Below are 288,358 nucleotides of genomic sequence, written 5' to 3'. Positions count from 1 at the left end.
TAAGATTATGGAATCTAGTCCCATCACTTTGTGGCAAATACATGGGGAAACAATGGAAACAGTGAGAGACTATTTTCTTGGGCTTGAGAATCACTATGGATGGTGACTGCAGCCATGAAATTAAAAGACACTTGCTGTTTGAAGAAAAGCTTTGACAAACCTAGACAGTGTATTAAAAAGCAGTGACATTAGTTTGCTGACAAAGGTCCATCTAGTCAAAGATATGGTTTTTCCAGTAGTCATGCATGGATATGAGAGTTGGACCATAAAGAAGACTGAGTGCCAAAGAAATGATGCTTTCAAACTGTGGTGTTGGAGAAGACTCTTGAGAGTCCCTTGGACAGCAGGGAGATCAAACCAGTCAATCCTAAAGGAAATCAACCCTGAATATTCATTGGAAGGACTGATGCTGAAGCTCCAATACTTGGGCCACCTGATGCAAAGAGCCGACTCATTGGAAAAGACCCTGATGCTGGGCAAGATAGAAGGCAGGAGACAAGGATGACAGAGGATGAGATGGTTGCATGGCATCACCAACTCAATGGACATGAGTGTGAGCAAGCTCTGGGAGATAGTGAAGGACAGGAAAGCCTCGCGTGCTGCAGTCCAGGGGTCACAAAGAGTCGAACACAACTGAGTGAACAACAATAGCAACAACAACCACAGTTTGATTATCCATTCACTAACAGGTATCTTGTTTATTCCTTGCTTCTTCATTTTGGCTATTATAAAGCTTCTATGAATATTCATGAACAAGTGTATGTGTGTGTTTCATGTTTCTTGGATATTTACCTGAAAGTAGAATTGCTGGGTTATATGATTAATTTATGTTTAACGTTTTTAAAAACTGTTTTCTAGAGTAGCTGTACCATTTAAAAACCAGCAATGTATGCTAGTTTTTCCACATCTTCCCCAAAATTTGATATTATCACATTTTTAATTTTAGCAATTTTGATAGGAGTGTGTGATATCTCATTATGGCTTTATATTTCCTCATTGGCTAATGATGCTGAACATCTTTTCATGTGATTATCTGCCATCTGTATATCTTCTTTGATAAATATCTATTTGTATCTTTTGTTCATTTTCTAATTGGGACTTTTTACATGTGGAGTTTTTAGCATCCCTTACATATTATTCATAGGAATACTTTGTCCCATAGGGGGTTTACAAATACTTTCTTCCAGTCTGCATACTTATCTCTTCATCTTTTTAAAAGAGTTGTTCACAAAGCAAATGATTTTAATTTTCTTGGTGATGAAAATATTTGAATTGTTCCTTTATAGATGATGCATTTACTCTCAAGTCTAAGAATTGTTCACCTGGTCCTAGGTTCCAAAGATTTTCTATGTTTCTCTCTGAAAGTTCTATAGTTTTGCACTTTCCATTTGAGTCCATGATTCATTTTGCATTAATATGGTTTTATAAGGTGTGGGGTCTAGGCTCTTTTTTTGTCTATAGATGTCTGTTAATCAGCTCAGCTTGCCATAGCAAACTATCATAGGCTGGGAGGTTTCAGCAACAGAAATTTGTTTTCTCATAATTCTGAACTCTAGAAGCATGAGATCAGGGTTGGGTTCTTGGTGAAGGTGCCTCTCTCCCTGGCTTGCGGAGAGCTCCCTTCTTGCTGTGTGCTCACATAGAGAAGGGAGGGGCGAGAGAAAGGGAGAGAACGTAGATCTCTCTCTTCCTTTTTCTAATATGCATTAGGACTCTATCCTTAGAATCTCATTTAACCTTAAATACCTCCTCAAAGCCCTATCTTCCAAATATAGCCACCTTAGGGATTAGAGTTTCAACATATGAATTTGTGGGAGTATGGGGCAGACACCATTCATAACATCCTATCACTCCAGGACCATTTGTTAAAAAGGTTATTCTTAAATTGTTTGTGCCCCTTTGTCAAAAATCACTTGGGCATATGTTGCAGGTCACTTTCTGGGCTCTCTGTTCTGCCCCCTTGATTTGTGTGCCTCTCTCTCTACCAATACCACACTGCCTTGATTACTGTAACTATTAAGCCTTAACATTGAAAAGTCTTTATTCACACTTCACTCTTCTTCTTGAAAATTATTTTGGCCTTTCTAGCACATTTCCTTTTTCACTTAAATTTTAGAATAAGCTTGTCTGTGTCTACCAAACCGTGCTAGGATTTTAATAGAAACTGCATTAGGTCTATAGATCACTTGACTGTTATATGGTGACTCATATAGTCACTTGGCTAATATATACACAGGCCTAGAGAGGACATGCAATGCTGTGCAGAAGCAGTGCCAAAGGGGCAGGTAGCCTAGGACAAGTTAGTGTGCCTGTATCAGCAGCAATTCTGCTTTGGGCTGAAGGCGGTTGGAACTAACTGTATCATATCCTTGTTTTTTACTGTGAGTTCTTGCCAGAGTCCCAGACACAAAATTCACAGAGCATGAATCAGTCTTCCTTGTGACCCTGGGGCCTGGCAATTCTAAACTTTGGGACCAATCTAGCCTCAAGGACAATCTCCAAATACCATTGACCTTAAGCTGCCAAGTTTGATGAAAGCAACATACAGAACAAGCCTGGGCAAATGGATCCTCTTTCTTATTAGCTATGATTTAGACCCAGTGCCTCTGTGGAGCCCTATGGTCCCAATGAACTGAACTGGAAAAATACTCAGAACTCTTTGCCCCTTTAGCTTTAAGTCTAGGCTAGGGACTGCCTCAGAGACAGAGGAAGCCTCCCTTCCCCTGAACCCCTCTACTGGTGCCCTTGCAGTATCTCCTTGACTTTCCCAGGACACAGATACCCCTTCCTTAGCCAAAAGAGAGAGTTCCAAAGCCAAATCCAGAAGGCAAAAAGGGAAAAACCACAGCAACACCATGGCATTTGAATTCCAGCATTGTTTTTTGGTTTATTTTTTAATCATTTTCCTTACTAGCCTGCAAGCTCAGCCCCAGCCCTGTAGCTGTGTTCCAGAGCCTTGATCCCAACCAGCACGGCATGGAGCTGGAGCTGGAGCCATAGGGGGAGGGTAGCCTCAGTCTCTCCCTAGAGGCTGCCTTTCCCCAAGCTCTTCCTAACTGCACAGCTGAATCTGTTTGCCTGTATTGGTGAAGAAATTGAGTTTCATAAATCATCATGCAGTTCACGTGGACGCTAACATCAGATAAACTGCCTGACAACCTAGCTGTAACAAATCATTGCTTGTTGCTATGCTGCTCCTCAGAGCTCGGAGAGAAAGATTCCATGGCGCAATAACAACCGGTTATGTGTCCCAGGGGCAGCCGAAGCCGTGGCTTCAGCCTTTCAGTGCCTTTGCTCATGTTGCCGCCTTCTTTTTAGAAAAGACCCCTCTATCCATCACCAAATCCAGCTCAGCCGCCTTCTGTGGAGTCTCCGTGCTCCCCACCCCCAAGCCCCCACCCCTCAGCCGCTGCTCCTGCAGCAAAAGCATCATGAATCATCCACACCTCCCGTTGCCCTAACAGGCCTCTTCTCTTATTGTTCTTCTAGCATGATTGGTTTTGTTCCTTATTAGATGGTAAGCTGTGGGCAGTGGGGAGCCAGGGAATGTTTCTGAGCCAGGCAGAAACCTAACCAGATTTGTTTCCATCAGATGACTGATGGTAATGGAGCATGAGATAGTTGGGAGAAAAATCTGAGGCTGAGTCACTGGGGAGGTGGTTCTGACAATGTAAGGGATGATGGGGGTGGATTTGGTGTGGGGGTAGTCAGAATAGAGACTATTGACTTTAATTCCAACGTGTTGGTACGTTTTACTTGAAACATGCGATTTAGATCTCTCAGTCAGCAAAAACAAGGAAGGGATTGCTGCTGATGGATTAAATGGGACCTGGCTCGTACTGCACCTCACCTGTAGCAGTTACCTCTCTTCCTCCCACCACAGCAGTCAGTGTTCTGGGCTCTCATCGTGGGGTAGGGGGTGGGGGCGGCGGGTGAACAGGGATGTAGAAGCAAACCAGGGCAGAGGATTCATCCGTTACAGGTGAAAAGGAATGACCTAAATGGAGGTGGATGGATGGATGGCCTTCCCGCTCCTGTACCTCAGTGGTGTAATATATCTACTCACCCAAGATTTGAATTTCAAACGTGGACAACAAGAGGCCGAATTTCTACACTAAAGAAGGTTGTTAAAATTCACAGAGCAGAGAAGCTCTTTAATAGACAAGATTCATGATGGTCTTTTCACAGGGAAGCAGAAGATTTATTACAAGCATGGGTTCTAATGTATGTTGTGCCTGATGCCCCCCTCCCTAGGACAGAGAGGAGGAGAGACACCAAGGGCATTCAGCCGGGTGCTCCCTATACGCACTTCCCGTGTCCTTTGTTCATGGCTGCTTGAAGCCAGGGAAGGTCAGAATCAAGTCATGCTGACCATCAGCAATTTGTTTATGCTCTCGGAATCTTTGCTTTTTTAATTTTACACCTGCAGTTTGGAAGTAATCATGTGTTTCTTGTCTACCCTACAAGGTTTTGCTCAGATTGAGGCAAGGGAAAGGGAGTTATGACCTGGTGTTAATAAAATCTACCCTAAGCCAAGAACTACAGAGAGTTCTTTTAGAAACACTAACCTGAGTCTGTGGCTTAAGCTTTAAAACAGCCTTCTACTGCCCTTACAAAAGTCCACAATCTTCAGCATGGCTGCAGGTCCCAGGATGCTCTGGCCCTACTTGTCTGCCAGCCTCAACCTGTTCCATGTCCTTGGCACTCCAGCTGCACTCCTTTTCAGTTCCCTTAAAATACCATACTCTTCCTGAAGTTCCAGGTCTTTAAACATACTGTTCCCCTGCCCAGAAGATTCTTGCTCCTCATCTTCACTTGGTTAACTCTCATCCTCCTTCTAGGATTCAGATGAAAAGAACTTCAGTCATTTGGATCACAAATATTTATTTAGTACCTACTGTGTGTCAGGCACTGATTTTTAATATTTATTTATTTGGCTGGGTCAGGTTTTAGTTGCAACACATGGGCTTGTCTGCGGCATGTGGGATCCTAGTTCCCTGACCAGGAATTGAACCTGTGTCATCTGCATTGCAAGGTGGATTCTTAACCACTGGACCATAAGGGAAGTCCCAGGCACTGTTTTAGATGATGGGGACAGTAGTGAATAAAAGGCAGAGCCCTAGATCCTGTTTATCTTATATTCCAGCACTGGGGAGAAAGAGGAAACAAGTAAGCAATGAATGGACAAGATAATTTTGGTGATTGTTGGAAAAACAAAGATGGGGTAGGGAACTCGGGGCTCTCTGGAGAGTAGTGGTTGGGTGGGAGATCTCTACAGGTTGATTAGATCACCTCTTAGTTACTGGAGCTGTGACACTGATAAAAAGGATACACCAGAGAGAGGCAGCAGTACGTGCAAAGGTCCTGAGGCAGGACAAGCTTTGTAAAGCCGAGAGGAAAAAGACTTATTCCTAGGGCACAGTGATGGAGACAGGCAGGTATACCATTGGTCAGAGAGGTAAGTGGGGCAGATCACCTAGGGCATTATAAACCATGGGTAAGGGCCCCAGATTTTCAGTTTAAATGTAAGTCACTGGGACATTTTAATTTATGTTCACATTTTTAAAAGATTACTCTTGATGCTATGGAGAATGGGTAGCAGATATGACAGAGAGAAAGCATGGAAGGAAAACCTTTGGAGACTCCTGCAGAAGGCAAGGTGGATGTGGTGGTTCAAGAAAGGGTAATACTGGTGGAATTGAATAAAACTGGGGTTTATTTTACAATAAGAGCCTGTATATCTTGTTCATGGATTGGATATTGGGGGTGAAGAAAACAGGTGAGAATACAGAAAGTAAGGAGAAATACACCTGGGGAGAAATTTCAGTGTCTGCTATGCCAAGCTACCTTCTTATGGAAGACTTTGCTGATCTCCAGTTAGGGATCAGGTTAGAGCTTTTTACTGGTCGCTCTGACAGCAACCCATAGTTCTTCTTTGTAACACTCCTAACGTTTATCATTTGTCAGTATTAGTTCAAAAAAATTTCCTCCACTAGACCTGAGGGGAGGGACCCACCTGTCTTGTTTAACCTTCTTTTTCCAGTGTTTTGCACAGTGCCTCGTAAATAGTTGTAGCTTATAATGTGATGTAATGATATTAACAACATTTAAAGAGTAGTGTCACTGTGCTAGATACTGAGTACTTCACATGTATTAATTCATTTGACTTTCACAACAATCCCCTGAAATGGATACTATCACATCCATTTGACAGATAGGTAAACTGAGGCACAGAGAGTCAACTTGCCCAGCTAGCAAATGCCAATAAATGAAGAGAGTTATTCATTACAAACAACATCTTATTCATGCTGCAAGCCAACACCATGAGATATGCTTGTGTTTCCACCATCAGTCTGAGGCCAGGCATGCATGCTGCGTCTCTCTAGTTGTGTTCGACTCTGAGACCCCATGGACTGTAGCCTATCAGGCTCTTCTGTCCATGGGATTCTCCAGGCAAGAATACTGGAGCGGGTTGACATGCCCTCCTCCGGGAGAAAGTCCTAACCCAGGGGTTGAATTTGTGTCTCTTGTGTCTCCTGCATTGTAGACAGGTTCTTTACCACTAGCACTACCTGGGAAGCCCTGGTTTGAGGCTGGCGAGACATATGCATCTGTTGACAGAGCCAATCATGGGAAGCAGAGTCAGCGGGCTTTGGACCACTCAGAGGCTAATTGAGAAAAAGCTGTAATTGTGGAGACAGCATAGTACAGTGGTTGAGAGCCCTCACTTTGGGCCCAGACTGGCCTGGTTTGAAACACATGTCTACAACTCACCAGCTCTGTGACACCTTCACGGAATTGGGTTGGCCAAAAAGTTCCTTTGGGTTTTTCCTGTAACATTTCACCAAAAACCCAAACGAACTTTTTGGTCAATCCAATACTTAATGCCTATGTGACTCAGTTCCCCCACCTGTAAACCCCGGCACTATTAATAGTGCCTGTCATCATTTGGAATGAATGTGATAATATTTGCAGAGCGCTTAGCATAGTGTAGCTATAATGGGAAGGAACTATAGTTTGCCTATGGGAAACGTCAAAACACCAGGATTCCCTGCTCCCTTCAATCTTCCCCATAGGGCATTTGTCCTGGATTAAGATGTTAGGATTAAAGATTCACTGGGGTTAGAATGGACAGTAACCTAATTCACCCCCTCTTCTTCATCACACAGATAAACTGGGACATGCTAGGAGGATGAGTAGGATGAAATGGACAAAACCCTGGGAGTCCCTTGGACTTCTGTATGTTAGAGGTTTAAAAAAGACTAGTCATGTACTATCCAAAGCTAGAAAAATCAGACATCATTATGATTGGAAAAAAAAAATTCTTCCCAATCATTTCTAAGACAACCTCTCAACTTTCTGTGATTTGAGTGTCAAAGAGCAAGGACTATTAGAGTGTTCACTTACATTCTGAGTTTATTCATCCATCAATCAAAAAAGAAAACCAAAAAAGCTTGGGCATCTCTGATTTTCTTTTTCTTTTGTTCCTTCTTTCAGTCTTCTGGCACAGGGGTTAATGAAAAATGAATTGGTAAAATCCCATCTCATCAGAAAGAGACAGACAGGGCTAAAAATGTGTGGTAATCAGGCCCCAAATCATCAGGATTGCCTATGCTGAAGTAGACTTAAAAATAAGGTGTCTGAAAAGCCAGTCCTTCCCTTTCTTTATAAAGAGCTTTCTTCAAGTTGTATTCCTTTCTGTCCAGCAATGGTCGATGACGTCAATTTCATTTCTGCACCAACGACAGAAACAGCTCCTTATCAAGCACTTGGGCTACTGCACAAACCTGGCTTCAAGAAAGAACTGTCCTGATCTGACACATGATCCAAGTCAAAAAATTTGAAATCCAATTTGAAACTGTGGTCTGGCAGAACCAACACAATTCAGGGCTAGATATTTAAAAGCTGATGCAGAATGTACAATCCACTGGCAGAACATTTGCCCAGGGCTGGTGGATATGCAAATTGTTGCAGTCTTTCCAAAAAGCAATTTAGAAATACAGATCAAGAACCTTAAGAATGCTCAGCCCCCTTAACCCGGTAATTTCAGTCATAGGAATTAAACCTGAGGAAATACTCAGAGATAAGGGGTAAGATCAACATACAAGGTTGTTACCTACAGCACTATTTGCAACTACAAAAGCCAAGTAGGAACCAAAGAACATATCCAACAATAGCAAATTACTTAAATTATGCCATATTTCAATCAACCAAATACATGGTTGTTTAAAGAAAGGTTTAATAGAAGGGGAAAAACATTCCCGATGTGACCATGGTGGGGAGGAGAGGGGAATGCAGGATTCTAAGCAACATAATTCCAATTTGTTCAATCAATTCTATTTATCCACCGCACGTCATCTCTCAACCCACCTAGAGAACAATGCCTAGAAAAAAGCCTGGCAGTAAATAAATATATTAATGGTAGTTACCTTGGAGTATTGGGTGTCATGGATGTTTTTCATCTTTACACTTTTCTGCATGTTCTAAGTTTTCTATAGTGAGCATGTACACGTCTGCTGCATGTGCAGTTGAGTGCTGCTCTTTGCGATCCCAGGGACTGCAACCCGCCAGGCTTTTCTATCCATGGAATTTTCTAGGCAAGAATACTGGAGTGGTTGCCATGTCCTACTCCAGGGATCTTCCTGAGGCAGGAATCAAACCCAAGTCTCTTGCATTTCCTGCACTGGCAGGCATAATCTTTACCACTGTGCCACCTGGGAAACCCATAGTGAGTTTAAATGTGAAAGAGAGTTATAAAGAATATCAATTGCAGAAACAAGCTAACCCTAACTCTTCTTTCAAGGAAGATCAAAGAATCATTGGGGTCCTACCTTTATTCCCCTGCCCTCATTCTCCCTCTCCTTCAACTCTTCTGCTGTGTCATTTTTTTCTAAACTATTCTTTTTATTACATAACCTCATGTGCTTTAAAATATTCTCTAGCTCTTTACTGAATATATATATATTCAGTAAATATATATATATATTTATATATATTTATACCAGGTTGGTATACCAGGTTGGAGAAGGCAATGGCACCCCACTCCAGTGTTCTTGCCTAGAGAATCCCAAGGACGGGGGAGTCTGGTGGGCTGCCATCTATGGGGTCGCACAGAGTCGGACACAACTGAAACGACTTAGCAATGCCAGATTGGCGCCATGCTTTCCCCCTCACCTCCCATTGCACTCCACGTATTGCCTGTGCCCCAGAGCAGTCTCATATGCTCCTACCTTGCAAGTTTCTTCTCCTTGGCCTGCTCCACTACAGAAGACTGGGTGCACGCCCAACATCCTCTTCTTACTTAAACAGGTTGCTTTCTGACGTATACAGCAAACCAAATGCTGAGATGCCAAACTTTGCACCAAAGGGCTCATCCACAAGGTGACCAAACAGAAAGATGGAGAACTCTCAAACCAGCCTCCCCTGAAATAAGGGGCTGGGGGTATTTATGGGATAAAGCCGAGGCGTGGGAAGCATGGGAAAAGGTGATTGGAAATTAGAAAGTGATATAATTGTTCTCGCAGGCAAAACTATGCTATAGGCTTCTTCATAGGCTGAAGATTCAAGAAATGGAGACATTAGCATGTTCTGAGGGTGGAGTTTTGGGCCCTCTGATGTCAAAAGGTCATGGGCAAACACTTGTTCAAGCCCAATTAGAGGGCTGGTGGTCCTAAGCCAGTTAACTGGTTTGAACTTAAACTGGACACAGCTGGCTCCAAGTTCTTGACAAACAACTTGTTTAAGCTACCTGATGCTTGGAGAACATGCAAGGTTTTTGTAGCAACAGTTAAAGCAAGCTTGCTTGGTGAAGACATGTTACAGGTTTAGTTGATCTGACCGATGATTACCTTGATCTCACTCTCAGAGATTTTCACTTGTCTCCCCGTTGGTAGCACGTGTTCTAGAGATTTAGGCAAGTGCCTTATTTCCCCCTTGCTTTAGCTTTCCCATGTGAATAATGAGAAATGTATTGATAATAATAACATGCAACCTATACTACTGGTTGTCAAGATCAAAAGACCTAACACATGTCTAAGGCTTAGAACAGTGTCTAGCATAATATAAGAGTTCAAGAAATGTTCCTTATTCACATTAGAGGCTGTAAATTCCTAATTTCATCCCACTTTATAACTCCCACAGGACTTAGCATCTTGCTTTGTCTCTGGCTGGGTACTCAATGAATATTTGTTGGGTAAATGTGTGACTGAATGACAGTTATATGAGCCTTTTCTGACCATACCCCTCACCCTTCTGGGCACCCTGTGACTAAATTGTCCCGCATCAATCATGTGGTCAGTATCAGTGCTCATTATGCACAGAGCCTGTGCAGTAGCTGTTTAACTCGGCACCAGATTTCTTCTGCTCCTAAAGCATTTGGGGGCAGAGGGGTTGATACTTGATACCCTGCTCCCAGGTTTTTACTCTGTTCAGATTTTTCCATTGCAAGTTGCAGAATAGCTACCTAATATTTTTCAGTCTTACTAATTTTCCTGGCCACAGCCTAAAGAAAATTGCATTAAGCCTCTTGCATTAGCCCACACGTTATACTATCACAAATGAACCTCAGGAACTGTGGAGTGGACTGCAGGGGGACCACCTACACAATCCATTTGCAAGTTAGAGAAAAATAAATAAATGAAGGCAAAATATAACCAATTTATTTACATAACCACTGTGTACTGGGCACTGCGATAACAGTTTTGTGCATTATCCTGCTGAAAAATGTTCTAGGCACTTAGAAGCTGCGTGATCGTAGTCAAATCAGTTTGTCCCTCTAAGCCTTGGCTGATTTCCCCAGGCCACTTCTGCCCTGCCTGGATACCTCTCCTATTCTCTGACCTACCTGTCAACTGCCTACTAGAAAATTCTGCTTACAAGTGCAAAGTGGAGTTAATTATTTCCTACCCTGGACCATTCACCACCCACTCAGCTGCCCAATACAGAAATCTGGGTACACCCTCCCTCCCTTCTTTTCCCCTCACATATAATTGATTGCAAAATTATTTCAACTCTACCATGCTACACTTGCCCTCCAGATTTACAGCCATGACTTCAGTTCAGGCCTCTTTCATGTCTTATCTGCTTTATGGTAATAACCTCCCAGCTGGGCCCCCACCCCAAACCCCTCTCAGCCTTTCTAGTCTAGTTTCCTCACTATAACCCATGATCTCTCCAAAATAAAAGAATGACCTTGTCACTCTCCAGCTTTTAAGCCCTCAGCGGCTCTCCATGAACTCCATCAGATGCCATCTGGCCCCTGCTTCTCTCTCATGCTTTATCTCCAATCCATCAGTTCCTCCCCTGCTTACTTTGGACTTTTTATGCTACATGAGAGGTTCTCAAAACATGATTCAAGGACCCATGGGGTCTGTAAGGCCCTTTCAAGGGGCCTGAGGTCAAAGCTATTTTCATAATAATGCTAAGACATTATTTGCTTTATTCACTTTCACTCTCTCATGAGAATTCAGTGATGTTTTCCCAAAGCTTCGTAAAGGGCCATATTCTAACAGATTGAATGAAAAAGCAGGTATAAGGAGCCAGCTGTCTTCTGTTAAGCTTGACAAGGGGTTTACAAAAATGTAACTATGTCAGCTTCTCATTAAAGTTTTCTTTGTTTTGGAAAATCCATTTATTATTCATAAAAGATAAACTATTTATGTTTATTTAAACTAAAACTATTATTTTCAATTAATAAGCACATTAAAAATTTTTTCATTTTAACTCAGTATTTTGCAATAAATATCCAGAGATATGACCCACATAAACAGAATCTTTTGAGCATCCTGAATAGTTTTTAACACCATAAAGGGCTTCCAGCACCTGAAAGTTTGAGAACCACAGCACTAGCCCAATGGAACCACCCAGAGTATTCCAAAGTGTCAGCTAACGAGTGGCACCATTGATTTGAATCCATTCTCTCTCCATCTGTCAGTGGTTCTTGAACTTGAGGGTGCCCAGTGGTGTGCTGGTAAATCTTCAACAACTGATTCTTCAGACAGACCAAGACCTAATTTGTAGCATTTAGCAATTTCCAGGATGTAAATACTCCCATGGGCTTCCCCAATAGCTCAGAGGGTAAAGAACCTGCCTGCAATGCAGGAGACCTGGGTTCGATCCCTAGGTTGGGAAGATCTGCTGAAGAAGGAAATGGCAACCCACTCCAACATTCTTGTCTGGAGAATTCCATGGACAGAGGAGTCTGGCAGGCTACCATCCATGGAAAATACTTCTGTGGTGACCAATTTCAAGCTATCAACGTGACATCACTAAATAGTGTTGGGAAGGGCCACACAGTAGCTTATGCTGTAGAGTATTTCTGCTGTACAAATACAGTCAACATAACCCGAGCACAGATAATAGTAATCTGTAGTAAAATACCTAGGAATTATAGTGATGAATTTGGGGTATTTCAAGTTTGAGTATATTTGTTTTAAATATAATTAAACATAATTGTGGCTTTATATAATCTAATTTTTCACAATGGCTGCATTTAGCAACCAGCTCACAAAATTCCTGAATATTTAACAGTTGGCTCTGGTGCCTTAGAATTAACTTTCAGCATTTGACAATTTCAGATGCTCAGGCTTTACTCCAAAATTACTAACTCCCCAGGGTGGGGCCCAGGCTTTTGCATTTTTACATTTGAGTCCCCCAGCTATCATCAAGCCCAGTGCGAGTCATTTATACATTCTTCCCTTCATTAAAGACCTGTATTGTGTCAGACACTGTTTCAAGCTGCCAGGAAGATAAAACTGAATAATAAAAAAAAAAATCTCTGCTCTTCAAGAGTTGATATTCAAGTGGAGGAGACAGTGCATAAACACAGGAGCAGAAATTATACACCGCACATGAAGATGGAAATAACTATTTGAAGAAAATTGGGTAGGGAATGGAAAGCAATGCAGACGCAGTGGGTAGTGAAAAGTCTGAGGCAAGGGCAAGTAGGGTGGACTTGAGGAACAATGAGCGGGGCAGGCTGGGTGGAGCACTGGGGCAAGAGGTGAGTGAAAGGAGGTGAGATCCAAGGAAGGCAGGGCTGAGCACAGAGGTGGGCGGGGGCGGTCAGGCTGAGGGGATCCAGCCTTCTCTAGAGCTCCTATCCCAGCACCGACCCTTACAGAAGACCCAGGGTTTGCTCTGCTGTATTCTAAATTGTCCACATTCCTACCAGACTATGTGCTCTTTTAGAGCAGGGACAGTCTATTTCCCAGAGTTTGGTGCAGTGTGTCATACATCATACGAACTTCATAAATATTTGTGCTAGAGAAAAAAATTACAGCAACACACCAGCATTTATCTGGCTCGGCTTTGACCAGTTCAGATCCCTGGGACTGAAAAACAGAAGTGCCAAGGGCGTAGACTGTGGCATTACGTGGGCTTGAATTTGAATCTAACTCTTGGAAACAAGTTAATTTATTACCATCCAGTGTCCTCTAATATACACTGCAGAGGAAAATTACATTCAATTATGTTTTGTCCTATGCTTAGCAAAATGTCCTGGCCATACTATCTAAAAATTCCCCTGACAGTCTTAGTCTCCTCATCCTGGTTTTTTTTCTTCATAACACTTATCACTGAGGTTATATTATATAATATTTATGTATTTGCTCATTGTCTCCTCCCTCTACTCTCCATCCCACTAGAATGTATGTTTCATGAGGGCAAGGGTTCAATCTGCTGCATTCATCTCTATATTCTCAGCACCAAGAAAGTCCTTAGTACCTAACAGGCCCGCAGTAAATATTTGATGGGTGTGGATTGATGGATGGATGACTAGGTGGATGTATAGGGATGGATGGATAGATAGATAAAATTTGATGCTTGGATAAATGAAAGGATGGTTAGATAGGCATGTGGAGAGCTCAATAAATGTTGGTTATTATTCATTTCATATTTTTTCAATTATTTCCCTTTGGATTAGGAGCCCCATTGGGTGGCTAACTTGTACCTGCTTGTGTCGTGAGCCTGCTTCCAATTTTCATCTGTGGCACATGCCATGGCCTCCTCAAGCTCCTAGCCTAACATCATGCATCAGTTCCAAGGCCTTTTGGTGATACCATCCTCCCCGCTGTGTTCTGGGGAGGCAAGAAGTCTACTTGAGAATTTTATTTCTTATTCTGCCAGGAAATTTTTCAGTTTGTTACTAGAACCTGACATCCCAGAAGTTTCTCAGCTTCAAACCTGATGAAGCCAACCTCAAACTGACAAGTTTCCCAGCAACAATGGGGTAATTGCACTTCAAAGCATATATTTAGCTCTTGTTTTCAATCTGTACAGAAAAGATGGTTGATGACTTTGACTTAAGAACAAAACCTTACCTTCAGATTTGTTTGACTGGTGCTCTCCCTTGAGAGAGTGAACTTAGGAATAGAACATGGAGCTATGCTCTTGGTTATAGTAATTAGGAGATTTTGGAATCTGGCAAATCTAGGCTTGAATCCTGGTTCTGCCCCTTACTATCTCTGTGCCCTGGGAAGATAACTTAACCTTTATGAGCCTCAGTTTCCTTTATAAAATATTGCTTTCTCCCTTAATATGCATTTATTCAGCACCTATTAAGTTCCAAGCATTGTGCTAGACTTTAGAAGTACCGCCAGTGAGCAAAAGTCACACATGGCCTCATGCTCACAATCTTGTACTTTCTCTGGTTGCAAAACCACTTAACAAATAACGATGCAAAGGGGAAGGACATGGTGTGATGGGAAGCTACAGTGCGGATATAATCTAGCCAGGACAGTCAGAGAAGGTTAACTGAGGCAGTAAGGGTTAAACTGAGTCAGGCAAAGAAAAGATGTGGTGAGTGGGTTGCAAGCAAAGAGGAAAAAGTTTGAGGTTTTATTGAGCTATGGTTTAGAACTAGAGATGAAGATTCTGCTTTCATAAGAGGTTTGGTTAGATTCTTGGAATGTCAGGCCACTTTGGGGACAAACTACACAGAATCAGAGGCAAGACAATTACCCCAACTTCTGCATGAAATCCTGATGTTTTCTAGCATTGGGAACAGCATCATGTGAACTTGGTTTTGGACCTTCATATATTTTGGAGGTTAATCCCTTATTGGACTTTTCATTTGTAAGTACTTTCCTCCATTCAGTAGGTTATCTTTTTCTTATTGATGGTTTCCTTTGCTGTGCAGAACCTTTAAGTTTAATTAGGTCCCATTAGTTTATTTTTGCTTTTGTTTTCTTTGCCTGAGGACACAGAACCAAAAAAAAAAAAAATATATTGCTGAGATTTATGTCAAACAGTGTTCTGCTTATCTTTTCTTCTAGGAGGTTATGGTTTCTGGTCTTACATTTAGGTCTTTAATCAATTTTGAGTTTATTTTTATTTATGGTATGAGAAAAATGTTCTAATTTCATTCTCCTACATGTAGATGTCCAGTTTTCCCAGTACTACTTATTAAAGAAACTGTCTTTTCTCCCTTGTATATTTTTGCCTCCTTTGTCATAGATTAATTGACCATAAGTGCGTGAGTTTATTTTTGGGCTCTCTATACCATTTCATTGATCTATGTGTGTGTTTTGTGCCAACAATTTTTAATTAATTGTCAATATTTAAAAATTTTGAGATTCACCACAAAAATCAGAAAAAAAATTTATAACACTGGGGTCCATATCTCCCAGTAGAACTGGACAGAGGCAGTTCCCTATGGAACTTCCCACATATTATCATCTAGACTGCCTACTTGCCCTCTGTGGACCTTGAGTTTGAGGTCCTCTCGTTTCAAAGATGAACTGCAGTCCACAGAAGTTTCCAGAGGTGGCTAGCTGGTTAAGAACAGCAGAGCTGATATCATAGTTAGTATCTTAAGGAGTGCTTCTACCAGCAGGATAGGAGGCATTTTTCACTCAGGTGGACATTTTCAAGCAATAATTCCAAACATGTGATGAACTGCCTTGTCCTCAAACAGCCTGGCCTCATAGCACTGCTTAATTCACATTTAAATTACACTGGGAACAAATACATTGCACAATGTTCAGCTCCAGGTTGCAGAGAAAAACACACTAATAGAGCTCTGCAATTACGAGTAATTTTTCTCTGAATCCTTCTCTTTCTCTCCCACTCTGGATTAATGATTGCCTTCACAAAGAGTCCACATGAGCTTTCAGAGCCAAAGGAGTAAACAGGAGGACATGCATTAACGTGGAGAGCTGGTTACCTCCCACGCCTGAATATAGAGCTTTTAGAAATGGAATTTTTTAGATGTGCTTCTCTTACAAATATCAGGTGAACATAATCTCCGAGGCCGTGGGTGTTGGGTGGAATGACATTCACATCAGTCATGGAGTAAATATCCAGGAGCATTAAAGAGGGAAGAAAACATCAGTCCGATTCCTTTGAGTGGCAGAGGACTTACTATGTGCCTAGTTGTTTGTGCACGATGCTTTCACAGGTTTTTGTTTATTTCCTTTGCACAACTCACAAGGTTGTGAACAGAAAAAAAAAGAAAAAAAGCAAGAAAGGAAAGACACAGTATTAAACCTACATTTTTTGATTCTGGGTTCATTTTGGTGATATCAGGTAGATCTGGGGGAGAATCCCAGCCCCAGTGATCCCAGTTGTGTGACCTCAAGTTAATTATTTAATGGTTCTGAGCTTCATCTGGTCCTCATCTGTTAAATGCCCTGTGTTAGGTACACAGTAATAGTTTTTTATTTTTTTTCTTTCAGTTAGACTATGTGGTTTCCTCACTGGGGTTACTAATATTGAATACAATTTTAAAAGCACTGGGGCTGGTATTCGAAAATTTGGATTCTAGTTCCTACTCTGTCCTTTCCTGCTAAGACTCATAAGGAAATTATCTGGCTTTTTTCAATAATTAGACAAACATCGCACATGGCAATATAATTCAAAATGTATTAAAGGTTATAAAATGAAAAGTGGGTCTTCTTCCCCATTAAACAGTCATTGCCTTTCTTGGAGGCAATGCCTATTAACATTTACTTGAATATCCTTCTAGAAGAGTTTTCTACTATGCATATACAATCACACACACACACACTCTCTAACCCTCAAATGGAAGCGAACTTAAAATAAGCCTTGGAGATATTGTGTGTTAGCCCGTATCACCTCATTATTATTTTAATGTAGCTAAGCCCATATTGATAGTCATTTAGGTAATTTCCAGTCTTCTGTTAATAATAGTAATAGCTAATATTTATGGATTGTTTGGAATGTGCCAGGCACTATTCTAAGTACTTTGTATGTATTAACTCATTTAATATAACCATCCTGAATAGAAGCTATTATCATCATCCCCATTTCACATGTGAGGACAATGATGCCCAGAGGACTTGCCCCTCAGCCACACAATAAATAGCAGAGGTAGAATGAACAATGCTGTAACACATCTTTGTCTGCGTAGTTTTGTGCGCATTTGTCAGAATAGCTAGCAAATGATGGCTCTTAACAGCAGTAGTGTAATCAAACTGCATTTTTGAAAGATCAATATGATAGCAGGGTGGAGAATGGACTCATCTTATGGCACCTGTCACACTCTGCTGTGCATTTTCCTGCCCCCCACCGTCTCTCTTGTTAGATTATGAGCTTCTTAAAGGTAGGGATGCTGTACCCCAGGGATTGGCACTGAGGAAGGATATTCCTGACGCTTAATAACATGTGTGAATAATTATTTAAAAAAATAAGGAGGCCTTCAAAGGTAATGATAGTTGGGTTTTGGGTAGGGTTTTAAAGGGTGAATAAAATTTTGATGGTCAGAAAATGGAAGAAAATTTTTCTTCTTTGTATGAAGAAATAACAAAGGAATAACCACGTAGGATGTTCGAGGAAACATAAAACTGCCCAGGCTGTCTGGGGAAAAGGGTACATGGTGTGATATGCTCACAGAGAAGACTGGAAAGGAAACTTGGAGGCAGACACAGGGGATTACCTGAGGGACATTACCCCGAAGGACAGGACAGAGCATCTACGAATGCACCCATGTAGACCCATGATACTGGTGTCAGTTAAATTTTTTGAATCCCAGTTTATAAAATTGTATTCATCTCCATACTAGGTTTCTCTCCTCCACTTTTCACTTTCCAGCATCATAATGGATGGCAGGTTCGTCAATATCAGTAGCCTGAAAAAACATCATATCAGTGCAGTGGGCATATTTTCAGTTTTCATTTATTTTAATCCTCACCAACTCCCTGAATTCACTGGCTGACATATTTATTTTTCTGAGTTCTGGGCCTGTGGGTCCAGGTTTATAGATGTAGCTTATAGATGTTCAATTCCCATTCATTTATATGCAAACATACCTCTCAGTGGATTTTGTTACATTTCTGTTAATCTTGAATTTCATGAAGTTATGTAGATATCTGACAACACATATTACTTTAAATACATGCTAACGTTTTTGGACACTTGATTGTTGATCCTAGCTAATATATGCAGTAAGATTCAAATTAGAAATTAGTTCTGCTAGCCACTCTTACTATATATCAACACTACCCAAGAGGAATATAATGTGAGCCAAATATAAGCCACAAATATGATTGAAAATTTTCCACTAGTCACACTTTAAAAAGCCAAAAGAAATACAAAATTAGTAGGTTTCATTTCATCCACTGTATCTAAAATATTATCTCCACATGTAATAAACATTAAAATTATGAGATATTCTACTTCCATTCTTTTCATAATAATGTATGGTATATTTACAATACATCTCACTTTGGACTAGCCATATTTCAAATGCAGAAGTTACATAAAGCTAGAGGCCACTATATTGGATGGTGCAAAAACTAGAAGCTATAGGTTCCAGCTTCTTTGAATAACACTATTAGCTGGAAGAACTGTTAGACTGGTTTACATCTTCCCTGCTCCAAGGTAACCCTGTAAAGCTTCTTTGAAGCTTATAATTATTTGGGGGAGAGATCTACTAAGTCTCTAGGCATAAAAGGTTCCAACCATGTAAACTCTTCAGGGAAAAGTTATCCAACACCTCATGCTTTCTTCTCTATTTCTAAACCATCATGTGTGTTTTGTAATCGTCAATTTGCTTCTTTGCAGTATTCTCCCTTCAGTATTCTAGGGAGGCTCTGAGAAAGCTTCCTTTTCCACATCTGTATAGCACAACTAGAGAACAGAGGTGTCAACTCACTTGTCCCTGGACTAGTCGTCTTAGAATGGATGTACACTGTGGTGGTTAAGAGCACCAACTATGCAGCAGAATGCCTGGCTTCAAACGTTGGCTCTGTTGCTTACTGGTTTTGTAACATTTATCAGCCTGCAAAATGGGCACAACAGTATCTCCTTCACTGGATTGTCGTGAGGATTAAATAGTATAATGTAGAACATTGACATGTACAAAAATTATATAAATATTTGCTTTAATGTGATGTAGAAACAATGGCATATAGATAGACCATATAAATATTTACTATAATTTAAAAATGTTTTTACTAAGCATTTCTTGCAACATTAAATCTCCTCCTTTCCTTTTCTAAAGTGTAGTATTTGTCACTTAGTAATCCCTTTGCTCCTCTACAAAGAAAAACAATGAGTGCAACACATTTTTTCAAGGAGGATTCACCTGGAAAATAGCCAAGATATTTTCTTTTAGGAATGGAATTACTCCATTAGGGATGTTACCTAAGAAATATTATTTTAAAAATAGAATACATAAAAAGCAATATGGCAGAACCACTTAGGTATTTTCTAGTGGTTGAGAATTGATTTGAAAGTGAATAGGAAAATTTTTAAATAATTGTCTAAAAGGAGCCAGTGAATGAATTTTCTAAGCTCAAAATTTTGACTCTACTATGTGATAGATGTTTATCATTCCTTCTCAATGATGTGCTTCTCCCCTAAAAATCAAGTTATAAAAAGGCGTTTTGTAAACATTTAAGTTGTTCAATAAATATTTATCCAATAAGAGATATTTTATGGAGAAAAATCACCAGACTTAGAGCCTCCCTGCTTCTCTTTAACTAAAAAAGAAAAACACTTGAAAACAAGGATGTGTATAGATACATATTCCCTCACTCAAAAAAAAAAAATTATGTCCAAATATAAAATGAATCTTTTAAAAAAAGCTTCCTTAGAAATGTCTGATTTCAAATCCCACCTGTTTCTGCCCTTACCTTCCATCCCACTCCCCACTCTTATTTCCAGTACTTTTTCCCTTAAATTGGGGGTATATCTGCTTTACAATGGTGTGCTAGTTCTGCTATACAAAGAAGTGAATCAGCCATATGTATACATATGTCCCTTCCCTCTTAGACCTCCCTCCTCCCCAATTCCCCTACTCTAGGTCACCATAGATCACCGAGCTGAGCTGCTTGCACTATATACCAGGTTCCCACCAGCTATCTATTTTACACATGGTAGTGTATGTATGTCAAACCCAATCTTCAATTCATCCCACCATCCCCTTCCCCAACCCCCATGTCCACCTGACCGGTCTCTCTGTCTGCATCTCTATTCCTGCCCTGCAAATAGGTTCATCAGTACCGTTTTTCTAGATTTCACATATATGCCTTAATATACAATATTTGTTTTTCTCTTTCTGACTTACTTCACTGTGTATAACAGACTCTAGGTTCATCCACTATCCAGTGGTTCTTGAGGCAGAGTTTGCTTTTTACCACCCACCTCCAAGACAGCAGCAAAATGAGCAAGTAACCTCTTCAAAGATGCCTGGAGTTCTTCCTGAATCAGCCCAGGAAAGGTGATGGATATAAACTAGCTCTGCATTGCAGGGACCCATGAACCACCCCCACCCACAAGTGGCTAATTTCAAGAGGGCATGGGCTTCTGTATGTAAAACTCCTATTAGAAATCTTCACCAGCTGTGACTGGCAATGGGTAATTTTTGTTGTTGTTTAGTGAAAAAGAAATTATTACAGCTGACTGCATGCAGGAAAAGCTTTATTAAGTCATAGAACTATTATAATTTTTTTTTAAACAGGGATGTAGAATACTCAAACATTTTAAATGACCTATGAAACAACTGGCATATATTTAGTAAGCAAGATCCACTTTAACAATTCTCTCTGCTCCCACCCTCAATGCTCAACTATAGGACATTTATTTATTTATCATGTTTAGTATTTCTGTCTCACAGCCATCTGTCAGACCTTTTGCTGCAAAAACGTGTTTTTTAACAATTAAATACACAATGGGGAGATATGGTTAGACATTTACAGGACTTGAAATGTTGAAGAATAATACACAATAATAGGATCACAAGAAGGGCAGTGGTATCTTTCAATTCATTTTGCTATTTCCAGTCTCTTTTTCAAACATTAATCTCTAAAGTCAGTCCAAGTCCCATCCTTGAAATGCATCCTGTTCCTTTTTTCCTCTCCTCCTCCAATGTCCATTATTTTAACAATTCGAGTTCTCTCGCCTGGGAAAAAGGAAAGTTATTAACTCACAAGGGACATTTATTGACATCTAATTGTTACAACCCAAACCACAGCACAAAAGTCAGTCATGTACAGGTGACACAGCACAATGGGGTCGGTCCACGTTTTCGGCACACTAAAGGAGAAGAGGGTAGCGATATTTAAGGCTCAGGATTCACATGACGATGCACTTGCCCAGCAGCTTCTCGGCGGTCTTGGGGATCTGGGATTTCTTCTGCGGAGGCTGGGCGCCGGCGGGGGCTGCGGCGGCGGCGGGCTTCTTCTCGAAATTTATCAGCAACTGGAACAGCTCCTGGACGTTGATATTCATCTTGGCCGAGGTCTCCAAGAAGGCGCAATTCCACTCGCACGCATAGGCAGCACCTTCCTTCTCACTCACCTCCCGACGGCTCTCATCGCACTTGTTGCCCACCAGGATGACGGGGCACTTTTGCGGGTTGTTACCTTTGAGTTGACGGATCAGCTCATAGAGCGGCTTCAGCTCCTCCAGGGTTTGCTTCCTGGTGATAGAATAAACCAGGATGAAGGCGTGACCCCTGGCAATGGCAAGGCGCTGCAGGCCCCGGTAGCGGCGGCCACCGGTGGTGTCGGTGATGTGCAGCGCACCCGCCTTGTGGCTGCAGCCTAGCGCCTGGCGGTAGGTATCTTCGATGGTCGGCAGGTACGCCTCACGGAAGTTGCCGCGCACCCACCTTTGCACCAGAGCGCTCTTGCCCACGCCGGCCGAGCCGAGCACCACCACGCGGAAATCTCTGCTCCTTCTCTGGGGCAGGCAGGTGCGGATGACGATCACGGTCGGCAGAGGCCGCAGCCGCTTCATCAGCCGTTCCTTGAGGCCGAAGCAGGAGTTGCCCATGGTCAGGTATTAGCTGAGAGGTGCGTGCACCGCTTCTCTGGCACTTGGCCAGCAGTGAGGGATGCCTACGGAGGAGAGAAGAGAGGATGTGTGAGGGGTGGGAGTCTAACTCGGAATGATGTCTTGTCGCAGCGCCTGCCTGGCCCGCTGCTCCCTGGGGACATGGGGGGGGGGGGGGCGGGGGGTGGTGTCTGTCTCGTCCCGCTCGCTAACCCCACCCTCCTCCCTCCTCCCACTTCCCTCCTCCCTCCTCCATTCTCTGCGGTGAGCTGTCTCTCTGCCCACCCCAGGAACCCACCAAAGGCAATGCGGGTGGGGAGGAGGGCAGGAGCGCCCCGAGCCTCTTCTTCCAATGATACCTGTTTGTTACTTTCGCGGTGGCTACGCACCTGTTTTTATTTTATCATGCCACACTACAGAATGCTGCAATAATGGACAGCTTGCCAACCCTTAAAACATGCACATCCGAACGATGTTAGCAAACATTTTCACCCTAAATAAGCCCTTGCTGTCTTCTCTCCTGCAATATTAAAAATTATGCGTATCTCTGACAAGGATCGATCACTGCGGGCAAGGGTAGGTTGCCGCAGACATCGCGATCCAGGGTGTGGTCACGGGGGGCAGTGGGGGGGGGGCGCCCAGGAAGCCCACAGGGACCAGGATTCGTAACGCTCACAGAGACCCCTAACCTGCAGCAACTGTCCTCAAGTACCCGCTTCCCTGATAACGTGCCCATTGCTTCCCCCCCCCCCCCCCCCACCCCGCGATAATCCAGGCTGGTTCACTCGCTACACCTTGCATTTGAGTGCCCGAAAAAAGGCGAACGATAGCTTTTACCTCTTTCCGAGGCGGGAACCTCGCGGCAAATTCTCTCCTTGCCCAGGTGGCTTTGGCCGCGGCCGCAGTGGCGGCAAGGAATTGCGCAACCAAGCTCCCAGCCGCAGCCGGCAACCAGTTCGCTCGGAGGCTCCGGGCGAAATGCTCCAACCAACAGTGGGACTGAGATTGGTTAGCTAGAGCCAGGGGGCGCAGACTGGGAGACTCCACTTGCACTGCTCACAGAGGGGGGATTGGGTTGTGAGGGGCTGACCGAGTCAGACGCGCCCCCGGCAGTCTCCCCGGCGTCCCCCACACAGGTACCCACAGCCCGGGCAGGGGCGGGGGTGGGAGGTGGCCCTGTGTTCACAAGTGCCCGCCCATTGAGTGGGGTCCGCTTACGGGGCTGCAGATGCAGGCATTTCTCACCTACTGCGATCTAAACCACTTCTTCGCTTTTTGCCCCCTGTGGGGTAGCCTTTCCCAACCCTCGCCACCTTCTCTTCCCTGCAGGAAGGCCAGTTAGCACCCTTCTCATTACTGGTGACAGACACCTCACCGCATCTCATCCACTTCACTCCAATAAACATTTGTCCAGCACAAAACCCAGTTTCTGTCTTTGCTGAGGAAGACCAACGGACACTTCTGTTATAAGAGACTTTGGGACCTGCCTCTTGGTAGGATTTCCTGTGGTGTAGACATGTTCTGTGTTTAGAGGTTGAGGGGTATCCTCTACACCCAACAACATTAAGCAGTGATCATATCCATCACCACTCTGTGTACAATACTTCTCATTTAGTCGTCGTCACAAAAACCTCGTAGGAAAATCCAGACTGGAAATGTGGGCAGCCTCCTAGGAGTAGAGAGCGACCCCTGGCTGACAGCCAGTAAGAAAGCATGAGCCGCAGAGCTAACAACTGGATTTTTCCAACAACCTGAATGATCTTGAAAGCAGATTCTTCTCTAGAAACTGCACGTAAGATCAGACCATCAACACTTTGATTTTAGCCTTATTAAGCAGAGAATCCAGTTGAGCTCATCCAGACTTCTGATTTGAGAGAGTTCTAGATTTTGCAGTTGGGTATCCTATTAAGCTACAACATCTGTGGCAGTTTTTTACACAGCAAAATAAAACTAATTCAGCAGGTAAAATTACTTGTTCAAGTTTAAAGGGCTCATAAATGATGGACCTAGGCCCAAACCTGGAGAAAGCAATGGCACCCCACTCCAGTACTCTTGCCTGGAAAATCCCATGGACGGAGGAGCCTGGTAGGCTGCAGACCATGGGGTCGCTAAGAGTCGGACACGACTGAAGCGACTTAGCAGCAGCAGCAGCAGCAGCAGCAGCTGGCCCAAACCCAGTACTCCTAACTCCAACTCTTGTTCTTGTTCTGATTTTATCCTCCTGTGTCATTAAGCTGATACAGTATATTTTACTCATTAGTGAAAACATTTTTATAATTTTTCTTTCTTACCCAAAGACTCATGCATGTTAGGCAGAGATCAAGAACACATGCTTTAGAGGCAGAAAACTAGCTTTAGAATGTTAATGGGTTTTTTCCCTTTTCCTTCTTTGGAATACATGTTAATACTGGAAGAAAAGTTATGACCAACCTATACAGCATATTCAAAAGCAGAGACATTACTTTGCCAACAAAGGTCCATCTAGTCAAAGCTATTGTTTTTCCAGTAGTCATGTATGGATATGAGAATTGGACTAGAAAGAGGGCTGAGAGCTGAAGAATTGATGCTTTTGAACTGTAATGTTGGAGAAGACTCTTGAGAGTCCCTTGGACTGCAAGGAGATCCAACTAGTCCATCCTAAAGGAGATCAGTCCTGGGTGTTCACTGGAAGGACTGATGTTGAAGCTGAAACTCCAATACTTTGGCCACCTGATGCAAAGAGCTGACTCATTTGAAAAGACTGATGCTGGGAAAGATTGAACATGGGAGGAGAAGGGACGACAGAGGATGAGATGGTTGGATGGCATCATCGATTCAATGGACGTGAGTTTGGGTAAACTCTGGGAGTTGGTGATAGACAGGGAGGCCTGGCATGCTGCAGTCCACAGGGTCGCAAAGAGTCAGACATGACTGAGCAACTGAAATGATAATATGCCTTTGAGCTGTGCGATCCTGGAGAAATTACTTTTCTGTAGAGGGGAACTGATACCTATGAGAAAGAATTGTGGGGAGGATTCAAGGAGCTACTCCCTGATGCACTAGTTAGAAGGCATTTAGAATACAATAGGTAATTCATAAAAGACAGCTATTGGCCTTCACATAATAATATAGAAATCTGTATACACATAATCGTGTAGTCTTTGAGCATTTTTGGAAGTGCCAATGACCTTTTTATTTAAACCAAATAAGAGCAGATTTCCACCAGGAAAACACAGCAGGCTTGGGGAAAATAAATTGAGGACAGAAGAACTTGGGGCAGGGAAGAAGAGCAGTGAGAATTCTGAGCAAGAACGAAATCTTTGCACATTCCTCCTAAACCACAAATAACACTGCCTATTGAAACTAGGGCACCTAAAATGTCACTTCATGGCAAATAGAAGGAGAAACAGTGGAAGCAGTAACAGATTTTATTTTCTTGAGCTGCAGATGGTAATGCAGCTACGAAATTAAAAGACGCTTGCTCCTTGGAAGAAAAGCTATGACAAACCTAGATAGTGTATTAAAAAGCAGAGGCATCACTTTGCTGACAAAGGTCCACATAGTCAAACTATGGTTTTTCCCAGTAGTCATGTACGGATATGAGAGTTGGACCATAAAGAAGGCTGAGCACCTAAGAATAGATGCTTTCAGATTGTGGTGCTGAAGAAGACTCTTTAGAGTCCCATGCATGGCAAGGAGATCAAACCAGTCAATCCTAAAGGAAATCAACCCTGAATATTCATTGAAAGGACTGATGCTGAAGCTGAAGCTCCAATGTTTTGGCCACCTGATACAAAGAGACAATTCACTGGAAAAGACCCTGATGCAGGGAAAGATTGAGGGCAGGAGGAGAAGGGAGTGACAGAGGATGAGATGGTTGGATGGCATCACTGACACAATGGACATGAGTTGGAGCAAACTCAGGGAGATAGCGAAGGACAGGGAAGCCTGGCGTGCTGCAGTCTCTGGGGTTGCAAAGTCGGACATGACCTAGTGACTGAACAACAACAAAAAGTCTTTAGGAATGAGAAAGACTAGAAAAGAGGGTCCTGAAACTGAAACTGATGGGCATCGGTTTACCCCAGAGCAGACACCTTGGCACTTGACAGGTTGTCCTCTCTGTTTGGGGGTAGTTCTGATTATTAGTGAAGTTTTCATAGTTACCTGTCACTCCAGCCACTGATTCCGGTTTCATCGTCTGGAGTCTGGAAATGCATTGATCAGTCTGCTCCCTTGGATGCCCTTACAGCCTTTCAGCTATTTGAAGACAATTATGTCTAATCACTAAGTCATTTATAATGCTGGAAGTGGCCTGAGGACCATCAAGTCAAACCCTTCATTTTGGTGATGAGGAAACTGAACCTCAGGGGCCATGCTCTGACCTAAGACCAAGCTTACTCTTCTCTCCTGTAGCCTCGCCTTTTGTTTGAAAACAACGGTTCCTTGGGGTGTATGGATGTCTTTTGTTCCACTGCTTTTTATTTTTTTCCCATTGTTATAACGCATATTTATTTCTTTACAGTAAACAAACTAAGAATACACGTTTCAAATACACAAAAAAATGGGGTCCTGATATATGGAAGATGAATGAAGATGCCTTTGGAGGAAAAACATTTAAAACAAAGAAACAACAAAAAAGAAGGGGAAGTGAAAAATAGGAGGAGGAAGAAGACAAAGGAGGAGGAGGAAGAGGAGGAGGAAGAAGAGAAAGGAGGAGGAAAGCAAGAGGGTGTGGAAATATATATCCCAAAGTAAAGCCTTTAAATGCCAGAGACATCAAATTATGAGGTTATACATAGAAATCAGAAGAAATGATAAAAATACAAAACCATAGCCCCTCCATCCAAACCAGGTCTTGCACTTCAAAAGTCAATATAAAATATTTCACTTTAAAAGGAGCCCTAGCCCAGGGATCCAGCATTGCAGTAGGCCAGAGAGTCAAAGGAATGGGTTCCCTGAAAAATAAAACTATATACTACTATACAGTAGTTATAAATGAACTGGAGTTTTCTTTAGTTATCCATACAGATGGCCGAGGCACATGAAAAGATGCTTAACATTGCTAATTAATAGAGAAATGCAAATCAAAACTATAATGAGATGACACCTCACACTAGTCAGGATCAGTTCAGTTCAGTTCAGTCGCTCAGTCGTGTCCAACTCTTTGCGACCCCATGAATCACAGCACACCAGGCCTCCCTGTCCATCACCAACTCCTGGAGTTCACTGAGACTCACGTCCATCGAGTCAGTGATGCCATCCAGCCATCTCATCCTCTGTCATCCCCTTCTCCTCCTGCCCCCAATCCCTCCCAGCATCAGGGTCTTTTCCAATGAGTCAACTCTTTGCATGAGGTGGCCAAAGTACTGGAGTTTCAGCTTTAGCATCATTCCTTCCAAAGAAATCCCAGGGCTGATCTCCTTCAGAATGGACTGGTTGGATCTCCTTATAGTCCAAGGGACTCGCAAGAGTCTTCTCCAACACCACAGTTCAAAAGCATCAATTCTTCGGCACTCAGCTTTCTTCACAGTCCAACTCTCACATCCGTACATGACCACAGGAAAAACCATAGCCTTGACTAGACGGACCTTTGTTGGCAAAGTAATGTCTCTGCTTTTGACTATGCTATCTAGGTTGGTCATAACTTTCCTTCCAAGGAGTAAGTGTCTTTTAATTTCATGGCTGCAATCACCATCTGCAGTGATTTTGGAGCCCCAAAAAATAAAGTCTGACACTGTTTCCCCATCTATTTCCCATGAGGTGATGGGACTGGATGCCATGATCTTAGTTTTCTGAATGTTGAGCTTTAAGCCAACTTTTTCACTCTCCACTTTCACTTTCATCAAGAGGCTTTTTAGTTCCTCTTCACTTTCTGCCATAAGGGTGGTGTCATCTGCATATTTGAGGTTATCAAAAAGTCTACAAACAACAAATGCTGGAGAGGGTATGGAGAAAAGGGAACCCTTTTGCACTGTCAGTGGGAATGTAAATTGGTTCGGCAGCTATGGAAAACAGTATGGAGCCTCCTTAAGAAGCTAAAAATAGAGCTACCATATAATACAGCAATCCAACTCTTGGGATTATAGAATATAGAAAGTCAATCAGTTACGTCTGACTCTTTGAGACCCTATGGACTATACAGTACATGGAACTCTCCATACTGGAGTGGGTAACCTTTCCCTTCTCCAGGGCATCCTTCCAACCCAGGGATCAAACCCATGTCTCCCGCATTGCAGGCAGATTCTTTACCAGCTGAGCTACAAGGGAAACCCAAGAATACTAGAGTGGGTAGCCTATCCCTTCTCCAGTGGATCTTCCTGATCCAGGAATCAAACTGGGGTCTTCTACATTGCAGGTGGATTCTTCACCAACTGAGCTATCAAGGAAGCACACTTGGGATTATATCTGGAGAAAAACAAAATTTGAAAGGATACATGCACCCCAGTGTTCATTGCAATGCTATTTATAATAGCCAAGACATGGAAGCAACCTAAATGTCCACTGACAGATGAACAGATAAAGAAGATGTGGTATATGTATACAACTGACTACCAAACCATAAAAAAGAATGAAATACTGCCATTTGTAGCAACATGGATTATCATACTAAGTTAAGTACTCAGGCAGAGAAAGACAAATATCAATATAATATTGCTTATATTCAGAATCTTTTTTTTAATGATACAAATGAACTTATTTACAAAAGAGAAACAGACACAAAGACTTAGAGAATGAACTTATGGTTAGCAGGGGAGAAAGCGGGAAGGATACATTGGGAGTTTGGAATTGACAATGTACACACTGATATATTTAAAACAGACAACCAACAAGGACCTGCTGTATAGCACAGGGAACTCTGTTCAACACTCTGTAATAACCTAAATAGGAAAAGAATTTGAAAAAGAACAGATACATGAACTTCCTGATTTTCAAGCTGGTTTTAGAAAAGGCAGAGGAACCAGAGATCAAATTGCCAACATCTGCTGGATCATGGAAAAAGCAAGAGAGTTCCAGAAAAACATCTATTTCTGCTTTATTGACTACGCCAAAGCCTTTGACTGTGTGGATCACAATAAACTGTGGAAAATTCTGAAAGAGATGGGAATACCAGACCACCTGACCTGCCTCTTGAGAAATCTGTATGCAGGTCAGGAAGCAACAGTTAGAACTGGACATGGAACAACAGACTGGTTCCAAATAGGAAAAGGAGTACATCAAGGCTGTATATTGTCACCCTGCTTATTTAACTTTATGCAGAGGACATCATGAGAAACGCTGGGCTGGAAGAAGCACAAGCTGGAATCAAGATTGCCGGGAGAAATATCAGTAACCTCAGATATGCAGATGATACCACCCTTATGGCAGAAAGTGAAGAGGAACTAAAAAGCCTCTTGATGAAAGTGCAAGTGGAGAGTGAAAAAGTTGGCTTAAAGCTCAACATTCAGAAAACGAACATCATGGCATCTGGTCCCATCACTTCAGGGGAAATAGATGGGAAATCAGTGGAAACAGTGTCAGACCTTATTTTGGGGGGTTCCAAAATAACTTCAGATAATGATTGCAGCCATGAAATTAAAAGACACTTACTCCTTGGAAGGAAAGTTATGACCAACCTAGATAGCATACTGAAAAGCAGAGATATTACTTTGCCAACAAAGGTCCGTCTAGTCAAGGCTATGGTTTTTCCTGTGGTCATGTATGGATGTGAGAGTTGGACGGTGAAGAAAGCTGAGTACCGAAGAATTGATGCTTTTGAACTGTGGTGTTGGAGAAGACTCTTGTGATTCCCTTGGACTGCAAAGAGATCCAACCCGTCTATCGTAAAGCAGATCAGTCTTGGCTGTTCATTGGAAGGACTGATGCTGAGGCTGAAACTCTAATACTTTGGCCACCTCATGCGAAGAGTTGACTCATTGGAAAAGAACCTGATGCTGGGAGGGATTGGGGGCAGAAGGGGACAACAGAGAATGAGATGGCTTGATGGCATCACCAACTCGATGCACATGAGTTTGGGTGAGCTCCGGGAGTTGGTGATGGACAGGGAGGCCTGGCATGCAGTGATTCATGAGGTCGCAAAGATTCAGACACGACTGAGCAACTGAACTGAACTGAACTGAGTCACTTTGCTATACACCTAAAACTACCACAACATTGGTTGTTAATCAACTGAATTCTGATATAAAATAATTTTTTAAAAAAGTTCAGCAAATAAAACATATAAAAAGGATTTAAATGGAAATTATGGAACTGAAAAATACAATAATAGAAAATTTTTAAACTTTCTTAATGGGCTTAATATTATAATGAAGATGACATTGGATAGAATCAGTGAACTTGAGGATAAAGAAATAAAATTTACTCAATATAAACAATAGAGATAAAATAGACTGGGAAAAAAAATGAGGAGAGTCTCTAGGGTCTGTGGTGCAATAACCAAAATCCCAACATTTGTATCAGAGCCCCAGAAGGAGAGAAGAAACAGTCTAAATGAGTATGGCAAGAAATTATGCCTGAGAATCTCCCAAATTTGTTGAAAGACACAAACTTACAGTTCCAAGAAGCTGAACAAACCCCACCAGGAGAATTCCAAGGGAATCAATGCCAAGACACATAACTGAATTCTGAAAACAATGATAAATTCTTGAAAGTAGATAGAAAGAAGGAATATATTACCTGTCAGAGGAACATTAATTCAGATGATGGCAGATATCTCATTTGAAACCACAGATACCAAAGGAAATGGCATGGCATTTTTCAAGTGCTGAAAGTCTTTTCAAAGAACTGTCAACTGCAAATTCTATATCCAGCAAAATATACCTTCAAGAACAAACACCATGTCCAGATGAAGAAAAGCAAAGAGGATTTTTTGCTACAAACCTATCCTCAAAGAGTGACTGAAGGAAGTTTCTTGATGAAAGTGAAAGAGCAGAGTGAAAAAGAGCCTCTTGATGAAGGTGAAAGAAGAGAATAAAAAAGCTGGCTTAAAACTCAACATTCAGAAAACTACAATCATGGCATCTGGTCCCATCACCTCATGGCATATAGATGGAGAAACAATGGAAACAGTGAAAGACATTATTTTCTTGGGCTCCAAAATCACTGTGTATGGTGACTGCAGCCATGAAATTAAAAGACATTTGCTCCTTGGAAGAAAAGCTATGACAAACATAGCCAGAGTATTAAAAAGCAGAGACATTATTTTTCCAACAAAGGTCCACATAGTCAAAGCTATAGTTTTACCAGTAGTTATGTATGGATGTGAGACTTGGACTGTAAAGAAGGCTGAGCACCGAAGAATTGATGCTTTCTAACTGTGGTGTTGGAGAAGACTCTTGAGAGTCCTTTGGACTGCAAGGAGATCCAACCAGTCAATCCTAAAGGAAATCAACTCTGAATATTCATTGAAAGGACTGATGCTGAAGCTGAAGCTCCAATGCTTTGGCCACCTGATGCGAAGAGCCAACTCACTGGAAAAGACCCTGATGCTGGGAGAGATCGAAGGCAGGAGGAGAAGTGGGTGACAGAGGATGAGATGGTTGGATGGCATCACCAACATGGACATGAGTTTGAGCAAGCTCCAGGAGATGGTAAAGAACAGGGAAGCTTGGCATGCTGCAGTCCATGGGATCACAGTCGTACATGACTGAGCAACTGAACAACAAATAACAAAGAAAGTTTCATAAACAGAAAGGAAAAGATAATTAGGAACTTCATAGGGAAAGCATAATATCAAGATAGATTTTAAAAATAGGGGTAATTATGATAGACTATTCTTCTCATGGGTTTCCCTGGTGGCTCAGATGGTAAGGAATCTGCCTGCAATGCAGGAGACCCAGATTTGATACCTGGGTTGGGAAGATTCCCCTGGAGAAGGGGACAGCTACCCACTCCAGTCTTCTTGCCTAGAGAACTCCATGGACAGAGGAGCCTAACAGGCTGCAGTCCATGAGCAACTAACACTTACTTACACTTACCTGCTTATCATTCTCATAAACTTTTACAATCATCATGATGATTGAAAGAAAAATTATAATATCTGATACTCAAGGCAATGGTGCTAAAAGTTGGGAAAGGCAAAGGGACCTGAATAGAAGCAAGGTTTCCATACTTCACTCATGCAATAATAGATTATAATGTCATATATGCATATTATAATATCCAAAGGAATAACTTTTTATACAAAGTGATATACTCAAACACACTAAAAATAAATCAAGAGAGAATCCTATTAAAAAACATTCCAATAACCCACATAAAGGTGATAAAGCAAAGCAGAGGAAAACCAGGAAACAATAAAATTGTGTACTTAAGTTCATATATATCAAGAATCATCTTAAATGTAAATGGTGTAAATACACCACATAAAAAGGCAGATTGGCAGGGTGGATAAAATAAACAAACCAAAAAAGAAACACAAGCCAACTATATGATGTTTGAAGTAAGAAGAAATTCACTTCATATTAAATGACATAGGTAGGTTGAAAATAAAAGAATATTTTTTATAATAAAAAAGAATACATAGAAACCAAAATTAAAAACAGTATTATTTACAGTCACTACAAAAAAGAAAGTACTTTGTACATATACAAAACACATAAATAGTCTGAATGCTGAAAATTACAAAATGCTCATAAAAGAAATCAAAGAAGACTTAAGTTGATGGAAAGACATAATGTGTTCATGAATTAGGACATTCAACTTAGTAAAGATCTCTCCAAGTTGATCTATGGTTTTAATGCAATTCTTGTCAAAATCTCAGCCAAGATTTTATAAGCATAAATAAGTTTATCCTAAAATTTATATGGGAAGGCATAGTATCTAGTATAGCTAAAAGACTCTTGAAAAGGAGTACAGTGAAAAGAATCCTTCTTACAGGAGACAGGGATCAAGACCATTCCCATAGAAAAGAAATGTAAAGAAGCAAAATGGCTGTCTGGGGAGGCCCTACAAATAGCTGTGAAAAGAAGAGAAGCAAAAAGCAAAGGAGAAAAGGAAAGATATAAACATCTGAATGCAGAGTTCCAAAGAATAGCAAAAAGAGATAAGAAAGCCTTCCTCAGCGATCAATGCAAAGAAATAGAGGAAAACAACAGAATGGGGAAGACTAGGGATCTCTTCAAGAAAATCAGAGATACCAAAGGAACATTTCATGCAAAGATGAGCTTGATAAAGGACAGAAATGGTATGGACCTAACAGAAGCAGAAGATATTAAGAAGAGATGGCAAGAATACACAGAAGAACTGTACAAAAAAGATCTTCACGACCCAGATAATCACAATGGTGTGATCACTGACCTAGAGCCAGACATCCTGGAATGTGAAGTCAAGTGGGCCTTAGAAAGTATCACTATGAACAAAGCTAGTGGAGGTGATGTAATTCCAGTTGAGCTATTCCAAATCCTGAAAGATGATGCTGTGAAAGTGCTGCATTCAATATGCCAGCAAATTTGGAAAACTCAGCAGTGGCCACAGGACTGGAAAAGGTCAGTTTTCATTCCAATCCCAAAGAAAGGAAATTCCAAAGAATGCTCAAACTACCGCACAATTGCACTCATCTCACACGCTAGTAAAGTAATGCTCAAAATTCTCCAAGCCAGGCTTCAGCAATATGTGAACCGTGAACTTCCTGATGTTCAAGTTGGTTTTAGAAAAGGCAGAGGAACCAGAGATCAAATTGCCAACATCCTCTGGATCATGGAAAAAGCAAGAGAGTTCCAGAAAAACATCTATTTCTGCTTTATTGACTACGCCAAAGCCTTTGACTGTGTGGATCACAACAAACTGTGGAAAATTCTGAAAGAGATGGGAATACCAGACCACCTGACCTGCCTCTTGAGAAATCTGTATGCAGGTCAGGAAGCAACAGTTAGAACTGGACATGGAACAACAGACTGGTTCCAAATAGGAAAAGGAGTACATCAAGGCTGTATATTGTCACCCTGCTTATTTAACTTTATGCAGAGGACATCATGAGAAATGCTGGGCTGGAAGAAACACAAGCTGGAATCAAGATTGCCAGGAGAAATATCAGTAACCTCAGATATGCAGATGACACCACCCTTATGGCAGAAAGTGAAGAGGAACTAGAAAGCCTCTTGAAGAAAGTGAAAGTGGAGAGTGAAAAAGTTGGCTTAAAGCTCAACATTCAGAAAACTAAGATCATGGCATCTGGTCCCATCATTTCATGGGAAATAGATGGGGAAACAGTGGAAACAGTGTCAGACTTTATTTTTTGGGGCTCCCAAATCACTGCAGATGGTGACTGCAGCCATGAAATTAAAAGACGCTTACTCCTTGGAAGGAAAGTTATGACCAATCTAGATAGCATATTCAAAAGCAGAGACATTACTTTGCCAACAAAGGTTCGTCTAGTCAAGGCTGTGGTTTTTCCTGTGGTCATGTACGGATGTGAGAGTTGGACTGTGAAGAAAGCTGAGCACCGAAGAATTGATGCTTTTGAACTGTCATGTCGGAGAAGACTCTTGAGAGTCCCTTGGACTGCAAGGAGATCCAACCAGTCCAATCTGAAGGAGATCAGACCTGGGATTTCTTTGGAAGGAATGATGCTAAAGCTGAAACTCCAGTACTTTGGCCACCTCATGCAAAGAGTTGACTCATTGGAAAAGACTGATTCTGTGAGGGATTTGGGGACAGGAGGAGAAGGGGACATAGGATGAGATGGCTGGATGGCATCACTGACTCGATGGACATGAGTCTCAGTGAACTCCAGGAGTTGGTGATGGACAGGGAGGCCTGGCGTGCTGCGATTCATGGGGTCGCAAAGAGTCGGACATGATTGAGCGACTGAACTGAACTGACTCAGGTGATTCTAATACAGAGGAAAGCTTGAAACCACTTTAGAATCTTGCTTAATCAATCATCCTATCTCTAAACTAACAGAATGAATAAAGTGGGGGTTAAAAGATAAAGGAGAAGTCAATGGCACCCACTCCAGTACTGTTGCCTGGAAAATCCCTACGGAGGAGCCTGGTAGGCTCCAGTCCATGCGGTCGCACAGAGTCGGACACGACTGAGCGACTTCACTTTCACTTTCCATTTTCATGCATTGGAGAAGGAAATGGCAACCCACTCCAGTGTTCTTGCCTGGAGAATCCCTTGGACGGAGAAGCCTGGTAGGCTGCAGTCCACGGGGTCACACAGAGTCGGACACGACTGAAGCGACTTAGCATAGCATAGCATAAAAGATAAAAAGGAAGAAGAGACCATAAGAAAAAAAGAAACACAAGAGGAAAAGCAAGACTGGAGAAGAAAATTGTGAATATGATTTTGAGTATAGTGAGTTGGAGGTGCCTGTGGGACAGGCAGGAGACCAATTCTAGTACTCAGTTGGATTATAGGAATAAAGCTCCAGGGAAAGCTTGGGGCTGGTTAGATAGATTTGATGACTGTATTTCCTGAAACAAGAACTGGAAACCATGGTTTGCATGGATTTTTATGCTTCTTCCAGGGAAGAGAAAATTTTAATACCAAAATGTTGACAATGTTTCAAAGTTTTAAGCAATTTGCTTCTTCTCTACCCTCAGTCTCCTCCTCTGTAACACTGGGATAATAGTGGTACCTACTCTAGAAAGTTCCTGTGACTAAATAACAAGTATTTCACGAGTAAACAAATAACAAATGCTTGGGGCATTGCTTGGAGATAGTAATCACTCAGTAAATGTTAGCTATTCCTACTTATGTAAACAATAGGGCTAAATACTTTTTTTAAATAAAAGATATACAGATTAGAAAGGAAGAAATAAAACTGTCTTTGTTTGAAAGTTGCATGATTGTCTATGTACAAAATCCCAAAGGACTGACAAAATAAAAAAACCCACCTGAAATGAGTAAATGACTACAGCAAGGTTACAAGATGCAAGGTAAATGTACAAAATCAATTACTTTCCTTCATACCAACAATGGACATTGGAATTTGAAATTATTAACACAGAACCATAGCACCAAAAGAACTTGAAACATTTAAGTTATAAACTTTCCAAATATATACAAGGTCTATGCATAAAAATAAAGTTTAATGAAAAAAGTCAAGAAACATCTAAAAAGAGACAGTCTATGTTCATGGATTAGAAAACTCAATATTGTTGTCAATTCTTCCGAACTTGATTTGTAGATGCAATATGATCTGAATCAAAATCTAAGCAGCTGTTTTGTAGATATTAGTAAGTTTATATGGAAAGCAAAAAAAAAAAAAAAAATAGCCAACACAATACAAAGAAAAACAAAGTTGAAGGACTGCAATTACCCAACTTCAAGACTTACTCTAAAGCTACAGTGATCAACATAGCATGGTTCCTGTGTATTCTGCTATTGTTGGGTGAAGTATTTTATAAATGTCAATTAGGTCTAGTTGATTAATTGTGCTGTGTCAGTTGAACTATGTTATTACTCATTTTCTGCCTGCTGGATCTATTAATTACTGAAGGGGTATTCAAGTCTCCAAATCCATATCAATGGATTTGTCTATTTCTCCTTTTCAGTTCTATTAGTTTTGCTTCATGTGTTTTGATGTTCTGTCATTAAGTACGTACACATTAAGGACTTCTATGTCTTCTTGGAGAATTGACTCTGTTATCACTATGTAATGACCCTCTTTATCCCTGATAATTTCCCTTGTTCTTCAGTCTAATTTGTCTGAAATTAATATAGCTACTTCAGCTTTCTTTGATTAGTGTTACTATAGAATATCTTTCTCTATCCCTTTACTTTTAATCTATTTGTGTCTTTATATTTAAAATAGATTCATTGTGGAAAAAATATATGTATATAGTTGGAATGACTTCTTTTTCTACTCTAACAGCCTCTGTCTTTTAACTGATATATTTAGACAATCATATTTGGTGTGATTATCAGTGTATTCGGTTTACTATCTACCATATTTGCAGGTGTTTCACATTTTGTACTTGTTCTTTATTTTTTCTCCCTTTTTTTGCCTTCTCTGTTTTTAACCAAGCAATTCATATAATTCCATTTTCTCTCCAGTCTTAGTCTATCAATTTACAAAATACATTTATAACAAATTTAAGTCCACTTTCAAATAACACTTCAGATGCAACACGTGTGCCTTATAACATAGTATTCCCAATTAATCCCTCTCATTCCTTACAAATTTATGTCATTCATTTCACTCATCCATATGCTATAATCACCTAATGTATTGTTACTATTAATATTATCACTTTGAACAGTTATCTATTAGATCAATTAATAAGAAAAATAAAAGATTTAATTTTACCTTTATTTATTTAATCTCTAGTGCTCTTTTATTCTTTACTTAAATCTGAAATCTGAGGAAAAGCTTTAAAGAACATGCCATCTGGAGAGAACCTTGAAGGGAAAAGAGGTTGTTTGGGAAAAGACAGACAGAAGAATGATGCCAAAAGGGCACGGAGCCAAGAAATCACCTATGGATGAAATAATAGTTGAATTGAAATCCCCCCTAGAAATCATCCGTGGTTTAATTACCTCCTTTCCTAGGTGAATAATTTGCCCAAGGTTCCATAGCTCAGAAGTTGCAGAACTGGGATTCAAACCCAGGAAGAGTGACTTCAGCACCTATTCAAACTACAGAAGGATGTTAGGACCTGCTTAAAGTGGCTCAGCCAATCAGACACAGCCAGGACAAGATCTTAGCCCCTGTCTCCAGGCCCTCACCTTTTACTCTCCCACAGGAGCACATCCGGGAAAACAAATCCCTATGGGGGTTTCAGAGATGGAGTTAACACAGTCTTCTGGGTCAAGGGTAAAAAAAGGAATCAGAAATTATGTTTTCTCAGGAGGGAGAGAGTATCTGTACAATTTCACTAATTACAACTTTGAATAAGCTGCCGGCATAGTCTTCTTAATGAAATGAGCCATAATCCTTCTTTGGAAACTTTCCCAGACAATCAGGTCTGTATAAGCGAATACTTATACCCTAGACCAAAGGGAAGGCACCAACCAAATGAAGGCTCCTTGAGGAGGGGGTTGGTGGGAGAAGAGGGTCTTCCAGAGACCAGCAAACGAGGACTTTTCTTCTTTCTTATAATATTATGTAGCAATTACAGGTTAAAGATTATGTATTCACTAACAACAAAGATAGTGGTTAGAAACATAGTGCCTACTATAAAAAGTAATAAAATGGGATAAGATAATGTGGCACCTCACTACTTACAATAATTAAAGATATATGCTCACCAAACAATAATATACATTTTTGCAGGAACACATACATGCATATAAGATACATATTAAACACATTACAACAGCTGCCTATGGGAGGCAAGGAAAGACAGTGAGCTATACAGGAGATATATATATATATATATACATACATACATGCACATAATTTATATCTATTATACAGATGTGATTTATATAAGGATATATAATTTTATATCCTTATATAAATCATGTATATGTTACAACCCTGAACAATGATAAGGTGATAAGGTGCTGAGGCCAGCATCTGTAAATGATTCATTTTAGAAGCCCTCACACTCTGGTGTATAGTAGGCAAACAAGACATATTTCTGAACGAATGGCTTCATTTCAACTTCCCCAGTGTTCTGAGCATTACCTGCCAGACAGAGCAAAGACCTTTCTGTCCAATATCTCCCTTGCCCTGTTCCCAGTTCTCTCTGTGCCACTGTGTTCTATTAAAGTGGCAGCAAGAGCTGCCTAGAAAGAGGAATGATTATTAAAGACTGAAAATAATTATCCCCATTAAAAACAAGAAACACATTTTAGGCCCCTTTTAAGTAAAGGAGTTTAGTTTTGCAATGCATTCCCTTTTGATTTTTTTCCACATACACTGTTTAACTGTAAAACACTCATTGGCTGAACAAAAGCATTTCTTTGTACAAGTTAATAAAGAGAAATAAGTTTTTACCCCATTGTGTCAATTCGGCAGGACTCAGAATGCTATTGCGGAACACAATGATATATGCTCCTTGTTTCACTGTTTTAAAAGAAAATCATACTTCTGCCAGTTAAGTTGAATTCTGCAAGTCTGATTTTTTTTTAAAGATTTTAAAATATTATAACAGTTTTAGGCTCACAGAATTATCACAAGGATAGTAAAGAGAGTTCTCATACAGCTCACAGCCAGTTTCCCGTTATTAACATATTTATATGGTACATTTGTCACAATTAATGAACCAATGTTAATACATGACTATGAACTCAAGACCATACTTCATCCCGATTTCAACTAAGAGGACTTCAGTCTTTTAATAACTTCAACTGATTGGAAAGGCCTTCCCACGTGATGAAGAGTAATATGCTTTACTCAAAGTCTACTGATTTAATGTTAATTACATCTAAAAAAATATCTTTATAGAAGCATCTAGAGTTGTGTTTGACCAAATAACTGGGTGCCATGGTCTAGCCAGGTTGACACATAAAATTAATCATCATAGACAGTGTGAACAGTTCCCATATATCCCACAGCCAGTTGCCTCTATTATCACCATCTTACATTATCATGGTACATGGGTCACAATAAAGAACTGATATTGATATGCGATTATTAACTCAAGTTCATTTTTTAATTAAGATGGTCTCATTTTCTTTCCTAATGCCCTTTCTGTATCTCAGGATCCTATTCCATTTACCACATTATATTTAGTTACCATGTCTCCTTAGTTTACTCTTGGTTGTGACCAAGTTTCTCAGAATTTCCCTATTTCTGATGACCTTGACAGTATTGAAGATTACTGGTGAGATATTTTGTAGAATGTCTCTCAAGTGGGGCTTGTCTGATGTTTTTCTCCTAATTAGACTGGGTAATGTTTTGGGAGGAGGACCACAGAGGCACAGAATCATTCTCATCATACCACATCAAGGGACACACCATCAGCATGACTCACCACTGTGGATATTATCCTTGATCACCTGGTGCAGGTGTTTGTCAGCTTTCTTCACTACCAAGTTATTCTTCTCTTTCTCCCTTTCCATCCTATACTTACAAGCCTGCTTTTACATTTTAAGATTAATGAAATTACAGAGACTGGCCTCAAAACATGTCATTGTTGTTCAGTCACTAAGTCATGTATTAAAACATGAAGTCTTTACAATTAATCAAATCTTCTTAGAAAAGAGTGAGAAGAGGTTTCCCTTCACTTGTACCAACAGTGAGAGTGATGCTTCCTTCTGACTCATAAAGACCACAAGAAGAAACTGATTTGATAAAGTTTTAAATTTACAAGACTCAAAGAATGCTACTTTTATTTTGCTGTATAACATGGAGACATGTGAATATTTGTAAATTTCCAATTGGTTCTGCTCTTTGCTGATACACATATGTCCTTGACCACAAAATGTGAGAATACTCTTACATAACATAACGATAACATAAGAATCAAATGCAGAGATTAACAAAGGGCTGTAAGAACTCTGGGCTTCCCAGGTGGCTCAGTGGGTAAAGAATCCACCTGCAATGCAGGAGACACAGGAGATGCAGGTTCGACCCCTGGGTTGGGAAGCCCTCTAGAGGAAGGCATAGCAACGCACTCTAGTATTCTTGCATGGAGAATCCCATGAACAGAACATAAGGTTGCAAAAGAATTGGATATGACTGAAGCGACTGAGCATGCAGCATGCATGAGAACACTGAAAGAATGAATTTCAACCAGGCAACTTGAGGACAGTTTCATGGAGGGTAGGACGAGTGAGTATGGTTTTAAGAGACAGAGAAGGCAGAAGGACCATCAGATGCACTATATGGAAAAGGAAAGAACAGGGCATAAGAAACAGGGAATTCTGTGAATTGTATTTGTGCACATGGTGGGCAGAACTTCTGTACCAGGCTAAAGAGTTTGCACTTTATTCTATGAGTACAGGTGTAGAGGATATGAATATTTTGGGGTAAGGAGAGTAATATGATCATGTCTAAATTATATTAGACATGACAACTATTTAAAGGAAATTGGGAAGATAAAAACAGAGAAAAAAGAAGTTGAAAGGCTTATGAAAGGATAGAAATTTTAAATGGTGATACTGTAAATAGAGAAGAGAGGAAAAATTTTAAAGGTAGAATAGATAGGATTTGTACCAACACCATAGCAAACAAGTAGCAGGGACTAGAGAACCTCTTCTTCCTGTCCACACAGCTGGACTCCACTCCCTGGCCTCCATTATATTAGCTGGCACCACATGACTGAGTTCCAGGCAGAACGTCATGAATGAAAGTCAGAGATGACACTTCCCGGTCTTTCTCACTGTCTCTCTCTTCTGGACTGGAAGGGAGAGAACCCCTGAGTTCACTCTGGGCATCATGCACTGAAGGCTGTAGAACCACAGGATAGATGGAGCTGTTTCCTGAACCCCTGCTTCCAGGGGATCTTCCAGCCTGCTAGACCTTGAGACAAGGGAGAAGTACACTGTTTTCCTGTTGAGCCATTACATGCTTGGGCCTGTCTGCAATCACAGCATAGCTCAGGCTACCCTAACCATACTGGAAATTGGTACTTTGAGGTTGGTGCTCCCATAACAGAAAACGAAAGCATGTGACATTGGCTGTGTGAAGAAAGAGATATTGGAGACAAGCAGACTGGCAAGTCCTGTTTTGCTGGGGAAAATATTTGATAAAACTGTCACCTGAATCACTGTGAAAGGGATTGGGGTCAACCTGCATGCATCAGTGTCTTCTGAACCCCTGATTTAAGGGGTTAAAGTGGAGTAACTAGGTTGGAATAAGGCCTAAGCTACATCCATACAGTCCTTCATATCAGATGTTGACAATGCCAGTTGTCTTTGTCCAAGAATGGGATGGGGAAGGAGGCAGAATTAGGAGGGCCTAGCGTGCACCTGAGAAAGCATTCACTGTGGCCCACATGCCTGTGGATGTAGTCTCTTAGCTTCCCACCCACTTCCCCTTCACAGAGCTAACCTCAAAAATGCCTCACCTGGACCTTACCTTCAAGGACAACTTGACCATGAGTTGGGAGGCCACAGTTCTGGATCTGGGGCCCAGGGCCTGAGAGAGGAAAATTGTCCCACTTCTAACACTCCATACACTCCTCCTCCTACCACTCTGGGTCTGGGGGCTCCATAAATGCTTTTCATCTCAGAGGTGTGCACTGTTCTGTTTGGGGTCCTAGAAGAGTGAAGCAGAAAGGATGGGTGGAGACACTGAGGCCTGGAGACAAAAACTTCAAGGTCATATAAGTGCTTCTCCATTTAAATGGTTTGTCAGCTGACGTAGCAAATTAGAAGCAGGGTCTTGACTTGCCTGGAATTCATAAAATCTAAGAGGAGAGCTGAAATGTATGTTATAGCATCTACACTATGGAAGAGCTGGTCCCACTCTCATTTACAGATGGAACATCGAGGCCCAATCAGAGAAGGAGAGGAAGAGCCCACTCTCCCATGGACCTACGGTGTCCTTGGTGCCCTGCAGAAGTCTTCCCATGTGTTAACTTATTTCACAACAGCGTATGAGGTAAATCCTACCATCTCTATCTTGCAGATTAAAAAAGCAGGCACAGAGTGGACAAATGACTTCAGAGAAGGTGAGTAACTTACCTAAAGCATTATGTCTGATAAGTGAGGTAGCCAGGATTCAAATCCACGCAGTCTGGCTCTCGAGTCTATGCCTGCAGTCACTGTGCTGACTCTGAAGGTGGTGTAGGACCTACCGATCTGTATTTCCAAAAGGCTCATTGAGGTCTCCTTTCTCACACATAGTGTATTTCCACTGCCTGCTCGACAGGGTTCCAGATCAGCATGTGCTGATTTGACACGGGTGAAACCCTGTGGTCAGGCCTAGCCTCATCTCTCACTTCTCTCCATACCACCTGCCTTAGCTCACCTACACCTCTTGTCCATGAGCAGCTCTGTGACAGAGCAGGGAGCATGACGTGAAGAGTCATGAGTTGGTTGTGAGTTCTGGCTCTGCAGTTTGTTGTCTCCAGAATAACCTTGATCACGTATTTAATAGTATCTGCTGCTACTGCCAAGTCACTTCAGTCGTGTCCGACTCTGTGCGATCCCATAGATGGCAGCCCACCAGGCTCCCCTGTCCCTGGGATTCTCCAGGCAAGAACACTGGAGTGGGTTGCCATTTCCTTCTCCAATGCATGAAAGTGAAAAGTGAAAGTGAAGTCGCTCAGTCGTGTCCGACTCTTAGTGACCCCATGGACTGCAGCCCACCAGGCTCCTCCGTCCATGGGATTTTCCAGGCAAGAGTACTGGAGTGGGGTGCCATTGCCTTCTTCTCTTCTTCTTAATAATATCTACCTATCAGAATTATCATGAGGAGTCAATGAAATAATGTAGATGAAGTATTTAATATAGTGCCTGGTACATGATATGTATTTTAACAGGAGGAAAAAATTATTGATGTGAAATTCTATTATTCCCAGCTTCAAACAGCTCACAGATGGCTGTTCATACTCATTGATGGTAGATAAATCCCCTGAAGACTATGCATTTTGATGTAGGGTGTGGAAAATAGTCAGTAAATAGTCACAGGAGTAAGCAGGAAAGAGCACTCACAGGGGCTGCAAATGGTCAGTAAACCCTTCTGGTAGAAGTTGCATTGAATTCAGCCTTGAAGGTGGAATTGGTTCATCCAAGTAGAAATGAATGGCTAAAGTACAGACAAATGCTTAAGAGCATGAAGCACACAGTATTTTGTGGTTGTGACTTTTGTTCGGTTAATATAGGCACCACCCAGAGGATCAGTGGGAGATATGTTTAAAAGGTAGCTTGAGGAATGATTAAAAGGGCCTTGAAATCCAGGCAAGGGAATATGAGATTTCTCCCTCCCTCCTTCTCTTTCTCTTACAACAGTAATAGCAGTTGCAACAGCAAAGACTAAAACCTCAAAAGGAAACCAGCCCAGGTACTAATCTGTGCTCTCAGATTAAAATTTAAAACCCAGGTCTCCTCATCCCACGTGTAGATGAAGGAGGCAGTGGCCATACAGACGGGTTCTGGCAAGTGTCTTTCTCTTACAACAAAGCTCTCCGAGGGCTGCCCGCTCTCAGGATGAATCACAGCAATTTGCCGTTCTGTGTTGCTGGAGACGTTTCAGTTCTATGAGCCAGTCAGTGCTCAAAGAACTCTGCCTTCATTTGGGCCAAGATTAAGAGAAAAGACTTGCGGGCACCAGAGGAGGTGTAGGCTGGGTACAAACCAGCCGGAGACTCAGAGGCCAGCACAGAGTGTGCTTGAACACCAACAGGGCCCAAAGTCTTGAGTCAGGCAAACAGCCAAAAAGTGTTTGATCTTTGTTGAACCTCCTTCCACAAAATTTTAAGGTTACATTCTATGTGTAGCTTTTCTTCCATGAGTTCAACTTTATTCTTTTATTAACAATTCTTAGTCATAGATAATTTCACACTTTTGTTTCATCAGTGTTATGCATAAATTGTCACAGTAACTATTATTTTAATTGATAGTATTAACAAACAATTCCATAAGATCAGTCTGATAGGGCACAGGTGATTTTTTTTTTTTTTTTAATCTGGTCTTTATCTAATCATTGTCACTCAAGTTTCAGATGTATAACATATTGTACATAAAGAAAGTCAATGATTACTATGATTATTTTATTTTTCTCCCTTTGTTTCTTGATGAGTCTGGCTAATGGTTTGTCAATTTTATTTATCCTTTCAAAGAACCAGCTTTTGGTTTTGTTGATTTTTGCTATGGTCTCTTTTGTTTCTTTTGCATTTATTTCTGCTCTAATTTTTAAGATTTCTTTCCTTCTACTAACCCTGGGATTCTTCATTTCTTCCTTTTCTAGTTGCTTTAGGTGTAGAGTTAGGTTATTTATTTGACTTTTTTCTTGTTTCTTGAGGTGTGCCTGTATTGCTATGAACTTTCCCCTTAGGACTGCTTTTACCGTGTCCCACAGGTTTTGGGTTGTTGTGTTTTCATTTTCATTCGTTTCTATGCAAATTTTGATTTCTTTTTTGATTTCTTCTGTGATTTGTTGGTTATTCAGCAGCGTGTTGTTCAGCCTCCATATGTTGGAATTTTTAATAGTTTTTCTCCTGTAATTGAGATCTAATCTTACTGCATTGTGGTTAGAAAAGATGCTTGGAATGATTTCTATTTTTTTGAATTTACCAAGACTAGATTTATGGCCCAGGATGTGATCTATCCTGGAGAAGGTTCCATGTGCGCTTGAGAGAAAGGTGAAATTCATTGTTTTGGGATGAAATGTCCTATAGCTATCAATTAGGTCTAACTGGTCTATTGTATCATTTAAAGTTTGTGTTTCCTTGTTAATTTTCTGTTTAGTTGATCTATCCATAGGTGTGAGTGGGGTATTAAAGTCTCCCACTATTATTGTGTTATTGTTAATTTCTCCTTTCATACTTGTTAGCATTTGTCTTACATACTGCGGTGCTCCCATGTTGGGTGCATATATATTTATAATTGTTATATCTTCTTCTTGGATTGATCCTTTGATCATTATGTAGTGACCTTCTTTGTCTCTTTTCACAGCCTTTGTTTTAAAGTCTAATTTATCTGATACGAGTATTGTGACTCCTGATTTCTTTTGGTCCCTATTTGCATGGAAAATTTTTTTCCAGCCCTTCACTTTCAGTCTGTGTGTGTCCCCTGTTTTGAGATGGGTCTCTTGTAGACAACATATGTAGGGGTCTTGTTTTTGTATCCATTCAGCCAGTCTTTGTCTTTTGGTTGGGACATTCAACCCATTTACGTTTAAGGTAATTACTGATAAGTATGATCCCGTTGCCATTTACTTTATTGTTTTGGGTTCGAGTTTATACACCATTTTTGTGTTTCCTGTCTAGAGAATATCCTTTAGTATTTGTTGGAGAGCTGGTTTGGTGGTGCAGAATTCTCTCAGCTTTTGCTTGTCTGAAAAGCTTTTGATTTCTCCTTCATACTTAAATGAGATCCTTGCTGGGTACAATAATCTGGGCTGTAGGTTATTTTCTTTCATCATTTTAAGTATGTCTTGCCATTCCCTCCTGGCTTGAAGAGTTTCTATTGAAAGATCAGCTGTTATCCTTATGGGAATTCCCTTGTGTGTTATTTGTTGTTTTTCCCTTGCTGCTTTTAATATTTGTTCTTTGTGTTTGATCTTTGTTAATTTGATTAATACGTGTCTTGGAGTGTTTCTCCTTGGGTTTATCCTGTTTGGGACTCTCTGGGTTTCTTGGACTTGGGTGATTATTTCCTTCCCCATTTTAGGGAAGTTTTCAACTATTATCTCCTCAAGTATTTTCTCATGGTCTTTCTTTTTGTCTTCTTCTTCTGGAACCCCTATGATTCGAATGTTGTAGCGTTTAATATTGTCCTGGAGGTCTCTGAGATTGTCCTCATTTCTTTTAATTCGTTTTTCTTTTATCCTCTCTGATTCATTTATTTCTACCATTCTATCTTCTAATTCACTAATCCTATCTTCTACCTCTGTTATTCTACTATTTGTTGCCTCCAGAGTGTTTTTAATTTCATTTATTGCATTATTCATTATATATTGACTCTTTTTTATTTCTTCTAGGTCCTTGTTAAACCTTTCTTGCATCTTCTCAATCCTTGTCTCCAGGCTATTTATCTGTGATTCCATTTTAATTTCAAGATTTTGGATCAATTTCACTATCATTATTTGGAATTCTTTATCAGGTAGATTCCCTATCTCTTCCTCTTTTGTTTGGTTTGGTGGGCATTTATCCTGTTCCTTTATCTGCTGGGTATTCCTTTGTCTCTTCATCTTGTTTAAATTGCTGAGTTTGGGAGTCCTTTCTGTATTCTGGCAGTTTGTGGAGTTCTCTTTATTGTGGCGTTTCCTCGCTGTGTGTGGGTTTGTACAGGTGGCTTGTCAAGGTTTCCTGGTTAGGGAAGCTTGTGTTGGTGTTCTGGTGGGTGGAGCTGTGTTTCTTCTCTTTGTTCAGTCGCGCTGTGGGGAGGGAGGGAGGGATGCTGCAAACAAATGACACTGGCGTGCGCCCGCAGTGCCTCAGCCACACTGGGTCTGCCCCCGCTCACGGCGCGTGTAGCCTCCCTGCCCACACTGCTCGGGCTCTAGGTTGTTCCGCCGGGAACAATCTGAGGCTGGCCCTGGGTTGCATGCACCTCCCAGGTCCAAGCCGCTCAGGTTCAGGCACTCAGGTAGTCCTCAGAGGCGCAGACTCAGTTGGGCCTGCATTTTGTGTTCTTTCCAGGTCCGAGCAGCTCAGGTGATGAGGTGTTTGGCGAGCGCCAATGCTGCGACTTATCGCCTCCCCGCCACTCGGTTATCTGGGTGTAAAACCGGCGCACCTTCTCAGGCAGATGTTGACCGTCCAGACCCCCAATAAATTTTAGTTAGCAAAGAAGCCAGTTTTATAGATAATGTCTCTCTGGGGCTGCGATTGCCCCCCTCCGGCTCTGGCTGCCTGTCACCGGAGGGGGAAGGTCCGCAGCCGGCTATCTCTGTTCAGTTCTTTGCTCCGTGCGCGGGCTGGCGGTGTCCTAGGTTAGGGCCGGCTTTTCGCATGGTAGATATCCCACAGTCTGGTTTGCTAGCCCAAATTATTTCGCTCAGATAGTGCTCAGGGTATTCAGGCCAGACTCCCACTCTCAGCGATGCAGCCCACGCCGCGCCTCCCTGCCCAGCCCCCGCTTGCTAATGGCGGATGCAGGCGTCTGCGCTGCTTCTCCGCTGGGGGAGTTACCGTAGGGCTCGCAATCTGCGAGTTTTAATTGTTTGTTTATTTTTTCTCCCTGTTATGTTACCCTCTGTGCTTCCAAAGCTCGGCACGGATTCGGCAGTGAGAAGGTTTCCTGGTGTTTGGAAACTTCTCTCTTTTTAAGACTCCCTTCCCGGGATGGAACTCCGTCCCTCCCTCTTTTGTCTCTTTTATTGTCTTTAATATTTTTTCCTACCTCCTTTCAAAGAGTTGGGTTGCTTTTCTGGGTGCCTGATGTCCCCTGCCGGCATTCAGAAGTTGTTTTGTGGAATTTACTCGACGTTTAAATGCTCTTTTGATGAATTTGTGGGGGAGAAAGTGTTTTCCCCATCCTACTCCTCTGCCATCTTGGCGCCTCCCTCCACAGGTGATTTTTTAAGTTGAAATACATCTCACTAAAAAAAATGTACAAATCATAAGCATCAGTTCAGTTCAGTTCAGTCGCTCAGTTGTGTCTGACTCTTTTCGACCCCATGAATCGCAGCACGCCAGGCCTCCCTGTCCATCACCAACTCCCGGAGTTCACTCAGACTCACGTCCATCGAGTCAGTGATGCCATCCAGCCATCTCATCCTCTGTCGTCCCCTTCTCCTCCTGCCCCCAATCCCTCCCAGCATCAGAGTCTTTTCCAATGAGTCAACACTTCGCATGAGGTGGCCAAAGTACTGGAGTTTCAGCTTTAGCATCATTCCTTCCAAAGAAATCCCAGGGTTGATCTCCTTCAGAATGGACTGGTTGGAACTCCTTGCAGTCCAAGGGACTCTCAAGAGTCTTCTCCAACACCATAGTTCAAAAGCATCAATTCTTCGGCGCTCAGCTTTCTTCACAGTCCAACTCTCACATCCATACATGACCACAGGAAAAACCATAGCCTTGACTAGACGGACCTTTGTTGGCAAAGTAATGTCTCTGCTTTTGAATATGCTATCTAGGTTGGTCACAACTTTCCTTCCAAGGAGTAAGCATCTTTTAATTTCATGCTGCAGTCACCATCTGCAGTGCTTTTAACTTTATATAATCTATCACCATAATCAATAGGACATTTTTAGCACCTCCCAAAGCCAAGCACAGGCCTGTTTTCCAAAACTGCTTTCTCCCTATTTAACTACTACACAGACTTCCAAAGCTATAGTTTTGTTTTTGACCTTATATCAATGAAATCATGCAGTATATATATTCTTTTGCATTGGATTTCTGTGCTCAAAATAATGTTTGTGAGATTTGTTCATGTTGTATGTTTCCATGGTTTTTTTCATCATAATTGCTGAAGACGATTTCACTGAATGAGTATACCATAATTTCTATTATGAATGGGCTTTTGGGTTGCTTCCAACTTGGGGCAGTTTCAAATAATGCTGCACTCAACACTCTCATAAATGGCTTTGTACACCTATGCTTGCACTTCTGTTGTGTACATGCCTAGGAGGAGAGCTGCTGGTTACAGGATAGGTGTCTGTTTCAGTGTGTATTTCCTTGATTACTGATAAGGTTGAGCACCTTTGATAGGTGTATCAGCTATTTGGATATCTTCTTTCGTAGACAAGATATACTGAATTATATACTTTACTTACTGATTTGGAAAAAGGTTTTCACATATTCTGAATACAAGTCCTTTGTAAAATATGTCACATGTATCTTCTACTCTGTGGCTTACTTTTTCACTCTTTTAGTGATGTCATTTGATAAACAAAAGTTCTTAATTTGAATGTAGTCCAATTTATCAATATTCCCTTTGTTGTTGATGAGTATATTTCATTTAATAAGTACTTTTCTCTACCTTCACATCATGAAGATTTTTTTTAATTTTATCTTATAGAAATGTCACATTTAGAGCTACCATCAATTGAAAATTGATTTTTATGTATGTTGTGACATAATAATAAAGTTTCTTTTCTTTTTCCCACACAGTTATCCAAAAGACAACACTGATTGAACTATCCTCTCCCCACTGCTTTTTTAGTGTAGACTTGTAAGATCACATGTCCAAGTATGTGTGGATCTATTTCAGGACTCTTAGTCTATTTGTCTACATTTACACCCATATCACACTTAGTATTGACATCTAGAGTGCAACTTCTGTCACCTTATTCTTTCATAGTAGCCCTTTTTATTTCCATATATATTTCAGGAGCAGCTCATGAGTTTTTTATAAAAAATGTTACTGTGATTTTGATCAGGACTGTAAATCATGGAGTTAATGTCTCATAGGGTTTTTCAATGTATGCTGCTGCTAAGTCACTTCAGTCATGTCCAACTCTGTGTGACCCCAGAGATGGCAGCCTACCAGGCTCCCTCGTCCCTGGGATTCTCCAGGCAAGAACACTGGAGTGGGTTGCCATTTCCTTCTCCAATGCATGAAAGTGAAAAGTGAAAGTGAAGTCGCTCAGTCGTGTCTTACTCTTAGTGACCCCATGGACTGCAGCCTACCAGGCTCCTCCATCCATGGGATTTTCCAGGCAAAGTACTGGAGTGGGGTGCCACTGCCTTCTCCCTTTTCAATGTATAAACATTGGCTATTTCTCTACTTATCTAGGTCCTCATTAATTTCTCTCAATATTGTATTATCGTCTGAGCAGAGTTCTTACATGTATTCTGTAAGATTTATTCATAGGTATTTGGTGCTTTTGTTGCTACTGTAATGGTATGTGTTTAAAATTTTTATTTTCTAATTTTTACTGCTGTAATTGATTTTGTACCTTGACTTTGTATTCACAAACTATGCTAAACTCACTTATTATTTCTGGTAATTTAATTGTAAATTGATGTTTACTTCATAGAACAATATTTGTAAGTAATAACAGTTTTACTTCTTCTCTACATTCATTGTATCTTTTATTTTCTGTTCTTGTTGCACTTGCTAGGATTTCTGTAAAATGCTTCACAGAAGTGGTGATATTGGGCACACTAGTCTTATCTCTAGTCTCAAAGAGAAAGCTTTCAACATTTCACTATATGGTTTTTTTTTTTTTAACTAACCCTTATGAAACTAAGGAAATTCTTTTCTATTTCTAGTTTATAAGTTTTTTTCTCATGAATAGATGTTGAATTTAATTAAATATTTCATCTATTGAAATGTCCAAAAGATTTATAGCTTTCTTACTCTTAATACAGTGAATTACACTGCCTGTTTTTTTAAATGTTAAACTACTCTTGCATTTCTACAAAAGATGCAACTTGATTTTGATGAATTGTACTTTTTATATATTGCTGGATTGAGTTTGCTAATATTTTCTTTGGAATACTCACACCTATGTTCATGAGTAATATTTGCCTATGATTTTTGACATCAAGCTTATGGTATCAAGGTTATATGATCTCATAAAACAAATTGAGAAGTTTTTCCTCTTTACTCTCTGTAATAGTTTTCATGGAATTAGGATTATTCTTTCTTACATGTTTGGTGTAATTCACTAGTGAAGCCAAACTGTTCTTTCTGGGAAAGACATGTGGAATTAGATTTTTAAAAAATATCTATAGGAAAATTCATATATTCTATGTCTTCTTGGGTCAATTTCAGTAAGTAATGATTTTAAGGAATTTGTCAGTTCAGTTTAGTCGCTCAGTCATGTCCGACTCTGCAACCCCACAAACTGCGGCACGCCAGGCCTCCCTGTCCATCACCAACTTCCAGAGTTCACTCAAACTCACGTCCATTGAGTCGGTGATGCCATCCAGCCATCTTATCCTCTCTAGTCCCCTTCTCCTCCTGCCCCCAATTCCTCCCAGCATCAGAGTCTTTTCCAATGAGTCAACTCTTCACATGAGGTGGCCAAAGTATTGGAGTTTCAGCTTTAGCATCAGTCCTTCCAAAGAACACCTAGGACTGATCTCCTTTAGAATGGACAGGTTGGATCTCCTTGCAGTCCAAGGGACTCTTGAGAGTCTTCTCCAACACCACATGTCATAAAATTTCAAACTGATTGGCGAAAATTGTTTATATTTTCCTCTTGTTAATTTTGTAGCATTAGTTGAGTTTAAGCAAACTGCCTTTGTAGCACCTAGCACAGTGTCTATTAGCTGTTAGCATTCAATAAATTACTTGAGGAATGATGGAGAAACACATGACACATTGACCAAATGCTACTTCAGTCAGTTCAGTCGCTCAGTAGTGTCCGACTCTTTGCAATCACATGGACTGCAGTATGCCAGGCTTCCCTATCCATCACCAACTCCCAGAGCTTACTCAGACTCATGTCCATTGAGTCAGTGATGCCATCCAACCATCTCATCCTCAGTTGTTCCCTTCTCCTCCTGCCTTCAATTCATCCCAGTGTCAGGGTCTTTTCCAAGGAATCAGTTCTTTACATCAGGTGGCTGAAGTATTGGAGTTTCAGCTTCAGCATCAGTCCTTGCAACAAATATTCAGGACTGATTTCCTTTAGGATTGACTGGTTGGATCTCCTTGCAGTCCAAGGGACTCTCAAGAGTCTTCTCCAACGCCACAGTTTAAAAGCATCAATTCTTCGCTGCCCAGCTTTCTTTATAGTCCAACTCTCACATCCATACATGACCACTGGAAAAACCATAGCCTTGACTAGATGGACCTCTGTTGGCAAAGTAATGTCTCTGGTTTTTAATATGCTGTCTAGGGTGGTCATAGCTTTCTTTCAAGGAGCAAGCATCTTTTCATTTCATGGCTACAGTCACAATTCTCAGTGATTTTGGAGCCCAAGAAAATAAAGTCTTTCACTGTTTCCATTGTTTCCCCATCTTTTTGCCATGAAGTGATGGGACCAGATGCCATGATCTTAGTTTTCTGAATGTTCAGTTTTAAGCCAACTTTTTCACTCTCCTCTTTCACTTTCATCAAGAGGCTCTTTAGTTCTTCACTTTCTGCCATAAGGGTGGTGTCATCTGCATATCTGAGGTTATTGATATTTCTCCTGGCAATCTTGATTCCAGCTTGTGCTTTGTCCAGCCCAGTACTTCACATGATGTAATCTGAATATAAGTTAAATAAGCAGGATGACAATATTCAGCCTTGATGTACTCCTTTCCCTATTTAGAACCAGTCTGTTGTTCCATGTCCAGTTCTAAATGTTGCTTCTTGATCTGCATACAGATTTCTCAGAAGGCAGATCAGGTGGTCTGGTATTCCCGTCTCTTGAAGAATCTTCCACAGTTTGCTGTGATCCACACAGTCAAAGGTTTTGGCATAGTCAATAAAGCAGATGTTTTTCTGGAACTCTCTTGCTTTTTCTATGATACAAAAGATGTTGGCAATTTGATCTCTGGTTCCTCTGCCTTTTCTAAATCCAGCTTGAACATCTGAAGTTCATAGTTCATGTACTATTGAAGCCTGGCTTGGAGAATTTTGAGCATTACTTTGCTAGTGTGTGAGAGAAGTGCAATTGTGTAGTAGTTTGAGCATTCTTTGGCATTGCCTTTTTTTGGGGATTGGAATGAAAACTGACCTTTTCCAGTCCTGTGGCCACTGCTGAGTTTTCCACGTTTGCTGGTATATTGAGTACAGCACTTTCACAGCATCATCTTTTAGGATTTGAAACAGCTCAACTGGAATTCCATCACCTCCACTAGCTTTGTTCATAGTGATGCTTCCTAAGGCCTACTTGACTTCACAATTCAGGATGTCTTGCTCTAGATGAGAGATAACCATCATGGTTATCTGGGTCATGAAGATCTTTTTAGTATAGTTCTGTGTATTCTTGCCACCTCTTCTTAATATCTTCTGCCTCTGTTAGGTCCATACCATTTCTGTCCTTCATTGTGCCCATCTTTGCATGAAATGTTCCCTTGGTATCTCTTAATTTTCTTGAAAAGATCTCTAGTCTTTCCCATTCTATTATTTTCCTCTGTTTCTTTGCATTGATAGCTGAGGAAGACTTTCTTATCTCTCCTTGCTATTCTTTGGAACTCTGCATTCAAATGGGTATATCTTTCCTTTTCTCCTTTGCCTTTCTATTCTCTTCTTTTCACAGCTATTTTTAAGGCCTCCTCAGACAACTATTTTGCCTTTTTCCATTTCTTTTTCTTGGGGATGGCCTCGATCCCTGCCTCCTGTACAATGTCATGAACCTCCATCCATAGTTCTTCAGGAACTCTGTCTATCAGATCTAATCCCTTGAACCTATTTTTCACTTCCACTGTATAATTGTAAGGGATTTGACTTAGCTCATACTTGAATGATCTAGTAGTTTTCCACACTTTCTTCAATTTAAGTCTGAATTTTGCAATAAGGAGTTCATGATCTGAGCCACAGTCAGCTCTCAGTCTTGTTTTTGCTGACTGTATAGAGCTTCTCCATCTTTGGCTGCAAAGAATATAATCAGTCTGATTTCGGTGTTGACCATCTGGTGATGTCCATATGTAGAGTCTTCTCTTGTGTTGTTGGAAGAGGGTGTTTGCTATGACCAGTGCGTTTTCTTGGCAAAACTCTATTAGCCTTTGCCCTGCTTCATTCTGTACTCCAAGGCCAAATTTGCCTGTTACTCCAGGTGTTTCTTGACTTCCTACTTTTGCATTCCAGTCCCATGTAATGAAAAGGACATCTTTTTTGGGTGTTAGTTCTAGAAGGTCTTGTAGGTCTTCACAGAACCATTCATCTTCAACTTCTTCAGCATTACTGGTCGGGGCATAGACTTGGATTACTGTGATATTGAATGGTTTGCCTTGGAAACAAATGAGATCATTCTGTCATTTTTGAGATTGCTACTTACTGTCATGTTAAGCTGGGAAGCACACAGTTGAAGGAGACCCTTGTACATGCAGGGAGCCTGTCTTTGAGGCTAAGGCCTCAAAAGACATAGGATATGTCAAACCTATCAGACATAACACCATCATGTTAAGTACACATTTGTTAACTCCCCCTTCGCTATCTTGAAAGAAATTCACAAATAGTCTAAAGTTTTAGAAAATAATACAATATCCCCTTGAATAGAAAATCAACAAATGAAAAGTAATTTATAATAAAAGCATATGCATTTTTACCTAGAGATGCTCAGGCATGGCTACACTAGAAACACAATAAAGTTGGCAGATGCTAGGTCCTAGTTATAATGAGCAAATCTGTATCTGTGAGACGACAACACTCAAATAATGATTACTATTATGTATATTTAACATTTTGAGATTAAGACTAAATGAGCATACGTGTGTGTGTGTGTGTGTGTGTGTGTATAAGTAGCATCAGTATGAATGCAACAGCTGCAAATGCAGACTGATACAGGTGTATTACATTGCTAGCTCAGATACCAGAAGTACTGTTGTTCATAATGGAATAGTCTAAAAAGTGAAAGTGTTAGTCTCTCAGTCGTGTCCAACTCTTTACGACCCTATAGACTGTAGCCTGCCAGGCTCCTCTGTCATAGATTACTCCATGCAAGAATACTGCAATGGGTAACCATTCCCTTCTCCAGGGGGTCTTCCCCCACTGGGGATCAAACCCAGGTCTCTTGTATTGTAGAGTCCTTACTGTCTGAACCACCAGAGAAGCCCAGAATATTCCAAAGTGAGGGACAATTCTTGGTAAAGTTCTGAAACAAATGATGTGCAATCTTCTCTTACTTTATATGGGAGTTGCATTCCTAGGGAATTCAGTATATGTCAAAACCTTGTAAAACTTTCTTTTAAGTGTATGTGAAATAGAGTTAGGTGCTAGGCTCTTGTAACCATAGAGATTTTTATATCCATATAGTTCTAATGGGACATTTGTAATTTGTGTGGGTCTGTCTCCCTTTGACCAGTTTATCTCAATAGCACCCCCCAATTATTGCAGTAATCAATCCCCCCACATCCAACAGCATTTCCAATAGCCCCCACCTCCAGCAGGAAGCACACATCCTTTCTGAGAACCTGCAGTCTGTTCCTCTCAGGTAGAGCTGCCTCTTAGCCCACTGTCTCTCCCAAACTCTGCGGAAGCACCACACAGACCCTGAAGGATACAGTTAGCCTCTTAGGATTCTAAACTTACACCACCTTTATATTTATTTTATGATTGAATCACCTGTACATTTATTTTTATTATTATTCTTAAAATTACTTACCATCGTCCCAAAAGGATGTTTTGGCGAGTGGTGTGACCACCCGATGTGAAGAGCCAACTTACTGGAAAAGACCCTGATGCTGGGAAAGACTGAGGGCAAAAGAAGAAGGGGGTGAGAGAGGATGAGATAGTTGGATGGCATCACTGACTCAGTGGACATGAGTTTGGGCAAACTCAGGGAGATAATGAAGGACAGGGAGGCCTGGTATGCTGCAGTTCATGGGGTCACAGAGAGTCAGACATGACTTTGTGACTGAACAACAACAAAAAGAGGTATGCTCATAAACAGGGGGTAAAAATCTGGTGTGGTGAAGAGTGAGATGAAAACAAGCAGGCAGAGTGAAGCTTGGGGTGAAGCTAATACCTAAAGCACACACTTCCAAGGTCTGCACACTTTCTACATGTGAGAGGTAGCATGGAAGCTGGGTTGTTAATGTAAAGAGAGACACTTGATCAGTTACACAATCAATTCCATTCTCCGTGAGATAAAAACAAAGTAAGAACGTGGGCTCTGGAGCTGGACTTCTCAGATTCACCTTGACTCCGGTCTTACTAGCTTTGGGACCTTGAGTAAATCACCGTGTGCTTCAGCCCTCTTGCCTATAAACAGGATAATAACAATAATATTCTAGAATACCTACCACATGGTATTTGGGAGGATTAGAAAAGTTGATGTTTATAAAGCGCCTAAAACAGTATACAGTAGCTAGCCGTATATATTATATGAGCATTTGCCAAACAGACAGGCTGAAACAGTTGCTCAGAGAAAACACTGCTTTTCCTAGCAGTGTCTCTCAGTGGTGTGGGATTGAGTTACCTAGGTTAGAGGCTCAGGGGAAATTCAGCATTCATTAACCCCAACCTGCTTGTACTACAGTGCAGGAGACTGTAACCAGAGAGTGGAAATCTAGTGGCCAAATTTGCATAGCTAAGCCAAGTCACTGGCTCCTGTCTGCTGTTCTTACCAACACTCCACGACTAGAGCTGGCCTAGGGAGGAGATGCAAAGGATGGGCCTACAGTCTCTGCATCCAGCATGTCTCCAGGTTCCAAGATCCTGCCTTCCCCCAACGGTCTTCTTACTTTCCAAACACCTGTTTCTCTGTAAGTACAGAAAGCAAAGAATGAAGGAAATCAAGTGAAAGTGATTCATAAACTCAAACACTCAAGGAACATGCAAATTCAAAATGGATTTCCTTTAAATACATCTCTAACTTTGGGTAGAAGGAGGAATGGCTAGGTAGAGGATAAAGGCTTTGGGAAGGATTTAAAATGCAATTGTCTGAGCTGGAAAAGTTCCACCACTTTCTGGTGAGACTGCACAGAAAGCTAAAGAGCCTCCATGCCTCTTTTTTTCCCTCATCTGTACCACAAGGATGATAATCATTGCTCATGGGATTGCTGTGAAGACTAAATGAAACAACATAAAGTGTCCAGCACCCTGCCTGGCACAGAGTCAGGAGCCAATAAATATGATCGGGTATCAGCAACCTACCAAAAGAGAGAGATTTTTCCTTTACTCTCCGAAAACAGGAGGCCATGTGTTATTCTACCCTAGAAAGATGTTATTTTGGTGTCTTTCTCCTCCACGAATCCAATTATCTAGTGGAGGGGAATGGGGGGGTGGGGTGGGAGAGACGGGCGCGGATCTTGGAAAGAAAGGATTTGAAAGCCAGTCACTGTCACTCTAGGCCCATGAGAAGCAGCACAAGGCAGCTTGGATGTGGCATTGAACCCAACTCAGTCACTCACTGTAGTGAGTTCTTGAGCGTTTTCTCTTCCCTCTCTGACCCTTAGACAAATATCTGTTCACTGTCCAGAATGTAATACCCATCAGGGTTTGCTATTGCTAGAGTGCTGATTACTGAATAAGAAACTCTGAAAAACTGAACAAGAAATATAGAAAGACAGCGTGAATCCCCCACTGGTGATAGTTCAGAAAGACTGGCAGCAAAGGACTTTGCAAGATGCACGCTTATAAACACATTCTCCTTTTATAAGGAACATTATAAAAGTCTATACAGTTCAGTCATAATAAGAAATATTGGAAAACTAAAAAAAAAAAAAATTATACCCTTAAAAATTCAATAACTCAATAGCTCCACTCTACTCAAACCTGTCTTGGGACAGAAAAGGCTTGTCTAATTGCAGATTTTAATTTTCAAAGGTACTGTGACCTGTATATGTGTGGGTGGCAGCTGCTGAGAGTTGCAGGCTCTCTGAACACACACAGGGTTGTGGGTTGCCAGATGGCTATTGTCTGAGAAGCAAGACGGGACGAGGGGCATCGACCATGAGCCAGCCAGTGCCTCTAATATGTCATTCAACACCCCCTGCCCTGTGTTAGGGAACCCTTTTCCCCACTCCTGCATTCTTGCCACTCCACAAAACAGGAATCTCTGCCCTCTTTGGGGTACTGGAAGTGTCAACTACAAATTGGCACTTGCCAAGAGCATCTGCTGGTAACTGAACAACAACAAGGAGAAGGCAATGGCACCCCACTCCAGTCCTCTTGCCTGGAAAACCCCATGGGTGGAGGAGCCTGGTGGGCTGCAGTCCATGGGGTCGAGAAGAGTCGGACACAACTGAAGTGACTTAGCAGCAGCAGCAGCAGAACTACAAGGGCCTTTGCCATATGCCGCTGCAGAGACTGAACCCCGTGCTCCTGCAGCTGTTGACCTTCAACATCCCCTGAGGGAGTTCAGGGTGGAGTGAAGCACTCTGTGCTCCAGGGAATCTGGTGGAACAGGTCTTTAGATAGTTAGATATTTTCAGGAACTGATTTCATAATCCTAATCCTTACATCTCTTCACATCTAAAGTGAAGTTAAGTCACTCAGTCATGTCCAACTCTTCAGGACCCCATGGACTGCAGCCTACCAGGCTCCTCCATCCATGCGATTTTCCAGGCAAGAGTACTGGAGTGGGGTGCCATTGCCTTCTCTTGTTCATATCTAGAAAAGCACTAAATCCCTTCATGGTGACATCAGCTCCATGAGACTAGTAGAAAACCTGTGAAGTAAATGCTTGATTGCACTGAACTCCCCCTTCACCAAAATCCTATATACTGACCTTCCCCCACTCTTTGGAGCAGTCTCTCAGAGCTATCTGAGGTGCTGTCTCCCGGGTTGCAGTCCTTATTTTGCCCCAATAAAATTTACCTTGCAACCCTCACGTTGTGCATCTTTTTTAGTCGACAGGAGTTAGCTTGTGCCCATCTTCCTCCCCCTCCTTCACTTCTTCCCAGGGCAGGGGGCTGGGGGAGGACCTCTCTTTTTGGTGAGGCTGGACTCACTGTTAGGCTGGCTGCATGTTAGATGCAGACTTTTTTTTTTACTTCTGCTTTCCTGTAGGAAGGAAGAACAGTTGGATCCCAGTCCACAGTTGAGGAGGATGTGTCTTTCTCCAGAATTCATTGGTTCAAGGTAAGTTCCCCACTCTCGTGTGTCTGAGCTATATTCCCATTTCTACCCACGTGCAGGTCCAGACTCGGTCAGAATCGTGTCATTTTGAAGGTCACTTGGTTGTAGGTCCAGCTGAAGTGCTCCAACATGAGTACCAATAAAGTTGCTCTTTTCATCTCTGTGCTGTGCTTAGTCCCTCAGTCGTGTCCAGCTCTTTGAGACCCCATGGAAGGTAGCCCATCAGGCTCCTCTGTCCATTGGGGATTCTCCAAGCAAGAATAATAGAGTGGGTAGCTGTTCCTTTCTCCAGATCTTCCCAACCCAGGGATCGAACCCAGGTCTTCCACATTTCAGGTGGGTTCTTTAACTGTCTGAGCCACCAGAGAAGCCCAAGAATTCTGGATTGGGTAGCCTATCCCTTCTCTAGGAGAACTTCCCAAGTCAGGAACTGAGCTGGGATCTCCTGCATTGCAGGTGGATTCTTTACCAGCTGATTGACTATAAATATGACTATTTTTAAACTGTTCCATAACCAGGTAAGTCCTCCTACCCAAAAGAGCTGGAAGGAGCCTCAAAATGATATGGCTCAAGACTCTATTGTCCATGTAAAAAAACTCTAGAACTGAAAGTCCTCCTGTCAGCTTGCCCTCCCAGACTCCACTGAGGCCGATAAAGATGTGTGCTCAGTCCCTGGCTTGGCCCTGCCACCTGAAGCACTGCCTTAGCCCTGCACAGCTGGGTGAGCCTATCCTGCATAGGACCTCACTATGTCTCAGCATCCTTCACAAAATTGTTCTGTGCTTATTGTTTTCACTCACTCAGAAGCACCGGAGTCTTCCTTCTCTCGGCCCTGCTCAGACCCCTTTGCATTGCTGTGAAACTGTCACCACGGTCTCAGGGTATGACCCTGCTCTGGATCTGACCCCTGTGAATTGGAACCTGCATGAAGGTCTCCTGCCCTGCTATCCAGTGCACTTTCTGCCCACACCAGGTGAGTGCTTGCTGTGAATTATAGTTGGACTTCTCTTAATAGTGGAATCTATTAAGTTGAACAATAGTTTTATCTCATCGTGTGATTCAGAGATGGTTGCTAGGGAAACCACTGGGAATATGTTTAATTTGTAAATCCTATAATTGCCCTAAATTAGAGTAATTCGTGCTCTTGCTTCAAATGCATTTGGACTGAGCCAGCTAGAAAGCAGGTGAGGAAGAGAGAATGCTCACAGGTGAGCTCCCATGGCAATCTGTTCATACTCCTTATATACTGGTTTTTCCTCCTCTTTGCTGAAAAAGGTACAGAGATTAGAGAGGAGGCCAGCAGGTGTCCTTCCAGCGGACTCAGAAAACTAGAAAATCCAAGAAGGGGTCTCTCCCTCCTTATGAATTCAGGTGGTCATAGCAGAGGGACTGGGGGCAACACTGGTAGCAATGGAGAGAGATAAAAGAACATCTGCAAAGACTTACTTTAAAATGGATTTGGAGGCCTAACACTGTCGTTCAAAGGGGGCTGCTAACTCCAAGTAAAGAGAATCAAACTACTCGGAAAGTTTTATCTTCAGCAAAAACAGGGTGGTCTAAATGAAAGACCCTGGTGTTAAGATTTGGAAGAGGTCCTGGCATTCTCCCTGCCCAGCCTTTTCTTGATCCACATCTGTATTCAGAGAGTCACCCACACTTTGCTCTTGAACACTTCCAGTTGATGAGGCACTCACTCCTTGCCAAGGCAGCCAGTTCAGTTTTTAAACAGCCCTGATTGTTAGGAAATCTGCCTTATATTGAGTCAAAAAAGGGGTGCGGGATGGGTGGCACACTCCCTGATTGATGCAGTTGACTGGCTAAGCTCCCAGAGGCTTGTTTATAAGCTCAGAAGCATCCTTCCTCTGTCACAGATGCTCATCACCAACAAGCCACACTGGCGCTGGGGCCCAGGAGAATCCATACAGCTGGGGACTCCTACCTTCAGATGGAGGGGAGCAGCAGCAGGGACAAAAACAGAATGTTCCTTGATACAGTGCTTGATTAAGAACAAAGCGAACAGCCACTCTCTCCAGGGCCTAGGGATGTTTATCTCATTGTGATAAAAAACCAAAATCAAAGCACAGACCCTGTTGCCAGCGTAAATGTCATGAAACTCTTCTCTATACAATAGCAGGATCAATAGAGGATGACTCAGTGCTTCACATGTCACTAAGTCTGGGTGGATCATCGTGCTGTCTTCTGGAAACACTATAATTCTGTGAACATGGCTGACTGTGACATTAGCTCGTGGCTGCTGTATCCCAGTGGTGACTCATGCTGGAGTCTGCAGTCACTGAGAACCCCCCAGCTGCATCTCCTTTGTCGGTGCAACATTACGCGGCCCCCACCCCAGCTCTCTTGGGACCGTGGATGTCCAGGGCTTCTAGATCCTTGTCTGCACCTGTTGTCAAGTTTATGAGTTCACCTTCAGCATTTTAAAATTCAGGATCACAGGGATCACAGTCTCCTGGCTCTTTGGCACCTCTCCTGGTTTTCTAGTTCCCAGGAGATCACTGCCTGTGGATAATTGATCTCATCAGCATGTTCCCATTCTCCTCAGCTCTAATTTATCCAGACCAGTATGTTTAATGAACTTAAATGTCTAATCTGCCCTTTATCAGTGTCTAGTCTAATTCCTTGACTGAAAAGTTGGAGGGGCTGAGGGGTCCTGCTCCTTCTCTGATCTACTGAAGCATCATACTTTATCTGATATTTATCTTACCCATGTGAGAGATAATAGTTTAGGATTTTGGAAAAAGACTTCCAACATGAGTGTTTTGTATTTTGCATAGCCCTTTCACATTATTTAGTACTGCTGCTAATTGTTTTAACAACTTCTGGGTCTGTAAAAAGGGACACATGTTAAATTCTTATTCAGTCCTATGGAAAATCTAGTTTTCTGTGCCACAAATTCATAACCAAGGTTTGCCTCACTGGAGAGAAAGAACCCAGGTAGAAGTAACTGGTCAAGAACGGCAACTTTGCAAATTTCAGACTATGGCATGATGGCAGATATCACTGTCAAAGGAGCCCTGGGCTCTCTAGGAAGTCCAAATCCCAGATAAGAAAGAATCCTAGTTTTCTCTCAGAATTCTGTTCAAGAATTACTAAGAAACTAGCTACAATGTAAAACTGGGAAATTATACTTATTAGAATGTGGAGGGTGTAGGTAACCTCAGACTTAAGAGCAAGGAGTTGCAGTATGTCTGATTTAGGAAGCAGGGGTGGGAAAACAGGACTGGGTTCCGAGGCTACATCTATGGGAAACCTATCAGCAGTACACATAGGAAGTCAGAGGAATGCACAGACATTCAGTAGGAAGAGGGAAAGGATCCTTCTATAAACTGTGAGTACGTGTGTGTGGCTTTTCCACCTCAGTTGTGCATCTTTGCTTAACTCACCTTACTGTTCAGAGTCTCAGTTTCCTCATCTTTTAAAAGGAGTTTTCAGTTCAGTTCAGTTCACTCGCTCAGTCGTGTCCAGCGCTTTGTGACCCCATGAATCGCAGCACGCCAGGCCTCCCTGTCCATCACCAACTCCCGGAGTTCACTTAGACTCATGTACATCAAGTCAGTGATGCCATCCAGCCATCTCATCCTCTGTCGTCCCCTTCTCCTCCTGCCCCCAATCCCTCCCAGCATCAGAGTCTTTTCCAATGAGTCAACTCTTTGCATGAGGTGGCCAAAGTACTGGAGTTTCGGCTTCAGCATCATTCCTTCCAAAGAAATCCCAGTCCCCAATAATGAAAAGGACATCTTTTTTTGGGTGTTAGTTCTAAAAGGTCTTGAAGGTCTTCATAGAACCATTCAACTTCAGCTTCTTCAGCGTTACTGGTTGGGGAATAGACTTGGATTACTGTGATATTGAATGGTTTGTCTTGGAAACGAACAGAGATCATTCTGTCGTTTTTGAGATTGCATCCAAGTACTGCATTTCGGACTCTTCTGTTGACCATGATGGCTACTCCATTTCTTCTGAGGGATTCCTGCCCACAGCAGTAGATATAATGGTCATCTGAGTTAAATTCACCCATTCCAGTCCATTCCAGTCGCTGATTCCTAGAATGTCAACATTCACTCTTGCCATCTCGTTTGACCGCTTCCAATTTGCCTTGATTCATGGACCTGACATTCCAGGTTCCTATGCAATATTGCTCTTTACAGCATCGGACCTTGCTTCTATCACCAGTCACATCCACAGCTGAGTATTGTTTTTGCTTTGGCTCCATCCCTTCATTCTTTCTGGAGTTATTTCTCCACTGATCTCCAGTAGCATATTGGGCACCTACTGACCTGGGGAGTTTCTCTTTCAGTAACCTATCATTTTGCCTTTTCATACTGTTCATGGGGTTCTCAAGGCAAGAATACTGAAGTGGTTTGCCATTCCCTTCTCCAGTGGACCACATTCTGTCAGATCTCTCCACCATGACCTGCCGGTCTTGGGTTGCTCCACGGGCATGGCTTAGTTTCATTGAGTTAGACAAGGCTGTGGTCCTAGTGTGATTAGATTGACTAGTTTTCTTTGAGTATGGTTTCAGTGTGTCTGCTCTCTGATGCCCTCTTGCAACACCTACCATCTTACTTAGGTTTCTCTTACCTTGGGCGTGGGGTATCTCTTCACAGCTGCTCCAGCAAAGTGCAGCCACTGCTCCTTATCTTGGACTAGAGGTATCTCCTCACCGCCGCCCTTCCTGACCTTCAACGTGGGATAGCTTCTCTAGGCCCTCCTGAGCCTGCGCAGCCACAGCTCCTTGGATGTGGGGTTGATCCTCCCAGGCGCCGCCCCTGTCCTCAGGCTGTGTTAGCTCCTCTCTGCTGCCGCCCCTGACATCGGACGTGGGGTAGCTCCTCCCGGAGGTGACTGGTTATCCATAAAAGAAAACTTGAAAGGTAATCCTAATTCTCATATACAAAAGTTAATTTCCAACAGATTAAAATTTTAAACATGCAAAAAGTTTTTAGAAGAAATTTCAAATACCTTTGTAACCTTGCAATTTATTAAAATGATTTCTTTAAAAAGACACAAAAACTACCAACAAAAAATGAAAATACTGACTGGACTTCCCTGGTTGTCTAGTGGTTAGACTCTGTGCTTCCAGTGAAGGAGGCCTGGGTTCGATTTCTGGTCAGGGAACTAGATCCCATATACTACAGCTAAGACCTGGCATAACCAAATAAATATAAGAAGTAAATTAAAAAAAAAAGAAAACACTGATAATACATCTACATTAATACTATCAAAAGACACCATAAAGTGAAAATACTAAGATAATTGTAAGAGATATAACTAACAAGGAATTAATATTCAGATTGCATGTTTTTTAATTCTACAAATTAGGACAACCTAATGAAAGTGGGAACAGAACAGGAACAAATAAGCATTTCACAGAAGAGGAAGCACAAATGACAAATAAACATGAAATTATGTTTAATCTCATTAGTAATCAGGGTAATGAAAACCAAGACCAAGAAGATACTATATTACAAACACTAGATTGAGAAAATTAAGATAATAGCTGGTGTTTATGAGAATGTGGTTTAATAGGAACTTTCACACACTGCCAGTAGCACTGAAATTTATACAATCACTTTGCAAAACAATTTGGTGCCGCATAGAAGTTGAAAATCTGACTCTATGACCTATCCATGTCATTCCTATACCTCAAGACATTTGCCCACGTGCACTGGGAGACTTGTGTGAGAACGTGAAAATGAATGAACTACAGCTATTTGCATCAACTCAAATAAATCTCACAAACATAGCTTTTAATTTTTAAAAATGTAACTCACCTAAGGTATGATCTTTTCGTAACATTCCAAAACGAGCAAGATGAAACAATACATTGTTTAAATATTCGTAAGAATGTGATAAAATATGAAAATAAGGCAAAGGAGCAGTAAACACCCCAAGTCACGCATGGTCTTCTCAGGCTAAGTGGTGGACCTGATGCTGGGTTCACCTCCCTGACAATAATAGGGGTGGGGGGAACCCTGGGCGCTCCTTGCTGGGCGGGGTGGGGGTGCTGTGCCACAGTCAGTAGCCTACACTCACTCTTCAGAGGAGCCCAACCAAGAACCTGGCGGGAGACCGTGGCGCTGTGCTCAGCAGCCTTTGAATGAGGCTGGGACCCTTGCTTCTAACGCCAGGATGCTGGCTCAGTTGTTATTTGGGAATGATTCAACCCTCCTGAGGGGGGCTTTGAAACACGCGGGGTAAAGTTTCTGGTTGTCACAGTGACAGGAGAACCCAAAGGCTAGCGGTGGCCCTGATGAGACACAGCTGCTGCCCCATCCTTGGAGCCCTCGCGTCTCTCTGTATCCCTTTGCTTGTGTCTCCGCTCCTGCCCGGCCCGGAAACTGCGGGACAAGTCTCCGCCCAAACCCCTCTGGACAGAGGGCTGCGGGTCCTAACTTTAGGAGCTTTAGGGCTGCAGACGCTCTGTTCTCACTTCTTTCGTGCTGGGAATTGAGTCCTCCTCGCAGTTAAGATTTCGTTGAATTCGGCTGCGAGGACAGGTACGGACCACTTGCTCGCTGGTCCGTGAGCCCAGGAGCTGAAAACCGGCTTGCTCCAGTTCTGGCTGCATTCTTAGAACAGCTCTGCGTTCAGGGCTCTGTCGGCCTGTGCTAAGCTGAGCAGCGCCCTCCCCGGGACACCCTGGGAACATACACAGCGGCTGCTCTGAGAAAATGTCAACACCCACGGCCGTCACTTGAGAGGATCTGACCACCGCCAGCTCACGAGGGTGTCTTTGTGAACACCGGAAGGAGGAGGCCCTCTAGGAGAAGGCAGCTTGATGGGGAGTGGGAACTGTTCCCTTGGTCAGGCACTCTGGCGCAGTGCACAAGCTGTACAACCGTACCTAGTGGCTGAACCCAGTGGCTCCTTATAAATCTGGTGACCCACCCTTGGCCTCACTCAAGAGGAGCCTTTCTGTGACTGCCTAGTGGTTGCCGGAACCAGACTCCAGTTCTAAAGAGATGGCTCCAGGTGTCCAGCCCCCATGGCCTGACATTTAAGGCTTTTTACACTCCACTTCCAGTCTGCTTTTCTATCCACTGCATATCAGACCATCTTCTAGGCAGGCTACTCTAGTCACAGCTTTCCAAATAATGCTTGTGGAAGTTCATCATCACACTCACACACTCTTCCTTTATCCTGCCCTATTAACCACCCACTTGAAGACTCAGCTCATTCCCACTTCTCTGAGAGGCCCTCTGGGATGGCCTCAGCTCAGGAATCACTGAGGAGCACCTCGTGTACTTCCCATTGGTTGCTGGCTACACAGCTCATGTACTGAGAGCTGGGGCTTCCTAAGAAGATTAAGTTTCTCAAAGGTGAGAAGCTGTTGAAGACACTAAACCCCTGTTTGAGAACCCCCATGCTCCCCTATTTAAGAACCTCGCTGGAAGGTATTATTCTTTGTGAAATAAGCAAACAAGGAAAGACAAAGACTGCATATTTCCACTTATATGTGGAATCTAAAAATAATAATAAAACAAATGAGCAAATACAACAAAACAGAAATAGACTCACAGATAGAACAAACTAGTGATCACCAGTAGGAAGTGGGATGAAGGAAGGGAGTGAGATGGGAGTAGGGGATTAAGAAGCACAGACTACTGTGTATAAAATAAGCTTCAAGGATATATTGTACAGCACAGGAAATGTAACCAATATTTTATGATAACTTAAAGTGGAGTATGGGGCTTCCCTGGTGGCTCAGAGGTTAATCATCTGCCTGCAATGTGGGAGACCCAGGTTCGATCCCTGGGTTGGGAAGATCCCCTGGAAAAGGAAATGGCAACTCACTCCAATATTCTTGCCTGGAGAATCCCATGGAGGGAGGAGCCTGGTAGGCTACCGTCCATGGGGTTGCAAAGAGTCTGACATGACTGAGCAACTTCACTTTCATTTAAAGAGGAGTATAATCCATAAAAAATACTAAATCACTATTGTATACTTGAAACTAATATAATATCATGAGTCAAATATACTTCTATACAAAAAAATAAGAATCTGAGTACTTGCCATGGTAACAAATAGCTTCTCCTGTTCTCTCGGATCAAAACAAACAAACAAATACACACACACTTGAAGAACAAGGAATTTGGCTTCCTGCCCGGATTGGTAATGAGAACATCAGGACAAGATTGAGGCCGAATCCTTGATCTTGGTTTAATAATTTGCCCATGAACTTTGCCTGGGCTACTTTGGTCCTATCTCAAAGAAAATGCTTCATTCTGGAGATAATGGGCCACCTGTAGCCCATACTCCCAAGTGCCAGAGCGGGATGCCCTCTCTCTCCATGAAGACCATGGAGCTCATGCTCAAAGACCATGTGAGCTGAAGCTCCCACAACAAGAAAAGCAGCCATGCCTCGCAGGTGGGGGCCTCACCTAGATGCTGAGTCAGACTTATAAGCTTAAGAAAGAGATGCTTTGGATGCTTTTCAAAATTTTTGGTGAGTCTGCAGCAATCTCAGCCCACTGAAAAACTCAAATCCATCATAGTTCAGCACAGTACATGTTTCAGAAGATGCCTGGAAAAGAGCATCTTGGCTGAGTTTCCCTAGTAATAACATCATTCCACAGGTGTGACTGAGCCCCTGTGTGATCCAGGCTCAGCTCCCGGTTCTGGAGATATTGCTGGGAACAAAACAGATGGAACTCTTTGCTCTCCTGAGCTTCCTCTCCAGCCCAGTGCTCGGCTCACTTTTCACACACTCCAAGCACTTCAGCAAGTGTTAAAGCTATGAAAGGGAGGTCACGGGAGCCTTCTGGGGTAGTGAACGCAGCACACACCTTTCAGAAGTATCTCCTCAAACCCCAACTGTTCCAAGTCCGTGGAACCAGTAGCATCCACAGGACCCGGGAGCCTAATAGAAATGTAGACTTTCAGGCTGCTTTGAGATCTTCTGAGTCAGAAACAGCACATAAGCTCCCAGGCGAACCATGTGCAGAGGAAGGTCTGGAAAGTACTGCAGTAGAACATGTCCCACACAGACAAGAGTACGTGGTCAAAGAAGCATGAGGAAGAGCCTACCTTATCCTCCCTTGCAAACTCAAAGCTGGCATGTGAAAAATGCAGATGTCTTCGGAAAAGGAACTTGCTTAAAATGCCAAGGTTCCTCAAACTTCCTTGAGAGCCCAGCGAAGACTAAGCACCTGTAAACATTCACTGGAACTAGCATCCTCTGAAACACACCTTGGGAAAAATCATAATGGCTCTCTTGACAGTCATGGTGCCAACTCTCTTGGTTTAAACAGTTCCAGATGGAATGAGCCCAGAGAATAATAATTGACAGCTTTGCTGGGCCACAAATTTGAATCATGTCCACTGCTGGGGCTCTGGGCAAAAGTCTCAGCTCTGCGGGAATTTTGCGGGGGTGAAGGGGACCCAGGGACTGCTCATTCATGTGGTTGGGTTGGTCTCTGCTTACGACTGAGTCAGTGACAAACTCATGAGGTAATAAAAATACTGCATCTCAGTGAATTCTGGCCACCACATACTCACCACCATGGTGAGAGAGAAGCTAAATAGTTGGTTGACTTGAAATGTGATGAGGTACACAGAAAACACTGCATTCAACATGGAACATGTAGTTTGGAGAAACTCAGGAGCCAACATATGCATCCTTTGTTTGTCATTTAGGAAACTGGAAGAGGGTCTGGGGTGCATTATTCCCACAGATGTCAAGAATCCATGATGTTGATTATCACAGCTAACATTTATGGAGCGTTTCTGACATGCCAAGCCTGACCTAACTCACCTTTCCCTACAACACAGTGAGATATACAGTATGATCGTTTTACATGTGAGGAAACAGTGGCACGGAGCTGGGTTCCTCACTTCAATCCCTTTTATGCTGGGTGCACTGTCTGAGATCTAGGCGACAGGAACAAACCAGCCAGAGGATGAAGTGGCCCTTGGGTCCCCTTCATCCTCCCAGTCAGCTCCCAAGAGCAGAGCTCCTTCCCCAGACCACCAGCCAGGCAGTGGCCATGACTCAAATTCGTGCCTCAGTAAAACTTCCAGTTACCATGCTATGGTCTTCCTACTGGAATAGTATCAACCAAGAAAGTTGCATGTCCTTTGGGAAAATGTCTCTCCTATCTGCAATTTGGGGGTGCCCCTTCAGGTGTGAGTTAGCCCTCAGCGGGCAGGTGCAGGCTGCAGCAGCCTCACCGGTGGGCCGGGGCTGGGAGAGGATGCTGGTTTGCCTGATTCTGCATTTCTGTCATGCCCCAGGCAGTGTCAGTGCTGCTGCGGCCGATCTGGAGGGCAGGGCCATGGGGGTAGACCACAGGTAGGACTGAGCTTCCTTCTGTAAGGCTCTGGCGTCCAGCCACCACCTGGCCTCTGGCAGGCCTCTTCCCCTGGACCTCAGTCCCTTCTCTTTAGTGTTCAGAATAGTGATACCCTCCCCTTGCACCCCCACATAAAGCTACTGAGAATTTCTCACCAAGTATGTATGACAGTTCCTGGCAGCTCCTGTTTCAACTCACTGACTGCTTCTCATGAGGTCCTTTCTGGGGCTCCCTTGAGCCTTTGGCTGCTCCAAGCTGGTGGATCTGGATCATGTGAGAGCTGGCCCCATCACTCCTCTCTCAGGGACATGCAGATCTGCTGCTTTCAGATCATGTGACAGAAGCCCAGAGATGAGGATGAAACCTCTGTTCTGTGTTCAGACAAAACCCAGTGATGAACTGTCTTTGCTTTTTGGGATGACACTGGGACCTAGAGGTCAGTCAGTCAGTTTATGATGTTCTCCTCCCTTTGGGACACAGAATAGGGTGGTGGTAATGGAGCCATCCAGGCACAGCTGTGAGAGTTGGCTGTGTGACCCAGGACAAATGACTTAACCTCTCTGAGCTTCAGCATGTTGCTCTCTAAGTGATGTGAATGAAGATGTGTCATGGGGCTGCTGTGAGGTGCTGGCACAGAAGTGCTTCCTAAAGAGTAGCTAGTATAATGCTGTTAACTAGATGGTTATAAGAGGGGATTCTAGGGTATACAATATCAGATACTTTTAAAATTTGCTTTTAAAAACATCAAATTTCTGAAGATATTTTTAAAAAATGAAATTTAGCAATATGTCCTTTCTCTATAAAGCTGACATTTTATGAGGTTGGGCACACATGATAAAAAGAAAATTAGCAAGTAGAAATCTAGGGCTTATAAAATGTGAAGACTCCCTCACTTGTTCCGGGCCCTGCTGCTCTCCACCCTCCCTCCAGCATCTGACTGCTGCTTTCCCTGGAGCCTGGCAGGCTCTCCACCTTCCAGTCAAGAGATGCCAGCTCTTCCCTGGAGCTGACCTGAAGCCTTCTTGCTATAAGCTGTCCCTGTGCCCCAGAGATCCAGGCTGAGCAGGGAAGAACTTTCAGTTTCATCATTAAGCTCCAGGTTGCCTCCTGCCCTTCGTGCTGAACTGGAGATGCAGGACTCACAAGGACCTTGAGACAGAAGCCTGGAGCAACAGGTCAAAGATTCTGCACCTCCAGTGGCTTCCTCTAATCTGAAGATCAGCTTAGGAGAAGGAGAACAAGAACAACATTTGTCATGGCCTGCTGTGAGCATGCACCCACCATGTATTAATCTGCCTATAACTATGTGGGATAAGAGACTGGCTTAGGGCCACACAGAGGCTAAGATAGATGAGTGGCTGAACCAAACAAGTAGGTCAGAGTTTGCCTTTCCATTTCATGTCAGTGTCTGCACAGTATTTGGGACAGGGAGAGAAATGAATCTGCTAGAAATGACAGTAAAGGCAGTGAAGGGACTTGGTTAAGAACAGACTCTAGAGAAAAAAGGAATTAAACCTGACTGTTATTTCCCAGCTGTTTGTACTTAATTGCTCAGTCATGTTCGGCTCTTTGCGACCCCATGGACTGCAGCCTGCCAGGCTCCTCTGTCCAAGGGGATTCTCTAGGCAAGAATACTGGAGTTGGTTGCCATACCCTTCTCCAGGGTCCCAGCTGTCTAACCTCAGGGAAATCGTTAACCTCTCTTGTGTATCAATTTATTCAGCTTTAAAATGACTGAAATACATCCTTATTTCTTAGGATTGATTTTAGGATTAAAAAGAATTGATAAATATCAAAGAATTAAAATACTACCTCTCACATACATAGCAAGAACTCTATAAATGTTAGATGTTATCATTGTTGTTATTGAATTAAATTCCACGAAGGTAGGAATACCCGTACATTTTGGTCACTGGTCTGCTTTAGAACAGGCTTCCCAGGTGGCTCATTGGTAAAGAATTCACCTGCAATGAAGCAAATGCAGGTTCAATCCCTGGGTTGGGAAGATGTCCTGGAGAAGGAAAAGGCAACCCACTTTAGTATGCTTGCCTGGGAAATCCCACAGACAGAGGAGCCTGGCAGGCCACAGTCCATGGGGTCACAAAAGAGTTAGATACAACTTAGTGACTGAACATCAACTGTGGCTGGTACTTAGGCGCTCCATAAATATTTGGGGCGGGGAGAATAAATATCATTACTACAATCAGTTAAATGGCCATCATCAAGAAATCTAAAAACAATAAATGCTGGAGAGGGTGTGGAGAAAAGGGAAGCTTCTTACACTGTTGGTGGGAGTGTAAATTGAGACAGCCACTATGGAGAACAGTATGGAGGTTCCTTAAAAGACCAAAAATAGAACTACCATATGACCCAGCAATTTCACCCCTGGGCACAAATTCAGAGAAAACCATAATTCAGAAACATACATGTACCCAAGTGTTCATCAGCATTATTTACAATAGCCAGGACATGGAAGCAACCTAAATGTCCAGTGACGGAGTAATGGAGAAAGAAGATGGATAATACATATATACAATGGAATACTACTCAGTCATAAAAAGGAATAAAACAGTGCCATTTACAGAGTCATGGATGGACCTAGAGACTCAGAGAGTGAAAAACTCAGAAAGAGAAAAATAAATATTATATATTGTTATATGTGGCATCTAGAAAAATGATATAGATGAATTTATTTGCAAAGCAGAAATAGACACACAGATGTAGGGAAGAAGCGCATGGATACCAAGGGGGCAATGCAGGGTGGGATGAAGTGGGAGATTGGGATTGACATATATACACTGCTATGTATAAAATAGCAGGGCTTCCCTGGCGGCTCAGAGGTTCAAGTGTCTGCCTGCAATGCAGGAGACCCAGGTTCGATCCCTGAGTTGGGAAGATCCCCTGGAAAAGGAAATGGCAACCCACTCCAGTATTCTTGCCTGGAGAATCCCATGGAGGGAGGAGCCTGGTAGGCTACAATCCACGGGGTCGCAAAGAGTCAGACACAACTGAGCTACTTCACTTTCACTTTCATGTATAAAATAGATCACTAATAAGAACCTACCGTATAGCACATGGAACTCAACTCATACTTTGTGGTAACCTAAATGGGAAGAAAATCCAAAAAGAAGGGATATATGTATATATACGGAGAAGGCAATGGCACCCCACTCCAGTACTCTTGCCTGGAAAATCCCATGGATGGAGGAGCCTGGTGGGCTGAAGTCCATGGGGTCGAAAAGAGTCGGACACAACTGAGCGACTTCACTTTGACTTTTCACTTTCATGCACTGGAGAAGGAAATGGAAACCCACTCCAGTGTTCTTGCCTGGAGAATCCCAGGGATGGGGGAGCCTGATGGGCTGCCGTCTATGGGGTAACACAGAATCGGACACGACTAAAGTGACTTAGCAGCATGTATATATAGCTGATTCACTTTGCTGTACAGTAGAAACTAACACAACTTTGTAAAGCAACTATGAAGTGAAAGTGTTAATTGCTTAGTTGTGTCTAACTTTTTGTGACCCCATGGCCTATAGCCCACCAGGCTCCTCTGTCCATGCAATTCTCCAGGCAAGAGTACTGGAGTGGGTAGCCATTCTCTTCTCCAGGGGATCCTCCTGACCCAGGGATTGAACCTGGGTTTACTGCATTGCAGGCGGATTCTTTACCATCTGAGCCATTGGCAAAGCAACTATTCTCTTAAACCTAAAACAAAAAACAAAAACCAAAAAACTTATTTTGTAATGCAGACATTATTTATTTTAACCAGCAGAGGGCAGCAAGTAGCTGTGAGTGACAATTCTGGACAAGGGTGGTTTTAAATGTTAATTTTGAAGGCGAACAGGACTCTCCCCCTCTGAGGCAGTTGGTGGGTTGAAAGTTTGCTATTGCACCTTTATGAGTAATCCCTACTCCTCCCACTTACCTTTATGCAGGTTAGGATGATTGGCAGAAATTCCAACTCACAACAAACCTTGGCTCAATTTTTTCACAGGGCCAACTTATTTTCAATTTCCTTCTTACTTTCGTTCTTCTTTCCCACCTCCCTTCTCTTTCTCTAATTATCTCTCTCTTTCACTCACATACACACACACACACTCTTTCCAAAGCATGAAGCTAGTATACTGTACACATTCCCCAAATTTATCTGTACAACTGTACCAAGCACTCCAAACCAAGAAGTCTACTGTGGATATTCTTCCCAACCAATTAATGTTGCTAGACATAGTATAATCAAACATTTGATCTGATAAAACTTGAACCAGAGAGGTATTGTAACTTGGTCAAGGATACACAGCAATTAGTTGCAAAGTTAGAGCACCAACCAGGACATTCTGCTCTGTTTATCCCACCAGACCATCACTCCCCTCCCCTTCTATCCACAGAGGAGGCTCAAGTGGTTGCCATTTATTGGTCCAATCAATGTGGCTAATAGTTTCTGATCCTGGATGCTTTTCCCCTGAGCTCTGCATCAGAGGAGCTGATGGCTTTCCAGTGCATCCCTTGGGAGGCCTAGGCACCGGGGACAGTCAGCAACCACTACCTATGTGTTCCTCAGTAAACTCGACCCCTGCCCACAGCTCTCCCACTTCCTCCATGACCCTGTGAGAGTCTACCTTCCCTATATGGCAGGGCCCACACCAGCAAAGTCAAGGTGAAGACTGGGGAGCCACTAGGCAGCAGAGCACAGTGGGTTCTACTTCTCCAAGGCAGCTTCTGGCATGACTGGACGCTGGAAGGACTCCCACACTTCAGCCTCAGGGCTGCCCCAGAGTCTCAGCTCAGGGGTGGCCCCAAACCACAGCCCCACCCCCACGCCTCCCTTCAGCTCGCTTAAGAGGGTCTTTCCCAATCATTTTCCAAAAAACTTCAGAAAAAAGTATTTGAGATTCCTCCTGAAAAACAAATTCCATATGAATTTAATGAAAGAAAACTTCAAAAGAAAATTTAGAAAAATAGACAAAAATATGGATGACCTAATGTATTAGATTAGGAAGATTTCCTTCAGCATTACAGAAAACGTAGATTATATAAAGGGAAGGATTTACAGATTTGATTACATAAAATTTAAAAGCTCCATGGCCCCAAGAAACATCAAAAACAAAATTAAAAGCAAGTAGTAAGTTGGGGAAAGTTTGGTTACATGTATGAGAGACAAAGGATGAATATCCTAAAGCAGAATATCAGAGGAAGACAGATAAAGAATCTGAACCGACAACCTAAAAACATAAACTCACAGTAATGTGTTCAGTGTCACTGGCCATGCAATAAATATGCAACTTTTTGCATCTTGAAGTGGCAAATGTCAAAACTGCAGTGTCAGTGAGGACGTGAAGCCACAGGCCCCATTCTGCTGGTGGCATGTTTCTGGGGGCCATGGTAAATGCTTTTCTTGATAGCTTTTATCAGCACCACTGTATTCATTTACTATCTATTGCCCCCTCACCACCTCCCCCTCCCAGTCAATACACATCTTAGTGACAGAGACATGGCTTACTGGTCTGTCCCAAGGACTTAGGACAGCACTGGCACATAATAAGGTGTTTGATATACACTTAACGAATGAATAATTGAACTTCTGCGCAGTAATTCTACCGTTAGGAACTGATCTTAAGGCAACCATCAGAGACCTACAACAAGACTTATATCCAAGGATGTTCATTTCAGCATATAATAGTCAGACTTTGCAAATTATTTAGCCCAAAGTAGGGGCTTAATAAACGAATGATGACATATCCTTATCAGAGACTACAATAATAAAGTCATTAAAATCATGTTGTAGGTGATGAAAAAAGGAAAAGAGCTTCTAGATATAGTAAATTGTAAAAAAGGAAGGTTACATAATACTGCTTTCTAGAGAATTTCTGGAGAAATTCTCCAGAAATCTTCCATATATAATACCATCGTGACATGCAAAGTGCATGGTAAATATTATATACACATGTATATTTGATATATACATATATACATGATATATACATGCATATCACAATTTGTGTAAGAACACTGACATTTTAGTATTTATCTCTAACACTTGGTATGATCAATGAAAAGTTTACCTTTTGTTCCTTACTCTTATGCATGTCTCCAAGGTTTTTAAATCACTGCAGATGGTGACTGCAGCCATGAAATTAAAAGACGCTTCCTCCTTGGAAGGAAAGTTATGACCAACCTAGATAGCATATTCAAAAGCAGAGACATTACTTTGCCAACAAAGGTTCGTTTAGTCAAGGCTATGGTTTTTCCTGTGGTCATGTTTGGATGTGAGAGTTGGACTGTAAAGAAGGCTGAACGCCGAAGGATTGATGCTTTTGAACTGTGGTGTTGGAGAAGTCTCTTGAGAGTCCCTTGGACTGCAAGGAGATCCAACCAGTCCATTCTGAAGGAGATCAGCCCTGGGATTTCTTTGGAAGGAATGATGCTAAAGCTGAAACTCCAGTACTTTGGCCACCTCATGCGAAGAGTTGACTCATTGGAAAAGACTCTGATGCTGGGAGGGATTGGGGGCAGGAGGAGAAGGGGACGCCAGAGGATGAGATGGCTGGATGGCATCACTGACTAAATGGACGTGAGTCTGGGTGAACTCCGGGAGTTGGTGATGGAGAGGGAGGCCTGGCGTGCTGCGATTCATGGGGTCGCAAAGCGTCAGACACGACTGAATGACTGATCTGATCCGATCTGATCTGTTTTGACTTGGGGATCAGCTAAACACACAGTGTAGCACCCGTATTCTTCAAGCTGACCCTGGCTCCAGTTAGCTAACAGCTCAGGGGTGACCCTACACCAACAGAGGGCAGGTGCTGCCTAGACTCTGCCTCCTTGCTCAGTAGGGCTGCCCCTCACCCTCGGGGCCTTCCCAGTCTCCCACCTTCTCTTTGTCTCCTCTGGTGGCCTTCCAAACCTGCACATGAATTCCTGACTCAGAAGCTGCTGTTAGGGTAACCTAGCCAAAACACACATACGTGATTTAAAACTCTTGCCCATTCCTAGGAACAACTGCCTTTGTGAAGCATTTCACAAACAAAGGAAGCGTCTTTACATCCCAGTTCTCCTGTATCTTGACTGGCTTCCAGCCTTTCGTGCTGCCCGTGAAGTTTCCATCGAGTCAGCATGTGAGGAACGTCCGCCAAGCACGTGCAATGAAGGACCTTGTGTGTTGGCCACTCCTGTTTATGGCTCACTTTCAGTCTCTTGGTGTCCCTGAACTGAGAAGAGTTTATCATGGGAGTGAAGACCATCCTGACCTTGACTTATCTTGATGAAAAAGGTTGCTGGGTATAGCAGCCACTTGAGGGAGCTCAGAGCCTCGAAGGAGCTCAGGAGAATAATGAGCAGGATCGAAGGGACTTCCTAATCAGTAAATGCCGGGGGTCTATTTGCACTAGCACCTGCCCCCCCGCTCAGGTTGCCATGCTGCCATGCCTTCGCATCCACCCACAGCGGACCTGGCCCTGCATTGCTGTAAGATGTCATTAACACAAGCCTCCGTTACAGTTCTTACAGTCAGGGCTAGTGAGGACTTCAGAGATCACCAAGTTCAAGGGGAATAGGGTACAGGCAGTCGTCTGGAAGGTCCCAGAGCAAAGTCATATGCAAAGCTATGACAAGAACTCACTAAAAAAGCAATAATTATCATGGAGCCTCTACAAACTCCCCCATACAAAGGTTTGACTTTTGTCCTAAGAATTTGCTCAGTGATAGCCGTCATCCTCCCTTTGGCCAGAAGAGGGCAGACACTTGCCATTGATGAAAATGGAGAGTAGGCAGCTATTTTCTTCCTCTGGAATAACATTTCCCAATAAGGTCATTCTGCTCTAATGAGAGCTGCAGCTCAAAACAAAATTCTTGACTCTTCTGCTGCAAGTAAGCTACTTAAGAGGCAGGTTCAGAGACTGACGATCTCTTCTTGGTTCCAATTTTGTCATTTCCCCTCTCTGAACCTCACTTCTTTATTATGTAAAGCAGTCACTATGTGACTGTGAAGAGGGCGCATGTGTGCTAAGTCACTTCAGTCCTGTTCGACCCTATGTACCACAGACCACCAGGCTCCTCTGTCCATGGGATTCTCCAGGCTAGAATACTGGAGTGAGTTGCCATGCCCTCCTCCAGGGGATCTTCCCGACCCAGGGATCAAACCCAGGTCTCTTATGTCTCCTGCATTGGCAGGCGGGTTCTTTACCACTAGTGCCATCTGAGAAGCCCCGTGACTATGAAGAGGAGATATTAAAGGAAACGTACGTAAATTATAAAGTTCCATATTACAAACACCAACACATGAAAAAAGGAGTTTAACAGTAATGGGATGTATATGTGTGTGTGTTTGTATTTGTGTATGACTGTGTGTAGACAGAGAGAGAGTGGGACAAAGAGGTCCAAGCTGAGGGAGGCAGTTCTCCAGCAGTTGAAACCAACACATTCTGCACCTAGAAAGAACTTAGCTACTTTTATTTATATATCAAATTGTGCGTATTTTAAAAGTTAAAGATGTACTTTACCCATTGAATCTGTGTGTGGGAAAAGTGAAATTCATATGCATAAAGTCCTATAATTTAGCTGAATACAATATTTTTGGTGATACAGGCATACCTTGGAGATACTGCAGGCTGGTTCCAGACCACTGGGATAAAGTGAATACCACAATAAAAGGAGTCACATGGGTGTTTTGGTTTCCCAATGCATATAAAAGTTATGTCTACTCATACTGTAGTCTATTCAGTGTGCAACAGCATCATGTCTAAATAACAATGCACATACCTCAGTAAAAAATATTTTATTGTGAAAATAAAAAATGCTAACCATCATCTGACAGAGGGTTTCCATAAAGCTTCAATTTGTAAAAAAAAAAAAAAAAATAAATGGCAGTATCTGCAAAGTGCAATAAAACGAGGTATACCTGTATTAATTTTTAAAACTGTGTTTTAGAGGTTGAATGTTCATGAGAAGCAAAGAAGTGGATAATTTTCAAATCTAGGGCCATTTTGTTAGTATGTTGAACCCTAGTAGAAGTATTATTTTTCCACTAATCTGTGCCAGCTAGAGCAACGCTGCAGTCTGATAATCATATGCTAGAACAGTGAGGAACTAGAATGCAGTTAACAGGGCACTGAGGCAAGGGTCTGGAAAACACATCTGGAGGAGGGACTGGGGAGCCAAGACATGAGACTGAAGGAGAAAAGTCCTGGCTAGGACAGGACTTGTGGGAGGAAGTACAGTCAGAACAAAAAGTCAAAGTCACAAAGAGGGTCTGGTCTCCATACACAAGCATCTTCTCAACCTCTAAAGCCAAAACCCTGGTCATTGAGACAGGAGGCTCCTAGACAGTAGGTGGTTCAAGGAGTGCCCAGAAGATCACTCTGATGTGAGGAGAAAAGAAAGGCATTCATTGCTGACATAGTCTCAGAAACCAAGTCATCCCTGTACAACTTAATCAGTCACAAAGCAAAGTGTGATGGGGTGAGAGCAAGCAGCCAAAGTCAGAAGGATTCCCATGGCATGAAAGGATGATGGGACCTTCTATGAGTGAGGCATAGACTCACGAGAGTCAGGTTGTATCCACACATAAGCCTAATTTACTGCATTAACATATCCTGATGCTGAATGGCTGCAAAAGGAGCAGGGTCTGATTGAATCAAAGGAAGGAGGCGTCCACCGCAGTCAGAGACTAGGATGAGCTGGTGCGTTTACTGGTTCACCCACCAACCCTCCCCAGCTGAATTCCCACATTGTGTTAGGCACTTTGCAGGGAGTTGTGTGTATTTCCTTTATAAGTACTGGGATGATCCCTCAGGCTTTATCGTGGTTGAGATGTTACTTCTTTCAAGTGCACTCATTCCTCTGTACTTTTATCGTTTGTCCACCAGAAAAAAAAAACAAAAAACAAAAAACCCTTTGTACTTCCTCTCTTAGCCTCCATGGTTACTCAACAATAGCAAGGTAGAATGTGTCCGGAATGATGGAGACACAAGACGTGGCGAACTCCTCACTATAAAAGATTGCATAGGAATTGTCATTCATTGAGACGCCCCAGTGTGGCCAGGCAGCCTCTCAGAACTTGATCTGTTTGAAAGAGTTGACAATATAGAGTTTCTGGAACTGCTAAGATGAGGATGAGACCAATAACCTGCCTTCTAACATTTTTGTAGACTTTCTCAAAGTACCTGCAGGGATCCCAGGGGTGCGACTTCCAACAGCTCTCTGGCATCAGAATTGAGGCATCCTCTCGGTTCTGAGAAATGATTAGAATTACCTAGAGGTTGTGAAAGAAACTATTTATTTCATTATTATAGACATTTTCTTCCCCTAAGGGGAAAATGTAGGATTAACACCTGGTGAACCCAATAAGTCAATATAAAACTGACTGTTTTCTATGGGAAATATCAATTGTATTTTACCTGTTTGTTGCATAAATGGCAAGTTTTCTTATTTTTAAAAAGCAGACAGTTGGGGAATTTTAAACTTATTACAATTATCATATTCTTCAAAATTACTTAAAAATTTTAAGACAATTAGTAAAACATGCATGACCAACAATTAATTTTTGCTCTGGGTTGATAGTCCTTATTACAGGCTTTTTCTCACCTCTTGAAGCATTTCTTGAACTTTCTGCTGATTGAAAACAAATGTATTCTACCTGCATTGTTGAAACCGAGAAATTCTTCAGGACAACTCTAGGCTCATTTCATGTTCAAGGGGAAAAGAGAAAACAGAACACACAGAGGGACCGGTTGCCAACTTCTCTTCTTTTGACCTCAAGTTTCTCCTTCAGCATCCACTGGTTACTTCTCTCCTGTCTCTGGATAAAAGTGACCTTTCACTCTGTCAAAACTAACTCATCAGCTTGTGTCCTTTATCCCAAGTCTCTGACCTTCTTGGGGCGTAAGCTACTTCATCATCATCTTGACTTCATGGCTGACTCTCACCCTCAATGTCTACAAATCCAGTCCCATTTTCTCCTCAGACTCTGGTTTCTCCTGGAGCCACCATCCTACCTCTTATCTTCCCATCACGAGCACTCACTGATCTTATTCTACGTCTAATTGCTGCACTTGCCATGAGGTCCCACATATCAATGCCAAATCCAACATGCCTTATTCAATCTTTAAACGCTGTTGAGTTTCTCAGGGTATCTAACTTTCCCCCCTTGATCTGGTTCTTTCTTTGGCTTCTTTGATACTTTGCATGGCTATGAGTCACCTACCTCAGTTTCTTTCTGCCACCTCTTAAATATGGCCGTGTCTGGTTCACCATAGTTACGTGATGTTTTGATGCTCTGCCAAGCTCAACGTCATTCTCAGTGATGGCTGCAAAGCCTCCTTCCCTGACTGGTCTGCTTCTCCTCTTGCTTCTGTTAGCTTGTCATTTCTTCCAGAAGACAGCTTTGAAAACCCAGCCCAAGCAAATCCAAACTTCTCATCTGGCCCACTGTAGTACATGTTTTCTGACTGTGTGCCAACTCAAAATGGACTCTCCATTCTTCAGAAACTGACCCCAATCCACAGGGTAATCTGCTAGCGGCCACTGGACTTGGTTTCCTGATCACAGTTGATCAGCAAGGGGCAGCCGCTTGCCTGAGACTGAGCCACTCATGTACCTCCCCTACTTCGGAAGCTAGAGAGACAGACAGCTAGTAAATGGAACTGTTCTAGTGGAAAGGTCCATGAATTACTGGTATTGGTGCTCTTGGAAGGTTCTGCTAAAGTCTCTCCTTTAGGTAAGCTTGCTAGACTTAACTTCTAGTATGGATACATACCCTTAGGTGATAGACTCACTGACGCTGCCCCTCCAGGAATCCTTAAAGAGCCATACCATTCTCTCTCCTCAAAGGGCTTGACATTGGACTCTGCTGTTGCTTTTCATGTCCACATTCAGAATGCCCAAACCTTGCCACTTCTATCTCCAAAACTAATCTGATCTACTCCATGTCCTCTACTATTGCCCTGTTTTCAGCCTTTGTGATCTTTTTCCTGGGCTTGTCCAGCCTCTCTGTTGCAGTAATTCTGATCATATCACGTCTCCACATAAAACCCTAGGCTGAGTCTGATAACTCTTCCCACAGCATTAAGGACCCTTCTCATTTTGGCTCACAGATGCATGGGGCTTACCTTCTGCTATTTCCACTCCTTCTATATGCCAGCCAGGCCTGATGACCAGCTTTATCTAAGCATTCTCCATTCTTCACTTCCTGTATGATTTTCATCCTGCTGTTCCCTTTGTCCTTCAGCCCTGGTAAAATCTTACTTCTTCTTCAAGATCTATCTCAGGCCCTTTTCTCATCTCCTTGGAGAAATTCTGCCTCCATCCTCTGGGGCACGAGATTACTTGTTGTATTTTAACTTCGTCTTCCCTTTCAGACTGTGAGACATGGGCTACATTTAAAGCCTGGCACCACAGTGATCAATCAGAAGTGGATGCTGAGTGCACTGGATCAGACACCATCAAATGTTTACCAGGACAGGAAAAGGCCTGAGAGAACAGCCAAAACCAAAATATTTCCTCCCATCACTATTTACCACAGCTTTAGCCAAAATCAGGGAAAAGAAAGGATAGAGAAGGAGTGCTGAGTAGGCAGATTAAGTGGATTGTGTCCCAAACCTCCAGGCATCGATGTCTGAAAAACAGGACACTCATGAAATTGTCTTTAGACTCCAAAAAGAACATATTTACACAGTTTTAGAGTTTAAAATGCATTTCTATACACATTAACTGATCTAATTTGCACTGCCACCCCGTGAAGCAGTTAAAACTTCATGAATGGTAGTTTATATGTGAGGGAACAGCCAGGTCAGGTGGCTTCAACAAGGTCACACTATGTAATAAATGTCAGACCTCTGCTAGGAAACACTGCCTTCTAACCTCCCACCCACTATTCTTTCTCTGCTGTATTACGTTGCCTTTCCAATGGCAGAGTTAAAGTACAATGACACAGTCTACTTGGGGAACTGGGCATAGGAGGGGAGTCATAGTCTACGTCTAAATCATTTAACTTGCCCCACACACACACGCTTTTTGCCACACATGCCATCCAGTGGAGGTTAACCATGCAGTGCAGAAAATGTTACCCTATTTCCAGAAATATATACTGCCCCCAAAACTTTGATGGCAAAATATTTTAATTTTTCATAAAGCTATTTCCCCCCACCCCATAGACACAACTCAAAAAAAAGAATCTGCATGCATGTGTTCCGGCTGAGCAGGAGGACGAGGTGTGCATACACATACATGCATATACATACAGGTTTATTTAAATGATCAGATCTACACTTGTGGAGGCTGTTTGAAGCATCTTATCAAAAGAAAACACATTTTAAGCAAGAGGTTAAAAAAGTTTTTTAGACCCAAAGGCCATTTAATACAATAAATCCTACTTGGATAGTTTAGCAAACATTTTTTTTAAAACCCACATCCAACAGACTGGTTAGTATTGGATACACAGATTTGGTTTCAAAGCTGAAATGCCCCTGGTGTAATAGATCTTCTCATGAAATTCGGTTATTTTATATTATGCCTTAAAAAATAGGGACACATATCGATTGACAACTTAAATATTAACTCAATAGGCTACCTGGTGATATAAATAGGGAAAAAAGTGGTCATGGATTAGGAGTGAGAAGACTATGACACCAGCCCATCTTGGACTGCAAAGAATGTTAAACTCTATCCTAGAACCTAAAAACAAGAAAAAAAGGAGTCAAATATTCCACTCCATATAGACCCCATCTGGCCCAAACCATTCCCCAAGGAGTGCACCCCCAACACATGAGGTTTACTAACCACCTGCTACAGATGTTACTATGTCACTAATTAACAATGATCACAGAAAATGTGTCATACCAGAGGTTTTGTTATCATACACAACACATTAGTGGCTGCAGGAGTCTGTCTCCGGGAACTACTTGTCAGAAGGCAAGCTGACAAATGTCCACACCACTGGTCCAAGAAACCACAGCTAAGAGACAGAGCGTTCGTTGGCATGTGGAGCTCTCTGGCACGCTTCCCGTTCTAGTAAAAATGGCTGGGATGTGGCGGGAAGTCCCAGTCAGGTGGAATCCTCCTACTCCTGGGCCTCCTTGCGGGTCAACTTGTAGATCTCAGTGGGCCCGTCCACGTGGGTGATAGTGGTGGTGAGCTGGAGTTCTTCCCCACTGTGTACACCCAGATCACCTGAAACAGGGATTTTGGTATTAGATGTGATCAAGGAGGAAGGAGAAAGCAGGGATTCTCCTCACTAACAGCTCCCCAACCAGACCTCTTTCACATTCAGAGCTTAGAGAGAAAACTTATGGCACAGATACCTAAAATTGGGGCTGACTCCCACCCTTTGTACTCGGACTTGGCAGTAATTTCTTAACATTTTTGTCTTCCAAGAAAGATTTTAATAACAGATGAGTCAGCTTAGTGCTTATATTATTCATAGTAATTATTAACATTTAATGAGAGCTTACTTTGTGCCTAGTGCTATTCTCAACACTTTATACATGATCTTTGTCAAATGCTTCAGCTGTTTCTGCATCTATTGAGATGATCATGTGGTTTTGCCCTCTGAGGCAGGCACTCTGGTCTTGCCAGCTTTATAGGTGAGGAAGCTGGGAGGGAGGCCAGGAAGAGGTGCAGACACATGATGGAGACAGGAAGGAAGGTCTGATTCCAAGACCACATACACATTTGCTGTGAATAATTTACAAAGCAGCTATGCCATGTGAAGGCAAAGAAAACCTGCCTATATTTACCAAAAGATTGGATAGGGTACTACATGTAATGCCTTTAGGAATAATTAGGGGGTTTCTCTACCAAGGAAAAAAGTACCAGAAATGTGCTCTGAATTTTCTGCTGCCTCCAGGATTCTACACAACACCAGTGTTTTGGAGTCATCTCCAGTGAACACAGGTACTCCTCTGCTAAAATGGCATAATGTGGCCTCTTTTCAACTATCAGGAGAAAAATAAGTTTCTGTGTTAAACCCTTAAAGTCTGCTACCTGCCATGAGACATTTAAGTGAATATATAACTGCACGCATGCTTAATTGCTTCAGTCATGTCCGACTCTTTGCAACACCATGGACTGTACTCCGCCAGGCTCCTCTGTCCATGGGATTTCCCAGGCAAGAATACTGGAGTGGGTTGTCATTTCCTTTTCTGTGAATATATAACTGGCAAAGGGAAAACGAAAAAACCCACACCCAATGCTTCTCAGTTAGACTGTGTATGGGGTGCATGTATATAGTCATATTTGCAGAGAGGGGGACTGGAGAACAAGAGGTTATGGTTATACCTGGGATTTTTATACTTACACATGTACACATATGATTTCATAGTTTTGAGGATTAAAATTTTTCCTAGTTCAAAGCATGGAATTAAATACACAAGCTCTGTTTTCCATTGGGATTCCATACCTTTACTTAGAAGAAAGCTCTAGTCTGACCCTCAGGACTAACATCTTGTCAGTAGTTTAGGACCTGCTGCGAATCCATGAATCTGAAGGCCTTAGGAACCCAGGGACCACCCACTCACTGGCCCTGCAGGCTGCCTGGCTGGTGCCCTTCATGAGTGCCACACGGTGTTAGGTTTTCACTGTAGACCCTCGGAGGCTGCGGAACTACATCAGTCTTATGAAGTGCTGGCATGGCAGCTCTCTACCCAGGAGAATCCTTCGTCCTAGAAGGAGGGTCATTAGTGTTGCAGAGACAGCTAATGGCAATTTGGGGCTGTACTAGCAAGTAGCCCACCACCTTCCTCTTTAGTATAGTGGTGAGTATCCCCACCTGTCACGTGGGAGACCAGGGTTCGATTCCCTGATGGGGAGGCAACATGCCCTTTTGGGCTTCCCTGATAGCTCAGCTGGTAAAGAATCTGCCTGTAATGCGAGATACTCTGGTTTGATTCCTGGGTCAGGAAGTTCTCCTGCAGAAGGGATAGGCTACCCACTTCAGTATTTTTGGGCTTCCCTGGTGGCTCAGATGGTAAAGAATCTGCCTGCAATGAGGAAGACCTGGGTTCGATCCTTGGGTTGGGACAATTCCCTGGAGGACGACATGGCAACTCACTCCAGTATTCTTGCTTAGAGAATCCCTATGGACAGAGGAGCCTGGTGGGCTACAGTCCACAGGGTTGCAGAGTCGGACATGACTGACTTAGCACAGTACAGCAAGTATCCCATCAAAGGACAGGGGTTGGAGCAGGTACCAGAGGGGTGTCGATTCAGCCTCCAACACTCCTGACCCTTGGCACAGCACTAATAAGTGGAAAGTCTGCCTAAAGGTTTTACACAGAGCTTCGTGGGGCCACGAAGAGCCTTTCCCAGGTCACTAACTTGTTCTCTCACTGCTGCAACTTCTGGCTCACTCCTCATTCAAGAATAGGTATAAATCTCAAATTTCTTGCTCAAAGCTAGTTCTGAATTTGCATATCTGGCTGAACCACCAAAACTTCAAAGCAGATTCCATGATCTGCATGTCTGAAAGTCATCAAAATTTCAAAGAGAGTCCTGACCACCCGAGTAGACCCATTAACAGCTCCAAGTGTTTACCTAAGAAATCCCTTTCATTGAAGACTTCTTGGAAATAGACATAGAGTGTAATTCTACTTCAGTTTTGAACCGAAGGTGCCAAGTATTTAAGCTTAAAATGTGATTCCAATTAGCAGGTCCTAGAAAATGTGTCTAACCCTACAGATTACATCACACGAATAACAAAATTACTTGTTTTTTTTTTTTTTTTTTTAACAAATATTGTCCTATGTTGACTCTATTCTAAACACTTTATAAATATTAATGCATTTAATCCTCATTACCAACCCTTTGATAGAGGTACTATTTCATCATCCTCATTCTTTTGAAGAAGAAACTGAGGCAGAGAGAGGTCAAGTAACTTTCCCGAGGCCCAAGTTGATAACAGGATGTGGTGTTGAAACTGGAGCAATGAGGCTCCAGAATCCAGGCTCCTCAACCTTAAGCTATGCTGACTCTGAAATATTCAAGTTTCCAACTGCCATTGAGACTACGGGTGAAGTATGAGTCCCTGTGCGATGCATTACCATCATAAATATATACATACAACAACTTGGATGAATTGTTCAGCATATTAATTTTGCTTTTGCATCTGATGAAAGAGAATTTATAGCACACAACATCAGTGTGTTGATAGTAAAGAGAGCTATTATTTATGAGTATTTACCATATACACGATTAGGGGCTTAGCATGCCCAGTATTTCCTACTAAGATGTGAAGACACCGAGGCTCAAAGAGGCAATGAATTTCTATAATGTGACCAGGATTGCTCCCGGCAGAGCTGGAATGAGAGCCCAGATCAATGGGATTCTGGCTAGCAAAATCTATGATCATGCACGGTTTTACTGTACCATGAAGGCCAACATTTTCCCCTTAGGGAACGGATGGGAATATGGCAGTGACATAGCAGGAGTGGGGATCCCATCAAACTCCCTCTTCTGCCAAGGTCTCACTCCATCTGTTACCCTCCCTCCCTCAGCTTCTGCTGCTCAGCACACAAACATGCTTGAAGTCTTTTCCCTTCCAAGACAAAAAAAAAGCCCTTCCAAAAATGTGATATGTTGTTTATTAGGAAGGAAGGGCAGAATAAATGGAAAAGAATAAATTATGAAAGGAAAAAAAAAGAATTCTTTAGTTTGCAGTAAGTCTCTTTCCCTAGTTATGATGTCAATTCATCTCAGCTAATCAAGAATAAGATGAAGGCTTATTTTGAACCATTGTGAAATGAGACCAATCTCTGGCATTGAATGTAATCTCAAAGGACTATCAGTGGATCCATATCACATCCATGGATATGCAGCTGCTGCTGGATTTTAACTGCCTGGAATGCATACTGGGGATGTAGAAAGCTATACAAAATGCACTCTAATGATATAATAATGAGCACAGCTTCCTAAGATTGGCAGCATTCTAGTGACAATCATTTGTATGTCTCTGGATACTTTAGTCAAAAGAAGGGGAACTTCTAATTGAATTTCAAGGCTGTTTCACAAATTTGGGAGAGAGCCACCGTTTTCTAATATTAATAAGGGCTACCTAATTCTGTCCTCACAAGCACTAGGGTAAATTAACACCTCATTATGCAGATGTGGAAGCCAGACAACTCTTACACCATGAGTTCATATTTATTTCTTGAGGTCACAGTATATATTGGAGTCAGGATTCCAAACCATCTGTGTCCTCTTCGAGACTTTATGTTCTTTCTCTAACACCCCTGCCTTTTCTGTGGAATTTTTTTCCCACAACAAATCTCCTCCTATTCACCTTCAAAGCTAAGCTCAAATGATAATGATGTCCCTAGTTCATGGCAAAATGAAAAAAATCAAGGCACGAGTAATGTTTGTAAAGCGAAATTATTTCCATATCAAGGACTGTTGTTTACTCTTAAGATTACATTCTTTCTGCATTTTGGGTGTTAACAAACTGGTGAATGGTGGGTTTTCTAAATCTTAAAAAAAAATTTTTTTTTCTCTTTTTTTAAAGAATGTAAATCACCAGGACAGTATCTGGTATGTAGTTAAGTGATCATTAAAATACCCACTGAGTCCATGGGATTCTCCAGGCAAGAATACTGGAGTGGGTTACCATGCCATCCTCCAGGGGATCTTCCTGACTCAGGGATCGAACCCCACATCTCTTAGTCTCCTGCACTGGCAGGCTGTTCTTTACCATTAGCGCCACCTGGGAAGCCCAAATAATTGGTTTGTCTAAAAATAAATTTTTGGATTGATTGGCTATTGAATGGACAGTTCACAGCCAGAAAACTTTAAATAAAAATGCATCTTAAGGGAAAAAAAATAAAATAAAATAAAATACCCACTGAGATGTCCTAGCATGGGCTGGTCCAGCTGCTCCCTGCTCTGCCTGGTTTCTCGTCCCACACCCCAAAACTGGTGTTCCCCACCAGGGTTTAGGGACAAACATGCAGCTAGAAAACAGGTGTGCTTTGGGAGGACTCAGCCTTTGTGATCCCTTCTGGGCAATAAGGCAGAGTGAGATCTTGGTGACACAGGGTTCAGGAACCCTGGGTCCAGCCATCTCTCAATTCCTTTCAACCATCAAGACAGTTTATAACAGGCTTGAAGTGTGCCATTTCCTGTCTCCAGACACTCAGCACCAGGCCTAAGAAGGGAACACATAAAGCCAGGACATTTTGCGTGCAGTCTTAGCATGATGGCTGGAATCATATGCCATCCCTATTCATTTGTTGAAGTCCTATTTCCCAGTACCTCAGGATGTGAGTATTTAGACACAGGGTCTTTAAGGAGGTGACTAGTTTAAAATGAAGCCGCTGGGGTGAACCCTAATCCAATGTAACCATAATGCTATGTTTTTTCCAGCAGTCATGTACAGATGTGAGAATCGGACCATAAAGAAGGCTGAGCATCCAAGAGAATTGATGCTTTCGAACTGTGGTGCTGGAGAAGACTCCTGGGAGTCCCTTGGACAGCAAGGTGATCAAATCAGTTAATCCAAGAGGAAATCAACCCTGAACTGGAAGGAGTGATGCTGAAGCTGAAGCTCCAACACTTTGCCACCTGATGTGAAGAGCCAACTCATCGGTAAAGACCCTGATGATGGCAAAGGTTGAGGGCAGGAAGAGAAGGAGGTGACAAAGGATGAGATGGTGGGATGGTATCATTGACTCAGTGGACATGAGTTTGAGCAAACTCTAGGAGATGGTGAAGGACAGGGAAGCCTGGCGACCTGTAGTCCATGGGATCACAGAGTCTAACACAACTTAGCAACTGAACAACTTCTCATGAGAAAAAGAAATTAGGATATAGACACACACGGGGGGAGAACATGTGAAGACACAGGATGTCAAGCCTCACTTCAGAATCTGAGTCCAGTCCAGGGGGCAAGACCCAGGCCATCACTGCTCACAGACATCAAGGGGAAGCCAGGGAAACCATGGGTGTGAGCATGTTATCTAACACACAAGCAGGGGAAAGATCGCAATAAAAAGCAGCCACTGTTTAAGCCTCACAACTCAGACCAAACATTTACTGAGGCAACAAAGGCCAAAGCCACCTTTTCCTGTGAAACAAGCAGCTGGAGACCTCAGGGGCCTCCAGAAGCTAAACTGACACCAAGCGGTAGCTCCGAAGGCATGGGGCCCGGGCTTGCTGCTGTGGCTTCCAAAAGAAAGGGTGTGTCAGACAGAAGCCATTCAGTACAAACAGAAATAGAAAGGAACCTGTCGGCAACTAGTGTCTCCTGTTCCCTATGTCATCCAGTCAGGAATTCCATTTCTTACTTTTTCTCTAAAACCTTCTGACAAGAACTTCGTAGACGAAATAACACAAAAATGAAACCTAGTATCGAGAATTGTCTGACTTCCTAAGCAGCTCCAACTTTTTTCTCTACATGAACCGGTAACTGAGGGAATCTGGTCAGTGCGTCCTGTGGGCAGGGCATCGATGTCGCGCCCCTGGGGTATGAAGCCTTCTCTCTGGGCTAAGGGTTACCACCAGCCTGTGCTGGAGTTCATTTCTGCCTGGGAAGACATCAGCAATGAGTCACAGAGCAGTTATGGAAACAGGTAAAAGGGAGAGTAGGCTTCTCAGGTGGTGCTAGTGGTAAAGAATTTGCCTGCCATGCCGGAGATGCAAGAGATGCGGGTTCGATCCCTGGGTTGGGAAGATCCCCTGGAGAGGGCATGACAACCCACTCCAGTATTCTTGCCTTGGAAATCCCATGGACAGAGAAGCCTGGTGGGATGCAGTCCAGCGGGTTGCAAAGGGTCGGACACGACAGAAGCAGCATTAGCATGCACACATGCAAAAGGAAGAGCTTTAATGAAAACCCAGGAGCAGCAGGGCAGGAAATGCGAATGGTTCCTGAAAGAGAATCTGAAGTATCTTTGCTAGATTAAAAAAAAAGTGTATTCCATTGACTGCGTATATGTATATCCTTATACAGACTAAATGATTGTCTGTAAACAGACGAACACATTGATCGTCTCACACATACAGACTGATCTGAACGTGTTTATTATGCCAACACTGTAGCTACAGTGGATCAACCAGCAGTTTGGAACCCAGACCACCACACCCCTGCGGCACCAATCAGCCGCTGACACATGAAAACATTCTGGCTCGGACAGTTTGGCTGGAGCCGTCCTGCCACGTCCCGGGTTTCAAGAGGCAGAGGAGGAAGTCTCATCTCCCAGACCGGGCTACTGGTTCTGTGAGAGCAAGGACTGTGTCTTTATCGCTCATCCTCTCAAACCCCACACAGTGCTAAGCACTGCGGTACCCACTGCTTCATTTCTATGGGTCGCTTTCCAAGCCACACAATAAAGAGAAACAGAATTATGTGAGAGAAAATGTGCTTTGGAAACCGACCCTTTCTCAAACCTGTCTCCCACTTCTTTTCTCTCCGCCATTCCTTGACGGAACGAGAGAAGCAAAAATCCAAGCTCTCTACTTTCACTTTCTTCCTACCCACTCCCCCTCCACATATATATACTTCTCGGCATCTCTTTCCATCTCCCAAACAAAATGCTTCTTAATGTCTCTTTCTCTTTCCTTAGCCTCCCTGGCTTCCGCTGCATCAGAAACTGCTTACCAAGTTCCTGGAAATGAGCTTTTTTCCAGCGGTCCACCCAGGATCCATCTCACGAAGGCAAGAAGAACACAACACACCTGGGATTCATTCTCCATAGCAAGAAATCCAAATTCTTGGCTCTGGACCTTAAAAGCTAGAGTGGGGAGGGAGTCCAAGCCATTTAAAAATAAAAACTTTCCACAAGAAAGGGAAAGAAGGCTGGGGGGAGGAGGAGGAACGCCATCCAGAGACTCAGAGAATTTAAAAATACAGTGTATCCCTCTGAGAGTTCATTTTCTAGGTTTCCACGTACTATTCCAAATTAGCTCTTTCCAAGGAGCTTCAAAATCTTGGTAAATGCTCCATAATTCCTGTGATACAGTGTGTGGTCTGGCAGCGGATGAGGAGATAAAAAGAGAGCAGAGAAGGAAAATGATCAGAGAACCCAACTTGGACAAGCCCTTTCCAGACACAGCACTGCCCAGGGACGCGAGAAGCACAGAAAGCCACCAGGGGCTCGCTGACTGCTGCAGAGTCACAGTGGGTCGTGTCATCACCACAGAGATGCTGAATTGTGTGACTATTGCGTTTATGATCAGAACAGGGTCCCCGAAGAGTCTGCCGCTGGACTGCTTGAATGATTTTCAACCAGGGCCCTACTGGCATGTTGGGCAGGACCACTCTTTACAATAAGGGACTGTTTTCCTCAATGTTGGACATACAGCACCCCTAGAGCGTGGCCACTACATGCAGGCAGCACAACCCAGTCGTAAACGACAATCCAGAACAACCATGTCTGTTTCTGAACACCTCTTGGCATGGGATTCGGGGAATATGACCTCCTATGGAGAATAGCTTTGAGCTTTCTGTGAAATTGCAGATCTGTGTGTTGTGTGGTCTTCAACAGCAACAAATCTACTGGGGAACAAATCAAGTACTTTCCTCAACTGCAAGGTTTGAAGCCTAGGACGGTGGCTGTTGTCCTGGATGAGAAGTCCTCATGGGAGCCGCCTAGCACCTGGCTCACAGGTCAAGCATCCAGTGTCACTGGGTAGAAGGCAGTCATCCTGCCCCTGTAGGCTTGGCCGCAGCTCTGGCCTCGCATGTGCCTGAAAGTGCTGGGCTTGGGTGAATTCTTACCAGTGTTTAGAAAACCCTTACATGTGACAGAATCACCCCCTGGATGGCCACTATATGAAGGAGGTGCTCTTCTGCCCCTTCCCTGCTAATAGGAAGGAAAACAATCACAAAATTTTATGTTCCCAGAAGACTTTAAGAGATCATCTACAGGTGGGAAAAGTGGTGCACAGGGAGGGCAAGCAGTTTGACAAGTCACACAACAAAAACAAGCAGAACAGTTTACATCCAAAAACTGCTTCAGCATACCCATAACTTTTACCCACTAGGATTATCATTCCAACATCCCGGGAAGTCCAGCTACTGCTATAGGTGGCATTTCCCTGGAAGGCAGGAACTCCACCTACTAGGTTCCTGCTTAATACTCTCAAGTCAAGGACAGGTCCATATGGTTTCTGTCACAGTCCAACAGGATGGCCATGAAATGAAACCAAGATTTTTGTTAACAAGTCCAGAACCTCTTCCTCTGGCATTTTAGAAGGCCATGGAGAGAGAACTGTGGTGCTGGAGAAGACTCTTGAGAGTCCCTTGGACAGCAAGGAGATCAAACCAATCAATCCTAAAGGAAATCAACCCTGAATATTTATTGGAAGGATTGATGTTGAAGCTACAATACTTTAGCCACCTGATGTGAAGAGCTGACTCACTGGAAAAGAGCCTGATGCTGAGAAAGATTGAAAGCAAAAGGAGAAAGGGGTGGCAGAGGATAAGATGTTTAGAGAGCATCACTGACTTAATGGACATAATTTGAGCAAACTCTGAGAGAGAGAGGGGGACAGAGGAGCCGGGCATGCTGCAGTTCATGGGTCACAAAGGGTCAGACATGACTTAGCGACTGAACAACAACAACAGAGAGACCACATGCTCCCAATCACCATGCATATGGAAAACACAGTGCTGGCAGTAGAAAGGAAGCTGGAGCCTACCCAGCTCACATACTTTCTAGAAGGGAAGTCACTCAGACCAAGAGGTGGGCAGGTGAGATAGGTGAGCCAATGGTCTTTACACTTGCCCAGGACCTATAGCCAGAGATACTGAGTATGACAGGAAGTCATGGAGTAGGAAGGAAGAGAACCCTGGTGTCTAGGATGCTTTTGTACAGAGTCAGGTGTAGTATTGCAGACCGTGGGTGAGACCATTCCACTACCCTTGACCCTCAGCACAGATGCCCTCTTCTCCCTGCCCTCTCTCTCATGTCATCACAGCCCTGTCTCAAGATCACTGGCCCATCTGTGAAATAAGAAAGCTAATCTAGAACTCTTATTTCTAAAGCATTAATGCAGGACTTCCCTGGTGGTCCAATGGTTAAGAATCCTCCAGCCAATGAAGAGGACATGAGCTTGTTCTTTAGAACATCAAAAAAATAGCCTGGAAAAAGGTTGCAGGGCCAAATGACTTGAGAATTTGGAAATGCTGTTACCCCTACCCATTTTAAAAGACTTAACAGTACAAATTAGTGTGCTAAAGGCATTAATATATCCTACAGTAAATCACAATAATGATGATTAAAAACCCAATGATTCTCAAACTTATTTGACCACGAAAACCTACCAGCATCCCATGGCAACAATATTCTATTGAATATAATTTGCCACACGCCAACTAGAGTGATTAGGAGGAAACATTTTGAATAGACTCAAAAGATGAATAGGGTTTTGTCAGGCCCAGATGGAGGTGGGATATATCTGGGGGATAGGCATATGGCCAGGGCTTTAGTGGCTCAGACAATGCCAATGCAGGAGACCTGGGTTCAATCTCTGGGTTGGGATGATGCCCTGGAGAAGCGAATGGCAACCCACTCCAATTCCATGGACAGAGGGCCTGGCAGGCTGTATAGTCCATAGGGTCACAAAGAGTTGGACATGGCTGAGTGACTAACACTGTCACTTCAGGGTAAAGCAGGTATGAAAAAAGAGAAGAATAAAGGTGGAGCCAAACAATGTAGGCTGAAGTATGCAAAGAAAAAGGAGCTATCAGATGCGTTGCTTACCAGGCCCTCTTCCATGTTACTAGCACTGGCCCAGGCAGCAGTGTTCATTTCCCTCTGCCATGGCTGGTAGAGAAGTCCCAGGCAAGTCCCTCCCTTCTCTTGGGTCTCAGTTTCCTCATCTGTAGAACTGCTAGACTAAGTTCTCCAAGGCTCCTTGCAGCATCAGCACCACAGATAGCACATACTAGCACTTAAGGGGAGGAAGGCGATGGGGACAGGAGCATGGCCATTGGTTTGGACAAGTCGACAGGCTTACAGGAGGATGAGCAGGGAAAAAATGAAGCCAGCTCCACTTCAACTCAGGGGCCAGTCCCCATCCACCCAGTATCTCAGATTGTGGTTCTCAAACTAGAAGAATAAATTTGGCACACTTTTCAATAGTCAACTTTGTTCAAAAAATTAAGGAAAGCAAATTTAATTTTTGTAGTAAGACTGGGAGATATTGTAAACTAGAATGTAATATGCCCAATGCATTTTAAATATTTTTTAAAATGAGGATTCATAGAAATATCAGTCCTGTATTGGCTTTTTTGTCTTATGGCCCCAGAGTCCCTAGAGGTACTTGTTCACACTTGGAGAAAACATTTCACTAGGGAACCTGGAGCTTTTGCTGCCTAAGTCTTGAAGAGTCAGAAGCCTACTTATCCTGAATAAAGCTATGCCAAAGAACTCACCGTTGGATTGGTCTTCCCCATAGTTCTTATGGGATGGCGCGTACAAGAACATCAAAGCAAAGACATACAGGTTCCACATGCCATAGATGCCAGTGAAAAAGGCACTGTTCACTTGGACTGTGACACCACCCCACTTCCAATGGCCTTCAGTCACCTATGGGAAAAAGGGGTGACATTCAATTGGAACCAATAGGAAACAAGTCCAATGTAACAATCACCTAACACAAACACCAAGTCTCTCCCATATTTGGAAAAGTGAAGGGCCATGTAAGATTCCATTTTTTTAAAGGTTTTCTTTTAAAAAATTGTGGCTGTGGTTGGTTTTCGTTGCTCCACATGGGCTTTCTCTAGTTGCGGTGAGTGGAGGCTAATCTCTGTTGCAGTGTGCACGCTTCTCAATGTGGCAGCTTCTTGTTGCAGAGCACAGGTTCTAGGTGCATGGGCTTCAGAGTTGTAGCACATGGGCTCATTAGTTGTGGCGCACGGACTCGAGAGCACCCGCTCAGTAGTTGTGGCACACGGGGTTAGCTGCTCTGCAGCATGTGGAATCTTCCTAGACCAGGGACTGAATCGGTGTCCCTTACACTGCAAAGTGGATTCTTAACCACTGGACCACCAAGAAAGCCCCAAGATTCCATTTTTCAATCTGAATCATACTAGGATGAATTAAGGTTAACTGAGGGTTTCCTATGTCGGGCACAAAGTCAGTGGTTCTCATCTTGCCTGCACATCAGCATCACCTGGAGAGTACTTCTTCCTAAAACAGTAGTACATTGTTACACCTAATTTAATGAACCTGCATTTGCGTCTAACACTTCTCCACGGTTATAGTTCCTCCCCTGCTATCCACCTTCCACCTTCTGCAAGGTGGATATAAACACCTTGTAGGCAAGACCAGTTCTGGTTTGTTTTCTGCCATATCTTCAGGACCTGATGTACCACAGCATTCATTAAATAAACAAATGGTCCTTGGACTGAGTAGTTTTCCTGGGTGGGGCAGTGTAGAGAAGCAGAAAGACACAGGCTCAAAGTCAGAAACCTGGCTTCAAATCCAGGCTCTCCCACTCCTTTTCTGTTTAATGTAAGAGAAGTAAGATTAAGACTCTAAACTTCAGTTTTCTTAGGTACAAAATAAAAACTTGCAGGGTTAACCACTAAGAAGAATTAGGTAAAAATATTTTTAGGAATTTCCTGGCCCACAGAAAACATTCAATAAATCTTATTTTATAATGTTACATATGTAAGCCACTCAAGAAGGTAATTATGAAGCTTTCATATGCTTTATAATTTGGCAAGAATGTTTTGAGGCTGGTTTTGTCTATGTTGATGACATGGTAATTGTTTTAAGAGCTATCTGATGACATTTGGATTGCACTAAGAACTGTCAAGAAAACTGTGGAGCAGAGGAACTAAAAATTTGTGCTGGTTCTGAGATCAGTGAAATGATTTTGACTACTGCCTTCTACAGGAAATCTTGAGAGTAAAAGTTGCTCAGTCGTGTCTGACTCTTTGCGACCCCATGAACTATACAGTCCATGGAATTCTCCAGGCCAGAATACTTGAGTGGGTAGCTTTTCCCTTCTCAAGGGGATCTTCCCAACCCAGGGATCGAACTGGGGTCTTCCCCATTGCAGGCGGATTCTTTACCAGCTGAGCCACAAGGGAAGCCCACAGGAAACCTTAAATGGGAATAAAAGAAAGTGTTAGACAGCTGTTTCTGTGATAGCTTAATAGGCTGGATTACATAATCCATCTCTAGGAGCCCCTCCTTCTAGCAGCTAAAGTATAAGATGGCAAGCTATCTCTAAATGTTAATGACTTATGCAAGTAGGTTGCTTTCACCTCCTGTTTATGAGGCTGTGGGTCTATATTCATTTGGTATAGACCCATATACCAAAAGTCTGTATAACTCATATGACTTACAGGGCCACCAGGAAGAATAAAGCTATAAGGGCAGGTATTTCCTTCTGGAAGACCTGGAGTGTCAGTTAACCAGGTTAATGAATTATAGACTTATCGCTTATTTACTTTTAGTTTGACCTTGGTCATACATAATTTTTCATTTTTGTGATTCATAAACAAACCACCATCACTAAGCTATTTCCTTTGGGAAATAATTCGCTATATGACATGCTCAGGGAAGTGTTAGCAAAAAAGGATTTCATTAGTGATTTTAGAATAATGTACCAGCATTCAAGCTATTCAGGACTGCTTCTTAGAAACATCACCAAATGTCACTCTTCTTACTTTTAAGTACAGTACTTCCATGTGTATGGAAGATCTCATTTAGCCTTAATAATAGCTCTATGAGGTAGGCAGGTAACATCTCCACTCATGGGTAAACTGTGACACAGAGAGTATCTTGCCCGAGACTATTCAGCTGGAAAGTTGTGGCTCTGGCCCACCAAAGAAGGAGGGTGTTCCTAACTACTATACAACACAAGAGTAGGAATAGTATCTTAAATAGGATGAGTCTCTCACTTAGAGAGACTAAGAGACCTGACTATTATGTCAGGTCAAATTTCCTTTGAAATTCACTTAATTGGGCATTATGCATATATTTATACAGTATATATATAGAGAGAGAGAGAGTATATGTGCATTATATATATACTATATATATAGTGTGTATATTTAAATCTATATAAAATATATATGCACTGTATATCTCAGATGTAGTAATGTTTGGTATATAACTGCATATACATGCAAAATACAATTTTACAGTAGAACCACTGAAATGAAATGCTTATGAGGGACACACTGGAGCCAAGACTGGCTGAAGAAACAGTAGATTCATGCCCCCTGCCCATGCCTGCTTCAGGACACGTGCACTTGTTTAGAATGGAGTTGCAGAATTACCCATACTCTTTAATTTGTAATCTCTAAATGCGTTATTTCCTGCTGAGGGCAAAGAGTTGAATTTGCATAACTGGACTGTATACATAACGTCACTCTACTGTTAGGAGACCCCATTGTGCTTTCCTCTCTCCTCTCTCAATTATTCATGCTTGAGACATCCTGAGCTCTGAGTACATTCCCACTAATACATACCACAACGAGCAGCCTCAACAGAGCAGGCCTTGTGAGTCCAAATCTTATGAATGCTAAGGCAAAGAGGTGACAGTCACGCTCTTTAAACTTTCAGAGAGAAAAATCAGGTAGCCCCAACCACAAAAAGAAAAAGGAAAATAATCTCCCCTCTACCTAAAGTCTTATTTCTAAAAGTCCCCGTTTTTCCTGATTTCACATTTGAACAATTTACTTTTGTGTGAAACCACCCAATTATACCCCTGTAGCCAAGTGAAGGTCAAATCCCTTTACACCCAGTAGTCTTGACAACCAGCATTCCACTTCACAACAAGATTTCCAGATCCCAGACACAGGCTCTCTTACTGGAAACATTTCCGCTATAAGTAACAGAATGAAGTGATGGCATGCCCAACTGCCCCCCCCCCCCAAAAAAAAAACAAACCTGCAGACTGGCTCTCTGGGAGCTTGCTACATATGACTTGACCTGAATGTCAGGTACCTGGAGTCCCCTTCATGAAGGTCAGTGACCTTCTTTCCTGCATTGCACTTCTGTTCCCTACTGCCTGCCACCTCTAAATGGAACGCCTCTTTCTTTTCCAGAGTGAAGGGACTAAAATACCAGACTGTGATGTGCCATCGCCCGGTTGCTATGACTGAGGCCATTAAAATGGCCGGCATTAAAAGACTGCACCTCAGTACCCAGCTACAAAGCCTCAAGGTCACCGCATTCCACAGCTTCCATCAGCCTTTCATTCCTGGCCTCAGAGCTTCAATATCCTGGCGAGATCCCCTCGCATTATATTTCATGGGGCTTAAATGCAAGCTCTCCCAGCAAGTCTGAGAGTATAATGGGAGTTTTTAATACATTCCTTTTACCTAAGGCTGGGATCTATTTCAAAAAGTTACCCAATAGGTTTCCTTTCAGGTGAGCTCATTGCTGAGACATTCCAAAATGACATTAAAAAATAAATCCTCTGATGACTGTATTAATACAGTACCTGGGACACTGAGAGTTATGCCTGAAAACGTCTTAGATATCTAAAAATAAACCTTAAAAAAAAAAAAAAAACCCAGCAGGAGGACTGTAAGGAGCTAATGGAATCCAAAAGACCTCACTGCTACCCTCTTAGAGTTGAAATCCACTCCAGGCTGACTGTTGACTGTTGCAGCAGATATAAAAAGCCAGCCACAGGCTGGAGCCCTGCTAGAAAATACTAGGGCAGTAGAATATCAATCTTTTTCTAAAAGCCACAAAGTCTGCAACTTGGAAGACTGGCCTCCTTTGCTTCAAAAAGGTGCACTAATTAAATATGTACAAGATAAATTTGGGCAACACATAGCCACCTTAAACACCAGCACAAAGTCCCTCTTGACTTCAGGTGGGAGGGACTCTGCAGAAAGCAAGTGGGGTGAGGTAGGGCTGTGGGGGATGACTTCAGCTTTCTAAAGTTGCAGAGAGGCTTTCCTGGCAGTCCAGTGGTTAAGACTCTGCGCTTCCACTACAGGGAGCACGGGTTCAATCCCTGGCTGGGAAACTGAGATCCTGCATGCCACACAACACAGCCAAAAATAAATAAATAAGAAACTAAAGTGGTGGAAATACGTGCTGGGAGCAAAAGTGCCCTTTCTTTTTGTCTCCCTGAGGACGTATCTTGGTAATACCTTTTAATCCTCAGCTACCTTCCTCAAGGTTCTGTTTCTCCAAGGGTGCGTCCTGCTCTCTCAGCCTTGCAGAACTAGCTGTATTACATGTCACAGTGCATTACTGAGGGACTGGAGGACTAGAAAGCTTTTTGGTCACATGAGGGAATCAACCAAGGGATAAATCTGGCCTCAGACACCCTTGTTGGAGCCTCAGCTGGTTGAATAAAAAGCTTATTCAGAATTTGAAATATTTTTACTGCATTTGGAGTGGAAAGTGAAGTTTCCAAAGTCTTATAAACAAACAGTCTGATACAAACACAGCACTGTTATAGGTCAAAGCAAAGGTGGTGAACAGAACTTCCTAAGATATGTATGCGTATTTATTTTTTTCTACTCACTTCAGCCTTCAGCAGCAGCACTAGCTCTGCTGAGACATAGCCAACAGGGCTCTAGGGGTTAGAGGCACGCTTGAGTATCCCTGGATAGAATTCAAGGGGTCAGTGAACTAGAGTGAGAAAAAATTATATCTTTATTCTCACCAGTCTCTAACTGAAAGGCTATCATTTCTTTCCATTGTGAATGTAAAAAATAAATTCCCATAGTATTAGCACCACCTGCAACTTTGTCTCCAATAGAAATCATATTTTCATATCAATTATACTACAGATCTGAAATATCTGTAAAAGTATAATTGCAAATATATACCATCTATCTGTATGATTCCCTTTTAAATCCAAGTATTCTGTTTACTTAAAAACACTCAAAGAAGAGGCTTTTGGATGTTTGGAAGGCCATGGCCTTCACCCAAGTTTGCCTAAGGGGTCCAGAACACACAAAAAGCTTAGGAGCCCCTCTCCTAAAAGGAAGCTTGCTAGCTGAATGGGGCAAGTCTTGTCGTAAGGCTATACCAGCACTACTAACATTCTTAATTTTAGCCAAATATAGGGATGACAGAGCAATTGGCAAAGAAAATCAGAAAGATCTGATTCTGGTCCCTAACTTACTGGACATCCTTTGACACAACATTCACCCTTGTTGCTATTCATAAGAGGACAGCTATTCATGCTCACAGTGTGCCAGGCAGTCCACAGATCCTTTTATAAGCATTACTTCATATGATCCCTACAGCCACCTACTTCAGGTGGTACTGTTACATCCATTTTATGGATAAGAAAATTAATCCTTGGAATTGTTAAGTAATCCATTCACAGCTCACCCAGTGGAAGACAGCATAAATGGGAAATGTCTCTAAGGCCATTAAATTTCATATTCTAGCAAACTGGGATATCCTACCTACCCAAAAGACTTGTGTGAAGCTCAAAAGAATGATAGATACCTAAGCTTCCCTGGTGGCTCAGATGGTAAAGAATCTGCCTGAATTCGGGAAACCTGGGTTCGATACCTGGGTTGCGAAGATCCCCTGGAAGAGGGCTTGGTAATCCACTCCAATATTCTTGCCTGGAGAATCCCCATGGACAGAGGAGCCTGGTGGGCTACAGTCCATGGGGTTGCAAAGAGTCAGACCAACTGAGCGACTAAGCACAGCACATGATTTAAACAGTACTTTCCACTTTTCAAAACAAGTTACTGATATTTAAAAATCATTATCATGACTGAGATTTTCAAGTATAGCAAAATTTTGAGTTTTGGAAATAACTAGCAAAAGGATCGGAGAAGGCAATGGCACCCCACTCCAATACTCTTGCCTGGAAAATCCATGGACGGAGGAGCCTGGTGGGCTACAGTCCATGGGGTCGCTAAGAGTCGGACACGACTGAGCGACTTCACTTTCACTTTTCACTTTCATGCACTGGAGAAGGAAATGGCAACCCACTCCAGTGTTCTTGCCTGGAGAATCCCAGGGACGGGGGAGCCTGGTGGGCTGCCATCTATGGGGTTGCACAGAGTCGGACACGACTGAAGCGACTCAGCAGCAGCAGCAAAAGGATAAAGCTCTATCAAGGGGACTTTTGAAATATATTTCATGTTGTAAACGGCAATATAATTATTATAAAGAATGGTGATGGACTGTAAAAGGATCTATGTTAATGCTAGATAAGGATCAAATCAAATTAATACTTGCTCATTGTTAGTCTGCTACGGAGCTTGATAAGTTATTCTCTTAAGTGAATGAAACAAGTGCCCTTCAATCTAGCAGCAGGCTTTTATTTACTAACTTTTTCCTCCTATGAGACTGCACTGAAAGGAAAATTCAGTCTGCCTCTGGAAAAGTGATAACAAGTCCCAGATCAGAGCAGCCTAAAACAAATAGCTTGATGAGCTGCCCAGCATAACAACTTCTTCACTCCTTTCACAGTAGCTCCACAGAATTTGCTGTAAAGTAGAGGCACCTTTTCAGGACATTGTCATCCTGAGCTCTTTGGGTCCACTTACCTGACTAACAATGAAGAAGATGACAGTCATGGCAGCACAGGCCAAGGTGATAAGCATGAGGAACTTGAACCTGAAAATTAGCCCCTATTAGGAAAGAAAGAAAGCAGTTTTAACACTCTACCACCAATCCTTTTCTCAAAATATAAACCTATCAAAAGCTAATTTTAAAGAAATCTGTAAAACCAATCCCTAAGAGTGACAGTAAAATAATTTCACATAGTAACATTTCTCCTGCAGAGGTGAATGTGGCTGAAAAATTTATTGGGCCAAATATTTCCTAGCTTCTTATCTCTCATGAAACAGTGATACCAGAGCCTGGTAAATTACATTCACAGCACGTCATAAGGCTGCTAATTTCTCTGCTAAGCTGGTTATGCTTCTCTGCAAGGGTTCAAAGTTACCAAATCCAAGTTTTCTGCGGTTGTAATAAAATTCTGCTCCAGTGAACAAAAAGAAATGTGCATATTAATCAACATGAAGTGGATTTGGTTGCATTTTCTCATGTGTCATTCCAGTTCGAGACACGGGCAAAGCTTCTGAAAATACCCCTGCTTTCCTGAGAGGAGTACTGAGGGAACCCGTGTCTCTGGGAGAGAGGCCTCTTATTCAGGGGCTCTTATTTCTGCTGTCTATGGAAACCCTGTAGCTCTGCAGTTTCTGTTTCTCTTTTCACAAAGGAATGAGGCCCATGCCTCCAAGGAAGTGGCATGAGCCCAAGGGATCCTTGAAAAATTAAGAATGTGTTGCCTGCATCAGAGATGTCAGTCTGTCTAGGGTGTCTCTTGAATAGGGGCATGATCTGTAAACAAAGACCACTGAACTCTATGTGAGCACCTGCTGAATATTTTAGGGAAAAGTTGGCTAACTGAAATCAGATCACCTGGGCTGAATCCTACTCTAAAGGCTGATTCTCAGCAGGAGAATTTTAAATAAAGCCTCACTCCAAGCCAAATCCCAATTCTGCTATAGTCAGGTCTCCTATCTAGTTCGCACCCACATTCCATTCCAAAGCTGAAGAACCTGCTGAACAAGTTTACTCTTTATTGAGGATAGAAAGACATTTATACCACAGAAAACTCTAAGACCTAGATAAGCCAGAAAGCCAGATGCCTCTTAGAGCAGGATTTAGCCTTTTATTTTGCCCAGACAGCCTATAACACATGCGAATCTCTGTGTATTTGAAATAGAGGCTTCCATATCCCCCACATCTCCAGGCATAGTGGGGGGTGTGTGTGTGTGTTCTTATCAAGCAGGGGCCAGTGAGCACCAGTTCCTCAATGAGTCCAGAGATGTGCTGTTTCTGGTGAATCTGAAGTTCTTGCTTCGTCGCAAAAGAATTCAGACAGGTGATAGATAAGAAGTGAACTTATTTAGAGAGGAATACTCTACAGACCGAGTGTGGGCTATCTCAGAAAATGAGAAAAACTTGGGAGAAACACAATCCACAGAGGGTGCTCCATTTCATAAGGCTTGAGAGTCCCCAAATAGGGCATGGTTAGCTTTTATGGGTTGAGTAATTTCATAAGCTGATGAGTGGGAGGATTATTCCAATTATTTTGGGGAAAGGGTGGAGATTTCCAGGAATTGGGCCACCGCCCACTTTTTGGTCTTTTATGGTTAGCCTCAGAACTGTCCTGGTTCTAGTGGCTGTATTACTTAATGTGCTAACATATTACAATGAGCACATAATAAGGCTCATACCGGTCTTGGACACTGTTACTTCTAAGTTCTTGTCATGTTCTATGGCCATATCATTCTTTTAAAAGGCTGTGCCCTGCCCCTTTCCCTTCCGTTTCATTCCCCCCTCAGTAGTTTTACACTCATATTCTTATGGGAAGCGGAGGGGCAACTGCCTTCTGTAACTGCTTCAAGGCTGAGTAGGGGTGTTGACCCTGCCTGTCAGGGAGTAAAAATCTCTGAGTGCCTGATCTAGGGGTTGCAGGGGCAGGAGAGAGTCTTGTTTTAAATTGGTATGGGCTGGAATCCTCATGTAGCCATCATCTTGATGTGGAACTGTTGTAACAGCTTCCACAGACTTTATATGAATCTCCTTGATGATGAAGCACTTTTTGTAACAGCAACAAAGTACAAAAATATCTATAAATGATAAAAGATTTAAAACCACAAGGTTAAACATCTGATTACAGTTTAATCAATAATGAAACTTGGTTACAGTAACCAGAATTACAAATGATTACATTTAAATTAACAGATCAAATAATCCTAGTCAAATATTTCTCTTTGAGATACCTCAGGGACCCACTAAAGTATCCCAAAGTTAGCTGGAAATCAAAAGAACTTTAATTAAAATTCAATATTTTGGAAGCTTGTCAAAAAGTTTTAAAACACTTGATCAAATAAGATCTAAGTCACTGTGAGACAATATTTGTATCTTAACCAAAATGACAATAAAAGATTTTAAAGGCAAAGAAATTTTAAATCTGTTACCATAGGCAATTCAACATTTTAAGAAAACGTGTCCTTTTAACAAAGAGAAAGCCCAAATTCAGGTTCTGCACCAACTTACTTTTTAAATTAATTTACTCAATTACATGTATTCCAAACTTACTCAATTCTGGCCATGCAATTTCCCTTTTCTCGGGGTCCAGTTTCCACAAACCCTCCATCACTGTCTGTATCCATCACTTTATTTTTTTCCATCCAGAAACAACTGGAAGACACACTTACTTTATTTTCCCTTAATAAAATGCAATCCCACTGCTCATAACTTTTTTACTGAAAACACACAACCCACTTTCCTTAAAAGCTTTTTTTCACATCAAGTTAATTTTCTTGTTGACAAATTTGTAAAAGACAGAATGAGGTCTTTTTTGACCTCTAATAAATCTAGGTACAATAAAGGTATTATATTTAATGTTGATGACACTAAACACATGTCTATATCAATCAAATCAATAAGTTTAGGCACCTCCAATCCCAGATATCTGTGTAGTACAGAAAATCTTACAGATGACATGAACCTGAACTTTGTTCTGGCCAGTTTTCTGAGTGTTTGTACTACTATAAGCACTTAATTTCCTTTTGGCAATACCATACATCTACAACACAGACACATACAAACACGCAAACACAGAGACCTCATAGTTCCCATTTCAAAATTTCAGCCCTGAGTCGGTTACAAAAATGTAAAATCCATCAGTTACAAGGGGTTGGATTCAAACTGGGCTTCTGGCAGCTGGAACAAATCAAGGTCACTTATCTAGATAGCTCAACTCTTTCTTACTGGTGTTTACAGAGAAGATACTTAGGATTTCCATTTATCCTTGACTAGTCAGTTCTAAATTACCTTACCCCCTTTTAAAAAATTTGCATTTAAAAAAGATGGCAGAGATAAGGGTTCCTGAAGACCACCAGGTAGGATTTGACGTATTACAGGGAGATTGGCATGGCACCAAAAGTCTGTATTTAATGAATTTTTAGATTAGGGGTTGGAGGCCTCATCGAACCTCTGATTTTATGGGGTACTGGTGCCTAGAAGGGAAGTGATTAGTTTCCTTTGAGGTGAGTTTTATAGGAGTGACAAATTTTGCCTTCCCTGGGATTTCCTATGGAAATCAGATTCTGAGGGAATATTTTGGATTGGATCATCCATGTCTTATATAATACACAGTCCAGTCAAAAACACTCCTTCGCTTTGGTCTTCAGAGAAAGAGTTACCCCTAAAGCTAAGAGAAAATCACTTCCCAATAATGGGTTAGGGGTATTCAGGCATGACAAGAAACTTGAAAATTTTAAGAGTCAAGTGCAAGTTAAAAGGGTGGTAAAATGTTTTAGTTTTAGCTTTCCTTCTGCAACAGAGCAGGTTTCAGGGGAAGGGGACCCAGTGTGAGAAGTCTGGACAGAGTGTTTCCCACGTCCGCTAGAAATTGGACGAGCTCACCTGCTACAATGGTCACCTGTGGTACCTCCCACGTGATGATGACTGTCTCCTCCAAACGCTTGGGAGGTCCCAGGTCCTGTCAATCAACCACTGCCATGACTACCATGGGGGAACTTCCTCACTTCCTTCAGAGCTGGGGGCAATCCCCTCCTCCAGTGACCCATCTTCTTACAAACTGGGCATGGCAGCTAGGGTGGAGGCTGGGACATGTCTCCACGGCATTCCTTGATCTAGTGTTTAGGGTTCCCACAGCTAAACCATGCTCCCTTTCCTGGTGGGAGTCTTCTGGGAGTACTTCTGGAGTAACCAGGAGGTGGATTAGGTCTTGTCATGACAGCTGCCAAAAGCCTGGCTTGTTGTCCTTCCTTAAGTCATGCATTTCTTCTTTTCCTCCTCAGCGTGCTCCTTATTGTTAAAAACACTGAAGGCTGGGTCTATAAGAAGATTGAGAGGGGCCTGGGGCCCCTTAAGTTTCTGAAGCTTCTGACAGATGTCAGGGGCTGACTGACTAATGAAGTAGGTTGCAAATAATCAAGTCTGAAATACGGCTGGATTTTCATCTTTGACTTGGGTGATCTATTTAACCTTATCACAGTTAACAGGTTTAATTATGCATCATTTCATCCCTTTAATGAGGCAAAGGATCCCTACCAGCAAAACCAGGCTGGCCTGGCTGATAGTCCCAAATGGGATGCATTAGAGGCACGGCTGTCGGGCCAACAGGGTATCGATGTGGTTGGGCAATGTGTAATTCATCAGCATATTTTTGAGCCTGTGCCCCAATACGGGCCTTTTCCTCACTGATGCAGTAGTGGGAAAGGATAAAATTTAAAGGAAAGAGTCAGTACCTGGAATTCTTCAGTGAACCAGCTAGAGTCCTCTGAGAGTCTGCCTAAGCAGGTGAGGCACTGGTTAAGGTCAGACAAGGAATAAGGTGTGTGGACTCTGGGTAATTCCCTGAGGCATACCTACTATTTTCTGAAGGGGGCAAGGAGGCTTTGGCTGCATTTGTGTGTGGAAATGCAAAGACGCTTTGCATTGTGTGTGGTGGAAGGGCAAAGACGCTTAACAGGCAGGGGAGAGGCTGAAGTTGGTGGAAGAGTATTGGGACTTGGGTCTTCTCTCTGGGGCTCCTGTTCTACCAGGGGTGCCACTAGAGAGGGCTTTTGTGTAGTCCGAATGGGTCCCAGTCGGCAAGGTTCCCTAACATGGAAATTGAATAGCTCTGGGTTTTCTCTTAGGGCCATAAAAGCCTGTATAAGGAATTTCTATTTATTTTCCCTGACTTTTGCAAAAAGATGTCTAACTGTAGGGTGGTACTATGACTAAGGCTCCCATTTTCTGGCCAGGCCTCATCATCCTGAAGTTTATACTTCAGGGGCCAGGCTTCATTACAAAAACAAATGAGCTCTTTTGTTTTAAAGAATCTAGAGGGCTTCCCTGGTGGCTCAGTGGTAGAGAATCCGCTTGCCAATCCAGGAGATGCAGGTTCGATCCCTGGTCTGAGAAGATCCCACAGCACCACAACTACTAAAGCCTGTCTCTAGAGTCCAGGAACCACAGCTGCTGAGCCCACATGCCACAACCAGTGAAGCCTGCATGCCCTAGAGCCCTGTGTTCCAACAAGAGAAACTGCTGCAATGAGAAGCCCTAGTACCACTACTAGAGAATAGCTCCTGCTCACTGCAACGAGAAAAGCCCACATGGCAACAAAGGCCCAGGACAGTCAAAAATAAATAAATAAAATTACTTCTTAGAAAAAGAATCTAGAGAAAACAGGTCCCAGTGACTCAAAATGCACTGCAGGGGTGAGTTCTTGGGAATGGAGGAGGTGTTCCCCATCATTTCTTCAGGGAGAGAATGCTCCTATACCAGAGAGGAACACTTTCACTACAAGATCCCATGAGGGCTCTCTGAGAGTGGACTGGTTCCAAGTGCTCCTGACCACCTATCCTGTCCACTTTATCCACGACAAGTTAGCTACTCCCTGCTATGGCAGTAGTGGGGCCCGTGTCCTATCCTGACATCCATGGTACCCAGCTTGAGTGACCTTCCTGAAGGCTTCTCTATAGATTCTATAGATTAATCCCTGTGTTCCAGGTGATGCTGCTTTTGGAAGGATATCCTCATGGTTCTGCCTATGAGCTCAGTAGCTAAGTTGTGTCTGACTCTTTGTGACCCCATGGACTGTAGCCTGCCAGGCTCCTCTGTCCATGGGATTTCCCAGGCAAGAATACTGGAGTGAGTTACCATTTCCTCCTCCAGGGGATCTTCCCAACCCAGGGGTCAAACCTGCATCTCCTGTATTGGCAGACAGGTTCTTTACTACTGCACCACCAGGGAAGCCCCTTCATTATTCTAAGATCTATTTAAGTCCTAGCCTTTTTCTCTAAAAGGGTGGTTGTTAAGTTTTGGAAAACAGGCGCTGGCCATTAAGGGAGATTGTGTGTGAAAAAGAAAAAAAATAAACCTCTTTCCCCTTCCTTTTTGAGGCCAGCATCCCTGGGGCTTCAGTGCCATCCTCCTCCTGTGCCTTCCCACACGTGCTCTGGTCAGCAGACAGTGGGCTGGGTGCAGGCACAGATATGGCAGCAGAGGTGGAGACATCATGACTGTAGGTAGGGGGAGAGAGGACCCCAGGACACTGGAAGGACATTCCCAATCACAGGACCCAAGCACAGCAAATGCAGGTCACTGCTGCATCATGCCACCCCAGAGGCATAACCATGTGTGCAACAACCAATCTCAAGTCCTCTGCCTTGACCTACAAGGGCAGGGTGGGGTCAGGTGGACCCTAGAGGAGGCCGGCCAACACCAGGACGGTGAGGGCTATCACCAAGTGGAGCAGGACCAACCCCCGCCCTTCCAACACCCAGAGGTAAAAGGCACAAATGACCTACTATTTGAGGGAGCTCCCAACGGAACTGCAGCCTATGGTACAAACTCTTAGGCTATATTTCATATTTTTACACAACTGCACTTGTTAACAGTTACTTATATGGTGGATAAGGTAAACCCAAAGAGCAAACATCATATGGCTCGATTCCCATCCTGTGAGGACGGCTGGAGACTTTCCCTGACGTGCCCTGTGCATATATAACAGTAAGAAGTGGAAGACCAAGTGGCAAGGTTTGAAAATGCCTGGCAGATCTCTCTTTCCCCATTTCCAGCAGAGTAAGGCAGCACCTCTCAAGTGCAAGGGAGGTGAGAGGCTAAGTCTAAAAGGCGACAGAGAAAGGAAGCAAAAGAGAGAGAGTAAGGGAGAGAGTGGGCAAGAAACGGCAGGAAGTAAGGTAGTGCCTCTTGAGTGGCATGAAGGCCAGAGGCTGAGGTTTACCCAATCCTCCTGGCTTGCTTCACCAATATGTTGCTGATGAATTTGAGGTTCTTGCTTTGTCTCTGAAATCTTTTGAGGCAAAGTGATAGACAAGAAATGGATTTATTTAGAGAAAAACACACTCCACAGACACAGTGTGGGCCATGTCAGAAGGGGAGAGGTGCTGAAATATGGTGTGGTTAGTTTTTATGGACTAGGTAAATTCATAAGCTAGAGAGTGGGAGGATTATTCCAATTATTTGGGGGAAGGGGTAAGGATTTCCAGGAACTGGGCCACCACCCACTTTTTGGTATTTTACGGGTTAGCCTCAGAACTGTCATGGTGCTGGTGGGTATGTCATTTAGCTTATACTGCTGCTGCTGCTGCTAAGTCACTTCAGTTGTGTCTGATTCTGTGTGACCCCATAGACGGCAGCCCACTAGGCTCCTCTGTTCCTGGGATTCTCCAGGCAAGAACACTGGAGTGGGTTGCCATTTCCTTCCCCAGTGCATGAAAGTGAAAAGTGAAAGTGAAGTCGCTCAGTCGTGCCTGACTCTTAGTGACCCCATGGACTTCAGCCTACCAGGCTCTTTTGTCCATGGGATTTTCCCAATTAGTGTATAATGAGGCTCAAGGTCTACTGGAAGACAAATCTTCTGTCATCTTGGACGTAGTTGATTCTAACAGTTTTAGTCATGTCCTATGGCCATACCATTCTTTGACCATTCTGCCCTCTTCCCTGTTTCCTGCTCACCTCATAGTGTAGCCGCCGGACTTTGCTCATGGCTGGCAGGCTTGATTGCTTCCCGCTGATGTTCCGAAAAACCTGAAAGACCATGAAGCACAGAAACAGGAAGTAGAGGCAGAGGCAGATCCCAGCCACTATGATGAAGGCCATCTGATGGTGTCCAGTCAAGGAAATGGTCAGCTTGCCAAGGATTCAAGCACTTCACTCAAGAGTGACACTCTATGGCTCCAAATATGTAGGCAATTTTCAGGAGGATAAAATATTAAAACCTGGCATTCTAATATCAACATTAGAGAGGTTTCTTGACATAAAAGTACCAATGAGTGAAGAATGTTCCAAATAGTTTTCTAAGCTGGATAACACAAGGGACAGAACCCTGTTTTAGATATATAGACTCTAGGGTCCACCCTAGACCTACTAAATCAGAATCTGCCTTTAACAAGGTCCTAGGGAGAGTCATATGCACAGTAAGTTTGAAAAGCACTAAAGTATTGGATATTGGTTGTAAAATATTGATCAAGTAGAAAGCTGCATTAAAATCACCACAAAAGTAAAGATACAGGTGCCCAGGTCCCACTGCACATCTACAGAATCAGGTTTTCCAAGGGCTAAGAAACCAAGTATAATCATGTTTGCGAACCATTGGCCTAGTATCCAGATTTTTATAAGGAGGTTGAGGTGCCCTGGAATTTGGAGAGCATGGAGTGGGGGTTGGATGCAGTAGCAGCAACTACGCTATAACGGATGCTGAGCATGAGGCTGAAAGTACTGAAGTGAAACCTTCAAGATGAAGTTCTGTGGCAATCTTCTCTCAACACAAGAAAAATCTTGTCAGATGGAATGGGGAGCGAAGGACATATGGCCAAGGTGGGAGTTGAGGGTGGGGGCAATATACTCTGAGGTTGATCTTCAAAACTTAATCTGACTATTAGCAAGGCTTGGGGTGGAGTGATCTGACTTGGGAGGCAAATGACCAGACTCCAACTTTTTTCTGCTATGACTCCAGGCCAAGCAGCATATTTTAAGAAAAAAATTAAACAAGGATGAACTCAGTATTTATATTTCACTAAAGTGAAAGTGTTAGTCACTCAGTTGTGTCCAACTCTGCGACCTCATGGATTGTAGCCCACCAAGCTTTTCTGTGCATGGAATTCTCCTGGCAAGAATACTGGAGTGGGTAGCCATTCCCTTCTCCAGGGATGGAATTCGGGTCTCCTGCAATGTAGGCAGATTCTTTACTGTCTGAGCCACCAGGGAAGCTCCATATTTCACTAAATAATATATTTAATGCAGTTTCTCTTTCTTTCCTTGGAGAAGGAAATGGCAACCCACTCTGGTACTCTTGCCTGGAGAATTCCATGGACAGAGGAGCCTGGCAGGCTACAGCCTATGGGGTTGCAAAGAGTTGGACACGATTGAGCGATTAACTACTACTACACTCCTTTCTAAAATCAATGGTGCCTTCAAATGAAGGGAAGAGTTACTTGCTGCAAGACTTGACCAATTATTTGCCTCCTTGGACCTCCAGCATTACTAAAAAATGAGGGGTTGAAGCAGACTAAGGATCATAAATAGTCCTCAGGTGGTACAGCTAACTTTTTTTGGTGGTGGGATGGTAGAAATGGGGAGCTCAATTCTCTCATCTTTAAAGCAATGATACTTTTGATCTAGTTTACTCACAAAGTTCTTGCGATACTAAGAAGCCAATATAAAGACCATGGCCGGACAAAGCTTATTTATCAGCATATGACAAGATATTCTCCATCAAGAAAGAATACAACTCAAGCCTTTCTCTCCTCTCCCTAGGACAGTCTTTTTTTCCTGAAGCACTTAACATATTATAGAGGAAGATAAAATGTTTAAATCCAGCATCCTAAAAGGGATAAGCTAAGATTGTCGCTTCTGCTTCATGAAGATGACTCAGAGAGTTTATGCCAACCAACCAGAAGCCTGGGTGACTCTTCTGGAACTAATCACCTTAGCCTTATCTCCACTTGGTCTTGGAAATGAATAGCAGTGGCATGGGATGCCAGCACACCAAGGTCACTGTAAGAAGTCTGGCACACAGACGACGTCAGTAACGGGGGCCCTGAGATGAACCTCCGTGGCTGCAGGGAAAAACCAGTCATGCTTCAGTCTGTGGTAAACAAGTACATAATAGAGCATTTAGACAGGCAGCGGCAAGACTAGCCACTCCGATCCCTCGGCTGTGTGGACTTGCTGCAACCTCCTTGTTTTGCCTGCTCTCACCCAGGCTTGAAAGCGAGCATTAATTCTCCTCATTATTTGCCTTAATTGTGCTGTTATCATTGGTCTGAAGATCAAAGCCCCGGCTGAGTACTCATGGAGAGCATCAGTGAGACTTAGAAAATGATCTTGGGGACCAGGCGGCTACGGGAAGAAATAAAACCCTGAGCCCATCAAGGAAGGATACAGCCAGTTCTGTTCCGACATCTGTAGTCCAGATACTGTAGAAGGGATTCGTGAGTTGTACCCCTCTACAAAGAGAAATGAGACGGAAAGGCAAGACACAATTAATACAGAGGCAAAGGGGAGCTTTCCTTTCTATACACTCTCAGCTTTTCAGCCAGAGGGGTGGTGTCTGTATTCAGACTAAGTCGCAGAGGATGTAGAGAGAAACAGAGTTTGAAGAATACGATTAGCTCAAATATTTTGTATCTCTAAAGAGCTCTGTCTCTTAATCCCAGTGCTAACCTGAGGATGTGGTCATGTCCATGCTTTCATCCTACAGGCTCCCAATCACCTCCTCCGCCTTTTCAGATACTTTTTCTAAAGAGCTGAGAGTGAACCTGGTGACATGCATTTCCGTCCAGAGTTCCACAGGCCCCCTGCTTACCTCTCACACATGTCAAATATGAAAAGGCAGAAAGAGCCAACAGCAATTGGTCCGACTTGCTTCCAATACCCTGCTATATGATTCCGCTCGTGCTGGTCCTGAGGAAAACCAAGTTGAGAAATGAGAAAAAGATAGGGGAAAGCAAAGCAGTTCTCCAGGTGAGTCAGTCATCCAACAATCCTTGCTGCCTATCTGCTGTGCATCAAATCATGATATAGACGAAAACAACAGCAGCAGCAGCACAGTGCTAACAAATGGAAAACACTTCTCTCAATTGCACATAGTTTTTGATTTTTTTTAAAAATTACATCACAGAGACTTATCAATTCTTTCTCAACATCTTCCAGAAATTATCTAAATAACTGATCCATTTGTTCTTTTGCTGTCATAAATACTTTGACCTAACCACCAGATCACTGACCCTCACCTCTTAATAAGGTCTTCAGCTAAGGACAAAAGATGTTGGGAGTAGCGGTTTGGGACTTCAAAGGGGATGAAGGCAATTCACATGGAGATAAAAAAGCAAACGTTTGGTAAACAAATGTTTGCTGGGCCATGCTGAGACAATAAGACAGGGTGTAAACTGATGTTTAAGGCCCTGCCTTGAGTTTTCCACCACCACCCAGCCCATATGCTTTGCAGATACCTCTGGTGATAGCTCTTTTCAGGGAAACAGGTCATCTACCAAAATTCGTTTAGGCAGTTAAGGGGAAGGTCAAAGTTTCTTCCTGTCTTTTTTTTTGCTCTACTGGGTTTTCATTTCTGCTGGGCCTTTGCTCAGTTGCGACAAGCAGAGGCCACTCTCTAGTTGTGATGTGTGGGCTTCTTACTGCGGCAGCTTCTCTTTGGCGGAGCATGGGCTCTAGGGCACGAGGGCTTCAGTAGTTGCGGCATGTGGGCTCAGTAGTTGTATCTCCCGGGCTCTAGAGCACAGGCTCAATAGTTGTGGCACACAGGCTCAGTTGTTCCAAGGCGTGTGGGATTTTCCCACATCAGAAATTGAACCCATGTCTGCTGCACTGGCAAGCTGATTCTTTACTACTGAGTCACCAGGGAAGTCCTTTTCCAGTCTTTTGAACCTTGATTGTTTTCAGCTAGAAATAATTCATGCACCAAAGAGATATTTTGATTTGTGGTAGCAAATTTTGCTCCCTTACATACCTTAGGGAGTAGAAGTTCTGTGATCCACAAAAGAACCCTTTCAGATTTAAATTTCGATGTGACTTATCACCAGTCTTTTTTAAGGTGGGATAGTTCCCAGAAGGCAAAATAAAGACTCGAAAGCATTAAAATATGTCAAGTGTAAGAGGTTTCTTTCAGTTAGGAAAACAGACAGTCCCCTCCATTCCCATGCATGCTGACGAGGACTTGTGGTCAGTGCAGCTGCTGGAGGACCCCCAGTGCCACCCAGCTGTAAGGAAAAGCCTCTTTTTCCTCTCACTGCTCTCCTGGAAGGGCTGCAAGGCTTCAGAAGCCATATAATGGAATTTAAAATAGTCTGTGCTACTACGAGGCTCATGTGCCTAACCCAAGGACCAGGCTCCAGCTGGCATATCGTCCTAGCCACAGCGTGACGGCTGCACCATTCTTATTTTTATCCACGGTATCATCAATCCCTCTATTTGGTGTCTGTGCAAACTGACACCAGAGAGGTCAGCATTTCTGGGTAACAGGGGTTACTAGGCCACCTGAACTCACTGCCAGCGGGAAAGTGCCTGGCCCACATTCTCTGGTGGTTACCTTGGTCCTGGGGACAAGCAGAGCTGGAGTCCAAGGGCAAGAAATGTTGATAATCATTAACGTTTGCGCATCTACTTTATGCTAAATATTTGCTCACATTATCTCATCTAAACCTCACAAAAACCCTACACTAATATTAGCCTTTAAAACCCATTTTATAGATGAGGAACCTGAGATTGAGAGCAATTAAGTCACGTGGCAGCTAGTTTATAAGTGGTAATGCACTTACCATCATGTGCTCACCACAGAAGATGATCCAGAAGGAGAGAAGCATTGCGTAGAAGATGCCCTGTCGGATATCACCAAACAAGAGCATCCAGGTCCAGTCAAACCCAATGGAAAACCACTCCACTGGGATGTTGATAAAAGTCATGGAAATCCCAAGGGCAAAGATGACTCTGATGGTGAGAAAACATGAGGAAAACGATTTTATTTACCTGGAAGGCAAAACATTTTTAATTTAAAGGTCAAAACTCAGTTTTGGGAAATGAAATGCTCCATATTGGCACTGAAGCCATGTGATCAGTTTCTTTGCTCTCATTGTAATGTGTATCTACACGCAGAAGTAAGTGTCTTCTTTCATTGGCACAACTGCAGAATGAAGGACTGTTACATTAATCCTTCTACACAGTAATTGAACCTAACCTGAATGCTCTGAACTTTATCTTGGTGCCATCTCAGATCAAGTGCTTCCTAAATGTTTTCACCCTCCCTTGCCTTCTTACACAGACCTCATTGAATATACCAATAATTATCCTCTCTTACCTATTCAGGGTATCATTAACCTGATCATTAAGAACACTCATTATTATGATATTCTCAGCAACTATGAATTATACAAGCATTTTAATTTCAATAACACGTGACTTCAAATGATATGAAATAAATTATTTTAGCTGCTTGTTTCATTTTTATTTTGCTTTTCTCCCATTAATTGCCACTCCCTATCAAAATTTCATTTATTTTGTTACTGATTTATCCATACTTTCATTCATACCCATGTGTTATTAAACACAAATCATGTATCAGGCATTTTGTTAGGGCCATGGATACCTAAATGGATAGGACCAGTTCTTTCCTTTATGGATATTCAGTAGCTGAATCAGATAAAGTGTGATAAGCAATATGATAGACGAGTACAACAGATTGCTACCAGGACTTCTTACTTTGACAGAGACAGAAATTAAGCTGAGTTGTAAATCAAGGTTAGGGAGGTGGAAGGGCATTCCAAACAGAGGGAAGAGCCTGGATGAAGCCTAGAAGAGTCTGAAGCATTTGGGGATCTGACTATGGAACATATCAGGAAATGATAGGCCATGAGACCAGAGAAATATATATAAAAAGGCTGAGCTGGTAAAGAAACTTGCATACCTTTTTAGAGAATTTGATATTTATCCTGAAAGGACTGAGGATCCAATAAGAAGGTTAAAAAATGGAGCAGCATCATTTCATTCATTCATTCAACAAATTCATATTTATTGAGTTCCTACTGTGTGCCAGTCACTATTCTAGATGCTGGGGACATAGAAGTAAACAAAGTAGGCAATGATCCTGCTCTAGTGATGCTTGTATTCAGAGGGGGTGAGCAGAGGGGTAGAGAGGGAATGATAATAAATAGAGAATAAGTATTATGAAGAAGTATAAAAAAAGCCAAGTGGGAGAATGGAGTGTGATGGGAGGCAATTTAAATAAGGTAGATGGGGGAAAGCCTATAAGACAGAAATTATACTAGGGCTGAAGGAAATGAGTCATTGAGCCACAAAGATATCTGGGAAGAAGCATTTCAGATGAAGAGGACAGCAAGTGCAAAGGCCCTAAAGAGAGTGCATGCTGGTCATGTCTGAGCACCATCAAGGTGGATGGCCCATGGTGAAGAGAACAGGAGATAAAATTAGAGGTGGTGAAGAGCCAGATCACCGAGGGTTTATAGGCTAGAGTAAAGGAAATGAAAAGCCAACAGAGAGCTTTGAACAGAGCAGTGAAGTGATCTAATTTCTACTTAAAAGAAAAAGCCTGGCTGCTGTGTGAATAGACTGCAGGAAATAAAATGATGGAAATAAGAGGTGCAGTTAAGAGGCTATTTCAATAATCCAGGTGAGAAATAAGAAATCAGGGTTAGATCAGGGTGGTAGATATGGAAATGGTGAGAATTTCCTGGCATGTTGGAAGAGGGGTGTGAATAAAAGTGGAGTAAAGGATGCCTCCTACATATCTGATCAGCTGCTCCTAAGCAGCTGAAAGGACAGAGTTGCTATTTTCTAAGATGAAGATGCCCCAAAGAGCAGCAAGTTTGAAGTGGGAGGAAAACAAGTGTTTTTCTTTGTATGTGGTACATTTCTATGTAAATGAAGGTGTTAATGGATGGAATACTAGGGTCCAGAGTTGGGAGTAGCTGAAGTTGACCATGTACACGAAGAGCATCAGAGTACAGAAGGTTTTTAAGACCACAAGACTAGATGAGATCACTGGGGAAACAAACGTAGCTAGGAAAGAGAAGAAGTTCAAATGTGGCAGGAAGGGGACCCCTTCCAGGGCCCGAAACTGGGCTCTTGTCTAACACTTGGAAATGAATTATCCGAGGAGACACATGTGCTGGCAAAGCAAGAGATGTGTCTCCTCAGACAATTCATTTCCGAGTGCTAGATAAGAGCCCAGTTTTGGGCCCTGGAAGGGGTCCCCCTTTCTGCAACACAAAGACAGAGCCTCAGCTCCGAAGCTTAAGAGGTTGGAAAGATCACTGGAAACAGCCATGGAGAATGACTGACAGTCAGCAAAAGAGAGAATAACAGTGAGAATGTGGAAGAGGCTCTATGAAAAAAAAAAGGGACTGATCAGCTACACCAAATGCTGACACTTCAATTCAGTTCAGTTGCTCCGTCTGTCCAACTCTTTGTGACCCCATGGACTGCAGCACACCAGGACTCCCTGTCCATCACCAACTCTTGGAGCTTGCTCAAACTCATGTCCATCGACTCAGTGATGCCACACAACCATATCATCCTCTGTCATCCCCTTCTCCTCTCGCCTTCAATTCTTCCCAGCATCAGGGTCTTTTCCAAGGAGTCAGTTCTTACCATCAGGTGGCCAAAGTACTGGAGCTTCAGCATCAGTCCTTCCAAAGAAGATTCAGGACTGATTTCCTTTAGGATGGACTGGTTGGATCTCCTTGCAGTCCAAGGAACTCTCAAGAGTCTTCTCCAACATCACAGTTCAAAAGCATCAATTCTTTGGTGCTCAGTTTTCTTTATAATTCTACTCTCACATTCTGCAAGGAGATCCAACCAGTCCATTCTAAAGGAGATCAGCCCTGGGTGTTCTTTGGAAGGAATGATGCTAAAGCTGAAACTCCAGTACTTTGGCCACCTCATGTGAAGAGTTGACTCACTGGAAAAGACTCTGATGCTGGGAAGGATTGGGGGCAGGAGGAGAAGGGGATGACAGAGGATGAGATGGCTGGATGGCATCACTGACTCAATGGACGTGAGTTTGAGTGAACTCCAGGAGTTGGTGATGGACGGGGGGCCTGACATGCTGCAATTCATGGGGTCACAAAGAGTTGGACATGACTGAGCGACTGAACTGAACTGGAGAAACCACAGCTTTGACTAGACAGACCCTTGTTGGCAAAGTAATGTCTCTGCTTTTTAATATGCTGTCTAGGTTGGTCATATCTTTTCTTCCAAGAAGCAAGCATCTTTTACTTTCATGACTGCAGTCACCATCTGCAGTTATTTTGGAGCCCCAAAAAATAAAGTTGGTCACTGGTTCCATTGTTTCCCCATCTACTTTTGAAGTGATGGGATCAGATGCCATGATCTTAGTTTTCTGAATGTTGACTTTTAAGCCAACTTTTTCACTTTCCTCTTTCACTTTCATTAAGAGGCTCTTTAGTTCTTCTTTGCTTTCTGCCATCTGTGTATTTGAGGTTATTGATATTTCTCCCAGCAATCTTGATTCCAGCTTGTGCTTCATCCAGCCCAGCATTTCACATGATGTACTCTGCATATAAGTTAAATAAGCAGGGTGACAGTATATAGCCTTGACGTACTCCTTTTCCTATCTGGAACCAGTCTGTTGTTTCATGTCCAGTTCTAGCTGTTGCTTCCTCACCTGCATACAGATTTCTCAGGAGGCAGGTAAGGTGGTCTGGTATTCCTATTTCTTTAAGAATTTTCTACAGTTTGCTGTGATCTACACAGTCAAAGGTTTTAGCATGGTCAATAAAGCATAAGTAGATATTTTTCTGGAATTCTCTTGCTTTTTCGATGATCCAATGGATGTTGGCAATTTGATCTCTGGTTCCTCTGCCTTTTCTAAATCCAGCTTGAACATCTGGAAGTTCATGGTTCATGTACTGTTAAAGCCTGGCTTGGACAATTTTGAGCATTACTTTGCTAGCGTGTGAGATGAGCAATTGTGCGGTAGTTTGAACATTCTTTGGCTTTGCCTTTCTTTGGGATTGGAATCAAAACTGACCTTTTCCAGTCCTGTGGCCACTGCTGAGTTTTCCAAATTTGCTGGCATATTGAGTGCAGCGCTTTCACAGCATCATCTTTTAGGATTTGAAATAGCTGAACTGGAATTCCGTCACCTCCACTAGCTTTGTTCATAGGGATGCTTCCTAAGGCCCACTTCACTTTGCATTCCAGGATGTCTGGCGGTGGGTGAGTGATCACCGTGGTTATCTGGGTCATAAAGATCTTTTTTGTATAGTTCTTCTGTGTATTCTTGCCACCTCTTCTTAATATCTTCTGCTTCTGTTAAGTACGTACCATTTCTGTCCTTTATTGAGCCCATCTTTGCATGAAATGCTCCCTTCATATCTCTAAGTTTCTTGAAGAGATGTCTAGTCTTTCCCATTCTGTTGTTTTCCTCTACTTCTTTGCATTGATCACTGATGAAAGCTTTCTTATCTCTCCTTCCTATTGTCTGGAACTCTTCAACCAGGCGGGTATATCTTTCCTTTTCTCCTTTGCCTTTCGCTTCTCTTCTTTTCTCAGCTACTTGTAAGGCCTCCTCAGACAACCCTTTTGCCTTTTTGCACTTCTTTTTGTTAGGGATGATCTTGATCCCTGCCTCCTGTACAATGTCATGAACCTCCGTCCGTAATTCTTCAGGCACTCTGTCTATGAGATCTATTCCCTTAAATCTATTTGTCACTTTCACTGTACAATCATAAGGGATTTGATTTAGGTCATATAGTGGATGTGACCTAAATGCTGACAACGAGTCAAGAAAAGTGAGGACTGAGGACTGGATTTGGAAGGTGGGGGTCATTGGTGACCCTATTAAGAACAATTTTAATAAGGGGTAGAAGGGGCTCATGAAAAAACAGGAGAAGACATATACACAAGATTTTTGAGGAATTTTGTTGTAAAGATCAGCTGAAAAATGATGCAGTAGCTTTGAGGGGAAGTACAAAGAGTTCTAACTATGAATGGGGATGGAAGAGTGTATTTGTATATTAACGGGAATAATCCAACAGAAAACAAAAAGTCAATACTGTGGGAGAGAAAGGGGCTATCTCTACAGGAAAAGCATCCTTGCTGAGAGGTGCTGAGAGGGGTTGGGATTAGTGAGCAACAATACAGTTCATCCACTGTATCAGAGAAATGTATCTGATGCAGAACGTGAAAGAGCAAAGATAGAACAGAGAGCTGGAAATATGAGAGCAGTAGAACCCTTAGGATTTAACAATCATTTGCATGTAAAAGCTGAAGGAGAAAAAGGAGTCAAATCTCCAGTCCAAAGAACACACTGACCACTTGAACTAGACTCCCAGCAACAGGTCCACGGCAGGCTGTGCCAGTGTTTCTTAAGAGTGCTGCAAAATCAGCTCTTACTTTTCTAGGAGGACTGGGGGTCGAGACATCATGGTGATCCTCCTCCAATACCACACCATAATGATGAAGATGCTGGGTGTAAGGAAGGTCTTCATGGCAAACCACACCTTGGTGAAGCCTCCATTCTGGTGAATTCCCTAGATAGAGACCAATCATAATTTTTTTTATTGTTTTTTTTTAATTCAATCATAATTTTTAAGGTCAATATATCTTGGTGTTATTTTCTACCAGCAGATGCATTTTGAAGAGCAGTAAGTGGAGATCTTTATTGCTGAACTTCTAAGATCAAGAGCTTTAACATTCACAGCAGGTAACGCCCTCACACTCCCCTCAACCCCTCCTCAGGCACTGTATAAAACTAAATCAAAAGGCATGAAGATAGCCTCATTCTATCCTAAGGGAATGATTAGGAACATGATCAAAGATTTTTCTCCAAGGTTTTCATTGAAAAATTGGAGCTATCTTAGATGCCCCAAATGACAGCACTGGCATAATGTGTTAAGGTGAATACATACTGTGGAAAGCTAAGCAGTACCGCAAAGTATATTTACATTATATTTATAATATACCATTACATTTAAAAAAGCAAAGAATGGAAGAGTTAGTTGAATATGATCCCCTCCCTTTTTTTAAGAGAAGGATTGAGCTCAGTCTCTCAGTTGTGTTTCTTTGTGACCCCATGGACTGTAGCCCACTGGGCTCTTCTGTCCATGGAATTTTCCAGGCAAGATTACTGGAGTGGGTTGCCATTTCCTTCTCTAGAAGGGAACAATTTAAAATATATTCATATATACACACACAGAAAAAAATCAAGAAGGAGATAATAGCAAAACCTCGAAATGGTTATTTCTCAAGATGGTAGGATATTACAGATAACTTTCATGTTCTATGGTGTGTTTATTTGTGCTTCTAATTTTCTACAATAAATATGCAGTTGCTGTTTAGATTTAAAAAACCTAAAATAGGTTTAAAAAAATCTACTCCACATTATACTTTTTTCCCTACTAAAAAGACAAAATGGTAAGAACCTATACCACAACTGTGATCAATCAGATTCACTTACCACCAGCCGAATATCCTTTATCTCTCCAATCCCAACGTTGATTTTCTTCTTCTCATTCACAGGCAGCCGGATATTTAGAAGGTAATACTTATGAGCCACGGACCCAATTTCCATGAAAGGAAGGACATCACATTCATAGTAACGGCCCTCATGTTCTAGGGTCTGGAAGAAGAGTAGAGGGTTTGAGGCACGGTCACCATTTCCAATAAACTGTGTCTGAATTGTCTTGCCTTTGACTCATATCACCAATTCTAAAAAGCTAAGGCTTAAATGTATACTTCAGAGGTACACATAATAGGGTGCTGCTGCTGCTAAGTCGCTTCAGTCGTGTCTGACTCTGTGCGACCCCATAGACGGCAGCCCACCAGGCCCTGCCGTCCCTGGGATTCTCCAGGCAAGAACACTGGAGTGGGTTGCCATTTCCTTCTCCAATGCAGGAAAGTGAAAAGTGAAAGTGAAGTCGCTCAGTTGTGTCCGACTCTTAGCGACCCCATGGACTGCAGCCCACCAGGCTCCTCCGTCCATGGGATTTTCCAGGCAAGAGTACTGGAGTGGGATGCCATTGCCTTCTCCACACATAATAGTGTACATGGGTTTATATAAGCTGCCACCCTCCCTCCCCAAAATAAAACCCAGCCACATTTGAGGTGGAACCAGAAATCTCAGGTAACGAGCAGGGGTTTCTTCTATTTCAACACCTTTCTCAGCTCTGCAATCCTTCTTACAGCCTCACATCAGACTAGCCTGGTCTATAAGGGCTATACGAACTTTTAATTTGCAGCATACTATCAGATACTGTACAGCTTTGTGGAACAGTCAACTCCTTAAATGTTCAGGAGGAAGTCCTTGCTAATATCCATCACATTCTTGTATCATGGTCACTAATAACTATGTAAATATACATAGTTTTGGCCTGTAGGAGATGCTACAATAAGCAGGAAATACCTACTTTTTATTGATTTGACCAAAAAAATAGAAGAAGCAACTCAAAGAGCCTTGGAATTTGGGGAAGATACAAAGAGATGAGGGGAATAATGAGATTAGGTTGAATGAGATGACCACTTGGAATTTTCTGCCTTTAAATCTTTCTAACTGCCCAAGAGACAAAATGGCAGAAGGGAGCAGAAACTAAATAAACATTTAACACAGTTTCTAGGAAGTCCTTTTTACCTTTTAAAGCTGGCTTAAAACTCAATTTTAAAAAATCTAAGATCATGGCATCAGTCCTATCACTTCATGGCAAACAGAAGGGGAAAAGGTGGAAGCAGTGACAGATTTCCTCTTCTCGGGCTCTAAAATCACTTTAGATGGTGACTGCAGCCATGAATTAGAAGACGATTGCTTCTGTGCAGGAAAGTCATGACAAACCTAGACAGTGTGTTAAAAAGCAAAGACATTACTTTGCTGACAAAAATCTGTATAGTCAAGGATACGGACTTTCCAGTAGTCATGTGTGGATGTGGGAGTTGGACCATAAAGAAGGCAGAGCACCAAAAAACTGTGGTGCTGGAGAAGACTCTCAAGAGTCCCTTGGACTGCAAGAAGATCAAACCAGTCAATCTTAAAGGAAATCAACACTGAATATTCATTGGAAGGACTGATGCTGAAGCTGAAGCTCCAATACTTTGGCCACCTGATGCGAACAGTGGACTCACTGGAAAAAGATCCTGATGCTGGGAAAAATTGAAGGCAGAAGGAGAAGAGGGCGACAAAAGATGAGATGGTTGGATGGCACCACCGATTCAGTGGACATGAACTTGGGCAAACTCCAGGAGATGGCGAGAGACAGGGAAGCCTGGTGTGCTGTAGTCCATGGGGTCACAAAGAGTTGGACATAACTTGGCAACTGAACAACTACAGCTAGGAAGGCCTCCTGGACTTCCTGCCAAGCAGTTTAAGAGGTACCAGCCAGCACATGGCAGTGGGAGATTGGTGAGTAGGGGCACAGCTTGCTTTTGAAAATGAAATTCTGTTCCAACTCCACAGGACACAAGGCTTTGTGGCCTAGCTGAGGGGTGGGGGAAGCTCTTAAGTATGCGCATAGAGAAGCATGAGCTTCAGCAACTGAGGACTCTTTCCCAATGGACCAGACAAGTGTCTGCCTTCATGCTGGGTTTGTATTCCAGCTTTAATGTTTGCCTGGTACCTTCTGATGAAGTGATGGAGGGATGGAATTTGGTATTCCTAAGCTTGAATTCTCAGGGCCTCCAAAAGTTTTTGTAAATCTTCAGAGCAAAAAGTCCAGAGGAGAAAGGAAGATAAGAAGGAGTCTGTTCCTCTGTGATCCTGGGGGTGGGGATGGGGGAGTGGTTTACTAGACAGTCAGAGCTCAAGAGTGTGCAATAAACAGACCTTCGTGCAGGGACAGAAGACACAAATGACAAAAACAGAGGTAGAGCAGGTACAGATCTGGCTTACGTGCTTCCACTCTTTCCTTTCCTACTCATGATAGACATCATTGATCAATCATGATTGTTTTTCATTTTCTAAGATCTTAGGGGCTCTTATCAGAATGACCAGCTGATTAGACATGGCATTTGAAATTTTAAAAATTCTTCTGTAGAAAGAATCCTTCTTTTCCAAAACTCAGCTGCAAGTTGGATAAGTCTTTCTGTATAGATCTTTCTCTCCCTTCTGCTCCCTTCTCTTCTACTTATAAATCAAAGCAGGAAGGACTCTGCAAAATTGCTGAAAATACAGTATAGGCTCTAATTCAGCCTCAGATGAAGCTGAACTAAGGAGGCTAATTGCCTGCTCTTGTAACAGCAAAAAGTGGATATTCTGATGTGTTTCCAATAAGCTAATTTACAGAAATTGAGTTTGAAGGCAACAAAACTTGTCTTCAAACAAGTTGTCACGTGTCTCACCCAAGGTCCCAAAAGTCGTGGCAGAATTGGGTTGAGGACATGAGTCTTGCAAGTCCAGCCTCCAGCTCTGATAGGGAGGAGGACACGTGAATGCAGCAGAAAGAAAGGAATGCTGTGGCCTTGGACACACCTGCAGGCAGGCCTTGTGCTACAGTAAGGAGGACACTGAACTTCAAGCCAAGAGGTTCAAATTCTAGTCCTGACCTCACCCCTTACTGGGTAGCTGGGGAAGGTCACCCACCTCATTTGGTCTCATTTTCTTTCTAAGTAAAGCGTGAATGCATACTTAGTCGCTCATTCATGTCCAACTCTTTGCAATTCCATGGATTGTAGCCTGCCAGGCTCCTCTCTCCATGGGATTCTCCAGGATCTTCCCGACCCAGGGATCAAATCTGAATTTCCTATTTTGCAGGCAGATTCTTTACCATCTGAGCCACCAGGGAAAGTAAAGCAAGAAGGTTTATTTATGTGATCTCTTGAGTTCCTTCTAATGCCCCTTCATGGGTCTTCCACTCCCTTGTCTTCCACTCCCCTGTCCCTACACAGAGGGTAACGCCACCACATGAGACAGATTTACTTAAATCCAACAGATCAGAGACGCACACAGGGTCCTGGGATCCTGGCCTGTCCTACCTGTCTCAGACAAATTCACCATATCCTGCTGGGGACTTTTCTTTATGCACTGAGGTTCTGCCTCTGCCAGTATTTAGGGCATTTAGAAAGAAAGATTTCCTGCTCTCTCTCCCTCCTTTTCCTTTCCCCAGCCGCCTCAGCCCTCCCCTAAATCCAGCATGAGACTGGCTAATTAGGACAAATTACAGCAGGTGGCAACTTGACTTTTTTTTTTTTTAAACTTCACAATCCACCAGGGACTAAAAAGCTTTAAAGCAATTTCTCATTTAATCTTCAGACTCAAGTCTAAATTTCACTGCAATCAAAAAGCATAGATTTGATGATTCATTTCCTTCACACTTTTCAAGGTTTAGTATCTTTCTTGAAAGGGATCAACACATCCTAAAGATAATCAAGCAACTGTCATTAAGAAGCAGTTGCAGGCTTCTTAACAACCTCCCCTGACTCTGCTTCTCAGCGCCCTCTAAAGAGTTTAAGTAAGGTGAGAAATGACTTTTCCCTTTTTCTGCGAATGAAATTCCATATGCAAAAGCTTTATATCCTTTAGCTTTAAACATCCAACCAGTCTTACCCTTGAATGATGCAATCAACTTGCAGCAACAGTTAGAAAGGTTTTAATTAATTTCCTCCACTGCATACAAAGATCTAGAAATATTACATATCTCTCTTCTGCTACCTCCAGTTCCTCTTTACCATTCCTTTTCATCTACAGATTACCCCCAAGGGCCTACTCAACGGAGAAGGCAATGGCACCCCACTCCAGTACTCTTGCCTGGAGAATCCCATGGACGGAGGAGCCTGGTAGGCTGCAGTCCATGGGGTTGCTAAGAGTCGGACATGACTGAGCAACTTCACTTTCACTTTTCACTTTCCTGCATTGGAGAAGGAAATGGCAACCCACTCCAGTGTTCTTGTCTGGAGAATCCCAGGGACGGAGGAGCCTGGTGGGCTGACGTCTATGGGGTCACACAGAGTCGGACACGACTGAAGTGACTTAGCAGCAGCAGCAAGGGCCTACTCAAAACAATTCTGGATGAATTTGGGGGGGGGGACCCTACATTTGATTATTAAGGAAAGGATCTACTGAAGTGACTTTCAAATTTTATCAAGCTTAAGAGAAGGAATTGAAATCCTATTAAAACACAGGTTCCTTGCTTCTGCGTGAATTTTGATTCTTGTGTTTGGAGTGTGACCTGAAAATCTGCATTTCCTACAAGCTACCAGGTGATGCTGATGCTGTTAATTCTTAGGCCACACTTTCCGTAGCTCTGATCTAGGAACCCTAGGGAAAGAGAAACTTAACAAATACCAGGTGCCCCAAAAGATGCTTATGTGTAGGGCGCATGGTTGGCCCATGAGCGATTTAGTTAATATGTTTTGTCCTGGTGGCCCATCTGGTGAAACATGTCCCAGACTAGATTCAAGTGGTAAGATTCGTTCTGTTATCTAGTCCTTACAGAGATTCCACAGGCAGGTATTAATTATTATTTCATTTGGCAAAGGAGAAACTGAAGCTTGAGCAGATAAAGCAAGCTAGCCTGAGGGAATGCAGTCAGTAAATGAAATGGTCTGGAATTGAAGCCAAGTTATTTGTTGTTTGCTGTTTAGTGAACTTGGTCATGTCCGACTCTTTTGGGATCTCATGGACTGTAGCCTGCCAGGCTCCTCGATCCATGGGATTTCCCAGGCAAGAATACTGGAGTGGGTTGCCATTTCCTTTTTCAGGAGATCTTCCTGACCTAGGGATTGAACCCGCATCTCCTGCATTATAGGCAGATTCTTTACCACTGAGCCACTGGGGAGTGTTTTGCTCCAAATCCAGGCCTTTAACCAATGGTAATGAACCTGCACAGCCCCATTTTAGTCCTCTTCAGGGCAGGATGGGGGCATGGTTCTCAGAGGCTTCAACCTGTTATCCTTACTATTCCACAGGAAAACCCAACTTTGCAGTTGTAAGCAAAAGTGAAGAACTAAATCGATCAACAGAGCAAGTACTACAAAGTAGCCAAATTCTTCAGCAGCAACTGACCTGAAGATGTCAAGTGATAAACGACATAATCAGGAATGTGCTTCAGTGCAGTTTGGCCTCTCCTCCATTTCATGCAAAGAAAATCAGATTATTTCTGTCCATGAAGGGACATCAGAGGTCACCTAGCTGGTGGTGCTCCCTGTCAACACTCTTGAGGAATGTGAGTAACCACGAGTAACAGTAACTACGGCTCCATTTCAACTGGTGGGGTGGGTGGGGGAGGCAGGTGGGGGAGGGTGCGTGGGACAGAATCTTGGGGAGGCATGTTTGAGGGCAGCACTTGGCACTGGAAAAGGGCACCCAGTAATTCTGATTTGGTCCTTATACAGTCAAATCCCACTGGCCTCTGAGGGCCACTGACTCCATCCCTGTATTTTAATTCCTCAAGATTCTGAGGCCTTTGTCCAAGAGAAAGTGTCTCCCTACACTCAATGCAGGATAGGGACATTCTTCCCTCTGGGTGGTTAAACAAATCTTCCTGGAAGAACCAAGAAAGGAGAGTCCTACAGATGTGCAAAAAGACTGAGGTCACAAAGGAAACTAGATTCCTCCCTCAGGCCCTTCTTTTTGTCTATGATGTTTGTTCCCTGGGATTGTTAGTCTTCACACCTGCACACTGATTTTGGCAACAGAGATGCCTAAGAAACAGAGAGCAGACACATGCATTGATCCAATATGAACAGATTTACCCACCTAAAATAACTAAGCAACATTCTTCAAACACTTTTAGCTAATTAACAAAAGAACAAAGAGCTTATTTTTATGGAGGTATTTTAGAGAAACAACTAAATCACTTCAAACAAACATTCCTCCTTCTGTTCTTTGCTCCTTTGCAGGGACATGAAATATCTAAATTGCCCTCTTTTAGGACAAAGGATGGTGACTACTAATCTTTGTGAGTCATGTATGCTTAGGAACAAGGACTCTGTCTGAGCAAATGTTCCCACATACCTGGAAACCAAATAAAAACCCCATCAACTAGGACATCAAGGTACCCTACCTTGGGGGAGGTGAAGGTACATTTGAGTTTCCGGGGCACTCTCTCATGGGCCATTTCAGTCCACTCAGCAAACATATCATCACGGTAAGCCAGAGAAACATCCATGGAAACTTCTGCATTTTCTCCTGCAAGAGAAATGATCCACAATTCAGAAATGGCTTCTGGAAAGATACTTTGAAAACAGTTTAAAAACTCTTATAGGATGGAAACCAACAAGACAAAAGAGATGTATCAGTTCCTGCTGCTGCTGCTGCTGCTGCTAAGTCGCTTCAGTTGTGTCCGACTCTGTGCGACCCCATAGACCGCAGCCCACTAGGCTCCTCTGTCCCTGGGATTCTCCAGGCAAGAATAGTGGAGTGGGTTGCCATTTCCTTCTCCAATGCATGAAAGTGAAAAGTGAAAGTGAAGTCGCTCAGTTGCGTCCGACTCTTAGCGACCCCAGGGACTGCAGCCTACCAGGCTTCTCCACCACTGGTCCTACATCCCCCCATATGAGTCATGGCACATGAGGTCATTTTTCCACAAAAGTGCCTTAGCACTTGAAACCTACAACTCATCTGTTCTCTCCTCTCTGATCAAAATGACCAAGATTTTTCGCCACCTCTCAGATAAATGACAAGTACCTTGGGTGCTTTCTTCAGGAACACTCTAGTTTGAAAGATCCTTTCTAAAATTCCCCCAAGAAGTTCTCAAATGCAGGCTCTTCTGCTTCTCTAAAAGTCAAAACTCTTCAGAGTGTGGACAAAGTTAATTTAAGATGTGAAGGATTTCTCTAAATTTAAGACTTATACATAGACAAGAATATTAAAATAAGTTCATAATTATACAAATGAACATTCACACATATACTTCTGTATCAATAAGGACCATGAATGGGTTTAACTCATCACAGAGCTCATTAAAGAGATAAGTTTGATAAAAATCACATCTATCCATTTGGTCTGTTTTATACTCTGTTGAGCAAGTTTCAGAATAGAGGAGTCTTAATGGAGGAAAAAAGCACAACTACATGTCTACAATGACCATGGTGAGCCAGCTCCCACTGGGGTTACGAGACTGGGCTCAGTTCTGGGTCCTGGAACCTCAACTCCAGGTCACAAGGGAAACAGGCAAGAATAGCTGCTGTCCAGAAAACTGGGGCTTTACTATCCACTGACCCAGTGTGGCTTGAAGATAATCTGACAGTGCAGTACATTCCTAGTTCTCTGAGGAAATCTAGGAAGACAAAGAAATAATGCAGGAAAGAAGGGATCTGAAGCCATTCTGATATAGACAAAACTCTTGATGAACATCAGTGCCCACTCTTTTATTAGTACCATTTATATCCTCAATCTCTAATAATAAACTATTGGAGAGAAAAAGTTAAAAAAAAAAAAGTCCCACTTAAAATGATATCAAAAAGAGTAAAAAAAAACCTAGGAATAAACTTAACCAAGAAATAAAATAAAATACCTATACTCTGCAAACTATGAAATACTGATGCAAGAAATTAAAGATGATACAACGAAATGGAGAGATCTCCCATGCTCTTGTAATGGAATAATTAACACTGTTAAAATGGCCATGCTACCCAAAGCTATCTACAGATGGAATGCAGTACCTACGAAAGTACCCATGCCCTTTTTCACAGAACTAAAACAAAGAATCCTAAAATTTATATGGGACCACAGAAGACCCCGAACTGCCAAAGCAATATTGAGAAACAATAAAGCTGGAGGTATCACCTTCCCAGATTTCAGACTATACCACAAAGCTACAGTAATCAGCTTTGTGGTATAGTAATTGTGTAATTGTCAGTAATTGACACAAAATGGACACACAGATCAACAGAGCAGAATAGTGAACCCAGAAATAAACCCATGCACCTATGGTCAATTAATCTATGACAAAGGAAGCAAGAATATACAATGTAGAAAAGACAGTCTCTTCAATAAGCAGTGCTGGAGAAACTTGGACAGCTACATGTAAAAGAATGAGATTACAACATTCCCTCAAACTATATACAAAAATAAACTCAAAACGTTTTAAAGACCTAAATGTAGGACATGACACTATAAAGAGGAGAATATAAGCAGGACACTCTTTGACTTAAATCACAGCAGGATTTTTTTCTGGATCAGTCTCCTAAGGCAAAAAAATAAAAGCAAAAGGAAACAAACTGAAACCTAACTAAACTTTAAAGCTTTTGCATAGCAAAGGAAAGCAATAATAAAACAAGAAGACAACCTATGGAACGGAGAAAATATTTACAAATGATGCAACCAACAAGGGGTTAACAGTCAAAATACAAAAACAGGTCCTACAACTCAACATTTTTAAAAAACCAAATAACCCAGTCAAAAAATGGGCAGAAGACCTGAAGATATTTTTCCTAAGAAGATATTCAGATGGCACATGAAAAGATGCTCAACATTGCTAATTATTAGAGAAACGCAAGTCAAAGCACAATGAAGTATTACCTACACCTGTCAGAATGGCTAGCACAGAAAAGTCTACAGATAACAAGTGGCAGTGAGGATGTAGAGAAAAATGAACCCTGTACTCTGTTATTGGGAATGTAAATTGGTGTAGCCGCCATGGAAAAGAACATGGAGATTCTTCCAAAAACTAAAAACAGAACCGTATGACCCAGCAATTCCACTCCTGGGTATATATCCAGAAAAACCAAAAACACTGATTCAAAAAGATGCATATACTCTAATGTTCATAGCAGCAATAGTTTCAACACAAGATATAGAAGCAACCCAAGTGTCTGTCAACAAACAAGCGGATAAAGATGTGGTACAAGAAGGAGATTCAAGAGGGAGGGGACATATGTATACCTATGGCTGATTCATGTTGAGGCTTGACAGAAAACAACAAAATTCTGTAAAGCAATTATCCTTCAACTAAAAAATAAATAAGTAAATAAATAAGATGTGGTACAAATTACACACACACAGTGGAATATTAGTCATAAAAAAGAATGAAATTCTGCCACTTGCAGCAATGTGGAGGACCTAGAGAATATTATGCTTAGTGAAATAAGTCAGGGAAAGACAAATACTGTATGTTATTACTATATGTGGAATCTAAAATAATACAAACAAATGTATATGGCAAAACAGAAGTAAATATTAAAAAAAAAAAAAAAAAACTGGTGGTTACCTGTAGGGAGAGGAAACGGGGAGGGGCATGTCAGGGGTATGATATTAAGAGATACAAACTCCTATGTATAAAACAAACAACAAGGACATATTGCATAGCACAGAGGCTTGTAGCCATTATCTTATAATAACTGTTAATAGAGTATAACATGTAAAAAAGAAAACCTGAATCTCTATGCTATATGGGGCTTCCCTGGTGGCTCAGATGGTAAAACGTCTGCCCGCAATACGGGAGACCCAAGTTCGATTCCTGGGTTGGGAAGATGCCCTGGAGAAGGAAATGGCAATCCACTCCAACACTCTTGCCTGGAAAATCCCACGGACGGAGGAGCCTGATAGGCTAAGTCCATGGGGTCACAAAGAGTCGGACACGACTGAGCGACTTCACTTCGCTTCACTATGCTACATATCTGAAACTAATATAATACTGTAAATCAACTATACTTCAATGAAAAAATAATGAACAATAATAAATCCTCAGTCAAATATGGTGAATTGGCCACCTGTGTTTTCTCATCTCACTCCTGAAACTCCACAAAAAAAAAAAAAAAAAAAAAAACAGGAAAGGAAAATAAAAGCCATTAAATCACAAGGGGGGGAAATGGTAGTGACATGAGCAGATCAGAGATTGCAACAATTTTTTTGAAGATGAAAAACAGATGAAGTAGGATTTTCTGGCAGCCACAAAGATGGGCACAGCTGAAACTCCACAGAAGGGATATTTTGGAAAAGCGAGCCAATGTGTCCAATAGACCCCCGAGCCACTCAGAACTGGAAAGTACCAGGTGTTGCATAAGACAGGAAAGGCAAGACGCTGACAACAGAGAAGTGGGGTCAAAGTCTATACACAGAATCCCTGGAAGCCCAGTTCTCATCCATCTTCTCAGCTTCACACAGTCCAGGAGGAGGCTCTGGACTTGAGGACACCAGGCCGTGCAGAGACCCAGCGCTGAGAATGCAGAATAATAAGTCTGTATAAGAAACTGTGGGATGCCTGGCTTGGCAGAAGCAATAATCAGAGTTTGTATATCCTCTTGGTTAGGAGCCAGAATGACGACAACTGCTCCTTGCTTGGCAGCCTCAGTGGTCCAGAGAAAGAAGTGGCCAGAGCTTCCATGTGTGAGTTGAGTATCAGGCACCACTTTACCTCCTTTCACTTCTAAGCCTGGGATTAGGAATTGGGACTGTCAACTCTGTTGAAAAGGCATTTCCACAGAACTCAACAGTATAAATATGGATGGTATAAAGGAAGTTATCAGTTCTTATGTTGAGCTCCTTGGAGGGCCAGGGTTCAGGGCAGCACTGGCCTTAGATACAACACGGCAGGCGCGGTCCTGAATCTCGGCCTCAGACTTTTAAAGGGTCCTTCTCCAGGGACTTCAGTGCTGGCACAGTGGTTAAGAATCTGCCTTGCAATGAAGGGGGACATGGGTTTGATCCCTTGTCAGGGAACTAAGATTCCATGTGCTGCAGGACAACGGAGCCCCCACACAGCAACTAGAGAGTCACATGGCACAACTAGAGAAGCCTGCAAGCGGCAACTAGTGAACCCATGCACTGCAACAAAAGAAGGCCACAAGCTGCAGTCAAGAGCACTCATACCACACTGAAGGCCCAGCGAAACAAAAAGTAAATAAATGAATGAAAGTCTCTCAGTCGTGTCCGACTCTTTGTGACTCCATGGACTGTAGCCCATCAGGCTCCTCTGTCCACGGGGATTCTCGAGGCAAGAATACTGAAGTGGGTTGCCATGCCCTCCTCCAGGGGATCTTCCCAACCCAGGGATCGAACCCAAGTCTCCTGCATTGCAGGCGGATTCTTTACCATCTGAGCCACCAGGGAAGCCCAGTGTAAATAAATAAATATATATATAAAATTAAAAAATAAATAAAGGGTCCCACTCTGTCCACCCTTTCCCAGCTGTTCACTTCTTCTCCAGATGAGACGACCCTGAAGTGAAAAGGACATGCTCACCAAGAGCCTAACCTCTCCACCAATTTACAGAACATGGCCCAGGAACTCAGGAATCCAGAATACGTACTCAGACAGCTCCGAGCCTATTTCCACATCCTGGGGAGGAGGACAACTTCCCCAGATCTGGTCTCCCAAAGGGAACTCCACAACCACTCGTGTGCCTTTGGGCTCACAAGTGATCAAAGGGCTGCTGTTTTTGAGGACATGGACAGAGATTGAGCTTGGACGGTGGGGTGTCCACACATAAACATATTCTTTGTGTGGGATGGAGTCAGGGATGGGAAGAAAGGTCCCTGGTCCATCCCATTTTTGACACAGAATTCCAAGGAGTCTAAGAATCCCAAATTTAAACCCAGACTTCCAGTTCATCATGAAGGTAGATTAGTTACATTTGGGTGATAGGACTTATTTGGCTCAACAATTTGTTGGTGTGATTTATTACTTTAAAATTTGTAGACATATGGCAGCCATGCTTCATAGGTACTCTTGCCCTGGGCCCCACAAATGTTAGGGGTGGACCTTACAAAGCAGGTGCCTCAGGGAGAGAAAGTGCCAGACACACTTGCCTCCTGGCCTTCTTCCTATTTTGAGTTATTGCTACCTGTTGGGAATCTCAAAACTGTTTTAAAACATGCTGTTAAAAACAAAAATTTTAAAGACTGTTTTCATGTACAATTACTCTCTATTAGGCCCTCATGACTTCTGTGCTTTCATTTAAATAACCTCACTTAACAACTCTATAAAGTGGGCATGGGTATTTCCTTTTGATTAGTAAGTAAACCGAGGCCCTCAGATATGGAGTGACTTGCCTGAAGTTGTATTGTTGTTGGTAATATGAGAAAGAGAACTATTTTGAAGCCTTCTTAAAAGACAACCATCTTTTTTGTATTGCTTAAAGAAAACTGGGTAACTTGTGATGAAATAAGGCCCTCAAATGAGTCACAAAATATGAACAGGTACGTCTTTAATAAAAATAAGGCTCCATGAGAACACTGTACTCTTTTATCCTCACACCCATCCTATGATGAAGTCAGCTAGAAAAACTGCCCATGAATACATGCTAGCAAGTGGTAGAGCTGGGCCTTACACCTCAGTCTGGTTCTCTCAGACCCAACCACGCTCTACTATCTTTGTTGGCAGAAACAGAATTCAAAAGAAACCTAATAGTTGAATCAAGCACACTGCATGCAGAGGCCACTTAACCCTGACCAAACACAACTTTCTAGGGGAGAGAAACATGCAGTGCTCCCAGGAGACCGCTAGGAACATGGCTGCAATTCTCTAATCTGAGCACTGAGAAGAGGAACTGCCAGAACCTACAGAGCACCACTTCAGAAAACTGACTGGAGAAGTGTAAAGGGACCCATCCTGCCTGGAGCTGGAAGCCCAGGGATGCCTGTGTTCCAATCATGGATCTGGCCCTAACTTGGTATGTGATCAGGGATGCTGCTAAGTCGCTTCAGTCGTGTCTGCTTTCAACTCCAACCCTCAAGAGACAGCACAGGTTATCTTTCCAGACCTGCTGCTTCAAGAGAAGCCAGATTCAGATGGTTATGCTGCTGCTGCTGCTAAATCGCTTCAGTCGTGTCTGACTCCATGCGACCCCATAGACGGCAGCCCACCAGGCTAGTCTGTCCCTGGGATTCTCCAGGCAAGAATACTGGAGTGGGCTGCCATTTCTTTCCCCTCAGATGGTTATATATCTCTCAATTTTTGGATGTTAATAACCAACTCACTAAAAACAAAACGAAGGGACTTCCCTGGCAGTCTGGCAGTTAAGCATTTGCCTTGTCTTGCAGGGGATGCAGTTTTAATCCCTAGTTAGGAACTAAGATCCCACATGCAGTGAAGCAACTAAGGCTGCTAGCTGTAACTAGAGATCCTGCACGGCCTGGAGCCCATGTTCTACAACTAGAGAGTCCACGCACCACAACAAAAGATCCCACGTGACGCAACGAAGACCCCATGTGCCACACTGAAGACTCAATGCAGCCAAACAAAAAATAATAAATATCTTAAAAACAAAAACACCAAAAGGAAACAAAATCTCTCCGCAGGTCAGCTAAGAAAACATCATTCTTTGGGGTGAAGGGAGACACTTTTCATACTGCCCCACACTATTCTTTTCTTCCCATTTTACCACCAAGTGAAGTTCTTCCTAAACTTTTCTATTTTGTTCATGACATTCACCCCAGGCTCTGCCTAATCCTCATGGATCACCTCCCTACTTTCTGTGCTGTCTGGGGCAGATGTTATCATTTCTGTTCATAAGGCAGAGAAGCCAAGACTCAGCTTCCCCTAGAAACATCAGACAAGCTTCTAGAGCTTCATGGTCTGTGGTTCTTATACAGGGAGAATGGCCAGTTCAAGTGACCTGCTAGCCCCCCTCACAGGACTCTGTGATCTCCCCCCACCCATGGACACTCATAGTTTCTTCACCCTGTTGGAATAGGACTTGCCTCCTAGGACGCTGGGGCTTCCGAGGTGGTGCTAGTAGTAAAGAACCCACTGACCAACACAGGAGACACAAGAGACATGGGTTCCATCCCTAGCTTGGGAAGATCCCTTGGAGGAGGGCACAGCAATCCTTTCCAGCATTCTTGCCTGAAGAATCCCATGGACAAAGCAGCCTGGATGGCTACAGTCCATAGAGTCGCACAGAGTCAGACATGACTGAAGCGACTGAGCACACACCTAGGACTTTGTGATCTTTAAATCAGTTACTACACAAAAAATTCTTAGATCAGTGTTGAAAGCATGATGGGTTTAGCTATTGTTTCTATCATTTCATAAGGGATATGAAAGTAAGTCTCGTATCTACCTTAATTCAAAATAGTTACCGGGTTTCAGAGACATGAATCTCCCATTATGAACCCATATCCAAACCTGGAGCACAAAACTCAGACACAGGAAAACACTGGGCAGAGGACCCAGCAAAGCTGTGAACTCAGCCCCCAGAACCACTTTCTCTTCTGTCTCCAATGGATCGGAAACAAAGCTCAGCTTTAATGACTATGTTGCAGGTAATAAAACACGGGTCTCATGACTCCTACGGTACTGTTTGGGCAATACTCCCCTCCCCCACCTCCGCAGAGAGAATGGAAGTGAAGCATTCAATTTGAACTCCTTGGGAGAATGGCAGGAAGGCCAAGACTACCTCTGGCTCCCAGAAAACCTTCTCTATAAGACAAGAATGCTGGTCACACCAGTTCTATGGGGTGAAGCTGTGCAGCACCCACATAGGGCATTGATAAATTTGAGATGCATGACTTTCCACACCTAAATGAGACCAGCAGCTTTTTGTCCTGTGGGCTGTCTGAGCCTCACATTTCTCAAATGACTTTGGAGATACATTTTGTTTGCATGGAAAATCCATTCTCAATACTGGGAAGGGAGGTGTGGAAAGGCACAGCTGGGATTTCCACCCTGTTATGGAAGCAGTGCTCTGACATGAGGAACCTGCACTGCAGGGTTCTGTGGGAGCAGACCCAGACCGAGTACCATTACAGGCAGAAAGATCTGTGCCTTCCCACACTGGGACACACAGACCAGGCATACCCTTAAGAAGCATTTCTCTCTGCATGAGTTAAACCATCCTGCCCTTCAAGGTAAAGTGTTTGCCAATCAGTTTTGTGAAGACAAGTGGAAAGCCAGAAAGGTAAGCAACTCCTCAGCATAAGCCAAAAATGATGGGGGAGGGGGACAAAGAGCTAGAAAACAGCGTGAGCACCCCAAGAAACCTAGGGCAGCTGCTTAATGTCAGAAGGCCCCTGGGAGGAGGCGCTGAAGTTATGAAAGATGAGCCTTCTTCGAGGACTTCATCAGAACGCTTCTTACCTTACACTTTTGGAAATAGGCATTTGCCAGTCAGGATATTACAAAGAGTGTGGGGGCCAAACAGATCCACTTTTCAATTTTATCTTTATGTCTTCTTAGCTAAGTGACTTTTGATTAAGTCTGTTTCCACCTCTGCAATATAGAAACAGCGGGACCTACTTCCCAAGGCTGTTGACAGAGTCACTTGGCATATAAACACTTAAAAATCCTATTTCTTTTCTATCCAGTCCCATAATGATTAGGTGATATTACTGATCAGTTTGGGGGAAGGCAAGTTACATTAAGAGAAAATAAAGAATTATTTTATGGTTGTCAAAAGCTTTTCAGTACCCCGAGAAACCTTGATTTCCCTGGACCCTTGCCCTGGGAAAAAAATTAGAGATTTCAAAATGCTCACACACATTCCCACATTACATAGGGGAGCTGCCAGTCACCAGGTTTGTTTGGGTAACCTCAGAAGGAGGCCGTGCAGACCAGCCTCCTCCCAGCCTCCTGCAGACATATAATCTGGGGTTATTTATGCCAGCGTTCTTTCCCTGATCAAAAACTCCCTGACCTGGCTTGTATTTTCTTGACGCTTTCAATTAAGGAAATAACAAAACCAACCCTGTCCTATATCCATGGTTAGGTCTGGCAAAAATGGACTCAGCTAATTATAAATTTGGTCCTGGCTGTTTTTTTAAGATGCCCTACAGGCCTGGGTGTGAGGTAGTTATAAAATGAATGAGTACAATTATTTCACAAACCAGACTAACAGTTGAGTTCACCTGTCTCACTTTTACCCCATCGCGTCAAGCATTTGCATTGTGGAGAAGTATTTCTCAACGTGTAAAACATTTTTCTAAGCATTGTCAGAATGATCCCTTGCTATATTCTGAAGCAGTATCTCCTAACTGAAGTAACTTGTCTATGAAAATATGACGGACATTGTGGAATGTTCCTCACATCAGGCCCTTTGCAAAGTGACATCTTCTCAGTTAGAAAATATCCACTTAGCCTTACAGCATCCTACTGAACTGCTTAAAGGATATACATTTCGAAAAGTAGCTGGGGCAACAAATGTTTTATAAACAAATGAATTGGAGGGACAACAGAATATAGAAAAACCACATCCTGGTGTTCACTGAGTTATAGAGTAGCTCTTTTCCCTTCCTTATTTTATTTAAACTTCTTGGCTGCATAGCATACAGGATCTTAGTTCCCCAACCAGGGAACGAACCCAAGCCGCCTGCAGTGGAGACGTGGAGTCTTAACCACCGACCACCAGGGAAATCCCACTCCTTTCCCTTCCAACTCAGCACACTCATTCTGAGGGGTCTCATCTCTTCCTGGAGCATCAGTCACCTCTCAATTTCAGATTTCCCTCCTGAGTTTCAAATCTGCATGCCCACTTTCCACTGGATGGATGGCTCTATTTCCACGGTTCACAAAAGAAAGCCAAACCACCAAATTCAGTCCATTCTCTGAGCTCATCAAGTCTTATAGATTTATCTCCCTCTCTGTCCTCACCACCACCCTCCACTTGTTCAAAGTGAAAGTGTTAGTCACTCAGTCATGTCCGACTCTTTGCAACCCTATGGACTGTAGCCTGCCAGGCTCCTCTGTCCATGGAATTCTCCAGGCAAGAATACTGGAATGGGTAGCCATTCCCTTCTCCAGGGGATCTTCCAGACCCAGGGATCAAAGCTGGGTATCCCACATTGCATGCAAATTCTTTACCGTTTGAACCACCAGGGAAGCCCTTATTCAAGGCTACCATCATCTCAGGTCTAGATGACTCAAACACATGCCCCATGTATGTTTTTCACACTGTAGTCAGATAGATGATTTCTAAAATACTTTCAATGCCTTTACATTGCCCTCAGTCTAATCTTGAAATTCCTTAAAGGCATACAAGACTAAGACCTGGCTCCTGGTTAGCATTAGGATCTCATCTCACAACCCTCTTCCTATCCCTGCCTGCTACACTGGTCACCTTAGCCTGACATACCACTTCCAGCCTTGAAGATGGGTAAGAGTTCAGGCTCCAGAGAGAGGCAGCCTGGGATCAGGGACCACCTTGACCACTTGGTGCCTGTGCAATGGTTGGCAAGTCACTGAACTTCTCTACAAAGGGGGGGGGGGGGCGGTGACAATGTGTCCATCTCCTATGGTTGTGAGGATTAAATGTGCTAGTCACTCACACAGCCCTGGCATACAGTAAGTACTCAGCAACTGCTGACTGCTTTTTTAAGGCTTCCCTGATATTTTGGAAGGACTGATGCTAAAGCTGAAACTCCAGTACTTTTGGCCACCTCATGTGAAGAATTGACTCACTGGAAAAGACTCTGAGGCTGGGAGGGATTGCGGGCAGGAGGAGAAGGGGACGACAGAGGATGAGATGGCTGGATGGCATCACCGACTCAATGGACATGAGTTTGAGTGAACTCCGGGAGTTGGTGATAGACAGGGAGGCCTGGCGTGCTGCGATTCATGGGGTCGCAAAGAGTCAGACACGACTGAGCAACTGAACTGAACTGATAACTCAGTTGGTAAAGAATCTGCCTGCAATGCAGGAGACCCTGGTTCAATTCCTGGGTCAGGAAGATCCTCTGGAGAAGGGATAGGCTACCCATTCCAGTATTCTTGGGCTTCCCTTGTGGCTCAGCTGGTAAAGAATCCGCCTGCGACGTGGGAGACCTGGGTTCGATCCCTGGGTTGGGAAAATCCTCTGGGAAAGGGAAAGGCTACCCACTCCAGTACTCTGGCCTGGAGAATTCCATGGACTGTATAGTCCATGGGGTTGCAAAGAGTCAGACACAACTGAGCAACTTTTACTTTTCAGTTTCACTAAAAGTTATCTACACTTACTACACTTGGGGTCCCTGCTAGCACACTGGGTTTTTTCTAGGAGCCTTCTTTGAGAGGGTATATTACAAAAGAGCTTTTCCTCTGGGCTGCAGACAGTACTCTGAAGATAGTGCTTGGCATCCTCCCTCATGCCAGAATAACACTTGCTCATCTTCTAGAATTCTACAGACTCATTCCCACCTTCCCTCGCCCACTGAAACAGAGGGAGGGCTTCTCCTCTTGCTCCTGCAGCAGCCTGTGTGTTGCTGTAACACGTATCCTACTGCAGCTCAGCTACTGACTACTTCCCTGTATCGCCTTCCCTGCCCACCTCCCACTTTGAGAGGTTCTGAGAGCCAAGGACTGCCTCCGTCTTGTTCATAGCTACATCGCTCATGTCTTTACAAATCATCATTAAATACCTGACAAATTAATGAGTGAATATAATTCTTCTTTCTCCAAATAGCCTTAAATTCCAACATTCTCTCTGTCACTCCATCATTTCTATACCACTTGTGTGTAGTCTACAGTCTGCTATTTTGGGGGCATTCACTTTATTTCCCCTACAACCTGCTTCCTTTCTCTCACCACCACACATATGTGTACACACACACACACACACACTCAGATAAAAAGGATGTTCTTCAAATTTGGCCAAGGGTACCATCAAGGAGCAATACACCTGCTCTTTAGGACTGGGTGGAAACAGAGTGAGCCGGAGGGGGGTCACCATTCCCTTTCTCCTGCTTTATCTGAATTACAATATGGAGTTGCAATAGTGTTGTGCTTGAGAGGGCTAGTAGGGGTAAAGGAGGAGACAACTCTTGAGAGTCTGTCGCACTGCAAGAAGATCAAACCAATCAATTAAAAAGGAAATCAACCCTGAATACTCATTGGAAGGACTGATGCTGAAGCTCCATTACTTTGACCACCTGATGCAAAGACTCAACTCACTGGAAAACACCCTGATTCTGGGAAAAGATTGAAGGCAAAAAGGAGAAGAAGGTGACAGAGGATGTAGTGACAGAGGTTAGATAGCATCACTGACTCAATGGACATGAATTTGAGCAAACTCTAGGAGATAGTGAAGGACAGGCAAGCCTGGCGTGTTGCAGTCCACGGGGTCACAAAGACTCGGACACGACTTAGCAACTGACCAACAACAATCATGCTTGTCCACATCTACAGAGATAAGAGAATAGATTGAACTACTGGTAAGACTTCAGAGAAGAAAAATCTACAGCAACCATTTGGGTATGACATGTTAGGTCTCTGATAATCTACTCAAGCCTACTTTTCTGGGACATAAAAGTCCATCAGGAACTGAGGAATCATAACAGCTGATGCTGCCACCAAGATGGAATAATATACCTCTGAAAGCGCTAATGCTAGTTGGACCATCCAATCCATGTTTTCCTCCATCAAATATATTTAAGCACCTACTAGTAGTCCCTTGGACTGCAAGGAGATCCAACCAGTCCATTCTGAAGGAGATCAGCCCTGGGATTTCTTTGGAAGGAATGATGCTAAAGCTGAAACTCCAGTACTTTGGCCACCTCATACAAAGAGTTGACTCATTGGAAAAGACTCTGATGCTGGGAGGGATTGGGAGCAGGAGGAGAAGGAGACGACAGAGGATGAGATGGCTGGATGGCATCACTGACTCGATGGATGTGAGTCTGAGTGAACTCCGGGAGTTGGTGATGGACAGGGAGGTCTGGCATGCTGCGATTCATGGGGTCGCAAAGAGTCGGACACAACTGAGTGACTGAACTGAACTGAGTTTCAAGGCAGAGTCATTGCCCTCAATTGTTCACAGTAAGGTAAGGAAGGCAATTGTTTTTCATGACTTAGCTGCTAAGTCATGTCTGACTCTTTGTGACCCCATGGATTATAGCTTGCCAGGTTCCTCTGTCCCATGGATTTCTCAGACAAGAATACTGGAATGGGTTGCCATTTCCTTCTCCAGGGGATATTCTCAACTCAGGGATCGAACCAGCATTTCCTACATTGGTAGGTGGATTCTTTACTAATTCTTTACTAATGAGCCACCAGGGAAGGAACATTACCCCATGTGGGTAGTGTATATGAAACAGATATATTCAGTCAGTCCTCTGTATCTACAGATGCAGAACCTGCAGAAATGGAAGGCTGACTGTACTATACCATATAAAGGTGCAGTATATAAAGGATGTGGGCATCTGTGAATTTTGACATTCACAGGGGTCCTGAAACTAATCCCCTAGGGATATTAAGGGACCACTGTAGTCAGCATAAGCTGTCAAGAGTACTCACTAGGGGGCTGAGAAACACTGCACAGAATATACAATCTTCTGGAGTATCTCATCTAAAAGCAATGATGTTTAACTGTTGACTCACAGGATGAGTAAGAGTTCACTAGGTAAGGAAGCAGGAGAAGAAATTATAGGCAGAGGGAACCACAGGGCTAAAGAGTCATGGGAGCACAAAATAGCACAGTGCAGTCAGAGAAATCAACTCATTCACTATGGCAGGGAATGGGAGATGGAGTAAAGAAAACAGATAAGGTTGGGATGAGGAAGCATCTGCTGAGAAAGAGAAGAAATGTGCTCTGAACATTGCAGCATCTTATTTAGAAGGATGTTTAAGCAAAGAGATCTGGCAGCTGTGTGAAAGGCAGACGAATGGGGCGGGGATGGGGGCGGAGGGGGTAGAGAGATCTCAAAAAAATTGAGGCCTGCTGCACTTACACAGCTCTCAGTATGTTTAAGATTATTGACTCTCATAGGAAATGTCACCAGAAGGATCTTCCCTGTTTTCCAAGGAACCTGAACTCAACAATGAACCAATCATTTCCTGACAAAGCTAGAGAAATCAGAACCATCCAAGTTGGCAAGTGTTAAAACACCGGAGAGCAAATGTGGCAACAGCTCTTTCCTATTTGACCATAATCAACATAAATGTGGGGTGAAAACAAGCCTGACAGCCAGGGGAGGGAAACGCACAGTGGGCTGCTTTGCTTTCTCCCCAGGACGCCGTCAGAGCACAGAGCGTTTAGAACAGCTGACGTGATGCTTATGAAAATCTACCTGCCCTCCCCCCTTCCCACCAAATGCAATTAGAGAAGAGGGCTCCGTTCACCCTGAATCTAAAAATAGATGATGGCAGAGTTCACAGACTGACAGCTGCATTCTCATACAGTAACTAGGAGAGGAAAGGGATGGCTAATTTAACTTAACACCCCCAAAACAGACAGTGCAGAAGTAGTCCAGGATAAAGAGAAAACACAAAGGTCACTTCTTCAAAGGGCTAGAAGAGGAATGGGGTCACTTCGTGGCAGTTTATTAGTCCTCCTAAAACCCTGCTTGAAACCGGGGAAGCAGTGTGCCCAGATCTGCCCAGAGTCCTTCAGACAGGAGCTCTGATGGATGAAGATGCAGAAGAAGCTCAAGCAAGATCAGGCAGGAGGGCCAGGACTTGCCCTCTTCTTCCTACATCACCTGGATACCTAAAAGCTAAGAAAGTCACATTTTCTAGATAAGAGCTCTTCCCCACCATCCCTTCCTCCCATCTCGCTCTTCCTCTAAATCACACTCTGCCTAGCCTGGAGCAGGGAAAAAAAAAAAATTATCCAGGGAATAAACATGGATCATTAAGGGAAAGAAACCAGGTGTCTCAGAGGAGTCAACCATTTCAGTTTTCCTCTCCTCGGTTCCAAAATGTTTCAGTTTTATTCTACAGTCTGCCGGCCTAGGGAGAGGATTACGATTGGGCTTCAAAAGAAACAAGGACATGCTTGTGAATGGGAAGCGGACCCTCTCCGAGCCTCTCCCACAGATCTGTGCTGGCTCCCGGGGGGGCTGCCAGCCAGCTAAATGTCAGATCTCTACACCCCGCATTCCCGTGCCACACTACCTCCATCCCCCTGGTGACTAAGCTGTTTCAGCAGCTGTGTTATTGCTGGAGACAGGCCAGTGTTATTCGCACAGAATATTTGTTTCATGTGGCTTAGGTGGGGATGGGGACTTCCCTGGTGGCTCAGACGATAAAGAATCTGCCTGTAATGCAGGAGACCTGGGTTCGATCCCTGGGTTGGGAAGATCCCCTGGAGGAGGGCATGGCAACCTACTCCAGTATTCTTGCCTGGAGAATCCCCATGGACAGAGGAGCCTGGTGGGCTACAGTTCATGGGGTCACAAAGAGTCAGACACGACTGAGCGACTAAGCACACAGGTGGGGTTTGGGGTTCTCATTTGCAGATGAGGTCCTCCCCTTGATCATCAGTGAGGGCATTCCCTGAGCTCCAGGAAGCAATGGGACAATGTGGGGGAGCTGCTCAGGCTTCCAGGAGATAGACAGACTCACCACCACAGAGAGGGTAGAGAAGGCATCTATGTCTGTGAGAGTGAAGGATAACCAAAAACCAGAGCTCTGGGTCATGGCCCAAAGACCTTCACCCACTCCTTCCTCAGTAAGAGCCACTGATGCTCAGAGCAGGTTCCTTCTGCTCTTCCTCCCCAGGTACTTCTCTCAGTCTCTCCTTTGAAAGACTCTTTCCTTTCCGGTAATGTTGGCACTCCCCCCGCCCCACCCCATCTCGGTCAATCTTTCCATGCATCTATCTCCCCCAAACGCCTCTGAATAGCACTGAGCATGGGCAGTGTCCTCCTGAGTGCTTGTCCCTCAGCCCCTGGCCCTTCCCTCTCTCACTGGGTGGCTTACCATCATTTACACTCATCTCACTCCTGCAGCAAGTTAGGCCCATTGACTTGTTCATCCCCTCCAACCCCCAACATCTCTATCTAGCCTCTTTCCCAGCATGGTGGGTGCGGCAGGCATTCCTTACCAACTGCTGAACAAGCCAACCCAACTCCCTCCCATTGAGGACTGATGGAACACAGGCCCAGGCATGGCACTTGTTACCTTTCTTATCTGTGGGCAGGACCACTTTCTACTTCTGGTCCATTCCAGGCTGCATCCTCCCAAGAGCCCCGCTAGCCTGCTGTTCCTCCTAAGTTGTTCTCACCAATAGCAATCAAGTTACATTTTCGGATGGTGAAGAGATCACAGAAATGTGTTTTCTTGTAAAGGAGGTCTTGTATTTTTAAAAGACAGAACAAAGATTCTCTAAAGCTCTCATTTTTGAGTGCCTATTATGTGTAGATATTTTCAGCCGCACCTAGATGCCAGCCAGATATAGAAGATTATCTGTAATCTCAAAATGAGGAAACCGAGGCGTGTGGTCTCTGTGTCAGTGTGGGAGGGAGGCAAACTGAACAGGCTTTGCCTGACTTCATCACTCCAGGCCTCTCCCATTACATCATGAGTTAGGAGATGAGACCTGTTTCTTGCTCTGGGGAAGTCACTAATTACCTGTACAATTGGAATAAGTCACTTTACACATTGTATTCTTTCATTAAATACTAAAGTTGAACATATGATGACTAAGGTCCCTCTAGTTCTAACATCTCTTGAACACAGAAAACGGAAACACCACCAATATGCTTAACTGCCTTGCACCTTTGCAGCGCTGTGTTAAAAACAAAGAACAGTAAAACAATCCCTGCCTTCAGGGCACTTGCAATGGAGCTGGCGTGACCAGGGATAGAAACTTGATGTTGACTAACATAAAGAGTTAAACAGAAACAAATGCAAAAATTCCAGAGTACATGGCAGTCCTGGAGAAAAAACAATGTCATAACTATAAAATGACAAGAGGACATTTCAACAATGGTTTCTTTCCCCCCCATAAAAATACCTTTGTGCTGTCGCCAGGACAAGCCAGCTACCTAAAGGGATCCCGTCCGTTTCACCGGAAAGCTTTGTTTCCGACAAGTTTCGTAAAGGAAAAAGTAGGCTAGCAAAAGCTTTTTATTTCCAACCCACCTTTTCCTCATTCCCATGAATGAGGAGGGGATAAGAGTGACAGCAGGCAGCCAGGGAGAAAAATAATATGGCTGGTGGGTCCTGACCTCTTGGGTTCCTGCCGACAGACAAGCCCGAGAGCAACATTTAATTGTGAAAAAACCAGCCTTGCTCGCCTCTTATCTTTTTCCTCTGTGACTTAAAACCCACAATTACTGGCAACCCCTAGATTCTGAGTTACTCAGCTGGTGGTGGCAGCGATGGCTGTGTCTGTGGCTGAAAAGCAAAAGGGGAGTTAAATTTTACCTGCCTCGGAAGCCAGCCTTGTGCGAACACAGCCCTAACCCAGCTTTAGGACTTCTCCCATTAAAAAGTTCACAGATGCCCTCCTGTTGGGAAGACCACCATGTGAGAAGTCCAGATTGGGGGGAAAAAAAAACGATTTCCAGCTGCTGTATAATTCAAAGGACAAGCTACAAGTCTCAAATCCTGAATTCCACATTTCATTTCAGTAATAAATATGTGATTTTTCAATTCTTTTTCTTAAGGATCAAACTCCAAATTTATTAGCCCAGTCATCAAGGCAACTCACCAATCAGCCTCTTTCTTTTAGGAGCTTATCTTTTCTCTCCAATATGAAATTCTTTTAACAAGGGAATTTACCATCTTCTGCATACAACATGTCATTTCACAGTATTTCATGGTGGAAAAACAGGGTTCTTGGTCCTGCCTTCCTCAGCTGCAACCCAGATGACTTTGGAGAAGTCACATAACTTCTATAATCTCTATTTGCAGACTTCTAAGAGGTTTTCTCCCACATACCTTTGCTCCCTTCTTGAATTATTACTCTATTCCCAAATATTTTAATTTACATATTCATGTTTACAGTCAAATATAATTAAATCATCCCTTGTGCACATAATCTCCTAAGCGTGCTGAGAATTTCCCACATCTTCTATTTCAGGGTGTTCTCCAGTTGCTTCACTGGTAATCAACATGCAACTGGGCACTCAGGGGGTCTGCCTATACCATGAGGGCAGAACTCTTTCCTTGAGATTCATGAACCTCTGAATCCCACAGATGACCTTCAGGTCTTCAGTTGAAATATGAATACAAACTATCTCTATGGGGTTTGTGCACATTTTTCTCTCAAGGTCAAGGTTCTTAATCCAAAGTTAAGAACTGCTGTCCTTAAGTAGTGAAAGGCCTGTGGCTAGCATCTGTTCAGGTCCTTGTTTTACACACTGGGTCCCACTGCTGCCCTTTCTGGGCTACTATGTTTTCTTCAGAACTTACATTTATTCTCTCTGCTCAAGTCCAGTAACTCACCTTTATTGAACATTTATTCTGTATACTTCCTATGTAAAAACCTCATATGTATTACTGTTTCATCCTTAAAACAATCCTAATAAGCATGGTACTACTATTATCTCCATTTTATAGATAAAGAAAATGAAGTATAAGGAAATTCAGAAACTTACTTGCCAAAGGTATCAGAAATCCATTAAGTGACAGGTCCAGTTTTTGGCCCAATACTCTGGCTTCAGAACAAAATAAGGCTGCCCTTGGATTGCCTCCTTGCCAACAGATAGTAGAGAGTCACAGATTCCACCATTTCTCATTAAGACTCCACCCTTGAAGGCTCAATTAAAAAACTGTATTCACAGTGAGTTAATCATTTCCCCCTCCTGTGTTCGTGGAATATTCTGGGCACTTAGCACTGAACACACTAGTGTGATTTTTTTGTTTCTTTCTCTCCTAACTAGACAGTGAGCTAACTAATTCTTTTGAGTACATCTCAAGTATTTACTGTTCTTGGGGCTGTGCTAAGTATGGGGACACAAAGATGAACAAGATACAGTCCCTGCCCTCAAAATTCAGTGTTTCAGGATAGAGAGAAGTAAACAAAGAAGGACCATGAGGTTTTTTAAAAATTGTATTATGAAAGATAAGGATTTATCTTTATACCTTAATTTCTGAGTAAAAAATGCCAGCACACAGTAGAAGCCCAATAAATGACCACTAAATGAATGCAGGACTTTGGAAAGGGGGCCTCAGAAGCTGGGCTGTTAAATTTAAAAGATCCACCATCCCTTTATGAAAACTCTTTGAGGTTATTTATATACTGACTCACCTAAAAACTGCTTCCTGAGTTGGTGTCTATGATACATTTTTTAATGTCAGACTAAAAATACACTTCCAGTACACCAACCCTGTCTGCCTACCCAAGGACTAGAAATGAATACAAGGTAACACATAACAAAATGAAAGACAAGAAAACTCACTCAACACTAAGTTTACCCACTAACATAAGGGCATCCATCCCCACCTAACAGCATCTTCTAAAATGGTTCACTCTTGAGGGTCTTTGAAGTAACTGAAGGGATACTCATGAGATTTTTATAGTCTAAGAACCTTAAGTGACTCATGGACTTTCAGCAAAAGAGACATAGAGTGGACAGGACCTTAAGGGTCATCTCATATGATTTCCCACTCAGATCAGGAAGCCTCTCCAGGGCACTATCGATGGATCCATGTCATAGACTCAGCGGGATCGAGGCACTCGATTTCCAAGATCACTTATGCTTATAACCCCTCTATTTCTCAGCTAGGAGACTTTGAACAAATCATTTAACTTCTCTCATCCTCAGTTTCCTCTCATTCCATACGGGAGAACTGTTGAGATGATCAGATGAAATAAAAATAAAGTTGTCATACTCAGAGATAATTTGTTTGCAAGTAACAGGATTTCACACACACTAGCTTAAGTAGAAATTAGCAGGAAGGATACAAAGGTATCTTGAGAAGCTCAAGTGCCGACAAGCTTGAGGAACCAGAACCAGGAAGAGAAAACTGTCAGGGAGAGATTCATCATTTGTAGTCGATTGTAATTATACCCCATGGTCCTTCATCTCCACTTTTCTCTTTGTATCCGGTTTTCCCACTCTGCCAACCAACTTTCTCTGCTTCTCCAGGCATGAGACGAATGATGGCTGCCCAGGCAGCCCTCAGGACTTTTCAGTTTAAATGCCAATGAAGGTGAGCCTAGAAATAGTGAACCCCAATTTCGTATAAGACAGAATCTGATTGTTCCCCATTGGGGCAAGGGCCCATCCTAATCCAATCAGCTATGACTGAGGGACTGATTATGTGGTCAGGTGCCCATTCAGAAGGCATGATGGAAGTCCACACTCTGAGGGAGGAGAAATAGACAAGTTCTGTAAGAAAATGATATGAAGCCAAAGCAAATGGCTGGCAACAGAGACAACCACCAGCATCTCTAATACAAAAGTACTTTGTAAAGAAATCAACACTAAATGCAAGTTATCACTGTGGTCATCATTATGATTGCCCCCTCAACCAGCTCCTGCTTGATTGCTACCAATGACAGGCTGCTCACTACCTAGAGAGACAGCCTTTTCATTGCTGAACATTTTCATCTATTAAAACTTTTCTACGTGGCAGCAATTTTTTAAAAAGACACTAAATTCTTCTATCTTCCCCTAGCCCTTACATTTAAAGAACATATAATCTTGTCTGTTAGGTCAGGCCTGGGCTTTCCCTTGTGGTCATAGTATGAATAACCAGTAAGACAGCAAAGATAGATTCAGTGGACAAATATCTTAAGGAACAACCTAAACCAGAACGATTAAAAAACCAGAACCTCCTCTTCCTTCAAAGAATTACTACCTCTCCTACTAATACCATGAGCACTAATTTACTAAAGCAAAAGAAGAACCGGAACCATTTTTAGCATCAGTGTGTAGATAGTATGAAGCTATTGAGAAAAGTGTTTTTTTCCATTGTAGAGTCCCTGGCATTTTAAGTAAAATTCTGCTTTGTATAACAAAGGATTTTCTTTCTCCATCTAACTTTCTTTTGCTTTCAGAAGTATCATTCAGAAAATAATTTTACTTCTTATTTTCTTAGGTCACCCCAAATAAAGGTATGATTTTCCATAAAATAACCTTACATTAGTTATGTGATGACTGACTGGCATTTAAGTACTGACAATACCCAAAATTATAAGAGGAGGTAAAAAGCACAAAATGTCTTATATATAGTGGGGCGCCATCAAGGAATCTGCTGCTTGTGGTGGCTTTGCTGCTCACATTTTTCATTGATGTTACCAGGCTTTTATTTTAGTAACCAGGATATACTTGTTACGGATGCAAAGAGAATCTCCTCATTTATATTCTAAACTCAGAGCAGGAAATGAGACACGTGGGTGATCTGCAGCTGTGGCACTATAAACAGGACCAGCCTACCTCCTAGTCTAGATTCTAGACTGCACTACATTTCCTGAACTTGAACTTGGGAGATTGAAAAAAAGAAAATATACCATTTTAGAATGACCAGTGCATTCTATCCAAGAATCTTAAGAGGCCTCTGTCTGATAGAAGCCTCACTGACCTGTATATTTAGTCTACACAGTTGATATACAACCAGGAGATCCTGCTCTGTCTCCAGCCAGCTGTGCTACAGTGGGCAAGTATCGTAAGGTTCCCTCATCTCATAAATTAGTCCTTTAACATTTGGGGGCCCATTTGAAAATCTGACAAAAGCCTCAAAACCTCTTATTCCCAAAACACACATAAGTAAACAGGACTAAAATTTCACACAGTATCAGGGGCTCATATGGTCCTCGAAGTCTACCCATAAAGTCCTGTTTAAATTATTAGACCAATAGCATTCTGACCGTTCTTCCAGTGCTCAAAGTCTGCAATCACACAGTGGATGTTTAGTAACAATTACTACAAATTATTCAACACCAGGGATGAGTGTTTTGCTAAGACTAGAGACCAATCCAACACAATCTACTTTCTAATGCTAAATTGACCAATAAGTCAATGGATGACTAGAAGAAAGTGGGAGGGATCTCATATAACAAACTATATGTGTGCTCAGTCGTGTCAGACTCTTAGCAACCCCATGGACCATAGACCGCCAGGCTCCTCTGTTCATGAGATTATCGAGGCAAAAATACTGGAGTGGGTTGCCATTTCCTCTTTCAGTGGGTCTTCCCAACCCAGGGATTGAACCCGCGTCTCCTATGTCTCCAGCATCAGCAGACGGATTCTTTATTACTGAGCCACCTGGGAAGCTATAGCAACTATCAACATTAAAAAAATAAATAAAAAAAGTCTTGGAAAGGTTTTGAAAGAGTCCAACTCTGTTTCTTGATTGGATTTGTTCACTTGGAAATACATAACACAAAACCATTGAGCCAGCAAGTATAGAGATCCAGACAGCTTTATAGGGATGCTGTCCAAGTCATGGGCTTACACATATCACACCCAAATACAACAAAGCCAAAGGTTCTCACCCTCCTGCCAATATAAACATGTTCACAATGGTTAATTTCAATTGTTCCTGAAGATTCCCTCAAAGGGAAAGATAATCCATGAATGAGCATAAACAAACATGATGTCTTTAATATTCACTATCCTGGGTTATAATCAACAAAATACGGTCCTCTCCTGTGATTTTAGTTTCCTTCTATTTTAAGTCAGGTAAGTTACGTAAGATGGAGTTATTATACTTGTAAATTCTAGGTTCTAGCCTTGGTTTGAAGAGGAAACACAACTCTATAAGAACTGGCCATGTAAATTCATCTTGAATATTGACAACCTCTCTACCTTTACTCACCACCTCAAACCCCACTCCATTTAAGGCTGCTGCATCTTTCTGGTGTGTTTTGAGCTTTCTCAGCTTATCTTCTTTTGAGGGGGTAGGGAGAGAGAAGAGTAAAATTTTGAAGTTTTTATTTCTTCCCCCATTGACACCGGGGTAGGTAAAGAAATTTACAAAAGAACTTTAAAACTCTTGGTGTCACTAGCCTATAATAAAAACTATCCACTCAGAAATGTTTCTTTATGCGACTGTAACTTAGTCATAAACCAAAGAAGTCTCTTTTAGGGAAGGTGGGGGAATGGGAGTGGGAGGGTAGAATTAGATTTCTTCTCAGTGACTTGCTTCAACATAGTTTGTTAAAGAGGATTAGCTGATGAAGCATGGAATTCCTGTTGTGTGGACACCATATTACCAACGGTCTGCTCCATCACACCAGTTACAGTTTTACGGTGTAGAGAGTCCTCTGCTCCATTAAGCTGTCTTAGTAGACTCTTCTCGAGAGGCATCCGAAAATTAAGAACCACAGCTCTTGCTGATGGTCAACAATAAGATCACAAAAGGATTCCATCTTTTCCCTTCTATAAATCCGCCCCAATCATTTTAGATAAAGTGACAGTTCATTTTTTACAGTCAGTAGATTATTCCTTTCTGAGAAGGCAATGGCACCCCACTCCAGTACTTTTGCCTAGAAAATCCCATGGACGGAGGAGCCTGGTAGGCTGCAGTCCATGGGGTCACTAGAGTCGGACACGACTGAGCGACTTCATTTTCACTTTTCACTTTCATGCACTGGAGAAGGAAATGGCAACCCACTCCAGTGTTCTTGCCTAGAGAATCCCAGGGACGGGGAAGCCTGGTGGGCTGCCATCTATGGGGTCGCACAGAGTCGGACACGACTGAAGCGACCTAGCAGCAGCAGCAGCTTGTTCCTTTATCCTAATTATCTTCATCTGGTGTCTACCTAACATGCTATAACAGCTACACAAATGAAAGAGTACAATCATTTCATAAAAAGTTAGGCAATTTTCTCCCAGGACACTCAGACATCTAACTTGAAAAATGATTGGGTAATAATGTTGTTCTATATTTTTACTAGAAATATTTCAAAGAAATATTTTCAGTTTGAGAAAAGAAAAATCACCTGTTAGAGAAATAATTTGATCATTTCATGTAGTCATTTGCAAAAGTGAAACAAGTTAAGACTTAGTGCTCAGTTGCAAAGTACAGCATAGGGCTCAAGGCAAGACATAATGACTTCATTACCTAAGAACAGAATACCCTGGCTTTCCCCATTTATCAGTACTTCTTCAGCCTAAGAGATTTTTAGACATCTGAAAATCCTAGATTTACTGCTAAAGACAGATCAATCCATCCTGATGCTTCCTGCCAATGAATTTCAGTGCTTCTATTTCAAGAGAAAATTTGAAAGCTGGGTAGACACATGTTGAAAAAATAAACAAATACCTTTTTCTTTGGTCTCAGCACCCAAGTTCCTCAAAAGAAGCCCCATAGAGAGTCTGAGGTTGTGCTAAGTATGTGACTTGCAGTCGTAATCAGTAGAGTGATATTACATTACAAGTGAGTACCATTTTGGCCATCCCAAACCTGTATTTTAAAAATATCTATGTAAATTGAGTGATTGATAAAACACTATGAAAAGAAAGGTATACCTCCACTCTAGATGATATTTTCAAATAAAATAATTTGTTGTTACAGAACTATCTAAGCCCATCACATAGATAAACATTCGTTTTTTCCAACGATTAACCATCCAGACACCAGGTGTTTAGGCTGACTTTTTTCTGACATTTTTTAGTCTACTCACTCCCTCCATTTTCTAACTCTCCAGAGCAAAAACTGAAGTCCTCTGTCCTTTTCAGCTCTAAAGAAGCACCATGTTTGTGCCCTGATAAACACATTAATCCCATGCCTCTGAAATGTTTAGGTAAAAGTCAACCACTGACCCAAACACAGATTTCAACAGACAGGTCTGCTGTCTGTTGAAACAGACAGAATTCGTATAGTCATCCCTCATTATCCACGGGAGATTGGTTCCAGGACCACCCCCACCCCCAAATCCCCACCCAGTGATACCAAAATTATGGATGCTCAAGTCACCTATACAGAACAGTTCAGTAGGCCCTCAGCATCCACAGATGAGACACAGAGAACCACCTTGAGTTGGCATTTACTGAACAGTCCAATTTCCCAGGTGACGTTAGTAGAAAAGAATCTGCCTGCTAATGCAGGAGACACAGGAGACGAGGGTTCGATCCCTGATCAGGAAGATCCCTTGGAGGAGAAAATGGCAACCCATTCCAGTATTCTCTCCTGTGCAATTCCATGGACAGTGGAGTCTAGCAGGCTACAGTCAGTGGGATCGCAAACAGTCGGACATGACCAAGCAACTAAACAACAACAACGACCAGTTTCCAAGTATCCAGAAGTCTCTAGATTCTCTTTGACTGGCTTTCCCTTCCCAGTTCTTGCAGACTATTGTTTTAAAAATGAAAGTTGCTCAGTCATGTCTTTGCGACCCAATGGACTATACAGTCCATGGAATTCTCCAGGCCAGAATAATGGAGTGGGCAGCCTTTCCCTTCTCCAGGGGATCTTCCCAACCCAGGTCTCTTGCATTGCAGGCGGATTCTTTACAATCTGAGCCACAAGCGAAGCCCAAGAATACTGGAGTGGATAGCCTATCCCTTCTCTAGCAGATCTTCCTGACCCAGGAATCAAACCAAGGTCTTCTGCATTGCAGGAGGTTTCTTTACCAACTGAGCTATCAGGAAAGCCCTTTTAAAACTATCACTATTTACAAGTTGAACTGGTTACTACTTTTCATACTTAGCAATGAATGAAGTAGTAGGTTATTTAAATGTTTATTTTTAAAAAATCAAAGTAGGGGGACTTCCTCGGGGACCCAGTGGTTAACACCGTGTGCTTCCAAATGCAGGGATATAGGGGATGCAGGTTTAATCCCTGGTCAGAGAATTAAGATCCCAAATGCAGTGCTGTACAGCACAGCAAATATTTAAAAAAAAAATGCAAGTAGGAATTCTGTTTAAAATTGCTCTATCAAGTATACTTATTTTGCATAACAAACATGGAATATCTTTCTCAAATAAAATATACACATTCTCTAAACACTTTTATTACTATAAATTACTCTATAATATCATTATTTCCCCCTCCAAAGACATAGAGATTCCCTAATAGCTCAGTTGGTAAAGAATCCGCCTGCAATGCAGGAGACCCTAGTTCAATTCCTGGGTCAGGAAGATCGCCTGGAGAAGGGATAGGCTACCCATTCCAGTATTCTTGGGCTTCCCTTGTGGCTCAGCTGGTAAAGAATCCTCCTGCAATGTGGGAGACCTGGGTTCAATCAATGAGTTGGGAAAATCCCCTGGAGAAGGGAAAGACTACCCACTCCAGTATTCTGGCCTGGAGAATTCCATGGACTGTAAAGTCCATGGGGTGGCAAAGAGTCAGACACAACGACTTGCACGTTCACTTTCACTTTCAAGACATGAGTCTGATGAAATCTTGGAATTGATGAAACAATGACCAGTTTTTAAAGTGAATGTCAATGCTTATTCAGTTTCTACGGGATAGTCAAGATCTCAAATTCTAGCCAAAACCTGTATCATCTTAAATTGAAAGTTTAAAAGGAATAAACAATTTAGCTCCAAATGACTGTCATGTAAAATATATAGTCCTTTGATTATTTTGTCTGCTCAAAGACCCTTAAAAGATACATGAAAACTCTGCATGTGTGTATAAAATCCTAACTTTAATAGTCCCAATGTGAAATCTCTTATTATTTGAAATCTGAAACTCATTTCATAGACTGCCTAGGAAAGCTTAAAGAAAAAACAGGATTGGTCCTGATGCTTCCTTCCATTTGAGGTAATATTGCTAGCACTGAATCTTTAATAAACAGAAAGTCATGCACATATAATAGGATCTTATTAACCACATTCCCAATCTTTTTTCTTCTGCCCCACATACTGCTATCAGAAAGGCATTCAAACAATGATAAAATGTAAAAAGTAGACAGGAGGTTGCACATACTCTTTAATATAAGGATCAGGGGGAAACCTAGACCTACTATGTCCCATAAATATTATGATATGCATATGTCTATATAACTCAGCAAAGGCATACCATCCCTCTTTAACTGATTTCCTCTTTAATGTCCATTAGCAAATGGTAAAGAAAATGCACTTAAGAATATTCTCATGAACCCAACATATAACATGTTCAAATTAAAGTCAACAAGCCCCATCACAGCTACTGCTCAAAATAAGAATTTTTTGATCAATTTGGTTTTCTTGATGGTTCCAGTTTATTTATTGAAGCGACTGTTAGTTGTCCATCTTATTAGAATTTTAGTGTGTCCCTATTAAGCACAGATTTTCACGTTATAAGAAATTAAAGGATGTTGTTTAAGAATCTTTAGTCCACTCTTTTTCTAGATGAAGATAAAATGTATTTTGGAACCTGAAGATGTACTTGGGGGAAAAAAAACCATACAATGCATTCACATTTCACTTACATATAGCAGTGTTTTAGTTAAAGCCTCATCAACACAGATATTTTTGATGTTTAGATTTAATATATGATGGGAAGCAATTCCTCTGTGAAGTTATTCAGATATGTAATAGGTTCTGACCACCAATTAGGATGGAGGGTGGAATTTCCCACACATCCAATAATTCTGACACCACTATCTACCCAGAGATAACATCAGATTCCACAGGTAAAGGGCTCGGCCTTACAAAACTGTCCCTCTCTTCAGATGCCAGTTGCAAGCTCAGTTGAGGCTTCAACCTTCTGATAAGACTGTAGACCAGACCAACAGCTTGACTGCAACCTCAGAAGAGTCAGCCAGAGATTCCTAAGTTAATCTGTGCCCAGATTCCTGACCCAGAGAAACAGGGAGTTGATACATGTTTATTGATTTATGCTGCTAAATTTTAGGATAATTTGTTACCCAGCACTACTACAGCCAATACAGAGCAATTATTTAATTTCTATTACAGAGTAAATCATTTCCTTTACCCTTGGAGTTAGGAGTCTGTCTGGGAACATTATATGGAAATACACAACAGGCAACCAGCCCAGATAACAGAGTACTGTGTCCTTGACCTTCACATCAGAACATAAATCAGTTAATCTACCCATGTCAGCTTCCCATGGCTCCTCTAATGATGCTAATTCTCCTTTTCTTGAATACATTCTGGGAACTAGGAATACAAAAACCCAAACCTCAAGGTATACACATTAGTTTTAGTCTCCGTTTTTAACCTCATAGCAAATTTCCCTTCCTGAAGCTCAAACAATTTACTGTATACTCCTCTCATTATAGCACTTAGCTTTCTTAATCATATGTTTAAGGATCTGTTTCTCAACCATTTCTTCCCTAGTGCTTTCTTCAATCTTGTATCTTCTGTATCTAGTACTTAACACATGGTTGAAACTTAGTAAATTTGAATGAATAAATGCGTTACACAAACGATGAATGAGCAAGCAAGTCAATAGGCAAGAGAGTAGGAATAATAGGAAGTACCACTTGAATGTGTCAGTTGTTACTAATATGAAGGTCCAAGTGCACATCAATCACTCCTTCTAGCTAAAATGCTCTTCCAGGGACTTCTCTGGTGGTTCAGTGGCTAGGACACTGCACTCCCAATGCAGTGGGCCCAGGTTTGATCCCTGATCAAGGAACTAAATCCCGCATGCTGCAAATAAAGATCCTGCATGCTGCAACAAAGATTGAAGATGCCACATCCCACAACTAAGATGCAGCACAGCCAAAAAAAAAAAAAAAATCCCAAATAAATAAACTAAATTAAAAGAAAATGATCTTCCACTTGCACCCACCCTCATCTCCAATTCCTTGTCAGAATTTTCACTCGTTAATACTCACCTCAAAGATCTGTCTGCTCACCTTTACACACACACAAGTGCATGCATGTGTATGTGTGTATGCCAAGGCAGACTTCCCTTTCTCTGCTCTAAAGCCTTCTCTTCATACTCCCACAGCTCCTGGGTGTACTTTGGACACTGTACTGTAATGATTGATTATTTGCCTGGCATCTCCACTGTAAGCCCCTTGAAGGACAGTGTTTTCATATGTATCTACATGTCCAGCCATCAGTTCAGTGTGTGGTAGCAGTGGGTACTCAAAAGCAGTCTGAATTAATGAGTAAAAGAGTGAATGAATTAGGGATAGAATTACATTTTGAAAAATGATCTCAGCATAATCTGTTCCAGATAAAATGTCAATCAGGCATATATACTGTTCTAACTCCTAAGGGGAGTAAAATTAATATACTTATGTATCACAATAATTTCTGATACAAGAAAATTAGAATTTAAAAAAGTGCTCTAATCCATGGACAAATTCCCTATACTATTCCCAGATGTCACAAGTGAATCTGCCTCTCAAAAATCACCAATCTCCCCCTCACAAAATGCTGATATACCTCATGCCCTCAGAGAATTGAATCACAACTGAGCAAACTAGAAAAACAACCTGATTTTACGGGAAAATGGGAGCTCCTGGGTTGGTGCTCCCATTTTGACAGGTATATTTTTCTTAGGCAATGGCTTAATTCAAAGCCTCACCAGAAAAGACATTTGGAAACATGGGACCTTTCAGAAATTCTCAAATCACTCCACTGGGTGAGCTCCCTTGTGGCACTAAGGCAATGGAACTTGGCTAGAGCAGGGCTCCTAAGCCAGGCTGCCTGGCTTTGAATTCCAGCTCTTCCACTCTCTGGCTTTCTGACTTTGGGCAACCTCACTGATGCCTGAGTTTTCTCTCTGGAAAGTGAAATAAGACCCACCTTTAGGAACTGGTAGGAAGATAAAATGGGTTAATTCAGGTAGAGCACTCAGAAACACATCTAGTAAGTAGAAAGTAGTCAATAATTGTCACCAGTAACACTATTATTTCACTCCTATTATACCTGACTCTGAAAAGCCTGAAGAGAGAAATTCCCCAAGACAGGAGAGGGGTAGGGAGAGTGCACTTACTGATTTGGTTGTTCAGCTTGAATGCAATGTCCAGCTGCAGGATAAACAGCATGAACTGGAACCAAGGACTCATCTCCATGGAAGGGAGGGGGATGTGGACAGAAAACACAATGTCATTGGCTTCAATTTCCCTTGGAATTGCTTCCTCGATGTCTCGGATCTTGTCACATTGGTTGGGTCCCCAAGGCATTAACCATTTTGCCTTGTGATGGTTTTTACGGACATCCACACATTTCACTGACATGTAGGATACTGCCGTTGTGGGTCCTGGAGCTGAAAAGAGAATGTTTTTCTGTTTTAAAAGAATCATCCATGTAAGTGTCTAATTCTGCCTAACATTCTTTCCACTACTGTCCTCTCTCCATTTTTCACACTGCCTTCCATAACTTAGGCTCATTAATACCAAGTGTTAGTCCCTCAGTTGTATCCAGCTCTTTGCGACTCCCATGGACTATAAGTCCATCAGGCTCCTCTCTCCATGAAATTCTCCAGGCAAGATTTCCTTTCTCCAGGGGATCTTCCCGATTCAGGAATAGAGCCTGGCCTCTGGGTTGCAGGCATATTCTTTACTGTCCGAGCCACCAGGGAAGCCTATTAATACGAAGTGAGTAAAAGTTGCTCAGTCGTGTCCGACTCTTTGTGACCCCATGGACTATACACTCCATGGAATTCTCTAGGCCAGAATACTGGAGTGGGTAGCCTTTCCTTTCTCCAGGGGATCTTCCCAACCCAGGGATCAAACGCAGGTCTCCTGCATTGCAGGTGGATTCTTTACCAGCTGAGCCACCAGGGAAGCCCAAAAATACTGAAGTGGGTAGCCTATCCCTTCTCCAGCAGATCTTCCCGACCCAGGAATCAAATCAGGGTCTCCTGCATTGCAGGCGGATTCTTTACCAACTGAGCTACCTGGAAGCCCTATTAATACCAAGAGATCTCCCAAATCCAGGTGAGGATCCTTCAGTGATCTCTAGAGGTGTCATAAAGTATACCCGAGAGCCTTCTCATTGTATTCTTTCAATAAATAACTGGTGATTGAAAACATGTGTAGCCAGTTTTGTTCGGTTACCTCCTCACACCAAATAAATGTCACAATAATCAACTATGCTTCACTTTCACCTGCCTGAAGTCTTGGAAGGCACTGGGGCTTCACAGAACAGTGCCTGAAGTCAGGAAACCTGGGGTCTGAAGCACGGTCGAATGACTTACTCTCAGGTAATTTGGAATAAATTGGTTAAACAAAATATATCGCTTCAGGATCCTCATCTGAGAAATAAGCTGGCTGGCTTCTAAAATTCAATCAAGAGACACTGATGTATAGAACAGTCTTTTGGACTCTGTGGGAGAGGGAGAGGGTGGGATGATTTGGGAGAATCGTATTGAAACATGTATAATATCATATATGAAACGAGTTGCCAGTCCAGGTTCGATACACGATACTGGATGCTTGGGGCTGGTGCGCTGGGACGACCCAGAGGGATAGTATGGGGAGGGAGGAGGGTTCAGGATGGGGAACACATGTATACCTGTGGCAGATTCATTTTGATATATGGCAAAACCAATACAATATTGTAAAGTTAAAAAATAAAATAAAATAAATAAAATTCAATCAAGATGGTTGGTTTTTGAGGTTTTTCTACACTGAAATTTTACAACACTTCTTTTGATTGAGAGAAAGAATTATTTTGACTTTGGGATCCCATTGAAGGTACCTATCAGAGACTGGGAACCCAAACACCGACTTGACACTTGAAGGATATACTAAAATATGATCCCTGCATTTTGAGAGGGATCATTTAATTTGATAGAACATTAACAACACAATTTTGTAATTATAAAATGGCCATATCACTATAAAAGAAAATTTGCAAAATACAGAAATGTTGAAGTTCAAAACAACATTTACCCAAAATCCCACTTGAGAGAAGGAACCACTGCTGTAAAAATATCAAAATATTATGTTTCTTTCTATCACTGTATACTTAGATAAAAATTCAGAGAGGAATTAATTTGCATAACTTTAAAATACATACTAATATTAACATATGTTTTTATAAAATAGGGTCATACCATACATAGTTTTGTAGCATTTTCTTTTCTACTCACTTAGCAAAGCAAAGTAGCACAGTGGTAAATAACACACCCTGTGGAGCCAACCCGCCTGGCTCCGTCATTTCTGGTCGTCTCACCATTAATTCAAGCTAGCAAAGTTAGGGGTGAATTTCTAAACCTGTGTGCGTATTACTCTTACTATCTCTTAAATGGCAATCATAGTAGTAACTAACTCTGAGTCACTATATACATTAAACAAGTTAACATATGAAAAGTATTCAGAACAGTGCTTGAAAGTACATGAAAAAATACAAAATTTTAGCTGTTACATGTAAGTATTTTCTATATAATTAAAAATTTTCCTCTAGTGGTTGCAAAATAATCATGTGATATACCAATTTAATTTACTTACACCCGAGCCCCTTGGTCCAAAAAGTTTGTCTGTAAATAAGAATAATTCTTTGCCTAATATGTTTTGTTAGTAATTTACCTCAGCTCTTCCAGCTGCTGCCTTAATTTGTTTATGGCACATTTTAATACTACAGAGAAGTTCCAGATTTCATATATAATCTCTCCTTTATATTTTTTCCACTCTTCTGTATATAGAGAGATTTTCTAATTTCCAGATTCAGTAGTCACCTTTATTACTTTCTATTATTTTTAACAATTTCATTTTTTAAAGTCGCTTAGTTGATCCACTTGAAATTTGGTTTGCTACTAGGGATGAGGTGAAAATCTATTTTTATTTTTCTAAATCTTTAAATTATTGCTTACTGAACAAATGCTTCTCTTTTGTTGATTTATGACAGCACCTTTGTCTTATGTTTACCAATAGATTTTTTCTGGACAACCTACTCTTTTCCATGTACTGTACTTTTTTCTCTTTTTCCATGTATTGAGCTTTAAATTCATGGCCCAACCAACATGATTTTAAATCATGTAAATGGATGGTTTATATCAATATCTGATAGAGAAAAACCCCTCCCCTACTCCACCTAATATTTGTATTTTTTGCTGGATTTGACTGAAATTATATTAACTCTATAAATTAATGTGGACAAAGTCAGCCTCCTTTCCCAACACTTAGTTTTTCCACCCAAGAACAGAGATTACTTTTCTAATAAATGAGTCCATTTTGATATCTCTGAAAATTTTCATTGTTTTCTTCATGTAGATCCTTCTATTACAATATATTTTTAAATCTATTTATAAAACTTTTCTCTGAAAGTAGTGAAAGGAAAACATAAATTATGGTTTATGTTCATGGTTTAAATACGTTTAATTTGGTACGTATGATACTTGACCTACTGTGCTTTCAGACACTTAACGAACAGAAATCATCTCTTATTTGGAAGAGATCAAATAGCAACTAGAGGAATATGTAGAGTAAGAGAAAAAAATCATTTATGACTAAAGAGTGTGTATTATTTATTATTAATACTTTGCCCTGCTTCTAATACTCAAATACACATTTTTCTATCCCTAAATAGCCATCCTAATGGTAAATTTTGAGTAGTAAAACGTTATATTCCCAGAAAGTTGGGATAATGCCTACTAAAACTTATCAGAAAACATAGCACTGCTGAACTCTAGCTGTAAGTCCTTCAATGCAGTATCCTGAAGACTGCAACACAGAGCCGTCACTAATTCAAACCAGAGAAGTTTTTCTTTAAAACTCAAAATGTATCATGAAGACATTTTATACCTAATCCATCTGAAATCAGACATCTTACTTTTTATTAGAAATATGAATCGATCAAACTTTGGTCATCTTGACTCAGCTAAATAGCCCACCGACATTATAAAGACCAAGTGGCACATTTAACTAAACTCCTTTTAATGTGGTTAGAGGTATAAACAGGGAGACAAAAGTCATGAATTCTATTTTTGGCTAACATACTCAAACTGACTATTTGCTGCAGAAAACAGTTACTACATTTTAAAACTTCTATTCTTCCAAAATGAACCTAACCTTTTTTCATTTCTTTTTTTTTTAATCCTTTTGAAAAACAAGTCACTCTCTTCTTAGACCAAAATGAAAAATAACTATCTGAGTTCCTAGTTAACCTCCAAACCCACATTCCAAACTTTAATAACAGAGAAGCTGAACACTTTACGGGCACAAAGGCTGCATTTTTAATGGACATGGTGAACGCCTGCCTTGGTAGCAGCCCGAATTATTTTCATTCTTTCATTAGTCTAGTGTTTCTTGCATAGAGAAAAACATCCCAGGAATACTAATATTTTCATAAGCATCAGAACTTGGAGAAGCCACAAGTGCATCCCAAGCTATATGAGAATCACAAGTATTTTTCTCCACTTGAATAAATCTAGTCTAAAAAAAGCTTCTGCATAACTTTAAAAACCTGAAGATAATTCAACATTTTCCATTTCTAGGAGTGCTCAAAAGGCAAAACATTTGTTTGAGAAAGTAAACAGACATCCTGATAGTTAAACAGAATAATGTTTCCTGAATAATATATTTAGAGTTCAAGACAACTTCCTACTCCAGCTAAAAGTGAATTTCAAAGTGTTTCTTAAGTAGAAAGCATATCAATGTAAACCAAAAACAAAGCCTACAGCTACCAGCTGGCTGCCTACTGTAGCAGGTGTTTTCATCAGCTATGGCCAAAATTGTGACTACGCAGGTCCCCAAACAGTGTTTAAAAATCAAAAGAACTCTGATTTCTGTCTTTAAATTGTTTTAGAATTGTGAAAGATTTTATCGTAAGAGAAAAGAATGAGATGGGAGAAGCTGAAATTATCTGTAACCTTTGAACAAGCCACAGTTGACTAACCAACAGTTATACATAAGGAAGGCCTCAGTTAGTCACCAGCGTGGTTTTAGGGATTAATAGTTTGTGTATTTAAGAAGGGGGCTGGATGGATTCAGGTCAACAAACTGAGTCATGTTTGCTCAGGTGAAAGCTAAAAATAACCACTCCTCAGTATTCCTAGGATAGTAATGTAATATCACCCAGCTGCCTTGGTACACATTTTAAATGTCCCCTCTACCCATCCGTATAGCATTTAGTTGAAAACAAGTGGCCTAAAGCTACTTCCACATCAGTACAATTTAGTAGAGCAATCAGGCCCCAAATGAATATGTCCAGGCACTGTGGACTGGTTAGTCTATGTGGGTTAATACCACTCTCACAGGAAGGCACCAAAGCTACTCTTTGAAAATACCTTCACAAGCTACTCTTTGAAAACACCACCCCATTTTAAGGCCAGTCCTCTTTACCATGTCAAACATAAGCTGTATTTTCTATTTTTTAAATCTGTATTTCAACACAGTACTTTTGGCCTCCACCTCTCTGCTATAATGGAGAACTGTGAAATCTGACACTATACAACCTTTAATTAAGTGATAGGAAATCAATAAGACTTCTAATTCAAGGCTGTGGAAAACTGAACAAACACAACTTGAATTTTGAAATTCAAAATTCTTTGAAAAGTTGGTGACCTTTCAGTGACATATATTACTCAGGGTCATATTGCATTCACCAAATATGTCTTGAGTACCTAACTATACATGAAGTACTTAAGTGAACCTAATAGACACCGGCCACGTGGAATGTAAAAATAATGGGGGAAACAGACAATACATAAATAATTATAGGAAAAAGTAATTATAGCTGTGGTGATACTATATTTACCCTGACATTACCTGAGAAAGGGCAATAGTTGGATATTTGGAAGGTAGGAGAAATGAATTCACTAGAATGAGACAGAAATTCCAGTCATCATTACAATGTAACCTTGAAGAAAAACTCAAGTGAACAATGACTAAACCTGTACTTCTTTTGGAAGAATATTCATTGACTCCAGTCAGCTTCCTGTTATGGCATCTCAAATGGCTGTCCAGTTTACAAATTGCTATCTGGCCAACCACTACCGCTATCATGCTCAAAGTTGACTCAACATCAAATCATTAGCCCCTACTCCCGCCAAACCCTATAATTAGAGAGTTAGACAGAGATACAAGACTTGGTTGCCTCCTAGAAAAGTTAAAATAAAATTAAAACAACATGCTGACATGACACATGGTCTCCATTTAAGCCAACACAGACTATTTATTTCTTTGCTTTATTACAAATAAAGAAGATTCCTTTAGCAATTATCTAGAAGTATTACTATTATGTGGGCACTGTGCTACCTAAAGATAGAGACAAATGACAGCCCCAGAGCCTGAGTTGCTCACACAGTCGAGTGTGGGAGGCTGAGTAGTTGGCAGAGAAGTACATCCTGATTGAAACGTGCCCTTACAGATGTTTGCACAGGATGCATCATTTGTGAAGAGGGCTGGGAAAGCTGCTTGCCTGAGGCCTGGACTTCAACTTCAAAGAGAGCAGGTGTTCATTAGCCGGTGGAAAAGGGGACAGGAGTGGGGAAGCACTGAAGAAGAGCGTGCGCTGGGTCAGAAGATATCTAGAAAATCACAGTGCAGCCGTCCCTATGTGTCCACTAAGAATTACTTCCACAACCCCCACAGATACTAAATTCTGAGGACGCTCAAGTCCCTTGTATAAAATGACACAGTATGGTCAGTCCTCCTGATCAGCAGACCAATCTCTGGTTGATCTGCAGATACTGAAGGCTAATTGTATGGTCTGTGTTTGAGGATTAAATTTAAAAACTGATCATTTAATAAGTGAAAATGCTGGACCACACCAGCCTTGTTACAGCCCTTGGCTTTTTCTGACCAGTGGTACAGTTCTCTTGAGGGCCTTGGCTTTTGCTCCCAAGTCTCAGCTTCACTTACACAGCAACATAAAGAAGAGACCCACAAACAACAGAATTTTTATTTGAGGTGGGGGAATCTTTCCTTCTAAGACACGCTGATATCTTGTAGGTAGCTACAAGGTAGCTTGAACAGGGTGTCCCAGAGAGCTTTGCAGTCTCCATTATCAGGAATAGCCTTCACTGAATGAGAGGAAGACTGTCTTCATTGCAACCAAAATGATATTTCAAGATTAATCTGCTTTGGGTTTCAAGGTGAAGGAATATGGAAACTAGACCAGTTAAAGGGATAATTTATGTTTACAAGCATTAATAACCAGAACCCCTCAAAGTGAAAAAGTAACGATTTTAATTAAAAATAGTCAACCATTTCAGAAATATTTTAGAGAATTTTTATAATAGCATCCAGCTAACAAAAATGAAAAAAATATATATATACACTGATTTAAAAACACAATCATTTCATGATGTATGTCAAATCATTATGCTATACACCTTAAACTTATACAGTGCTGTATGTCAACTACATCTCAATAAAGCTGGACAAAACTTTTTTTAATAAAAACATACAGACAACTGCTACAGATACTTTCTACTGACTCAAAAGGGAGGTTGATTTAACTCTCAAAATCTAGTCTTAATTCAAAATCTGCTGTCATGATCTCTGTACCTCTATAAACATGAATAATTGATTTATCAATTTTTTATAATCCCATTTATTCTTTTTGTTCCCCGAAAGATTTTGGTTTACTAGTGAATATTAAACTTTTACTTTTAAAAAGGAGTTGAAGCTGATTTAAAAGGATGGAATTAATGTTTGGGGCATTAAAATTACTTGGTCTATGTCTGTATGTTAAAAGTAGAGAATAAATGCAATAGCTGGATAACTTAAGCCCCCACAACTTTCCCCTGAACTACTGACACAATGCTAAATGGCTCAATATCCATTCTACTTTGTAATATAAAGAAAACTTCCACTGCCTGGCTATGAATGGTATGTATAAGACATTTATAAAAGATTATATACTCAAATTGGTTCTAAGCTTTGCTTATCTGAATATCTATGCTTGCCTAAATGAGAATTTATAAGAAATGCATTAGGCATTTAAGACCATTGGACAATTCCTGGGTTTGCTTAGAATTCTTTGATTCCCTCCCAAGAAAGGGCATGAGGGAAAGAGGTACAGAAGTGGCAGAAACCAAGGAGACCAGATGAATGTCTGTTATTTATACAACACAATTTTTATTCAAAGGCCCCCCACCAAAAAAAACACACTTATTTAATATAAAGTAATCTAGCTAAATTTAGAAATTAGCATTTAAATGTATTAAATAGAGTTCCCTCAGAGACTGTATCTATCTTTCTCAAATTCAGAAACCTACATTAATTCTAGTTAAAAAAGATACATGTGGCATATGCCATGGGGCCAAAGTAGCCATATCATATTATCTGGTCTAGTTGTGAGGTTTCAGATACTAATAATTCCTTGAGCTGATTCTAGTTACTGTTCCCACCAGGTCAGTTTCTAAAAAAGATTTCTTAGTATCCACCACAACATGTACCTCAGTTTTAGAATGTTTCATAATAATGACCACTTCAAAATTTTCAGCCAAAGAAAGTGTAAATACTTGTGTTAAACTGACTTAGTGCTTTGGAATTAACTGACTCAGTCTGTTAATTCCTTTACTGAAATTGCTCTGAAGTTATAATGGTCAGACACTCTACCTCTGCCACTGACTTTGAAGATAAAATTCTCCTATATTTCAACCAGACCAATTAACTCTTACTAGATTACTAAGTGAAATATTATTTTACAATTCAATTTCAATTATTGGAGAACTGAGAATGGATGTGCAGGGCCAAGATCTGGGGAAGTAATTTTCAGAATTACCCTAGCTATGCCCTAGTGCGTGTAATGGGGTACACTAAGTGATATGTAATTCATTCTTGCCAGCAGTTTTCAGTAAGCAGTAATTAATTATGCTAACATCTGTTCTAGGAAAGCTAAATTTTTAAACATAGCAGAACAATCCTCTACACTAACCTGCCACTATCAACACACACACACACACACACACACACACCACCCCCCACACAGCAGCGTTGAATGCAAAGTAGTTTGTACTGTACACACACAATTCAAGCACGTATTTTAAAACAGCTCCCTGCAACATAAACTTATGAATAAATGACATTTCAACATCAAAGTTTCATAAATTGTAGCAAACACTTGGTGCAATTCATTCTTTCTTTTAAAAAATATTGAAAAGAAGTATACGTTTATATCTTAGTATGAGAGGATTTTAAATGCTTAGCCGGCAACCTCAATTGTTCTGGAGCCAAAGATGTAACAGCTTTGAAGAATAGAAGAATTACTCTACATTTGTCAGAATCTACACAGCAAACATGAAGCACCACTTGGCTTCCATTATTTGCCTGGCTTGGATCCCGTGGAACTGAGGAGTGTTGGAACCAAGAGGAAAAAAAAATTAGAGTGCTTTGGGAAACTGAGCCAAATTCTTACATAGTATTTGAAATGCTGTGGTAAACATGAAGTTTCTTTAGGCTCAAGATTAGTGCCATTTTTTTTTTTTTTAAATAATAAAATGAACATAAAGAGCCCTGCCAGAGGTTTAGCACATAAAATCTGCCAACCATGAGACATGCTAATTGGGGGAGCAATCCTGAATTCAGGTTAAAAAACTGACCCTCAACTTTGGTGTCTGGCAACAAAGAGCGATTAAATTAAGAAGCTTGACAAGAGTATATCAAGTCACCATTTCTAACCTCTAGCTCTGAAAAATACCTACAATTACTGTTTCTCCATCACTTTAAAAATACTCAGAACACTATAAACTAAACACACATGAAGTGAACAAAAAAGGCCTCCAAAGAAAAACCAAATGGCTCATCTGTTGATGCTATTGCTCATCACTCGGCAAAACCAGTCATCTGGGCTGAATTTTTGACTTTGTGCCAGTGTGTCAAAATCAGCCATTATTCAGCCAAAAGGCTGTGGAATGCAGCCAAGACCACCTATGGAAAGTGAATTATAGCATCTTATAATTTACTACCTTGGCTATGATCTCATAAACCCAGCATGGAGGGCAAACCACCTCTTGTGTGGGAAATCTCTCAGAGTCCCTATAGAGGCCCCCAAAGCTGCTCTGGCAGAGTATTAGGGTGGGGAAGACACCAAGTTAGCCAGCTGGCTCTATAAGCTGGTGAGCTTGCCACTACCACATCTGTGGGGTGACACTCTAGGGTTAGAAAACCCTCAAATTAAATCTTCTAGGAGAAACAGCTGCTGTGTTCTGAAGTCTGTATTACACTCTATAATAATCTCACACTTTTATTACCTATAATTATTATCAGACATGTATTTTTATAAATTACAGATATTCTACTTTTATCAATATTATCAATGTTAAAAATAAATGAACATTAACTAATATGTGACTTGCACACTGCATTTTACAAAGTGCTTTCAGACACTTGGATTATTAAACAGGTCAAGTTGTCATTATAATGGTCCCCGCTGTATATGCATTAGATTGGTGGTTTTCTCCCACCAGTAAGTGACACAGCTGGGACTGGAACCCTGGTCTTCACTTCACATTTGCTGCTCCTTCTAATACACCACATTGCCTCGATTGCCAGTTTATTTCTTAGCCCTCACTACCTATTAGTACCTGAGAGGTGACTTGCAGAGCAGAATGATGGCTAAGGATGACTGAGCAGGACCATAAGGAGCTCTGCAGACAAGGCCCTACCTAAGACTACTGACAGCTTATCTGGAAAGACTACAGGCAGCAACAGACGGCCTCCACCAAGTTCCACAAAACGGTGACGGAATACCAGGTTCCCAAAATGCACTGAACTCACTTGAAACTAATTTTACTAGAGTTTCAGTTCTAACCTCAAATTCTGGGCCAGCAGTCTGGGATATTTCACCTAGAGAAGATCTAACTCAAGGAACACATGATGAAGTTGCCATGGAAGAGTCTGTGACAGACCTCGTAGGCAGAATAAGGGCCAAGGATACAAATGAGAGGCAGAGGCTGAATTCAGAGCAACTGACGGAAGAATTCACTGACAATTTGGGTAGACAGACAATGGCACAACTTGACTCAGGAAAGGGCGAGCTCTCCACCACATCCATGGAAACGTTCAGGAAATAACTGAATAGATAAGATCCTGAACTAAGTAAGTTTTTCTCAGTGACAACAAAATAGTAAAGTCACAATGTATTAATACATGCAGGATATTAGGGAATGGAGACCTTAGAGTCCAATAAAGAGGGTCATGGAGTTTACTGATTTATTTTCCTCCATATTCTAACCCATTTAGGAAATGAACAAAAGTACAGGACATGCTAAAGGGTCAAAAATTCAGTGTTGGACAGTACAAGTTGAGGCTAAGGTCAAGCAAGGTCTGTTACTGACTTTATTTGGAATTTCACAAATGCTAAGAATAATCATTTCCCCTTCCCTGATTACTCAAGAAAAACTGGACTTTATACTCTGTGAATTCCTTAGAACTGGAGGTAGAGGTACATGTTAAGGATAAACTGAAATTTTAATGGTCACATTCTTAGGAATTGGGTTTTTTAAAACACTGAAATAACAAAAATTGAGTAAAGTCACTACAGGACTTCTCTGCTTGGTCCAGTGGTTAAGAATCCACCTGCCAATGCAGGGGACACAGGTTTGAACCCTGGAGGGGTTCACAGGAAGATCCCAGATGCCACAGGGCAACTAAGCCCTGTGCCACAACTACTGAAGCCCATGAGCCCCAGAGCCCATGCTCTGCAACAAGAGAAGCCACCGCAATGAGAAGCCAGAGTGCCACAACAAAGAGTAGCTCCCGCTCCCTGCAAAAAGAGAAAGCTAATGTGCAGGAAGAAAGACCCAGCACAATCAAAAAAAAAAGAGGTAAAGTCACTAAATACAGGTTAAATATTTTAATATTTTCATCAGGTCCAGGTGTTAGCTCAAGTACCATCTCCTTCATTCAATTTGTTAAACACCTATAACATGCCAGCATCTAAGGCCTCCACCAATTTCCCATCAGCAACAAATGATCCTTACACAACCTCTGATGCCAATATCACCTGGTCTGTGTCTCTGTTAGAGCCTTTTACTTTATTTGTAAACATAGCTTCTGAACCCTACAAAATTATAAGTTCCACTGGGGAGGGACCAAGTCTTATACAGCATCAAGCATAGAGACTGAATATATAGGTCCTCCAAACCTGAAGTGAACTATTTACATTGAAGTCTTTATGTCATGATAAACACATTGTTATGCTCGATTTATCTAACAAGCTTTTATCAAACACCCATTAGATCATTTAAATATGTCCTTGGTGTATCACATCCATGGCCCACTTATACCAAAGTACAATTAAGACTACCATTGAGAGAGTTTGGGAAGAAGTCACGGCTGCCTTCCGTGATGCCAACCTCACAATGGTACACATGCTCATTTCCACTGAGCACATGATGGTTCATGCAGATCCTCATTAACCTATATATGAAATGAATACTGAATTTTGAGGATCAAAATGTACTTGTCCTAAATTGAAACATGCACACCCTGATCCACAGGAAAAAAAAAAAAAGTAAATTCACACATCAAAAGAAGGTGTATAAGACAAATAGCAGACAAGCAAAAAATATGGTAATTTTTGAAAAATTTCTTCCAAAGGGTTTGCAGCCAATGTTAAAATTATAGAAGCATGTTCAGATGCCTCTCTTTAGCATATTTCCTGAAAACTAAAGTTCGCAAAGGTAAGATAGTTATTTACCCTGCCAACACTGCCCTGAAGAGATCAAGGCCTGCACAATGCAAAGAAAATTGGAGACAAAATGAGATAAAATATTCACATCTTAGACTGAAAGAATCCACCTGCCAAGGCGGGAGACACAGGAGATGTGGGTTCAATCCCTGGGTCAGGAAGATCCTCTGGAGAAGGAAATAGCAACCCACTCCAGTATTCTTGCCTGTACATTTCAAGCACTTCCTTTTAAAGGCATCAAATCCTACTTTTGAGACCAAATCTACAAAACAGCTCAGACAGAAACCTGCTGCCTGTATGATCTATTTACCTAGTGGCTCTAAATGAGTTTTTCTTTCTCGTCCAATGAATTATATATGAAAGTTCTCAAAAGAGTAGCAAAGAAAAGCAGTGGAAGACTTGACATTGAAAGAACTGTGGAGCACAGGATGATACAGAAGTCTTGAGATGACACATGGAGCTTCTGAATGGTGACAGGCAAATGCAATTGTGACTGGAGTGAAGATCTAGTTAGGGTAAAGACTTTGAGGGAATGGGAGTGAGAGAGAGAAGTTAAGGATGTCCAAGTTCCTTGCATGGGCAATACCATTTGCTAGGAGAGGGCTCAAAAGAAATTGAGTGATATGTCATATGACAGTCAGACTACACAGAAGCTGGAGTATCAAGCTTATTAAATTAAAGAACTCAGTTTATATGAAGCGGGGGTGTTACAGCTAAAAGGTCAAATACACAAATAACTAAGATTTGAAAGAGTAGTTAGAATTATTCTAGGTGGTTCCAATGTTGCAAGTGCAAAGGAAGAAAATCTGAGAGCAATAAACATCAGACAGTCTAAAGTTGACCTAACCAGTTGAAGACAAAAAATTGCCAACACTTGTGTGAGTAGGAATGCTCCTGTTACTAACACTTGGTAAATGCAAAGAGTACAGAGGATGAGGCGGCTTCCCTGGTGGTCTAGTGGTTAAGAGTCCATCCTGCAAGCAGGGGACACTGGTTCAATCTCCGGTCTGGGAAGATCCCATATGTCATGGAGCAACTAAGCCCATATGCCACAACTACTGAGCCCACATGCAGCAACTACAGAAGTCTGGTCGCCTAGAGCCTGTGCTCCCCAACAAGAGAAGCCATCACACTGAGAAGCCCCTGCTCGCTGCGACTAGAGAAAGCCCGGGTGCAGCAATATAGACCTACCACAGCCAAAAAATAAACTAAATCTTTAAAAAAACAAAAAATTGCAGAGGACATCTGAGCATTGGATGGGGATGAAAAGACTGCCTTAAGGCCTCCATCATTACATTCTATGAGTACTCTACATATGTTCAGAGCTTCAACTCTGGCCACAAATTGGCTTGCTACTCCTGAATTATTACAAGTTTGAGGATAAGAATCTTTGTGGAATAAATTATCCCAGGGATGGGAATTGTGGCTTTCTAGTGCTAGATATACCACTAAGCAGACAAACTATTCGACCAAGCTTGAGCCCCCAGTTCTCTCAACTGTAAAAGACAATGTTTTTGCTGCTGCTGCTAAGTCGCTTCAGTTGTGTCCGACTCTGTGCGACCCCATAGACGGCAGCCCACTAGGCTCCTCTGTCCCTGGGATTCTCCAGGCAAGAATACTGGAGTGGGTTGCCATTTCCTTCTCCAATGCATGAAAGTGAAAAGTGAAAGTGAAGTCACTCAGTCGTGCCCAACTCTTAGTGACCCCATGGACTGCAGCCTACCAGGCTCCTCCGTCCATGGGATTTTCCAGGCAAGAGTACTGGAGTGGGGTGCCATTGCCTTCTCCAGTTTTTACTGCTAGACACTCCTAACTTAGAAATGTTTCAACTCTAAAGATGATTTATATATTTTATGTTACGGTGAAAGTCATTCTTTTCAAGGTTAAAACATACCCTTTTAAATTAGAATCAATGTATAAGCCGATACTATAGGCTGCCATGCCTTACCCATCTAGCCCCTTCTCTCATTTGCCTTGTTATTTTCACATCTGGTAGAGGAAAAGACTGTAATCTCCTACACTTTGTGTTGCCTACTGAGGCCAAAATAGACTCTGGGTGTTTTCTATCTTCCAACAACTGGTGATATCAACAAACTATTCCAGAAAGTAAGGCCAAGCTAGAGCCAACTGTATATGTAAAATTTCATTCTGATGAATTCCGCACAATGGAATATACTGCATAATATATACTATAGGAAGGTGGTCCAATCTACTCATAATGAAAACATTTAGGGAAAAAAAACAAAGAACTCCATTCCAGCTTCTAGCTGATGGCCCATACACTCACAGTATAACACAACACAAAGACATTCCAATACAATGAAATAATCTGGAGTATGTCCAACCTCTATTTTTCAGGATGATAGAGATAGGCTCAACAGAGCTGAGTCTATTATTCAGAAGAAATGGAAATCGTGGCAAACAATGCTCTAAGCCAAAAGATCATGGGCAAAATTTGCTAACAAGACATCAATTCATAACATTCATTCAGATTTTCATTTAAACTGCTGGGTTCTTAATATATTTCAAAATTTATTCAGATTACCCTTTATGAAAAAAAGTTCCATAAGAGAAAACAACAATTACTGTGCAGCAAGGGAAATGTTTTCACTGGAAAGATTTTTTAGATTATTGTAGGCATCTACAAAAACAGAATAAGAAAATTTAAAAGCGAGGGCTCTAGACTCAGAAAAACTTGGGATCAAATTCCAGCTCTATTACTTACTAGCAATTTAGCTGGGCTATTTACTGAATAGCCTTACAAAATGCCAGTTTCTCCTTTGAAAAGTTTGCTGAGAGAACCCATCTCATAAGTTTGTTGTAAAGATAAAAATAATCAATAAAAAGAGTCGATCACACACAGTACCTCGCACATAGCGAGGTCTTAATGAGTGTTAACTATTGATAGTAAGGATGCTGCTAGCAGATGGTGAAGAAGAATCTGATGGGAGATGGCAACATCCTCCTTGCTCTCTATCCTGTCTCTCCCTCCTCCCTCCAGGGATGTGTTTATCTAAACATTCAAAGAACTAAAAGGTCTGAACCTTAAAAACAGAGGCTCTCAACAGTCAGAGAGGATACTATCAGAATTTTGACTTGAACATCTAAGATGTCTTTCCCTAAGAAATACCCCAGGGATATCCTAAGTAGCGTGTTGTTTGAACACAGAACTAGCTCTTAATTTTCTCCTCAGCGAAATGAGATTTTAACATCTCTTTTCACATTTTCATAATTATTAGAAAATAACTATAGCCAAGAGTATTAATGCAGGTCTTCCCTCCTCCTCCCTGCAGATAAAGACAATGCTGGTCTTGCTTGCTCTGCTGCACGCCCTCACCTGGTCCCCAACAAGCATCCCACTATTGCTGCTAAATGGATTCTTTGAGTTTTCATGACACACAATCAAGAAAAAAGGGACAAATATAAGAGAAGGGCTTGGATTACAGAGAATTTTACATGAGGAGGTTTTAGGGGTATTTTGGAAGAGAGAGGTTAGACGCATCAAAGAAAAGGGGGATTTCCAGAAGCAGTGCTACTGATTATGTCTTCTTTACTGTGTTTCACAGTATGAATAGAGAATTTGTTATTATACTATTTTAAATTCATTTTTGGTGGATTGCCCATTTCTCTGACAAAATCACTCCCTCAAGATGGATCAGTTAGGTCAGTCATGTCTTTAAATAGGGGCAACATTAAAAAAAAAAAAAGATAACAGGTGCAAAAACTTCATACAAACCTTTGGCAGGACTTTGAATTAGCACATAACACATGACATTGGGAAGATGGAAAGGACTGACATTTTAGAATGGCAAGTTAGGGGCTGACCATACGAGGTTTGAGCTACAGCTATGCTAGATCATCATTTTATTTCAATATCTTGTTCAAAGTCTGAGCTCTTTACAATCAGAGAGCTGCACATGCCTATTCCCTCCTAATATTGCTGGCTACCCTGTACCCTTCCCTCCACTCCAGAATTTCTCCACCTCAGCACTATTGACATTTTGGGCTTGATAAATTTTGTGGGACTGGCTGTTCTGTGCACTATAGGGTATTTGGCAGGAGCCCTGGCTTCTATTTACTAGTTGCCAGTAGCATCTTCTCTCCTCTCGAATGTAGTGAAAATCAAAAATGTCTCTAGACATTGCCAAATATCTTCTGGGGAGGTGGAGATTGTGGGGGGTGGGGTGGGGGGCAAAATTAATCCTAGTTGAGGACTCCTGTTTTATCCCAACCCCTCAGACTTAGAAGAAAAATTCATACCCTGCTAAGTCAACTTGTGACACTCCCTTTTCAGAGGTTACAACTCAGGGATTCCGGGCCCTCAATAATCCATAACCATCATAGTCGCCTACATGCTGGACTGGCTGCATTATGCATCAGGTTGTCATCTACAAATTAAAAATGATTATAAAAGTTACCAGTCATTGAGTATTTCTTACGTGCCAGGAAGTAGAACAGAGGATTTAACTGGGTTGATTTTCATTCTTATACAGCAGTTAAGTGGTAAATATCATTATCTCCATTTAGAGATGAGTAAAATAAGGCTCTGAAAATGTAAATAATTCAACCAAGGTCACAGCCAATAAACGGTTGAGCTGGAGTTTAAACCTAAATCCATCCAGGCCCAGAGTCTCTATCTTAGGTCACACTGTTTCTCCTAACGAGAAAAACCAATGCAGACATATATGGCAGGTACATTTGGCATAAGTTACATGAGCTAAAATGGGGAGGTCAGTGCATAGATTGTTACAGAACTCAGTGTTCTCTGACCTAAGCTGATCACCAGTAATAGAGATGTGTTTGTTCTAAGGATACTAATAAGTTGATTTTTGATTTATGGATTTTCTGCTGAAAACAGGAAAATGGTGGTTTCCTGTAAGTAGAAACAAGCAGGATCTGGTTGCCATGGTAGCAGAAGTAAACTTAATCTTGACTGAGAATACAGTCACCATATAGAAACAAGTATGGTAAGGAATCTTATCAGAAAAGGGTGTTTTCACCTGGAAAAGAGAAAGTCAAAAGAGAGAAATGATATAGTCATCTTATGGAAAAAACCCAAATGAAGTTTTCGGCCAACCCAATATTTGAACTTTTTGGCCCACTCAATATTTGAAAAGTCACCATCTAACAAAAGGGAAGCAGCACGTGTTCTAGGTTATTCTAAAAGGAAAATCCAGGATTCATGAGTGAAAATTACAATGAATTATAATACAATCTGGTAAGGGAAGCCAGTTTTTCACTGAATTGTAGGAAAGAACATTTAACCATCATAGTGTTTCAACTAGACTGAAAAATTAAACAATTTTAATTGTCTATTGAGCAACTGTCACTGGAATGGAAAAATGCTGGCAGGGAGGTTGTCTCTGTTGGGGAGGTCCCAGTGTGGGTAAGGTTAGACTCAACAAATTCTCAGGCCCCTTATAAAACAACAATCTCTGTTTTTCTAAAGCATTGGGAAATTTCAGATTCCAGTGAAAACAGAGGGTGGGAAAGCTGGAGGTCTCCATTAGGCGAAGAGCACCAGCAGTAGCTCATTGCCATAATAGGAAAGGCAGACTCCAATCTTGCCTGGGAAGGAAATATCATTTAGGTGAAATAGGTTAAGAGAGGAAAGCCTTGTGGGGGACTTTTTTCTGTTCTGAATAGATGAACACGGGATAGTGCAGCAGGGTTTTTTTAACAAAAGGATTGTTTTCCAATCCTAAGATACACTGTAATGCATCTTCCTTGGAATTTTCAGCCACCTCTCACTATTGATTTCAAAAATCCATTCAGTATTTTAAAGAAAACAGAAAAAACATCCAGGTAAGGAAAAGGCTCTGAGAGTCCCTTGGACTGAAATCAAGCCTAAAAGAAATCAACCCTGAATATTCATCGGAAGGACAGATGCTGAAGCCGAAGCTCCAATACTTTAGCCACTTGATGCGAAGAGCCAACTCACTGGAAAAGACCTTGATGCTGGGAAAGACTGAGGGCAGGAGGAGAAGGGACAGATAGCATCACCAACTCAATGGACATGAGTCTGAGCAAACTCTGGGAGACAGTGAAAGACAAGGAAACCTGGCGTGCTGCAGGCCATGGGGTCGCAAAGAGTTGAAAACGACTTAGTGACTGAATGACAACAAAGGAGCAACTAGAAGAATAGTTCATTAGCTTTCTTCTAAATGCTAATACTGCCTTTGGCTTCACTGTCTTTGATAAGCCTCAATGAACAATTCATCACCAGATTCAGGGAACGGATAGGACAGAGCTAACCTCAAACTTTCCACTTGGAAAACCAGCCACACTGTAAATTTGTTGGACCTGTCTTGGAAAATGAAACTGTTACAAAGTCAACTTCTGCTAAGGCACACAACCTCCCTTGTAAAAGGGAAGAGGTGCTAAAATAATAACAGGTTAAAAAAAAATATACTGATTCATCTTACCATATTAAATATGAATAACACTAGGAGAATTCTCCCTATCTCTTCATCTCCAGGACACACAAAGCATTTACATTCTCATTATTTTGCACCCATTAAGTGGGGAGCAAAGATTATTATCCCCCTTTGATTTCTAAGAAAGGGACTACAGAAAGACTAAACAAGTAAGTTGTCCAAGTTGCTCAGTAAATTGAGATGTTTGAAGCTGTCCATTCAGTATTTGCTTAGTATTACAAAGTGACTGAATCCTAACTCACCGAAATTCCTCAAGCTTCTCTCTTCCCCATTTCCAAACATGGGTGAAATTTTCTGCCAAGCACAAAGCTGCGACCAGGTTGATCGTGGACAAGGAGATCCTATCAGGTCAGCACCATGTCTGCAAGAAGCCTGACTTGGTTTTCCAACCAGAATCCACCCACTACTTTATCAAGTGAAGTTGATTCTGCCTGGCCATGTCTGGGAAATTTTTAACTCCTTGATTAGCTATTAACAATTGGTTTCACTCAGACGAGACAGAGGACAAAATAATAGTGGTTTTAAAAAATGCCTCCACCATTCTGATTACAAAGGAGGCATGATTAACGAAGTTCCCTTTGTGTCCAAGCTCCATTCTGAGAGCCAGAGAAAGAGCTTTCCACCCCCCTGTTTTGATTGCTGAGTCTTTTCCTACTTGTCTCATCACCCACACAATCTGTTCATAGCCCAAAGAGACAATCCAGCCAGTCTGTGGAGAGTTCCTAAAACATTTATGTCGTGAAAGCAGACAGGATGAACAGGACCTCATCTCACAAAGGATGATGGGACATTCAGCAAAAGAGTTCACAAAGGGAAATACAGACGGAAGGCTCTAGGCTGAATGGATTTGCCCACAATGACTAACACAATGCCTGTCCTTATGGGTATTTGTAAACCTTCTAGTCAATTTACAGCCACCCCCAGGTTTCGTCCCCCAAACCACTGCTTTTAGAAAGCACAGTTTTTAAAGAAAATATAATTATCGAGTTAAAGAGGTCCAAATCGGTGCTTTCAGGATCATTCAGTCTCTCTAGACCTTTAAACACGAAAACAGCAAATAAGACAAAGATTCTTAGCTCAAAGTTCCAGCTCAACCATGTCAGTGGGACAAGATATGCATATAAAACAGAGCATTGCCTAGCACATAGTAAGTGCTCAATGAATACTACCTAACATTTTTATCAGATCCTGCTGTTTTATTAACGATATTTTTATATACGTTCTGCCTGTGTACTCAGCTAAAGCAGGGCCACCTTATCTTTCTTTGGTGCATTTCAGAAGATAAATTCCCTGCCTTCATACACATCTTCTTATTTACAGATGTAGAGATCTGTGGCAATTACAGACAAGATACTAAACCTAGTCTCACAGCTGGTAAGAAGAAGGTTCCTTGAGATTTCAACTCATTAACTTCATGCTTTCTTTCCATGACAAGATAGATGAACAGATTATCATGATTTATGCCTCTTGATGTATCTAAACAGATTTCTAATCTGTCAAAGACTCTGAGGACTTACTTTAATGCCCTTGACACAAAGAAAAGAAATGAGTGGTAAAGGCCAACATATTTGGCTTTGAGAAAAACATGCCTCTGTTTTTATTTGCCATGGGAAAGCATTACTAGCTCTACTTAGCAAATAATCAAAGGCAAGAGGAAGCATAAGGGATTAAATGATACGTCTAGGGAGGCAAATGGGCCAGATTTCTGATACACTGCTCATAGCTTTTTCTATTAAGTTTATTCTTAATTCAGTACCTTGAATGATATGAATCTTGTTTTTAATTATGCACATCAAATTGTGCTTCCAATGACCACCCATACCACAAAGGCCCAGGTCAAACTCCCTAATTCTTCAAAAAAATTACTTTTATCTGATCTAAAAAATACTTAGAACACTTAGTCTATTTCACTCACTTTGACCTTAACAAATATCTTTATTTTATCGCTCTTGCCTCTCCAAATTTAAGTTGCCTGAAGGCAAGATCCATGTGTGCATTCCTTCTACAGCCCATGACTAACCCAGCTCAGGGACTGTAGTAACATGTACCAGCTCATTGTTTGTTCTGCCTCACAGACTTCTGGATGTCCCAAAGAAACTTCGAGTCATCAAAATACCTACTCAAGTTTCCCAACCATTCCTCTCAAATACTAGTCTACTTGGGTAGTCATTAAAGTTTCTCCTGTGCCTTCAAGAACCTCATTTTAGCTGCTGGGACATCTTCTTGCCATTCATTTCACACACACACAGCCAGCTCAGCAGGAGTACATGTTGCAGTGAGCTTTGCTTCAGAGCCAACAGCCTGGCCAAGTTCCAAGAATTGTCACTAATGATCTTTACCAGTCAGTTGGTGCTCCAACAGTGGTGCAACACACACACACACACACACACACACACACACACACACACCATTTCAACTACTGCTCTAGTTGGAAGAGCTGTGCCTAACAGAGGTTGGTTCCATGCCTAATTTTTATTTTTTAATTGCTACTGAAGGCCTATTCCACCAGACATGAGCAAACTCTCCAAACACGCTTTCTATGATAGAGTAGTGGTCTCCATTAATCTACCTTTAACTAAAGGCATAGTAAGTGTATTAGTCTGGGGTCTTTTGGTTGCAAAAGAAAGGAAACCCTGCATCAAGCTGCTTTAGCAAAAATTAAATTAATCAATAAATTTGTAAAGAGACGATGAAAAATGTCCAGAGACAGACTGGTCATTAGATAGCAATTGTTTTGAGAAATCAAATTATATCAACAGATCTCATTTCTTTACAGTCACTGAATTCTAGCTTATATTTTGCTAGCTTCATTTTCAGGATTCGTGGGAAGGACTCCAACAGTTCCAGGTTCATGTTATCCGAGTTCAAGTTCAATATTAAACAGAGAGGACATCTCCTCCTGGTAGCTTCCACAACAAGTCTCAGACTTCATTCTGATTAGACTAAATTGAGCCACGTGCCCCTGTGGCTTGGTCACATCCCATCACTGAAGTCAGAGGTGAAGAGTCTCAAACCTCATGGTCTGAGATTGAGAAAGGGGAGGTACCACAAAGGAAGTGCAGAATCTTGCTATCAACGGAATTAGGCTGAACCATTCTCCCTAGTAAGTCTTTCCTCTTTCCCTAATAATCTCTAAGAAGTTGTACTACAAAAATGGTCAGCTTTGAAAATAGCATACTAAAGAAAGGAAACAAACAGACAAGTCACAAAGGAGTACAAATAGCCAATAAGCATATGGAAATAGGTTCACTCTCACTAGTAACCAAAGAAATGTAAATTAATAGAAGCAATATTCTTGGCACATTGGCAAAATTGCTAAAAAAATAAAATAAAAGTAATGCCCAGTACTGGCCAAGATTCAGGGATTGGAACACTCCCACGATTGACTTATGAGGTATACGGGTGTTAATTATTGATTTCAAAGGGCAAGCAGAGATTATTATCAAAATCTTTTAAAATGAGCATGATTTTTTTTTTTTGGCCATGCGGTATGTGGAATCTTAGTTCCCTGACTAGGGATCAAAGTGCAAAGTCTTAACTCCTGTACTCCCAGGCAAATTCCTTTTCTTTGTCTTAATTTTTTGCCATGATTTTTGACCTCAAACAAATTCACAGATGTGAAATTGCTAAAAAAAAAAATAATTAAGGGTATGAATAAAAATTTAACTACAAGGAAGATTTTCCCAGTATTGCTACTATATAGCCCCCAAAGAGGAAATATCATTAATGTCCGACAGTAGATTAGATAATATAATTATGATAATCCATTCTATAGGCTATCATACCAACACCAGAAATGGCCTTTCAATGCATATTTGTTGGCATGACTTGAAGGGAGAAAGGCACTCCAAGGAAGAAGAATTACTACAGTGGGTAACCATACAGCATCATTTACTAGCTAAGATTAGTAAATTAGTTTCACTCTTATCTCAAGGTGCTCCATGGCTCCTTCTGTAAGATTTTCCATAGGGTTCTAAAGACTGAGATTCTGCTCAGGGAAAGGTCAAAACACCTGGACACCTTCAACGGGTACAATCTGTTGTTCCTTCAAAGACACTTTTTACATCTTTGCTTAACAGTTGTTTAAGAGAGCAGCTGGGTGTTACATGGGGAAATTAAAGATGATGAACCACAGATGGCATGAACTTGTCCTAAAAGATAGTTCTGAAAGTAATGTTTGGTTAACATACAGCAACTTCTACAAAAACTAATTCTCTATATTAAAAAAAAAAAAAAAAAAAGCTATTTTCCCATTCTTTATCCTATCATCATGTAGCAATTACTTTTCAAATCCTCAGAGTAATTCCACGACAAATAGATCTCACCAAATCAATCCCTCTCAAACAAAACCAACACAGCTATTCTCCATTTCAGTTTCCATAACTTAAAAATGTGAATATTCCTGGTAGACTGGCCTGTCTCAGAGTGTTGTTGGTAAGATCAACAACTATGAAACTCCTATGATAACTCCTATGAAAGTATGAAGGATAAAAGCACTGTATAAATACGAGGTATTAGGAGTATGAAGTCATCAGAGGTTTAACATGCACTTAACAAAGCATCTCTGAGTCCCTATCTAGTCATCGGCTCTGCATAGCCTTCACATTCTCTTCCCACAGTCGTTTCTGAAAACCAGACATTGGTCTGCAGTTTCCTTGCAACAAAAGGACAGGGCCCTCTCTACTTTCAAATTGGAATAAAAGTGTGGTGTTCCATGCTGTTGAAACTTAAGATAATTAAGTAATGGAGAGAAATGTCAAAGATAATGCAAAAAGCAGACAGACATGCCTGGTTTAGATTGAAGCCTGAAATGGAAAAAGGCAGCAGCATAAATGAGCAGAGGGTTAAGGGTTTTCATACTATCTCATTCAAGCCACAGAAATTAACAATCCTAAAAGATATAAACTTTTGAGAGTTTGAGAGTAAGAATTCTTTGAGAACTAGCAGCCAGTACTACTCTTAGTAATTTAGTGATATTTTATAGCACTTCAAGTATCTTCCCAAAGGAAAGCAAAAGAAAAGTTGTTTCTTGGTAAGGCTGTGCCTCTATACTATAGACTTAGTGTTTTTTCTACACTCCCTTTATCATTTTTGAAGAATGATAAAAGTTTAAGTAAAATATGGATGGGTCAATAATAAGGATATTGAAGTTCTCAAATGCCCTTCTTTTTAAACCCCACCCCAATTACATCCCTCCCTTGAGGATATTTACAATCCTGTATGACACATGCTCTGTACCTTCTTGGTTCAAGGAAAACACACCTACAGCATTTCAAATTAACTACTGACCCTTACTCTCACACTATAAACAAACCCTTTTCAAAATCTCAATTGCATTGTGTCCACATTGATTAAAGCTTGAAGCCTGGTGACCTCATGTGGTGTTAACTTCTCCCATGCACCAACAGCATTCTGCCTTTCTACTCAATTACCCCCTTTGGTGCCAGAGGATCGCTACCCAATGAACATACACAATGGACTTCTGCTTCATTACACTAACCAACAGCAGGATAGAAATAAGCAGAAGAGGAATAAACAAGCTAATTTATCATGAAGACAGAGCAAGCTTTCACCAGTCGCACCATGGAAAACTTCAGTGGTTAACAGGAATATCAATAGTCTGGAGGTTATGTTTATGATCTTACAGATTGCAGACAGAGCCAAATGGACCCTCAGTGATTAAAGAATTTTGTAGATTAGCAGGTGTGAACACATGCACACAAAAACCATGCCTTAAAACTCTGGAGTCCTACATAAAACATACCAAATAATTATTTGGGGAAGCACAACCCAGGGCTTTGGATAATGTGGACTGACATCCTGGTAATTTGCCCCAAGTGTTCGACCTAACTTGGGGGCCCCTCTTATTCATCTTTGACGAGGTGGTCAGGAGGGACCCAGCCTCTTTGTGAGAGGGGTCTGGATGCCCCCCCTTCATTAGGCATGGCAAGGACACAGCAGCTGATTGAATTAACAACTTTGGAGGGCTTCAGTCCCAGTTCCCAGACATTAGCACCATCATCCAGAACAAATTAAAAGTCTCACAGCAATTAAGCAGATTTTGAAAATGAATTTCCCATGGTTCAATGGTTCAACAAGCAATCTTGAGTTAAGTATTAGAGAGGAGTTTTAGAAGGAGAGGAGGAACTGACTGCTGAATTTCCAAAGAAAGCACATAATTGGTAGAGGCATAAACAATAAACTTCTGAGCCTCTGCTAACTAGGCTTTTACATTTCTTTTATATAAAATTGGAAATAGTCACAGAAGTGTGAAAGAATAAAAAATTAACATGGAACTGTATTAAATGGTGGATTTTAGGAGGATTCTTCTCCTTTTTTCTTTGCCTTTAATTCCTTTAATATCATTGTATTCTTGTTGAAAACAAATAAAATTAGGAGGCAACAAAAATGCATCTTTCTAGTCACTAGAGTTTAATTTCACACAAGCAATCTAAACATGACTCTAGAACCACCTACTTCTCCCTGGACCAGTGTATCCAGGTTCAGAGGAGGTAGAAAACCTTTTATGAACTCTGAGAAACCTCACACTGGGAGCTCATTCTTGGATTAAAAGAATAAGACTAATAATAAAATAACACGCAGCGCAGTCTATGTGCTTACTGTTTGCAAGTTACTATACACACAGTTTTCATTTCACAAATTATTTCATATAATCCTCACAGCAATGTTATAAAACAAGCATTATTACTCCTATTTTACCCAAGAGATAGATGAGGAAACTCTAACTCGGAGTTTAAATAATTTTTCAAGATCACATAGACAACAAGGGGTATGTGCCTTGTTAAGAACTAGGATTTCTATTCAGTCCTTCCAAACCCCTGCTTAACATTTAAAATAGCAATCTCCCATTTCCAGTGTGGCTTTACCTAGCCTTTCGAGCAGTAGATAGGTTCATGGTGCCTGAACACACATACACAAGTGCCATTATTTTAGAGGGGAAGGCCTGAATGATGATGTGTGATGACCCAACCAAGGAGGAATTCCTGTGGCCTCTTCCAAGCCTCCGTTTTCTCTTCATCACTCCCCTACCTCTCTCCCAACTCTTGTGCCAGCCTGTGTGCCCTCCCCAACACTCCCACCTCTCCATGAAAGGTAGGTTTGGCTAAGAGAAGTCCAAGTCCAGCTTTTGTGTGGCTTCTCCCTGGTTTTTGCTTCCTTCTTTTTCAGTTTACATCTCCTTCTCAAATCTCTGTTCCCACATCTCCACCTAGCTCCACTGGAAAGTCAATAGGCCCAGGTTCCTGTTTGCCTGCAGGCACATATTCTGCACAGCGTGTTTCAGTACTGTTCAGGAACCTGAAAGAATGTGTGGATGAATTCATTCCCACCCACCAGACCGACAAGCTGAACACAATGGAATGCAGAGGTGGTTATTCGGATGTCTCGTGCTTTCTTGTCAAGGGCAGTTATAAAAGTTGACATCGTAAACACATTACTGATCTCTAAGAAGAACCATAAATACATCTTCAAAATTTTAGAAAGCAAACTTTGAAAGATGCATTTTCCATCTTTAAAAGTTTTTTTTTTAATTAAGCAAATCATATATTATTTTAAAAAACAGCCCTCATGGAACAGAAGAAACAGATTTACTTCTTAAAGAAATCACAAAATTCTATTATGGTTCACATTCTCACGTGAATATTCAAAATTCATGCACAAGGTGTGCTCCCTTTTTCCAAGCAAACTTTATCATCAAGTATGGATTGTTCAGTTGCTATGTCGCGTCTGACTCTTTGAGACCCCTTGGACTATTGCATGCCTGGCTCCACTGGCCTTCATTATCTTCTGGAGTTTGCTCAAACTCATGTCCATTTTGGTTGGTGATGCTATCTAATCATCTCATCCTCCACTGCCAGATTCCCCTTTTGCCTTCAATCTTTCCCAGCATCAATCAGGGTCTTTTCCAATGAGTCAGCTCTTCACATCAGGTGGCCAAAGTACTAGAACTTTAGCTTCAGCATCAGTCCTTTCAATGAATATTCAAGGTTGATTTCCTTTAGGACTGACTGGTTTCATCTCCTTGCAGTCCAAGGGACTCTCAAGAGTCTTCTCCAATACCACGATTCAAAAGCATCAGTTCTTTGACCAACCAGTATGGATAGCCACATATGATTTTCTGCCTTTATGGCCAAATCAAGACCAAATACATAAATCAGACCTAGTAGTATAATCAGTGTAACAGTAGACATAGGTAATGAAACATTCTCCTAGCAGTCTGGAATTTTGGTTCAAACCTTTTCTCCTTGCAACTTCTCTGGGCCCTAGTTTCTACACCTAGAGAAGAGCCTTAGTTCCTACAACTAGCATCAAGGACCCAGCACAGCCAAAAATGGACAAATAAAATTAATATATATATTTTTTTAGTTATAAAAGACTAGCCCAGAGAGAGTGTTACAAATTTTAGGGCTGATCTTGAAGTATTTTGACTGCCTCTGTAACAGGTCCAAAATGCAAGGCGTTTATTTCTTCAAATAGTATTACTGAGCATCTATACCATTCCACCCTGTGGTAGTCATGGAAAATAAAGGTGCGCAAGATAGATGACATATTGCCATGTAGCTTATAGTCTTATAGGAATTATATTTTAACTTTATTTTTTCTTTATAATTCCTTATGATACACCATCGTAACTCTAGCTAAAATTTCAGAAGTAGTTAATATTTTATAAGGGAAAGATCATTTTTTTCCTTGAAGCTTGACTTTCAAACGTCTTTGTCATTTTCGTTCTATCTAGAAGCAAAAACATTTCCCAATGGACAATGACTTCAATTTTATAATGTAAAACAGATGAACAACTGGGATTTGCTATGCAGCAAGCATGGATGGAATCTCTCTTCCACGCATTGAGTGACAGTCATTTAAAACTCAAGCTACCTGGGTTCATCTATGCTACAAAGAGCCACGAGTACTGGCAAGCATTTTAAAAGGCAAAATTTAAGATTAAAATTAAATCTTAATGAAAACTATCACTAACTGGATCAAAAAGTTAATTGCTCTAGTTCATCAAATGTGTGGATGACACGCTTCTTGAACTGTTGGCTTGCATGGATTATGCTAAATGGGAAAGTGATCAAGCAGGGTTGCTGGGGTTCTAATTTTATGTAATCCACTAAGAGGCAGAAATAAGCTGCCATGAGCCTAACTAGATGTGGGATGACTAAAAAAAAAAACTTTAAAAAGTTAATTTTGTCAACTTCTAATTCAGGGAAATGGCTAATGTATATTGATAAATCGAGCACATACGTGCAGGTAACTTATCTCATTTAAACTCACAACCACCTATGAAGGAGACATTTTTAGATGAGAAAGTTGAGGTTCATAACATGAATATGGTTTGTCCAAGTTGGATAATGAACCAGACCACACACACTGATCAATCCTAAAACCGCATGCCATTAGTTAGAAAATCTGATTATTTGAATGCAAGGATCAGTAAGTCTATCATTGAACAGAAACATATGGAAAACTTTGAGCTAACACCATGCTGTTTTTTAGTGCAACAATTTCCTAGGAATCTTATAAGCACCCCGAGTCATTGGAGACAACTTTCAAATTTCTGCACCAGTGCTGCCTGGCAGGGGGAGTTACTCTAACATGAGATGCATAGAGAGTCAGTGGCTTCCCTGGACAGACTTGGTATCAATAACCAACCACATCCTGACCTGGAAATGTGATCTTCTCAAATATATACTAGTGCTGATTTTGTTTAAATACCAAGCCTAGTGCTCATCTTTCTCCCAAACTATATTTTCTGTCTTTTTTAACAGGTATGTGGGGTAGAGAAGAAGGGACATGAAAGAATTTCCTGATATTTATAAAAGAAAAAAGAAAATGCTAATTGAACGGTGACTTTAGAATACTTTTCGTTTAAAAATCTTGGGTGTTTACAAATTATCCTGTTTCTTTCTCTTTCATCACCTATTATCCAGAAACAGCATGTTCTCATAGAGCAGAACTCTGTTCCGTTTGGGCATGTTCAAAGACCAATGCCAGCCAAGGGTTTAACACGGGCTGGCTCATGAGCATGCAAATGCTGTACAGTTAGGAGGAAGGGTGCCTGAAAGGATGCCCAAGGCTCTGGAGTTGCCGGACACAGTCAAGTCCCTCCCCACCCTACCCACCTCCACCTCACAGTTTTGCAGAAGCTGATCTCTTTTAGAAGTACAGGTGTGTTCTTTTAAGTGACAGCAAGGCCCCTGGTGCAATCTTTCCAAAGCTTCAGTTAAAATCTTATCTACAACTTCCCATAGCCCAGGCACGCAGGAGCTAAGTCAGCCCATTTCCCACAAGCCAGGACTAGCTCAACAGACCAGAGAAAAGAAAGGAATGTGGGGATGTGTCTTTTCTCCACTTGAGGCATTCCATTCTCAGGCGAATTACAACCTAAATGAGAGCAGATAAAATACATAAGAACCTGGAGTAAAAGGAACAGAAAAAAAAAGACCTGATCTGCCTGGACAGAGGGCTGGGTTTCACAAATATGGAACTCAACTTTTTGGTTGTGATCACCTGAAGACCAGCATGCTAAACACAGACTTAAAAAAAAAAAAAAAAAAAAATTTCATTATAGTTAAATCAGAGGATGCAAAAAACAGTGTTTTGTGACTCTGCTTAATATCAACAAAAATAAAAGAATTTACCCTGTAATACTTGTACTTCTGAAATCACAAAAATATGCTTGTCAGTCACAATTGCCTAAGGCTTTCAACATTTTAAGCCCTATTTTGGCAATTTGAATTTTCAATTTGCAATTACCTTCAGAGTGAAGAAATGGCAGAAACAAAGCATGAGCAATTTTGTTGTTTCTTTGGTATGTAAAACAGATCCAAAAAATATAGGGCATGTCACTTCCCCTAAACTCACTACAATTTCAGAATTATGCCTGCCACAAACACCCCCTGAAAGCACAAAAGTTAGTCACAAAATTTTAGACAAGAAGCTTCAGACTGATGAAGTCTTAAAACATGAGAATGGCACTTTGGTTGGATTGGTAAGGACCATAGTACACTTTTTTTTTAATTTACAGTTTCTTAGGCAAGACAAAGGGGATATACTACACTCTCAGAAAGCAAGAAATTTAGCTTGTTTTTAAGTATGTAGTATTCTTTAAAATCCACATAGAACAGCTTAACATTCCATACAATCCTATTGCTTCATAAGAAATTAGCTAAGAATATTAAGTACACAAAAGCAAGCAGGAGAGAACAGTAAAGTTATTACTATTTTATTTTCAAGGAACAGAAAAGTCAACAGAGCTTTAAGAACCACAAACTGGAATTTTCTGCCCAATACTCGAAGTTCTCAGATAGAAATCTGACGATTTTCATCCTGCAACTCGGGAGGAGATACATGTTTGGAGTGCTGACCGTCATTAGAATCTGAGTCTAAACCAAGACTCTAATTGTGTAAACTGAGCCTCTTCCCTTTCTTGGAACTCTGGTCCCTCCTCAAAGGAAGTGGGACAAGATGATCTCCAAGGCCCTTTCAACTTTGCAATTTAATAGCAGAAAGTCCCACAGCTCCCATTGAGCCCAAATAATACCAAAGTGGACAGATATTGTGGATCCAAAAAGCTGCACCCATGGCAAGCGTTAAGATCACACAGATTGAGAGTGGAATCAATTAACATCCGCCAGCCTATAACGTAATGAAGCCACTGCAGTTGGGGTGGGAGAGGGTTCTAGTGTGAAATGATTTGCCTATATCCAGACATCCCACAACCTTGGGAATGCTCCCTTTCTCTTCCTGTGTCCTCCTATTACCTACCACCTGCCTACATCTCTTTGCTGCCAGTGAGTTTCTATGGCAAATCGTCCCAGCTACTGTAGACTTAGAAAATGGCATAACCAAGCTCTATTAAAATTGTGTATAAAGCAAAAGTAATAGACCTGGAGCAAAATGTGCATGTTTTAGGATAACAACTTAGACTCCTATTCTTTTTCACTAGTTATCTGCAACAATATTATTATAAATCTACCATCTTGGGAAGGCGCCTTATGAGACATAACAATTATAATGGGAATCCATGTTAGAAAGTAGTTGAACTCTGTATGCACTTTCAAACCCAAAATGAGTAATGCTTTGGGTTATTTCACTTCCCTCTGTCTAAATTGATCCATGAATCTGGAGGTGTTTGACAATGTGGTGGTGACTCAAGAAAGAAAAAGAATAGAAAATAAACGACCTCAAGGCTACATTTTTCCAAATCTAAGAGCAGAGAGGTACAGAGAAAGAAAAGTAGGAGAGACGGATACAGGGTTAAGCAGATGTTTTCAGCAAAAAGTCCTCTGAGAATTACATCTCTGGTAGCCCTGGCTCCATGAGAACCCAGAGGGTGCCTTGTCCTCGGGATCGTGGCTTCCTCATTACAATCATCCATGAAATAGGAGGCTCTGCCCCACATCACAGTTGAGGGCTGTCGTCAAGAAGCTTCTGTAACTTATTTGAGATCATGGAGACCACAGATGGTCTGCTGAGTTACAGTCAAGTTCATCTCACCGACATGATGCTGCCCTGACACCAGGCTCTCTCTCTGGGAGGAGCTTAGCCCAAAACTAAAAGCAGCAGTTAATTGGCCCCCAGCCAGCTCTCATGAGCTTAACCTTATTAATCTGGGGCTGGAGGGACAGGGAGCAGGGAGGGGGGATGGACTGCATTATTTAAGGATTGGTTACCTTCTTCCTAAAGAAAAATCATAATGCCTTGCCAAAACAAATGTAATAACTTGGCCTCTTCTTTCAATCACTTCTGCTTTCTTGGAAATGTGTACTTGTGGATAAAGCCTCTGAGTTAATCCAGGGAATTAACTGGAAGATTAAGAAGGCCCTATAATTCCTGTGGGTCAGTGAAAAAAAAAAACACCCTTTACCAAGGAATATTAAAAGAATAGAGTAGGAAGAAAAAAGAGGGAGCAGAAATTGCACTTGGAGGTCCAGGATTTAAACAGGCTTTGAAGACAGAAACACTAGCTCAATTTGGGAAAAGTGTGTGGCATCAGAAGTAGATTCTGGAAATCCAGGCATCAGCTATGACCCAAAGAGTGTTCTCATGTATTTGTGGTTGTTGTCTAGTCACTAAGTGGGGTCTGACTCTTTTGTGACCTCCTGGACTGTAGCCCACCAGGCTCCTCTGTTCATGGGATTTTCCAGGCAAGAATTCTGGTATGGGTTAGCATTTCCTACTCTGGGGGATCTACCCAACTCAGGGATTGAACCCATGTCTCCTGCTTGGCAGGTAGATTCTTTACCACAAAGCCACCTGGGAAGCCCTCTCATATGTTTACAGAGGCCTTAATTTTTCTTTCCTGAGTCCATATCCTACCCCTATCTCTTTTCTCCACATCCACATTCACCTCTCTTGTATTCAACAGCGATATTCAGGACCTATGGCGCATGCTAAGTCTAGCTGGCCTTCAGGTCAGGAACTTCAACGAGCTTTTGATCCCAACTCTCAGTCACTGTTGGCTATGTGCAATAATTTCTTTTGGCCGGGGGAGCTGGGATGTAATTATCTCAGGCTCAGCCTTCCCCAGCATGGCTTGCAAGCACTGGTCAACATTTACAATAGCTGTTGAAAAAGGTTAATGTGTTTTTGTTGTCGTTGTTCAGTCACTACGTTGTGTTCTACTCTTTGCGACCCCATGGACTGCAGCACACCAGGCTCCTCTGTCCTCTACCATCTCCCTGAGTTTGCTCAAACTCACGCCCATTGAGTTGGTGATGCCATCCGACCACCTCATCTTCTGTTGCTCCCTTCTTCTCCTGCCCTCAAGCTTTCCCAGGATAATATATTTTAGGAATTGGAATTATTTGTACAGAAAGTAATCAGGTCAGTGAATAGTACCCAGGCAGTAATGGGAGCCTGTGGTCTGGGAAAGGGGTAAAATCAGAAAAAGCCAGTCTGAACTTTCACCTTCTATTGAATTTGTGTAGAATGTTTCATCACACTTGATTCTTTGTTTCCAGTAGAAACTGAAGGAACAATAGAAGGAGAGTGACATTAGACTTGAGAGCATGGCTTGATTGAGTTCAGGATCATGGACTTGAATGCCAGGCCTCTTACTATCTCTATTAAACCCAAAAAGATCCTGATGTGATTAAGTGAGAACCTCTCATTCATCTGAACTCTGGAGAAAGTACCTGCTGCTCTAGGTTGTTATGTTGACTAAATAAATCAACACATCATGTAAAATGTTTTCTATAGTCACCCAGTAAATCTTCAAAAAGACAACAAATCGTAATTGGCCAAATCCTTCACTACTGGTCAGATGACACTAATTCTGCTTTTGCTCCTCTACAAAATGTACTTGTATGTGGAACATGGTAGGGGAGGAAGGGATGGAGGGGAGGGAGAGCTAGTGTTAAAGGGCTAAAGAACCTTAGGGTTTTGTGTATTCTAAAACAACAGTCCCCAGTGTTTTTGGCACCAGGGACCAGTTTTCATGTTAGACAATTTTTTAGCAGAGCCAGGTGGGAGGGGATGGTTTTGGGGTGACTCAAGCACATTAAACTTACCATGCACTTTATTTCTATTATTATTACATCCGCTCCAACTAAGATCATCAGGCATTAGATCCCAGAAGTTGGGGACCCCTGTTCTAAAACATATCAGCTGTTCTTTTTCTATTTATCAATCCTTTTAGATTAGCCCTGTAAGGAAAAGGGAAAAATGCAAAACATCTCACTATCAAGTCTGAGAACTTCAGTGCCTCAAGATCCTCCTCTCGATTCCCATCCCTGTCTGGACACTCTTTCTGGGAACCATCCACATATGGCACACCTGTCTGTTCTACTGCACCATCATTAATACCACCTCCGAGAAAACACAAGACCAATGAAACAGACATGATCATTTCATGTCTCGATGCTCTCTGTCTCCCATCACCTCTTAGAGTCTCTATCAAAACTGAGAGCAGTAAATCTTTCAATAGAGAAAATCTATCAGCATTTTTTCCAAAGAACAAAATGTACCTATTCAAGGTATCAGCATGCAAGTCTCTGGTTTGAAACGCCCTCATTATTAGGCATGGGTGAATATATAAACAAAAATCATCCTTTGGGGAAACTGAATTTTCAACTTCCAGTATGAAGCTCTTCTTTCAACTGCTCTGCTATCACTGCCAAACCACACCTTCTAAAATCTCTACAACCTCAGTTGACTTATTCTCTCCTCTTCCTTTGAAAAAGCCTGCTGCTAAGTCACTTCAGTCGTGTCTGACCCTGTGCGACCCCATAGACGGCAGCCCACCAGGCTCCCCCATCCCTGGGATTCTCCAGGCAAGAACACTGGAGTGGGTTGCCATTTCCTTCTCCAATGCATGAAAGTGAAAAGTGAAAGTGAAGTCGCTCAGTCGTGTCCCTCAGCGACGCCATGGACTGCAGCCTCCAGGCTCCTCCGTCCATGGGATTTTCCAGGCAAGAGTACTGGAGTGGGTTGCCATTAAAAGTGGCAACTTTTCTTTAACTGTTTAAGTATGTTAAAGCCACTAACTATAGAAAATAAAATAGAGTAATTTTCCTTAAGGTAGTAGAACTCAAACACCTTGTGACTAATGAACTTGGCTGCTCGGCCATCTAGATGATTCACAGAATTACAGAGACTGGTTAGAACCTGACGAAATTGGATGGACTGGCATATGTAGACTTCCCAGAAGTTGTCCTCCTTTAGTTTGGCAAGGCTCTGCTTTATTAAGTACAGCTATAAGTACATTTCACTTATCATCAGATTTTTTTTTTTTTCCTTTAACATGTTACCCAATGGTTAAAAATGGGAAATTATTTGCATTTGCAGTCTTATTCATCATGCCTACATTCAAATCATTTCTATTCAGCCCTGGAAGTCAAGGCTTTGGCAGGTGGGAGCAGGAGCACCTAACGGTTGATTATTCTGGATTGACTGGAATCCAATCCCAGCTTTGACCCTGACTAGCTATTAATACAGAGAAGGCAATGGCACCCCACTCCAGTACTCTTGCCTGGAAAATCCCATGGACAGAGGAGCCTGATAGGCTTAGGGGTCCCAAAGAGTCGGACACACTGAGTGACTTCACTTTCACTTTTCACTTTCATGCATTGGAGAAAGAAATGGCAACCCACTCCAGTGTTCTTGCCTGGAGAATCCCAGGGACGGGGGAGCCTGGTGGGCTGCCGTCTATGGGGTCGCACAGAGTCGGACAGGACTGAAGCGACTTAGCAGCAGCAGCAGCTATTACTAGGCAGCCTTGACCAATTTTACTAGAGCTTTCTGTATCTCAGTTTACTTATGTGTAAAATGAGTACAACAGCATCAATGTGGCAAGCTTTGTGTGGATCAAATTAAATAAGGCCTGGTTCACAGTGCACTTTTAAAACACATTAAATTAGCTATATAGTTAATATATTTATTTCAAGAAGAAATATTAATATAGCTATTTGATTTCATAATTAACAAGGCTTCTCATTTCACATACTCTCAAATTCTCCATAAATGAGTGAGAACTATCATCATATTAGAAACCTCATTGTAGGAAATCTTTAGCTAGTGAATCTGGATTAAGAGGGACTCCTTTCTACCTCTGGCTCCCCTCTGTTACTCAGGCTTCAAATCCGGTCTTTTCTAAGCACCAGTCAGCACTGTAGTCCTATCCTAGGTACACATTAGAATCTAACCAATATTTTGCACACTAGGCAGGAACCATTCATGAACTCTCAGCGAAGGACTTTCATACAATTTCAAGTTCTAAATCTCCATAGAAACATCTTTATGAGGAAGATAAAGTTAGAATCTTTCCTTGGTCTACATGGATTAAAAAAAAAAAAATCTTTTTAAAGGCCACGTTATTGCAAAATGTCAACCAGCTAGGAAAGACTTTGAGTCTAGGTCTGGGTTCCAGGCAGGGAACTTGAAAATCTTACAAAGCCACACTATTATCTCAAGGAAATGTTTCTTACTCTGAAAAAGAAAAAGGGAAAGTTCCAATCGAAGGCTAGACAGGCTGTACTAAATGATTAGATGAAAGCATGATTAGAGATTGTTAGCACTAGCATTGATTTTGTTGCAATAACCAAGGAGACAGCTTAGTTTTTTTAAAGTTAAATAATGTAATTTCAATCTAGAAAAGATTTTCCATTCTTTACAAAAGAATTTCGGAAGTTGCACAGTACTTCTACCAACCATATTAGATACTCTGGTAGTTAAAAAAAAAAAAAAAAAGAGAGAGACATAGCTTAGTCAAATATGAAGTGTTACAAAATAAAAAGCAGAATCAAATACAGAAAAATGTGGAGTAACATCAACCAAAAGTCAGTTCATTAGTTCTTTTCTCAACAGATACCCAAACACTCAGGACTGCCAAGTATTACATTATTAATATATGCTAAAATAAATACCACAACAAGCTTAAAACCTAATACACTGAGAAACAAACCCTTATACACTTTGTATAACTGTAATTTTATTTAATTTCTTAAAATCCTGCCACTTTTCAATAAATGACAGTAGCAGAAACAAAAACTATTTGTATGAATGGACCATAATCAAAACCATTCACAGTACCTATTCAAACTATAATAGCAGAAAAACATGGGAGAAAACTGATAATAAATATGTGTATATATGTACATACATCATACATACATACACACATAATATTCTCAGCAATAAAAAACAATGAAAGATTGTTCACATACTAAACCTCTGAAAGAAAGTAATCTTTCCTAAAGAAATAATAATGGTCAGTTTGTTGATATTTATTTGGGTTTAAGTTTGGAATATTCCCATTTATGGGTACACTTAAAACAATGCAATAATTTTCTATTCATCCAATCCTGATCTTTTATACTCTTACCAGTCTCTAGAACAGGTGGGAATGCTGACCTGCTTTTCCAACCATTATATCCCCCAGACATGACTAATTTGAAGCTGAGCAAATTGCACATAATAGACCAGGGAATCAAGTTCACGATTTTTAGTCGGCTGCACTCTTATTTCAGGGAACATGGTCTCCTTCCCCTCCCCCCTTCCACCACCCTGCAGCTGCTTCTCCAGGAACAAAATTCACCAAACGTGAAATCAAAGGAAAATTATTTTTTAAATTTTCTGCAGGCTTATTTTTAAGAAGGCTAAAGATTAAGCTATATCTTTAAAAATATTTTCTTTTCCTTCAGGGGTTCTTAGATTTTTAAATGAATTCTAAATACAAAATAAATTATCCACTTAGGAAACCTTCTCAATACTTAAGAAAATAATCAAATGCATGATTTTATAAAGGCTCAAAGTTTGTACAAAAGCATGGCATGGCATAATTCAGTGAATTCTTAAGTATCTCAAATTCTACCATATAACACATTGCTTTCCTGAGCCTTCTTGCAAAATCCCATTAAAGGTTTAGACCCTGGCACAAAACAAACAAACAAGTACAAAAACAAACAAACCAAAATAAAAAACCTCAGTTCTAAGACAGTTGTTGGAGTAGGGGAAGATCCCTCTTATTTCCTTTTTACCTAGTGTTTAAATTTTCCCCCATCAATTCTAGAAAGCTATAACCAAACACCGGTCTGAATGTCATATAAAATTCTCAAAGGCACTGAGAAATTCATACAATTTCATAACTGAAAGGAATCTTAAACTCATCAACCTACCAATGAGAAGACTGAAGCCTGTCAGTTAACTGAAAAGGTGCCTCCTCACCAACTTAGGTGCATGGTTTGTCAATATTTTTTGGAGGGGGGTGGTTGTTTTTGTTTTGTGAATATGTATATGGTGTACTTACACCCTTACAATAAGGAGCTTTGCCATTCAGCTCCTCCCCTTTCTAGGCAGTCATGTTTCCTTTCATCTAGGACAACAGTCATCAAAAAGGAACATTATACCAAAATACCAAGGCCAATTCAAAGTGAAAATTTCACTTTCTCACTTGGCCTCTGCAAATGAATTAGAAAGACACTGCATAAGCAAGACACCTGACTTCCTACCATCAATAGGGTTGAGCAGTGAAAGAGCTCTCCTTTTACTGGGGAGGGTGGAAGCAAAGGTTTCTGGACTTAGACTTTCCACTGTTCCTTTAGCTACTGATTCCACTCGTCGCTTTCTTGAAATTCCATCCTTTGCTTAGTTTCCTGCCTTCCAGTTTGCTGGGGAAACATATCACTTACCTTTTGTTGATATTTATTTCCCATATTTGGGTCTTCGAGCATACTTAAGTTCTTAGATTTAACAGCCCCCCGCCCCCCCAAAAAATCATCACTAAGTGGTTGAGATAAAGGCTAAGCCACTATTCAAAGTGTTTACAATGAAATGGATCTGATCTTTTCAGCCTTCAGGCCAGAACTAGGGACATAGTCTTAGCAACTGAGGAAGGAGGAAAGGTTAAGAGGTAAACTTACACAACTTTCCCCAAGAAGTGTTATACAGAGATAGATAGTTGTCTTGTTCAAGGAAAGCTGGGACTAAAGCAGTTCATTTATTGAGGGGAAATCTAGACCTATCACTAACTTTTTGAGATTGTCACCAGGTGCGGTCATTAACCAAGTTCTATTGGAAAAACAACCCTTGGCACAGCTTACTCCAAACAAACTTCTCTTTGAACATACAACCTTTCTGAACCTATGGTAACTCCAGCAGCCACTCGCGACTGCCCTTGGACCTTCTCCTCCATATTAAGATTCCAGAAATGATGCCAGTTCCAGAAGGACTCTAAGAAACCTACAACAGTGGATAATGGGCTAGATCAGCTTTAGAAAAGGAAAAAGAAACACACACCAACAAATACCAGGGTACTATGTGTAATGGTTCGCTGCTTGTGCAAAAACCTCAAAGAGGATGAAGGTCAGACAGGGATAATAGGCCAATTTAATTCTGAAAGCACAAGGTGCAAGAAATTTTAATTATGGTCTGCCACTGAAATCACACAAGATCCAATGGCATCTAACTGCAACTGCTCATCAAGGGAGACAAGAGGTATAATTGTAACCGCTGCATAATCACTGTGAGGGCACAGGGAAGGCTGCCTTCAGCTCCCAGTAGAGAATGTATTAAGTGCCTTGAAAAATCCAATACAGGGAAACATGGAGATTGCACTTAGCTAAACAGGAGCTCAGGGGATTGGGGCGGGGTCGGGGGGGGGGGGCGGGTAGGATTTCAAGAATAAAAAAATTAAGCTGTTTGACCCAAACTGAGGATATGAGCTTGGAAAACTCGGAACCTCTTTCTGCTTTGTGGATACATACACAGAGAAAGGCATGTTCTCCTCTAGAAATTTCTCTCCTTGATAAAGCTTCACCCACTCTCCTTTGTTTAAACTGTTAGCTTGAATGTTACAGTGATTTACAGACCCAGACTCCCCTTTCATTTGTTCCCATCCAACCCAAGCCTGGAGACAAAACGCCACGCACACGACTCGGGGTGCCCAAGCCTGGGCAGTTCTCACAACCATGACGACACCCGCACCACGCGAGCTCTGGAAAAGAGACGCGCGCAGAAAGCCCCTCCGTGGACTCTCCACTCCGCAAAGTTTTACAAATCTGCGAAATAAGGAAGCCAAGCCTTGCATCCGCACCCGCGGCGAAGTTGGCGCTGAAGTTTGCGCCGGGACGTTGTGCATCTCGAGGGGGAGGGGAAAGTGACTGTGCGGAGGGGCGGGAGGATGGAGATGAGACGGAGACACGGAGAGAAGAAGGGAGTTTTCTGAGTGGAAGGTCCATGAAACCATCTTCTTCACCCGGAAGCCTGTTTAGCTCGAGAGGTTCGGGCGATACACGGCAGGGAGGTCTCCCAGGGGGAAGCTGTCACCTGCGGGGGGCTGTGGCGGGGGCCGCCCTCCGAGGCGCCAGGGCAAGACCTGGGGCTCCAGATTCACAGGCTCTTGGGGCTCTAAGAAATGGGGGATGGGAGATTCCCCAGAGGCCAAAAGCAACACCTTTTTGATACGCGTTTTCCCCTGACCTCTCCAACTTCCCGCGGCGCTGGCCGAGGACTTTCTTCCACCGAACCTCACCCCATCCAAGCTCCCAGCCCAGGCTCGGACTTTGCCAACGGCCACGGCTGAGGGTGGCTTGGGGATACGGCGAGGAAGCAGAGGGCACGAAGGTCAGGACCCAAAATGCAAACTCTCAACCCCCAGCTGAGACAACCAAAAGCGTTTACACATGCAGAGATCACAGCCCAGTAACAGGGCTCGGGGTTGCGCCGGGCGCAGTTCTCCGACTCTTCAGTTGTTCCTAATAAAGTCGATTACGTTGCCCTCCCGGAGCTGATTGGGAGGGAACCGAGAGGAAAAGGGGGGAACGCGGGAAAAAGCCGGGGGCAGCAGCAATCAAGTTTGTAACCCAGCGCTTCCTCGCGCGATCCGTCGCCATGCTTAAGATTCCCACCCCCGCCACCCCCCTCTTTCCTTTCAAGTGGATACTGAAACTAGGCCAAAACTTTTTCCCCTCCTTTTCTCTTAGCCACTAGACTGGATTGTGCCCCACGGAGCCCCATGGAGCTCTGCTTTCTTAAGCACAATAGCCGGACTAATTAGATCATAGAAGCAAGGCAGTGATACTGTAACAAGTAGCCCGAGAGGCAAAGAGGGAAGGGGCCCGAAAAGAGAGAAAGGGGGAAAAGTTTGCAGCTCTCACACTTACCAATCAAGCCTCCCACCAGAAAGGCGATGATTTGGAACACAAGCAGAATCCCACCAACAATGCACAGCTTCTTGGTGCTCATGTTTTCTATAATTGCCCCAGCCATTTTTGCGCCCCCCTTTTTCTTTCCTCCTTGAAATAAATGTTTTAAGGTGTGCTTTTTGCTCCCTCCCCTCTCACGCTCCCTTCTCCCTCGCCTCCTTTCCAGGCGCTGCAAAACTTCAGGGGTACGGGAGCGCGGCGAGGATGGGACCGGGACGAAAGGCGCCCGCACGGATTCCCCCGGCTCAGCCGGCTCGGGCTCCCCCAATGCCCGGAGCTGTGATTGTGGCCGCTCCGCCGCCTGTGGACGCTTAAAGGAGCAGGGAAGCGATCACATGACGCCGCCTCCCTCCCTTTCTTCCTCCCTCCCTCTCGCGCTTCCTCCCTCCCTCCCTCCCTCCCTCTCTTCCTCTCCCCCTTGCCCGCCTGTGCGGGGCTCTGAGCTCCGGCGGGTGCCGGTGTCCCGGTCCCGGGTCTGGCAGGCAGCCTGTCCCGCCAGGAACTGGTATCGTTGAAGGGGTTGATGTTGTTGTTTAGTGGGTTCCCCCTACTCCGCTTCCCACACGTTTCCTCTTTTGGTGCGAGATTTAAATCACCCGTGGGCAGCTTTGCAGACCTTTAACTTACGCGTTGACTTTAGGAAATGGTCCCCGCCCCCAACTGCTAGAACTCTCTTTAGGAAAGAGGAGAATTTTTTAAAGGGACCTAATAGATGCTTAAGTCAAAGCACGGAGATGAGGAATAAAGTCTCAGCTGGGCTTCCTTCTGCCAGATCCCAGCCTCGTTATTGGGCAAATACCCAGCAAAATATCCCGCTGCACCCCTTGAAGAACTCTGCGCTCCAGCCAAATCAGGCCACTGTTCATAACCACATTATCCCCCCAACTCCATAGGTTTCCAGAGCCTTAACTCTGGCTCTTGCCCTAAAAGAATATAGTTTACCCCATCGGAGTTTTTTAAGCCTCATTTAAAAACCAACTCATCTGAAAAATCTTGTTTATTTTCTAAACCACCTCCTTTTGATATCTTCAGGCAGTAAGCCCTTACAATTCTGTGTTTACGTTCTTACCTCCTATTGCAAGGACTTGTGTGTACACGTTTGTCTCCACCATTGAGCTGTAAATTCCTGGGGATAGGGACCGAGTGCTATTCATCTTTGTACCCCCCGTGGTGCTTAACAAAATTCTAACTCTAGTAGGTCCTCCGTAAACTTTTGTGGAATGAATAAATAAGTGAATATGAAAGCAAACCCACAGTGTGCATTTCAAAAGCCTGGGACCTTATTTGACTTAGTGGGAACACATATTAAGTTACAATGTTTGTCTTTTTTTTTTTTTTTTTTGGTAAGGATATATTTAGATTTATGCTTAACTTTCAGGCGGAAAGGCAAGTGGGACCCTAGAGATTTCCTGCTCCATCAAGCCTAAATTCCTAGGCCTGGTTGTTCCATGTTTCATAAACTGGCCACTTGGCCAGTATAACTCACACTGCCCAATAGACCCTTGGTTTGGTAACACCCTATTCCCACACATACACCGTTTCCACCACCCCTTACACACCTAGTTTCTTGATACTCCCCTCCAGCTACACCCTCTTCATGCCAAGGGAATATCCCAAGTCCTGTCTCCTCCTCTTCTCTGTTTCTGATTTTTCATTGCTCTTATAGAAGATGCCATGCAGGTTACACTTAATAAAAGTGTTCATTTCTACCCTCCAGCTAGACTAGACACTCCTTAAGGACAGGTGCCAACTATACACACACACACACACACACACACACACACAATATATATATATTCCATCTCCTTGAAGTCTAACAGTTTTTAACAGTTCTGGGATACAGTTGCTATTCATTTATTCTTTCCTTTAACCCTTTAATCAATAGGCACATACTTAATTTGTCCTAAGCTTTCTTTTCTAAGTTCTTGAGGGTACCAAGATATGAAGACACTTGCCCTTGTCCTGGAGGAGCCCTAGTCTAGCTGTTATTCACTAAATAGTGATTAACAATCTTTAAAGAACACCAGATCAAATGGCAAATGGGCAGAAGAGGACAGAATTGTGGTTAACAGTTTGGTACCTAAACATAGATAGACCAGCAGTGGATTATTTGTATTCCTTCTTTACCTTTCCAGAACCTTTTACATCTTTTTTTTTCCCCCTGTCAGGAGGAGGTTCCAGAGCATCAGATAAAAGAAGTAAGAATGTCCTCTCACCTCTACCGCTAGTTAACTCCCCATTCTGTGTTCTCATTTCAGCAAGCTGTCAACGTCCACACGTTTAAATAATACTGCCTTAGGGTTAGAATATCTTTTTAATATCAAGGGATATTTCTAAAGTAAGGTTGACAGGATTCAGTATCAAGATTTACTCTCCATTTGATACCATATTTCACTATTTAAGAAGAAATGATGTCCAATGCTCAAGTATGAATTGGGTCCATTAGATATTCTTAACTAGTTGCATTGGTTTATTTGTTTAAGATTAGTGAGTTCTCAATTCATTTTCTTGTCAGCTGCTACAACACACCGGATCCCCTTAGCTTCCAAATGCATCTCTTCAGAATAACTGGCCTAACTCTTTAGGTTCCAGTGTCCACATCTGGGAAAATAGAGACTTGGAATAAAGTAGTGGTTCCTCACAAAGATTATCCCCCTATTGTGAACAGGTACTTATACAACGAATTTAGTTAAAAACAGATATTTCTAATTGCTAATCAATACTTCTAAATTGTCTGAAATTACCAATATTGCCAAACTGAGTGTAGGGCAGACACATATTCATCACCCTGAACAGCTTTAAAAAAACTCACAATGTCTATTATGTCTTTATGAATATTAAAAGTGACTATTAGATCCATATTTCCCAAGGGAATAACACAGTTAAGTAGAGAAAAGCATGAGCATTTGAGTTGCTGGGTCTAGGGTGGAGCCTAGATCCCAGCTCTGCCCCCTTGCTATATGCAATGACAGGCTTCAGCAATACGTGAACCGTGAACTTCCTGATGTTCAAGCTGGTTTTAGAAAACGCAGAGGAACCAGAGATCAAATTGCCAACATCTGCTGGATCATGGAAAAAGCAAGAGAGTTCCAGAAAAACATCTATTTCTGCTTTATTGACTATGCCAAAGCCTTTGACTGTGTGCATCACAATAAACTGTGGAAAATTCTGAAAGAGATGGGAATACCAGAGCACCTGACCTGCCTCTTGAGGAATCTGTATGCAGGTCAGGAAGCAACAGTTAGAACTGGACATGGAACAACAGACTGGTTCCAAATAGGAAAAGGAGTATGTCAAGGCTGTATATTGTCACCCTGCTTATTTAACTTATATGCAGAGTACATCATGAGAAACGCTGGACTGGAAGAAACACAAGCTGGAATCAAGATTGTCGGGAGAAATATCAATAACCTCAGATATGCAGATGACACCACCCTTATGGCAGAAACTGAAGAGGAACTCAAAAGCCTCTTGATGAAGGTGAAAGTGGAGAGTGAAAAAGTTGGCTTAAAGCTCAACATTCAGAAAATGAAGATCATGGCATCTGGTCCCATCACTTCATGGGAAATAGATGGGGAAACAGTGGAAACAGTGTCAGACTTTATTTTTCTGGGCTCCAAAATCACTGCAGATGGTGAGTGCAGCCATGAAATTAAAAGACGCTTACTCCTTGGAAGGAAAGTTAGGACCAACCTAGATAGCATATTGAAAAGCAGAGACATTACTTTGCCAACAAAGGTCCGGCTAGTCAAGGCTATGGTTTTTCCTGTGGTCATGTATGGATGTGAGAGTTGGACTGTGAAGAAGGCTGAGCGCCAAATTATTGATGCTTTTGAACTGTGGTGTTGGAGAAGACTCTTGAGAGTCCCTTGGACTGCAAGGAAATTCAACCAGTCCATTCTGAAGGAGATCAGCCCTGGGATTTCTTTGGAAGGAATGATGGTAAAGCTGAAACTCCAGTACTTTGGCCACCTCATGCGAAGAGTTGACTCATTGGAATAGACTCTGATGCTGGGAGGGATCGGGGGCAGGAGGAGAAGGGGACGACAGAGGCTGAGATGGCTGGATGGCATCACTGACTCGATGGACGTGAGTCTGAGTGAACTCCAGGAGTTGGTGATGGACAGGGAGGCCTGGCGTGCTGTGATTCATGGGGTCGCAGAGAGTCGAACACGACTGAGCAACTGAACTGAACTGAACTGAACTGTAAGCCATTACACAGTCGCTTACCCATTCTGAGGCTCAGGTTTCTCATCTGTAAAATGGAGATAGTAATAGTAGCTGCCTCACGGTATTCTTGCAAGATATAGTGATGATGATGATGATGATGTTGATGATAATGATAATTATATTTAGAAGCCCTTAAGTGAAAACAAAACCCTTGTATTAAAAGACTAGTAAAACTGATCACTAACTGATTCTTTCTCAGCTCTAAAATTTTATCATATTATAATTATTTTTGGAAACATATTTTAGGAGCTTCCTGAGTGATTAACTCTATTTGCCAAAAGTGCTAATAAGGCCAACATCTGGTATTGAACTCTGAAAAATACTCAGTGATCTTTAAACATTAAAACATCCTATTCTAAAATCTACTCCCAATCACCAGTATATGTGTATGTTAATCACTCAGTCGTGTCCAACTCTTTGTAATCCCATGGACTGTAGCCTTCCAGGCTCCTCTGTCCTCGGAATTTTCCAGGTGAGAATACTGGAGTGGGTAGCCATTCTCTTCTCCAAGGGTTTGTGGTCATTGGGTAGATTGTCCAAAAGATAGATAATCCACGGGTGCAATCCAACTCTGCCAACTGAAATTGATCATTCCAATTTCTTATCATTAGACTTTAAATTGGGGGTTTATCCATTGATTTATTTGAAGGGTTTGGCATATGGAAGTTCTTAAGGATGTGCAATGCATGTTTATTGAATGGATGAATGAATGAATGAACATATGAATAAATGAATAACTGCAGGTGGACTCACTGCAACTCCTCCCCCTCCCTCAATCCCATTCCTACATAGCAGTTACTGATTAAATGCCCATCTGGCATATTTCCCTGCACTGAAGTTTGCACACCTATCTATATGTGTGCTGTGTTGTCACCCCTGGCTTGCAAGCTTCTTAGAAACAAGGAGAGTATGACCTGAGCCTTTGTGTTTCTCACAGCCTGGCACAGCAGGTTGCACAGAGAAGGGCTCAGTTCCTTGAGTTGAGAAAGTCCCCTCTGGAAGCCAAGGGTGGCATATTATTATTGTCATTGCAGTAAATGCAACATAGAAATAGAAAAAAAATGTATCTACCTATTCAAACACCTAATTTACTTCTCAGAGGGACCTAACAAGAGTAATAACCCCACTCTGAGGCTTCTCATTCTCATAAATAGCTTTTATCCATAAATGGCATCCCTGTGGCTCCTCCGCTATTGGTATTTTCTCATAGTTAGTGCCTGTGAATGTGAGCAGGCATTTTGGGTTCACACTCTATTATTCAGTGTCACTTCTCTCTCTCACTCTCTCTCTGTGTCTTTGAATATATATATTCAGTTTCCTTTAAAATACTTATTTTTTTTCTGGACAGAACCACCCTTCCCGTATTTCTCTGAGTCCCATTGTCTTGTTTTGTGTATATATACAAGACTTTTTCCAGTCCCTCCCTTCACACACTAATCTTGAGTAGCAACTATTTAGAACCCAGAGCTTGGAAGATCAGTATTTCACCCTTATCTTTAGATGAATTTGTTTAAGTAATAAATATCCCCACCTCTGCTCCCTTTTACACATCATCACCTGCCCTGCCATTCTCCACTTCATCTTTTCTTTTGCATTCCTCATACATTTCAGACATTATTCATGCTTATCTTTAAGTCTTAGTAATTGTATAAATAAACTTGAGAAAATTACATACCTTTGTGATACTTATTTCTTTTTTAAAAAAAGGTGATAAGATCAACCTTATAGGTTGTGGTGAGCATTAAACAAAATAATGTTACAAAGTGCCCAGCACAGAGCAACAAAGTGAGTATTCAACCAACATTTTGCATGTTGTTAAGGAGATTTCTGTTCCCAGATAGGAAAAAAAAACAAACAAACAAGAAAACCCCAAAGAACTATGAAACACCTAATTATTGTCTCATAAAATTGTCTCTTTGAAATTGCAACCTGGAAGGGCAAGTAAGAAACTTTATAGGTTTCCAGAGGCCTCTGGTGGGAGGCAGCTGGCAACTTGAAGAAGCCAGTCAACCCCCTGCTGTTTCCCAGGCTTGAAAGAAGCTTCAGCAGAGAGCAGACATGCCTCCAGTGTTGAAATCTCTGAGGTCACAGGTGCTGGATTCCCAGAGCAGAGGTGAGGGAAATGGCTTTCTCCCTCAGCCTGTTTTCATAGAATAAGCCTAACGGGGTCTGAGCTGCCTGCTCACCCCACCTCCCCTTTATCTCATGAGTGCTGTCCCTCCGCCTCTGACCTTGTAGTCCCCCATACTTACAAGCTCCTCTCCATCTGCTCCTCCCCACGAGAGGAGTGTGGGAGGAGAGCCTGGAGAGGGATCCTATGATGTAGAGACAAGGCTCAACACCTTGGCACAGAGTCAGCACACAAATTTTGCTGAATGAATGAATGACAAGTGAACATGCTCCAGCCCCTGGCTATCCAGGGGTTCAAGTCAAAGGCCTCCCACAGGTGGCCAATGGCGGGAAGAGAGGCTCAGACTTCACGTCAGCCCCAGACCATCTGGGGTGAGAATAGGCCCTAACTTGGACCAAAGCCCAATCCTTAGCCCATGCTAATTGTAAATTAGCTAAGAATCATCACTAAGGAGCTCAGTATGAAAGACAATCTACAATAAAAACAGCTTCGGGCATCTATGTGTAATGTGGGAAAATAAAGGTTGTATGAGGATAAAATACATGGAGGTGTTCAAGGACCTTCATATTTCTATTGCTTCCCACTAATTAAAGGAAGAGGTGATGGAATTCCAGTTGAGCTATTTCAAATCCTGAAAGATGATGCTGTGAAAGTGCTGCACTCAATATGCCAGCAAATTTGGAAAACTCAGCGGTGGCCTCAGGACTGGAAAAGGTCAGTTTTCATTCCGATCCCAAAGAAAGGCAATGCCAAAGAATGCTCAAACTACTGCACAATTGCACTAATCTCACACACTAGTAAAGTAATGCTCAAAATTCTCCAAGCCAGTCTTCAGCAATATGTGAACCGTGAACTTCCTGATGTTCAGGCTGGTTTTAGAAAACGCAGAGGAACCAGAGATCAAATTGCCAACATCTGCTGGATCATGGAAAAAGCAAGAGAGTTCCAGAAAAACATCTATTTCTGCTTTATTGACTATGCCAAAGCCTTTGACTGTGTGCATCACAATAAACTGTGGAAAATTCTGAAAGAGATGGGAATCCCAGACCACCTGACCTTCCTCTTGAGAAACCTATATGCAGGTCAGGAAGCAACAGTTAGAACTGGACATGGAACAACAGACTGGTTCCAAATAGGAAAAGGAGTATGTCAAGGCTGTATATTGTCACCCTGCTTATTTAACTTATATGCAGAGTACATCATGAGAAATGCTGGACTGGAAGAAGCACAAGCTGGAATCAAGATTGCTGGGAGAAATACAATAACCTCAGATATGCAGATGACACCACCCTTATGGCAGAAACTGAAGAGGAACTCAAAAGCCTCTTGATGAAAGTGAAAGAGGAGAGTGAAAAAGTTGGCTTAAAGCTCAACATTCAGAAAACGAAGATCATGGCATCTGGTCCCATCACTTCATGGGAAATAGATGGGGAAACAGTGGAAACAGTGTCAGACTTTATTTTTCTGGGCTCCAAAATCACTGCAGATGGTGAGTGCAGCCATGAAATTAAAAGATGCTTACTCCTTGGAAGGAAAGTTAGGACCAACCTAGATAGCATATTGAAAAGCAGAGACATTACTTTGCCAACAAAGGTCTGTCTAGTCAAGGCTATGGTTTTTCCTGTGGTCATGTATGGATGTGAGAGTTGGACTGTGAAGAAGGCTGAGCACCAAAGAATTGATGCTTTTGAACTGTGGTGTTGGAGAAGACTCTTGAGAGTCCCTGGGACTGCAAGAAGATCCAACCAGTCCATTCTGAAGGAGATCAGCCCTGGGATTTCTTTGGAAGGAATGATGGTAAAGCTGAAACTCCAGTACTTTGGCCACCTCATGCGAAGTGTTGACTCATTGGAATAGACTCTGATGCTGGGAGGGATTGGGGGCAGGAGGAGAAGGGGACGACAGAGGATGAGATGGCTGGATGGCATCACTGACTCGATGGACGTGAGTCTGAGTGAACTCCAGGAGTTGGTGATGGACAGGGAGGCCTGGCGTGCTGCGATTCATGGGGTCGCAAAGAGTCGGACACGACTGAGCAACTGAACTGAACTGAACTGAATTAAAGGAAACTGGGATGACTGGAAGTGAGGGAGGGCAGGTAATTTCCCAAATGCAGATTCGTGGCAGCAAACAGCCGACAGCAAACAACCCTAATAATAACAGCAAGAACAACAGCAAAAACTTACCTTGATTGCTTCCTATATACCAAACAATTCACTAAATGCTTTACATACGTTGTCACCGTTCATCCGCTCAACAACCTTATGAGGTAGGTACTATTTTTTATCATTTTTAAAAAGGGCCCTGGAGAAGGAAATGGCAACCCACTCCAGTATTCTTGCCTGGAAAAGTCCATGGACAGAGGAGCCTGGTGGGCTGCAGTCCATGGGGTTACATGACGGAGCATGTGTGCCTGAGGGTGGAGGGTGATGGGTTGGTAGCAATAAACTGGTAGAACTAAAAAATAAAATAAAAAGGGAAAGCCATTTCAGAGAATTTGACTGTTCCCTTGGTCACAGAGCTAGGAATGTGGTGAGTTAAGGTTCTAAGGTTCATTCAATCACCAAATATGCATTGAGCTCCTGTGAATGCCAGGAGCTGATCTAGACCCTGGGGAAAAGCACTGAGTGTAACACAGGCCTTGCCCTCATGCCACTTACATTAGAAAGCCCACTTCAGAGCCTCAGTTTTTACCTCCTTTATGTCAATCATACCCTTTGAACTCACCAAAGAAAGAACCCCCTAAGGCTGTGGAAGTGAGTAGAAATTGTGTTGTCATTGGGCTGAGTCCTTTCCCATGTTTCCATCAGGAGACAGTCATTCAGAAACACCTTCTCCTGCTAATTCTCAGGCAATCTTTCAGTGTCTTTCAGCTAGCACTGTTCATACACTCAATTCTGTTTTTCCTCAGCACCTTACTGTCACTTAAGTCAGATTCCATCCAATAAAGCCTTAAATCTTTGCAATTCTCTCTTGCTTGGTTCTGCCACTAAGGCTTTTCCAAGTTCAAGATCAATTTTCAAGTCAAATGACTCATAAAAGTAATTGTTAAGCATGATTTCACAGTCTTTTGAGGACATCCTTGTAGAGTACACATTAGCAAAAAATATTCAATGCAGAAAATTAAGTTGGCTTAGCTGAGCTGCAAATTGAGTCCTAAATATTTTTGCCTGATATTTTGTTGTCTTGACTCCAAATTTGAAGTTGCTTTATAAATATTATTCATCTTACTGTATCATTCTATGGGTAAAAATTCCTAGTTCTGATATGTCTAACCTTTCTAAGAAATCTGATATTCTGAAGCCTGAATGATTCAATGATATTTTTTCATTTATTTCATAAAGATTTATTACATATTTACCATCTGCTAAGTGTCTGGCCAGCACTGGAATACAACTACAAAAAGGACAGACATGCTCTTACTCTCATAAAGCTTATAATCTCAGGTAAGTATAAGGGTCTTGGTGATGCAATGGCTCTATTTAGCCAACTCCTAAAGAGTCACTGATGTAAGAGGCCTTGAGGACACCTCTGATGTGAGAAAGGGAAAGGAGAGGGTGTGTGCTCTCCTTGGCTGGATATATAAGGTCCTCCACAGTCTGGCTCAATTAGACTTCTGGAGAGTAGATACAGTGTAGCAGTGAAGAGCATGGGCTCTGGAGACAAATTACCTGGGGTCTGAATCCTTGCTTTGCCAATTACCATTGTGTGCATGGGCCAGTTAGGGTAATTGTTTTGTCACTCAGTACCCTCATCTTTACAATGGGAATAAAAATGAGATAATTTGTGTAAAGTATTTAAAACTGCTTAAAACATTTTAAGTTCAATGAATTTGGTTTTAAAAAAAAAAGAAAGATAAAGTAAAAATTTTCCTTTTCTACCAATCCCACAAAGGAACCCTGGATTCCATTCACTTTAACATCTCGGCAAATCCACAAAGCACCACATGTTGTTGGATATATATTCATTAGTAATTATTATTACTATTATTATCACTGTTACTAATTTATGGGATATCTCCTATATGCCAGGTGCTGTTTGTATAATTATTAGAGCCAGTGTGAGAAGCAAGGATAAAGACCAGTTGGATCTGAGTGGAATTCCTTGGGCAAGTAACTTGACCTCTTAGAGCCTCAGTTAAGTCACCTGAAAATGGAGATGATGGCATCTTCACAAAAGCGATGGAAAGGACTGAATACATTCAATGCATGAAGACCTTGGCAAAGAATCAGGAACTAGATAAATATTCAATAATGAAGAACTAGAGGGAGAGGGAGAGAAAGAAAAGGAGAATAATCTAAGAGGGGGCTGACATTTTTTAGTTAGAAAACTGAGGCTCAGTGTTCTCAACCCCTGTCTCCCCATTCATCCCTGTTCAGGGACTCTTCCTCACCCCGTGCTGTGCTCCCATCAACTCCAGTTTATCCTGTAATTCTTGTTTATAACTCTCTCTCATTGAACAACCCTGCTCTTATCGAGCTGTGGAGCTGTCCTTTGGAAAGAATAGGATACTAAGCTTCTAGGACTGCTTGTTGAAACTATTTTTTTGGTATCACAGATACTTGGAGATGTTTGGTCTCTCTTGCCTCATAAGCAGATACATTATCTCCTTTGGATGAACCCTTATATAGCTATGTCTATTATGTTCCTTCACATATGCTACCTGCTATTGTAGTTATTTGGGGACTTATCATATCTACTCCAGTAGGTCACACATTTTTTTTTTTTTTTAAGTTAACAGGACTGTGTTTTACTCAGAAAATCCAGAGGTAAAGACTCCACCTGTCAATGCAGGAGACATGGGTTGGATCCCTGAATCAGGAAGATCCCCTGGAAAAGTAAATGGCTGCCCACTCTAGTATTCTTGCCTGGAAAATCCCACGGATAGAGGATCCTGGCAGACTATAGTCCATCGGGTTGCAAAGAGTCAGACACAACTTAGTGACTAAACAACAACAACCCCAGTGTCTGCAGTGATTCTTCCAGATCTTTCTTCCTGATCTTTGGCTCTTCACCTCCCTCTTGAAACAGTTGTACTATTTACTGGGAAAGTTGGGGGAAGGAGCCACTAGGTATAAATGCTCTTCATCTCCAAATGCATCTGTATTTTCTGATGCCTGATTTCTAAAGAAGCAATGAACCTCTCTTGGGCAAAGCATACAACTTTACTGATACATATCCACTTTTACTTATGCTCTTAGACCTATTTTAGAGAGCTGGCCAGCACAGCCTAAGGGTTAAATGTGTGTTCTGTTTAGCCCCTGCCTCCAGGGTGAGTGGTGTTTGGTGGTTTAGCCACTAAATCATGTCCGACCTTTGCAACCCCATGGACTGTAGTCTGCCAGGCTCCTCTGTCCATGGGATTCTCCAGGCAAGAATCCAGGGTGAGAATAAGGATTATAAGGGTGAGAATAAGGGTGAGTTAGTCTGTGGAAAGTACTTAGTAGATAGAGTACTTAGCACATGGAATACAATCAGTAATTGTTGTGTGTGTGTGTGCTAAGTCACTTCAGTCGTGTCTGACTCTGTGTAACCCTATGGACTGTAGCCCACCAGGCTCCTCTGTCCATGGGATTCTCTAGGCAAAAATACTGGAGTGGGTTGCCGTGCCCTCCTCCAGGGGATCTTCCTTACCCAGGGATGGAATCTGGGTCTCCTGCATTGCAGGCAATTTCTTTACTGTCTGAACCACCATGAAAGCCCCCAGGAATTGTTAGCTATTATTATTAATTACCTTCCATCATCTTCTACAACTTGCTTCTTTAATAATCTTCTTTCATCCCTTTCTTCGGAGAAGGCAATGGCAACCCACTCCAGTACTCTTGCCTGGAAAATCCCATGGATGGAGGAGCCTGGTAGGCTACAGTCCATGGGGTCACGAAGAGTTGGACACGACTGAGTGACTTCACTTTCACTTTTCACTTTCCTGATTGGAGAAGGAAATGGCAACCCACTCCACTGTTCTTGCCTGGAGAATCCCAGGGACAGGGGAGCCTGGTGGGCTGCTGTCTATGGGGTTGCATAGGGTTGGACACGACGGAAGCGACTTAGCAGCAGCAGCAGCAGCAGCAGCCTCCCTTTCTTCAATCTTATTCTCAAATCTCAAATTTTAAAAAGTATCCTTCTAACTATGCATTCTGCTTAATTCATCATCTTCACTGGCTTCTTTCTTTTGGTTGTGAACCAAATTTCTGGAAAGAATAGTTCATATTTACTGGCTTTATAACCTAATTTCCTGTTTCTTCCCTGATTTACTGCAGACAATCTAGATTCCAGACCCAGTGCTCCACTGACTCTGTTCTGACAAAAATCACCAGTGACTTCTTCGGTCTTCATCCTACTAGATGTCTCTGAAATTTAACACTCCTTTTGGAAAAACTCCCCCTACCTTAGCTTTGATATTAATAACTTTACTTTCTCAATTCTCCTCCTGTATCTCTAACATCCCCTTCACTCTCTTTCAGCAGCTCCATTTCCTCTGTTCACTCCCTGAATGTTAATATTCCTGAGTATTCTTTCTTTTACCTTATTTCTTCTCATAGACTATGTGAGCGAATCTGGATCTTTGGCCCTGACCTCTTGACTGAACTATAGACTCATAGAGCTAACCGCTTGTTAGGTATCTCTGCCCTGACAAGCCACATGCATCTCTAAACCAACAAGATGTCTTCCCTATCTCACTTAATGGCCCACCAACCAGTTAGCCAAGTTACATGTCTCAAGGCAACCCTCAAGGCAATTATTACCTCCATATCCAATCAGTTATCTAGGCCAGATTCTGTCTCCCTTATTCATAATGAGCTACCTTTACCTCTCCATTCTCACCATGTCTCTGCAAATCCAGACCCTCATTATCTCTCCAACATGGGACTGTTGAGGACCTTCCTTATCAATTGTCCATTCTCTAGTTTCTTACTATAGATAATCCAGTGTGCCACAGTTTCCAAGTATGATAAGTATAAAACACAGATCTATTTTCCTCACTTTCTGAATATAATCTTGCAGTATCTTCCTGCTGCCTGCAAATAAAGCCTACTTTTTAAAACTTTGTCTAGCAAAATTCCACTGAATACTCTAAGATCTAGTTTCTTTGTACTACCTTCTGTTCCCAGGCTAACCAAGGCACTTCTTTGTACCTTACTGTGTATAATCTGCAGTCTAGTTTATATCTCTCTTCTTGTGACATAATCACTGGGATAGACTAGTTGACCCCTAAGGTGATGTCACCAAGCTATAATGGTATCTCTCCTGTTGTATTACCTGCTTAAAAGTGCTCGCTTTCCAGAGACCCAAATGGAAACCTAGAAATTGTCCTAGATTTCTCATTTATAAATGTAGTCAATAGATACTAACAATTTTACCTTCCAGGCATCATAAATAATGCATCATCATAATAAGACCAAATACTATATCATACTTACTATGTGACAGACCTTGTTTGAAGTTAGATAGGTATATAGAAATAGATAGATACGATGTATAAATATATAACACAGAACTAATAGAGTATAAAAATATTAATATATATCTCAAATAGTTGTAGTGAGTATTAAGTGTTCTAAGTGTACTTTTATACATATCAATTAGAACAGTTTATCCTCACAATAACCATTTGAGATACATGCTCTTATTTTATTTTAGACAGTAGGGAAACTAATTTAGAGAGGATTACCTATTTACTCAAGATCACACAGTTAATAAACCATGGATCTGGGCTGTGAACCCAATCAGTGTAGCACCAAAGTCCTTGCTCTTAACAGTTGCTCTTTTCTGCCTTTGATTCAAGTAGCAGTAATAGTAGCATACCCTAAAGTTTTCTATGTACGAAGCACTGTTCTGAATATATTACATGCATTACTTCATTCAGTCCTTACAACACCGTCTGTGAGGTAGGTGCTGTTGGTGCCATTTTTCTCCTTGATTTCCTGTATAGATAAACTTAAAGAAAACTGGATCAAAATTCAAGCTGGAAACCCTGGAAATGAAATACTCAGTTCAAAAGAGTAGCTTGTACTCTTTAAAAGGCTTGTTTCAGAATTCCTTGGAATTTTCTCTCTTTTTCAGATAACTTAACACAAACTTTTAGATAACTTTCCAATATGAGAGTTAGGGTCCTTTTTATTCATTCAGCCATCTACCTATTAAGCAAATATTTATTGAATACCTACTATAAGATAGACACTGAATCCTCCAGAGAATGTTTCTTCTCTTCAGAAAATAAAAAAATCTAGAAAGTGAAAGAGACATAAAAGGCAACAAGTACAATGAAGTATAACAGGTAGAATTATAGAGAGGTTAAAAAAACAGATTCTAGTGACTATAACCATGGGAAATAGAAATGCAACAAGGGTGGAGAAGTGATGCTCTCATTATGATTATAGATCTTTAAAAGCTATCATTTGAAGCCATGTTTATTATTGGGCTGGGAATAATAACACTTCTGTGTTTGTATAGCACCAATTCTGTACAATTTTAAGATAATATCTTAGTAATCTTCACAACCTTGGAGGTCTGACCAATTATAATTATATATCACCATTTGCCGTACGGGAAAGCAGAAGTACAAGGTAGGGAAGGCAGAAATTCACGGTTGCTCCAAAAGTTCCTGGTGGACCTAGAAATGGAATTCTAATTTTCTGTAGCTCATTGAAGTGTCCACAATAACAAGATCATGCTAATTCCACACTCTCTCCCCATTTCTCCCCTTGTCATGGAAAAGTAGAGCAAAATGTTATAGCTGAAAAGGCTAAAGTGGAGCTAAAGACAGCTGGATACAGTGACGAGCTCTGCAGTAAATGCCAGATAAATTATGGTACAGATTTGTGATAACGAGTAGGACTGATGTTTTTGGGATAATTCAGGCTGTCTGCCAGAAGGAAGGAGAAAGCAATGGCACCCCACTCCAGTACTCTTGCCTGGAAAATCCCATTGACGGGGGAGCCTGGTGGGCTGCAGTCCATGGGGTTGCTAAGAGTCGGACATGACTGAGCAACTTCACTTTCACTTTTCACTTGCATGCATTGGAGAAGGAAATGGCAACCCACTCCAGTGTTCTTGCCTGGAGAATCCCAGGGACGGGGGAGCCTGGTGGGCTGCTGTCTATGGGGTCTCGCAGAGTCGGACACGACTGAAGCGACTTAGCAGCAGCAGCAGCAGCCAGAAGGAAACTTTGTTTTTGCTTTTAAGTTGATGTACATAGGTATAACTTAGAGTACATTACATAAATCATAGGTGTACGCATTGATAATGTCTACAAATGAATACTGTATTTGTTCGCTAGACACACCATGACTTAAGTAACAGAAATTATTTTTTTCAGTTTTGGAGGCTGTAAGTACAACATTAAAGTGCTGTCAGAGTTACATTCCTCTGAGGCTTCTCTTCTGGCTTGCAGATGGCCACTCTCTTACTGTCTCTTCACGTGATCTTTGCTCTGTGGCCTTGTATCCCTGATGTCCCCTCCTCTTTTTCTCAGTCATACTAGATTAGTGAGTGAGTGAAAGTCACTCAGTCATATCCGGCTCTTTGCAAGTCCATGGACTGTCCATGGAATTCTCCAGGCCAGAATACTGGAGTCGGTAGCCTTTCTCTTCTCCAGGAGATCTTCCCAACCCAGGGATCGAACCCAGGTCTCCCGCATTGCAGGCGGATTCTTTACCAGCTGAGCCACAAGAGAAGCCCAAGAATACTGGAGTGGGTAGCCTATTCCCTCTCCAGGGGATCTTCCCAACCCTGGAATCGAACTGGGGTCTCCTGCACTGCAGGCAGATTCTTGACCAACTGAGCTATCAGGGAAGCCCTAATACTAGATTAGGGCTGTTCCCAAATGGTGTCTTAATTTAATCATTTCTTTAAAGACCTTATCTCCAAATAAAGTTGCATTCTTAGATACCGGGGTGAGGGTGGGACTTTAACATACGAATTTGGAGGAGGACACAATTCAACCATAGAAAATACATGTATAAGATACAGCCTAGATCAAGATATAGAACATTCCCTTGCTCTCAGAAGGCTCTTATGTACTTTTGTCTAGTCAATCATTCTCCAGTGCTAATAGCTTTTCATTTTATCATTATTGATATATTTTTTCCTGTTTCAGAACTCCATAATATTTACATGCTTGTTATCATTTGACCGCTATTTTTTCCCTCAAAATGATGTGTCTCAGATTAATCCATATTATTTCATGTAGCAGTATTTTATTTCATTTTATTGTGTAAATATATTGTAATTTATATAATATTTGAGTTGCTTCCAATTTTTGGCTTGTGATAAAGCTGTTGCAAGCATTCTTGTATATGTCTTTTGGTGGACATAATCCTTTCTGTAAAGTATATAGCAAAAGTGGAATTGCTAGGCTATAGATATATGGGTGTATTTAATGCTGCCGTCTATGGGGTCACATAGAGTTGGACGCTACTGAAACGACTTAGGCTAAGTTGCTTCAGTCGTATCCAACTCTGTGCGACCCCAGACGGCAGCCCAACAGGCTCCCCTGTCCCTGGGATTCTCCAGGCAAGAACACTGCAGTGGGTTGCCATTTCCTTCTCCAATGCATGAAAGTGAAAAGTGAAAGTGAAGTCACTCAATCGTGTCCGACTCCTATCGACCCCATGGATTTCAGCCTACCAGGCTCCTCCATCCATGGGATTTTTCCAGGCAAGAGTACTGGAGTGGGGTGCCATTGCCTTCTCCAGCAGCAGCAGCAGATGTTAATAAATACTATAGAATAACTTTCCAAAGAAGGTATGCCAACACATACTCACACTAGCAATGTAAGTTCCAGTTGTTGAACATCTTGATCAACACAGCATTATCCGTCTCTAATTTTAGTCATTTTGATGGGATGTATATCATTGAAGTTTTAATTTGTATTTCCCTGATGACTAATGCTGTTGACTTTTGGTCATTCAATATCCTCTTTTGTCAACTGTTGTTTAAATCTTCTTTCCACTTTTTAATTGGTTGACTTTTTTCTTAATTTCTGTTTTTTTTGTATATTCTGGATACAGACCCTTTTTCAGGATTTGTATTACAAGTATCTTCTCTTGGCCTATGGCTTTTCTTTTTTCTTTTTAAATGGTGTCTTTTCATGAATAGACATTCTTAGTGTTAATTAAGTTCAATGTTTCAATCTTCCTTTTACAGGTTGTCTTGATGTTCCATTTTAAGAAATCTTGTCTAACTCCAAAGTCATGAAGATATTCTCCTATGTTTTCTTCTAGAAGTGTGATTGCTTTATTTTCATGTAAAAGATTATGATTCATCTCAAACTAGTTTTCCTGTATGTTTATCCGGTTGATCCAGCACCGTTTGTTTCCCACTGAATTGCAGTAGTGGCTATGTAGCTAATTGTGCATGCGTGTGCTCAGTCATGTCCAACTCTTTGTGACCCCATGGACCTAGCTCACCAGGCTCCTCTGTCCAAGGGGTTTTACAGGCTCCTTCTCCAGGGGATGTCCTCGACCCAGGGATCAAATACCTAGAAGAGAACTTGAGATAATATTAATTCATAAATAATTTTGGCATGGGAAAGGCTTTTTCTAAAGTTCTTTTCAAACTTCTCAAGCTACTCAAAAACATTTAATACCCCAATTTTTATCTAACATTAAATTTTTATCAATTTTAAAACAATCCAATAAAAAGGACAAAAAGAAAGACAAGAACAGATTGAAAAAATATTTTTTATACATATGACAAAACATCCTTAATATACAAGAAATTACCACAAGTAAACAAAAGATAAATAACCAATAGAATGAATGGGCAAGGGAGACCATGGAGGGGGGGAATCTTAACAGAAAACAGGCACATGAAAAGATACCCAGCCATATTCATATATTTTAGTTATACAAATTAAAACAAAAATAGTCATTTTTTTCTATTCAATTAAAAATTAAAAGTTTAGATAAGTTCAAGGCTGAAGGGAAATAGGTATTACTATGTACTGCTGTCCATTCTGAAGGAGATCAGCCCTGGGATTTCTTTGGAAGGAATGATGCTAAAGCTGAAACTCCAGTACTTTGGCCACCTCATGAGAAGAGTTGACTCACTGGAAAAGACTCTGATGCTGGGAGGGATTGGGGGCAGGAGAAGAAGGGGATGACAGAGGATGAGATGGCTGGAAGGCATCACCGACTCGATGGACATGAGTCTGAGTGAACTCCGGGAGTTGGTGATGGACAGGGAGGCCTGGCGTGCTGCAATTCATGGGGTCGCAAAGAGTTGGACACAACTGAGCGACTGAACTGAACTGAACTGAACTGAACTGAATGTACTGCTGATAGTGTAAATGATTAGAAAGCAGGCATTTCACCAGGCATTTCACAATTTTGTTGCAGTATTGCTTTTAATAGTGTAAACGTGCTGAGTTGTGTTTCCCCAAAATTCATTTGTGGAAACTCTAAGCCCTGGAGCCCCTGAATGTGACTGTATTTGGAGATATGACTTTTAAGGAGGTGACTAAGTTAAGATGAGGTTGTTAGGATGGCCCGTGGTCTAATTCAACTGGTGTGCTCGTAAGGAGGAAATTAGGACACCAACAGATGCACAAAGGAAAGAACACAAGAAGAGAGAGGGAGAAAACGGTCATGCACAGCATGAGAAGAGAGACCTCAGAAGAGATCAACCCTCACTCACCTTAATCTTGTAATGCTGGCCTCCAAACTGTGAGAAAATAAATTTCTGTTGTTTAAGCTCCCCAGTCTGTGGTATTATGTTATGGCAACCCTAGGAAACTAATACAAACAGTAATTTTCAATGGCTGTAAAAGGAAGAAAATGTCACCAACAGTTATCTCCAAAAAAATGGGATTATAGAGTAGGAAGGATAGAAGGTAGAGAAATTTTGTTTTACCTTATACCTCCCTATTCTGTTAATATTTAAAATATTGAACCTATAATATTACTGTTGTAATAAAGTAGTTAATTTTAAAAAGCAATGGAAATTTTTTATTGTTTCTGTGCATCAGTATTTAAAGAATTAAGAAAAATGCCAAGAAATATATCCTTTGTGAGCATAAAATTTTCTCTTGTCTTACTTAGTTTTGATTTGCCATTTCTTCATGGGCTAGCTTTGAAAATAAATGTAATTCGTTTTGACTCTTTTGTCTGGTTCAATTGCTAATAGTTCAGCAGTATTGTTTTCTGTTGTTTTTCTTTTATAAATCTTTGGGTTTATTTCTTCTTTCAAAACTTGAGAAATCATAATTTCGTGCGCTCAAGAATTGCATCAGAGTATTTAGAAAAACCCCTCAGCTTAAAGTTGAGTTCTTCATTTTTCCAGAAGACATCAACCAATCTACTGTAACATGAAATGAGTAATAACCATGCTGTTGTAATAACCCTCTCTTTTAATTACAATCTAGGAAAAAAGGGTTAGGGATAAATATATGGTAGACAGCACTGTTATTGGGCAATATTCCACTCTAAACACAAGTCTACAGCTCTACTTAAAATCTCCTTAGAAACATGATTCTCAGATAACTAAGGGAATACAAAAATGGTATAGCCACTAATTATTAGTTGACATTAAATGTTAATATAACTTTATTGCCAACATTTGTTTTCTTTCTTTTTGGATAATATTAGTGAAGTCTAAGTAACTATCTCACTCAGGTTAAAAATATGGTAGTATGAATTAGTAAATAAATGGAAAATGTGACATTTAATTAACCCACTTTAAAATTGTTCAGACGTTCTTTAAGCAGAGCTATTAGAGTAGGAATGGAAAAAATACTGTAGCTGAATGGCGGGAACCTCCTTGGGGCTTAACCCTCCAAGCTTTCTCACAATTGGCTGGCATCATCTATTGCCTTCACTGACATTATAATCCAATTGAATAAGCATTATTTTATGGGCCTCCTATGGGTCTGAAACTTTTGTTAGGTCCTGAAAGCGCAACAAAAGAAGTAAATGAAATCTGAAACAGCCAAGGCACCATGGAGAACATTAGGAATCACATACCAGCAGTAGTGTTTGCCTGACTTAAGCAGAGGGGAGGCCATCCTCAGTTCAGCCCTTAGTCTCAGCAGTAGGAACTGTAGAGTAAAAGAACAAGATAGGAAATACTACATGACTTGAAGGAAATTGTACAAACTATTATCTTTGGAGAAGGCAATGGCAACCCACTCCTGTGCTCTTGCCTGGAAAATCCCATGGACAGAGGAGGCTGGTAGGCTGCAGTCCATGGGGTCACTAGGAGTCGGACACGACTGGGGGAGCCTGGTGGGCTGCCATCTCTGGGGTTGCACAGAGTCGGACACGACTGAATCGACTTAGCAGCAGTGGCAGCAGCATTTCCTTAAAGGTCCATGTTTAAAATGCCTTAGTTACATATAACTTACTCATTTGGTCATTCATTTTGCTCAACAAATACATATTTGGTGCCTATGATATCCTGGGCATTATCGGACTCTGGGAATATAATGGATCAGCACACGGCCCTCCTGACCTTCAGGAGCTCACAGATAAACAGTATTGACAAAAAGTAAATTAATGACTGTGCTGTGTGTTGTGCTTAGTCACTCAGTCGTGTCAGACTCTTTGCGACCCCATGAATTGTAGCTTGCAGGTACCTCTGTCCATGGGATTCTCCAGGCAGCATTATTGAAGTGGGTTGCCATGCCCTCCTCCAGGAGATCTTTCCAACCCAGGGATCAAACCCAAGTCTCCCACATTGCAGGTGGATTCTTTACTGTCTTGAGCCACCAGGGAAACCCAGATTAATGACCAGATCTCCCAAATCCTAAAAAATAGCTAGAGACATCCTAGATTCATGTGCAAACAGGAACTTGGATTCTTGGTCCATTGTTAAAAGACTTGCTGCTGCTGCTGCTAAGTTGCTTCAGTCGTGTTCGACTCTGTTCGACCCCATAGACAGCAGCCCACCAGACTCCCCGGTCCCTGGGATTCTCCAGGCAAGAACACTGGAGTGGGTTGCCATTTCCTTCTCCAATGCATGAAAGTGAAGAGTGAAAGTGAAGTCGCTCGGTCATATCTGACTCTTTGCGACCCCATGGCCTGCAGCCCACCAGGCTCCTCTGTCCATGGGATTTTCCAGGCGAGAGTACTGGAGAGGGGTGCCATTGCCTTCTCCAAATTTTGCTTCTATATGTCTCTACATCTGATTTCGACATGTACAGCTGTCAGAGAAGTAATTTTGAATTAACTGACTTCCCCATGCTGTCTTTTCTTTGTGTCCTATAAGTAGAAGCAAAATTATCAGAGACCAGGAAATGGTTTCTAATCTTTGGCTGAAAAGCTAGAAAATCTTAGTTTTATTAGTCACTAGCTTAAAACATTTCAAAAATAAAAGAAAGAAAGAAAGAAAGAAAACATATGTACCAGCTCACAAATTGCTGTCTTCAAAACATTTGGGGGTTGAGCTATGTTTATGTGTATATGTATGTGTGTATATATATATGCACACACAATCTCTGTTTAGAGCTTTTTAAATTTAAGAGGAAAATGTAAATTCAGGAAAATCCTCAGGGGAATAGTGAGTATCAGGAGTATGTATCTGCTTGTATTCTTGGTTGAAAATGGATCTTGGGAAGAAAGACATGCATGCTGATATGCTGGTGAGCAAAAAGGATAAGTTCTTTCCTGACAAAGCCACTGGCTTTGTTTGCTGGGCTTCTTTGCAGGGAGCGGAGCAGTGGAGGAGGTTGATTCATTTGTTTGTTTATTTCATAATCGACCCCAAACTATGTTTAAAACAGCACCAAAACTCAAGAGCAGGTCTGCACAATTTAGTCAACTTGTAAATGACATTTGTTTGGGAAACTGAAAAACATATCTGCTTTTGATTTAGAACTTTTTGCCAAACAAAATGAAGATGTTTTTAAGTTTATTCTACCCTCCTCAAGAATAAGTCAGTCTTGGAACTGACATTGCTTTTTTAATGCAAAGGTCCCTGTGAGCACTGGTACAGGCACTAATCAATCAGAGGAGAGGCCAGCCTTAAATGACCACGTTTAGGCTGAATTAATGATTGTTGTCTGGTCTCCAAGTTGTGTCTGACTCTTTTGCAACCCATGGATTGTAGCCCACCAGGCTCCTCTGTCCATGGGATTTTCCAGGCAAGAATACTAGAATGGGTTGCCATTTCCTTCTCCAGGGAATCAAACCCATGTCTCCTTGTCTCCTGCATTGGCAGGCAGATTCTTTACCACTGAGCCACCAGGGAAGCTGAAATTAATAGTACCTGCTGCTGGTGGTTTAGTAGCTAAGTTGTGTCCAACTCTTTTGCAACCCCATGGACTATAGCCTGCCCATAGTATTTTCCAGGCAAGAATACTAGAGTGTGGTTGCCATTTGGCTATCTGGTAAAGAATCCACCTGCAATACAGGAAACCCTGGTTCAATTCCTGGGTCTGGAAGATCCCCTGAAGAAGGGATTGGCTACCCACTCTGGTATTCTTGGGCTTCCCTGGTAGCTCAGATGGTAAAGAATCCACCTGCAATGCAGGAGACCTGGGTTTGATCCCGAGGTTGGGAAGATCCCCTGGAGGAGGGCACGGCAACCCACTCCAGTATTCTTGCCTGGAAAATCCCATGGACAGAGGAGCCTTGCAGGCTACAGTCCATGGGGTCACAAAGAGTTGGACACAACTGAGCTACTAAGCACAGCTGGCTATCAGCCCTACCTGTTGAACTTCCTCAATCCATTTCACTGGTTGCCAACATAGTCATGGCCCAAAAAATCTTCATATGAAGTTTAGAACTAAAAACAGATGTAGTAATAGAAGTCACACAAAAAAACAGAAAATAAAAGGACTAGTGCCTCTGATTTAGTTCTGAGATCAAAAATAATGTTATAGAATTATGGCCTATTCATTAAGGAGAATCCTTTTATTAATCCTAAAAATATTCAGGGCACTTCAAACGTATAACCTAGGGCTTGCTAAGTCCCTAAAAATTATGAATATTAGATTTTATTCTAATATTTTTGTTGTTATGTTCTGTTTCTCAAAATCTTTTTATAAATCAGAACTTGTGGGCTTTCCAACACAAATTTCAATGGTGTATGAATATGTTTAGTCTTTTTAATATCAAAAATACTTTAATCTAGAAAGTGTAGCCCATTGACATCAGGGCCTTAAACTTCTCTTTCGCAAAGACTTACAGTTACAACAGTGTTCATACACAGCGTTTCACTAATTTTCTCAACCTGATAAAGTTAATTGTCCCTGGTCACCATGAAGAAATTTAGGCTCAGAGAACTAAGTGACTTGTCACAAGCACATGTATAGTGAATCGTGGCACAAGGCCTTGAACTCAGCTCTTCTGCCTTTCAGCACACACTGTCTCTTGGATCTGAATGTGCATTGGAAGGACTGATGCTGAAGCTGAAGCAATACTTTGGCCACCTGATGCGAAGAGCTGACTCATTGGGAAAGACCCTGATACTGGGAAGGACTGAGGGCAGAAGAAGGGGATGAGATGGTTGGATGGCCTCATTGACTCAATGAACATGTGTGTGTGTGTGTGTGTGTGAGTTACTCAGTTGTGTCTGACTCTTTGTGACCCCATGGACTGTAACCTGCCAGTCTCCTCTCTCCATGGAATTCTCCATGCAAGAACATGAGTTTGAGCAAACTCCAGGAGAGAGTGAAGCACAGGGAAGCTTGGCTTGCTGCAGTTCATGGGGACACAACTTAGCAATTGAAAAAAACCAGTCTTTTGTACAGACAGAATGAACTGGGAATATACTTCTGGGCTGTCAGTTCTGAATGGTCAGAAAATCACACAAAAAACTCCTGCTCTTCCTCTCCCCTTGCCCCCACATTTAATATTTTCCATCAAGTAAACATGGCTGTGGAAGCCAGTCTTTGGGGTGAGAATAAGGCAGTGTCCTTAGGGATATTAGCTTGGGTTGGGGGAGCTGGGTTATGGAGACTGGGGGAGAATTGGTGCCAAGCACACAGTTCTGGTGTCGGCACAGTGACAAGCACAAGTGTGCTCACGTCTTACCTTACACTGGCCCTTTAATTCTCTGCAGCCTGACCCCAGGTCCCTCCAAAGTTTTCTAATGAAAGAATCACTGCCAGTTGCAGTGACTGGCAATGGTTCTGCTGATTTACTTACCTTTCTTTTCCTTTTGGTTCTACTGAAAAAAAAAATATTGCTGGGAGTCCCATCACTGTGGGAATAGATTCAAGACCCTTTGAAAATCTACCTAAGAAAATCTCTGCACAAATTGTTAACAGTGGTCATGCCTGGGAAGATTTTCATTTTTACCACTTTTGTGGTACTGTAATTTTTATGACTACGTATTAGTTTGTGTTAAATAACACAACCAAATATTTTAAAATCTATATATGCTCTATCAACTATACATGGGGGAAAAATCAGTATTTCTGCCTTTTGACATTTCTTATAAAAGTTCTCATTGACGTCTTGTACTGTTACTTTCCTTTTTACAACTTTATGTAACAGAAAAGTTTTAAAGGTAGCACAGGGTGACAGTAACAGTTTACCATCTGAAGTCAACTGACACCAATTTGTGTCCTAGCTCCCTCAATAATCTGCTGTGCAACCTTAGGTAAATCATTCAACCTCTCTGAACCTTGGTTTCCTATAATAGAAGTTGACTAAATAATGCCTACAGGTTCTCCTTCATCATTCATGGATACCTTAATCATTGTTTCTACTGTGTAGCATGTTTGCTAGTAGTCCCTTGGTGTGCATTCTCTTTGTCTGTTATTAAAACTCTCAGCTACAAAAGCTCTTCACCTGTCTTCCCTGCGGTCAATAGAATATGAGCAGAAGTAATGTTTGCAACTTCTGGGTTGCACCTTTAGAAGCAAAAAACAAGTATTTCCTTTGATCCTTTCCCCCTTTCTGCTTGCTGAAAACTGACTGAGGAGATGTGTTGGTAATCCATCTTCCACCACAAGGAGAGAACAACAGGAAGGATGGAGGTAGAAGAAACAGACTTTTCACACTATGAAGCTGCTTTATTATCGCTTATTGTTAAAATATTCTATGAGAGAAAAATACATTTCTATCTTGTTTAATGCACTTTTGATAAGTTGGGCTTCTGTTTTAGTAATTAAATTGGAATTTGCAGTTACAAGAGAAAACCAGCTTTATTCAATTTTCCCCAACTATGTTTCAGTTGGCTTTGCTTTAATTCCCTGGTTGAAAGGTTTCTCCTCTTTTTAGTGGCACTGATAGTCTGTGGGTTTTAACAAACATGTTGTCCCATGGTTGGAAAATGCCATTATAAACTCTAAGCCTATACTAATTATGACTGATAGTTGGCTTGCTCATACGGTTGCTTCATGGCCAGGTATTTATTTGTGTGCACGTTTTATCAATCCCAAAGAAAGGCAATGCCAAAGAATGCTCAAACTACCACACAATTGCACTCATCTCACATGCTAGTAAAGTAATGCTTAAAAATCTCCAAGCCAGGCTTCAGCAATATGTGAACCGTGAACTTCCTGATGTTCAAGCTGGTTTTAGAAAAGGCAGAGGAACCAGAGATCAAATTATCAACATCCACTGGATCATGGAAAAAGCAAGAGGGTTCCAGAAAAACATCTATTTCTGCTTTCTTGACTATGCCAAAGCCTTTGACTGTGTGGATCACAATAAACTGTGGGAAATTCTGAAAGAGATGGGAATACCAGACCACTTGATCTGCCTCTTGAGAAATTTGTATGCAGGTCAGGAAGCAACAGTTAGAACTGGACATGGAACAACAGGTGGTTCCAAATAGGAAAAGGAGTATGTCAAGGCTGTATATTGTCACCCTGCTTATTTAACTTATATGCAGAGTACATCATGAGAAATGCTGGACTGGAAGAAGCACAAGCTGGAATCAAGATTACCAGGAGAAATATCAATAACCTCAGATATATAGATGACACCATCCTTATGGCAGAAAGTGAAGAGGAACTCAAAAGCCTCTTGATGAAAGTGAAAGAGGAGAGTGAAAAAGTTGGCTTAAAGCTCAACATTCAGAAAACAAAGATCATGGCATCCAGTCCCATCACTTCATGGGAAATAGAGGGGGAAACAGTGGAAACAGTGTCAGACTTTATTTTTCTGGGCTCCAAAATCACTGCAGATGGTGATTGCAGCCATGAAATTAAAAGACGCTTACTCCTTGGAAGGAAAATTATGACCAACCTAGATAGCATATTCAAAAGCAGAGACATTACTTTGCCAACAAAGGTTCGTCTAGTCAAGGTTATGGTTTTTCCTGTGGTCATGTATGGATGTGAGAGTTGGACTGTGAAGAAGGCTGAGCACCAAAGAATTGATGCTTTTGAACTGTGGTGTTGGAGAAGACTCTTGAGAGTCCCTTGGACTGCAAGGAGATCCAACCAGTCCATTCTGAAGGAGATCAGCCCTGGGATTTCTTTGGAAGGAATGATGCTGAAGCTGAAACTCTAGGACTTTGGCCACCTCATGCGAAGAGTTGACTATTGGAAAAGACTCTGATGCTGGGAGGGATTGGGGGCAGGAGGAGAAGGGGACAACAGAGGATGAGATGGCTGGATGGCATCACTGACTCGATGGACGTGAGTCTCAGTGAACTCCGGGAGTTGGTGATGGACAAGGAGGCCTGGCGTGCTGGGATTCATGGGGTTGCAAAGAGTCGGACACGACTGAGCAACTGATCTGATCTGATCTCAGTGACATAATACGAAATATATTTATTTCTTACTCATATAAAATCCAAAACAGATATCTGAGTGGCAGGTGGCTCTCCTTCTAGTGATGATTTGGGACTTCTTTATCTTGTGATTCTGCTATCTTCAAACTATGGCATACCAGGTCAAAATGCTTATTATCACTAAGCCAGAGGAACAGAGAAGAAAACAAAGATTGTATGCCATGGAAGGATGGAAAGTTATTGAGCCGGTCTAAAATTAGCACATATCACTGTTGTTCACATTCTATTAGCTAAAACATGATCATATTTAATTGCAAACAAGACTGAAAAATATTTCAGGGAGAAGAAAAAATGGATTTGATAAATATCAACTCAGTGTCTGCCACAAAAAGCCCTTGACCCATGCTTAGTACCTGGGTTCTGTATCCTTGTCTCTCAGGTTGTATAACTATACACACTCCTTCTTATATCCTAGTAACTAGTTCTGTTGGCCTTGGAAAGAAGTATAATTAACAGAATTCACTGGGTCTAGACATTAGTACGGAGAAGGCAATGGCACCCCACTCCAGTACTCTTGCCTGGAAAATCCCAGGGACGGGGGAGCCTGGTGGGCTGCCATTTGATACAAGTCGGATATGAGTGACTCGACTTAGCAGCAGCAGCAGCAGACATTAGTAAGTTGAATAGGTTAAAGTGTATGTAGCTTGTGGAAAATACTAAAAGGAGCACTTTAGGTTTGATTCCACTTCTAGACTTGGTACCTGCACAGTGGTTAGAGAGAAGGAAGCTGGACTTTCAGGGTTTGTTTGCATTTGAAGGGGGAGGAGGGAAATAATAGTACCAATCATACATTCATCCAATAAATCTTTACTGCACGTCTCCACTCTGCCGGGAAGCAGCACATAGAAAGACTATGGATAGGGACTTTTGTGGTGGTCCAGTGGCTAAGACTCTGCACTCTTAATGCAGGGGTCAGGTTTGATCGCTGGTCAGGGAACTAGATTCCACATGCTGCAATGAAGATTGAAGATGCTGTGTGCTGGAGCAGCCAAATAAATTGTTTTTAAAAAATAAATAAATAGAAAACAAAGACTATGAATAGTGTTGACATTTGGTACGACATGGAAGGAGTGAATGCTCAAGGGTCTCTTGCCTTCAAAATACCATAATACTTGCTCATGTGTGGCCTTCCTTGCTGGCTTCATGTTTTTCACCCAGGCTGTGGGGTGTCTATGGAAGGGACTTTCTGTCTCAATGCTGTGTACTTCCTTAAAATGAGAAATTTATCTAATTTGGTTCCTTTCAACTTGTTTAAGAATTATCTTTCACCATGGTGAAACAAGCTAGGACCCACATTTAAAAGAAAAATTCTCTACCAGATGTGCAAAACTTAAGATGTCATGTACAAAAATCTCTGACCTTGACCCCTCATCCCTTCATTCCTCACTTTTCTGTCTCTATCGTATGCATTACCATATTTATACTTCCATTTGAGTCTCTGTGGCTTAAGGCATCATTTGATTTTTTCCAGGTTATAACCTTAGCTCCCTTTCCTGCATAATGCTTTCTTTCAATATGAAACCCTCTCTAGGCAATGTGATTCTGAGTTCATATTGTCCACACATCATTCTTCTCCAGACACAAACTAAACTCTCATCTTGGAGGGCAGCTGCTGCTCCCATTGCAGTATCATTGGGGTAAGTTCCACACATTTTCTACTTCACTCTCTCAGCTTTTATCACTTGTCCAGCATCATGGTATTTGTATTTTTGTCTGCCTGTCAATTCACTCTCCCCACTTCTTCTGGTAACAGAATCCTACATAGGAGTAATCGAATGAACAAATAAGCTTTATGGTCATAATGGACCACATTCCGCAATTTACTTATTTTACCTCTGTGAAGTCTCAGAAAAAAAGAGATAGAAATCATATTATTTCCTTATTGGGTATCCCAATCAGTTATATGCTTCCTTCATTGAAACCAAAACCCGTAAGTGGAAATATAGAACATAGCAGATTTGTTTTATTGGAGAAATGTCCACAATGTTCTATGTGCATGCTATGACTTCAGAGTAAATGATCCTCAACCAGTTTTTCTTTTTCCTACAAAAAGACCACATAAAGTTCACAACATTTTTATTGAGGTAAGCCATCTTTGTTCCCTGGGTACTATTGACCGAACAAGGCAAACTTGAGTGTGCTTGATGTGAAGGAAGCCAAGTACTTTGAGAGGACTTGGCAATATCTCTGCCCAACAATGGCACACAGAGAGGAGGAGACAGTGGATCTCAGTCTATATCCTGAATGATGTTGAACAACCCATTCTTGAAAGAACAGGACTAGAGTCAACAGTGACTGCACAACTCCTCAGTCACACCTGCATGTTATTTTTATTGGAACAAACTCTTATTACCAAAAATAATCTACAATTGATTATTCATTACAATCTTAACGAACCTTACTAATACAATTAAAGTTCCCTACTTCTACCAAAGAAATTATATAATATATATACGTATATATTAAATAGTTTATGGTGGTTTAGAAGCTAAGTCATGTCCAATTTTTGCGACCCCATGGACTGTAGCCTGCCAGGTGCCTCTGTCCATGGAATTCTTCAGGCAAGAATACTGGAGTGGGTTGCCATTTCCTTCACCAGCAAATCTTCCCAACCCAGGAATCGAACCCAGGTCTCCAGCATTGCAGGAAGATGCTTTACCAACCTAGCTACGAAGGAAGCTCTATATAGTTCATATACATACATACATACATATATATATATACACATATGCATAGATATATATATATACACATATACATACATATATGTATGTACACACACATATACATATATTATATAGTTTCATATGTAAAGAAAGAAGATATGATAGGTACTACCTAGATTAAGTTATGTATCGCTTGGGTTACCCAAGATAGTCCTGCTGCTGCTGGTGCTGCTGCTGCTAAGTCACTTCAGTCGTGTCTGACCCTGTGCGACCCCATAGATGGCAGCCCACCAGGCTTCCCCGTCCCAGGGATTCTCCAGGCAAGAACACTGGAGTGGGTTGCCATTTCCTTCTCCAATGCATGAAAGTGAAAAGTGAAAGTGAAGTCGTTCAGCCTGCAGCCTACCAGGCTCTCTATCTGGCGTAATTGTTAACAATGCCCATTTCAATTTCAGAAGTGTTCCAGTATGGTTACTCTAACTATATTAGATCCAAAAGGCATCTTATCTGAGACAGAGGATAACTAGATGTTGAAATGAGGTATGAATATCAGAAAAGGTGATGCAATTTTTTTGACTGGAAGCTTCTCAAATTTATTATGCAACTGAAGATTCTGGAAAAAAAAAAAAAAAGTGCACCATACCAAAGGTCTAGACAAAGAATTTTGTTTCTGATGCTGCCAGAAATGTATTTTGAAATATGTCCTGGGTAAACTGATGGTCATAGGGATAAAAATCATGAAATCATGTTAAATATGTCTAGAAGTTCCTAATATATGCTTGGATTTTCTTAATATTTAGCCTAATGTCTTTAATGACACCTTTAGCTATGTTTTCGGTTATTGTTCACATCTATTTTCTCAAACCATAGGCAAATGTTAAGAGTCTACTCAGTGTCTCTGAGTCATTCCTTGTTACCTATCATGTTGTCAGCACCCCCCAAGAACAAGTCACAGAGGAAATGCAAGCAAAGCATACCAGGGGTTGAAAACTGAAAACGGAATGCTGTCAATGTCCATAGACTTCTGAGCCAATAGGTTTTGCTAAAACTGTCTTCTTAGGTTTCAGGATCATATCTAGCCTATACAGCCTGTTTTTTGTGTGTGTGTTTCATCTCTCTTGCTTAATTATAAGTTCCTGCCTCCTTAGTTTTTGTGTGTAGACTGATAACTGTCCCCCAATAGTCATTATTTTTTTCCTAGGATAATAGTGCTTACCTCCTGTTTTCCACATTTTTATTGGTAACATGTCTACTTGCTAGAGACTAAGCACATTTGCCAGCCCCTGGAACCCACTCATGGTTATCATACTTAGCAGAAGGTACTCATATAATTTCTACATTGTTTACTTTAAGGAAACTTTTTGCTGTGGACTTGTTTTCTTTTCCCTTCTTGAAAACTGGAAACAAAATATGCCAGCCACCTAGCTTAGAAAATGCAGGTTATGACAGTGCCACCCTAGTGCCTTACCAACAAAGGTCCATCTAGTCAAGGCTATGGTTTTTCCAGTGGTCATGTATGGATGTGAGAGTTGGACTGTGAAGAAAGCTGAGCACCGAAGAATTGATGCTTTTGAACTATGGTGTTGGAGAAGACTCTTGAGAGTCCCTTGGACTGCAAGGAGATACAACCAGTCCATTCTAAAGGAGATCAGTCCTGGGTGTTCATTGGAAGGACTGATGTTAAAGCTCACACTCCAATACTTTGGCCACCTCATGCGAAGAATTGACTCATTGGAAAATGAGTCAATTCATCCCTGATGCTGGGAGGGATTGGGGGCAGGAGGAGAAGGGGACGACAGAGGATGAGATGGCTGGATGGCATCACCGACTCAATGGACATGAGTTTGTGTAAGCTCCGGGAGTTGGTGATGGACAGGGAGGCCTGGCATGCTGTAATTCATGGGGTCGCAAAGAGTTGGACACAACTGAGCGACTGAACTGGAACTGGATCCCTAGTGTGATCTTTGAATTAGCAGAATCAACATCACCTGGATGCTTTTTAGAAATACATAATCTTGGGCCCCATGCTAGTCCCACTGAACCAGAATCTGCATCTTAGTAAGAACCTCAGGTAGTTTGAATGAACATTAAGATTTGAGAAGTACAGCCTCAGTAGTGGATAATGGGTCAACAGGATGGGAAAAAAAAAAAAATCTAAATCTCAATTATTTTGTAGAGCGAATCTGTCTACTGGCCTGGTCTGCCTGCCTGTAGACTATTACAAGAGAGCACAATATCTTCTTTAAGCCATTGACAACCCACTCCAGTATTCTTGCCTGGAAAATCCCATCGACAGAGGAACCTGGCCAGCTACAGTCCATGGGGTTGCAAAGAGTCAGATATGACTGAGCATGCATAGGCACAAGCCATTGAATTTTGGGGTGTCTTTTTGATCTCTAATCTAATTTATATTCTTTATTGCTTGTAATAGCAAACCTACTTTTTAAACCTCTACCAGAAATTTGTGGAGAAAGAGATGAGAAAGGATAGCTCCTTTCTGAATCTTTGAGAGTACTTCCTCCACCCTTCAGGAGAGAACCTAAATTTAACTCAATCTATGTTGATTTATCTGGGACTGGGAGAGTGGGGAGTGCTCTCACCCCATCCTCTTGAGTATCACTGCACTTTCCAATGATCATTTTTGGTCTCCTTGAGAATGCTGAGTTAAGAAGCTCCATATAAATATTAAATGAACTGAATACACGATGTCTCTGGAGATGGTTTCATCATTTTCTTTTCCAGAAGACCCAAATTCTAACTAACAGAATTAATCAAATAGACCACATTTATTTTAAAGTCCATTAGGGCATGCATGTTTTTGTTTTAATATATAGACTCTTGCCCACTTTTTAATTTAACATCAACCATTTCTTCTTTCTTCCTTCTATCTCTGGTGTGGTAAATGTATTTTCTCGACTTGCAATTCCTGTACGTCAATCCAACAAATGTTTATCCAATACCTTCAAAATGCTAGGCATTATATTAAATGCTAGAAAAATAGTTGTGAAAAAGATAAAACAGATCTGGCCATGTACAGCTCACAGTCTAATTAGGCAGAAGACCAATGAACAAGTAATTACACAGCTAAAGAATGTTAAGAAATGGAAAGTACTTAAAATACCTGCAATAATGTTCATTGACTGAATAAATGAAGATAAATCTAGCTAAAATCTAGCTAAAAATAAGGGTTTATACTTAATGCCCATGGAAGATGACTGGAAAGGAACTTGGCAAAATGAAAACAGTTGCATTTGGTGGTAAGATTGTGGCTTATTTTATTCTTTTCCTTGTTATTAAAATATTGATTGTACAATACATTAAAACTGAAAATAGAAAGGATATGTTTGTATGTATGTTAACCTTTTTTTTTTTTTTTTCATTTCATAAAGGAAGTGATAGTGCATTTCCTTCACAATACCAATACCTTATTAGGGTCCACTGGGATTGACTACTGTCATTTTCCTTCCTTTTTCTGCCTTATGTGAACAAGCCACTGTGACACTAGTTTCTGGTATTTGGTTTACAAAGGTCTATATTGCCAAACAACTCTGTTTTAAATATTATCTTTGCTTCATATTCATACCTGATAGTCTTCTCTGAGGGTACCAATCAAAGGTCAAGACCTTTTTCACAACATCACTGATCTTCCTTGAAAATCCATGGAGAGTGGATAGATCAGATAGTGGAGTGGTAACTGAAGAAATAAAGAGGAAGTTGCTCAGGACAGAAGATAAAAACATGAGACAAAGGAAACAAACTACTCTTGGATAGGGTGCTTCTGAGGCTAGGATTCTTCCCAGGGAAGACCACGCTTCGGATCTACTGCTGCATAAGGAGCCATGCCAAAAGTGAGTGGCTAACAACAACAACAGCAGCCACATTTTTGCCTACAATTCTCCAAATTAGGCAGGATTTGGGCAGGGTGCTCCTCTTTGTCCCGTGTAGTCTTGGCTAGGATGGCTCACCTGGGCTGGAGGATCTCAGATGTTTTCACTTACCTGTCTGGAGCTCCAGCTAGTGTGGCTGAAATGGCCCAGGATGTCTGGGACTGTTTCTCTTCTTATGGCTTCTCTGTTGAGCAGAATAGATGGACTCGTTTATACTGTGTCTCAGAGGGCTCCAAAAAGAATGAAAGTACAAGTTGCAATGCTTCACAAAGCTTGGTGCAATATTACTTCTGTTCCATTCTTTTGGACAAAGCAAGGTCATCCCAGATTTAAGAGAAAGGAAAATAAACTACACTTCTAGAGGAGAGGCCAGCACTCATGTAGGAATAGGAGGGGCTGCTGGTGACCATCTTAGCATATAATCTATCACACACTCTGTGTCACCCTCAGTAATACCCACTAAACATCCACAACAATCACAAAGATTACAGTGCAGAGGGGAGATTAATGCCAAAATGTTGTGAAGGCATATAAACATGAAGTTTTCCTGCTCATCTTTAAGATTACAACAACTACTACAAATAAAAGGTGTAAAATATGTTAATCTTAACAAATTGTGTTAGCAGTAAGTTGCTCAGTTGTGTCCAACTCTGCAACCCCATGGACCCCATGTAGCCCACCAGGCTCCTCTGTCCATGGGATTCTTCAGGCAGGAATACTGGAGTGGGTTGCCATTCCCTTCTCCAGGGGATTTTCCCGACCCAGGGATCAAACCCAGGTCTCCCGCATGCAGGCAGATTCTTTACTGTCTGAGCCACCAGGGAAACCTGCCAAGTTACAAGTTATCACATAAAATCATTCGATACATCAGCCTGCAATGTTGGCGTCATTTCTTAAAACTGAAAACAAAACGAAGCTTGTTTCTTTGTCATATCTTCTCCTTTAGCCTATATTTTATTTGAAACTTACATGTATTTATGTATTTGTTTATCTGGTTTATCTAATTTGTTTTGGTTCAGCATATATATTCTTATAAGGTGTCCTAATTCCGTGAGGCAGATATTTAGATAAACAGTTCACGGATATATCGATAGATAAATATTGCAAATATATAAATAGATAAATAAATATGTCATTATTTATTTATCTTAAGTCTGATTGATGGAGGTTAAGTGACTTGATCTATATTACATGTTTAGTGCAAAACAGAACCTAACCTGGTGCTTAAATTTTCTGGACCTGAGAGAGCTAAAATAGTAAACTCCTAATTGTATTCTCTATTTTAGGGTTTCTTAAACCCCTGGGTTATACCAGGCACACATGATTATTAAAGAGAAAACCGAATACCACAACTAGTTTTATAAAGTATTATCTTATTTCAACTTGAGTTTACTTGTTTGTAGGCTTTTTGATGATGGCCATTCTGACTGATGTGAGGTGATATCTCACTGTAGTTTTGATTTGCATTTCTCTAATAACGAGCGATGTTGAGCATCTTTTCATGTTTGTTAGCCATTTGTATGTCTTCTTTGGAGAAATGTTTGCTTAGGTATTTTTCCCACTTTTTGAATGGATTGTTTGTTTTTCTGGTTTTGACTTGTATGAACTGCTTATATATTTTGGAAGTTAATCCTTTATCAGTTGTTTCCTTTGCTATTCTCCCATTCTAAGGGTTGTCTTTTCACTTGTTTAGTTTCCTTTGCTGTGTAAAGCTTTTAAGTTTAATTAGGTCCCTCTTGTTTATTTTTGTTTTTATTTCTATTACTCTAGGAGGTGGGTCATGGAGGATCTTGCTTTGATTTGTCATCAAGTATTTTGCCTATGTTTTCCTCTAAGAGTTTTGTAGTTTCTGGTCTTACATTTTAGGTCTTTAATCCATTTTAAGTTTATCTTTGTGACGGTATTAGGGAGTATTCTAATTTCATTCTTTACATGTAGCTGTCCACTTATTGCCACTTATTATAGCACCACTTATTGAAGAGGCTATCTCTGCCCCACTGTATATTCTTGCCTCCTTTGTCAAAAATAAGGTACCCATAGGTGCATGGGTTTATCTCTGGCATCTCTATCTTGTTCCATTTGTATATATTTCTGTTTTTGTGAGTTTACTTGAATTAAATTCAGTAAATACCTATGAAGTGATCACTTTGCCCCAGGTACTGATCTGGGTGCATGGAGCCCTTCAGTGAACAAAACATATTCCTGCCTGTAAGGAACTCACTTTCTAAAAATGCCATCATGTGAACAGGGGGAAAAAAATCATTTTATTGTGAGGAAAAAAGATTTACAAAATGAGATTGTTCAGGAGATTGAACAGGAGCTTATAATGATGATTTTATGGTAGCAACTTTTTTCTTTTTGAAGTTTTTGTCTAAAAGAGTTGAACTCTGGCATTCTCTCCTTGAGGGAGGAATCTGTGTGAGCGTTACCTCTGGCAGTATCTCTCTCAGCCTTGAACTCCTCTGGGCATTCAAATTATAGCAATAATTTTTACCTAGACACACAATTCATAACCTAGAGGTTTCTTCATTTCTCCTACTGCTATCCTTTTAGGTAGTCTGAGAAAATAGATTCCAGTGTTTCATGGATGACCTTTTATTTTATTCTTATACTTCACAGTTGAACACAGATATAGACTGAAGTTCAATAAACATCCGTTTGAGGCCATGGATCTGCCACTTAGGGGATATCTCCTATCATCTCACAATTTTATTTATCACTGTTTTTCACTCATTATAAAATTAGAAGGGCAAATCCAATAAAATCTCCACATAACAGGACAAATAAAAATTGTTGCCAGCCCAGAAGTACCTCCATTTCAAAGTTCAAATTCTTTCTCATTGTTTGACAAATAAAAGTATAAAATAAGCTCAGAACTGTCACTTTAGGAGTGTCAATGTACAATGTATGTAATTTCACACACTGAAAAGATATAAATATGAAAACTTGAGAACAACTTTTATGAGAACAGCTCAATGTCTCGGAATTTTTAAAAATCAGCAAAGAAGGCCAGACAGATACTATAAAATTACATCTAATAATGCAGAGGAGCACAAAACAAAAGCCAAATAAGAGATATGAAGACTAAGCTGATGGATGGGGCAGGAAACAGGATGTTTTGATGCAGATGATGTACTAGGTGTTTGAAAACATTGAATCTTCCCTACAACACAGTTTTACAGATTAGAATGTTGACTGAAACACGTAAGTAGTTAAGAAACTTGCATACTGACACATGATTATAAAGACATACATCTAGTTTATCTAACTTTAAAGCTCAAGCAATTAATATTAAAACTGATTAACAATTCAAAATGCAAAGAATCCAACTGAATATTTTCCAGGTCCTTCTAGTTTTGCATAAGGCTTTGATGAAACAACAAAGGAACTTACTTGGAATTAAAAATACTTGAGTTTGAACCTGGATTCTGCTATTTCCTACTGGCAGCACTGGGAACAAGTCAGTTTCATTTCTTAAAAATTGAAAGATAATATCTACTGCTTATGGACCCTGTAGGCTTAAATATGGAGAAGGCAATGGCAACCCATTCCAGTCTTCTTGCCTGGAGAATCCCATGGACAGCAGAGCCTGGTGAGCTACAGTCCACGGGGTTGCAAAGAGTCAGACATGACTGGGTGACTAACACACACACACAAACACACAGGCTTAAAAAAGATACGTCAAAGAACTGGCAAAGAGAAGGCTCCAGTGAATGAATACAAGGTGGACATGGCATGATTGTTATTTCCACTCTATCTGAGGCTGGAAACAATAGAAACAATAGTTACCCCAGTCTAGTTCTTACATGCTCACAGGCTCAAGAAGGAGCTTGAAATAGTTTGCTAAATGAGGTTTGGGAATTCTTTGTGGATTTCAATTACCCATCCTCTTGCTGGACCTCATTAGCACGCATAATTGAAAACTGACTCTGTATATAATAAGGACAACTGGAACCTCTAGTTCATAGGCAGTTACTTTGGTGTTACTCATTCCCTACTCTGTCAAAACCCACCAGCAGCCATCCCTCAAACACACAACCTCAGAAGCTGGGGAGAAAGAACCAAAATTCTTCCAGTACGACATTTCCTATGAAGTTAGCCTACATGGAGGTTTCTGTTTCACACCATATTTTTGTAATATGTGGATAAATGGCAGTACATAAAGTCTTACAGACTTTCCTTAGTGCATGCATTTTTTACAGAGGATAGCATTATCGGCAGAGGTGAAAACTGGTTCATAGTAAGTGAGAAAAACCAGATACTACAATGGTTTGTGGCTCTTCTCTGTACATAAATAGATATATTACATATCTACAGTATTAAATGTTCATGGGAAGGGGACAATTAGAGGGAAAAAAGACTGAGAAATGCAGCCTTAGAGAAAAACATTAAGTTCTCTAGCTCAGGTTTTTATTCCAGGAGGAAGACAGGATACTGGACTGTTCTTGGTGCTCCATTCTATGACAGCAATGTCAGGGGTTCCAGTTCATCATGACAGTGGTTAAAGAGAAGGGTTCTGAAGCAGCCTGCTTGGTTTGAAGCAGAGTTCAACCATTCAGAGCTGTGTGATCTTAGCTAATTAGCTAACCCCTCTCTCTCTCTCTTTTTTCTTTTAATTTGTAAAATGACTATTGTAATACATGATACTTACAATTGTATGAGGGACACAAGACCCAGCCTATATTTATAAAGAGTCAGCAGAAGCCACTCCCACCTTTGTGCCCTTTAATCCATATCCTCTAGGTGGCCAAATCCAGGCCACTATAACAGTCTTTTTTAACTTTGAGGATTTTGAAAAATATAGAATACATAGAAATAGAATATAGAAAAGAACAGATGTAATATGTATTTCCACAACATGAAAAGTTAATTTACATTAGCATTTTATCATATTTTTTTAGTCTTTTTTTAATTCATAAAAATTTTCAATTACACAAGTAATACGTATATACATACTCCATTCTGTCCTTTCTATACCTCCAGACCTATCATTGTGAAGCAAAATTTTTACAAATGCCTACTGCCTGTAAGGTATAATTAAGTGGATTGCCATTACCTTCTCCAGGAGATCTTGACCCATGGGTCTCCTGCATTGCAGGTGGATTTTTTTACTGTCTGAGCCATCTGGAAAGCCACAATTTTCTTAGAGACATTCTTATTTATGTTTTTATTTAGTTTTGGCTGTGCTGAGTCTTCATTGCTATGCAGGCCTTTCTCTGGTGGTGGCGAGCCGGGCTACTCTCCAGTTGCGGTGCTCGGACTTCTCATTGCAGTGGAGTTTCTTGTTGTGGAGCACGAGCTCTAGGTGCACGGGCTTCAGTACTTGTGGCATGCAGGCTCAGCAGTTGTGGCACATGGCTTTAGTTGCTCTGAAGCATGTGGAATCTTCCCGGACCAGGGATAAGCCCCGTGGTCACTGCATTGGTGGGCAGGTTCTTGTTCACTGTGCCACCAAGGAAGTCTGAGATAGTCTTTCTAAATGGGTAGCTTGAGAGACTAGCCATCCTGCAAAGCATAATTTTCTCCCCAGACAAGGTAAATGTCTTCATTCAGGTTAAAACCCAAGTGACATTTTCTCCATGAATGGAAACAATATTTCTTGGGCACCTACTGTGTGGGAGATGTTTTAAAATTGAGAATAGAACTGTAGCATCAGGGCCCAGAAGTCAGCTTTTCAAATTGAAAATTTGGGTGGTTGGAATGAGTGGATTAAATTGGTCTCCATCCTTGAGGTGGCATTCCAGATGTTTCTCACAGATGGTAATGAATAACTTTCTTCCCCTATTAATAACAGACCCAGTGGCAGAATTTGCAGATGACTCAGTTCTTTTGTCTTTAGCATGTAAATCTCAGCAAAGGAAGATGTGAGCTGCTGGGTTAGGATTAGACCTGGGAACCAAACTGGTTTGCACTGTGGCCCGGTGGCCCAGTAGTGGTAAAATTTGCCCTCACAAATGCCTAGGAGGCAAAGGAGTGAAAGTCTTGAGTCTTGAATGAGGCAGCCCTAGGAAGCTGGCATCATCTGGGTTCCTTGCACACTAGGCTGTGACCCAAGGGACTTGAATCTTAAGGAGATAGCAAAGCAGTGTCTGTCCTCAGCTGTGGTTATCTACTTTAAAAATGAAAATAAACATTTTAAATGTTTGGATATAGTCCACTAAATTGTAATTATTAATATTAGTAATGATAATAACAATATTGCCTATCATATATCAAGTGCTTCTCAAAGGTCAGGCCCAGCGTTAGGCTACTCTCACAACGGCACTGGAGGAGGAGAATCTGGAGGAGACGTCTCCACGTTACAAGTCAGACCTAGTTACATTCACTCACTCGCTCCCTTACCAACTGAACATTTTCTGAGCCTTTTCTATGTGGTAGGCCCTGTGCTGGTGCCTCAAAGAATTCACCATTTACCACAATGAACAAGGGGAAACCCAATTAACTAAAAGTCCTATTTTAATTTGCTTCCTTGCAATTGGCAGAGAAAAAGGTGGTCCCTAAACCAGACAGGAAATGCTGTATAGTACTGGCTTTTCACCGGAAAAGACCCTAATGAAGAAAAGAAAGATTGAGGGCAGAAGAAGAGGGCGACAAAGGATGTGATGGTTGGATGGTATCACTGCCTCAGTGGGCACATATTTGAGCAAACTCTGGGAGACAGTGAAGGACAAGGAAGCTCGGTGTGCTGCAGAGTCGGATATGACTTAGTGACTGAACACACACTGGTTTTTCAGCACGTGTCAAAAGAAAAAGGTCTTGTTAAATTTGCTTCCACTTCCAAATAAATCCTGAGGTGGGAGGGAATGGCATGGAGAATATATGAAACTAAACAGAGACACCGCAGAGGAGAAGAAAACCCCAGTGTAGTGCTCTTCCCTCTTCTCCAGAGTTCTTTCCCTGGTATCTGACCTAGTGGTAGGTGCTAACCTATCCTAGAACAGTACTTGTAAAGCACTTACTTGTCTGTTTCCAACAGACTAAATAAATCGTAGTCAGACTCCTAAGAGTCCGAGGGTATCTTATTTTTTTCCCCCAGTACCTGGAGCACTTTCAATAGCTCATTGAATTTGATTAAAATGAACAGATGAATGAATGGATGCACAGGTTTCTCTTGGGCGATTCTCCTGTGCACCTAAGTATGGACACACAGACTTATACAGATGACCAAACAAACAAAAAATCACATAAATTCACATATATTCCCAGAGAGATGGGAACACTGTTCTTACTACTGAAGTCCTCCCTTTGCTGGCCCAGCCATCTCATGGGCTATCTCTTCCATCCGTACTCCTCTCTCAAGGGCAGTTCTACAAGCTCAGTCCTTTTCCACTACCAGCACCATTCAAGCTTCCCTCTGTTAGCCAACACAGAGATAGTGAGCTACCTGACAAGATGACCTAACAGTATGCCTAGAATAAGACTTCAGCAGCTTCTAGAAGTTCTGGTGTTTTGACTCTATATGACCCTAGAAGGGATTTTTGCCCAGCATTTGTTGTCTATTAAGAGAAACTCCTACTTGGGGAAATTTTCAGCTGGATGGGATAGAGAATAGCAGACTCCTGAAAGAGAGGCTCAGATGGGATCCAGATCTGAAGCCTGCTGTGCTCCTCAGTGTTCAGGAGTGTGTTCAGGTAGGTGTGAGGGAGCAGAGGAGCTAACTCTGCAGTGCATCTTTGATGTCCTAGACATTGTGCTAGATGCTTGGATGAGACAGCTTCATCCACACATCATGAAAATGAACGTTGCAACATGGGTGCTATGATTCTCATTTTGCTAATGAGGAAGCTAAGGCTGAGAATGGAAGGAACTTGCCCAAGAGTGATAGTTAAGAACTGACCATCTGAGGAACTATTCAGATTCATAATATTGGGGTCATTAGATAAGTGATAAGTTTTCTTCTGGGTAGCTCGACTGGTAAAGAATAAGCCCGCAATGCAGGAGACCCCGGTTTGATTCCTAGGTCAGGAAGTTCCCCTGGAGAAGGGATAGGCTATTCACTTCAGTGTTCCTGGGCTTCCCTGGTGGCTCAGATGGTAAAGAATCCACCAGCAATGCAGGCGACCTGGGTTTGATCCCTGGGTCTCGAAGATCTCCTGGAGAAAGGAATGGCAACCCACTCCAGTATTCTTGCCTGGAGAATTCCATGGACAGAGGATCCTGGCAAGCTACAGTCTATGGGGCTGCAAAGAGTCAGACACGACTGAGTGACTAAGTATAGCACAGATATTTATTACATACATAAGATACTGTCCTTAGTGGTACTGGGAATTCAAAGATAGAGCATATCCAGTTTTTGACTTTAAAACCTATATATGAGAATATGGGAGAGTAATACAGGTGTATACATCATAATATCTGCAGAAATGCTCTAACAGAAGTATGAGCAAATGTTTTAGAAAGTCAGAAGGAGAAAATATGTCTTAACATGCAGCATTTGAGCTGGGTCTTAAAGGGTGAGTATTTCATTCATATAGGTATATATGAGAGTTCACAGAAAAATTTGACTCAAAACCAATAAGCCCTAGTATGGCTTAATCATGGATGCAAAAGACGACCCCTCCAAAGAGTGTAGAAGATGCAAACCCCAAGATTTAAATTCATCCCCAAAGACAGCCAAAGAGAAAGTAAAGACTCTCATTGCCACAGGCAGTCCCAGCACTAGCAAGGCAATAAGGAAAGCCAGATAAACCCCCTGAGAGCTGGCAATGGTCAGTAAGGTGCCAGCTGCACCCCAGATTCCTGAATTTCTGTTCAACTGATTACCAATTCCCAGGGCCCCCAACATGCAGGTCCAACAATCTGCACCCCTTGGCAGGTGGAAACTCTAAGAGCAAACAGGCTCTTACTAAACACAACCCAAGGTCTCAGGACACAAAACGGGACACATAGGACACAGCAGTGGCCCTGAGAAGGAAAGGAGTAGTCAAAATTGAGTCACCCAAGAGTCAGAATGTCCCCAGACTAGTTCCTTCCAGTACTTTCTTTGTCAGCCTGAAGTTAGAAAAAACAAAGAGAAGCTCTTACCACCCTTTTTCAACTGGACTCCAAGTAGAAATCCAGGATACAGTAAAGAAACCTTACTCTTGCCGGCTTCATCAGAGGTCCTGAGGCTTCAGTATCTGGAGCAAGCTGAAAGTCCCAATATTCCACCCTCCTGGCCAAACTGTCAGGGAGGAAAAACTCATTTTCCACCTCAGTCTCTGGGAGCATGCAAATCAAACTGACAAAAGACAGATTTAGCAAGAGAAAAGACAGGTTTGTATCCATCTAAGTCCAATGCACACGGGAGTTCACACACACACACACACACACACACACACGTAACACAAGGAGATGGTTAAAATTTGAGGCTTTGTACTGCTTTAATAGGGGAAGGGGAGCAGGAGAAGAACACTTTTTGGAAAACAAATGATTTAAGGAAAGATAAGTAAGCCCTTAGGAGAAGAGAGAGGAGATGTGACAGTCTGTTTAGGTGTGGTGCTGGTTTCCATTTGCCAGTGATGAGAGTCAGACTTTCTTGGTTGCTCCCAGGAAGGGAATTTGTGACAACTGAATTCTCTTGAGTTCTTTTGGGAGGCTCTGCTTTTAGGCAGATAAGAGAGTTAAGGAAAAGAGACTTCTCAAATGCCATCAGCTCAACATAATTTTTTATGTTGTAGTAGAGTATTCTGGGCCCCTTCAATGCAGAGAAAGGCGATAATGTCTTAATACTTATTATTGCTTTGTGAAAAATAAACCAGGAATACGTCTTAACCTTAAAAGAAGCAGGATGTTTTGACAGTGCTTTTGACTCCCTGGCATTTGGAGACCTGAAAAGGCTGATTATTAATTTCATAGTTTCTTCTTCTCCTGTTTATAACTTTGTCATCATCATCTTGCTCACTCTTCCCTGAGTCTGAGGTCAGAGGTGAACTGAGGTGAAGAACAGATGGTCCTTGGGTTTGTAACTGATGAATGGCATATTATTTGATTTTTATGTTAAAAATCTAAAAGCTCAGTGTTTATTTTTTTTGTTTTTTGTTTTTTTTAGGTCAACAGAAGTAAAGGGACTTCCCTGGTGGCCCACTGGCTAGAACTCTGAGGCCTCAAAGCAGGGGGCTTAGGTTCCATCCCTGGTCAGGGAACTAGATCCTACACGCTACAGTTACGAGTTCATATGCCAGAACTAAAGATCCTACAGACTGCAACTAAGACTTGGCACAGCCAAATAAATAAATAGATGGTAGTTTAGGGATTTCCCCTCTAGCTCAGATGGTAAAGACTCTGCCTGTAATGCAGGAGACCCAGGCTCAATTCCTGGGTCAGGAAAATCCCCTGGGGAAGGGTACTAAATATCCATGACATTGCAAATATTTATATTCTCATCTTTTAAGGTATGGGAAAATGTCTTTTTGTCTTCCAGAGATTCTGACTTAAATATAACATGTCCAAGCAGAGTGACAGAGCCATTTAAAATAAAATTCTGAAATGGGTGTATCTAAGGCTTATAATCTAGATAGGTTTATAAAATACAAACAGATGGTTGGATGTAAGAATGCATTTCTGGGTTTTCACATCCAGGAAGGAGCCATGGTCCTGGCTGGCAAATTTCAGGCTCCAAAGTAGAACGATGAATTTTCTAAGAAAAAACACAGGTTTAGACTTAACTATTGGAAAATGAGGGCAGCAACACATCAAAAGAGGACCCCTGGAGTGAGAAGCATTAAAGATACATTTTTTTTCTGGAACTATAAGAGCCTTGAATTTTTGACATGTTTTGCAACTGACACCCAATGAGCCCTCAGGGTATGAAAATAGGGTACGAAACCTTTTTAAAAAAATATTTTAGGCTAATTTGGAGAAAATAAAAAGGTATAATTATTAGATTTTAAAAACATGTTTTAGATTTAATAAACTCCAAATAAAGCTAACCTAGTAAACATTCTTAAAATTCTTGCTTCTAAAAAGAATAATCGCCATAATAAGTATGACAATTAATATTTTCATGACTTCTGAAAGCCTTTTCATGGATATTTCATTTGAAAACAATAATATCAACTTAGTATTTTCAGTGACGATTTGTAAACTGGCAAGTCTTGAAAGAAATAGGCCAGTGCTGAAAACAGGTCTTGCAAATTAATCTTGTTCCTGATGACAGTGTTTAAATATGAATTTGTAATGCAAGTCCTTTCTTATAAGAGTGCAAAGTGAAGAAGATAACAAAGATATTTCACAATAAAGTGAAAATTAAAAGTGAAATAAAAATATACAGTAAGACCATTGACAGCCCTAAGGACCGTTCATGGAAATCTAAAACAGTTGTCTTTCTTTAGAATCTACTTAGCAAGACCACAGAGCACGCAGTTGGGCAAAAGCCCGGGCTACGTTGCAGGGCCCATTTACTGCATTTCCACTGGGCACTCTTGTATAAGGCATAAACTGCCCAATATCATGTGTCCACACTGCAGAATAACATGAAAATACCATTTGTGTACATACTGCCATTTGTGTACACACACACACACACGCACACACACACGCACGCACATAGACTACCTCTGAGAAGATACACATGGACTTGGTAACATTGGATGCTTCTGGAGCGGAGAACTGGATGAGGTTAAGAAGCCAGCATGTTTCCTTGAATGTCTTTTGGTGGTCTCTGACTAGTATATTATTGTATGCATGCATTACTTATTAAAAATAAAATAAAAATATTAAAGGAGTTTTTATTTTGAAGCAGAGGGTAAAGCAAATACACAAATGAGTCCAACAAACAGGGATTATGCAGAGTATTAAGAGTGCTTTGGCATTAACAGCAAAGTGGCCACCTCTGGTTGGGAGGATGAGGAAAAACTTTCTAAGGGAGTTGGTCATCTGCCTTGAGGGTCTGAATAAAATTTCAGTTAACAGACAGTGAGGGTCTTGAAGGAAACATTTCACAAGAAAAAGGATGGTGAGAGCAAAGGCCAGAGGTTGAAAGGAGGCCAACTCCCTGGAGAACTCAGTGGGTCTATTTGTGGCATAGTGGGTCTGCATAGGGAGGGGAGGTAGATGGAGGTGGTAGAAATCTGGAGCCAAAATGTGGAAGATCTTGGTTTCTAGGTTGAGGTATATAAAATTTGCACAGTATATATAAAAAGAGAGATTTGTAGCTGGAGATGACAGCAGATCTCTTCTTCAACAAGAGCTTATATATTAACATAGGTGCTTATTAGTTTAGTGAATACTGGCAATATTATATATCTGAGGTTGTAGTCTTCTAAAACCTTTTTTGTTGCTGTTCAATTTTTCTACACTAAGTAGAAAACTTATTAAATATTAATGGCATTGGAACCTAAAAAGTTTTAATCCTAACTATGCTAAGTAGGAGAAGGCAATGGCACCCCACTCTAGTACTCTTGCCTGAAAATCCCATGGACAGAGGAGCCTGATGGGCTGCAGTCCATGGGGTCATGAAGAGTCGGACATGACTGAGCGACTTCACTTTCACTTTTCACTTTCATGCATTGGAGAAGGAAATGGCAACCCACTCCAGTGTTCTTGCCTGGAGAATCCCAGGGATGGGGGAGCCTGTGCGCCACTGTTTATGGGGTTGCACAGAGTCGGACACGACTGAAGAGACTTAGCAGCAGCAGCAACAGCATGCTAAGTAAGAAAACTGCAACAATAAATAAGATTAAGAAACGGACAAAAAAGCACCCAGTAAGGATAAAACAACAAACAAGCCTGAAATCAGAAAACATGATTCTTTAGATTACAGTTCAGATTTTCAGTGAGCATGAGGCAGATGGAAACAGATTTCCAATTTTGAGATTATGAATTTCTGTATTGTTGGAGTTTCTCATTTTTAACTCTTAAAGATATTAACTTAAAATTTTGTGTGCATAAATGCTTTTCACAGGTTATTTTCAGAAAACGAACTGTGAATATCATATACACATTCTGAAGGAATGAAAGTGTATTTAAATTAAAATGAGAAGCTTAAACTGGATAGATGTGAATGAAATGCTTCATAGAAGGTATCCATAGAAACCACTTAAAATAAAGAGAAATGTTAATTCTCTTTGTAAATTGAACTCCCAGAATCAAAATGAGAGTGAGGCATTTAGTGCAGGTGCTAATACACTTTGGCCTTATCTACGTGAAACACACTAATTGACAATTATATGTTTTTGGCCATGGTCTCAGCTGATAGTCACAATCAATTTATAGCCATATAGTTCATGGGATTCAGCTCACAAAATAGCTAAGCTACACTGGCCCAACTTGTTGATCTAATCGAGTGTGTGATCAGAGAACCATTGCTATAGTAGCCCAACCTTTCAGCAGTCTCTTGACTATATAAGAAATTAAACTTTAACTACCACTGTGTAGAAATTATATATGATAATTGGGGACACCATTAAAAATAATTTTTGTGAAAGAATAAATTTTCCTATGCCAATTTTGCAAGAAAAATCTCTACTTTCCACATTCTATTCTAGGCCTCTATGTGAGCAGACATGTTTTACGTTGCTGGAATCCCAGCATTTGGAATTCAAAGTTCTGATTCTGGTTTTTAATATATAAAATGTAAACATTTTCAGGTTACATTTCTTAATTTTCCTTTGTCATAATCACAAATGATGTCACTGAGTTGATCATTTCAGAAAAGCTAGCTCCATTATTACTAACCGTAATAATTCATTATGGGCTTCCCAGGTGGCTCAGTGGTAAAGAATCTGCCTGCCAAGCAGATGTGGGTTCAGTCCCTGGGTTGGGAAGGTCCCCTGGAGAAGGAAATGGCAACCCACTCCAGTATTCTTGCCTGGAAAATCCCAAGGACAGATGAAACTGTCAGGCTATGAATCCATGGGATTGCAAAAGAGTTGGACATGACTTAGTCACTAAACAATTCAGTATTGCTAACCATAGTTTTTTCCTACTCCTCTCCATTACAGGTAGTTCTGTGATGAACAATGTTTGACTTCACCTACTTTATAATCCAGCTGATATACTCCAGAGCTGCTGTTTGTAATGGCCTTTCAGTTTCAGTTCAGTCGCTCAGTAGTGTCCGACTCTTTGCGACCCCATGAACCGAGCACCTTTAGATATTCTCATTTTGGCTACAGAACATATTTTTAAGAGTTATTGAGGGACTTCCCTGTGGTGCCATGATGGATAAGAATCTACCTGTCAAAGCAGGGGACACAGGTTCGATCTCTGGTCCAGCAAGATTCCATAGGCTGCAGAACAATTAAGCTTGGGCACCACAACTACTGAGCTCAAGCTATAGAGTCCACACCATAACTACTTAGCCTCTGGGACTAGAGCCTGTGCTCCAAAACAAGGGGGACCACTGCAATGAGAAGCTCGTGCACGGTGACAAAGAGTAGCCCCAACTCGCCTCAGCTAGAGAGAGCAAGGCAACAAGGACTCAGCACAGCCAAAAATAAATAAATAAAATTTTTAAAAATTAAAAAAATATATTTAGAAGTATCTGACAGGAAAAATAAAGAATTATTGCAGAGTCAAAGAGATTTTTTAATGTGAATTATATTAACCAATATTTACCATACTAGAAGGTAAATTGAGATATTTTAAAAATAATTACTTTTAAATAAACTCATATGGTAAAGTAAATAACTCAATTTTATGAAAAAAATAACTGTATTTCTTCAAATTAAAGAAATTAGTGAGAAGAGAGACATTGTTTAACATTTTGTAAATCTCCTTAATGTCTGTCAATGGAAGACAGCTGGATTCTCATATCTACTTCTACATTCCATCTGTTGCAGTATCTCCTTCATGTAGCCTCTAGAAACATCTTAGTATTATCATGAAAATAGTTTTGACCTGAATGAGTATTGGTTGTCCCCAGGGCTTTCAACCACACTTTGAAAACCCACTGTGCACACCATGGTAAATATACAAAATTATTACATGGCTAAAGGATTTGAAGTCCTTCCCAGACTTCCTAGAGAAGAGTCTATTTATTTGCTGTTCAAAGAAACCGATAACAGTGATTTTTTTTTTTTTTTACTGTCAAGTTCCCTTCATATTTTACCTTCTCTGGAGTTCTGGAAATACTCACTAGGTGCTAGTGAACTCAGTTTCAAATTTAATAGTAATTAATATTAACTTGCCTCATCGGCATCAAGTATTTTAGAGTTAGAAACACTGAAAAAGAAACCCACAACATTTTCTGGTCAAATATTAGATGGGGACCACTGGTTGTATGCAGAAAAAATTCAGGTGAGGTAACTTTAGGTAGCACACATCTAAATGTTGCTGCTGCTGCTGCTGCTGCTGCTGAGTCGCTTCAGTCGTGTCCGACTCTGTGCGACCCCATAGACAGCAGCCCACCAGGCGCCTCTGCAGTAACATTAAGTAAGACAGTCAGAAAGTTGTTGGATTTTCTTCCCATATTGTTACATTGTGGCAAAATCTTATATATATCTTGGTATATCCTCCACAGAATTTAACTGATTATTTTCCAGTTTAACATAAGATTAGCCTACATCTTAGAGCCTCAGGCAAGCAATAGCATCTAGCTAGAATTTAACGGTATAGCTTTTATTATCTTATTTTTATTACTACCATCTACTTTGAGCCAGTCATTTTGGTTTTTAATTTAGTAACATTTAATTTTAAAACATTTGGTTTTAAAAAGCATATTGAGTTAAAGAAAAAGTTATTAAATAATATTATGAATGGTATGAGTAATAAAGTGAATGACTGAGGTTTGGGGGAAAAAAAAACTGATTTAATTCTATCTTCAGTTTACAGTTAGGGAAATCAAGGCTTGGAGAAAACTGGTTTGCCTGAGGTGGCCACAGTCAGAGATTTCAACTCTGGCTTCCTTACTCTCAATCAAGAGCTCTTTCAACTATCACATAATGACAGCTAATATCTAATAGTGTTAGAGACTGCCCCTCAAGTCAGGCAAATCCAGGTTAAAACCCTTGCCCCATTCCAGGCTAGCTATGTAATCTTGGACAGACTTCTTAGCTTCTATCTTCTCGGTTTCTTCACTTAAGAAGTTGCCACAATCTTTATTTCACCTTAACATTTTGCTCATATTAGATGAGATAATATTTTAAGTGGTTTAAAACGGCTCCTGGCACTCAGTAGACAGAGTTATTTTTATTAGCTGAAGTTACTCTCCGTGAACTGCAGAGCATTTGGAGCAAAAGAATCTCCGTAGCCAGGACTTGGCTCCAGAGTGTGTGAACTGCATCTGCCACTTGGATCCTTACTTAATTAAAGGCTGGAAATCACTGCACTTCTCTGGAGGAGCCTAACATGTCTTTGGTTGCAGGAAACGAAGGTTAAACGTGTTAACCTGGAAACTTATGCAACCAAGGGTTAATATAGCCTTGAAGCTAAAACCAAAGAATTCTGGCCTCTGGCATGTGATGCAAAGCCAAGCATGTTTGCCTTTGTGAGCTCAGGAATGCTTCTGGTGAGCCTTGTTTGTTGTGGAAACTGACATGATCAAAGTGGGGAGAATTAAAACAATCCATCAGAATAATAGTCAAGGCTGTATATGACCTCCCCAGACAGAGCCTTGAACCTGAAGCTTCCCAATTGGGACAGACAAGCCAGCTGACAGCAGCTGGGAAGGGGAAAGCAGCCTTTCTAAGGCAGACGAGGGCACCTGGGAGAGAGATAAAAGACCCTGAGCAGGGAAACTCTAGATTTCGCAGACTGAATGGTGAAATGAAATGCTGACCTTGTGGTCTTTAGGATTCTTGTAACACCTAGGTTGTGGTTTTCAGGTGTCAGTTTTTAGAGTGGAGTTACTAAGTGAAGCAGGCACTTTTAGTATTAAAGCATCTGGGGGTGAGGAAACCGTGCTAATTGCGATGAGATCCTGTGCCAATTGCACTGGAGTGTTCTAAGGCATGATGTCATGCTTCTTCCCATATTAATTTCCAAATGTTGAAAAATTCTCATTATGATTAAGTAGAATTAAGGGTCCCTAAGTGGCTGGCATGATTCTGGATTGTTTGCTCACTTAGTCCTTTATCCCTGGACGAAGATTAGTAAAACTCTTTGATATTCTAGCAAATATGAAATGACCTTGGAGCCCCAACTGTTGCTAAATATTAATCAAGGCAACTACAGAATGACAAAACAGAGGGATTGTAAAAGATTTTAAGGAAGTCCACTCCTACTCACATATTTTAGCGATGGGGAAACTGAAGCCGAGAGAGAGGAAATGACTTGCTCAATATTACAGAGTGTTTCTGATTTGCAGGCCAATGCTTGCCTGCTGCCATGCCAAAGAATCCCCAATAGATAGACTATTGGACTAGAAAAATGCCCACGTGGAGAGAGTCACCTTCTGGGCATCCATAATTTGAAATGCTGCAGGGGTATCACTTTGTTTTTATTTTTGAAAATTATAATAACAATCATGTTTTTTTTTTTGTTTGTTTTTTGTTTTTCCTTTTGTGTACATTGGCTTACTTTTTATCTCTGTCTCTGCCTGGACATACTTCACAGGACTAGTTAGATAGAGGGAGGTAAATGCAGAATGAAGTTTTTATAAAGACCACGAATACATTCGATACCATGCCCAATGAGAGAATTTAATAATCATCATACCTTCTGTTGAGCGCTTTACAAATCACAAAGTGCTTTTAAATCCCTTTTTCCATTAATCCCTACACAGTCATAAGAGGGAGGCAGAACAGTTATTATCATCTGTCTGACGGATGCCCAAAGTGAGGCAGAGGGAGCCCAGCGACTTGCCCGGCACCACACAGCCCCACAGCAGGGCCCGGCGGGGGTTTCAGCCAGCCCCTCAGGACCCTCAGTTTAGGTACCTCTCGCGGCGGCATGAAGAGGCCCAGACTCCAGGATTTCCCAGGGTACATTCTCTGAACTCTCCACTTGGTGGGAGTTTCAGGAAATACTGCAGATAGGCAGGGGGAGGGTCTAGGAGGACGGGAGAACGAGCAACGGTCAGACAGTTGGGGATGAGGGAAAAGCAGTCTAGCAATAATGCATTTAAAAAGGTAAGAATTAGAGAAAGGTTTCAGTCTGCAGACCTCAGAGATAAAATCCCAGGAAGAGGCTCCTTTTGTCTTTTCTCTGGGCTTCCAGCAACTGCTTTCTCAGGGAATGCGCCTGACGCTTGCATTTCGTATCTGCCTAGCTGGAGCGCCCCTGCCCCAGGGTGCGGCGGGGTTTGGGCTCCCTCGGCTCCTAGGCCCCGGCGCCGTTCGGCGCGGGCAGGGAGAGAGCCCGCAGGCCTCCTGCCGAGAAGCCCCGGGATGGGAGGGGGAAGTCGGCCTCGCATCAAAGCAATCAGAGAAACCCTGGGGGGCTATTGGCCTGCTTCTCTCCTCAGACGCGGCTTTGCCTCAACTAATTTCCTGCCCGGGCCCTAACCCAGGTCCCGCCCTTTCCCACCCTTCCGAGTCACGCTGTACTAAGCATCGCCCAAGTCGGGAAGAAAAAGGGGTCCTGTGGATTTCTGTTTGTCTTTGGAAACCACTTATGGAGCAAGAAGTGGGGACCACAAATGTGGACCCATCCGGAAAGACACCCCACCCCATCCCCCACTCCAGTTGAGTTACCAAATGAGGCCAATTCATTCTCTGGAATGTAGCAGCCCGGGCAATGATGATCGATACTGACAGGGAAGCTTTCATGTAGCAATATCCCCGGCCACCGGCTGTGAGGCAAAGAGAAAGAACTCTCTGGAATTCACAACATTCCCCCTCCAATTAATCCCCAGCCGCCCCGCTGCGTGTGAATGGGTTGTGCTGGGGATTCGTAGCTCTGATGCCGGGGGATTTGCTGATTCCTTTGAGCCCCCTGAGGAGAGGTGATATGGAGAGCAGATAATGAGCATGCAGCGCTGAGGCGAGGTAATGAATTGGCTCGGCTGGGCCCGGCTTCACTATTTGTACACTTTTAGGCACCTCAGAAACTGGGTTTGCAGACAAAATCTAGGCTGAGAGGCCCTCAACCCCGGACCTTTTGTGGGCCTGGATGGCTGCCGCCTCTCCCACTCGCTTAAGACGCGAGCCTTGTCTCAGGAAGGAAGCGCCAGAGCCAAGGGATCGCAGCCCTGATTCTGACCTGGCCTGGCTTGGCCGGTACCAGTCCTGCCTCAGTCACATCCTCACCCCAATCAAGACCAGTTTAACTCTGTTCCTTCCACTGAATTGCGGTTTTCAGTGTAACTCCACTGTCTGTCAAAATGCTTTTTATTTTTCACTCTGTAGCTCCATGTTCACTTCTATGAGACCATCCCCACAGGCAAAAACGTTTAAAAGCATTGCCCCCATCCAAGAGGGCCTGATGAACTATGGACAGAGGTTCGTGACATTGTACAGGAGGCAGTGATCAAGACCATCCCCAACAAAAAGAAATGCAAAAAGGCAAAATGGTTGTCTGAAGAGACCTTACAAATAGCTGAGAAAAGAAGAGAAGCTAAAGGCAAAGGAGAAAAGGAAAGATATACCCATCTGAATGCAGAGTTCCAACGAATAGCAAGGAGAGATAAGAAAGCCTTCCTCAGTGGCCAATGCAAAGAAGTAGAGGAAAACAACAGAATGGGAAAGACTAGAGCTCTCTTCAAAAAAATTAGAGATGATACCAGGGAATATTTCATGCAAAGATGGGCAGAATAAAGGACAGAAACGGTATGGACTTAACAGAAGTAGAAGATAACTAAGAAAAGGTGTCAAGAATACACAGAACTATACAAAAAATATCTTCATGACCCAGATAACCATGATGGTGTGATCACTCACCTAGAGCCAGACATCTTGGAGTGCGAAGTCAGGTGGGCCTTAGGAAGCATCACTATGAACAAAGCCAGTGGAGGTGATGGAATTCCAGTTGAACTATTTCAAATTCTTAAAGATAATGCTGTGAAAGTGCTGCACCCAATATGCCAACAAATTTGGAAAACTCAGCAGTGGCCACAGGACTGGAAAAGGTCAGTTTTCATTCCAATCTCAAAGAAGGGCAATACCAAACAATGTTCAAACTACCGCACAATTGCACTCCCTCCACAAGGTAGGAAAATATTGCTCAAAATTCTCTAAGCTAAACTTCAACAGTACGTGAACTAAGAATTCCAGATGTTCAAGCTGGATTTAGAAAAGGAAGAAGAACCAGAGATTAAATTGCCAGCATCGTCTGGATCATCAAAAAAGCACGAGAGTTCCAGAAAAACATCTACTTCTGCTTTACTGTCTACACCAAAGCCTTTGTGTAGATCACAACCAGCTGTGGAAAATTCTTCAAGACTTGGGAATACCAGACCACATTACCTGCCTCCTGAGAAACCTGTATGGAGGTCAAGAAGCAATAGTTAGAACCGGACATAGAACAACTGACTGGTTCCAAATTGGGAAAGGAGTGTGTCGAGGCTGTATATTGTCGCCCTGCTTATTTAACTTATATGCAGAGTACATCACACAAAAGGCCAGGCTGGATGAAGCACAAGCTGGAATCAAGATTGCCAGGAGAAATATCAATAACCTCAGATACACAGATGACACCACCCTTATGGCAGAAAGTGAAGAGGAACTAAAGAGCCTCTTGATGAAAGTGAAAGAGGAAAGTGAAAAAGCTATCTTAAAACCCAACTTTCAAAAAACTAAGATCACGGCATCCAGTCCCATCACTTCATGGCAAATAGATGGGGAAACAATGAAAACAGTGACAGACTTTATTTTCTTAGACTCCAAAATACTGCAGATGGTGACTGCAACCATGAAATTAAAAGATGCTTGCCCCTTGGAAGAAAAGCTATGACCAACCTAGATAGCATATTAAAAAGCAGAGACATTATTTTGCTAACAAAGGTCCATCTCATAAAAGCTATGATTTTTCCAGTAGTCATGGATGGATGTGAGAGTTGGACCATAAAGAAAGCTGAGCACCGAATAATTGATGCTTCTGAACTGTGGTTCTTGAGAGTCCCTTGGACTGTAATATCCAACAAGTCTATCCTAAAGGAAATCAGTCCTGAATATTCATTGGAAGGACTGATGCTGAAGCAGAAGCTCCAATACTTTGGCCACCTGATGCCAAACTTCAGTTCAGTTCAGTCATTCAGTCATGTCAGATTCTGCGACCCCATGGACTACAGCCTGCCAGGCTTCCCTGTCCATCAAATCCTGAGCTTGCTGAATCTCATGTCCATCAAGTTGGTGATGCCATCCAACCATCTCATCCTCTGTTGTCCCCTCTCCTCCGGCCTTCAGTCTTTCCCAGCATCAGGGTCTTTCCAAATGAGTTTATTCTTCACATCAGGTGGCCAAAGTATTGGAGTTTCAGCTTCAGCATCAGTCCTTCCAATGAATATTCAGGACTGACTTCCTTTAGGATGGACTGGTTGGATCTCCTTGCAGTTCAAGGGACTCTCAAGAATCTTCTCCAACACCACAGTCCAAAAGCATCAATTATTTGGTGCTCAGCTTTCTTTATGGTCCAACTCTCACATCCATCCATGACTACTAGAAAAACCATAGCTTTGACGAGACGGACCTTTGTTGGCAAAGTAATGTCTCTGCTTTTTAATATGCTGTCTAGGTTGGTCATAGCTTTTCTTCCAAGGAGCAAGCATCTTTTAATTTCATGGCTGCAGTCATCATCTGCAATGATTTTGGAGTTGAAGAAAATAGTCTGTCACTGTTTCCATTGTTTCCCCATCTATTTGCCATGAAGTGATGGGACTGGATGCCATGATCTTAGTTTTCTGAAAGTTGAGTTTTAAGCCAGCTTTTTCACTCTCCTGTTTCACTTTCATTAAGAGGCTCTTTAGTTCCTCTTCACTTTCTGCCATAAGGGTAGTGTCATCTGTATATCTGAGGTTATTGATATTTCTCCTGGCAATCTTGATTCCAGCTTGTGCTTCATCCAGCCTGGCCTTTCGTGTGATGTACTCTGCATATAAATTAAATAAGCAGGGTGACAATATATAGCCTTGACACACTCCTTTCCCAATTTGGAACCAGTCTGTTGTTCCATGTCTGGTTCTAACTGTTGCTTCTAGACCTGCATACAGATTTCTCAGGAGGCAGGTAATATGGTCTGGTATTCCCATCTCTTGAAGAATTTTCCATAGTTTGTTGTGATTCACACAGTTAAAGGCTTTGGTGTAGACAGTAAAGCAGAAGTAAATGTTTTTCTGGAACTCTTTTGCTTTTTTTGATGATCCAGCCGATGCTGGCAATTTGATCTCTGGTTCTTCTGCCTTTTCTAAATTCATCTCTTGAATACCTGGAATTCTCAGTTCATGTACTGTTGAAGCCTAGCTTAGAGAATTTTGAGCATTACTTGTTAGCTTGTGGAAGGAGTGCAATTGTGCTATAGTTTGAACATTCTTTGGTATTGCCCTTCTCTGGGATTAGAATGAAAACTGACCTTTTCCAGTCCTGTGTCCACTGCTGAGTTTTCCAAATTTGTTGGCATATTGGGTGCAGCACTTTCACAGCATTATCTTTTAGAATTTGAAATAGTTCAACTGGAATTCCATCACCTCCACTGGCTTTGTTCATAGTGATGCTTCCTAAGGCCCACCTGACTTCGCACTCCAAGATGTCTGGCTCTAGATGAGTGATCACACCATCGTGGTTATCTGGGTCGTGAAGATCCTTTTTTGTATAGTTCTTCTGTGTATTCCTGCCACCTCTTCTTAATATCTTCTGCTTCTATTAGGTCCATACCATTTCTGTCCTTTATTCTGCCCATCTTTGCATGAAATGTTCCCTTGGTATCTCTAATTTTCTTGAAGAGATCTCTAGTCTCTCTTCATGACATTGCACAGGAGGCAGTGATCAAGACCACCCCCAACAAGAGCAACAAAAAAAATGCAAAGAGGCAAAATGGTTGTCTAGGAGGTCTTACAAATAGTTGAGAAAAGAGAAGCAAAAGGCAAAGGAGAAAAGGAAAGATATACCCATTTGAATGTGGAGTTCCAGAGAATAGCCAGGAGAGATAAGAAAGCCTTCCTCAGTGATCAATGCAAAGAATTAGAGGAAAACAATAGAATGGGAACTGATGCTGACTGAATGTGAATTCTGATTTGCAGGATATGGAGCCTATTTCTGTCTGCCTCATTGTCCCCCACCATGCTAAAAAATGATACTAGTGCCTGCCTGAAAAACTAATATGTTGCTTAGTCACTCAGTCATGTCCGACTCTTTGCAACCTCATGCACTCTAGCCCACCAGACTATAGTAATAGCTAACATTTACTGAGCACTTACTATGTGTCAGGCACTTAGGGTTTACGTGCATTATCATATCAGCCCCTAAAGCAGTCTCTGAAGGAGATGCTATTCTCTGTTTTATTTTATAGGGACCAGAAAAGGCTTTGGAGTTCCTAACTGGTTTGGGACCAGAGACGGGGAGCACTTAACCAGTAAGTAGTGTTAGTTGCTCAGTTGTGTCCAACGCTTTGCGACCCCATGGACTGTAGCCCACCAGGTTCCTCTGTTCAGTGGAATTCTCCAGGCAAGAGTACTGGAGTGGGTAGCCATTCCCTTCTCCAGGGGATCTTCCTGACCCAGGGATTGAACCCAGGTCTCCAACGTTGCAGGCGTATTCTTTACCATCTGAGCCACCAGGGATGGAGTCAGATTCCCTCTGCACAAATGTCCCACAGCCTTTGTGTTTGTTTAGATGCTCATTGCTTCTCATATAGTGCATCTGCCACAAAGTTTCCTGCTTCCACATGTGCAAACCCTCAGTCCCCTTCACATGCAGCCAGGGGATCTAAGACACCCCAACAGGCCACTTTCCTGCTTAAACTCCTCAGAGGTTCTCCTTTGTATCTAGAAGAAAAGTTTAAACTCCTCAGCTTAGCATACAAGCCTCTTTATGATGGGTCACCTGGAAAGAATTAAATAAAGATCCAGGTAATAATCCTACTCACCTCTCGGGGGAGTTTGCTAGCTGGGACTGTGAAGGAAATGAGGGGCCTCTTTTCCTCTGACTCTGGAGTTTACTTGTGGGCCTGGATCCCTGAGGGCACTTCCCAGTCTGACCCCGCCCCATCTCATCATTCTTAGCAGTTGCCACTCTTAACTTGCCTTCCTGGGTCCCTCTTCTTTCATTCAGGACTGAAGGCAGGTTTTTGCCCCTGGTTCCACTATTGAAGGGAATTCAAGAGGAACACTTTAAGGAGTTTTCTTGCCAGGTACCACAGCGCACTAGACAAAAACTGTGCCAACGTCCCTGACTATTCTATGCTCAATGTCAACCAATCTACATTTTATACCTTGCATGCCCAGAAATTACCTTTTATACACTACATTTGGATTTTCCTCCATCAGCTGACAAATGAACCATCAGACTCTCCCATGGGCCCTGCCTGCCAATCACTGTTCAGTTTTAGCAGCAGCATCTTGTTTTCCTAGCAGTGTTATTATAGTTATTTAAGGATTTCATTATAAGGTGTCCCTATTTTACAAAAATCCTCTTAAAACTGAAATATTCAACATTCTATCAACTAATATTTATTGAGAGGCTGTTATAACTGTAGGGGGAGCTTTGGCAAACAGGACAGTTAAGATTCCTGCATTATTCTGAGAAAGACAATGTACAGACAAATAAATATGCAACACCATGGTTAGCAACATAAGAAAATAAACTAGGGTGATGTGATAGAGAAGTGGTAGGGACTGCTTTAGATTAGTTAGAGGAAAAGCTTCTAAGCAGGTGACATTTGAGCTGAGATCTGAATGGTAAGAAGGATCCATCCATATGAATAATTGGAAGTATTCAGACAAGTGCTAGGGACAGAGGTGGGGAGAAGCTGTCCTTCTTCTGAAGTCGCAATAAGAATGCTAGAAAGGCTGAGGTATTTTGATGAGCAGGGGATGGGGTGGAATATTATGCAGGAGATGTGAGCAAACAGAACTTTAAGATCTTGTAGGCTAATGGTTTTCAAACTCTTTTAATGGGATCCACAGAAAGAAATGCATTTTATGTTGTAGTCCACTATACACACACACACCACACATCTTAAACATAAGTTCTTTCAATAAACTTTGATTTTTTTCCATTTTATTTTACAACGCTAATCCTTACCCAGTATATTGGTTTCACAACCTAATAATGGCTTGCTTTGGAAAACTCTGTCTTAAATTATAGCAAGGAGTTTGGATTTTATTCTTGGTATAATTGGAAACCTTTGGAAAATTGTGAGAGGGAGAGTAACATGATCTAATTTACATTTTTTAAAAACTGACTTTGACTGCTGTCTAGAGAGCAAATTGTATGAAGGTGGGTGAGCGTAGCAGCAGGGAGACCAGTTAGGAAGCTCATCTCGTCTAGATGAGAAATGATGACGGCTTGGACTAGAGTGGTAGCAGAAGATGCTGAGAAAAGTGGACAAATACTTTAAAATTTGGCAGTAAAGCCAAACGTTGGATGTGAAATGTGTAGCAGAGATAGGAAGCAAGGATTACTCCAAGAGTTGTTTGGTTGTTTATTTTTAGTATCAAATGGTGTAGACTTTTTCTGAGATGAAAATTTGGGGAATGATTACATTTGGGGGAATAGGAATATAGTTTTAGGTATTTCAAGTGTAGAATATCTATATCTACTATTCATCTTATTGGAGATGTTAGGTAGGAAGTTAGACTTATCAGTAAAGGTGCAAAGTTGGTTATGAAGCTTTAAGAGGCAGTAGTATCAGGATGACTTAATTGTGAAAGCCATTCCTAGAAAAAAGACTCAACTTTCTTTTTTTATTCCCTTCTCTTTTCCTTTCTTCTTCCCTCCCTCCCTTCATTCTTTCTCTTTTTTTCTCTATTTCTTAAGAGGAGTGGTTTTCAAACTTCAAATAAAAGTTTTAGTAAAACCCCAAATAGAAAATAAATATTGGAATAATGGTACCATTTTCTTCTCTTTGTACAGACCTAATCAGCAACTTCATGAAATCCAAAGGTTTCACAGATCATTATTGAAGTGCATGCATTTTCTCTTTGAGGAGACTTCAAGTAACAAGAAATAGCTAATATCTGTGAGCCAATTATTTACTCAGGGAAGGCAAATTAAGATTATTCTCTGTGATAAGATCACTGATAGAATTTCACCCTAGAGAAATAGTGGAGAGCCAGAGAGCTTACACAGATTGCTTCTTAAAGAGAATCACATTTCATTAGTTGATCAGAAAGTATGGTATACTTAATTTAATAAAAAGATATTGATGTGTGGGACTTCGGGGGTTGTAGGGGGGAGGTCCAGTAGTTAAGACTCTGTGCTTCCACTGCAGGGGGCATGGGTTCGAGCCTTGGTTGGGAACCTAAGATCCCACATGCCACAAGGTACAGCCAAAAAAAGAAGAAAGTGTGCAGCAGAAAAGATACTGATAAGTATCTTTTTTCCCCAAAACACAATGTTTTTTAAATAATGCTCACTTTGAAATCAGAAAACGTGAGTTTAATTTCCGTGTAACCTCTTACCAGCTATAAGCCTGGTGTAAGAGCAAGTAATGTCACTTCTCTGAGCCTCAGCCAGTCAGTCAGTTCAGTCACTCAGTTGTGAGCTTAATAGTCTTTATTTATTCAATTCAGTTGCTCAGTTGACTCCGACTCTTTGCGACCCCATGGAGTGCAGCATGCCAGGCTTCCCTGTCCATCACCAACTCTGGACACTTACTCAAACTCATGTCCATCGAGTTGGCAATGCCATCCAACCATCTCATCCTTTGTTGTCCCCTTCTCCTTCCACCTTCAATCTTTCCCAGCATTAAGGTCTTTCCAAATGAGTACGTTCTTCGCATCAGGTGGCCAAAGTATTGGAGTTTCAGCATCAGTCCTTCCCGTGAATATTCAGGACTGATTTCCTTTAGGATGGACTGGTTGGATCTCCTTGCAGTCTAAGGGACTCTCAAGAGTCTTCTCCAACACCACAGTTCAAAATCATCAATTCTTTGGCACTCAGCTTTCCTTACAGTCCAACTCTCACATCCACATATGACTACTGGAAAAACCATAGCTTTGATGAGATGGACCTTTGTTGGCAAAGTAATGTTTCTGCTTTTTAATATGCTGTCTAGGTTGGTCATATTTTTCTTCCAAGGAGCAAGCATCTTTTAATTTCATGGCTACAGTCACCATCTGCAGTGATTTTGGAACCCAAAAATATAGTCTGCCACTGTTTCCACTGTTTTCCCATCTATTTGCCATGAAGTAATGGGACTGGATGCCATGATCTTCGTTTTCTGAATGTTGAGTTTTAAGCCAACGTTTTCACTCTCCTCTTTCACTTTCATCAAGAGGCTCTTTAGTTCTTCTTCACTTTCTGCCATAAGGGTGGGGTCATCTGTGTATCTGAAGTTATTGATATTTCTCCTGGCAATCGTGATTCCAGCCTGGCCTTTTGCTTGATGAACTCTGCATATAAGTTAAATAAGCAGAGTGACAATATACAGCCTTGACGTACTCCTTTCCCGATTTGGAACTAGTCTGTTGTTCCATGTCCAGTTCTAACTGTTGCTTCTTGACCTGCATACAGATTTCTCAGGAGGCAGTTAAGTGGTCTAGTATTTCCATCTCTTGAAGAATTTTCCATAGTTTGTTGTAATCCACACAGTCAAAGGCTTTGGTGTGGTCAATAAAGCAGAAATAGATGTTTTGCTGGAACTCTTGTGCTTTTTGATGCTCCAACGGATGTTGGCAATTTGATCTCTGGTTTCTCTGCCTTTTCTAAATCCAGCTTGAACATCTGGAATTCTCAGTTCATGTACTGTTGAAGCCTGGCTTGGAGAATTTTGAGCATTACTTTACTAGCATGGGGGATGAGTGCAATTGTGCAGTAGTTTGAACATTCTTTGGCATTACCTTTCTTTGGGATTGGAATTAAAAGTGACCTTTACCAGTTTTGTAGCCACCGCTGAGTTTTCTAAATTTGCTGGCATATTGAGTGCAGCACTTTCACAGCATCATCTTTCAGGATTTGAAGTAGCTTAACTGGAATTCCATCACCTTCACTAGCTTTTTCATAGTGATGGTTCCTAAGGCACACTTGACTTTGCATTCCAGGATGTCTGGCTCTAGGTGAGTGATCACAGCACTGTGGTTATCTGGTCATGGAAATCTTTTTTGTATAGTTCTTCTGTATATTCTTGCCACCTCTTCTTAATATCTTCTGCTTCTGTTAGGTCCATACCATTTCTGTCCTTTATTCTGCCCATCTTTGCATGAAATGTTCCCTTGGTATCTCTAATTTTCTTGAAGAGATGTGTGCTGCTGCTAAGTCACTTCAGTCATCTGACTCTGTGTGACCCCATAGACGGCAGCCCACCAGGTTCCTCTGTCCCTGGGACCCTTCAGGCAAGAATACTGGAGTGGGTTGCCATTTCCTTTTCCAATCCATGCATGCATGTATGCTAAGTCACTTCAGTCATGTTAGACTCTGTGCGACCCTGTGGACAGCAGCCCACCAGGCTCCTTTGTCCACGGAATTCTCTAGGCAAGAGTACAGGAGTTGGTTGCCATTTCCTTCTCCCAAAGAGATCTGTAGTCTTTCCCATTCTATTGTTTTCCTCTTTTTCTTTGCATTGGTCACTGAGGACGGCTTTCTTACCTCTCCTTGCTATTCTTTGGAACTCTGCATTCAGATGGGTATATCTTTCCTTTTCTCCTTTGCCTTTAGCTTCTCTTCTTTTCTCAGCTATTTGTAAGGCCTCTTCAGACAACCATTTTGCCTTTTTGCATTTCTTTTTGTTGGGGATGGTCTTGATCACTGCCTCCTGTACAATGTCACAAACCTCCATCCATAGTTCTTCAGGCACTCTGTGTATCAGATCTAATCCTTTGAATCTATTTGTCACTTCCACTGTATAATCATAAGGGATTTGATTTAGGTCATACCTGAATGGTCTAGTGGTTTTCCCTACTTTGTTCAATTTCAGTCTGAATTTGGCAATAAGGAGTTCATGATCTGAGCCACAGTCAGCTCCTGGTCTTGTTTTCACTGACTGTATAGAGGTTCTCCATCTTTGGCTGCAAATAATATAATCAATCTGATTGCAGTGTTGACCATCTGGTGATGTCCATGTGTAGAGTATTCTCTTGTGTTGTTGGAAGAGGGTGTTTGCTATGACCAGTGCATTCTCTTGGCAAAACTCTGTTAGCCTTTGACCTGCTTCATTTTGTACTCCAAGGTCAAATTTGCCTATTACTCCAGGTATCTCTTGACTTCCTACTTTTGCATCCCAGTCCCCTATAATGAAAAGGAAATCTTTTTAGGCTGTTAGTTCTAGAAGGTCTTGTAGGTCTTCATAGAACCTTCAGCTTCTTCAGTTCAACTTCAGCTTCTTTAGCATTACTAGTTGGGCATAGACTTGGATTACTGTGATAGTGAATGGTTTGCCTTGGAAACGAACAGAGATCATTCTGTAGTTTTTGAGATTGCATCCAAGTACTGAATTTTGGATTCTTTTGTTGACTATGATGGCTACTCCATTTCTTCTAAGGGATTCTTGCCTACAGTAGTAGATATAATGGTCATCTGAGTTAAATTCACCCATTCCAGTACATTTTAGTTCACTGATTCCTAAAATGTCTATGTTCACTCTTGCCATCTCCTGTTTGACCACTTCCAATTTGCCTTGATCCGTGGACCTAACAGTCCAGGTTCCTATTGCAATATTGCTCTTTACAGCAGCAGACTTTACTTCCATCACCAGTCACATCCATAACTGGGTGTTGTTTTTTGCTTTGGCTCTGTTTCTTCATTCTTTCTGGAGTTATTTTTCCACTCTTCTCCAGGAGCGTATTGAGTATCTACCAACCTGGAGAATTTATGTTTCAGTGTCCTATATTTTTGCCTTTTCATACTGTTCATGGGGTTCTCAAGGCAAGAATATTGAAGTTGTTTGCCATTACCTTCTCCACTGGACCACATTTTGTCAGAACTCTCCACCATGACCCATTCATCCTCTGTGGCCCTACACAGCATGCCTCATAGTTTCATTGAGTTAGACAAGGCTGTGGTCCAGTTTGATTAGTTTTCTGTGATTGTATTTTTCATTCTCTCTGCCCCCTGATGGATAAGGATACGAAGCTTATGAAAGCTTCCTGATGGGAGAGACTGACTGAGGAGGAAACTGGGTCTTGTTCTGATGGGTGGGGCCATGCTCAGTAAATCTTTATTGGTTGGGCAAAACGTTTTCCTCATAGGTTTGTTGCAAAGATTAAGTAGAAATAACACACAGAGCACATAGTACTGGGGCGCACTTGTCATACAGTAAGTAGGCTCTTAAAATAAGACTCCTAGTTATTATGGTTGTACGTTTGCCTACTTTTGGTGACAAAGATTAAGGCCTAGATTAGATATGGCCTCTAGCCCTGTCCATGCTAATAAGAAGCCTGGCTGATATTTAAATAGAGCATGACATTTGTTTAAAGCCTAAGTGAAATGGTTTTTATAATATATAGTCATACTTTGGATGACTTTTCAGAAATTTGAATCTGTTACGTACCTAAGGAAATGAAAAAGCCAAAAAACTCTGGCATCTGGCCTAACGGCCTAAATTCTTTTGGGTTAAGACAGTTTGTCCTCTTTGTTCTTGTTTAATAGAAGTTAGGTCCTGACCGCAGCTCATTTCTATATTGGTGCATCTCTGGGATGCCTCTTTGAGTTTGCAGAGCACAGCACACAGAGGATAAACATGACCAAGGCATCATAGTTATGAAAATGGAAGTCTTCATAACTAAAATTGAGTTTCATCCATTCATTCACTCAATAAATATTTCCTGAGCTTTGTGTACCGGGAACACATAACTGCAGACACTGTATTGTGACAATGACAAGACTGACAAAACTCTGTCCGAGTAGAATCAGACAATAAATAAGCACACAAATAAATAATTACTGTTTGTGGTAATTATGATGAAGTAAGCAAGCATGGTGCTGTGATAAAGACTAAGTAGGTAGAGAAGGCTTCTCATAGGAGACAGTGTTCAAGATGAGACCAAAAAGCCAGCCAGGTCGAAGGGTCAAGAGAGAAGCTTTCCAGACAAAGGCAATGATAAGAGTGCTGAAGTGGGACAGAGCTGGAAAAATTTTAAGAACTTCTAGAAAGTCAGCATGACTGGTGTATAATGAAGGAAGGAAGGGAGATAAAGGCACGAACCACGTCACACAAACCTTTAAGGTGTTTGAGGATTTCTGAAATCTATGGGAAATCATTGAGGACTTTGAAATAGGGGAGTGACATGAGCTGGGTTACATTTTCCAAAAAAAAAAAAAAAAAAAGAGAACAGATGAGAAGGGGCAAGAGTGGGTGCAGTGGGGCATCTATGAGATGGCACAGATGAAAATGAATGGTGGCTTAAAACAGAAAAGACTAGAGACTTTCAGGATACATTTGGGAAACAGAGCCAATAGGACTTGCTGATAGACTGTGACGACTGAAGAAATGGAAGAACCATAGTTTCTAGCTTTCGCAACTGTTCCAGTGGTTCTGTCATTTTCAGAGAAAGGGAAGACTTTAAGACGATCAGCTTAGGAGTTTGGTGAAGAGGGAATCACATGTTCCCCTTTGGAATGTCGTTACATTTGGGATGTCAGCAAGACAGGCAAGCAGATATGCCAAAATGTCAGCTGGATATGGGGGAAAGTGTAGAACTTAGAGGATACTGCTAAGCTGGAAACAAAAGTTTGAGACTCTCTGGAAGTTCATGTGTGGTATTTGAATCTACAGAGATGGATAAAAATCTTGCAGAGAGAGGAATAAGAGAGAGCTCAAGATTTGCCTTTGAGGACTCCAAAATTAAGACAATTGTAGAGGAAGAGGAATTAGCAGAGGAACCCAAAAAGCTATAGCCTTGAGGTAGGAGAAAAATTGTAAGACATATCTGTAGAGAAAAGCAAACAAACAAACAAAAAACTAGGAGAGACGAGTGTAGAAATGAAGTATTCCACTGTACTGAAATCCATTTTAACCCCGAAGTTTCCCTATATGATAGACACCACCACCACCATAGGGCAGTGTTGACCTTTGCTAAATCTTTTATCAGTGTCCGATGGGCAATTTATTTAACTTTTTTAAAAAGTAAATATAGAAGCTTTATTATTATTTTTTAGTTTCAGCTATATTGAAGTATGTTTAACTTATTTAAGCTTTCTGAATATTAGTTTTCTCATTTGTAAAATAGGGCAATACATGCATTTCATTGGCATTTGTACACACTGAATAAATTAATTAATATAAGTTATTCACAGAACACTCGGTATACAGAGCTCAATAAATAGAAGCTATTATTATGAAATAGCATTGTGTTTAGAAACCAGAAGACCCACATTCTAGTGATTTTAATATGGATCCTACATTTAGCAGTTGTTTCCTTGGACAATAATATTTATTTGATTATCAATTTTTTCACCAGTAAGTGGGGAAATAATTTCTGTCTTGCCCTTCTTTCTCATAGGGCTGTCCAAAGGATTAAATGGCATAGTGAATAAGAGGAGGATCTATAAGCCATTCAGTGATCAGGAGATATGAGGGATTTCCCTTTGTCCAGTATAATTTCTATTTGTCTGGTTTTCAAGTCAGTCAAGTGTCTATACCTTATGAGTGCTGGGAATATGTTTGAGGAAGGCAAGTGACAAAACTGGAAAATGAAGCTTTTTAAATAGACCTAAGCTTATCAGATTTAAGTTTCAGCTCTGCAACACTGTGTTTCCCTTACTCTCTTTTAAAGGGATCTGCATGTATCAAGATATTAATACAAGGAGAAGCAACCACTTCCTGAGGAGACAGGCTATCTTCCCAGGATACCTAACCCACTGTAGATGTCAAAAATTTAGCCTTTGTTGGATTGAGAATGCAAGGCCAGCATAACGCATAAGAAGAGGAATGCTTCTCCCAAGTTATGACCATGTCTCCCTAGCTCTCTATGACTCAGGAAGAGTCATTGAATGGGAAAAGGGAAGTTAGGAAGAAGAAAACAAGGGGGAAATAGAATGATGCTTGGAGAGAGAGAGAGGAAGAGAAACTCTTAGAATTTGGAAGGGGAAATACCATCCTCAGATTAAATTTGAGGCCTTCAAAAGGTGCTGGAAGGAAAGGATGTTGGAAGGAAGGGTGCTGCCTCTGGACCCATCGTAAGACTCATGAGATATTTGCTAATGAAGAAGCTAAATCTAGAGAGGTAAAATGACTAATTCACGGTTACTTGTAAAGACCGACACTTTAGCAATCACTGGTGATTTTCTATGGTGTTTAAAAGTAACAACAAAGTCTTGACATTATCTTTGACGTCTCTCTCTCTGTCTCTCACACTCAAATTCTTCCATGAACAATTTCTTTTGAATGCATTTTATAATATATACAAAACCAGACCACCTCTCATCACCTGCACCACTACTATCCTACACAAACCATCCATCCTCATCACTCCCCTGAATTAATGAATGGTTTCATGTTTTCCCCTTGTCCCCCAGCAGAGTGAGCTCTGTAAAAACTTAAGATCATGTTACTTCTCTGTTCAACACATTCACTGGCTTCCCATCTTACTCGGAGTAAAATTCAAAGAGTTAACCATCAACTAGGAAGCCCTGTGTAAAGCCGCCCCCCACATGCTTCTTTCATTTCATATCCCACCACTGCTCCTTGTTCTCCTCACTCCATTGCAGCCACAATATCTCTGATATTCCTTTGACAAAAGCAGCATGCTGCTACCTCAGGACCTGTGTACTTGGTGGTTCTGTTTTCCGAAACACTCTTCCCTCAGATATCTGTAGCTCACTTCTGACTCCTTCAGTTCTGTTCCACGGTCAACTTATTGGACCACCTTCCCGACCAGCCTCTTTATTTAGTGCATACATGTACTCAGCCCTCCAGTCCTCTACTTCACTGTATTCCCTTCTAGCATTGTCACCTTTGTACATGTTTTATATTTGTTATCTGGCTCCTTTTACTATAATATAAGGTCTACAAGGAAAGAGATTTGTTGGTTTTTTCAGTCCTTAATTTCAACAATGAGGTACCACTTCATGCCAGTCAGAATGGCTGTGATCCAAAGGTCTACAAGCAATAAATGCTGGAAAGGGTATGGAGAAAAGAGAACCCTCTTATACTGTTGGTGGGAATGCAAACTAGTACAGCCACTATGGACAACAGTGTGGAGATTCCTTAAAAAACTGGAAATAGAACTGCCATACAACCCAGCAAACCCACTGCTTGGCATGCACACCGAGGAAACCAGAATTGAAAGAGACATGAGTACCCCAGTGTTCATCGCTGCACTGTTTACAATAACCAGGACATGGAAGCAACCTAGATGTCCATTGGCAGATGAATGGATAAGAAAGCTGTGGTACATACACAGTGGAGTATTACTCAGCCATTAAAAAGAATACATTTGAATCAGTTCTAATGAGGTAGATGAAACTGGAGCCTATTATACAGACTGAAGTAAGCCAGAAAGAAAAACATCAATACAGTATACTAATGCATATATATGGAATTTAGAAAGATGGTAACGATAACCCTGTATGCAAGACAGCAAAAGAGACACAGATGTATAGAACAGTCTTTTGGACTCTGTGGGAAAGGGCGAGGGTGGGATGATTTGGGAGAATGGCATTGAAACATGTATAATATCATATGTGAAATGAATTGCCAGTCCAGGTTCAATGTAGGATACAGGAAGCTTGGGCTGGTGCACTGGGATGACCCAGAGGGATGGTATGGGGAGGGAGGAGGGAGGAGGGTTCAGGATGGGGAACATGTGTACACCCGTGGCAGATTCATGTTGATGTATGGCAAAACCAATACAATATTGTAAAGTAAAATAAATACATAAATAAGTACAATGTTAAAATATTCTAAATCTGGTATGTCTTACGCACTGAACAAATAAATGTTTGTTGAATGAATGAATAAATGAATAAAAACTTGTGACTTAGAACAAAAGGAGCAAACATATTAGGAATTTTTAAAAGATGTGGAGATACCTCTTAATTCTATTATTTCCCAGCCATCAGCCTTTAGGCACATTGTCAGACTCAGTTTCTCTGGCCTATTACCTATAGATGGTACCTGACTGCATTCCTGATAGAGATGTGAGGATTAAAGAAGACATTGAATTTAACTGAAGTCAGGACAAGGGAATTAACATTTATTGAGTACCAACTCCATCTAAGAGCTGGAACCAGTACACAATATCATTCTCATAACACTCTTGTAATGCAGGTATCATTTTCCTATTTAACTGGGATTAATCCATAGCTCAGAGAGTTGTTATCTGAACAGTAAGTGGTGGAGTTATGGTTTTCATCCAGTGCCCTGTGGCCCTTCCATTCATGTCATTTTCACCAACCCACCTTCAGATGTTGGTTGCTATTTTCAGGACACCATCAGGAGCCAAGTGTGGAAGCCAGAATTGCATACTGAGTTGTCATCAAATCTTTATAAAATGGGAAAGAAGGGATCTTAGCCAGTGAAACTTGTCTCCATATGGTTAAATCTTGTAAAGAAAACTTGGAGCTGAATCTCCTGAAAGAGCTCTAGCTGGCCTGGAGTACCAGTAACGGACTACTCAGTCTCTGCCTGACTATTCAGAGCCACTCTGGGGCTTTGGGGGGCTACCTTCACCTCCATTCTTCAGCAGATATGGCATCTGCCACTTGCTGAAAAAACTCTTTCTATTTTACAGGTTTCCTTCATGTGCCAAAATATGGAGGAAGAAGAGGCAGGCCAAAACAAACTCATGTCTTTCTTTCTCAGCTCTATCTGGTCCTTTCTAATGCATGCTGTGATTCCTGCCCAGGGCTCAAGGAATTTCATTTTTAGCTCTTCTGCATCCTAAATACTTCTCAGTGAATGAAGTCTTCTCCCCTTCATGTGTTCTGTGCCATTTGGGTCCAGATGGGTCACCTGTCTTAAAGAGATACTGCTGATTCTGACAGAAGTTTCCATGAATGTGGGTATCTATATCACTGGTCTTCATTTTGGTTGTACTGGTGGGGAAAAGTGCTTTTTCAACACAATGAATTGCTTGAACTAGCAATTTCCCATTTGTTTCTCAGCTTAGGTAGGGTGGCAAGTCTGGTCAAGTAAATAGGTTTCTTGGAACAATAGTTCTCACACTTTTCATGTTCAATGTATTTTCAGTGACTCAACTAAAAGACTCATTTGGCAACAGTAAACAAGTCAGCAGCAATTACTGATTGGTTGGAATTACAGAAAATAATGTTGTCTCAGATTTTAGGGTTTTTTGGTCTCACAGCACCACTGTTGCTGTTTGATAGAAATACTGACTATCTTGACTACTCTTTCTTATATACACAGAGGACAGTGTTCTCAGGTGTTTCATAAACACTTTTTTCCTTAGCATCTGCTTGAATCTGCAATACAATCCTTCCTGGTTCACAGGAAGTTTTGCTCTGCCCTGTATCGCTGTGTCATGTTGCACAACCCACTGAATGCAATACTTAATCTGACAGGCATTGTCAAATAGAGTATTTTAGTGAGAGACAAAATATATTGGCATATTGATCAAAAATTTGTAACACATCCAATTTTTTTGATACATATATATTCTGTATCACGTTGTAAAACTTTGGTCTGGACAAATGTAATTCAAGATTCTGACTTTCTGTTCTTTTATTTTTTTCCTCCTTTACATACAATTGTATTTAACTTATGATTTAGCCAAGATGATTTGTGGGTTTTTTTTTTCTCCCTAAATACCAACATTCTTTTTCTCTAAGTCCAACGAGGTCACAAAGACAGTAATATCTAAATACAAGTCTGGTTCACAATAAAGAAATCTAATATGAAGAAAGTGCATTAGTGAAAAAAAATTGAGTTTGATTCCCAGTCATTTGGTAATTGGGTAGTATTAATCTGAAATTTTCATACTGGCATCACCGACTCAATGGACATGAGTTCGGGTAAACTCTGGGAGTTGGTGATGGACAGGGAGGCCTGGTGTGCTGCAGTCCATGGGGTCGCAACAAGTTGGACACAGCTGAGCGACTGAACCGAATTTTATCTGAACTTATATTCCTTCATCTGTAAAATAAAGATAAAATGCTACCATCCTATGAAGATTGGATGAGATAATATATGGAGTATATGTGTCATCAGTTCAGTTCAGTCACTCAGTCATGTCCAACTCTTTGTGACACCATGGACCACAGCATGCCAGTACTCCTTGTCCATCACCAACTCCCGGAGTTTACCCAAACTCGTGTCCATCGAGTTGGTGATGCCATTCAACCATCTCATCCTCTGTCATCCCCTTCTCCTGCCTTCAATCTTTCCCAGCATCAGGGTCTTTTCCAATGAGTCAGTTCTTCACATCAGGTGGCCAAAGTATTGGAGTTTCAACTTCAACATCAGTCCTTCCAGTGAACATTCAGGACTTATCTCCTTTAGGATAGACTGGTTGGATCCCCTTGCAGTCCAAGGGACTCTCAAGAGTCTTCTCCAACACCACAGTTCAAAAGCATCAATTCTTTGTCACTCAGCTTTCTTTATAGTCCAACTCTCACATCCATACATGACCACTGGAAAAACTGTAGGTTTGACTAGATGGACCTTTGTTGGCAAAGTAATGTCTCTGCTTTTTAATATACTGTCTAGGTTGGTCATAACTTTCCTTCCAAGGAGTAAGCATCTTTTAATTTCATGGCTGAAGTCACCATCTGCAGTGATTTTGGAACTCCCAGAAATAAAGTCAGTCACTGTTTCCACTGTTTCTCCATCTATTTGGCGTGAAGTGATGAGACCAGATATGTGTCAAAGTGCTTAATTAATATTAATTTCCTTTTCTTTATGGCCCTCGTCTCTTCTGGGTATCTCTATGTGCCTGCTGGTGCTGCTGCTGGACTTAGGTTAGGTTTAAAGGATGGATGTGCTGTAATTGACAGCCAAACAGTAAGTTTGTTATGCTGTCCTCCTGAAGTGGCAAAAAGATGCCTATTAACTCTTTTCTTAAGATGTTTAAACATAGCCCCCTCTTTTTATAAACCTGTTTTTTTTTTTTTTTTCAAGAAAATCTCAGTAATTCCATTCTCCCTTGGCATGGATTCTTCTAATTCTGGGCATTAGATCTGAGGAAGAAGGAGAGCACAAGAGGGAAAGTGGGGTAAGAGCCAATAAAAAGGTGCATTATCAAGCTGGCCATGCGTGGTATCAAGTGACAATGTTACCTGATCCATGGGACTTTCTTCTAAGAGATCAGAAAAACAATTGCTTCTCAAGTCAGTCCTTCCAGGAAGGGAAGGAAGGAGAATTTATTCATTAGCTCCCATTTCTTATTGATCAAATGCTTACTCCCTAGGACATTTGTTCTTTAATACTTCTGAGTTAATCATATGTGTTACTTAGCAAGGCAGCTAGGTTGTGCCCACATGAAATGAGTCAGTCTCCAACCAGAGTTTGTCAGTACTGTGGCTATTGGTGTTGGAACAAGACAGAAACAAGTGTGGCAATGATAGAAACAGATCAAGAGAATCTGAAGCAACCAGAAGTATAATATGATACAATCCACCCTGATGCTCTATTCAGTTCAAGTCATGTGCTCTCATTATATCTAGCTACCATTCTGAATTAAGAGACCTCTCTCTCTTTCATTTTTCTTTCTTGTTTTGGTAGGGACAACATGCTGTCAGCTTCAACTGATTCCAAGGGTATAATAAATATAATCTCCTTTCTTCACCATCTATTCCAGAATTCTCTCCCTTTCAGTTGCTTGCCTGCTGGAGTGACCTCATTCTGAAGGTATTCATGATGTATTCATGATGGCCTTGCCTTTATCAGGCTATGGTGCTACAGCTGATCATTTGCCAGGTATGAAACAACCAAAAGATACCTCAGTGAATTCCTGGGTTGCTGAAATATCCTTTTTTATTCCTATCGTATAGCAGCAATTCTGGATTTCTTCACATGATAATGAGGATCAGTAACCCTTGACAAGATATTAATATCTTTCTTTGCCTGATGTTTCTTGGTATAAAGAGTTCAAAGTGAACAGGTAGGTCCTACCTTCGAGTTCAATAGGAAATTTTCTGTGTCATTTGATAGAAGTACCCTTCCATTCCACTCTAGCTATCTGATCCCCAGGAACCACTCTCTCTAATCCTGTAGAACCTAAGATCAGAAAGTACAAATTCTGAGAGTTTTAGGAATTATTGTGAAAGAACCCATTTGTATTTTGATCCTGTGCTTCCCAGAGCCATTTATTCTTACTATTTAGGATAAAGCATTACCATGTATCTACCATTTAGCATCACATACCCTTCATCTTGGACTGGAAGAAACAGAAGCTGGAATCAAGATGGCCGGGAGAAATATCAATCACCTCAGATATGCAGATGACACCACCCTTATGGCAGAAACTGAAGAGGAACTAAAAAGCCTCTTGATGAAAGTGAAAATGGAGAGTGAAAAAGTTGGCTTAAAGCTCAACATTCAGAAAACGAAGATCATGGCATCTGGTCCCATCACTTCATGGGGAATAGATGGGGAAACAGTGGAAACAGTGTCAGACTTTATTTTTTGGGGCTCCAAAATCACTGCAGATGGTGATTGCAGCCATGAAATTAAAAGACGCTTACTCCTTGGAAGGAAAGTTATGACCAACCTAGATAGCATATTGAAAAGCAGAGACATTACTTTGCCAACAAAAGTCCGTCTAGTCAAGGCTATGGTTTTTCCTGTGGTCATGTATGGATGTGAGAGTTGGACTGTGAAGAAGGCTGAGTGCCGAAGAATTGATGCTTTTGAACTGTGGTGTTGGAGAAGACTCTTGAGAGTGCCTTGGACTGCAAGGAGATCCAACCAGTCCATTCTGAAGGAGATCAGCCCTGGGACTTCTTTGGAAGGAATGATGCTAAAACTGAAACTCCAGTACTTTGGCCACCTCATGCGAAGAGTTGACTCATTGGAAAAGACTCTGATGCTGGGAGGGATTGGGGGCAGGAGGAGAAGGGGACAACAGAGGATGAGATGGCTGGATGGCATCACTGACTCGATGGACATGAGTCTGGGTGAACTCCAGGAGTTGGTGATGGACAGGGAGGCCTGGCGTGCTGCGATTCATGGGGTAACAGAGAGTCGGACACGACTGAGCAACTGAACTGAACTGAACCCTTCATCCTACAGGAGAGCAGTCAATCCTGAGTTGGTGCCTTAGTTGAAACTCCAACAAGGCTTTCAAATGTTCTTTTAGATAGCTGCTCTTGATGAAGGATGTACATTGAAGACCAGTGATTCTTGCAGTTTTGCATCTATAGTAGCACTTCCTTTGGCATCAAAAGGGATCTTGCTGAAAGGAAATGTTGTATGGAATGTGATGCTAATAGATCAGGCATCCTGTGAGCTAGCTAGATAGTGGTGCTGAGGAAAGTGCAAGGGAAGAAAAGCTAACATCTTTAGTAGATTTCTATTCCAGAGAGATAAAATCATTGCCCTTTTCATGGTTGAACTGGCACATTATAATTGACCTACTGCTTAAATTGAGGTTGCCTCAAGGGATGGTGCCATATTGATGGTTGAGATTTGGTCTCTTCTTCTAAGAAACTGGGTGGATATTCGCCATGGCAGCAGCTATGTCGGTCTTGATTAGAAGTACATGCTGTTAGACCCATTCGATGTCTTCATCCCTCCATATGGCCATTCTGTCAATTGGCCCATACATGAGGCTTTAGGTTGCTAAGGAAAGGAAAAAAACGACATCTTTAGAAAGTCATTCTGTTCGCTTAACTGTTGAAAGCTTCCTCTGCAGGGAATACTTTCTAATGAGCATTTTTGTAAGACACAAAGATCTGCACACTTTGTGACTACTTTTATAGATTTGTTTACATATCTCGTCCCCAGAACTACTAGTCCTAAAACTTCCAGTGTTATTTGTTCTAGGCCCCTCAACAACTAGCCAAGTCATGCAACCATTTACCAGGAGTCTAAATACCTCAAGCTACATCTCCCTCCATTAGCCCTGGATGACCAAGTGTACTGCTAACAGATCTGCCCACTGGGAGAATTTCTCTTTACCACTGTCCTCTAGAAATACCTGAATGGAATTGTAATGGCAGTTGTCCATTTTCAGTCAGTGTTAACATATTATGCCAATCCATCTGTGAACTAAGCCCAAGTTCTCTCTCATGACAATTGCTTGTAGGATATCCCCCTGTGAACTACAGATTTGAGTTTTAGAAGAGGCATTGATTCAATGGGGATAGATAATGGGGAAGTCTGAGCTGTTTATGCAATGTACTTGTGCCTTTTCAAGTCACTTAAGCCCAAGCTCTATTGTACCATTTACATGGAATAATGAATTGTGTTGCACCTGCTTGAATTTATGCCATGGTGAATTAAACAATATCTAGCATGTAATGGGCAGCTCTGGTCACACAGTCTTTGATATCAGTACTCAGTCCCTCCTGGGTCCAGTAGGATTCCAGCTGTTGATTTTCAAATAGAAAGTTGTTCTCTGTTGCAAAAGCCATGACCTTATTCTCAAGTTCTAATTGGAGACAGTGTAGCAACTTTCCTATTGACACATGCTAGGTTCTCCACTGAGCACTCTTTTACCAATATTGCCTTTAGTTTATGGCTAAATGGACTTGGGTTCACAGCCTCAACTTGCTATGAACCGCTCTCTTGCTCTGAGTTCCATGTGAAATCATCTTATAAGTAACCTGATAAATGGGATGGAGCAATGTTCCTGAGTGCAGTGTATGTTGCCTCCAACACCCAAAGAGGCCAACTTAGTGCTGGTGGGTATAAGTCTTTGTTAATGGTAGGAGGTGCAAGATGATGCAACAATTTGTTCTTATCTTAGAGATGTGCTTTCCGGTAGAGTAGCCACTAACCCCATGTGACTATTTTAATTTAAATGAATTAAAAATTTAAGAATATTTTAAAATTCAGTCTCACTGGCCAGATTTCAAGTGGTCAAAAGTTACATGTAGCTAATGGCTATTCTGTTGGACAGCACAGACACAGAAGATTTCTATTATCTTGGTGCAAAAGTAATTACAGTTTTGCATTGTTGAACTTTGCTGTTTGATATTAGAATACATTCTTAAGTAAATGTGGTTATGTCATACATTATTTTAATATGCATTTCTCACTTTATGTTTTTTTTTTTTTTGCTATTGCCTTATGACTTGCTGCTTATTTTATATTTATTTTAGACTAGGGAAATGATGTTAGACAAAAAGCAAATTCAAGTGATTTTCTTATTTGAGTTCAAAATGGGTCATAAAGCAGTAGAGACAACTCACAACATCATCAATGCACTTGGCCTAGGAACCACTAATGCATGTACAGTGCAGTGGTGGTTCAAAAAGTCCAACCAATTGAGAATAGTCATTGAGGCTAATCTTCTTACAACCACACAAGACGTTGCTCAAGAGACAAAGAACTAAACAGACATTTCTCCAAAGGAGACATACAGATGGCTAACAAACACATGAAAAGATGCTCAACATCACTCATTATCAGAGAAATGCAAATCAAAACCATAACAAGGTACCATCTCACGCTGGTCAGAATGGCTACTATCAAAAAGTCTACAAACAATAAATGCTGAAGAGGGTGTGGAGAAAAGGCAACCCTCTTACACTGTTGGTGGGAATGCAAACTAGTACAGCCACTATGGAGAACAGTGTGGAGATTCCTTAAAAAACTGGAAATAGAACTGCCATATGACCCAGCAATGCCACTGCTGGGCATATACACTGAGGAAACCAGAATTGAAAGAGACACTTGTACCCCAATGTTCATCGCTAGGACATGGAAGCAATCTAGATGTCCATTACCAGATGAATGGATAAGAAAGCTGTGGTACATATACACAATGGAATATTACTCAGCTATTAAGAAGAATGCATTTGAATCAGTTCTAATGAGGTGGATGAAATTGGAGCCTATTATACAGAGTGAAGTAAGTCAGAAAGAAAAACACCAATACAGTATACTAACGTATATATATGGAATTTAGAAAGATGGTAACAATGACCCTATATGCGAGATAGAAAAAGAGACAGATGTAAAGAACAGACTTTTGGACTCTATGGGAGAAGGCATGGGTGGGATGATTTGAGAGAATAGTATTGAAACATGTATATTACCATATGTGAAATAGATCACCAGTCCAGGTTCAATGCATGAGACAGGGGTGCTCAGGGTCAGTATACTGGGATGACCCTGAGGGATGGGGTGAGAAGGAGGTGGGAGGGGGGTTCAGGATGGGGAAAATATGTACACCCATGACTGATTCATGTCAATGTATGGCAAAAACCACTACAATATTGTAAAGTAATTACCCTCCAATTAAAATAAATAAATTAATTAAAAATAAAATAAATATCCCTGAAAAAAAGGAAGTTGCCCAAGAGCTCATTGCCAACCATTCAATGGGCATTCAGCATTTGAAGCAATTGGAAAGGTGAAAAAGCTCGATAAGTGGGTGCCACATGAGCTGACAGCAAATCAAAAAAATTGTCATTTTCAAGTGTTGTCTCCTCTTATTCTATGCGACAGCAATGAACCATTTCTTGATAAGATTGTGATGTGTGACAAAAAGTGGATTTTTATGACAACCGGCGACAACCAGTGCAGTAGTTGGACTGAGAAGGAGCTCCAAAGCACTTCCCAAGGCCAAACTTGCACCAAAAAGAGGTCATGGCCACTGTTTGGTGGTCTGCTGCCCGTCTGACCCACTACAGTGAATCCTGCTGAAACCATTACATCTAGAAGTATGCTCAGTAAATCAATGAGATACATGGAAAACTGAAACACCTGCAGCTGGCATTGGTCAACAGAAAGAGCCCAGTTCTTCTCCATGACAACGTCCAACTGCACGCTGCACAATGAACGTTTTAAAAGCTGGACGAATTGGGCCACGAAGTCTTGCCTCATCTGCCATATTCACCTGACCTCTCGCCAACTGACTACCACTTCTTCAAGTATCCCAACAACTTTTTGCAGGGAAAATGCTTCCACAATCAGCAAGAGGCAGAAAATGCTTTCCAAGAGTTCATCAAATACCAAAATGTGGATTTTTATACAGGAATAAATAAACATTTCTTATTAGCAAAAATGTGTTGATTTTAATGGGTTCCTATTTTTATTAATAAAGATGTGTCTGAGCCTAGTTATAATAATTTAAAATTCATGGTCTGAAACCTCAATTACTTTTTCCACCAACCTAATATGATGGCAAAAGTTGTATTGCACAGCACTGCCTTTGAGGCTGTGTTCCTCCATGGCAGTTTAAAATTTGAACACAGGTCTATATGGTGCTTGGAGAAGGAAATGGCAACCCACTCCAGTGTTCTTGCCTGGAGAATCCCAGGGATGGAGGAGCCTGGTGGGCTGCCGTCTCTGGGGTCGCACAGAGTTAGACACGACTGAAGAGACGCAGAAGCTATATGGTGCTAAAGCCCATGGTTTTTCTACTTCAGCAAACTGCAGAGAGTCTGGGTCTAAGCAGATGTTTTCCTGCTATTCAAGGGCAACATGGGCTCTCCAATTAGATTTTTGTGCAACTAAGTTTTGGTTCATGCAAAAATTCTCTTTGCATTCAATAAACGAAAAAGGCATTTTATCTAAAGGCCAGGTCTGCGGTGGCAGCTCTCTGTATCTGGTCGCTCTTTCTGGGCTACAGTAGACTGAGAAATCAGTTTTCTTTTTAAAGAAAGTTTTCATTCAGCTCAGAAATATTATGCATTTTCAAAGAAATAAGGTTGACTAGAATTCTATGGCAGACAGTAGAATCTCTGTATGCTGCAGTTCTGCATTTCTATCTGTACTCTATGAAAAGCGAGGATCATTGTCCCTACAGAATGCAGCTAAATGACAGCTGGAGCATGAATGGACAGGAAAAACACTCTCTTCCCTCTAATAACACCACTTATGGCAGACGGACAGGGTTCTCTTCTAAATGTGGTAAAGAGATGCTATTATGATAAGAGTAATTATTATATATTAGTTAAAATTCCATTTAGGGAGTGTTATGTTGCTGCTACTTTAAAAGAGGTTTGCTAGCCCTCCAAGTTTAGGGATGAGATTAATTAGTGTCAATAGAAGGATCTCCAAGATAAAAACAAATTAACCCTCCTTATCCAGCCTTGCCTGGGTGTTCTTGAGTTGCTGCTTCCTTTGTGACAGAGATAGTGTTTGGTCTGATCTATTCTGATTGGAGAGAAAGGATGGAATGCACATTTGATTTGCTAAAGGGCATCTGATGTGCCAGCCACCATGATAGGTACTTTAAAAAAAGAAAGAACTTTTGAACTAGGATTTCCTGCCGTTCCCACTGAGCCTACTGGAGAACTTTGCTAAATTGAGGGATGTGAGCCTAAGACTATGTTTTTGACATAAATTGGATCATCTCTTTGCGTGGCCCCTCCCAAGCCATTCCTGACTATTTACTTCCATTTCATTCCAACAGGCAAAAGAAAACAGGGGATTAAAAACACTTCTGTTGTTTCTTTTAACCTCTTCCATGAATACTAAAGACATCTGCTTCAGGATTCCTGGTTTGAAAGATATTTTTAAAATATGGCAGGTCCAATTCCTACCGAAATAATGTTAATAACTTTTATCCTTTGTCCAATCCCACTGGCTATAATATTTCATCACCCTTCCCATCAAATATTAATACTTTGAAGTTGTAGCCCAGATTTTCCGAGATAGACCTCATTTCATATACTGCAGCTGTTGTCAAGTAAGGCAAATTACTACACATGTACTTAAATGTATTTTGATTTTATAAATCTTTGTGAGATTTATCATGTAAATAAGTTCAAAAATAATTAAAAGAAAATCTATGGCATGTTCCTAATTTTAGTTTCCAAAAATATATGCCCATATCACCCAAATCTTGACCTATCCCATATATTTCAACTAGTTTTGCTGTGTAACTTTAGACTATTTATATAACCTCACTGAGACTCAGTTTTTTTTTAATACTATAAAAAAGGATAATAAGATTCATTTCATAAGATTCTATGAGGATCAAAATGAGATAATGTATAAAAGCATGAGTGACTTTCCCTTCAGGGCAAGATTGAGTTAACAGGGACCAGATTTACCCTCCTGGTTGAAACAACCCAAAACTGGCTCAAATACAAGAGGCAATAGTTTTTCAGACACTGGGCAACAAGCAGCAAAGGACAATAACTTCTGAAAGACAGGAAACAAATGGGGCAAACTTTGTGGTTGTCCCAGCTTACTCCCTTTAAAGAGATTCCAGGCGGTCGAGGCAAAGTGAATTTCAGAGCAAAGAATATTGTGAGGAATAATGAATGTCATTTCAGAAGAATAATGGGGTCATTCCAATAGGAAGATATAGCAATCTTAAACACGTAAGCGCGTAATGACAAAGCTTCAAAATACATGAAGCAAAATACATGTTCTCCTTGACGAACACCAAGGAGAAACAGATCAATTCACAGTTTTCTTTTCTTAAACAGCTTTCAGTTTTGACTGGGATGAAAGATTAGTCAATAATGTGATAGATTAGAAAACTGAAAATGTTTTAGAAGTAATGCTATTAAAAATAACAAATAAAAAAATGAATGAAGAGTGGCTAAGCTGCATTTACGAGAGAGGAGATTTGGATAATGGAGTGACTTGGATAGGGAGAGGCAGAAGTGGAGTTTTGTAGGGATGTGCTGGAAGGGACCATTGGCAAGACCAGGGTGACCTTTGTATAAGATGACAAGGTATTTAAACAGTAGCGGCATAGGGCAAGCAAGGGAGAGAGATGCAAGATACCCAGCAAAAATATTCTTTTCTCCTTGCCACAAACACTCTCCAGACTAACCATTTTGTGAGACTGCCTCCCTTCAAGGTTTAGCCAGATGCTCATCATAACTCAGTTTCACCTGGATAAAAATCTAAAAGGATGAGTTGTTGGTTTGAATAGGCTGTTGCCCAGAATTCAGTGGTATAACACAATAAATATTTTTCTTTTATGAAACAATCGAATCATGTTCTGCTATATGTGGTCTTTCAGGAACATTGGCTGCTTTTGTCTTGAGTTTGTGTTCCTCTTTCCACTTTTCAAATTGTGTCTATTTAGCTAGTGGATGGGGAAGAAGAACCAGGAATGCATGAAGGAGGTTTTTATATTTCAGGCCCAGAAGTACCTCATGTCACATAGGCTCACAGTCTCTTGGTAGAAATGTAGACAAATGGCCTCAACTAACTGTAGGATGTGGTCTAGTCATGTGCCCAGAGGAAAAGCAGGGCCCTGGTGCTTGTAAACACTAGCAATCTCTATAACAGATGTCCCATCCCATTTACTGATGCTCTGAGAACCACTGTACTCTGTTGAACTAACTCCCTAACTCCCAATTTATTTTCTGAATGAATTTAATGTTTTTGTTAATAGTAAATACACATGGAAAGAATTTGAACTGGAGTCAAACATCAGTATTTTCTAACATCACTGAATGGAAATAAAACATTATACAAAGACATAAACAGACTGATATAAAAATATATCACCAAATCTCAGAATGTCAGAGAAGAGTGAAAGACTCTTAAAAACCATCTAATTTGGTCTCCTAATTTTGCAGCTAAGTAAACTGAGACCAAGAGAGGCTAAATTATGTGTCCAAATCTCTGTAGATAATTAGTAAGAGAGCTGGGGTCAAAATCTAATTGGTGTGATCTCATGCTTTAAATTACCAACAGGAATTTAATGCATCAAGATAAAAAGTCTTCATGTTATACTTTCAAAAGGCAGAGAACAATTAAATAGTTTTGAAACCTAGTGGGTCTTTAAATTACACAGTTGTACAAAGGAAACTTTTATTTTTGATGGGGATTTTGCTGTTTTAATTGATGAGATGATAAGTGTTTACCAGAGAAATGCCTGCTGCCCAGAGATGAAAGAATTGTTATAGCAGTCAGGGTGGGGCTCTTTCTGTAAGAAATAGGAGGCCATTTTTCTTGGTTTTCACAATTACAAATTTAGATCAAGTCAGAAATCTGAAAATGGATAGTCCTTTGTTTCTAGGATAAGAACATTTCTCAGTTCTACAGAAAGACTTGCTTTGTAGTGTTATGTTCTTTTCCTTAGTCTAATCTAGGTGCTGCAGTTTCTTTCGTCTTCTTCCTCTTTTGTATACAACCCAGTATCTCACTTACTGGCATTTGACACTAGGGACTCTGTATGAATGGATTTTCTTTCTTTCTTTCTTTTTTTTTACGTTTTTTTTTATTGTATTTTTTAACTTTACAATATTGTATTGGTTTTGCCATATATCAACATGAATCCGCCACAGGTATACATGTGTTCCCCATCCTGAACCCTCCTCCCTCCTCCCTCCCCGTACCATCCCTCTGGGTCGTCCCAGTGTTGCCAGTCCAGGTTCGATGCACGATGTACTGGATTTTTTTCTGAATGAAGTTTACCTGCATTAACAAGATTTATTAGTTTTACAGGAAAGTTTATGTAGACTATATCATGTACTTATCTATTACCTTAAAAAGAACCGCAGTGCCTCCCCTTTAATACAGAGATTAGTAATGGAAAGCAGAGGTCTGGAGCCAGACTGCTCAGGTTTAAGACCTGGCTCTGACTCTTTTCAGTTGTGTCACTTTAGTCATGTTACTTAATTCTTCATTCTTCTCTTAGTTTCCTCGTTTGTAAAATGAGAATAATATTTAGTGCATTCAGCTTAAAGTAGTTGTGGACATTAAAAGTTGATATATGACACACTTAAAGCAGTGTCTTATATATAATAAGTACTAGTATATATTAGCTCTAAGCATTATAGCCTACCTTGTGGAGGGTGTGAAGGAGAATAGATATTAGTTAATAGAAAACACAAATACGTTTTCTAACTTATGAGAAGTTAAGGAAAAGTACTAAATGCTATTAATGTGTTAACAAAGGAACTAGATTTAGCCTGGTAATGTATTAATAGTATAGAATTCTTTATATCTTAGTTTTTCCTACTGATACATAAGTTGTGTGAAAGCAAGAAGCATGTCTTAATTCTCCTTATGTAATTGTCAGGGAGCAGAGTATCTAGTGCATAGCAGGGACTCAAGACTACCTTGGAAAGAGAGATTAAAGGAAAGGGAGGAAAAAAAAAAATCTTGATTCTACAGGTATCATCATGAGACTATAAAGATGTTGGAGGCAAGTATTCTGCAGAGGGTAGAGAATTAATCTCCCTGGTGACCCTCATCTGCAGAGATGTAGGACCTTGGAGGTCACAATTCTAGTGATTCCGGGCATCTGCGGCTTAATGAGGATGTATCCGTTTATGCATTAATGCTCATTCACATGGTTCAAAGCAGTCCCTCAGGTCTTCCCGGAGGACTGGTTTGCTTATTTTATACAGGGTTCTTAGAATATGCTGACATGTTTAATAATCAGGGAGTCTTGACTGGGGGAGTGCTTATATTGGGGAAAGCCAGTGAGCTATGTTTGAAGGCAGGCTTTCCTTCTCTCTTGGGAGTTAAACAGTTTGAAAACAGGCTGCCTTCAGCCTTGCCTAGAATCCAGAGTGAAGGAGAAATATAGGGATGCCGTATCAAAGGGGCCCTGCTGTTCTCCTGGCCTGAGGGTGAATTCACTCCATAGGTCATCTGGTCTGAGAGTGCTGCCCTTTTTTAAGGAGAGGAGAGAAGGGAGGAGCAGATGGCTAGGTGCCTTGCTACAGGTCACACAGTGGCCAAGCCCAGAGACCTCAGACTCCTATGCTCCCAGTCTGATACCGTACACCTTAACAAGTGAAAATTTGAACCATATGAAACAACTTTTTAAATCTGCAAATGACTAAGGAGGGAGAAAGAGGAGGCTGTATTGTTTGAACCTTCAACTTTAAATTGCATCAACATGGATAAAAACCTATTTCAAAATAAGACAATCAAAACAGTTAAAAATTTGCTAGGCATCATTCTGAGAGTTTTATATGTGTAAGTTCATTTAATTCCCATAACAGCACTATGACCTGGGTTCTATTATTATCCCTCTTTTACAGATGAAAAAACTGAGGCATAAGAGGTTAAGCCATTTGCCCCAGGTCACTCAATCAGGAGACTGAAGAGTTTAGGATAAAGATTTAGTTAAACATTAAAGGAAAACAGTGTCACTGCTGCTGCTGCTGCTGCTAAGTCGCTTCAGTCGTGTCCGACTCTGGGCGACCCCATAGACGGCAGCCCACCAGTCTCCCCCGTCCCTGGGGTTCTCCAGGCAAGAACACTGGAGTGGGTTGCCATTGCCTTCTCCATGTGTCACTATTGAATACTTAATACTAACTTTGTCTGGGTGTACATCTCTGTCCCTTTAATCTGTCCCATCCATGGTAGGGACAGACCTTTCAACATCATTATATTGATAAATAAAAGCTATTCTAAGAGAGGCGGTCAGGATCCACAAGAGAGTCTTGTTTTATTTCAGGAGCTCCACTCAGAAGACACCTGGAATGGGGCTCATCCCAGACTCAGCCAGGAGGGACAGACCTTAACCTTGGCTGGGACCCAGAAGGCAGAGGATAGAAAAGAAAAAGGAAGTAAAGAGGAAATAGAGAAAGCAAACTCTATGTGGACTGAAATACAACCTGCTGGGAAGACTGGAAAACGGTTTAGAGTCCTCTGGATGCCAGATGTGTTCGTGACCCAGCTACAAGGAAACTGGACTCTTTCTGGTCACGTTGGATATCTGCATGCGCTTCTAAGTGTTGTATTGCATAAAGGTAATACTTTATCTCATCCAGCTGTCAAAATAACCCTTTCAGCTAAATATTATATTCCCTCTTATACAGATAAGTAGGCTGAGATTGAGCTAGTTTAACTCATGTCAGGGGGCTAGTACCTGGAAAGGACCTGAGACTCCAGTCTGCAGTTTTGAAACTGATACACTTTCCCTTACCCTGAAAAGTGAAGTGAAGTTGCTCAGTCGTGTCCGACTCTTTGAGACCCCATGGACTGTAGCCTGCCAGGCTCCTCCATCCATGGGATTTTCTAGGCAAGAGTACTGGAGTGGGTTGCCATTTCCTTCTCCAGGGGATCTTCCCGACGCAGGGATCGAACCCCAGTCTCCTGCACTGCGGGCAGACACTTTACTGTCTGAGCCACCAGGGGAGATGCTGGTTAAATATCCAGCTGAGCCTATAAATGCTTCCTTTTTCCTCATAAGTTAGCTGAGTTAGGGCACTAGTTCTGTAAGTCTTCCTCAGTTCCTCTTCTGTATCTCAGCCCCTCCTCCCAAGGCCTCAAGCCCTGATGCTGCCCTAAAGGAGGCCAGTGAGGCCAGAGCCACACTGGGAAGTCAGGAGAGGGCACATGACTGGGCCCAGACAGGGCATCTCAGTGAAGAACACAAGAGTGTCATGGGCTCCCAGGGGCCTTTTCATTGCCCAGGTCTTCAGTAACAGACTATCAATAATGTCCTAAGATAGACAGCATCAAACAGTCCTGGCCTTGGCTTTGAGTTGCCACCAAACCAGGAGGCAGCTCAGGAAGCATTAGCACATTTTGCTCTTCTAGGAATAAAAGAACCACAGATGTGTCCTTGAGTCTGTTAAACAATGTTAACTAAGGGAGGGGTCAGGAGAGAGGTATGTGTGGTGGTTTCTGGGCAGGAGATGAGAGAAGCCACACGGCTCATTTGTCCGGCACTAATGGATCTAAAATGAGGAGCCTTGATGCCAAGGGGACTGCTGTCTTGAAATGAGAAGGACTGAGAACAAGAGAAGTCCATTAGAGTCATGTTTGTATTTCTCCTCCTCTGAAGCTGGATTTTAGGCTCACAGGGAGAAAAGACCAATGATTTCCATCCTTAAGAGCTTTGCCCATTAGTGTCAAATTATTCCAGGAGGGAGAAGGCAGGAAAAAAAAAAAGGCAGCAGAGTAAACAGAGGATTTGGAAGTGTGCTATGGAGCTTCTTTCCTCTGTCCCAGCCAGAGCTTGACCTCTTAGGAAAATGATTAATAGTTGATAATTGGAGCAGGGAGCTTCCCTGGTGGCTCAGAGGTAAAGAATCCACCTGTCAATACAGGAGATGTGGGTTTGATTCCTGGGTCAGAAAGATCCCCTAGAGAAGGAAATGGCAACCCACTCCAGTATTCTTGCCTGGGAAAGTCCACGGACAGAGGAACTGGTGGGCTACAGTCCGTGGGGTCAAAAAAGAGTTGGACATGGCTTAGCGACTAAACAACAATTGGGGCAGGGGCTTGTTTTCTCACCCTCTACACATTCAGGCTCTCAGCAAGAGATGGCCTTACTTATATGGCCTACTAACTACAAAGTCATAAAGACTCATCAAAATTGCAATGTACCCTAGCTCTGATCAATCATTAACTTCACCAAAACAAAACAGTCTTGATCTTCAGAAATAAAAATGTAACAAAATAATAAAAGTAAAATAAAATAGTATCTAATATTTATAAGCACTTACTTTGGGCCAGGTCAGTTCAGTTCAGTTCAGTTTAGTCACTCAGTCATGTCCGACTCTTTGCCATCCCATGAATTGCAGCACACCAGGCCTCCCTGTCCATCACCAGCTCCCAGAGTTCACTCAAACTCACATCCATCAAGTCGGTGATGCCATCCAGCCATCTCATCCTCTGTCGTCCCCTTCTCCTCCTGCCCCCAATCCCTCCCAGCATCAGAGTCTTTTCCAATGAGTCAACTCTTCGCATGAGGTGGCCAAAGTACTGGAGTTTCAGCTTTAGCATCATTCCTTCCAAAGAAGTCCCAGGGCTGATCTCCTTCAGAATGGACTGGTTGGATCTCCTTGCAGTCCAAGAGACTCTCAAGAGTCTTCTCAGCACCACAGTTCAAAAGCATCAATTCTTCGGCATTCAGCTTTCTTCATAGTCCAACTCTCACATCCATACATGACCACAGGAAAAACCATTGCCTTGACTAGACGAACCTTTGTTGGCAGAGTAATGTCTCTGCTTTTGAATATGCTATCTAGGTTGGTCATAACTTTCCTTCCAAGGAGTAAGCGTCTTTTAATTTCATGGCTGCAGTCACCATCTGCAGTGATTTTGGAGCCCCCAAAAATAAAGTCTGACACTTTACTTTCCACTGTTTGCCCATCTATTTCCCATGAAGTGATGGGACCAAATGCTGTGATCTTAGTTTTTTGAACGTTGGGTTTTAAGATAGCTTTTTCACTCTCCTCTTTCACTTTCATCAAGAGGCTCTTTAGTTCCTCTTCACTTTCTACCATTAGGGTGGTGTCATTTGTGTATCTGAGGTTATTGATATTTCTCCCAGCAATCTTGATTCCAGCTTGTGCTTCTTCCAGCCCAGTGTTTCTCATGATGTACTCTGCATAGAAGTTAAATAAGCAGGGTGACAATATACAGCCTTGACGTACTCCTTTTCCTATTTGGAGCCAGTCTGTTGTTCCATGTCCTGTTCTAACTGTTGCTTCCTGACCTGCATATAGGTTTCTTTTAAATGCTTTATAAGCTCTAATTCTTTAAGTCTTGCAGTAGTGCCAAGAGGTGGAATGTGTATATAGCTCTATTTTTTTCTTCTTCTTCTTTTAAAATATTTATTTATTTATTTCACTGTGCAAGATCTTAGTTGTGGCACTTGGGATCTTTTGTTGCAGCATGTGAACTCTTAGTTTCATCATGTAGGATCCAGCTCCCTGACCAGGGATTGAACTTGGGGCTCCTGTGTTGGAAGCATCGAGTCCCAGCCTCTGGACAACCAGGGAAGTCCCTACAGCTCCATTTTCAATCAAGAACACTGACGCTCAGTGGAGTAAGTATTTCATCATCTTCTACCACTTAAAAAACTGTTCCAACACTATTATTACAGTTATCTCATGCTTTTTGGGGTCATGAAACTAGATAGCACATAACAGAGTCAGCTCTGCTTTGCTCCAAGATGTCTAGAACCACAGCTGGGATGACTTGAATGTCTGGGGCCTGATAAGGGATCTTACATGAGGTGTGGCCTCTCCATAGGCCAGTGTGAGTTTTTTCATTATGTTGTGGGCTCAGAGTAGTTGATTTCTTCCATGGTGTCCCAGGCTTCCAAGAGCAAGTGTTCCAAGAGGCCTGAGCTGAAGCTGCAAGGCTTCTTTTGGCACAGCCTCAAAACCCCTAGAAGGTGACTTCTGCCCCTAAGACTAGCCAAGATTCCAGGAAAAAGGAATAGGAGAGACATCAAAGAATTGAGAATCATTTAAAATATGCTACTGTAAATAATCAGTGAAATCATATAGCCAGTAGGTTGGAAGATAGCATTACTCAGACACTCTTAATGACTATGCCAAGTTTAGCAGCCTGGTAATTGAATTTATGTATCATTGAGACAAATCCAGTGGACGATGGCTATTTTGATGTTCATTTGTAATTCAGTTATTTGGCACACAGATTACATTTTCTTCCAAAGACATGATGGTTCTTTCCTCTCTCTCTTCCTTAAACATTTGTTAACACCGACTTTGTGCCAGGCATTATCCTAGGTGTTAGGAATAAAAAATGAATAAACTACTGTCCCTATTTTTAAGGGTTTCATGGGCTAACAAGGAGGGACAAACATCTATTAATTACTGTTCAATGTGATTAGCATGACATGATAGGAACTAACATGGAAACAGGAAGAAACTCCTACCTTAGGAGTCTGGGAAGGCTTTTTTAAAGGAGATATGGTTTGATTGTATCTGAGAGGGTTAGGAGGAACTTACCAGATATTATGGATTGAATTTTTATGTCTCCTCCACCCAAAATTCATATGCTGAAGCCTTAACCCTAGGGTGACTATATTTGGAGATAGGACTTTTACTAAAGTAACTGAGGTTAGATGAGGTCATAAGGGTGGGGCCCTGGTCTGAAAGGATTAGTGTCCTTGTAAGAAGGGACACCAGACAGCCAGCTGCCTCACCTTCCTCCTCCTGCTTCCCACCCCAACAAGCTGAGAAAAAGCCATGTGAGGACTTACAAGAAGGCAGCCTTCTGCAAGCCCAGATTAGAGACTTCACTGGAAACTGAATTGGCCAGAACCTTGATTTTGGACTTCCAGAAACTGTGAGAAAATAAATTTGTTTAATTTGTTAAATAAATTTGTTAAACTTGTTTAAATTACACAGTCTATGGTATTTTGTTATGGCAGCCTGAGCTAAATAAATAAACTAGCTAGAAGGAGAGGAAGAATGTTCCAAGGAGAAGCAACAGAACATTTAACTGAAAGGAGAATTAAAAGAGGATGTCATATTTAGGGAACCACTAGTAGTTCGTCAAGCCTGAAGTATTATATATGTGGGTAAACAATGGGAAACAGACCAGAAAGATGCAAAACTCTGGATGTTTGACCTTCTTGAATTGCTGGATTAACCAGCCCTGAGCTCTGCATTTCTCCTTATGTGAGATATTTCCGTATTCTTTGAACTACCATGACATGTTTTCTCTGCTTTGTTTTTAAGGGCATTGACTCATTTTGGCTACATTTTACAAAATCCTAAAATAATCATGATTTAAAAAATATAGAATTGTAATTCTCTCTTGATAAAAATGTACTGATATTGGCAACCCAGGGTAGACTCTCTACAGTGGCAAATGCCTGTGTTTCCTTTATCATGCCTTTACATTAAATAGACGACTGCACGAATTATGTTACAAAGACAGGCTATAATGTTGATATTCTAACCAGGAAGACAGGAGGATACAGATCACATGTCTTCCCTTTTTACAGACATAGAAATCACATTCAACACTTCTATTTGTGCACCATTGGTCAGAACTTGTACTCACATGTGAGCACATATGTGGCTGCATGAAAGATTGACTTTACTTTGGATGGTTATGCTTCCA

The 288,358-nt window shown here is 41.6% G+C and overlaps 2 protein-coding genes, 1 long non-coding RNA gene and 1 other non-coding gene across 7 annotated transcripts; 2 read left to right on the top strand and 2 right to left on the bottom strand.

The window, feature by feature from the left end:
* Positions 1–20,863: 20,863 nt before the first annotated feature.
* On the bottom strand, positions 20,864–23,341 carry DIRAS3 (DIRAS family GTPase 3). Its single transcript, XM_027536939.1, has 2 exons — positions 23,074–23,341; positions 20,864–22,301 (listed from the first exon to the last, which is right to left on the bottom strand). The coding sequence occupies exon 2, from the start codon at positions 22,234–22,236 to the stop codon at positions 21,535–21,537; it is 702 nt and encodes a 233-aa protein (XP_027392740.1). The 5' UTR covers positions 22,237–22,301; positions 23,074–23,341; the 3' UTR covers positions 20,864–21,534.
* A 59,480-nt stretch (positions 23,342–82,821) lies between these two features.
* WLS (Wnt ligand secretion mediator) lies at positions 82,822–199,359 on the bottom strand. Of its 4 annotated transcripts, XM_027536935.1 has the most exons (13): positions 198,987–199,337; positions 158,334–158,606; positions 128,026–128,150; positions 121,497–121,658; positions 120,434–120,570; positions 114,820–114,988; positions 112,851–112,948; positions 112,428–112,491; positions 110,000–110,143; positions 102,028–102,111; positions 94,957–95,110; positions 91,177–91,309; positions 83,685–83,762 (listed from the first exon to the last, which is right to left on the bottom strand). In XM_027536935.1, the coding sequence occupies exons 1-13, from the start codon at positions 199,090–199,092 to the stop codon at positions 83,759–83,761; spliced, it is 1,653 nt and encodes a 550-aa protein (XP_027392736.1). In that variant the 5' UTR covers positions 199,093–199,337; the 3' UTR covers positions 83,685–83,758. The 4 variants fall into 4 exon arrangements, with proteins under 4 accessions (XP_027392737.1, XP_027392739.1, XP_027392738.1 ...); XM_027536936.1 differs by lacking the exon at positions 91,177–91,309 and having other exon boundaries at positions 82,822–83,762; positions 198,987–199,359; XM_027536937.1 differs by lacking the exon at positions 158,334–158,606 and having other exon boundaries at positions 83,683–83,762; positions 198,987–199,338.
* On the top strand, positions 85,329–85,400 carry TRNAD-GUC. The gene has a single exon. It is a non-coding gene; the product is annotated as a tRNA-Asp (tRNA).
* A 50,865-nt stretch (positions 199,360–250,224) lies between the features above and the next one.
* Positions 250,225–286,309, top strand: LOC113889745. Its single transcript, XR_003510335.1, has 4 exons — positions 250,225–250,620; positions 255,932–255,994; positions 282,978–283,272; positions 286,178–286,309. It is a non-coding gene; the product is annotated as an uncharacterized LOC113889745 (long non-coding RNA).
* Positions 286,310–288,358: the final 2,049 nt, after the last annotated feature.

The sequence above is a fragment of the Bos indicus x Bos taurus genome, chromosome 3 (assembly GCF_003369695.1).
Source record: "Bos indicus x Bos taurus breed Angus x Brahman F1 hybrid chromosome 3, Bos_hybrid_MaternalHap_v2.0, whole genome shotgun sequence".
Classification (NCBI taxonomy): Eukaryota; Metazoa; Chordata; class Mammalia; order Artiodactyla; family Bovidae; genus Bos; species Bos indicus x Bos taurus.
This window is presented reverse-complemented; position numbering and strand designations above follow the sequence as displayed.

Coding starts and splice junctions, on each gene's coding strand:
- DIRAS3 (XM_027536939.1), bottom strand. CDS start 22,236: ATGGGCAACTCCTGCTTCGGCCTCAAGGAACGGCTGATGAAGCGGCTG.
- WLS (XM_027536935.1), bottom strand. CDS start 199,092: ATGGCTGGGGCAATTATAGAAAACATGAGCACCAAGAAGCTGTGCATT. Junction 158,607..198,986: donor TCTGGTGGGAGGCTTGATTG/GTAAGTGTGAGA, acceptor TTCTCTTTTCAG/CTCCAGGACCCACAACGGCA. Junction 112,949..114,819: donor TCTGTGGTGAGCACATGATG/GTAAGTGCATTA, acceptor GGTTTTCCTCAG/GACCAGCACGAGCGGAATCA.